Source organism: Narcine bancroftii, chromosome 9 (genome assembly GCF_036971445.1).
Source record: "Narcine bancroftii isolate sNarBan1 chromosome 9, sNarBan1.hap1, whole genome shotgun sequence".
Lineage (NCBI taxonomy): Eukaryota > Metazoa > Chordata > Chondrichthyes > Torpediniformes > Narcinidae > Narcine > Narcine bancroftii.
Genome location: NC_091477.1, coordinates 110,006,417 through 110,294,774, shown reverse-complemented (window position 1 = coordinate 110,294,774; position 288,358 = coordinate 110,006,417). Strand labels below are relative to the sequence as shown.

The following is a 288,358-nucleotide window of genomic DNA, read 5'->3' as shown; positions in this document are numbered from 1 at the left end:
CATTGATTTAATTATAAATTTGGTTACTTTGTTCTTCCTGTTAATTTTTTTCCCCGTTTTATCCATATTTGGATCCAAATTCAGATTGAAATCCCCTCCTATTAGTATGTTCCCTTGCGTATTAGCTACCTTCAAAAAGATATCTTGCATAAACTTTTGATCTTCTTCGTTAGGTGAATATATATTAAGTAGATTCCAATGCTCCGAATATGTCTGACATTTTATCATAACATATCTCCCTGCTGGATCTATTATTTCCTCTTCTATTTTAAATGGCACATTTTTGCTAATTAATATAGCCACTCCTCTTGCTTTTGAATTATACGATGCTGCTGTTACATGTCCTACCCAATCTCTCTTTAATTTCTTGTGCTCCAATTCAGTTAAGTGTGTTTCTTGGACAAATGCTATATCTATTTTTTCCTTTTTCAGTAAATTTAGTAGTTTCTTCCTTTTAATTTGGTTATGTATTCCATTAATATTTAAAGTCATATAGTTCAGCGTAGCCATTTTATATTTTGTTTATCTTCTCTTTCCGTTTTTCCATCATTACCTTTCCTCCTTTTCCATTTCTGTTTTCTTATTTTCAACTCTTTACAAGACAACATTCGTACAACATCCAACATTTTCCTTATTCTCCTATTTCTATCTTCTTTATCCCCAATCTCCCCTTCCCCTCCTGAGTTGTCCTTTATCCCTTGTCGGACAACCACATCTCCCCTCTCCATTTGGATTTGCGAATCCACTCGCAAGCGTCAACTGATTTTGCAGTGACCGCTATTTTCCTCCACCCAGCCCCCCCCAGAAAAGATTTCACTTTTCATATGTCACAAAGGTCACTCTTTTAATTCCCTCCTTATTCTCTCTATTCCATTACCTTCCCTTATTAATTCTTGTCTATACTATCTATATTTTCCTCTAATTACAGATACATTCACGTATGCACATTGTCTCTATTCACTCTTATACCTCTTTAACCGCATACATATCAATCGTGGTCATTTTTACCCTCATTACCCGTCTTCATCCCTCAGTCTATTTTTGTAATTGTTCTGCAAATTTTCGTGCTTCTTCTGGATCCGAGAATAGTCTGTTTTGTTGTCCTGGAATAAATATTTTCAATACCGCAGGATGCTTCAGTATAAATTTATACCCTTTCTTCCATAAAATCGCCTTTGCTGTATTGAACTCTTTTCTCTTCTTTAGGAGTTCAAAACTTATATCTGGATAAATGAAGATTTTTTGCCCTTTATATTCCAGTGGTTTGTTGCCCTCTCTTACTTTTTCCATTGTCTTCTCCAGTACCTTTTCTGTTGTAGTATATCTTAGGAATTTTACTACAATAGATCTTGGTTTTTGTTGTGGTTGTGGTTTAGAGGCCAATGCTCTATGTGCCCTTTCTATTTCCATTTCTTGCTGTAGTTCTGGACATCCTAGGGTCTTAGAGATCCACTCTTTTATAAACTCCCTCATATTCTTGCCTTCTTCATCTTCCTTAAGGCCCACTATCTTTATGTTATTTCTTCTGTTATAATTTTCCATTATATCTATTTTTTGAGCTAGTAGTTCTTGTGTCTCTTTAGTTTTTTTATTAGATTCCTCCAATTTCTTTTTTAAGTCTTCTACCTCCATTTCTGCTGCTACTGCCCACTCTTCCATCTTGTCCATTTTTTTCCCCATTTCTGTTAAGGTCATATCTATTTTATTCACTTTCTCTTCTGTGTTGTTTATTCTTCTTCTTAAATCATTGAATTCCTGTGTTTGCCATTCTTTAAATGACTCCATGTATCCTCTAACAAGAGAAAGTATATCCTTTACCTTGCCTTTCCCTTCTTCTTCTATTTCACTGTATTCTTCCTCTTCCTCTTCTTCTTCCTCTGGGTTGGCCATCTGTTGTTTCTTTGTTGCCCTTTCCTTCTCTTCTTTCTTGTTTCTATTGTTTTCTGTGGTCTCTTCTTGCTGCAGGTGTTCTGCAGCTGTCGTTGCCGGCTGTGGAGATCGACTCCCCAGCTGGTCCCCCCTCCCGTCGGTGTGTTTTTTTTCATGCGCGGTTGCGCACTTTTACTCGGCTCTGCGAGCCATTGTTGTAGTTCTTTTTCCACCGACCTGAGGATGCGGGCTCCTCTCTCCACAGCGGGCCTCTTCGGACAGGTAAGGCTTTCACCTTTTTCCTCCGTTGTCTTCTCTTCCTCTCTTCTTTCCGTTGATTTTGATTTTTCTTTTTTTGTCTCCATCTTCTTTCCACCTTTATACTCACTTTTCTTTAACTTTTATTTCTGTGCCTTTATATTTTCTCTTGTTTTTCCCGACTTTTCTGGAGAGGGCTGGAGTTCTCCGTCCGGCCACGTGACTCCTCCAAACACGATCAGATTTAATGTGAATAAGTAGATGATACGTCTTTTTTGTTTGTATTCCTTTTGTATAAAGATATTGTTTTATTGTACTTTATATGTTCAATATTTACTGTTTTTGGAGAGGGGTGGGAAGAGGGAAGGGAGGGATGGGGGGAAAGAGAAAATGTCACTGTGAATATTTAAAGAGATGCATCTGTAAGTATATTGGTTGATATGGTTCATAGTGCGATAAATAAAGAATTACCAAAAAAAAGTTAATCATTTTGATTTTGGAACTGAGACAAAGACCCAATTTAAATCGTCATTTGAATTTGAAGTATGGTCCATATTTGTAAGAAAATTGCTGAGAAACATTTATTGATAACATCAGTTGGAAATATGGCACAATATTTTGAGTCTAGTGGAAAGGATCAATAAAATAAGTAAAATTTTGATGTAAAATAAAATATATCTTGCGAATACATGTACACTACAATCTAATAAATACACCTTTGAAGTGGAGTAAGGAGGCCTTTATTTCAAAATATATAAATTATTATGGATGATCATTTAAATAAAGCCATTAATTGTTCTATATCTTGAACCATGGAACTTATAAACCTACAGAGAGGTTATTGTTTATTGGCTAGATCAATGTCATGACGGTAATAGTACCAAAATTACATGAAGGATTTAATGAGCGAGCTCATTAGTGGGAATTCGAAGAGGGCAGAGACTGAATAAGGTTTAGGAAGAGTGTTGGAGAGAATAAGGATTATATAAGAATTTGCAACATTTATATAAATTGAATTATCTGCCCCTACTTGGAAAGATTGAGGAGGACCCACACAGATGGACACACCTGCCTATCACGTTGGTGGGCAGGGTTAACGGCATTAAAATGAACATGATGCCAAAGCTACAATACCTCTTTCAATCTTTGCCCATACTGCTGCCCCAGAGTTTCTTCAAGAATTGTCAGACAATTCCTGTGGAAAAATAAAGTAGCTAGACTCTCTGTAGAAAAATTGACTTGGGACTAAAGCCTGGGAGGAATGAGGCTCCCGGACTTAAAAAAAAAATTATAGGGCGACCCATGTGAGGTTTATCACCTCATTCTTTGAGGGGGACGGTTTACCCTCCTGGGCATAAATTGGCCTACACACGGAAGAGGAGAAGATAGCAGGAAAAATTATTTATAAATGGGATACTAAATTAATAATGCAAAAAAGGCAACCCAATACTAAAGCATATAATTCAAATGTGGCAAAAAAATAAATCAGATTATTGGGTTAAAAGTAGGGTTGCTCTTTAAACACCCCTAACCCAGAACAAATTAATCCCTATGACCATGGGTAACAAGATCCTGGACACCTGGTACCAGAAAGCGATCAAGTGTATCGCGGACTATTACGAAACGGGGCAGCTCATGTTCTTTGATGATTAAAAAACAAATTTGACATTAAACAAGAACTTCTTCTGCTACCTTCAATTAAGATTCTCTTTGAGGGACAAATTAGGTCCATCTATGACCCTGCTGTCATGTAGTAACAGGGAGGCTCTAATTTGAAAGGGGATCACATGTAAATTAATCTCAGCTATGTAAATCCTGTTCCAGAATGAGAGCCCAAAACCAGGGCTCCATAAATTGAGGCAAAGATGGGAGTCGGATTTAGAAACAATTTCTGAAAGATGCTGGTCTGACCTTTGTTGGGACAGCATGACGGCGGTTATTAGTGCCAGATACAGGCTGGTGCAATTTAATTTCTTCCACCAGCTATATCTTAAGCCACAAAAATTACATAAAGCAAAATCAGAACTCTCCGAATTGTGTTTTAGATGTGGCATAGAGACTGGAACCTTTGTACATTCAACGTGGCTATGTGTCAAGGTGAGACCCTTCTGGGTAGAAACTTGGGGAGATTTTGGAAAAAAATTACAGGGTTGGAGTATCCATAGAATTCAGTGTTGTTCATGTTGGGGGATATTATGGACGTGAGTCAGAGATTGTCAATTTGTGAAGGTTGCCTTGGCAGTGACCAGGAAATGCTTAGCGGTTACTTGGGAATCCGACTCTCAGCTAAGCACAAGATGGAACACAGAGATGCAGAGCTGTGTTCCCCTGGAGAAAATTACTTACAACTTAAAACATTAGTTAAGGTGTGGCATCCATACTTGTGACACAATGAAGTGCAGGTGTGATGAACCTTCCCAGGGCCTTTCTCAATAAGAATATAGTGAACAATAGGTTCATACAAGTTGTGAAAGGTAGAGGAGACAATTGGAGGACCTGGTGGCCTTTCCCCCCCCCCCTCCTTTTTTTTCTTATTTTCTTCCCATGCATTTGTACTGTTTCTTTTAGTAATTGATTTTCATGCCTTTTTTTGATGTTGAAGTGGGAGGGAGTGTGAAAGTTGGGAGGAGGGAGGGGGGGAGGATGGGGGAAAGGGAGGTCCCGACAAAGAATGACTTGTATAAGGGGAGGTGTGTTCCCCAACAAAGCTTGAATAACACGTCTGTGAAACTATAAATAAAATTTTCAACCAAAAAAAAAGTTTTAGAAGGTTTAAGCTAAGTTGGCAGGGAGGATGAGAACCAGAGCATAAGACCAGATGATGGTGCAGTTGATGGAAAGGTAAATGCGACCGACAGCATCGAATCAACGCTGTTGAAGATCCAACTGCGCTGGGTAGGTCACGTCTCCAGAATGGAGGACCATCGCCTTCCCAAGATCGTGTTATATGGCGAGCTCTCCACTGGCCACCGAGACAGAGGTGCACCAAAGAAGAGGAACAAGGACTGCCTAAAGAAATCTCTTGGTGCCTGCCACATTGACCACCGCCAGTGGGCTGATATCGTCTCAAACCGTGCATCTTGGCGTCTCACAGTTTGGCGGGCAGCAACCTCCTTTGAAGAAGACCCGCAGAGCCCACCTCACTGACAAAAGGCAAAGGAGGAAAAATCCAACACCCAAGCCCAACCCACCAATTTTCCCCTGCAACCGCGTCTGCCTGTCCCGCATCGGACTTGTCAGCCACAAACGAGCCTGCAGCTGATGTGGACATTACCTCTCCATAAATCTTCTTCCGCGAAGCCAAGCCAAAGAAGAAGAAGAAATGCAATGCGCAGAGAGTGAAACATGAAAGTCTGCAGATGCTGTGATTGTAGTAAAAACACCTGGAGGACTCAGCAGGTCTCGCAGCATCCGTAGGAGGTAAAGATATATATCGACGATGTTTCGGGCCTGTGCCCTTCTTCAAAGAGCAGAGAGAATATGAGAAAGCATAAACAATGCATAGGCCATCAATACAGTCAGTTGGATGGTTTGAAATGTGCTTAGTTTAATATGATGAGCATTAAAAACAAGGGGGATGATCTTAGAGCATGGATTAATTCATGTGATTCACCATCAACATACTCCAAAAGACTGGAATTTATGTAAAACTGATAGGCTTTCATTCACAATAGACTGGAATCGCGTCCATGCTGGTCGACTGTCCTGAACTGGGGAGGGGGCTGTGGAATGGTCGCCTTTATTCAGGACCCTGTAGGAGGGGCCACAGGTCCAGCCAGCCAATGGGTGTGCCCATACCGTTAAATATACAAGCAGTGGTTTACCACAACATGGAATTAGGATGTTGTGGCCATTACAGAGACTTAGCTGTCACGAGGACAGGGTTGACAGCTAAATGTTCTGAAGTTTCAATGATTCAAAAGGGATAGGGAGCGAAGTAAATGTGGGGTTGGGGAGTGGTGGCATTGCAAATCAGGGATAGTATCACAGCCGCAGAAAGCAAGGAGGTTGTGGAGGGATTGTCTACTAAATCACTTTAACAATGACATGCCATCCTGAAATCACACACACTTTTAGAAGCCTCCCCCTTGCCAGAGTTAAACAAGAAAGTTTGCAGACACTGGGGTCAAGTGCAGTACACTAAAGTGCTGGAGAAACTCAACAGGTACATGACCTGTGTTTCTCTTACTTGCCAGATGTCCCTTCACCTGTAACCAGCCTCCACCAATCTCCTTCTGCAGTTCCCATTGAGTACCTTCACATTTGGCATTTCCTCGATTTAGGACTCAAACTATAATTACACAAACATGCTGGAGAATCTCAGCAGGTTATGCAGCATCCAGAAGCTTTATGAAGGGCCAAGTCTGTGCCCTTTACTTTCTATGGATTCTGTATGTCCTGCTGAATTTCTCCAGCACACTTAGGCATTGTACTCAACTCCAGCATTTGCAGACTTTATTGTTTAACAGCTGAGGACTTTCACTTGTGAACCCATTTATCCTTTTCCATAACTTTTAAAAAACGAATAGAGTTTTGGTTACTGGTCCCAAATTGATATTTCAACATCTTGCTGAATGCCATTTCTCAAAAGGAGGTAAAATGTTTCCCCTTTCTTAGTCAAGCTATTTACATATTGCTTGAGAAAACTTTCCTGAACACACTTTAAAAATTCCAGTGCATTCAGGAAAGTTTTCTTACGCTCTCAGGACAAAGGCAGTCTCAGACAATATTTGGAAAGTCACCATTCCCTACCATGATATTTTAGCTAACTGGAAACTACATACATGTAAGAATCAAGTTTTGCGACCAATTTTTAGGGTAAAATTTAGGGGGTCAACTATTGCATACAGACTACTTTTGACCGCGCTAAGTACCTGGGTGGTTTGAGGCATCGGGAGCATGGATGTGCAGGCGGCCGAAATGAGGATCTGAAGTCGGGGCATCAGGCGCTCCAGTGGGCGGGCGGCCGGGGCAAGGGTCCTTGGTCAGGACGTTGAGAGCTCGGATGGGCAGGCAATTGGATCTGCATTCGGGGCATCAGGAGCTCAGATGGACAGGGGGCTGAGGTGAGGATCCACAGTCAGGGCATCATGAGCTCCGGTGGATGGGTGGCCTGGGCCAAAAATAGGGGGATGATGTTTACACACAATATATAGAAAATATCAGATTTTTGAGCGTAAAATAGGGGGTCAACTTTCACAGGGTATCAACTATAATATGCACATATCTGGTATATGGTGCTCTAAAATTCCTGCTAAAAAAGAATCAATAGTACAAATCCCCTTCTCTCTTACCTCCAGCTCTCTCATGCCAGAATCAATATTTAATATTTTAAAGTATTTAATATTTTTAAAAATTTAGACATTCAGCATTGTAATAGCCCGCTTTGGCCCACGAGTCTGTGATGCTCAATTTACACTGAATTAACCTACACCCCTGGTACATTTTGAACAGTGGGAGGAAACCAGAACCCCCCCCCCCCCGGGGAAAACCCATGCAGACATGGGGAGAACATACGAACTCCTTACAGACAGCGTAGGATTTGAACCCCAGACCCAATCGCTGGCACTGTAAAGGTGTTGCGCTAACTGTTATGCCATCCGTGCCACTCAAGTACAATGAGCTGTCAACCTTGTGCATCCCTCCGCACATACTGCAGTAAAACCCCTGGTATCCTTACCTTTCAGGCCTCTCTCACTGAAATAAATGCAGTTTAGACAATCAGTCTTTTCTCATTCCACGTCCTGACTTCAATGGGTACCTTTTGGAATATTCTAATGCAGGTTTACATTGCTGGTCACATACATCAGAAAACCAGAGTCTACCTTTTGTCTGTTTTTTCTAATTACATTTAAGAATTCAAAATGACACTACTGCAATATAATGGTCTTTAGAAAATGCAAGATGCCAAGTTGAATTATCTTGACAAGTTTGTGTTTCAAGCAGTACAGTTGGTTATATTGAAGCATTTTGTTGACCTTTTCAAGCAGCTAGAAAAATGAAATATGGTCCACTTTCCTGGATAAGTGCAGCTCAAGGAAAAAGGCGCTTGCTTGAGCGGCAATCAGTACTCTTGTTAACACTGACTTCCTTCATTGTAAACAACAAACAGCTGCAAGTCACCAAGGATTTTTCAGCATCACTTTCCTAGATCTATGTTGTTCTTACCTACAAGAATGGGTACAGCAGATGTACAAGACTGCACCATCCCCACGAAATCTCTTCTTGCTGCTACCATCCCCCCGAAATCTCTTCTTGCTGCTACCATCCCCCCGAAATCTGTTCTTGCTGCTGCCATCTGCACCATCCCCCCGAAATCTCTTTTTGCTGCTACCATCCCCCCGAAATCTCTTCATGCTGCTACCATCCCGCCGAAATCTCTTCAGTCTGCAACCATCCCCCCAAAATCTCTTCTTGCTGCTGCCATCTGCACCATCCCCTCGAAATCTGTTCTTGCTGCTGCCATCAGGAAAGAGGTCTAGGTGCTAAAAGACTTGCAACACCAGGTTCAGGAACAGCTGCTCCCCCTCCACCATCAGACTCCTCAACAACAAACTCAATCAGAGGCTGATTTAAGGACTCTTGTGCAGTTTATTGATTTTTAAAATTCTCTCTGTATATTTTTTTTACATTCATTATCTGTTTGCAGTTCTTTATTTGTTTACATGTTTATGCTATGTACATTTTGTTTTGCACTACCAATTTAGTGGTAATTCTGCCTCCCCTGGAAAAAAAAGCATCTTAGTGTTATATATGATATCATGTACGTAATCTGACAATAAATCTGAAATCGTACACTAGTGTGATGTGGAAATGTATCATTATTCCTTCAACATCCCTGGGCCAAAATCCTAAACTGTCCTATCCAATGAGAAAGTACTTTCTCCGCACATACTGCAGTAAAACCCCTGGTATCTGGCTCCTATGGGGATTGGTAGATGCCAGACATGCAAATTTTCCAGATGCTGGGGACTCATTCTTACAATGCATTACTAATACAGGAGCATTAATATAACCATATACACCACAGAACAGGACAGTTTGGCCCTACTAGTCCATGCTGGAACAAATCCCAACCTCCTAGTCCTACTGACCAGAACCTGGTCCATACCCCTCCAATCCTCTCCCCTCCATGTAATTATCCAGTCTTTCCTTAAATGTAAATAACGTCCTTGCTTCAACCACCACTGCTGAAAGCTTGTTCCACATCCCACCCTTTGCGTGAAGAAATTTCCCCTCATAATATTCCCCCTGCAATAAACAGTTTAAAAGTCAAAAATACTACACTGGACTTACATTGAAAAAAACTTCTCGCATGAAAATATAATCCTTAAACAATTTTATTTTCAGTCACATTCTTTGAAAACATTCAACCATCGCTCCATCTCCACAAAGCTGCCCAAAAGATGAACGATAACATTATAGATAACACCCCACCCCAAGTTTACAGATAAAACGGTACCAATATATTTCTTTTTCTTTGGCGTGTCTTCGCAGATTTATGGAGGGGGTAAAATGTCCACGTCAGCTGCAGGCTCGTTTGTGGCTGACAAGTCCGATGCGGGACAGGCAGACATGGTTGCAGCGGTTGCAGGGGAAAATTTGTTGGTTGGGGATGGGTGTTGGGTTTTTCCTCCTTTGTCTTTTGTCAGTGAGGTGGGCTCTGCGGTCTTCTTCAAAGGAGGTTGCTGCCCGCCGAACAGTGAGGCACCAAGATGCACGGTTTGAGGCGATATCAGCCCACTGGCGGTGTTCAATGTGGCAGGCACCAAGAGATTTAATAGCATCTTTTGAGGGGGAGGACATGGAGGGGGAGGACATGGACCTGTCCTCGGGCCTGCGCAAAGGAGCTTTTAGGTGGAGTGCAGTGCGCGCAGTTCTGGCCCCACCCTTTACACCCATGGTTTGTGTGCCGTGGCCAAGCAAGCTGGGACGTGGCAGCGAGGTCCTTGGGTCGTAGGTTTTATATCGGAGTGGCCTTCTCCTATGCAGGTTTCTTACTCGGGCTGGAGGGGTCTGCCTCCCCTCCTAGGTCGGTCCATACTGCCCGGACCTTGGCCGAGGCCGCCGGTGCTTTCCCTGTGCCCGGACCGGGGCCACCGCCTTCTACTTTCTGCCCGGACCGGGACCTCCGCCAGCTTCACTCGACCGAGGCCGGGGCCGCCACCTCCCCTTAGCTCTTGCCCGGATCGGGGCCGCCGCCGCCTACCCTCTGCCCGGACCGGGGCCGCCGCTGCTTTCCCTGTGCCCGGACGATAAATTCCCTTACTAAGAAGGCAGCCATTTTATTCAAACACAACTTTATTCAAACAACTACTAAGAGCAAAGCACGACCAGGGAACTCCGCTGGGTGAATATTTGCTCCCATCTTCACCAAAGGATTACGTATTACATCGGAGAATATTTACATTTTATAATTTTAAACTTTTATTTAAATTTTAATTTCTAAAATATATTTATTTATCTATCTAGTTAAGTATTTATTGTTTATTTATCTACATGTCCATCTGTTCATTCATTTACTCATCCAGTTTATCTATCTATTTATCCATTTATTTATTTATACATACTTGTCTATTTATGTATTTATTTATCTGTCTGTTTATTTATTCATTTATCTATTTATTTTCTTTTCATTTATTTAGCCGTCTATTTATTTATTTCATTATACTTTATTTTATTTATCTAACTAATTTATTTATACATCTATGTGTCGAATTATTTATTTATCTATCTGTTTATTCATCTGTCTCTCTGTCTATTTATTTATTTCTTCGCTTGTTTTTTTGCTGATTCCTTGAATTCTGGCTAACGGAGATTTTACTGTGGGTTTAAGGAGATAGTTTCCAGCAGTTTCTCAGAGACAATTAGAAGCTGGCAACATATGCCACTATAACCGCTATCCTAAAGAATTAAGAAAAAGCTCTCTCTATTGTAAGCATTTAGAACGTTATGTTATTGATTATAAATGTACAGTCGGCTGAAGTATTTAGTTTGAGGCTCGGGCACTTTTGGCTGTCGTGTTTCTAACATTCATTGGGAGAACATTTTATAATTAGTTACAGTTGTGGGTCACAAAGGTTCATGACTTCTTTTGGAGCATTGTAACTGCTGTTGTATATATTTAATGAATCTGCTGGACCTGGTGCATTTTTGTTTGAACTAATGCTGATTTAGGACGAAACATACTTATAAAAATAGGTGGGTTCGAACACTTTAATGTTAGAGGTCCTGATTGACCAGATAGTGGGGAAAAGCTGTTAGCAAAGAATGATGATAAATGCTTCCTAGCTAAGAAGACCACAAAACCACAGTCTTAGTTTAACAGCATTATAATAAGACATGTGGAAAGTGTCAGCTTATAATGAAGTGTTTTGCAAATCATCACTTACTGTAGTGTTAGGAATTAAAGTACCTTTAAAGAAATTGCTCGAGACAAAAATTGAGAACAAAGAACATTTATTACTACAACAATGCAAAGTTGGGTGCTTCCCCTTACCCTGGGAATACACACAGACACTGGGGCTCACCCAACTTTTATACAGTTGATTTCAGTATAGGAATACCCTCCCCCTTACATTCTTCTGCCTCCTGCTGGAGAGGTTTGGCATTAGGCAATCCTGCCTGCCTACGTGCAATTTCAGAATACTTGGAGGACCAGGGGGGGGTATCCTGTCGGTGTCCCTTCATGTCATTGTCCTTATTCACACCTTCCTGATTCTCAGGGCTACAGTCTCTTGATATGCAGAGTTGACTCATTCTATCTAGGGTTGGCTAATTTCATATGTATAAATCTGTGTATGGTTAGTTAATTAGAAATGTATGACTTGGTACTTCTGTCCAGGGCTAGGAGACCCTTATCTGATCCAGACTACCTCAACTTCCTACATTCTATTGTACCTTACCATTCCTTATCTTAGTCCTATGGTCTTGTCACAAAGACTAGAAGATTCTTATGTTAATCGTGCTGACTCTGCTTTCCTGCATCCTAAGCCCCAAACTTATCCTGTTTGAACTGGTTTCAGCCATTTTACTGATGAACTTTAGTTTCTTCCATGTTCATAATTTTAGGTCAATTTTCCCATCTCTCACAATCCTCACTTTTCTTTTAGATCAGTAATACTGATCTTTCACCATGATCAGTGTTACTGATCTTTGGTTACTAGTGTCAGTGTGACTGATCCCCCCCCCCCTTCCTCACTTTTCTTTTAGATCAGTAACACTGATCTTTCAAGTGTAAGGTGTAGTTTTACCCAGCTGGTCAATAACCGAATTGTAATGTCTGTGTAAAGTCTTTAGGTAGGGGAGCACCATGAAGGTCAGGGGAGTGAGTCCAGCTGCTTATTAGGGTTTGGAGTATCAGGCTCCAGTTCTCAGTAAAGAGTCTTGTCCATCCCATACGTTGAAATATGGAAGCAGTGTCTTTGAAGCACACGACCTTTGTTAAGTGTTGTCCCGACGAAGTCTGTGAGAGGCGCTGCCTTCAGCAGCGAACGAGTCGCAGTCTATGAGAAGCGCTGCCTTCAGCAGCGAACGAGTCGCAGTCTATGAGAAGCGCTGCCTTCAGCAGCGAACGAGTCGCAGTAGTCAGGCGGTTCCGTTTGATTGTGGCTAGTATCTGATGTCCCCTTCAGCCCCGAACCCTAGGGCCACCGATCTCCGAAGGCTGTTTGGAGCCTGATATTAAAGTGTCAAGCAGCTCACGTTGTTGGAAACTGGTGCTCCCTTTCATGGGGTGATGAAAAGAGACCAAGCTGGGGGGGGGATTGTTTCTTGTGATTTAACTGTGTGTTGCAGCTTGTCTGCTAACATTCATTGAACTTGTGAGTTGCAGCCTGTCTGTGTACATTAGCATATGTGTCAACTCTCTCTCTCTCTGCTACATGTACAATCCAATGTCCTTTGTGAGGATTTTGACACCCTGCACTCTACTTCGCTCCTTTCCACGTTATATAAGCACCAGATGAGCAGCAGCTCCCTGAAAACAGGTGTTCCCCTTCAGGGATGATCAGAGAGAGAGAGCCAGGTGGGGGATTATGTGTCTCGTGGTTGTGTGAAGTGTCTGTTTGTTTTGCGGTTAGCTTGTTAGTTTCCCCCTTTGTGTGAAATGTACATTGTTTGTTTTGCGGTTAGTCTGTGTACACAGGTGCCTCACTGTGTGACTGCCTATCCCCACTGTGTTTCCCTGATCCGTATTCTAAATACCTTGCCTCTATGCCCTCTCTAGCCTGTAAAACAGTACAATCTGTAACCTCTGCTACCCCTTCTCCAGAAGTACTTAAAACATCGAGAGTACTCCACTAAAGCTGTTTAATTCCCCTGGTCCGTATTGGGATCCCTTATATCCCATTATGACTATACATTAAATCTATGCCCTGTCTACATTCTAAAGGAGCTGAATTGTAACCTCTGCTGCCCCTATTCCAGGGGGTCTTAAAACATTAACGAACAATATTCCAAAGAAATTAGTAAACAACAATGAAGAATACATGTAAGCTCATTAAAATACAATAAGAACTTAATAAAACACAAAAAATGTAAAGCTCATTGAAAACTGCAATAAAATGCAAGAACTGAATAAAACCACAATAAATGTAAAGCTCATTGAAAACAGCAATAAAATGCAAGAAGAACTGAATAAAACCACAATAAATGTAAAGCTCATTGAAAACAGCAATAAAATGCACAAAAACTGAATAAACCACGATAAATGTAAAGCTCATTGAAAACAGCAATAAAATACACAAAACTGAATAAACCACGATAAATGTAAAGCTCATTGAAAACAGCAATAAAATACACAAAACTGAATAAACCATTAAAAAAACGAATAAAATTGTAACATTATGGCACTTTGTCATTAATTCTTTGAATGTGGGTCCAGCCTTTCTCTCTTGTTCTTACTGCTGTGTCTGTAATTAAAAGTACACAGAAGGGACCATCCCAGGCAGGTTTTAGTTGATCCTCTTGCCATGCTTTTACATATAACCAATCACTAGATTTTAATAAAATGAATAACAATCTGACTTTCCTTTGTGTTAGTGTAAAAATTGTAAAATGAAACACAAACCATATTTGCATGGGTTTTGAATATGTTAGACCTTATTAAAATGCAGTTGGAGCTGCTTGTCTGTATGGGGCACAACCCTCCAATTTGTTAGAGTGAGTACATAACAGACATTGCAGCACAAGAGCCCCTGCAAGAGAACTTGAAACATATTCAACCTTTAGTTCTGCCTTAAGTAAAATGCCTTGTGCCACAGCTCACAGGAGCTGGCCTTATTTAAAACAGTCTGTAAAACAGGCACCAAAAAAAAATTAAAGATGTTCTTATGAAGATTGCACACACAATAATTTAAGTACAGGCTAGTTTCTATTATATTCCACTTAAAAGTTCTGCTGCATGAATCCTGGAGCTTGTGGAGTCATTATTGAATCAAGAAATATTGGTACCATGCCAATCTCATTCTAACATGCCAATTTCTCCAGTCCTTAAGTCAAGATGTACTGAATAGCATCTGGTACAAGATCTGTGAGTTCTTAATGATATTATTATTCTTATGCACCCAATTGTTCTGAACGATGCCACCAATTTAAATCATATTTCACCTATTGCAGTACTCACACAGCACCATAGACCAGTTCGCAGGTTTATTTCTCCATTAAGCTGAATCCAGTCGCGCAGGGTTTACCTCCGTGATTATTTACAATGTAACTTCTGCACTACCGGATTTAAATATAAACCTGATGAATGGGGAAAGTTATCATGAATTAAATAACAGCGGCAATACAGAGAAATTGTGCTGAGGCATTAATTTCACTCCAGAGGAAAATGCACCAGAGAAATGAATGATTAAACTTATAGGAATCCCCATAGGAATCCCCAGAGGTATCTTTATTCTCCAGAGGTGGGTGATCTTTAAACTCACGGACCTTGACTGCTGAATGTGTAGAAGAAATGTATTAAATGTGTTGATAGGGCTCCATACCTCTAACTGCAAGACAAGAGCCTGAAGCCTCAATTTCAAGTGCCACAGTGCACTTAAAGGGACATGCACACTCCCCCTTCAACTGGCTGATCCAGCCACTTTACACATCAGATCCTTTCTTTATCTCACATACACTTAAAGTTAAGATGTATAGAACTCACCCTATTTGCGCAAACATTTCTCCCTGCAAATGTTATAACATCACTATTCTCAGGTAGTCCCTGTGCAAAATCACATTTGAATACAATGTATTTCATAAATTGGAATTAACTGGTAGTTAAATTCGCTAATTCTACAGTATTGAAAAACGATCATTTATGACATTTAATTTTTAGCATGAATTTTAATCAATATTGGTCAGTGACTGAAGTGGGAAGTCGTGATTTATGAAATTATCTCTGGTCTCTACTCTCCCACTCCCTGCACTTCTCCCAACATTCAGGAGCTGGCACACAGTCCCTGCCTTTTCCATGTTACTCATCTACTATTACTTTAACTGCTTGCATCAAAATGTTAGCCTTTGCTTTCTGCTTATCCTCAGATGTCTGGACAAATGCTTTTTGTGTGATCTGTAGAAGCTGGGTTATTCCCTGCTCATGCCAATTTTCTGTCTTTTGTAATTTTCTCTTAATGTCTGGGGCTGAGTTGGTAACAAAACCTGTTAGTACCAATTGTTCCCCTGCTGGGGATTCTATGTCGAGACCCCCATATTGTATATATATTTGGTCCCAAAAATTGGTCTAACTGTTCGGCACATCCCTGGGGATCTTCTATCAGGGAGGTCAGTTCTTTCTTAAAGTTACACACTTCAGTACTGGTCAGGGGCACATTTACGAAACCGAGACCCTCTCCCATGGGAACTTCCCGCAGTGGTCTCATCCAATTGGTTTCTGGCTTATTAGGTCTGGGTTCCTGCTCCCTGGGAAATGAATCAAAGGGTTCTGCCCTTTCTTCCTGAAGAGTCTCACGCTGTTCTGAATTAAAGTTACCTCTCTCTCCTGCCAACAGAGGTGGTAATCGAGTGCTTTGTGAGCAAGTTATCATACCACTCCTGCTCTCTTCTCTCTTCTCTAGTGGTGGGGGAGGTGGGGAAGGTGCAGAAGTGTAGGTCATAGGAGGGGAAGGAAAGATAGGAGCCGGCATAGGAGGAACATAAGGTGGAGGGAGGGAATGTAACACATCCCAACCCTGTGGTTCAGGGACAAGAGGTTCCTCCTCTCTCTTATTCCTGAATTCTTTCTCATTCAAAACCAGCTGTTCAATGGATCCCTTGAGCCAGCAGGCTGCATATTCCCTGCTCTCAACATTGTCTGGCTGGTTTTGATAGAGCCATAAGTTCAAACTTCACACATCCATTCATCCTCGGATCCGAATTTTGGCCAGTACACGGAGCTCCCTTTAACCGGGTATCCCACCCATTCATTACAACAATACCTGACCGTCGTCAGTTTGTCTTTACCGCGGGTCTTTCCTGTGCCCCACTCAGATAACATCATCCCAAGCGGGCTGTACGTAGCTATCTGGTGGTCACGTCCTGTGTCAGGACTCTCATCTCTACTGCCCGCTAGTCTGTCTTTACCGCGGGTCTTTCCTGTGCCCCACTCAGATAACATCATCCCAAGCGGGCTGTACGTAGCTATCTGGTGGTCACGTCCTGTGTCAGGACTCTCATCTCTACTGCCCGCTATTCCCATACTTAGGAACAAGTAAAATACTCTTACCGAGTTCTGGCAGTACTGCTCTAGCGCGCGTCCTTCCGCCGTTTGTTCTCAATGCCTCTTCTCGGATATCACTCGCTTCTTCCACTGACCAGCCACCCGTCGCCCGTGAGTCCAGCTGAATCAGCCGGGGTGCACCTACTCTCGTCGTCGGGGTACTCTGTCAGTGGAGGGAGTGTGATCCCGGACGAGCCCCCATTTGTTAGGAATTAAAGTACCTTTAAAGAAATTGCTCGAGACAAAAATTGAGAACAAAGAACATTTATTACTACAACAATGCAAAGTTGGGTGCTTCCCCTTACCCTGGGAATACACACAGACACTGGGGCTCACCCAACTTTTATACAGTTGATTTCAGTGTAGGAATACCCTCCCCCTTACATTCTTCTGCCTCCTGCTGGAAAGGTTTGGCATTAGGCAATCCTGCCTGCCTACGTGCAATTTGAGTATACTTGGAGAACCAGGGGGGGTATCCTGTCGGTGTCCCTTCATGTCATTGTCCTTATTCACACCTTCCTGATTCTCAGGGCTACAGTCTCTTGATATGCAGAGTTGACTCATTCTATCTAGGGTTGGCTAATTTCATATGTATAAATCTGTGTATGGTTAGTTAATTAGAAATGTATGACTTGGTACTTCTGTCCAGGGCTAGGAGACCCTTATCTGATCCAGACTACCTCAACTTCCTACATTCTATTGTACCTTACCATTCCTTATCTTAGTCCTATGGTCTTGTCACAAAGACTAGAAGATTCTTATGTTAATCGTGCTGACTCTGCTTTCCTGCATCCTAAGCCCCAAACTTATCCTGTTTGAACTGGTTTCAGCCATTTTACTGATGAACTTTAGTTTCTTCCATGTTCATAATTTTAGGTCAATTTTCCCATCTCTCACAGTAGTGAAATATGGAAGTCTGCAGGCATTGCGATTATAGTAAAAACTTAAAAATGCTGGAGGAACTCAGCAGGTCTTTCAGGGTCCAAAAGAGGTAAAGATATATAATCAATGTTAATGACCTGAGCCCTTTCTCAAGATATGAACAAAAAAGACTGGGAGAGAAGGGGAAAAAAAGAGCAGGAGGAGGAGTGTAGGCCCACGGACGACAACAAGTGATAATTGGACATGGATAGGAGGACAGGAGAGGAAAGGTGAGAATTGATCAGGGGAGGAAATGGCTCTGTGAATGTGCTATAATTTATCCAATGTTGTATTGTCTGATTATTAAGGAAAAAAGGATGGAAGGCCAACAATGCAGGTGATGCAAGCAGAAAGAAAGGACATGATATCTAAAGTTGTAGAATTCAATACTGAGCCCCTCTGGCTGAAAAGTGCTCAGTCAGAAGACAGCATTGTTCCCAAAGCTTTTGTTTGTAACAGAGCAGGAGGTTACAGACAGTCAGGATGGGAGTAAAACTGGAGTTCAAGTGGCAGGCAACTGGAAGTTCTGGATGAGATCAACCAACCTGTGATTGATTTCCCCAGATCCCCAAATGCAGTAGATAAGATTGGAAGATGTATAAGTGAATCGCTGGAACAGTGGAAGGGGAGAGGTGAAAGGACAGGTGTTACACTTCCTGCAGTTTTGTAGGAAAGTGCTGGGAGACAGGGGTGGTAGACAGGGAGGGAAGATTAGATCATGGAGTCACAAAGGGAGTGTTCCTTCTGAAATGGTGAAGGATGGGAATATGTGTCGAAATGGAGCTGACAGAAATTGCCAAGGATGATCTATTGAAAACATGCTGCTGGGGTGGACGATCAGCAACTGGTGAGCTCTGTTTCCACTCTGGGAGTGGGTGAGGGTGAGAACTGAGGTGTGGGAAGTAGGGAAGATGCAATCAAAAGTTCTGCCGACTGGTAGAGGGGAATCTGTAGTTCAGAAGATGGAAGGCATCTTATTATTCCAGCTGATCAACAGATTCCTGCACTGTTCTACAACTTCTGTTGAGCTTACAGGTTAGAAATCCCACGTTTCGTTCATTTTCTTTTAACTGGGTTATATTTGTCACCCTCCAATTTGTAGGAACTGCTCCAGATTCTTTAAAAAAAACTTTTGAAGCTGACTACCAATGCATTCATTGTTTCTGAGGCCACTTCCTTATTATCCTGGGATGTCGATTGTCAGACCCTGGAGATATGTTAGCCTTTCATTGCATTAATTTTCCTAAAAACGATTCTTAGCTAATATTAATTTTCTTTGGTTTCTTCCTCTGTCAGAAGGCTTTGTTTTTTTACATATCTGGGAGTTTTCAAGGCTACAAAGATGCAGCAAGTGGCTCCTAAAGTGTCCTCGTGTATACAACAGATGGAATTCATAGTCTTGAGCTGTAACCTCCTCAGGGTATCCCTCTGAGCTATATCCTCTGATTCTGTGACAAACTGTGAACTGCACAGCAGCTTCAACACTTCTGGAATTTTGAGATGGAAACTAATTGTATTGTTTTATGGCAGTATTAATTTGTTTTGAATGGTGGGAGGAAACCAGAGCCCCTCGGGGAAACCTACTCAGACACAGGGAGAACACACAAACTCCATACAGTCAGCACGGGATTCAAACCCTGGTGCTGATCACTGGCTAACTGCTACGCCAACTATGCAGCCCAAACATGAAAGTCTGCTGACACCGTGATTGAAGAAAAAACACAAGTAAATACTTTGATGAAGGGCTCAAGCCCGAAACATTGATTATGTATCTTTATTATTGAGCTTATTTACTAATGTAAAAAAATCCTTTTTGGAGCTTTCTAAAAGGGTTAGTTCTATGCTCTGACAGCCAGAAATCTGTCATTCCCAAGGCATAAAGCATTTGTCGCTCAATTGTTCACTTTTAAGATTGGCTGCATTGAGCAGTGGCCATTTGCCAAAATATGCCAAGGGAAGGTAGAAATATCCCATCAAGGTTAATAAATGAGACAGGAATGACCCGATCTTACTTAATGCAGCAACAACGTAAAGGCATTCTCATTTAGGCCACTACATAACTCCCGCCAATGAGCTTTTGACAATATTTACCTCTTCTGTTTCACTTTCTAGTGTGGGGAGATTTAAATACAGCAGCAGTAAAAAATTTAGCCAGTCTTTTAAAAAGAGTTGTTGGAAATTGCAGTGAACTTCAGTAGATTTGTGTGTGTCTGCTGTTATTTTTTTAAAAATCATTTTGCTTTTAATGTCAATTTTGTGAAACATTTGGTTTTTTTTTGGTTCCTCTATCGAATGTGTGGGGGAAACTGTCAAAGAAATACATACAATCATACACTGCATATTTGGAAAGAAAAATATTTGATGATGTGACTATTATTCAAACACCCACAACCCCCCAATCAACTTGATCTTCTGGGATCATTGTCTGAAGAAGACGTGCAAAATCATTGTGGACCCCTTCCTCCCTGGAAGGGGTCCTCAAGTCTTTCAGCTGCTTCTATCAGGGAAGAGATACAGGAGTAACAGAGCCAGCACCACCAGGCTGAGGAACAGCTTCTTCCCACGGGCAGTGAGAATAACTGCTCACACTGACGATCTGAGACTCTAATTTGCACAACGTAATGTTTATTTATTTATTGATAAAATACTTGACCTGTATGGGTATTATTTGTCAGTATGTGTGTTATGTTTGCATGTTTTGCACAGAGGACTGGAGAATGGTGTTTGGTTGGGTTGTTCTTGTGGAAAGAGGTATAGTCTGTGCTTTCTCTTCTGAAGTCACTACTTGTCTCCTTCATCTCATTGATGTTGAGAGATGTTGTTATCTTGGCACCATGCTACTAGACTTTCAATCTCCTTCCCTATTCCATCTTGTCTCTGTTCTAGATCACAATTACCCTCTTAATAGAAAACAGTTGCTATCCCACCCCGACTTTGCCCCAAATTTTAATTCTGTGTCTTTGGCATTTGAAGCCTTCACAGTGTCCAAACTGGTCACAACCTTCTCAAAATGCAAACTACCGGAAGAGGTAGTCAGAAGGTCAAAGTATCAACAGGTGGATCAATACCCTGCTTCTGGGTGTTTTTGCTTCAGATTCCAGTCCAGCTCTCCTGGAAGTGGGACTATTCGAATATATTGCTCATGTTTCGGTGATTAGACCATTATAGTGTGACATATTTCCTAAGTGAAAGAAACATAAACTGTTTGATTTCATAGTTAGTTGACTAAACCTCTCTATCAGATATACTGAGTTATATTGAGCTCCTGTGGAGTTCAATCTACTCTATATCACTCATGATAGGATTTTCACTCTACATTATTAATAGGGAAAAATAAAGGAGGCACATTTAGAACCCATGTTTGGAATGTTTGGAATGTAGATGTTGAATAAATGATGCAGAAGGCATAAAGGATTTCACCCAATAAGTAATCTAAAAGTTATTCCACATATATAAAATTACAACAACTCAAATATACTTTTCTTTCAGCTTCAAGCAATTGAAAAATGACAACTGTTCTCTAACCATCACTGACTCTAAATGTAACCACGGAGATTCCTACAGTGACAATCTTGAATACTGGGGCCTCAGTGTTTCCAAATTGGATTGCTTCTGGTGTACAGTTAATTCATATTTGAGCATCAACATCCTTCAACTGGGTGTTGCCTGATCCAAGTTAACCTTAACACCAAAGAATCCTAAGCAGCATAGCTTCTATTCCCCTTGTTCACCAAATTCTGAGAGGGTATCATTATTAAGAACTTCTTCAAAGTGCCAAGGGTTCTGCTGATTGAGGAAAGGCAAGTTTTCTGATTGAATCCTGCAAAAAAAGGGAGGTCACTCACTTTAAGGAAGTCAAATCCAATACTGCGCATTTATTCAGAAGATTAAAAACCTGCAATGCTATTGCCCACCCCATTCCCATGTGTACATGTCTGTCCATGGTTTTGTGCTCTGCCAAACTGAGACCACCCACAAACTGGAGGAACAGCACCTCGTATTCCATCTGGGCACTCACCAACCAGAAGACATTAACCGACTTTGGACTTCTCTGGTTTCAGTTAAGCACAGAGTCCCCCCCACCCCCTCCTGCCACCCAGTCTCTCCCTTCCTCTATCCCTCTGTCTCTTTTCCTCCAGCTCCCTACCCAGTGTCTCTCCCTCTCTCTCTCTCTCTCTCTCTGCGTTCCCTTTCCTCCAGCTCTGCATTCACAGAGCTACCCCCATCAATTCTCAGCTTTTCTCGCCTGCCTCCATCCATGTCCATCTATGGCCTATTGCCTGTGCTCTTCCCTCCTCACCCGTATCTTTTTATTCAGGCCTGGCTGACGAAGGACTTGGGCCCAAATCATTGGTTATATATCTTTGTCTCCTATGGAATCTGCAAGAGCTGCCGTGTTTCTCCAGCATTTTTGCTTATTAAATAGGGAATAGCCTTCATCATTTGCAGCATCATGAATTTCAGCTATGACTAAAAGGTCTATCTCTAGGTAGAGGTTTAAAGTGCTTTCTCAAATCAATTCTCCTTAGGTTCCCTTGGACAACAGGTTTATATAGCATTGAGAAGAACATAAACTGACACTTTAATTGCCTTCATATCCTTTTTAAAGTCGGTCATTAAATGTTAACATGGATTGCAGGACAGTTACAAACTCCAAGTAGAATTCAGTTCAGATTTCAGATTTATTGTCAGAGTACATGCATGACATCGCCTACAACCTGAGATTCTTTTTTCTGCGGGTGAGCAAAATTACTACTTAATTGGTAATGCAGAATGTGCATGAGGTAAACAAATAAAGACATTTAAACAAATGACTGTGCAATACAGAGAGGGAAAAAAAATCAAGCAATGAAGTGCAAAAGTATAAGAGTCCTTAAGTGAGTCCCTGAATTAATTTATGGTTGAGGAGGGGTGGCAGCTGTTCCTGAGCATGAGTCGTGTGCATCATACCTCTTTCCTGATGATAGCAGTGAGAATAGAGCAGGTGCTGGGTGGTATGGGACCCTTGATGTTTCCAATGGCACCGTTCCCTGTAGATGTTCTTGATGGTGGGAGGATTTTACCGGCGATTCCCTGGGCTATGTCCATTAAATTTTGCAGTGCTTTATGCTCGAGGGTTTTGGTGTCCCCATTTCCAGACCATGATGCAGCTGTTCAGTGCACTTTCCACCACACATCTGTGGAAATTGGTCAGGGTTTCCGATGTCATACCAAACCTCCACAAACTCCTGAGGAAGTAGAGACGCTGACGTGCTTAGCTGTCTTCACTTTCTTTCAGAGTAGCCGCATGGCTGCTGTTAATTCTTTTATAGACAATTTTGGGATGAATTATGGAGTTCCTTTTAAAACTGCCTCTTCCAATGAACCTTGCATAATGAAGAGTTTCTTCAGTTTCTGAAGGGAGATGAGTAACCACAGGAAAAAATATCCCAGGAAATAGAATTCTGGAACTTGAACCAAACTTTCATTTGAATAAATGTTAGAAATTCTAAGCTGTAATTCCAGCAAAGCAATCAGTATCACACATGTCAGCAATCTACCAACAACACCCAAATGATTTTTTTTATGACCGGAACCACTTTGCTCCTTAAGGTTATCAATCCTTTGCGTCTTCCCGGTGGATTTACTCCCTTCTCTAATCAGCAGTTGTTAGAGTAATTTTCTCAGTTAATTAACTCAGAATTGTGTATCGGAAGTTAAAAGTGTGATATGGGGCAGTGAAAAGAAGGGTGTTTCTGAAAAATTGAATCATATGGATCCAAAAGATGCCTTTGAAGTCCACCAAGGCTCGAGCCAGATGCTCCTTGTTGGAGATAGCCAAGGATGTTTCTGAGTACTGTGGATACCTGCACTTCACCAAAACCTCCATTGCAGTAATTGCTCTTGTGTGCTGAAGGAAAACTGGATGAAGTCTTTTTGAGTATGTTGTTTTGGGTAACCTTCCTAATGTGGCAATGAGCAGAGAAGTATGGTAGAATCATACGTGACGTCGCACATGACCCTGAGATTCTTTTACCTGTGGGTGAGGAAGAATTACCACTTATTGGCAATGCAAAAAAAAAATTTGTGCCACATATTAACAAATAAAGAAATGTAAACAAACTGACTGTGCAATACAGAGAGATTAAAAAAAATGAAGTGTACAAGTAAGAGCCCTTAAATGAGTTTGTTGTGGAGGAGTCTGACAGTGGAGAGGTAGCAGCTGTTCCTGAACCTGAGGCTCGGAAGCTGGAGTAATCCCCAGAGGTCAAGGAATCCAGACACACGTGCAATACAGGTTATACAGAGACTAGGCAGCCCAGTGGATTCATATCAGCTCTCAATAGAGAAAATCTGAATACTCCATTCTTCTTATCACCCTCTAGCTCTCTGGTTTATTGTCTCACACAGACTTTGATTCTATTTACCATTTGGTTTATTGTCTCACACAGACTTTGATTCTATTTACCATTTGGTTTATTGTCTCACACAGACTTTGATTCTATTTACCATTTGGTTTAATCAAAGGACAATTTACAATTGCTGATTAACCTGCTTGGGGGATGGAAGAGGAGCCAGAGCAGCCAATGGAAAACACACGTGGCCACAGAGAAAATGTAACAGTGCCCAAGGTCAGGATTGAACCCTGGTCCTTGGAACAGTGGTAGCTACAGCCCTCTCACCGCCCCCCCTCCCCCTCCCACCCCAACCACCACTAGAAATTACAAGGGATCACAGATTTCATTGAAGAGAGACCACAGAACAGTTCAGCACAGGAACAGGCCCTTCGACCCATGTGTTTATGCTGAACATAATGTCAAAATCAAACTTAAAAATCTGCTGCTTGCACCTGGTAGAAATTCCTCCGTCCCCTCCCCTTCATGTTCATGGATCCATCGAGAAGTTCCTTAAATGCTACCATTGGATCGGCTTCCGCCACTTCTGGCAGCCTGTTATAGGCCCCTACTATTTTCTGTGTAAAATATTATCTTTGCACATCAGCTTAAACTGTCCCCCTCATCTAAAACACATTTCCTTGAGTGAATCACACATTTGCCCCGGGGATAAGATTCTGATAGATAAACAATGCAAGTTGAATGTTGGCCTTTTCAGTAAAAAAAAATCAGAAAAACTGGATCATTTTTTGAGTACATAACAATCACTGATTTTCCAATCAGCGAGGCTGAAAATATCACTTTCACCAAAAAATTACCAGGAAACAGCATGAGGACAAAAGTCTCACTCAAGGTTCAAGAAAGATGGGAGCCAAAACATCCAGAATTGGGCACAATCTATTCCACTTTGGAGCAAGCTAACTTTTAATATTATATAGTGTCATTTTTCCCTGAATTGTTCTTAGTATTTTCCCCAATGTAACGGGATTTCTAAGAAACGAGATATCTTGAGTTTTGACATTCCTCGTCATACATAAAATATCATTGAATTAAAGGTATAATGAAGAACAGACTGCCAAGATTTTATTGGCATCTTTCCAGTCTAGTGATTGGATGTTCTCTCTTTTAAAAAAAAAACTATGACAGTGAAAGTCCTGGCAGCACATGGCATTCCAAAATGTGGAAATTATCATTCTGTAACATTCAAATTAGATGAATTCATGGTTATCTTGCTTCATATGGTCACTCATTTCATTTCACCATCCCATTCCCTTGCTGACATGTCTCTCAAAGGTCTCATGCATTGCCAGACTGAGACCACCCCAAAATTGGAGGAAGAACACCTCAAATTCCATCTAGGCACCCTCTAACTGGATGGTGTTAACATTGATTTCTCCGGTTTCCATTAGCACCCCCCGCCGTGCCCACCACCTCATGTCTCCTTTCCTGTCTCTCTCTCTCTCCTTTTCCTTCTGTCCTGTATTCACAGAGCCAATCCACCCCCATCCCCCCACTATCAATTCTCACCATTCCTCTCTCCTGGCCTCCTCTCCATATCCAATTATCCCCTTACGGCCCCCTGCCATTTCTTTTATTCAGCATTGCCTGGGTTTTCCCCATACCTTGAAGAGCTCATGACCAAAACGTCCATAATATATCTTTACCTCCTATGGACGCTGTGAGGCCTGCTGAGTTCCTCCAGCATTTATGTGATTTTACTATTGTATGTGGGATCCTGATTTACAATATGATGCAACAATTTAAATTATTATAAGGGCTCTGTTAGCATCAGTATACTTTTGTGATCAGTCTTTGGTGATACTGTAATACTTTCTTGAAGTCCTGTGAAATAGTCCCATGCAAAATATCTCCTCCCCAGCCTTTGATCAGTAGCATAGATCACAACACAAAACTAAAGAAAAATTGCTTTTAATTGTAGGGTTATGGAGAGATTTCAGAGGAATGTGATATCCGATCTCACTCTATTGAAACCGGTGATGCTGTAAAATAAAAAAGAATGGAATTGGAAAATCTTGTTGACCTCTGGGCGACTTTAGCAGCTCGATTACTGTTATTGGAAAGTGTCTTTTAGGAGCGGGGAAATTAATTTGAGATCTGTTGCAGTGAAATCATCCAGGATGATTTGACAGCTTGTGAGCCATTTAAAAGCAAAAACAAGTTAGCTGACATTACAGACAACCCCCTAGGCGGGAGCAAGAATGTGGATTCAGCCAGGTGGAAAATGGTCCATTTGGCAATATCTAATGTACTACTTTATTATGGGATCATGATTCACGCTGTCTCTAAGAACCTGATGGTACCGTGTTAAGTTCTGACTTTCTCACTTTGATATTAAAATAATTCTTCCTCTGGCTGTGGTAATATTATTGATGTGTTCTTCTAATGCAGAAGACACGCAAAGTGGACTAGATTATGTATTTTGTAGGATATTTAAATTGAACAATGTTTCAAAATAAACATCATTACTTACTCATGACTATAATTGTAAAACTTCAATAGCCTGTTATTTCTGTTCTGTGCCTTACACGGATTTATTCCAGAATAATCATGGAATTGGTTGAAAGGCCACCCCACCTTTTCTTTGTTCCTTGACTAAAATTAAGATGAAAAGCAAGATCCTCGCATCCAGACATTAGATCCACAATGACATTGAATTACTGTGGAAAAACATAATATGTAACCTATCCCTCAAAACATTATTGCATTAAAGCCATTTCAGTTTACTGTCTCAGTATTGGTCACTCAGTGTTCTCTGAGCTGGAGCTCATTATCGTTTCCTTTCACAGCATGTTCCAAAAGTATTGCAGCCTCTATTTCTGTGGCTTCATCAAGTCCAGCTGTCTGTACCACTCAGAAATGTCACCCTCAAACACTGCAATCTCGACATCCCACAATATGTCTCTTCTCCAAACCATTTGCAAAGTCCATACAAAATACAATTCCAGTTAAATCAACTGGTTTCCAGACCAATAAAGCTGATGACAAACCACAATACAAGAATCAATCAATTGCTCCATGTTTGACACATATTCTCAACATGTAATAAAGATAGAGAATATGCAATGGTTCAAAAATAACAGGGGATCTTTTGGATCCCAAATGATTTTTTTCCCAGTGAGGTCAGAAGAATGGCTATCATCCAAGACCAAATCAAACCAGGCCGTCACAAACCATCTTCTATTGACAGGCATTTCAGCCTGTAAGTGTTGCTGTTAAGACACTAACAGGGGATTTTTAACTCTGCCTGTGCAACCAAAGCTGAAACAACAGACTTGCCATTGGTTTTCTGTCTCATTGCCATCTTCCCATTGCTATTTTAATAGGTGTCCGCAGTGCTTGCCTTACTGAGACAAGTGCCCCAGCGTACATTTCAATCAAATTCCTATTGCATTACTATATCTCCCAAAGCCCTTCTTATGCATTCTGAATAAAGCAGATGCTCACTTAAAGCTTTCAGCTGGGAAGCAAGTTAAGGATAAAAGAACTTTGGTGCAGAAATACTTTCCCAGGCCCCAGTCTTTGTCCTCTAATATATTATAACTGATTGTAATCTTACATAGGCAAAAACAACTGCAGATGCTGCCTGAAGGGCTGAATGCTTCTAACGCTCATATGTACGCACTCTAATGTAATATTGGATGGAGTTGGAGACGGGAGGACCCCTATCACAATGCTTAATCAATTAACCATTGGATAATAAATCACTTAGATAGGTTGGTACAACCATTTCCCACAAAACCATTAATCAGACTACCATTTGAAAACGTGAGATTTATGAAGTTAATGAAACTTGTTTACATTATGAAGGGATATCACCTTATCATTGGACTAGCTCTCGGGCATCTTCATTATTAAGAGATGCCTAACACAGCCATGGGAAAACCTCTGGAACTTTGAAGGGAAGACCTCAAATTCGTAACACATTGTTTACACCATTTTTTATTTTCTGATTTATCATTATCTCTATCTACACTAATTATCTTGGATAAACCTATCACTTTTATATTCTTTAGTCTAAATGATACTTTAAGATTTCTAAATTCAGCCAACAGTTTCAACTGGAATATTGCAAAAAGTTAATTTTAGTTTAAATTAACCAAGCAAAATTTGAACATTTATAGAATAATAGATACTCAATTGTAATTAAAAAAGTGAGAGGCTTTAATATCAAAAGTTTGAGGATTATAGGTGCTCATTAAATGCTGGTCATTTGGAGCCTTTATGATTTGTTGCTTTCGTTGTAGACAACTCAAGAGTCCAATATAACCAACACAGGACAACAATTTTTATCAAAATGCTTGCTTGCTGAAAATAAATTTGTGATTATGACAGATGACCTCAAGCTGAGCACAAAAGTAATTTCAGATTTGCTGAATCATGTAGGAAGTTAGAGAAACATTTAATTAACTTTTATTGAATTTAGCATGTTTAATCGCATAATAATGCTGACACATGGCGTTCATTCAACTGACCTAAAAACGCTTTGCTGCTGATTTTTTTTGTACTCGCCATCTGATGCCTCTCATGTCAGTGTCCAACAATAGTTGGCCAGCATTAATGGATTCCGATGCACCGATTCTGCTTTTCCTCGGTCGCAATTTCCTGGTGAAACCTTTCACCATGTTCGTCACTGACTGCACCCTAGATCAGATGAGAAGAAGTCCAAGTGCAGATGCAGATTGTGTTGCACTTCATAATTTTGTATGCTTGAAGTAGACTTAAAATATGACAGGAAATCACAGAAATAAGTGATGTATAAAAACGATATGTGATAGGAAAATTTTACGGTGATTTACGTGATCAGCACTCCAAAATCCATAACATACATGCAAAAGTATTCATCAGGAAACAAAATCTTCATTTTCTAGTGTACTCAAAGGCACCTGTTGCTCCCCGGCAATGTTGAGTGTGTGCGCCAAAATCTTGCGTTGTGTAAACTTTTTTCCTGTGACAAAGCATGTGCCCATTGAATGCTTGTGCAAATGTAAACTTGAAATTGTTTCAAGATAATTTTGGCACAGTCTCTCTCTCATGGCTTTTAAAATTGTATTAACATATTTTAATATATAATACAAGTATTTCTTTGGCTTGGCTTCGCAGACGAAGATTTATGGAGGGGTATATAATACAAGTATAATACTTATTAAACTGACTAAGGAGTTAACAGAAACAGTTAGCTAAGAGATTATTTTCAATAAGGATAATCATTACATTATTTTAGGTAACTAACCTTTTGTAGACACATTAATTTCCTTTGTGCGCTGGTTGCAAAATGTATGTGCGTAGACACACGTGCACTTCTTACAATGCAGTGGCTATGTGCCTAACAGCTTGCTGGCGCTCAAGCCTAATGCACTTCTGCTAAAGTCCAGAAGCAACATGCTGTGATCTTTTGATTCCAAATGAAGCCTCTGTGTCACCAATGAGAGATGAATTCCCCCCACCCTTATATGTTCCCCCAAGTCTTAAATTGTATGTGGAAATTGTATGTGGCTGGCACCTTCACTGCTTACTGTAGTCTTGTCCTCTCAATATTTTTAGATTCCTGTAGATAGTACACAATGACTAGGTACAAAAGTATTATTCTACTGCTGGACGTAATGAATGTGAATCTTATCCAAAGCCATGCTGTGATTTTTATGTAAGCTAACCTCATCCAGGCAGTAATTGCAATTTGATGCATCTGCCAATTGGTGCACCTTTTACTGATGTAACTGCATAGAATTTCTACCTTATTGCTGAATGCAATAACCAATGTGCCTAATTCCAACAGAGACGGGAAATATGCAGGCTAGTAAAATACTGAAGCCAGCTACAGAAATTGAAACAAATAAAATACAGATATCTTAATGTGCTTTAAACATTGTTTTGAAATTTATTCGCATGATAATATTTTTTTTCTGATTCAAGTGTGCTAACAATCCTTTTGTGCTCCCCAGATGTTTGACTGGCCACTTCTTATAATAGGTCAAGGTTGTAACGATCATGTGACTTTACACATGCATGAACTATTTACCAGGCAATCCTTTTTTTAAGAGCACAAGGGGGATTTTAGGCAAGTTGTCCAGTGATGGGATGATGGGAAGCAAAACTTGGTCTTCATATCCCAGTACAGGATTTAGACACTGACATAACCAGCAAAAGTGCATTAAACCTCCACTGACTCCCATTTTTTCCTTGACCCTCTTGACTAAGCTGTCATGTGCGTATAAGAATAAGAGAAGGGCGTAAGCAGGCAGCCTGAGGTGCCACTATGTTGATGGTCAGTGAAAATGACTGACACGGATAGTAGAGCTCAGTTGCTATATTGAATCTGGTGCACCCAGCTGGGGAAACCCCCCCCCCCCCCCCTCCACAGTTGTACTCATTGTTATACAGCACAGAAGCGGGTCCTTTGCACTAACTTATCCATTCCAACCAAGTTCCATTTTCCTGGATTCATCCCTTATCGCTTGAAAACATTTCTATCCGTCAAAAGTTACAATTGTACCCATCTCTACCACTTCCTCTCCAGAGAACAATAAACACAGAACTGTGGGTGGTAGGCTACTTGCGACCAAATGACCCACACAGGCCGCGGGCTGCGGGCATCTTGAGGGAAAAGGGCCCACACAGGCTGCGGGCTACTGGGGACTGGATTCAAGAGGGTGCTGAGGGCAAGAAGGGCTTTGTAGGGCCTCAGGGTCTGAATACTTCCTGATTGTATCGGAAGTTTGTATCTGGAGCTGTGGTTGGCAATGGTTGGAACTGGATTTGTGTGGGCACAGAGGCTGCGGGAGCAAATCCATGGACACACATTGTCTCTGAAGGGACTCTCTTGATTCTCTTTCTCCTATTGTAAGAGGCACCAGGCAATGCTCCTTGCAATTCTTTGTTGACCTCATGGCAGACAAAAGTTGAAATATATCGTGTATATTATATTTTTAATGTATTATTCTTTCTTCTTTTTCTTTGGCTTGGCTTCGCGGACGAAGATTTATGGAGGGGGTAAAAAGTCCACGTCAGCTGCAGGCTCGTTTGTGGCTGACAAGTCCGATGCGGGACAGGCAGACACGGTTGCAGCGGCTGCAGGGGAAAATTGGTTGGTTGGGGTTGGGTGTTGGGTTTTTCCTCCTTTGCCTTTTGTCAGTGAGGTGGGCTCTGCGGTCTTCTTCAAAGGAGGTTGCTGCCCGCCAAACTGTGAGGCGCCAAGATGCACGGTTTGAGGCGTTATCAGCCCACTGGCGGTGGTCAATGTGGCAGGCACCAAGAGATTTCTTTAGGCAGTCCTTGTACCTTTTCTTTGGTTATTACATGACAATAAAAACAACCTTTGACCATCGCACCTTTGAAATGCACGTTTGTGTTTAGATTCAACATGGGAAAGCACTAGCCAAAGGTAGCAGTAACCCCAGAGGTAAAAGAATTCTAACAGCAAGAGATATCTGATATATTTTTAAAGAAACATCTGAAATCGAAGTAGCCATTGCTTCACTGAAAGAACAGTGTGCGACATGAAAGGAGCTCAGACGGTGCATTGAAAAACTGAACGTTGCTTGCTTTCATTTCTTTTAATTCTTCTGACATAGTTTGCATGTGGCAGAATCAAGAGGATTCCTGCAGCTAAATTATGCAACTATTATTTTAGATTCAGATTTACTGTCGGAGTACATACATAAGATCACATGCAACCCTAAGATTCTTTTTCCCGCGGCCGAGGCAGAATTATTGGTGGTGCAAAAAAATTGTACTCAAGAAGATACGTGTACATGTAATTAAGTAAAGAAATGTAAACAAACTGTCCAATGCAGTGAGACAAAAGGATCAATAAGTATAAAAGTAAAGAGTTGTTAAATGTCTCTGATTGAGTTTGTTGTTGAGGAGACTGATGGTGGAGGGGTAGCAGCCATTCCTGAACCTGGTGGTGTGAGTCTTTTGGCACCAATACCTCTTTCCTGATGGCAGCAGCGAGAACAGAGCATGTGCTGGGTGATGTGAATCCTTGATGATTGCTGCTATTCTCCGATGGCAGCATTCCCTGTAGATGTTCTCGATGATGGGGAGGGTTTTGCCTTTGATGTCTCGGGATGTATCCATTACCCTTTGCAGGGCTTTATGCTCAGAGGTATTGGTGACCCCCATACCAGACCGTGATGCAGCTGGTCAGCACACTTTACACCAGACATCTGTAGAAATTAGGTAGAGTTTCTAAGCTCATACCAATCTTCTGCAAAGTCCTGAGGAAGTAGAGGCACTGACTTGCTTTCTTCATGAAACCATTAGTGTGCTGGGTCCAGGAAAGATAGTGACTCCCCCAAGAGCTTAAATTTGCTTACCCTCAACAAGGGTGTAATGTGCAAAGTTCTACAGAATGTTGAACCATAACCAGAATTCAAACTTCATTTCTCTTGTGATCGATCTCACTACAAAATTGCCTGAATCAAATATTTGATACATATGGAAAACGTGCATGATGTATTTATAATACATAGAAAGAAGACTGCTGTAGTTGCATTTGTGAAGTACTTTCAATGCTCTCAGGGACACCTGAAAGTGCTTTAATGTTGCTTACAAGTTGAATCACAAGTCCTGCGATTACAATCAGATAAGATGATCTTTAGATGTTGGTTGAAGCACGCTTCTTCAGGATACCAGAGATCTCTGTGCTCCTTAAGTAGTGTCAGGACGTCTTTTACACCTGCCTGAGAGGGAATTGACATGTCTGTTGGTGCCATTGATAATTTGAGCATCATCCTAGATCAGGGGTATCAAACTCAAATTCACGGAGGGCCAAAATTAAAAACTTGGACTAAGTCGAGGGCCAAACTAAATATTTATTGAAAATTTTCAACAACATCTGCATGTTTTCTCTTCTTTCAACATATGTAATGTTAAACTTTTTCTTATTAAAATAAATGTTTAATAATAGTTTTGGATAAACTCTTTCCAGAAGCATTAACAAATGAGAAATAAAATATTCAATAAATAATATTTCTCTATAGAGGATTTGTCAAATGTTGCTAGTGTGCTGTCGAATAGTAAAATCTGAGGGCTATTGAGAATGTGGGAGAATAACATGATTCCTGAAACTATCAAATGGGTGACTGATTGTGGGCATGAACTCTAGCAGGGTTATTTGCCATGCCCTTTTTCCATTGGTACAGATATCCTTTGATTTACACACTTTTCAAGTTTTATGCCTAATGAGCTTGTATCCAGGTGCAGGACCATTTCTAACCAGGAATATATTGATCACTGTGACATGAAACTATTGGAAGATCGTTTTATCCTGAGATTAAAGTTCATAATACTTACTCAGGCCTGTGTGCGGGAGGGCGGGGTTTGCGGGCGATCGGGTTGGACAACGACAGTGCGGGGGCATCGGCTCTCGCTGCAGGGCGGCATCTTGGCGGATCAGCGGCCCCGTCACCGTGAGTCGCAGTCGGCCTGCGGCAGGGAGGGGGAGTGGGCAACAGTCCTGGCGAGGTCAGGCCCGAGGCCTCCGGTTCCGGGCGCTGGGAAGGGGCCTTGGCTTCCCCTGACACCGGCCAGGCCCCAAAACCAGAGTCCACGGTGAGACCCTGCAATGTAAACAGAGGAGGTGGGGGCGATTAGCGGGCTGACGCCAATGCATTCTGGGATTTATAGTATTAGCTGTGCATGCGCTATACTGGCGTGGCGGCCAGCGGGCCACTTCTAATACATTTTTGAAATGATCTTGTGGGCCAAATATAATTATATCGCGGGCCAAATTTGGCCTGTGAGCCAGAGTTTGACATGTGTGTCCTAGATGTTTCATTGTCGCTGGGGTTTGCATTGCTCCAGATTATACAATCAACAATATTTTGCCAAGTCAAGACTGCTTGCAAATTGGAGGAACAATACCTTATATTCTGTCTTGGCAGGTCCCCAACCAGAAGGCATCAATGTTAACTTCTCCAATTTCTGTTAACCCCTTCCCTTTTTCTTTCCCTCATCCCTCGGTCTCCCTTTCTCCAGCTCCCCAACCCCTTCCCTTCTTTCTCCTAACAGAGAGGTGTAGCGGCGGCTACACGGCTCCTGCAATAACACACACAACCAGACAGGTTGAGCTCAGTGTGCAGACTACTTTATTGCAGGCTGCTGGGCTGCACTTATACTCCCAGCCCGGACCTGGCTAAGAACCACGCTGGAGGGTGCTGATGTCACCCAGGCGTCACGTGGTCCCCCAGCGCGGGTTTCTGAGCCCCGGTGCTGGAAGGAAGGGAAACTCCCGACAGTGCCATTTTGGCCGGCTGCCCCACCACTTGGCTTACAAGCGGAGCCGGTTTGCCTGCCTTGCGGTGAGCCACCTTCATCATCTGATCTGTCCCTCTATCACTTCTCAGCTTCATTCTTTCCATGCTCCCAACTGTTAGTCCGTGCCACTCCCTTTTCTCCTCCCCATTCCAATCTCCCCCTCCCCCTACCCACTTTTTATTCAGTCTTCTGCCTGATTTTCGGTGCTCCTGAAGAAGTGGTGCCTTCAACTGCCTTTTACAAGCGCTGGATGTTGAAGTGAGAGCTCCTGACTTTCTCCAGCACTAGACCCCAGCATCTGCAGATTTTCTTGTTTCCCAACAATATTTTAACATTTACTTTCCAATTTATAATAAAAAAGTAGCTGAATGCTTTTGGGTTTGATAAATTTGCAGCTGAAATTGTATTAATATCAGCACTCTCTTTCTATCCACAGCGTAGTCCTAGCACACACCCTGCCAATGACAGTAAATGCAGCACAGTGTAATCAGCCAGGATTTTGTACCAGTTACTTTCAGCATGTTACCAATTATATTCAGTAGGTTGACTAGGTACAGTACAGCGAGTTTACTTGTTCAAGGAAATGACTCCCTGCTCAAACTTTGTAACTTCTTATTTCGTTTGCTTCAAGTTTATGACACCTCCGTGTTTACAGAGGATGTTTTGTTTTAACTGAAAGGGAGTTTGACTAGAAATTGGATCTTCTCTACTTTTGCTGTGTTGAAATATCAGTGTGTTTAACACCACCATCGAATTGGACGCCCTCAATAAAAATGAAAAAAATTGGTCAAGAAGATGATGGTGGTTTGCTCCCAGAAAGTGTTAAATAAAGCAGAGGGGAGGGGGTAACATGGTCCCTGATAGGACTACATTGTGGATCCAAATGATTGCTGCAGAGAGATGTGTCATCTCTTAAAGAGACACTCCCCTCAGCATACAGACAGTGGCATGACATACTATGGTTGTCATGGAGATTGTTCTTGTTGTCACATATGCTGAGATACAGTGAAAGACTTTCTTTTGCATGCCAATCAAAGGCTAGCCGAGTCCCACACTCTGACACCATCGTGCAAGCTAAATAAATGAACAAAAGAAAAGAGTGCCACTTTGGAGATAGGGTGTGGTTGAGAATCGTGCTGTCTCCTCTGATGTTTCTTGCTCCATCGCCCCCTAACCACAGTGACTGCTGCCCCATTAATTGTTCCTGTTGTTCCTTTAGATTGTCCAGCACCTGAGTGCCTGAGGACGCTCAAGCCCCGAGGCTGGCTTCCTGGTCTCCATCGCAATTTCTCAACCACCCCTGGTCCCAATCCCCAAAACTACCTAAGCTGTTAGCGCAGAGGAGAGAGAGGCTACAGGGGAAAGGGAGAAGGATCCTATATTCATAGAGAACAAAGTTCTGGTTGATGAGATATAATGCCAGATGAAGTCCCACATGCTAGTGGGACAGAAGAACTGAGCAGAACTGGTTGGAGTTCGCTGCCGTCATCTCCTCTGGGAGGAAGGATTCCTGGACATACTGTATAATGAAGTTGCAAAAGATTTCACAACTACACAAGGAATTCACTAGTGGAAAAATGACTTTGTGGAACACACACACACATACACACACACACACACACACACACACACACACACACACACACACACACACACACACACACACACACACACACACACACTTGAGTCTCTTGAAGACAAAAGATCATGTTAAAAAGGTAATTGTGCCCCCATTATGTTGCCTTTAAGTATGGTGCCATTAAAAAGCAGAAAAAACACCAACTTTCATGGCATGCTTCTCATTTGAATGGTTATGGTGTGAAGTTTGAAACTCAGGTGGAAGTTGGATATCAGTCAAATGATGAAGTAACCTGGTGCCCTTCTGACTCAGAGAAAATATTATCAATCAATAAAAGCAGTAATATGCAATTCAATTTCCAGCTTGAATAGATTTGTGTAATTAAATTATTAAAAGTTGTTAAAAGAATTTTTAAAAATGTACTTAAAAGCATCTTAAAATGCTGGGGAAATTAGCTAAATAAAAACATTAAGTAAAATAAGTGAAATTAAACAAACAATTTTTCAATTCAGTTCAGTGACCTCAAGTAAACTTGGACTTTCAGCTCAGTATGTTTGTGTTCTGCCTCAGTGGTCAGAGCAAGAGGTCATTGGCAATGAGCTCTGTCCTTCTCCTTGCCTCTTACCTCAATATTCTCAAGTACTAGAACTGCAGGCAGAAGGGAAATATTTTAAAGAGGAGCAGACAATGAGGGACTCAGAGAGAGAAATGGACAGTCAACATTTTGGGTCAGCATCCCTTTATGAGGCACTGTTTTGTTTGGATGAGGAGAGTGTTGGTAAAAGGGGACTGAATGAACTTGTGTTTCAGGGCCCTGAGACCTTCCTGATTTGGGATTGGACATCCGTGGTAAAGATGAAGGGGCTGGGAAATTGGAAGTTTCCAAGGGGTGATGTGTGACTGATGTAGATGAGAAGGGATTGGACAGGGGTGACAAGATGAACTTCATAGGCTGTTGTGTGAAATGTCTAATAAATGCAGGCCTTCTGCCTCTTTACCATTCTCTCGACATTAAAGACAAGCCTTAAATACTACTTCAAGCTTTTGGACATAATATCTCCTTTTGTGACTGTGTTTTACTTGATTATGCTTGCATAAAATGTCTTGGAATTTATTTTTATTAAAAGCGTAATTTAAGTCGACATTGTTATTCTAGTGAAAATGAAACAGATGAATTATGTTTACTATGAGTTTGTAATTCCTTTGTATAAGTTCTGCCCAGCTCCCTTCAAATGATTGGAATTATCCATTTAAAAATTAAAATAATCTTCATAATTTACCATTTTTATAACATAAAAGGTTGATTTGAAGAGAGGACAAATAATTTAATATTTAGCTGGAATGGATTGCCACTCTCATAAAATGGCAATATAAAACAAATGGAGCAATGTGGTTAAATTTACAGCTGCAATCTTATACCTTCTTCCTCCAATTCACTTTTTAATGAGAGAGAACTTTTTGTGTTGTGACAAATTTCAAAGTGAAATCCCTGACATGTGCTCTGCAGACTTCCCCCATCCCCCTCCTTCTGGAAGTAACCTTTCTCCATTTCAACATCAGTGGGTTCAAAAGCAATTGAGTAATCCTATCTATAAGGCAAATTGTATTGAAATGGTCGGTCATTATTAGAACATGCTGCTTGATGAAGCATTATGTTTGTCACATTCCTGTGATCACATAGACTGCCAACACCCATTACCTATATAAGCAATAACTGTTCGACAGGTACAACAGAACTATTGGTTTAAGTGGAACCATCCTCTCGTGTGCATTCCTCCCTTTGTGTGGAGAAAGATTAGGAGCATTAAAAAAATGGACATAAACCCAATGTATTTGGTGCAGATTACATGGTAAATTAAATATATGGCATCTGTTTAAAGTGAGTGAAGGAAAGATCAGAGGAGATGTCAGGTATGTTTTATACTCAGATGTGCCTGGAATGCATTGCCAGGGATGGTGGAAGAGACTGGTACAATAAGGGCATTCAAAAGGCTCTTAGGCACATGGATGTAAGAAGGGTTATGGGAGTGAGGAAAAGAAATATTAGATTGTTAAAGTAGGTTTATATTGGTGAGCAAAGAGCCTGTACTGTGCTGTCATGTTCTGTGTTCCATATATGATAACTTTTTATCATGGATGTAATAACACGATCAATGAAAAGGATTAATTGGACCCTTTACTCTTATTGTGTTCTTGTGAATCAAAGTCCAAATCGATAATGGAAAAGTGTCTACTTTTTGTGGTGGGGGTGGGGGGGGGGGGGGGAAGGGGCGGGGTCGTGCAAGGATCAATTGAATACACTTTCTTCGAAAAGAATAGGGAAATTTATGAGCAAGTTTCCTTCTAGTCAAATTTATGACGAGCTCCCAATCACTGCTGGGCAATGTTCCCTCTAATTTTTAATAGTCAGTGTGCGCAAAAATCTTATGCAAATTTTTAACCTGTGACAAAAGTACAGAGTGCTTGTGCAAATGTCAACTTGAAATTGTTTCAGGATCATTTTGCCACAGCCTATTTGTGTCCAGCCACTCTTTTGCAGAATCTTGTGCAATGCAGCGAGTTCTTCAAAGACATCACTTAAAGCCTGTGAAGCTACTTTGAACGTGGTGTTTAGAAATTTCTCGTGACCGTATGCAGCCAGAGTCATTCAGTTTCTTCAAAGTATGCAATGAGTCCCTCATAATTTTTTTTATTGCCTGCAATGCTAAGTGTCTAGATAACCATCTGACTTCATTAAGTGGTCTGAAAGCAATAGCTTCTTTTTCAGAAGCCTCTGCAATCTCTTCAAATTTAATCATTACTTACTACTTTATTTTAGGTAACTGCCCTTTTGTGCGTACATTCATTTCTTTTGTGCGCTGGTTGTGAAACGTGTGTGTGTGTGTGTGTGTGTGTGTGTGTGTGTGTGTGTGTGTGTGTGTGTGCGCACGCGCGCGCATGCGCACAGCTTAAAGGGAACAGTGCTGCTGGGAGAAGCAAACTTGCTTGGGTTGCTTGGTTCAGCGATTTTAAAAAAAATAAAGTTCTCCATCCTCCTGTGGCTAATTATTCTCAGTTGTCAGCAATAATTTTGAACATGTGATCTGTGACATCATGGACCACACCAGGAAAGAAAAGTAATGCTTTGGAAGCAACACTGCTTGACAGTAGTCTAAAGTGTTACCATGTTGTGTCATCATCATGTGGATTTGCATCCAACACTTATCTAGGCTATCCTGTACCCCAGAGAAAGATTGGGAAGAGTTGAAAGGATCATTTACAGCAAGCTTCACCTGTAAGGGGTGAAGGATGATGTGGAGATGGAGCCATGTAGGAGGGGGAACAAATAGGGAGACCAAAATAAATTGGCTTGCGGGTAAAAGGCAGAGGGTAGTAATGGAAGCAAAGTATTCTGCCTGGAGGTCAGTGACTACTGGAGTTCTGCAGGGAACTGCTCGTTGTGAGTTCTATAAATGAACTAGATGAGAGGCAGAAGGAAAGGTCAGTTAAGTTTGCAGATGATATGAAGGTTGGAGGAGTTGTGGATCAAGCTGAAGGTTGTCGTAGGTTACAAAAGGATATTGACAGAATGCAGAGTTGGGCGAAAAAGGTGGCAGATGGAGTTCAATCCAGATAATTGTGAGGTGATGCATTTTGGAAGGACAAACCAGAAGGCTGAGTACAGGGTTAATGGTCAGTTACTTAAGAGTGTGGTGAACAGAGGAACCTTGGGGTCCAAATTCATACATCCCTGGTCACTGCACAGGTTAACAAGATAATTAAGATGGTCTATGGGATGTTGGGCTTCATAATAGGGGGATTGAGTTCAAGAATCAAGAGGTCATATTGCAACTTTACAAATCTCTGGTGAGACCACATTTAGAATATTTAGAGTATTGTGTTCAGTTCTGGTCACCTCATCATAGAAAAGTTGTGGAAGCTATGGAGAGGGTGCAGAGGAGATTTAAAAGGATATTGCCTGGATTGGAAAATAAGTCTTATGAAGCAAGGTTAGCAGAGCTGGGGCTTTTATCTTTGGAGCATAAAAGGATGAAAGGAGTCTTAATAGAAATCTATAAGATTGGGTGGACAGCTAATGCCTTCTTCCCAAGGCAGGAATAACAAACACCAGAGGACATATGTACAAAGTGAAGGGAGGACAGTTTAGGGGAGACATCAGGGGTAGGTTTTTTTACACAGAATTGTTAGAGCCTAGAATGCCTTGCTAGGGATGGTAGTGGAGGCTGAAATATTAGGGGCATTTAAGAGACTCTTAGACAGGCATATCGATGGAAGTAAAATAGAGGCTTACGAGGCAGGGAGGGTTTAGTACTTTTTTAAAGGAATATATGGTTTGACACAACATCGAGGGCCAAAGGACATGTACAGTGCTGCATTATTCTATGTTCTATGGACTGAGTGACAGGTGAAAGCAGATAAAGAGGAAAAAGGCAAAAAGAAACAGATGTGGGGAGGGAAGAGTAAAGGTAGAGATAGCAAAAGCCACCATTTCTGGAATCCGATAAGAAAGGAAGTTGAAGAAGATGGAGCAGTTTTAAATAATATTCAGTCATTCTAAAAGACCAGCCCTGGGTTGTATGTGAATTGGTCCTGACTCTATAACTGCATCTGCCTCATTGAACAGTAAAGTTGAGAGGAGCTGCTCATTTCAAGAACACGTGATGCAAGGGACCGGATTAATATCAGTTCCCCTTGTTTCTCCCATTGTCACAATAGTTGAGGAAAAGATTTCCTCCAGGTTCCATGTGCCTGTGAACTGCAAATTAACTCTCAAGTGTGACTGACATTGCAGCAACTTTCATTTGTCCAGGATTTAATTTTACATATATGGCGAGCTCTCCACTGGCCACCGTGACAGAGGTGCACCAAAGAAAAGGTACAAGGACTGCCTAAAGAAATCTCTTGGTGCCTGCCACATTGACCACCGCCAATGGGCTCAAACCGTGCATCTTGGCGCCTCACAGTTTGCCGGGCAGCAACCTCCTTTGAAGAAGACCGCAGAGCCCACCTCACTGACAAAAGGCAAAGGAGGAAAAACCCAACACCCAACCCCAACCAACCAATTTTCCCCTGCAACCGCTGCAACCGTGTCTGCCTGTCCCGCATCGGACTTGTCAGCCACAAACGAGCCTGCAGCTGACGTGGACTTTTTACCCCCTCCATAAATCTTCGTCCGCGAAGCCAAGCCAAAGAAGAAAATGCTAGATGATTGATTCTTCTTCTTCTTCTTCTTGTCCCTTGGGATTGATGATGTCTTGCTTCCACTCCAATCCTATTGTGAGGGGCTAAGCGCACACACACACACACACACACACACACACACACACACACACACACACACACACACACACACACACACACACACACACACACACACACACACACACACACACACACGAAATGTATATATGATACCAGTCATGGAAGAGTCTTGACCAGAGGGCACAGCCTCAGAATAAAAGAATGTCCCTTTGGAACACAGATGAGGAGACATTTCTTCAGCCAGATGGTGGTGAATCTGTGAAATACGTTGTTACAGATGGCCGTGAGGCCAAGTCTGGGCTAGATCTAAAGTGCAGCTTGATAGGTTCTTGATTAGTAAGAACGTCAAATGTAATGGGGAGAAGGCAGGGATATGGAGTTGAAAGAAAGAATACGTCAGCCATGATTTGAATTGGGGAACAGACTTAATAGGCCAAATGACCCAATTCTGCTGCTCTCTCTCTCATGGACTTGAATTCTCAGCGTTATCCTTCAGGCTTCTTCTTTTGTTTATCATGATGCGTCAGGGAATCCCATGAGGAAACATTGCATTCTTTTTCAAGGAATCTTTGAAAACATTGTTGAATCTGGTAATCTCTTCCCATGACAGAACTTGGAAGAGGGTGTTGGTTTCAGGAGTCTGGTTTTAGGCATGTGAAAAATTTGGCCTTCCCAATGGAGCCAAATGAGTGTGATTATGGCCTCATTGCGAAGGATGTTGACCTGGGAGAGGACACTGAGGTTTGCTTGCTTATACTGTCAATGGTTTAGAAGGATCTTGTAAAGACAGTCTGGGTGGTATCTCTCTAGTGCCTTAAGATCCTTGCTGTAGGTTGTCCATGTCCCAGAAGTCTAGAGGAAGACAGAGATCACATGATATCTGGTTAAAAAAAAATACATTTGGGGGATATTAGCTTTTCTCTCCACCCTTGCATTAGGGAGTGTCTGACTTGTTGGATTTACTGGTTGGGATAAAAGTTTTCTCATGGCATTATCCCAATGACTGATAAATTGAAAAAAAAACCTCTACTGTTAATTTGCAATAACCTAGTCACTTTGATCTGTGTGGTTTGGCATTCCACATCTTAATGCTAAATCCCTAGTAGGAAGATTTGAACAGCAGCTCTCACAGTCTTCTAATATTATTTGATGAATGCTGTTGTGTAATGTATGCAGCAATGGATTGGCCATGGGATTAAACATGAGCCCTGGTGGATACAAAAATGTTCCTCATGGTATATTCCATGTCTCTATCCCCTCGTGGATGCAGTAGTTCTGATTAGGAGACTCTGAGTGGAAATGTTGACTTTGTTTCTCGTCCCACAGATGTTGCTTAACCTGCTGGGTATTTCCAGCATTTTCTGTGTTTACTTTTAGATTTCCAGAACTTGCAAATTTTTTTAAATTTTTGGGTTGTTGCCTGATATTCTTTGAATCCACAAACCAGAATAGACAAGAGGTGTGGTAGAAAGTGTGCTGACCAGCTACATCACGGTCTGATATGGGGAGACCAATACCTCTGAGCGTAAAGCCTTCCAAAACATAGTGGAACAGCCCAGGACATCACAGGCCAAACCCTCCTCACTTTTGAGTACATCTACAGGGAACGCTGTCATCGGAGAACAGTAGCAATCATCAAAGATCCCCACCATTCAGCACATGCTCTGTTCTCGCTGCTGCCATCAGAAAGCGATCTAGGTGCCACAAGACACACACCACCAGGTCCAGGAACAGCTGCTACTCCTCCACCATCAGACTCCTCAACAACAAACTCAATCAGGGGCTTATTTAAGGACTCTTACTTGTGCACTTTGTTGATTTTCTTTTTTATTCTCTATTGCACAGCCAGTTTGTTTACATTTGTTATGTCTTTACATTTCTTTGTTTACATGTTTACGCTATGTACATTTTTTTGCTCTACCAATTAGTGGTAATTCTGTCATAACCACAGGAGAAAGAATCTCAGGGTTGTATGTGATGTCATGTATGTACTCTGACAATAAATCTGAAACCGCATTTTTAACATGTTTTATTGGTGGGGGGGAGGGGGGAGAGATGAATGGACACAATCCTGTTTTCCACAGTAGGGGAGTCTAAAATTAGTGGGCATTGGTTTAAAGTGAAAGGGGAAAGACTGTTTGGGTGGTGGCAGTAAAACAATCTTGATCTTAACAGCAGCAAGACCAAGGATCTTATTGTGGACTTTAGGAAGGGGAAGCTGAAGGACCATGCAGCTGTCTTCATTGTAAGTGGCCAAGTCCATCACGGGTAGCAATGAAGTAAAACACGAATGTCTGCAGCAACTATGAATGAAGTAAAAAAAAACAATGCTGGAGGAATCCATCAGGTCAGTGTTCTTTATGAGGTAAAGATACCCAGGTATCTAAATAATAGGCATCAAAAATAACAGGTACCAATGTCCCATTCAATGAAGACATCAATGTAAGATGTTGCCTCAAGAAAGCAGTGAACATATAAAGGATCCCATCACCCTAGTCACAACCTCTTCTCTTGCTACCTTCAGATAGAAGGTACAGAACCCTGAAAACCAGCATGTCTAGGTTCAATAAGAGTTTTTTTCTCAACAGCTGTCAGCCTCTTGAAGCTCCCTTTACTGCCCTAACTCTAACTATAAGATAAAAGATCGATTTGCACCCACTGAAACATGATGTTTTGTTTCTTTGCACTAACTGTAACTTTGATATTTATCTCCATTTATATTTATGATTTATTTTGTTGTCTTGGCCATATGTGGTAATTTATTGTAAGCCATTTTCATCAATGTACCTTATGTATCTGATGGGTACGTGGTCCAGCTTATTTCTGAATGAACTATTCTACGAAGTCCAACTGACTGGGACAATGGATGGCAACGAGGTTATAACTATCCTTAACCACATGGGAAATGGATCGAACCTCAGCACAGTGTACTTTGGTTCCAAGTATAGCATAATGTAGCCATGCACAAAGGTGGCCGTCAAGTGAAGGGTGATGCTGCCCACATTTTACAGGGATTTATGCATTGCAACCATTTAGACCTGTTCCATCTTGGATCCTGGATAATGGCCTGGATGAGACCCAGGGTTTGGGAATGAGGAATGGGCACACAGCAGCTCCAAAAAGAGCACCTTACACCTGACATCCAGCCACTTACTAGTAATTAAGAGAGAGCGTTGCTCTCACAGATCCATTTTTTTTCCACTCCAGCAAGTTATTTGACTCAAGACTTTCCAAGATGTATGATGTTTTGGGAGTGAGAATGGTGATGGTGATCTCTCAGAAGGCATCCCAGGACTGCCAGAGATACAACCTATTTGGTATTTGGGCTTCCGAGCAGGCGTCAAATGGGAAGGCAGCAGATTTTTAAGGGGGATGATACCAGATGGAGTCAAATGAAATCCCTTCAATGAATCTCCACAGGTATGAGCCTGTGAAATGGCACAGTGGAGTATTTGATTCACAATCCAATGAAATAAATTCTTTCAATTGCCTCTGTTGGTCATTGGCTTCAATGAGTTGATGGGCAATGAGGAAGCGGTCACCCATGCTACATGTTGAATTCTCAGAGAAAGAAGCAGCTTCACCAAATCATCACAGAGCACATTTTGGCTTTTATCATTCACATGTAATTCTTTTTCCTTTTGTTGTCCCTTGTTCTTTAACCTTTGCATAAATCTGTCTTCAATTTTGTTTGATATAACTTGGGCTGTTTTTGGAGAATAACACTTGGGATATAGTCTTAGTGTTGCATGCACTTGCTGCATTGTGGCACTAGCCAAGGTTTTGCATGACTTCCTAAAGTTTGTACTTTGATCATCCATTTATAAACTCTGAGTCCTGTATACCTTTACAACAGGCTCTTAGTTTGCATTGCCCTCTTCACTGACGTGTACGTATCCTCCCAGGCTCCCCTCAGTTACAGCACACTCTTTAACATTGTACGAGGGAGTCTACACTGTCTCCATAATCTACCCTGCAACAATGAGTCACTCCATACCTCTCTGCATTAATTTAATCTGCTAGCTGTATGACAATTTCACCTTTCTCACTCCATTCCCACCTGTAGCCATTTTAACACTCCCAAGCAATCCTCCATAGATATATCTGTCTTTGCTCTCATCCATTGTCAGGATAAGGCCAAACATAAACCTAAGGGAAAAGGCATCATATTTCTCCTGGACAACCTGAAACCTAATGTCATGAATATTGATCTTCCAATTTTAGATAAACCCTACCCCCATCTTGTTCCAGTTTCCATCTCATCTTTACTTACTCCAGTACTTTATTTTTCTCTCTAACTTTTATTCCCTTCTCTCTTTCTTATGGTCATATTTGCTCAATTTAACAAAGGAAAGGTGAACTTGGCTATGTGGCTCTCTTGGTCCATGGTGGGGTTAATTCTCCACAAGAGCACTCTCTCACCCCTGTGTCTCCACTCCTATCAACATAATCTTCCAATTTTTCCTCATCAAGTGTTTATCTGGCTTTCCCTTGAATGAATCAATACCAGCCATGTACAAGGGAATGGCAATACCAACCCTCATCTTGAAAATAATCTGGGATTATGCATGCATATTCTCTTCCCATGATGCCCAGGACACACAAGTGTGTCCATATAAGAGTCAAGTAGGATGGGCATGATCAAGCTCAATACATATGAAGCTTTTGTTTCAAGTCTCTGTGGATGCAACCCACTGATCTTGGGAAACTAGCTCATGAACCCTTTGTACTTCTCTCTGTTACCCAACCACTGCCTGATACCTTGCTACCTCTCTGGCCTATCTTTCTGAACCTCCCACTTCACCTGTTCACCTGAAAGGGCTGATTTGAAAGACAGCAACTGCTCAAGTGCACCACTGACTAAGAACTGCGTCAGACTGGAGTCTTTGCTGAAAGCTTGGAAATGAGAATGAATCTAAATCGTGCAGGTTCCGGTGAAGGTGTTACACCTGCACAGTAGAATTTTGGTCAACCTTGAAACTACTACAGAGCATTACTGTCTAGCTCTTGTAATCTCTGATTTGTTTTGGGATTTGTTTCTTCTGGTGTCTCTGTGAAGTCCACCGAGATATTTATCTACTTTAAAGGCATTCTTGTCATACTGCCTTCTGTTTGCTATAAAATAAGGAACTGAAATTGTGCCAATCTGATAGGATTCAGCACCTTTATAAAATCATGAATATTTACTATTTTATCGCACAGAAATGAACTCACTGTCCTTTGTTAGTAAACGTGACTTTCCTGCCTGATGAATTGAGCTGTCCCCATTGCTCACGTCGACAAAGGAAATCGGAAACAATCGTTGGCCACACATTCCCCACCTCTGTTTGGTGTGTGATCGGTACACCAAATTTCTGAGCAAAACGTTTCTCCTCCTTGTGAATGGTTATTTGTGTTCTGAGACCGCTCCCTTGCATCTGCAATTTCCAGATTATCCAGTCAGATGCAATTTGCTCAGCCCAGGGTGGAGGGTAACATTTCTTTTGTGGGCAAGAGATGTGGGAATCTTTCCCCTCGCAGGAAGCTGGTCTGGAAATGTTGTCAGATCTTGTTTCTTGACGTACAGCACAGTAGCAGGCCCTTCCAGCCCACGAGCCCATGCCCACCAAATACTCCAATTAACATACAATTCCCATTCGTTTTTTGGAGGGTGGGAGGAAACGGAGCACCTGGAGCACTCCTTACAGACAGAGCCAGATTCAAACCCAGGTCACTGAGACTGTAATAGCATTGTGCTAAGTGTATACCAACCATGCTACACTATACTGAACAGTTTGTTCTGAAACAGTCTTATGAAGGGAATAGGGGGCTAGAGACAAGAGCTCTTTAAAAGGCTTTTGCTTACCTTGAAAGGATGGTGGCCTAATTTTTTGTCATTGCTGAATAAAGAGATGTGAAACACCATTACTATCCCAGATCCAAAAACCAGACACTGCCTGGGATTTAGCAGTCTGTCTTGGACACAAGAAGGGCAGTACACTGAAGCAGCTGCTTGAGCTGCTGCCCTTACACCTTCAGTGATTTGAGTTCAATCCTGACCTCTGCTGCTGTCGGAAGTTTGTGACTGCTTGATACGGCTGCTCCAGCTTTCTCCCGCACCTCAAATATATGCAGGTTAATTGGAAAATTGGCCACTCTAAATGACCTTTTGTGGGGTAGAATCTGACAGGAATGTGGGAGAATAAAATGGGCATTTAATATTCAAAGGGGACATTGAAGTGCCAGTTAATGAAGAAGACGAAGGCTGTGTAGTTAAACAGGAATCATGGCTTTTATTAGCAGAAACTAGTGGTACAGTAATGAATGACAATGGGTGCATACACAGTTAGACCCAAGGGGAGTGTCTTTAGTGGTAGAGATAATACACGTCCAATGTCAGTAAAGCAGACTAAGCACAGCGAGAGACTGACAGCACAACACTGATTCACCACAGACATCGGGCCTATTTATGTGGTGTATGAGGTAAAAACACACAGTAAATGCTGGAGCAACTCAACTGGTCTCGTGGCATCCAGAGGAGGTAAGGATATTTCGGATTTCCCTCGTTTCCTTTCACAGAGCCAAAATCATTTCTCACCTTTCCTCTTATCAAATTAGCACCATTTGTTTGTTGGTCTGGACTCCACTCCCTCCCATTCTTCCACTGTTCACTCTCAGTCTTTATTGAGACACCTACCTGCTTTATATCTGTACTTTAAAGAAGATCTCAAGCTCGAAATGTCAGTAATATATCTTTACCTCCTACTGGCACTGCAAGACCTGCTGAGTTCTTCCAGATCTTCTGTCTCTTTTTACTACAATCACAGCATCTGCAGGCTTTTGTGTTTCACTCTGTGCTGTATGAATCCTTGAGAGATCCATCATTATTCTTTCTCCATCCCCAACTACTTCAAGCCCAAAGTATTAATTCAAAGATCTTAATAGAGCACAGCCATTTTGTGCACAGTTATCCTGTGGTCCCAATGCCTCATTATTTTTTAAGTTCAAGTTTATCATCATCTGATTGTACAGGTACAACCAAATGAAACAGCATTCTCCAGTCCTTGGTGCAAAACATGCAGACACACAACCATGTAGACAAACAATACATACGCAGGGCAAAAATACATACATATAAATAAATAAGTATATTTTTGGGACTATGAGAGCCTTGGATAGTTAGTGTGAGCAGTTCACTTGGCGTTCAGCCTTCTCACTGCCCGTGGGAAAACGTCTGGAACTTGGTTCTTTTTAGGATTAGTCTTGATTCTCAAATACCTGTTGTTTTGCTCTGGTTCAAAGTGACAGTAAATTCCATTATATCTGTCACCTTTCTGTGAACAGCTGTGAAACGTTCATCAAACTATTGGAGCATGCAGCTCCATTTTACCACCCACTCTGTAAAGAGTGACAAGCATCCAGAGAGTGGGAAATTCAGTTAAAATACGACAAATGGATGCTGCTGAGAAAGCAATAGCTGCCTGAGAGGAGACCAATAACTACTTTACTGGCTCTGATGTCACAGGAAATCATGAGAGGAAAATAAAGCAACTTAGGTGCTTTAGGTGAAGTCCATATAAACAAGTGTAGTTGAGATGTGTCATACAGTGCATACCATTGATTAATGTGTGATTTTCACAGTGTATAGAGATGGTTGTCAAAACATAGTCTTCAATTCATGAAAATACTCAATCTACACAGCCTTTGGTTCAAAATAATACTAAATAGCAGTGTTTGCAACTGCAGTATTTAAGGAATCTGCTAGTTTTTAAATGAGCCTTTTATAACAAAGACATCTAACATCCCTGATAAGTGTGACAATGGCATCCAACCCCCCAGTGATGATGGAGATATTGAAGCTGCAAGCCTTAGTCTGACCTCTCGGTCGCATTCTTATCGATGTCTCGCATTGAAAAACTTCCTGCCTACAATCACTGGCATCTTAAGGATGCCCACATGAACCACCTCTTACAAAGGATTGGAGATAACATTCTAACAGCTTTGTAAGCTTGTTGTTAGAAGGCTGACAACATTCCTCATGGTGGGGGAGGCCTCAAAATATGACCACCCTGGTTTTGCAGTATTGGGATTCATTTCAATTGTCTGCTGTGTGGGTTCTGATGCCCAGTGTAATAGGACCCGCAGACAGCTAGTCTGTCTGTGTTTGTTTAACTGCGCTTTGCAACCACCACCTCAGCATTCCTTTTTCTTGTTCCAGCTTGTGGAGCTGAATCAACAGGTAGAGGGGACTTGGGGAATTCTAGCATTGTTCAGTCATTTTGATTTACATTAGATAATATCCGATTAAGTGGTTAATTCTAATGATAATCCCTTGATAACTCGATTATTATAGTTCAGGCTGCACATAATGTCTAAACCAAATGAGATTCAATTGTGGAATAAAGTCAGATCAAAACTTGAGAAAAATTAAGTGCACCAAGGTAATGGCCCTCAGGTTAGTTTTGGGTATGAAAACCAGAAGTCTAATTTTAAACTCATACACGGGTCATCAGAAACTTAACTGATGGACAAAATTAAATGCAGACAAGGTGTAAAATAAACTATCCAGATCTCTGTTTCCCACCAGCCAGGTTAGGTTAAAATCACACCCAGTGAAACACAAAAGTGAGCAGACAGTGTAGTTAAAAACCCACACAAATGCTGGATGAACTCAGCTGTTCTCGCAGTATCCACAGGACATAAATATATATTGCCAATATTTCAGGCCTGGGCCCTTTCTCAAGGAATAAGAAAACCTTTTTATGCCTTCCTGTTCTTTGCTTATTCCTTGAAGAAGGGCTTGGGCCTGAAAAGTCTTTATGTCTGAGACCAGCTGAATTCCTCCAGGATTTCTGTGCATTTTTACTAAAATCACACCCAGAATGATTTGTCTTTTAAGGACACTACGATTAGTGTAGCTGTTAGTACAAAGCCAGCAATCTGGGTTCAAATCCGGCACTGCCTGTAAGGAGTTTGTAGGTGTGACTGTGTGGGATTCCTCTGGGTGCTCCAGTTTCCTCCCACGTTCCAAAGGCGTACAAGGTTAGTTGGTTAATTGGTCATGTGGGTGTATTGGGTGGTTCAGGCTCATAGGCCAAAAGGGCCTGTTGCCATGCTGTATCTCTAAATTAAAAATTTAGATTTAATCTTGTTCAATGGATGGCACCGTGACACAAAGGACTTTTTAGGCACTGAGCAAAAAGATTTGATGAAGGTGTCTGAAGATAAGAGTTAAAGGTATAACCGGCATGGATATTTTTAAACAAGATTGTGTGACAGGTCCAGGGTAAAAATGTTTTCTATTTATTAAATCTTCCCTGACAGCTCCCACCCATCCACTCCAAACTCTCCATCCTCCTGTCCCTGACCACTTCAGAATCAAGATGTATAGTCATGAACATGTCACAAAATCTTTTTGTTTTGCTGCAGCATGAAAGTGGAAACATTTTATATAAAACCACTTTGCAAAATAAATAAAAATAGGGCAAGAAAAAGTTGAATTAAGACTGTGGCTGTGGTTCATTGTTCATTCAGAAACCTAATGGCAGAGGGGAACAAGCTGTCCTTGTGCCGCTGAGTGCTCATCTTTAGGCTCCTGTATCTTTTTCCCCAATGGTAGCAAATTGAAGAGGGCTTGGCCTGGGTGGTGAGGGTCCTAGAGAATAGAGGCTAATTTCTTAAGACACCGCCTCTCGTAGATGTTGTCGATGGAGTGAAGACTGATACCCAAGGTGTCGCAGTCTGAGTTAACAACCCTCTGGAGTTTTATCCTGTCTTGAGCGTTGGCACCTCCATACCAGACAGTGATGCAACCAGCCAGAATGCTCTCCACAGTACACCTGCAGAAGTTTTTGAGAGTCTTTGGTGACATTCCGAATCTCCTCAAACACCTCACAAATTATGGCCACTGGCGAGTCTTCTTCCTGATTGCATCAACATGGAGGCCCCAGGACAGATCCTCAGATATGTTGACACCCAGGAATTTAAAGGTCTTGACTCTCTCCACTGTTGACCCTCTCCACTGATGAAGACTGGTTCGCATACTCCTGATTTCCTCCTGAAGCCCACAATCATTTCCTTGGTCTTGCTAACGTCGAGTGTTGCCCCCTTTGCTCCTGTTTCCCCACTGCCAGGCTCCGTGTAACCTGAAACTGTCATAGCATCTCCAAAGACTCCCAAGTTTGTCTGATCCTGGCCACGTTTGCTGATGAATCTTGGAATTAATTTTTATACTCGCACCACTGTGAAGTTCCACAAGGGAATGTTGTTTGGTATCATACTTGGATAGATTAGGAGAATGCGAAAAGTGGTGGCAGATGAAATATGTTGTAAAGTGTATAGTCATACACTTTGGTGGAAGAAATAGGCAGGCAGACTCTTATTTAGATGGGGAGAAAATTAAAAATTCCAAGGTACAGAGGTAAAGGTTGACCTCCAGGTTGAGCCACTGGTGAAGAAGGCAAATGCAATGTTGGCATTCATTTCTAAAGAAATAGTATACAAGAACAAGGATGTCATGTTGAGACTTTATAAAGCACTGTTGAGACCTCCCTTGGAGTACTGTGTACACGTTTGTGCGCCATATTTGAGAAAAAGATGTGCTGGAGTTAGAAGAGGGTGCAAAGAAAATTTACTATAATGGTACTAGGAATGAAAGGGTTAGTCAGCTTTTGGATTGCACTCAAAGGAGTACAGAAGGATGAGGGGAGACCTTATAGAGGCATTTTGAATGCCAAAAGGCCTGGACAGAGTAGATGTGACAAGTGTGTTTCCCATGGTAGGGGTTCTAGGACAAGAGGGCATAATTTCAGGATAAAAGGGCATCAATTTAAAACAGAGATGTGGAAACATTTATTTTGTCAGAGGGTCATGAATCTGTGGAAAATGTTGCCATGGGTGGCTGAGGGAGTGAGGTCATTGGGTGTATTTAAGGCAGAGATTGACAGGCATTTGATTAGTCAGGGCACCAAGGATTACGGGGAGAAAGCAGGGGAGTGGGGGTGAGTGGGAGGATGGATCAGCTCGTGATTAAAATGGCGGATCAAACTTGATGGGCCTACCTCTGCTTCTAGATCTTGTGACTTGACCTTTTATGTGCAAGGGTGGACAGAATGTCAGAATGGAAAACCTATCCTCATCTCTCCATCCGAATCATCAACTTCAAGGAAGTAGGATGGAAAATGGAGGTAAAAATTGTTTGCACAGTTTTATTTTCTTGAATGTAGCTTCTTTAATACTAAAAAAATGTTACCTTCAGGATTATGTCAGATTTTCCTGCTTGTGATGGATAAAAGAATCTGCTCCCCATCCCTCTCAGGACCTACAGCCTAACTTCATTCCTCCAGTCAGTCCTTTATTCTCTGCACTCGATGGCACACAATGATAAAAATGCTCTTACTGATCTAACTGATATCCATCCGCGTGGACAGCAGTATAGAAACCAGTTGCCTAACTAGTTTCAGAAATATATGAAAATGTATGACTGTGCCATGTGAAAGCCAGTAATTACTTTGAAAATGTAACGGGATACAGGCTTGTTGCTTAAAACTCCAGTGTATCTAACATTCCTTCACATGCTGAGGAACCAGTGAGTAACTGGTGAAAGGAAACGAGTAAGTACAATCAGACAACACAGGAGGAAGCCTTTTGGACTATCATTCCTGTGCCAGTGCTTTGAAAAAGCTACCCCATTAGTCAAAGTAACCATATAACCATTTACGGAGCGGAAACAGGCCATGTTGGCCTTTCGAGTCCAAAGTACACAATTCTTTCCCTGTATATTATTCAGTGTGGACATTGATTCTTTGCCTATCTACATTCAGCATATTATGCAGTCATAAATACTCTTTTGAGGAAATGTTTTGGTGGAATAACATAGTTAGGAGGTGGACTCAGGTAAAAGCAGCAGATAACTGAAGGAAATCTTTACCAGGACAAATCCTCGTGATAAATGCAGCCAATTAAATACTTCTTAATGCAGCAGAAGTCCAAAAATCTGGATGCCAGAAATCTGGACCACCCAAGAATCCTGACCTTTTGAAAACTTTCAAGTGTTATAAATTTAGTGGGCTTTTGTGTGTGTGTGCATGTGTAAGTGCCACAGATGCACAATGGCAACAAGCGACCACTTTATTTTTCTATAATAGATGAAGTATGCTGTGTTTGCTATTAAATAAACTATCAAAATTTACCTGTTTATAACTTCTTTATTTCTCCTTAAATTTGGATTTTAAAAGTACTGGCCGAGAATCTGGAAAATCCTGACTGACCCAACCCTGAGCCATCCAGATTTTTGGACTTATAATGTACATTATAAATTTTATATCATATTTATCCAGTTTATGCATTTGCCAGGAAGATTATTCAAATGGTAACTAAAACTCTTTGAAATATATTGCACAGAAGTACAGTGAGGCAAACATAGTCTGACACATATCCATAAACTGACTTGCCCAAAACTAAAACAGCTGGAATAATATTTTAATTTAAAACTGATACCAAGACATTATCTATCAAGCTCTGTGTAAAACTTTAACTGTCTCTCACAATTTTATTTTGACCATGAAACTCCATACTAAATAATCTTACTGATGGCAAGCATCAATGGTCATCATGGTATCAAAAGTGGAGATGGGATGTGGCCTTTCAACTGTGAACTTGGCTTTTCTTCTCAGTTCATCAGGGATATCTGCAAACCTGCAGACTATGCCGCTTTCCAATCACTTTCCTTCCCACAGCTTTGTGACTGAAAGCATTTTTCGGATGAAAATAGAAACCTGTGTCTCACTCTGTATCTTGAAACATTGAATGCATAGCAGTGGCACCCAAGTCAAGTGTAGTGTTGGCTTATGTATGATGCATGGTAGCTAAGGAAAGGGTCGCTGTATACCTAATCCTGATGTTGACTATGTCCAGGTTCTAATATGGTCAGTTCTGGTAGCAGGTCATCCATTGGCAGGAAATAGCAGTTAGAGACCCTGAGGAATCGTAAAAAAACCGTCGATAACTTCTCAGGATCCGAATCAGCTTGAATGTTCTCGATCTTCATGCACCAGTTTGGCAGTGAGGCACATGTCAATGTTTGTTTCTGTTATCCACTCTAATTAATGTAACTGTTCTTTAACATTCTTTTACACTTTCAGGATCACACTCAGACATTATTTTTTTTGAGAAATAGAAAGTTTTTGATTACTTTATAGAGCAGATGAAATATGCAGCCAGCTGAGTAAAGTGGTTGGGTTCAACAATGCGAAATATTGTTCTTAGGGACATACATCACAGCACAATTATAGCCGTGAAAGGATTCTAAATCAACAGTAAATGAGTTTAATTCACTTCTGGCTGCTTGAGATTGTACACGTAGGTTTGGCCGTCTTGGTGCCAATGTTCCTTTTGAAGCATTTTGTCTGTGTTCAATTCATTCCCCCTCCTTTTTAGTGCACAGTTATGTAGATTGGGATACTTAACCATGGATACTACATATTGCCAGCACTGTAGCAACCCACCCAAGTGGCTAGCGTTCATTGTCATGGGGGATAACAAACCAATTTACTGGTGAATGAGGACAGACAATACTCAACAGGCCAGTTAGGACTTGAGGTTACAGAAACAAGGTTTATCATTTTATTCTGATGATGTAATTACACAACTTGTTGATTGCTTGAAACATTAAAGCAACAGGAAATGGTGGGTGAGGGCTCAATTTCAGCATTCAAGAGAAGATGGACAGGAGAGCTCTTGTCCAGGTGCAGATCGGATTGGATGAGGTGGCACTGACTAAATGGGCCAAATGGCCTGTTTTTATGCTGTAGTGTTCTATGCTTTGCAATGTTTGCACTGTTTTTCCATTGATGAGGTACATGGTAGCTTATAAAATCACAGAGTTGTATGTCAAAGAAATCAACCCTTTGATCTTCCACGTTCATTACGACCTTTTGGCTCATACACACCTATCCTTTTTGCCCACATTGAGGGACATATTCTTCCATGCCTTGCCTATTTAAGTGCCTGTCTAAATGTCTCTTGTGATTGTATTTGATTCCAGCACCTCTTCTATCAACGAATTCCAGATAGCATCCACCCTCTTACCTTTTAAAATGTTCACCTTAAGGCTACATTCTTTAATTTTTGATACCCCTACCATGGGAAAAAGATTGATCATTTTTAATCTTGCATTCTTCTCTCATGTCACCTCTCCCTCACCCCACCTCGGTACCCTTCACTCACTCTGGTCTATCCAGCTGAGTGAGTTTTAGCTTGGTTTGACGTGGTCATGTACATCTTCCATGAGGGCGCAGTGATAATGATGAACATTGCAAGCTTTGTTTGCTCTTTCTCATTGCTCTACAATCCCACCCTGCACATCTCCACTGAGGCAACATCTCTGCCACTATATTTGTGGCAAGGGCATCAACAAGAAAGAGAATTTTAGAAGTCTTGGTGTCTCTGGTTCAGTTACACAATGATCATAAATTTAGCAACAGTTTATAAGTGCTGATTTTACTTTTAATCTCAATTATGTATACACTTTTTTATAATTACCCTCACTTCTCATAAGATTGCCTGGTATTGTAGAACTGGTACCTACATTTAAAACATTAGTGCAACTCAGCCCATGATGTCTGCGCTGAACAAGATGCCAATTTAAACTACAGCTCTGCTGCTTATACATGATACCTATCCCTCTATTCCCTGCACGTTTCCTGCACAGGCAGTTGGTGACATTGATCAGCAAAATGGAAAAACCAGGTGTTCAACAGTTTTTGTAGGGACTTCCCATGACTTTAATGTTTGTTGGGAACTGCATTGGAGATCAGTGGGTTTAAGGTTATTCATGGTGCAGGAAAGAAGGTGCCCTGTCTGTCTGAGACTCTTGTAGGTGCGGATGAAAAAATGGATAAATGACTGAGTTTGGACTCCTTTCCAATGGGCCTCCAACATGGTCAGGAAGCAGAATCAGAATTTATTGTCATGAACATGCCACGTAATATCTTATTTTGCGCAGCATTACGGTGCAAACATTTCTACAAACCGCATTTAAAAATAAATAAAATAATACAAGGAAAAAGAAAAATAAACAAAATGAGGTAGAGTCTGTGGTTCAGTGTTCATTCAAAAATTTGATTGCAGAGGAGAAGAAGTTGTCCTTGTGCCAATGAGAGCTTGTCTTTGGACTCCTGTACCTTTTTCCTGGTGCAGAGTGAAGAGGGCATGGTTTGGGGGTTGGGGTCCTTGAGAATAGATGGTGCTTTCTTAAGACACCACCTCTTGTAGAAGTTCTCAATGGAGTGAAGACTGATGCCCATGATGTTAACAACCCTCCAGGGTTTTTTTTCCTGTCCTGAGTGTTACCATCTCCATACCAGACAATGATGCAACCAGACAGAATGCACTCCTTGGTACACCTGTAGAAGTTTTCAAGAGTCTTTGGTGACAAACCGAATCTCCTCAAACTCTACTAGTGAGCCTTCTTTGTGACTGCATCGACATGGAGGCAGAAGCATGAGGGAAAAATTAGGGAAATACTTCACCTATCTAAGAAGGAATGCCTCCACAGACTGAATCAGTTCAAGGAGCATGTTATAGAATGATGCCACTCAGAGAGTGCTTTTTCACCTTTAATTACTGTGTAAGCACTTTTGATTGAGTTACCTAATTTGTACGATACCACTTCTCTCCCCCATGGCCATGTTAAACTTTTATCGTCAAGTCTTAATAACCTCTTGAACATTATTACTGAATCTGATTTTAACCTCTGTTCAGGTATTGCATTCCATGTCACAACATCTTTCTTTGTAAAACAATTGTTTCCTCATGGGTTTTCAAATTGTCTTAAATCTGTCTCTTCTGCCACAGGAAACCGTTTCTCTTTCCTTATTCTATCAAAACCATTCACGATATTTAACCTGTCTATTAAATCTCTTCTGAATTCTTTCAGCTCTTCAGAGAACCATTCCAGCTTCTGCATATTTTCCACACGGAATGTGAAAAGTGAGAGCTGAACTTATAAAATACCTTTCACAAAATTCAGTACAGATTTGTAGCGAGTGAATCATTGCTGAAGGATGGCCACTGTTGCAATGTGGGAAACAGAATAATCAATCCATACACAAGAAAACTACAAATACCAATGTGATAACGGCTAGGTAATCTATTTTAACATTGCCAACTGGGACATGAATATTGCTCTGGATACCAGGATAGCCTTTTGGAATAGCATCCATATATGAAAGCAAAATTTAATGTTGCATTTGGATCAGGTTTCATCTAGCAATGGATCACTTCTTCAGTGCTCTGTGATTAGTTCTGCTCAAGTCTTTGAAAGGTGGTGCTTGAAAATGAAGCCAAATAAAAGAGTGGTAACTACTGATGAAGAGCTGGCTCTGAATGGGCAACTAAAGCGGCATCATCTGCAAAGAGTAGTTCACGGACAAGTTTCTCTTGTGTCTTGGTGTGAGCTTGCAGGCGCCTCAGATTGAAGAGACTGCCATCCGTGCGGTACCGGATGTAAACAGCGTCTTCATTGTTGGGGTCTTTCATGGCTTGGTTCAGCATCATGCTGAAGAAGATTGAAAAGAGGGTTGGTGCGAGAACACAGCCTTGCTTCACGCCATTGTTAATGGAGAAGGGTTCAGAGAGCTCATTGCTGTATCTGACCCGACCTTGTTGGTTTTCGTGCAGTTGGAAAATCATGTTGAGGAACTTTGGGGGACATCCGATGCGCTCTAGTATTTGCCAAAGCCCTTTCCTGCTCACAGTGTCGAAGGCTTTGGTGAGGTCAACAAAGGTGATGTAGAGTCCTTTGTTTTGTTCTCTGCACTTTTCTTGGAGCTGTCTGAGGGCAAAGACCATGTCAGTGGTTCCTCTGTTTGCGCAAAAGCAGCACTGTGATTCTGGGAGAATATTCTCGGCGACACTAGGTATTATTCTATTTAGTAGAATCCTAGTGAAGATTTTGCCTGCAATGGAGAGCAAAGTGATTCCCCTGTAGTTTGAGCAGTCTGATTTCTCGCCTTTGTTTTTGTACAGGGTGATGATGGTGGCATCACGAAGATCCTGAGGCAGTTTACCTTGGTCCCAACAAAGCTTGAAAAACTCATGCAGTTTGGCATGCAGAGTTTTGCCAGCTCTTCAGCGCTTGACGTCCTGCTTTGCGGAAACTGCCAAAATGTTTGGCCTGGAAGTCAGCCTGATGAAAACTGAGGTCCTCCATCAGCCAGCTCCCCACCATGACTACCAGCCCCCCCACATCTCCATCGGGCACACAAAACTCAAAACGGTCAACCAGTTTACCTATCTCGGCTGCACCATTTCATCAGATGCAAGGATCGACAATGAGATAGACAACAGACTCGCCAAGGCAAATAGCGCCTTTGGAAGACTACACAAAAGAGTCTGGAAAAACAACCAACTGAAAAACCTCACAAAGATAAGCGTATACAGAGCTGTTGTCATACCCACACTCCTGTTCGGCTCCGAATCATGGGTCCTCTACCGGCATCACCTACGGCTCCTAGAACGCTTCCACCAGCGTTGTCTCCGCTCCATCCTCAACATCCATTGGAGCGCTTACACCCCTAACGTTGAAGTACTCGAGATGGCAGAGGTCGACAGCATCGAGTCCACGCTGCTGAAGATCCAGCTGCGCTGGATGGGTCACGTCTCCAGAATGGAGGACCATCGCCTTCCCAAGATCGTGTTATATGGCGAGCTCTCCACTGGCCACCGTGTCAGAGGTGCACCAAAGAAAAGGTACAAGGACTGCCTAAAGAAATCTCTTGGTGACTGCCCCATTGACCACCGCCAGTGGGCTGATAACGCCTCAAACCGTGCATCTTGGCGCCTCACAGTTTGGCGGGCAGCAACCTCCTTTGAAGAAGACCGCAGAGCCCACCTCACTGACAAAAGGCAAAGGAGGAAAAACCCAACACCCAACCCCAACCAACCAATTTTCCCTTGCAACCGCTGCAACCGTGTCTGCCTGTCCCGCATCGGACTTGTCAGCCACAAACGAGCCTGCAGCTGACGTGGACTTTTTACCCCCGCCATAAATCTTCGTCCGCGAAGCCAAGCCAAAGAACTACTGATACAATTTCATTATTGCTTGGCCCACTTTAGTAAACCAAGGCCTTGGAATCTCCTCAAATGTGATGTCAATTGGATCCTAAGGGGGACTTTATTGATTTTTTTTCTCTCTGTATTGCACAGTTTGTTTATATTTATTTATTTGTTTACATGTGTACATTGAGTACGGTTTTTTTTTGCACTACCAATAAGTGGTCATTCTGCCTCACCCTCAAGAAAAAGAATCTCAGGGCTGTATGTGATGTCATGTATGCACTTTGACAATAAACCTAAATCTGAAGTTTCCTCAGCAGGAGAACATAGAACTAGGAATTGCCTTTTGAAAACAATGGGTCTCCCTTTAACATTAAGATGAGGCCATTTTGTTTCCAGTGGGCTGTGAGACATTTGGAGTCTTATGGTTTACAGCAGTGGTTCTCAACCTTTTTCTTTCCATTCATATACCACTTTAAGTATTCCCTATGCCATAGGAGCTCTGTGATTAGTAATGGATTGCTTAATGTGGTATGTGGGTGGAAAGAAAAAGTTTAAAAACCACTGTTTTAATCGTCCCTAATTGGCTTGTTATGTGCACGGTTTCATAACTCCAAAGGAAATGGTCCAATGACAATTTTTCTCAAGCAAAATATTTCAGTAACAATTGGGTTTAGAGCAGTGTTTCTCAACCTTCCCTTCCCACTCACATATCATCTTAAGCAATCCCTTACTAATCACAGAGCACCAATGGCATAAGGATTACTTAAAGTGGCATTTGAGTGGAAAGAAAAAGGTTGAAAACCACTGGTTTACAGATATATGAGCCAAACAAGGCAAATTGGACTAGCTGGTTGGCATAGACAAGTTGGATTAAAATGACTATTTCCATGCTATAAACTGTGTGGCTCAATGACTTATTAAGTGGATACAGTCTTCAAATATTTTAAGGTGGAGGTGAAAAGGCTCTTGATATGTATGCAAGGGAGTGAAAGGTTTTCATGGGTAAAAGAGAATATAGATTCAAGGTTACACTTCGATCTGCCAAGATCATATTGAATGATGGGGCATGTTCAAGGGGCTGAGCCTGCTCCTAATTGGCTGGAGAACTGAGCAATGTTTTCCATTTGAGAGGCTACAAGCAGTTTTGCAGCCAAATTTATCATGGGAAGGATCCTCTGCAGATGGCGATTCTGACCACAGTGGCCTAAAATATTTTTGGATCTGGTTCATTCTAGGCAGGGGGTGGGGGTGGGGGGGTGGTGGGAGAGAGGGAGGCTGGCAGAGGATGGGAGTTTCTTCTTAAAAGTTTTAAAGGTTGTATTATTGTCGTGTAATGCTACATTTAGAATGTAACATACATGAAATTCTTTAACTTTTGTCTACTGTGAGGAAGACAGAGAGCAGCCCTCACAGAAACCGACAGCACCTGGTGTTCCTAGGTAGCCACCCCTACAAGTGCTGATCAGGCCTGAGCCTGCTTAGCTTCCAAGAATAGACCATCTCAGGTGCATTCAGGCTATTAAGCTTCCCTTTGGTTAGAAGGTCATTCATCTTGGGCACAGTGCATCTCAGACATGGTGATCTTGCACTTGGCTCCAGGATGAAAGATTGCACCCTTGTGACATTGTGGGCTCTGGCAAGTCAAGTTTGTTCCATGAACTTAAACATTCATTCACTTGTGCACTCAAAGAGCTAGGTGGCCCACTCCTACTCTTAACTTTTGGTCTATCATGTCATAGAAGGAGGCCCTTCTGCCCATAGGGCCCATGCTGGCTCAGAAGAGCCAGTCCCATCAGTCCCAACCCCCGTCCTAATCTCTCTATAGCCATGACATGTATTGTCCCTCACATGTCCATCACCTGCCCCTTAATACTTTGCCACTTACCTACACTAAGGGGTCATTTACAACTGCCACTTAACCTACCAACATGTCTTTGGGATGAGAAAGGAAGTCAGAGCAGCTGGCATGCAAACATAAGGAATCAGGAATTGAATGTGTACGCATACTGTATTTAAGCTCAGGACTCACTAATAATCTCTGCCACCAGATCCCCCATTGTGCTGTTAACACCAAAATGCAGTCAATAAAGGGTGCTTACATAATGTTTTACTACAGCAGTTAGTTGTGCTCACCATATTTCTGCCACTGTGCCAGACCAATTAGAGGCTGTTATATTCATGATCTATAGGTCATGACTCAGGTCTAGACTTAGGTCTAGATTTCGTTAGAGCTCCAAGGACATTGTCAGGACTCTTTTAACGATGGTCATAAGTCACACAAATTATTGTGGAGACGCCAATGCCATTTTCAAGCAATGACGATACTAGGATGAATTTGGAAGTGATTTTCAACACACTCCCTAGAAATCACATCTGCAAAGTTCTTAATCATGTGCCTGACATTTAAATAAACCTATTGATGTGTACCATGAACAGCAAAGGACTTGGCACTGAGTTGTTCAGAATCCCAGCGGAAACAATATTCCGTCACATAAAAATCTGACAAATTTGAGATTATCCACTTTGGACCATAGAGTAGGTTATTTGTAAAATGGCTGGTGCAGACTCATGGAGAATAGGGAGAGGTGACACAGCACTCCTTCAGGGTCCAACAGCCCAGTCTGACTGCCGTCAGGTCCAAACAGGCTTTAATCAGCCTGTTAATGAAACTGACGGTGGTTTTATTTAACTATTCTGCGACGGGAGGGGGGGGGCCTGCTTCGAAGATGGCGGCTGTAATAATCGGCAGCACCGAGGGGTTTCAGACTTCGGGGAAGCAGAGGACTGGTGCAGGGGACCAACAAAAAAAAAAACCAGGAGGGCACCCCCCACCCCCCCCCCCCCCCCCCCGGTTTGAGGAAAGGGAAACAGAGGAGACGACCCATGGGATAATGACCATGGAGGCGGACCAGTGATGGGTCCTATGGCTGAAGAACACACAGATGGTAGGGCGTTGGCAACTTGAGAAGAGGAACACGCGCAGGCTCTGGGCTGCTGGTGACTGTGGTCGAGGGATTCACACCAGGCGGCGAACAGCTGGAACCTGGATTGAGTTTGGATGAAGGGGTACTGAGAATGCTAAAGGTGTCCTGATCGTGTTGGAGGTTCAGATCTGGAGCTTGGGCTGCTAATAACTTGGATAATCTCTGAGTGGCATGTGGGGAGTGTGGCTTCGCTGGAGGGGAAACCATGGACACAGTGACTCTGAGGGGATTCTCTTTTGCTTTTTTTCTCAGACTCTAAGAGGTGCTTCAGGCAGTTTCTGCTGATGGCGTATCTGTCTGCCTTACAGCGGATTAAAGCAGATCCCATGTAATATTGCACTGGGAATTTTGAATCTTGAAAATGTAATGGAAAATTTTAGGAAATAATCAATATAGCTAAATTACAAGGAATCAGAAGATATTTTATAGTTACCACAAAATCTAATTAGATCACTTATGAGCAGATTTGGCTGTCCACATTGCATGGGATATATAGATCATGGATAAATTCTGAGAACTCAACCAAATTTGTGGGTTATTAAATTTATCCAGTATCACATACATTTCCTGGCTGCTTCACCTCTGCTATTGATTATCAAGGTAATCTACCACTTCTCTTCCAGTGTTCACATGGCTCTCTACCTGGGACCCTTTCCCTGGGGTCCTTTAATCTCCTTGAGGACCAAGTCATCTGGACCACATTGAAAAACTGGGGCTCTGTACTACAATCAGTCAATGTGCGTTCTGCAGGGGATCAAAAGGATTAAGCCAAAACGTGCATTGCAATTTCAATCCATGCTTGCAGGCATTATCTAACATCTTCATCATGGGGAGTTAGCCCCTAGTGGTGAGGGTAAGGGCGGTTTCAAGGTTGCACTGCAAATGTCAGGGGCTGTAGAAGCTGACGATCAGGTGAACATGCCATTGTTAACGCAACTCATACAAGTCAACAGGGGCAGCAATTTGGGCCTCTCCAAACGATTATCAGTGTCTTTCTTGCAAGATTATTGCAGTACTAAGTGTTTAGTTAGGTTCTGGTTCCCATATGTTTTGAGTTTCTCAAAAAAGGATGCGAAGTATTTTCCATCCTTGGCTACAAATGTGTTTCTGTTTTTGTATTCAGGTTTCATTGTGTTTCCCGTGCAGGGTTCTATGTAATCACTTTTCACTTTTTTTTGACAACCAAGAATGAATGGCCACTTCCTCCAGGCTACACTTTATTGGTTTGGGTCATTTTTTTTCTTCCCTCCTGCTTCCTGTTAAACCTTGGATGTCATGCAGTTGCCTGGGGCCATGCATCCAATACAAGCTGTCTCTCTGGAGCTATGCATTAGATTTAATCTTTTCCATCACTGTTTCTATTACCAGATAGAGTTTTGCTACATGCCCTCACACGCAAAATGGAACCACGGGGGAATCTGGCAATCTTCTGGGTTGAGATATGCTTCACCTGGCATGTTTGAATTCCAGTCCACTTCACATTGAGGCCCACTCTCACTGCTGCTCATGAAGGCTTGATGTGAAATAGTTCAGCTTCGTTCCTTGCCTCAAATCCCACTCTGCATCAGATTTGTAGAAGGGTTTGATACTAGGAATGAAGCTGGTTGAAAGAACAGGAATAATTGTAATAATCATTGCATGGGAGGGGAGGGGGGGTGGTGAAAGGTTTAATGTTGGCATTCCCTTGAGTTTCCATGGCTTGATAAGTGTTGCTTGATTGTAGATGGTAAGAAGTTCCAGTTCTATGAGAGGAGACAACTTTCAAAAAAAGTTAAAGGCAAAAAAGGAGAAATGCAAGACTTGTTTCTTTTTTTGTCTGTCTGATTTTTTTCCCCCCAAAATTAAACTTTATTCACAATAAATTATTTACAGAAGTAAATAGTTCAGAGTCTTTTCACAACCTTAGTGTCATATCCATACATTTCTGTTACTGTACATTGTTAAATTCATTCTCTATTTAGTGCCATTGCCATCACTATGGCCCCTTATAGTCAGTTCCCCCTCTGTAGTTTGAGGGATTTTCCCTCCAGTCTAAGCCTCTCAATCCAGTAGCAGAAGGACTGCAGTCTGTGTTCCTTCCTCGCATGTTAAACGGCAACATTGCCTTGAGGTGTTTGGGCCAAACAGATGCATCAAAAGTAGCAGAGTATGCCATTTTGATTCCCTCTTCGTATTTGTGGAAAGAGTGCTGAATTAGTTTGTGTTCCACATTCTATCCCACTTGCACAATGGAGAAATTTTACTTTTCCCCTTGTGCATCAGGCATCTGCAAAGCTCATAGTTTGTAGAGACGTGACCTACTTTTGCTCATGAGCCATTACCAAGGATCAACACCTCTCGTCATCTCTGATCTGTCATAAGATGTTTCTTTGGAATTTTTTGTAAACTCCTCAGGTTTTCAGGTTTCATCTGGGTTGAACTTGTATTATTGAAGGTTAAGCTGTGGGATAAGTGGTTGGAACATATAGAACAGTTGTTCTCAATCTTTTTCTTTCCTCTCGCATACCACTTTAAGCAATCCCTAGGCCATCGATGCTCTGTGATTAGTAAGGGATTGCTTAAGGTGGGATGTGAGTGGGAAGGGAAGGTTGAGAGTCACTGCTCTAGACCCAATATTTTGCTTGAGAAAAATTGTCATTGGCCCATTTCCTTTGGAGTTATGAAACCGTGCACGAAACAAATCAATTAGGTACGATTAAAACAGTGGTTTTCAAACTTTTTCTTTCCACTCACATACCACCTTAAGTAATTCCTTACTAATCACAGAGCATCTATAGCAAAGGGATTATTTAAAGTGCTATGTGAGTGGAAAGAAAAAGGTTGAAACCACTGGTATAGAACAACATGCTTGAATTCTTCCCCGAACATCCCAATGCCTATGCACTGATTTATTGAAAATTAACTTTTCTTTAAAACTGGCAATCCATTGATTTCGACAAAAACATTGTGGGATAAGGATCCAAAGGGGACTACTATGTCTGACAGTCTGAGACAGATGACAAGCGACTGAAACGTGCTTTCATTAATAAGCTGAAAGGATTTGAAACCAACTGTAACTGATACTTTATGGGAGACAAGACCTCGTGCACATCACAACTAAACTTCTAAACATTTGAAAACACCATGACCCAGAATGCCTTTGAAGAGATTAACCCTTAAACTGAGATAAACATAGAGCCAATATCAAGAGCAAGTAGTGGTGTTCACAACCAACAGAGCAACGAAGAGAAAAGTAATGCTCAGTTTTATGTGGCAATAATGGAAATATCATTTTTCAAGATACATGAGGGGAATAAGAGGTGAGAGTAGTTTACTTTATCATTTTGAAGTTGTATTACATGTCAAAAGTCTGGGTAGCTGAGTCAGTTGAATATTTTCAGTTAGGAGGGAATATACAGTTTATTTATGGTTGAGGGGAAAATTAATCTCTTTTCGGATGGAGACGTGGATAATGGTCCAGATCCTAATATTGTATGAGTCCTACAAAGTGTGGATTCACAGCAGTAAAATCTGTCCCCCTTCAATAAGAAAATCTTGGTTTTTATTCCCCTGCCTATTTAGTCTCATGGAGGGTGTTTCACATGATACATGATCAGTCACATGGTGGTATTGCATGAACTGATTTCATTTTCACAGATGGCATTCTACCTGCTGCATGTTCTACCACATGAATGATGTGCCGGCTGACCAGTTACACTAAGGTTATGCCTTGTACTGGGCTTGTGGATGAGCGGTACAAATGTGATAAATCTACTTCAAAATGTTTTAATCAAATCTCATTGTTAATATTCTTCTGTATATGAAGGAATATTTTTAAAGTTGAATGTGAGACCACCGTGGACTTATAAAGGGTATTTTATTTTGCAGAGATGGACATGGGAATGATTGCCTTGTAGAAAATATTATATGAAGTCCTTCATAATAAAGCCAACCAATTAAATAATTAATTCTATGAGGTTCAGCTCTGGTTGTTAGTTAAACCTGAAGCTTGTGGTATTAATTGTTGAAAGTAAAATATGAAATTCTGTAGACACTGTGGTTGAAGTAAAAACACACACAACGCTGGAGAAACTCATCACGTCAAACAGTGTCCTTTATATAGGAAAGGTAAAAATACATAACTGACTTTTCGGGTTTGAGGCCTTCATCAAGGTATGGAAAAATGTTGGCAGGTGTCTGAGCAAAAGAGTAAGGGTGGTGGGGTATGGTCGCATCGATCAAGGGGAGGAGGGATGGCTAAGTGAAGGGAGGGGGAAGGGGGGGAGAACTGGAAAGGAGAAGGAAGAAGGGACGGAAAAGAGGAGAGCAGGTTAGCAGAAACCAGAAAAGTTGATGTTAATGCCACCTGGTTGAAGAGTGCCCAGATGGAAAATCAGGTGTTATTACTCCAATTTGTGGGTGGTCTGGTGGGATAGTGGAATTGTTAAGTTGGTTCGGTAAGTGGTTGAGCGGCAGGAGGCAGAGAACAGGGTAATGTGTAGCTATGAAAGTTGGCAGGATCTGCTGAGTAGTGCCTAAAATCTGTCTTTGGACCACAACCATTCACCACATTGATAAGTGACTTAACTAATGGCAAAGAAGAACAGGTAACTGGTGATACAGAGAAAGAAACTTTCTATATAGCACAGAAGAATGAACCATTGAACCAGTTCAATGGTTTTGGGTATTTAACAGTTTGAGCATTTCAAGTCAGATTTTAAGGATTTTTCATTGTAAATGTATAAATAAGTCATGCCTGCAGGTAATGCAATAAAATAATAATTATTTTCTATGCAGGCATATATGTTAATTAATCTTGGTCTTCAATTAAATACATACCAATGTCCTGAAACTCTTGCTCTCTCTGGAGACCATTACAGGTAGCTTTTTTTCCAGTATACTCATCTGTTTCACAGACCACCTCCACTTTAACTAGTGAGGAGATGGTCACAATAATCCACTGTGTATCAATTTTGTGGCTCACCCTGTTCCTGTTCACTCTACTGACCCACGACTTCATCGCCAGATCCAGCTCCAAGAGTGTCATCAATTTGCAGGTGACACCACAGTAGTTGGTCCCATCAGCAACAACGATGAGTCGCGCGACAGAGAAGAGGTGGAAAATCTCATGAAATGGTTTGAAAATAGCAACTTGAGTCTCAATGTGGACAGACAGAAGAGATGATCGTGGACCTCAGGAGGATCAGGGACCACACATTAACAACTCTGTGTTAGAGAGAGAGGAGGGCGCCAAGTTATTTGGAGTCACTTAACTGGAGACCTATTATTGACTCTCAATAACTCCTCCCTTGTCAGGAAGGTGCAACAGTGACTGCACCTCCTGAGAAGACTGAAGTGGGGAAGGCTACTGGTCACCATTATTTCAACTTTCTGCTGGAGCTCTATTGAGTGGGTCCTGACTGGCTGCATCACAGTGTGGTATGGTTGCTGCAGAGAAATGGACCAGAGGTCAATCCACAGGACCATAAGAGTGGTAGAGAGGATCACAGGAGTCATTCATGTGATATACTGGGATTGTGTATGAAGACGATACACTAAATCATTGAGAACTCCTTCCACCCCACGCACAGCATCTTTCAGCTGTCACCGTTGGGAAAGAGAAACATTAGTATTAGAGCCAACACCACCAGGCTGAGGAACAGCTTCTTCCCACGGGCAGTGAGAATGCTGAATGTCCAAAGGAGCTGCTCACACTAACCATCCGAAACTCATATACATGAAACAAAAATGTATTTATTCATTTGCATATTTGAATATTTGTCCTGCATATGTATTGTCTGTGTGTGCTTTGTCTGGATGTATGTCTGCGTGTATTGCACTGAGGACCGGAGAACGCATTTTGTCAGGTTATACTTGTACAATCAGATGACAATAAACTTGAAAAATTTCAGCATGAAGAACAGTGATTCAAACAACTTCCTGAAAGGTCATTACTGATTGATGGAGCAGACAGCTGCAGAGGCTGCTGGAGTACTGGAGGCGAATCCACAGACACTCAGTAACTCTAAAGGGACCCTCTTTTGCTTCTCTTTCTCTCTTACTGTAAGGGGCACCAGATGACACTAAGGGTGATTCTTTGTCTGCTTTATGGCAGGCAGAAGGCAATTTTATGTAATATTGCATGATCTGATCTATTATTACATGACAATAAAGGAACATTGAATCTTCATAATCACGCCTTAAAACTCTGCAGAGGGGAATAGAAAAAAACATTTGAGTTTCAGTTTCCCTTCTTTCTTTGGCTTGGCTTCGCGGATGAAGATTTATGGAGGGGTAAATGTCCACGTCAGCTGCAGGCTCGTTGGTGGCTGACAAGTCCGATGCGGGACAGGCAGACACGGTTGCAGCGGTTGCAGGGGAAAATTGTTTGGTTGGGGTTGGGTGTTGGGTTTTTCCTCCTTTGTCTTTTGTCAGTGAGGTGGGCTCTGCGGTCTTCTTCAAAGGAGGTTGCTGCCCGCCGAACTGTGAGGCGCCAAGATGCACGGTTTGAGGCGATATCAGCCCACTGGCGGTGGTCAATGTGGCAGGCACCAAGATATTTCTTTAGGCAGTCCTTGTACCTCTTCTTTGGTGCACCTCTGACACGATGGCCAGTGGAGAGCTCACCATATAACACGATCTTGGGAAGGCGATGGTCCTCCATTCTGGAGACGTGACCTACCCAGCGCAGTTGGATCTTCAGCAGCGTGGATTCGATGCTGTCGGCCTCTGCCATCTCGAGTACTTCGATGTTAGGGATGAAGTCGCTCCAATGAATGTTGAGGATGGAGCGGAGACAACGCTGGTGGAAGCGTTCTAGGAGCCGTAGGTGATGCCGGTAGAGGACCCATGATTCGGAGCCGAACAGGAGTGTGGGTATGACAACGGCTCTGTATATGCTAATCTTTGTGAGGTTTTTCAGTTGGTTGTTTTTCCAGACTGTTTTGTGTAGTCTTCCAAAGACGCTATTTGCCTTGGTGAGTCTGTTGTCTATCTCATTGTCGATCCTTGCATCCGATGAAATGGTGCAGCCGAGATAGGTAAACTGGTTGACCGTTTTGAGTTTTGTGTGCCCGATGGAGATGTGGGGGGGCTGGTAGTCATGGTGAGGAGCTGGCTGATGGAGGACCTCAGTTTTCTTCAGGCTGTCTTCCAGGCCAAACATTTTGGCAGTTTCCGCAAAACAGGACGTCATGCTGAAGAGCTGGCTCCCTAGATGTACAGCAAAATGGTAAAAACATGGTGACCTCAGCAATTTAACAGAGAGAGAACAAGGAGAGAAATGCTGATTACAGGAGAGAATTCAACACATGAAAAGTAAGAAGACAGAGAAGGCCTGAGAACAGCATTATCACTGTCTAGATGAATAAAAGGGACAAAGTATTGGCTTGAGCGAATATGATCTATATGGGCACCAAGGTTTTGCAAGCAAGCACATGCCATTGGTTAAGGCTAACTATTTTATCCAAGTTGAGGATTATGTTGAAAGCAAACTGGCACTAAATGCAGCTGTAAGAGAGTGTAACTAAGTTATTTTGTTCACAAAGGTTGGCATTGACACCTATTGCACACTTAATCTGATAGTCTCATAGAATGCCAGAAATATTCCATTCACACAAAGAGTGAAGAAATTTGACTGGTTGTTTCGATCCACGTCAAGTAGCTTTAATAGTTTGGCAGAAGAAAACATAAACCTTGGGAAATCGTCAATGTCTACATTGTTGCCTGAAAAGGTTTATCTCATTATTGCAACTTTGGCAAATTCTTAAAGAGTGTACCAGGGAATAGATTGGTGTGGAGCTTAACTGACAAATGGATTCAGTCCAAGTTGTTAAGCACGGTATGTAGAACCTTTCTGATGACCTGGATGCAAAAATGCAAATGAGAAAGTAATGGCACTATATAACGTCAAGGAATAAAGGGCTGCAGTTCTGGCAGTAGGTTAGAACCAGAAGGCAGCAACAAGAGTTCCATTCCATGTCTTGAATTATCACTGTGGAAGCAATGGTGGCCATAATATAGCACGTAATAGGTCATTTCGGCCTATGTGTCCGTGCCGCCCAATTTACACCCCATTAACCTACACGTCTGGTTTATAATTGACAACAGTTGAACAGAGCATGATGACCACAGTGATGGACCAGCAAGGGGCTCAGGTGCTGAGGGACCTACACAGGCTGTGGGCGACTTGCAGTCAGGGGACCCTCATGGGCTATAGGCTGCTGGATACTGGCTCGTGGGAACTAATATCGGAGCTTGCTGATATTTGAGAGAGTGCTGAGGGAAAGAAGGGCTCCCGAGGAGCCTCAGGAACTGAAGGCTTCCCGATCATGTCGGAGGTTTGGATCTGGAGCTTGGGTTGCCAATGTATCAGTCTGTGTGGCTGAAGACGCCGTGGAAGTGCTGGAGATGAATCCACAGACACACGGTGGCTCTCTGAAGTCACTCTCTTTTGCTTCTCTTTATCTCCTACTATAAGGTGTGACGGTGCGACACTAATGGCGATTCTTTGTCTTCCTTATGGCAGGCAGAAGGCAATTTTGTGTGTTATTACATGTTCTGAAGGAAGCTTAAAAGATTCTTGACATGACTGGCCTAGGACATGTTTAATATCTAGGCAAATATTGCAAATTACTGCCGGAGAAATAATCATGCAAATAAGAAGACATCATTAAAGAAGCCTATCATGGCATTACTGGTTACAAAGTAGGCATGCACACGCATGAATCCATCTGCGCATCCATGAACATACACCCACAAATACATGTGGCAAGTCATATCATTGTCAATTTCAAAACAAATCAAATCAAATAGTTTTTTATTGTCATTGAACAAGTTATACAACGAGATTTATGACAGCAGTACAAGGTTACCAACGCAGCGACGCAACCACAGGCAGCACCACAGAAGTTAAATAAAAAATTTAATTTACAGTGCCGTATATGTCCTTTATGTGAATGGAGGGGGGGTGTCGGCTGTATGTATAATGAGGACAGAGAGGGGAATTTGTGGATATGTGTGTTCAGTGTAGTGACAGCCTGGGGGAAAAAGCTGTTTCTGTTTGTTCTTGTCTTGATTGACCTGTAGCATCTGCCAGAGGGTAGTAGGTCAAACAGATGCAGGGCAGGGTGGGTGGGATCCTTTATTACTGCTTGTGCTCTACTGAGGCAACGAGAGGTGTTGAGATCCAAATGTGTTATAGAACAGAGAGACTTTGGGGTCCATGAAAGTGGCATCAGACATAGGTTGGATGGTGAAGAAGTCATTTAGTGCACTTGTCTTTATTGACTAAATTAAATTTATAAATTTAATTTTATAATTTTTTAATTAAATTTAGACATATAGCACTCTAACAGGCCCTTTTGGGCTATGAGCCCATGCCGCCCAATTACAGACAATTGACCTAAAACCCTGGTATGTTTTGAACAGTGGGAGGAAACTAGAGCCCCTGGAGGAAACCCACGCAGACATGGGGAGAATGTACAAATTCCTTACAGACAGTGCCAGATTGGAATCCCAGTCGCTGGTGCTGTAACGTCATTGCAGTAACCATTACGTTACCCATGCCACCTTGCTACGCTAATAGAGTATTGAGTACAGGGGGAGTGAAGTCACGTCGTACAAGATGTTGGTGAGACCACACGTGCAATATTGTGAATAGTTTTGGTCACCTAGCTCTAGGAAAGATATTGAGTTAAAAAGAGTACAGAAAAGATTCATAAGAATGTATCTGGTTCTACTGGGTTTGAAATATAATGAGAAGTTGGATAAGCTGGGACTTTTTCCCCTGGAGCAATGGAGGCTAAGGGGAACTTATACAAACATCAAACATAAAAATCATGAATAGCATAGATAAGGTAAATAGAGTCTTTTTCCCAGGTTAGAAGAATCTAAAATTAGAGGGCACAGATTTAAGGGGGTGGGGGGATGATTTAAAGGTGAATCTTTTTCACATGGCTTTGAGATGCCAGAGTGAATGGCAGGTAGGTACATTGATAATGTTCACATTCAAAGGCCAGCAAAATGTTGTTACGCTCCACCGTCATCTTACAAAGACAAAGGAAGGAGATATAAAAGTGTATTGAGAGACAGTGAATGGTCGAGGATGATGCCACCTCCTTTGATGTAGTTGTCATTGTTGCCATAGCCACTGCTACTGGTTTGGGTTGTTTCCACATGTTGTCCAGCAGCGGGGAAGGGGTGGGGGAATGTTTGCCAGTGTTGAGGATGAACTCAAGTCCCACTTCTGCTCCCCATCGCACCTCTCTCTCCACTCCTAGTCCCAATTTTCCTGAAGCGGTCTAAAGCTGCCAGTGCTTGCGGCCTGATGGGAAGTCTGCTCTCCATTATACTTCCTCAAATCCTGTTCATAATTCCATAAAGTTGACGAAAGCCATCAGCACCTGTGGCCTGGTAGGCGGTTTGCTCTCCATCGCACCTCCTTGACTCCTGGTCCCGATTCACCAAATAAGTCAAAAACTGTCAGCACCTGTGTCCGCTCTTCATCATGTCTCCTCGACCCTGATCCTCATTTGCAGAAGCTGCCAAAAGCTGTCAGTGCCTGGAGTCTGGTGGGAGGTCTTTGGCTGCTGAACTCAAGCTGGAGAAGGTCTTCTCCAGCACCTTGGTCTTCATGAAAAGTAAAAGCAGTGCAGTAGGTTAGTGTGATAAGTAAGTGACTTGTGATTAATACAATGAGGCCTGCGTGACAAAAGCATGTCGGCCTGAAATGAAGTGCATACCCATGTTCTGAAGATCCTGGTGTTTGCTGAAGATTATTATGCATTTAGCAACATTATGAGACTGGCTTACAGACCATGTCCACACAGGCTATCATTCTTCTTTGTTAATTTCAGGTAAGGTTACATTTTCACTGATTTACTTTCCCTTGCATGTGTTCCCTTTGCACCGAACTTTTGTTGTTCAGTGCTGTTCTCCATCTTCCCTTGACCTCTATCCTGCTCTGGAAGCGGATTTAATCTCTCACTTTACACAGTTCTGGTGAAATCTTATCAACTTAAAAAGTTGACTCTCTTTCTTTCTGCATGGATGTTGCCTGATCTCTCTAGCATTCCTGGCATTTTGCTCTTGTTTGTCATTCAGATTTCTTTCAGATTTCAGATCTATTGTCAGAGTACATACATGACATCACATACAGCCCTGAGATTCCTTTTTCCTGCGGGCGAGTAATTGGTAGTGCAAAATGAAACTAAATACAGCATAAAACATGTAAACAAGCAAAGAACTGTAAACAGATAATGAATGTAAACAAACTGACTGTGTAACATAGAGAGAACAAAAAGAAAATCAATAAAGTACACAAGTAAGAGCGCTTCGATGAGTCTCTGATTGAGTTTGTCGTTGAGGAGTCTGGTGGTGGAGGGCTAGCAGCTGTTCCTGAACCTAGTGGTGTGAGTCTTGTGGCACCTACACCTGATGGCAGCAGTGAGAACAGAGCATGCGCTGGGTGGCGAGGGTCTTTGATGATTGCTGCTGCTCTCCGTCAGCAGTTTTCCCTGTAGATGTACTCAATAGGGGGGAGGGTTTGGCCTGTGATGTCTTGGGATGTGTCCACTACCTTATGGAGGGCTTTACACTCAGGGGTATTGGTGTTTCCATACCAGACCGTGATGCAGCCGGTCAGCAAAATTTGGTTAGTTGACAGCTCCAAATTCCAGATATATTACAGGAATAGATTGTGGTAATAGGCAAAAGCATGGAAAATACATTTCACTGTAGTTATATGTGAAGTCATCCCCTTTGGATGTAAAAACAATTGAACAATAAATGTTCTATGTTCATACAAGTTTGGAAGTTCATTTATTTCAGAAGTGAGAGAGACAAAAAAGCAGGAAGCTGAAATTCAATGCGAAGCTGTTAATAAAGAGGTTTTAGAAGGACACGTAGAACAAATAGAGGCAATTCAAGAAAGTCAACATTAATTTGTGAATGGGAAGTCATGTTTGATTCGGTCATTGGATTTCTTTGAAGAAGTCATGTGCACTGCCGTTAAAGAGGTGGAGGTACCGAGCTTAGATTTCCAGAAGGCATTTGATTGTGCACATTGAAGGTGACTGCAGAAAATAAATGCTCTGGGTGCAGAAGATAGCATCTTAGCATGGATAGAAGAAAGATTGGCTAATAGGAAATAAAGAGCAAGTCTAATGGGTCTTGTTCTGGTTGCAAGATGTAATAAGCAGTGAGCTAAATGATTAGCCTCATCCATTTCTAATTTATATAACTTGCATGGATGCAAGAACCAAAGGTACGGTTGCTACACCTGCTGATGACTGCAAACTCGGCGGTGAAGCTGGCGTAAGGTGGTTACAGAGGGATAATGGGTTAGGTGAGAGAGCCAAGATCTGGCAAATGGACTAGGATGTGGGAAAATGTGAAAAACATTTGTCAGAAAGAAGTAAAAAAAGAAACCCATTAAATAATTGGTGAGAGATTTAAAAGCTCTGCGATACAGAGAGATCTGGGTTATATGCAGATATAGTAAGTTATTTCGGAAACTGCAAAGGGGAATAAAGTAAAACACAAAAGCCTGCAGACACTGTGATTGAAGTAAAGACAATGGTGGAGAAACTCAGCAGGTCAAACAGTAAACTTTATGTAGCAAAGATAAAGATATAAAACCAATGTTTTGGGCTTGAGCCCTTCATCAAGGTATAAGCAAAATGTAGATAAGACACCTGAACAAAATGGTGGGGTGATGCACAGGGGGAGGAGCACAGTCCCAGAGGCAGAATGTGGGACCAAAGGGGAATGAATATAAAGACCGAGAGGTTATGCTTTAATTATGTTGAACATTAGTGAGACCACACCCAGAAAACTGTCTGCCGTAATGGTCACATTATCGAAAGAAGGTTGGAAGTGCTTTGAAAATAGTTCATGTATGTACTCTGTCTGTCCATTAGACAGACATTTGGAATGGTGCACTGACTTAAAAGGAAAGGATAGCTAAGTTTCTATCAGCTGGAGTTCAGAACTGAATTGAAATATATTATTTCCTAAGAGATCTTAACAGAATGTCCGTGGGAAAGATATTTACTCTTGTGAGAGAATTGAGTTTAAAAAGTTGTCCACTTAAGATGGAGATGAGGCAAAATGCATTCTTTCAGAGGTCTGTGATCTTTCCCTCAAAGGGCAATGGAAGCAGTATTTTTGAACATTTTTAAGGCAGAGATTGATTCTTGATAAGCACAGAGGTGAATGATTACCATAGGCTAATGGAAATAGGGAGTTATGGCTACAATCAGATCAACAGGATCACATTAAATGGAGGACCAGTCTCCAGGGTCCAAGTGACCTCCTTCTGCTCCGCATTGATTTGTTTGTTTGTATATCATGAACAGATGCAGAAAATAATTACACGGGTAATGACGTGTTGGCTCAGTATCTGAAAGTCAGGAATATAAAAATGATGCAAGTTGAACTACAGTAATACAAAACCCTGGTAGACCACATCTGCAGTATTGCTAGCAGTTTGGGCAGCATGCCTTAGGAGGGAATAAATTGGCCTTGAAGGGAGTGCAGTGTAGATTAACCACAAAGATTCCAAATGTTCAATTAAGATGAGAGGTTACAGAAAATAAGAATTTTTCCTTAAATTTAAGAGGCTGAGCACTGATTTGATTAAAAGGAAACTGATACAATAGTAAGGAGAAAATTATTTCCTTGGTTGGATTGTCAAGGATCAGCTATCTTGGTCTAAAAATTAAAGCCAGGTCTTTCATTTGTGTAAATGGAAAACACTTTTACCCAGTAGAGTAAAAGTTTGAAACTATCTTGCAAAAAGTAATCACCGCTCGGTCAATTGTTAATTTAAACTCCAGAATTCAAAAACAAAATGTTTCTGTCTCAACAGTGCATTTCTCTCCATGGATGCTGCCTGACCCGCTGTGTCCCTCCAGAATTTTTATGTTTTCTGGTGAAGTGGAGCCTGGAGGAGCAATTTCACCTCCCAGAGGTTGTAGGTAAGAGAACAAGGGAATTGCATTGTTCATGCTGGAGAATATCATGGCAGTACTTAGAAAGGATATCTCAGGGGAACATCTAGCCCATGTTGGTAGAACTTAGAAGTGAAAAAGGACAACTTATTTTGATGGTGAGTGAACAATAGGCCCCCCCCCCCCCCCCCGATCATCAGTGAGTATTAGAAGAATATTATATGTAATGAAGTTACAGAAAGCAGTTGGGTTTTAATAGTATATGATTTAAATTCCAAATATTGGCTCAGATTGCATTTGTGCTAAGGGATTAAATGGGTCAGAATTTGTTAAGTGTGTCCGGGAGAGTTTTCTGAGGGCAACATCATCAAGGCTACACGAGAGAAGAGACAACGTTCAATCTCCTCTGAGGAAGTGAGGCTGGATAAAGTGTTGACATATCAGTGGAAAAGCACTTTTGGACCAGGAATCATAATTCTATGAGTTTCAAGATGGCAAAAGATAGGAATGGACCACAAGTTGAAGTTCTAAATTGGGGCAAAGCTATTTTTGATGATGTCAGACAAGAACTGTCAAATGATGGAGGAGAGGCTATTTGCAGGTAAAGGGAAACTTTTAAAAAAGAGATAAGAAAGGCTCAGGGCAAGCATGTGAAGGAAAGAATATCAGGCATAGAGAATTGGCTGGATTATTAAGGATCTGTCAGCAAAACAAAAGAGACATGTATGTCAGCTATGGGTAGCTGGGGTAAAATGAGTCCCTTGATCAACATGGTTATCTATGTGTGTAGCCATTGATCTTTAATCAATACTTCTCGTCTGCATTTACTGTGGAGAGGCTAATGAGTTCATGGGAGAGAATAGGGATTCTATCATCAATAGAAAGGAGGCAGTGTTGGAGGTTCTGAAATGCATAAAGATACCCCCCCCCCACCTTTCTCGCTCCCTTCCACTTCTAGATCCATACATTTTATCCCTTTCCTGCTCTTCTGATACAATTTGCCCTTTCCTCTCTCCTACTAGCTCCCATTATCACCTTCACTGGTAGTCTTTGTCTCTACGCATTATCCCCTTCTTGCCATCACCAACCCCACATTGTACGACTTATCTTCTCTACCTGATTCCTTTTTTCTTTCTCACTTTGTATGGCACCTGCCTCCTCATTTGCTCATCTCCCCATCTGACTGTCTTCCTTCACCTCTCCCTGGTTCATCAATCCTCATTATACTGACTTCCTCCCCTCTCCACTCTCAGTCTTGACAAAGGTTTCCAAAATGAGACAATGACCACTATTTCTCTCCTGCCGATGCTGCTTGACCCACTGAATTCCTCCAGCAGATTGTTTATGCTCAAGATTCCAGCATCTGCAGTCTCTTGTGTGCCACCTAGATCATTCCCCTGCAGTCTCTTGTGTGCTTCTTGAAGTTTCCCTGCGGTCTCTTGTGCTCTTCCTGGATCATTCCCAAAGAAGAGGTACAAGGACTGCTTAAAGAAATCTCTTGGTGCCTGCCACATTGACCACCACCAGTGGGCTGATATCGCCTCAAACCGCGCATCTTGGCGCCTCACAGTTTGGCGGGCAGCAACCTCCTTTGAAGAAGACCGCAGAGCCCACCTCACATGACAAAAGGCAAAGGAGGAAAAACCCAACACCCAACCCCAACCAACCAATTTTCCCCTGCAACCGCTGCAACCGTGTCTGCCTGTCCCGCATCGGGCTTGTCAGCCACCAACGAGCCTGCAGCTGACATGGACATTTACCCCCTCCATAAATCTTCGTCCGTGAAGCCAAGCCAAAGAAAAAGAATGTTTACTTAAGAAAAGGCAGCAGGTATAAGCAGAAAATTGTAGCTTGCTGAGCCTTAGAATAATGGTTGGAAAGTTATTCTGAGGGATTTAATAAGATTTAATTGCACTTGGAGAGGCAAGGACTGATTCTGAATAGTGAATGTGGTGGTGTGTGTGGGAAGTCATATCTTGCAAATCTTTTGAAAACGTGTCCAAGAAGATTGATAAGAACACGGCAGTTAACATTGTCTGCATTAACTCTACGAGGACTTTGACAACATTCACATGGTAACTTAGTCTGGAAGGTTAGATCACAAGGTGAGTTAGCCCATTGGATACAAATTGGCTTGGTGGAGGGAGGTAAAGGATGATAACAGTGGATTGTTTTTTGAGATTGGAGGCCTGTGACCAGAGGTGTGCTGCAGAGTTTATGCAGTGTCTCCTGCTGTTTGCCGTGTATGTTAAAGATTTAGATGAGAATGATTAGCAAGCTTGCAAGTGACATTAAAATTTGTGGTATCGCAAAGAGCAAAGAAGGTTGTCTCAGGTTTCAGCAGAAATATCGATCATTTGGAAAAGTGGACAATGGAAAGGCAGTTGGAATTTAACTTGGACAAGTGCAAAGTCATTCATTTTGGACTCAGTGAATGGCTGGACACTGAGGAGTTTCGTTGAACAGTGAGACCCAGTGGTTCAAATACATCATTGCCTGAAGTGGCAACACAACCAGACTGAAGGTGGAATGTTGGCATGGCATATAGAATGAGCTTCCAGAGTTGGTGATGGAGGCGATAACAGTAGTAATGCTCAAGAGACATCTGAACGGATAATTAAATGATGGAGGCACAGAAGGACAAGGAATATATGCAGATACTGGAAGTAGGATTCATAAAGATAGGCTTTGACAGTTTGCGTAGATCCTGTGGAGTGAAATGTCTGTTCCTCTGTTGTACAATTCAAATACTCCAATGAAACACAGTAGGACACTAACTACATTGAAGGCAATTTTAAAAAATTGTTGTCTTCTGCCTTCCTGAAGCTTTACAAGGTACTGGTGAGACCTCACTTGGAGTATTATGAGCAGTTTTGAGCTCTTCATTTAAGAAAAGATGTGCTGACATTGGAGAGGAAGTTCACAAGAATGATTCCAAAAATGGAAGGGTTATCATATGAGGAGCATTTGACAGTTACCTTGGCCTGTACTCATTGGAATTTAGGAGAATGGGGTGGGGGGGGGGGTGGGTGAGGGGTGATCTCATTTAAACATTTTGAATGTTGAAAGGCATGGACAGAGTAGAAAGTTTGTTTCCCATGGCGGGAGAGACTCTAGGACAAGCGGGCACAACTTCAAGATTGAAGGGCGTCTGCTTGGAAAAGAGACACAGAGGAATTTCTTCACCCAGACGGTGGTAAATCTGTGGAATTTGTTGTGGAGGCTAGGTCATTGGGTGTATTTAAGATATAGATTAAAAGGTTCTTGATTGGCTAGGGCGCAAAGAATATGGGGAAAAGTGGGCTGTGGGAAGAAGGATCAGCTCATGGTTAAATGGTGGGTCAGACTCGATAGGCTTAATAGCCTATTTCTGCTCCTGTATCTCATCGACTCGTGATCCTTTCAGATGTAGTCCTTCAACTTGTACTGTTAGCCTGCTTGGAACCTTGCTTGATCACAAGAATCCTTAGCCTCTTGGAGTGAAAGTCCACTTCAACCTCACATGCTAATATAGAAATGTTGACACCATTGCATCAGCTAGCTCTCATCTGACCCCATCTGTGTTAAATATCCATTTACTATCTGGGCTGGTAGGCTACTTCTGGCAAGAGAGTTTTTATAATTCTGACTTGCAGTATTTGTCCACTGGTGCTGAACTTCTTAATAGAGAGAAGACTCATTCGGCAGTTCTTATTGTTGAAATTGGTGTGGGTAGCTGACTGCCAATTGGGTATCTTGGGGGAATTGATGGACTTTATATGAAGGTGTTACAGTGTGGCAAGTACACATGGCATGGCGTTATGGATTCTCCAGGCGCTCCCTATGGTTTTAGCAACTGTCAGGATAATTTCCAGTAGGAATTTGTATCATTTTCACAAGGGATTTGTTCTTACATGTTTTACCATATCAAGTACTGAGTAAAAAAGAAAGCAAATGACCTGAAATGACATGCTTATGTTATCTGCTTGCCTAATATTTTCCAGACTGCCTGACACTGGCACCTTCACAGCAGTAGTTTGTGCCCAGCAGACTGGGAAAGAAAGACTCGTATTTACATGGTAATGTGTCTCATTTGGAAGGGAGACTGACAGAGATTGGCTTGTTGAATGGCCTATTTGCAGGTTGTAACTTGTACCTATTTCTGTGCTGAGGACAAATCCAGAATGTTTTGCTCCCTTTGGAATGAGATCATTGTCTGTCACTCAGTTTGCAATACCATTTGATTCACTTTTGTTCTCACAGGCAAGAGTTACAGGAGCACGTATTTATATGAAGCAACATTTCCCACGGAGTGTTGTCGAACTGAAGTTACAAAAAGAAGTGATGCATTTATTTGTTGGATAGTGCTGGGTAGGTCACGTCTCCAGAATGGAGGACCATCGCCTTCCCAAGATCGTGTTATATGGCGAGCTCGCCACTGGCCACCGTGACAGAGGTGCACCAAAGAAGAGGTACAAGGACTGCCTAAAGAAATCTCTTGGTGCCTGCCACATTGACCACCGCCAGTGGGCTGATATCGCCTCAAACCGTGCATCTTGGCGCCTCACAGTTCGGCGGGCAGCAACCTCCTTTGAAGAAGACCGCAGAGCCCACCTCACTGACAAAAGACAAAGGAGGAAAAACCCAACACCCAACCCCAACCAAACAATTTTCCCCTGCAACCGCTTCAACCGTGTCTGCCTGTCCCGCATCGGACTTGTCAGTCACAAACGAGCCTGCAGTTGACGTGAACATTACCCCTCCATAAATCTTCGTCTGCAAAGCCAAGCCAAAGAGAGAGAGAGTGCAGGAGAAGAGCTTCAAAACATTCTGTCAAAGTCAGAAGAAAATTTTAAAAATCTGAAGTTTCAAAGTCAATGTTATCTGTTCCAAAATCTCCATGAGGAGCGATCGTATTGTACAACATTGAGTCAGGGCCTTCATCTTGCCGGTCTGTATTAATCCCACTTTCTTGCATTTATTCCATACAAGCTCAATTCTGTAAATCCTTTTGGAGTAGTATTTTCCACACAATAATGTGTATGGGATTATATAGATATTTATAATGACATCCTTCTGTCTCAGAAGACAATGGTAGGCCATGGATAGTCAGTTGGTTTCAGAGCAGTGTCTGGAATGGCTCATAAGGCCCACTCTAGCATGACAGTCCCTGCCACACTTGCTGCAGATGAAGTCGGGATGATGGGTTGTGGTCGACTGGCTCTGTTGTCTCGGCTTCCTCCGTGTTCTCTTGTCCTCCAGTTGGCGTGTCCACTTTTCCTCACTGCTCTTCCCACCCTTTCTGACAGTGCTTCTCCAACGGCCAAGGTCATCAGCAAGGGGCTCCCAGTTGAGCACTTCGACATGAGTGAGTTTCAGATCATGCTTGCAGACCTCTTTGAACTGCAGTTGTAGCCGGCTGGGGGTTGAGCTCCTTCAGCCAGACAACCATACAGAGGTCTTTTGGGATGCAACCATCCTCCATACAGTGTACTTGGCCAAGCCACCGAAGTAATCTCTGACAGAGAAGGAGGTGCATGCTGAGAGAACCGACTTTATCCAGAACCTTGGGGTTGGTGAGTTTGTCCTGCCAGGATATGTCCAGGATGCGAAGGCATCAGTCATGGAAGCTCTCAAGCTGGTTCTCCTGCCTGCCAAACATTGTCACAATCTGCTGCCATAAAGCAGGATGCTGAGGACACAAGCCTGATATGCCTTGAGCTTAGTGTTCACTGTGAGGTGTTTGTTGCTCCACACTCTTTTGCTTAGTTTGGACATCACAGTGGCAGCCATCTTTATCAATTTCAGCGTCGTGAGAGGTTGCTGGTGATGGTGGAGCCCAGGTATATGAAGTTGTCAGTGACGCCCAGTTCTTCATCTCCAGTGCGGATTGTTGGAGGGGTCGCCACATCTTGCCCCAACACGTTGGCAGGCCTCGGGAAAGTTAGCTGCTCTTCCGTGTCATTTCTGCATCATCGGCGGACAGTAGCTCTCTAATGAGAACCTACCAGGCCTTGCTCTTCACTTATAGATGGGCCAGGTTAAAGAGTTTTCTTGTCTGCAGATGTACTCTATCCTTGGAATCCTGAAATGCATGCAACTGCAGCAGGGAGAAGATGATGCCAAATAGCGTTGATGCTAGGACAGAGCACTGCTTCACTCCATTTAGAAGTTCAGAGGTGGATCCTTTGAAGCTGTCTGTGCCTTTCATGTTGTCGTGGAAGGAAGCGATAATGCTGAGGAGCTTTGGAGGGCAGGTGATCTTCCCAAGCAGTTGGAACAGTCTACGCCTGCTCACGAGGTCAAAAGCCTTGGTGAGGTCTATGAAGGCGACGTAGAGGGGCATCTGCTGTCCCTGACATTTCTCCTGGAGTTGATGGACTGCGAAGATCGTGTTGACTGTTGATCTCTTCGCCTTGAAGCCGCACTGAGATTTGAGGTAGATGCAATGCATTCAACGAGGGTTTGCAGTCAGGTTAGGACCAATTGGGAAAAGACCTTTTCCACGCTGCTTAACAGTGAGATCCCTCAGTAGTTGTTGCACTCACTTTGAACTCACACTTTAAAAAAAAATTATATTCTATACACACATTACACACCACAGAAACATGCATACAAAATAATTATGCACATACGAAACAGCAGCCTATATGTGGCTCACTCAATTAATTTAATGCAGAGTTTAAATTTTCACTCTACATGGACACCAGTCATTATGGAAAAAGGCAAAAAATGTAAAGCTGAGGCCATTACTGACTCAACGGTGAATGGAGCTCAGACCACATTTAGCCTCTTCCTGGACCTATTTCTAATGTTTTAATCTGCCTGATTAAATAACAAGCCATGATAATTGATCCATCCATGAAGAAACAACTGGTCAGCAAAGTAACAATCAGGATTGTATGTGAAGAGAAGTTATGACGGGTTACCAGTAGGTTACCATGTGAGGCAGTGAGGAGGGAAGAATGTTTGAAAGGTGGAGCAGTGTGAAGATGGAATGCCATTGTTGAGGGGGGCTGTCTGTTTGCATTTGGAGTTCCCTGAGATTAATCAGGAGTTTACACTTAACTTCTCCAGAGACCTTGAACTTCTCTTGCAGGCAAGCTGCGTGCTTTTTTTTTTTTTTTTTTTTTTTTTTTTTTTTTTTTTTTTTTTTTTTTTTTTTTTTAAATTTTTTATTTTTCACACCATAAATCACAATAGCCATGATATACACTTTTTCTTTTCCACACATTTACAGTGACTTTTTCTCCCTCCCCCCTCCCTCCTCCCAAGCCACCCCCCCATCCCTCCCCCCTCTCATCCATTTTAGTTATACAATCTAGGTTGCATTAATTCAGTTAGACAATGTTGTCATTCAACAAAAATACACCAGAAATTCTACTGAGTCCATTTTTTTCTTCTCTTCTCCTTCCATCAACTTAGGTAATGTTTGTTCCCGGTAGGTTTTCGCTATTGTATTTAATGTAAGGCTCCCATACTTGTTCGAATATTTCGATATTATTTCTTAAACTATATGTTATTTTTTCTAATGGAATACATTTATTCATTTCTATATACCATTGTTGTATTTTCAAATTATCTTCCAATTTCCAGGTTGACATAATACATTTTTTTGCTACAGCTAGGGCTATCTTAACAAATCTTTTTTGTGCATCCTCCAAGTCAATTCCAAATTCTTTATTTTTTATGTTACTTAGGAGAAAGATCTCTGGATTCTTTGGTATATTGTTTTCTGTTATTTTATTTAATATCTGATTGAGATCATCCCAAAATTTTTCTACTCTCTCACATGTCCAGATTGCATGAATTGTTGTTCCCCTTTCTTTTTTACATCGAAAACATCTATCAGATACTGTTGGGTCCCATTTATTTAACTTTTGCGGTGTAATGTATAGTCTGTGTAACCAATTATATTGTATCATACGCAAGCTGCGTGCTTCATGTAGCTGCTGGTCTCCCTCAATCAAATCGATCGGTCCCATATTCAGAATTCTTCCCTTTTAAATAGACAAAGAAAGACAAATTTCTCATGGTGGAATTAGGGAAGGAGGATGGGGCAGGAAATCTTTTCATGCACTCCCTTTGGATTGTAAATGATTACTTCCTTGCCAGTTCTGAGATGGCTGTTGAGGCTGGTACAGAACTTGCACACTTCTGCAGGTGGAGCCAATGGCTGGATGGGATGGGGAGAATTTCCATGCGCTTCTGACAAATATACTCAAGGTTCTCAATCCTATTCTTAATTTTGATTGGTCATTGGCTAAGGATTTCTACAAACCCCAGTGGGAATATTGCTATTTTCTTTTGGAGGCTTTGAAGACAGCTTTGAATCTTACTTTTGTGTCCACCTGGTCTTGTCATGATAGGGTTTGGAAATAGTTTTACAAGCTTGATGGCGGCCATGAGAGTGATGCAGCCTACACAACAGGACTTGTGTTTTATTAGAGCCTCATTGCCAAGCATGTTGTCCTTGGAGAGGAAGCTCTTGTCATTTTGTGAAATCCTTCCAGTAGATTTGAAGGACTTCACAGAAATGGTGTTGGCGATATCTCTTCAATGGAACAAAGCACGATGAAGCCTTGAGATTCCTGTTGTTCAAAACAGGAAAAAATCCAAATGATTTATACAAAATCTTCTGAGTTTGTAAGTAATGCAAGTGAACTTGAAAGCTATGCTTGGTTATTCCTACACTTGAACTTGAGCAAGAATGCAAGAGGTTTGTAATTGCTTGATTGAGACAGCCTCTTAAAATTTCTTGTGATCAGCTGTGGAAAATCCTGTCAATAAATGGATGTTGAAATGCTGACAGGAATCTGCAAATTCATTCAGACAAGGCTTTCACCTGCTCTCACTCCCCTCAATTCCAAATGTACCAAAAATGGATTAACCGCAACTAAAATGGCTTTGGTGAATTTAATGCAGTCTTTCAGATTTCAAATGTATTGTCACAGTATATATACATGACATCACACATCAACCTGAGATTCTTTTTCCTGCGGGTGAGGCAGAATTACCACTTACTGGCAGTGCAAATAAAAGACTGACTCAACATACACATGTAAACAAATAAAGAAATGTAAACAAACTGACTGCAATACAGAGAGCAAGAAGAAAAAAATCAATAAAGTGCAAAAGTTAGAGTCCTTAAACGAGTCCCTGATTGAGAGTTTGTTGTTGAGGAGTCTGATGGTGGAGGGTAGCAGCTGTTCCTGAACTTGGTGGTGTGAGTCAGGTGGCCCCTATACCTCTTTGCTGATGGTAGCAGTGAGAACAGAGCGTGTGCTGGGTGGTGTGGATCCTTGATGATGGCTGCTGCTCTCCGACAGCAGCGTTCCCTGTAGATGTTCTCGATGGTGGACTAGATTTTATCTGCAAAGTCCTGGGCTGTGTCCACTACTTTTTGCAGAGCTTTATACTCAGTGGCATCAGTATCCCCATACCAGACCGTGATGCAGCCGGCCAGCACACTTTCCACCACACATCTGTAGAAATGTGCCAGGGTTTCTAGTGTCATATAAAACCTCCACAAACTCCTGAGGAAGTAGTGGCACTGACTTACTTTCTTCACAATGCCATTTGTGTGTTAGGTCCAGGACAGATCCTTCAAAATAGTGACTCCCAAGAACTTAAATTTTCCTCGCCCTCTCTACTTCTGATCCCCCAATGATCACTGGATCATACACCTCTGGTTTTCCCTGCCTGATGTCAACTTGGTTTTGGTAGAAGGTTGCAATGAGTGCAAGGTTGTTCTTGGTACCAATTACCATCAATTGTGTACATGGGAAGCTGGCTTCAAGATGCTGAACCAGATTATAAAGGACCTGAAAAGGAAAAGGCTAGAGATAGGTTGGACTGAATAGGCCAATCCCATTGCTACAATCAATGGTTGAGCTTGCTGAATCTCGTGTTCAGCGCTGAGGAGTTAAGTGGATGCTCTTCTGCTTTCTCAGTTAGGAATAAAAGATCTCAAGGCTCATATCAAAGAAAATTCAAGGAGATATCCTCTCCATAGTTGACCATATTTATCTTTTGCTCAGTGTCTCTAAGCTTGTGAGTAATGAGACTTTATTATTATATACACAAGTACATTGTATAGATGAAATGCAATTCTTGCTGTAGCCAGACAGGTTAATACACCAACCATGATAAACATGAAATTGTCATAAATATGCCAACACAGATAAGAGATAATAAATACAAATTGATAGATAGATAAATATTCACAGTTGCACTTCGTGCAAGAGAAAGATATAGTGCTTCAGTAGTGCAGAGAGATCTTTTGGTGATCCCGGAGTACTGTAATTTTTGGGTAGTAAGGGAAGTTTTAAGAGCCTGGCAGTTGTTGGATAAAAATTGGACTTCTGTACCTTCTGCCTGAAGGGATCAGCAAGAAGAATTTGTGAACAGGGAGATGGGGGGTCTTTTATGATTTTGGCTGCCTTCATGAGGTAGCGCCTTGCAGAGATGCCTTCATGAGAGCCCAGTGGCTGTGATAATCGTGGTAGGTATGCCACTTTTGGCAGCCTTCTGGTTCTTTGGGATTCAAGGTACCAAACCAAACTGTGATGCAAGTCAGTACCAGTATACGTTCCACACTGCACCTGTAGAAGTTTGATAGAGTATTCAATGACACACCACATGTCCTCAGAAAGTATAGGCATTGGTGTGACTTCTCTGCAATTACCTCCGTGTGCTAGCTCCAGGCGAAGTCCTCTGATTAGTGGATATCCGGGAACTAATCGTCGCCACCACCATCCTATCAATGAAGGCAGGGGCATGGCCCCTCCATCTCCAAAGCTCGTTGATGTTGAGAGCAAGATAGATTTTCGGGCCACCATCCAACCAGATTCTCAATCTCCATCCTGTATTCTGATTCGTCATTTCCAATTATTCAGCACGCAATGGTGACATAGTCAACAAGGTTATAGATTGGATTAGAGCAGAACTTGGCTGTGTAGTCATGAGTGCTAAGTTTCTCCAGCCTAGACCCCAGCATCAATCCACGCTGATCGGGGTTTGCTGATGAGGAGATCATGGATCCAGTTGTAGAGGGATAAATAGAGACTCTGTGTGGTAGGTTTTAGGAATCTCTGCTGCTAGCGTTCCTGCAGGAGAGCAGCAATTCCATCTCAAAAGGACTTCATGAGATGTAAACACTTTGTGACATCCTGAAAAGGAAAAGAAACGCATGACCTAAATAAAAGTTTTCATTTCAAACATAACAGTTCCTCAGTTCCTTTTGTGAACAATTAATCTTGCTTTGGGAACAGCACCATGGGATTTGGATCAGAGGGACAGAGAGAGTCAAGTTCCAGGTCAGTTGTGAACTACTTTGGGTGGCACAGTTAGCACACTGCTGTTACAGTGCCAGCGACCGTGGTCCAAATCCCATGCTGTCTTTAAGGAATTTGCACCTTCTCCCCATGTCTGCATGGGTTTCCTTCATTTGCTCCAGTTTTTTCCCACCTTTCAAAAACATGGGGATTGAAGGTCAATTGAGTGGAATTGGGCCGCAGGGACTTGTGGGCCGATAGGGCCTGTTACTTTGCTGTATATCTAAATTTAAAAGAATTTAAATTTAAATGAACAAAGCTGAGGTGTTATTAAACATTACAGAACAGTACAGGCCCTTTCTGCCCATGAGCCCGTGCCACCCAATTACATCCAACTGGCTCCTGGTACATTTCGAACCCATTGAATGGAAGAAGCCCATTCAGTCACAGGGAGAACGTACAAACTCCTTACAGACAGCGCAGGATTAGAAGCCAGGCCGCTGACACCGTAATATCATTGTGCTAACCAAATGAAGCTAAATTTCCAAATGAGCAAATTAACGATGAATAAAAATTGCAGTACACAAATAACAGTGTTATAATAAAATTGGTGAAACTTTTATTTTGCAAGACCCAGAATATCCTGTTGGATGATAAGATTATTCTGTGAGTGAAGGATACGATAGTGATTGGACTTTGGGGGCGGGGGGGTGCCTCACTAAATTAGTCTGTTTCCCACAGGATGTATTTTATTCAATGAGTGGCTTTTAAGAGTTAACAGGACAGATACCCAAAGTTTCATTGAGCTGTTGTTATGTCTGTTGCCTTAGAAACTACAGTGGAATGTTTGTCTGTGAAACCTACAGGGGAGAAGCTGTCAGTGGAGCTTCTGGGTGTGCACCGATCCATCCAATTAGCGGCTACGTGAGGGGGCTCACGGGTGTGATCACATCTAATGTCCACTGGTCACTCCAGACAATTTTCCCAGCGTCAAAGAGAATAGCACTTCATCAAATTATCAGAGGTAAATCTCTGCACAATGGGAAAACCCAACAACAACAACAAAAAAGGAATTTGTACCAACTGAAGCTTTCAGCATCTTTTTAGGGAAAATAATAACTTAGGTTTGGCAAAAAGTATATTTACAAATTTAAGATAAAAAAATCACTCCAGTACAAGAGAAAGCAGTGCCCCAATTGTGATGTGCAATGTGTTACTTGCATTGTTTACCTGATTAAATATTTTTTCACTAACACATGGTTCTAAAGTTAAAGTTGCTGTTTACTGAGGAACAAACATGATTTTTAAGTGGCTGATTTGTTTTTTTAAAAAAAGAAAAATCTTTCATGTTGTTTCAGAGGTATGAGATAACCTCTTTGGGTTTAGTCTTTGTTTAAAATCTGTATTTGTTCTGATCAACAATAGTATACTCAGTGAGGTCATTTTTCCCTTCCATCTCCTCTGCATCTCAGCCAGAACTGCCTGTGAGGTAAACAGCAGTGCCTTTCTTTATATTGGGAATGGAAACACGTCGCCTTGACAGGAATTTTCCACTCAGCAGCCCCTCGCTTTCCAAAAAGGGGCCTCCCCAAGCTGATATTTACAGCATTGTCAGACTTGCTCTGTGTGACTGTTTCAGCGTGCAGTTTGGGCTTTATGCATCCCGTGACTTTCACCCTGCAGAAAGATAAACCTCCTTTCTTATTCAAGTCTTTTTTGTGGCTGACTACAAATCCATGCGACCCTCACTTGCATTTGAAACAGCATGACGAGAATTAGCAATTACATGCATGCACCATCAACAGCTTTGAATTACAGCCTTCAACTAAATGATCTGTGCAAACAATGCATGGAGAGATGTATAAAATGTAAAAAAAATCACCAGGGCTGTCAATAACTAAAGAAATAAATATTCCATCATGTCAAACTTGGTGGTTTAGCAATTTTGAAAGGGTTCCCCTGTCTGCAAAATATGGTAGCGTCTCAGACAGTGAGCTCGTAGCAAGTCAGACTGGTGTGTCGCATTGTATATACCAAATGACACTGGGGGGTTGTAGGTGGGGTGGGAGCACAGAGAAGGAATGGAAAAATAGAGAAAAGATTGATGATTTGCAGGACACCTGGGGTAATTCTTTCAAAGTGCATTACTTCCACTCTCAGCTAGGAACAAGAGTGAGGAGAAGAAATCTTCAGTGGAAACTGACAGCTCCAGATTGATCAAAGGCACTCAGTGTTGAATGCATCCAGATTATTTTAGCTGTTCAGGTTCTTTTTAAAAGGCTGGCGATACCATCCATTGGAATGCAGAGTTAGGGGCTTAAAGATCAGACAAAAAAAAGGAAAAGTTTCCTCATCGTCTAAAAAAAAGTGTTTATAAAAAGCCTGCTGGGGTCCGGAAGGGCGAAGAGAAAGGTCATTTTTAATAGCAGTGATCTGCTTCCTAATTACACAAAGTATCTGATGATAAATAGTTCCAATGGCACGTTTTTCTTTTGATATACCCCACCCCCTGGAAACTTTTGTTAACTGCCTTTAGATCTCTTGACCCAAGGTTTTGTAAGGTTTTTATGCATTGCAGTAGGCCTTCATTCGTTCAGCTCTATCATTCGGGCCTTGCCGCATTCCATGCACTGCTAGAGACTTTATTCTGCACTTGAAATGTAAAACAAAAAGTGAGAAAGATTTAGATGCAATCCATATAGTCTTCAGGGCAATGGGTATGGGGGAAGTAAGAGAGAGCAAAAAGCAGGTTTTCACATGGGGCTTTTTTTTCATGCATCTTTTCGAGAAATCTCAATACCTTACTCAAGCAAAGAATCATGCAACTGGTCTATTTTCATAGGCAAATCTGACAGTGAATTTGCACATAGGGCAGAGTCCTGGAAAACACAATTAGGAGAATGTTCCGGTTAGGGAACATGGAAGTGACGGCATAAAAACAAGACTTTCAACTCACCCTGCCCAAGTGAGTATTTACTCTCCACCTAAGTTAATCATTCAACTCACCTGCTTGTTCTGATATCCTGTTTTCTTTCTTGCACCAACTTAATACATTTTAAATGCTGATGTAATTTTTACTTCAACTAACCTGCGAAGCTAATTCCACTGATTCACAAATCCCAAAGTAAAAACTTACATGTGCTTTCAGATAAGAGTTGGATAGGCACTTGAGGGAAGGTTATTTGCAGGGCTACAAGGAAAGTGGAGGGAAATAACATGAATAACTTGCTCTGCAGGGAGATTGCATGGATTCAGTTGTATATATGGCCTCCTTCTATGCTACAACACTTATATAATACTATACCCTGTTCTAATTCTCCTACATTTAAACATATTTATTTCCTTCATTCATGATCCCTGTAAACAATCCATCTCCATCTCACCTCTGTCATTCTAAACAGATTATATTAAATGTTTTGTTAGTGATATTTCTGGCCTGGCATACAGAACACCCAAGATTTTAGCTTGAGTTTGAAACCACCTCCTTTTAAGCAGGAGTAAAATCACCTTTACGAAAACTGGGTTTGTTTCAGCTAATGAACATCCATTTTCCCCAAAAGTCGATCCTGCTTTCTTCTTCAATGGACACAAATTTTTGATATTAGGAAAGGATGAGGACCAATGAGTTGGAAACAAAATATGGGAGGTGGGGGAGGGAGCACAGTGGTACTGCCAGAAGAACCAGAGAACCTGGTTCAATCCTGACCTTGGCTGCTGTCAGTTTGTACATTCTCCCTGTGACTGGATAGGTTTCCAGCAGGTTCTCCGGTTTCTTCCCACGTCCTAAAGATGTGCAAGTTGGCTGGATAATTTGCCACTTTATGTTGCCCCCAATGCACGGGAGAGTGATAGAATCTGGGAGAAGCTCATGAGAATTTGGCAGGGATTAATGTGAAAACGTGGTTGATGGTTACACAGACTGAGCAGGCTGAAGGGTGTGTTTCTCAATAATTCAATGTACCAATAACTCTGGAAAAATAAAATAATGTTTAAAAAACAGACAAACATGTAGGAAGACTGAGAGTGGGAAGGAATAAAGTAAACAACATTTTTTTTTTAACTTCTAAGATTTTCTTTTAATTAGAACCCATTAAACAGTGTTGGAAAAATAAAGCCTCACTAGCATTTGTACTATCTGTAATAGTCGTCACTACATCTCAGAATCGATTTATGGAGATTGTGAAAAGAGTTAAATGTAATTTATTCTTTATTTCATTGGGCTGCAAGTTAAAATGTAAAATGAATATACACCCAGAAGCAGAATTAAGATTAAGCTAATTCAACACTATTCTTGGTAATCTGATGTTTTATACAGCAAAGAAGCTTTTACTTCTAACTTGCAGTGCCGCATATCTCGATCGTCATGCTTTGATTACCTTTAACCTACTCAGGAATCCCCAGATGACAGAGTTTGAGTCTGTTAAGAAAACAGGAACACAGGAAATAGAAGTTGCAGGAGTTCTTTTGGCCCTTATCTTTGGCTTGGCTTCGCGGACGAAGATTTATGGAGGGGGTAAAAAGTCCACGTCAGCTGCGAGTTCTTTTGGCCCTTATATGCTCTCTCAGATCACACTTTTACCTCACACCACTTTCTAACACTACCCCCAGATTCTATGGTTCTCTTACCTTCCCTCAGACAAATCCAGTGCAATTACAGCTTTCAGAACATCAATGTGAACCTCCATCATCGTTTGATCAAATTGGATTTTCAAAATCCTCACTTGGATATCTGCTGAGAAATCATGGAGTTAATCACTGGAGATATAATTCCCTATTCGTAACCAAGAGCTTCCAGAGAGCTACAACTGAACACAATTTTAAAAGTAAACTTTTTCTTAACCTTTGGCTTCACAATTTAATCTTGTGTCCTTTGAGTTCAGTTCATAGGATTTAGAAATTCTGATCCTTCTGATGTATCTTTAGGGAGATTTGTTAGATGATGAGATGTAGAACCCAACAGGCCCCTCAACTTTACTCCCAAGGACTTCAGTGGACTTCAGTTCCAAGTGAAGAGCAACAGCCGCAAAGTCTGGAATCTCAGCCATCATTAAGAATAAGGCTTTTGGAGACCCTAGGTTTTTTGGCAAAAGCTCCCTTTCAGTCCAATTTGTAGGGATCCTGGGTAACCTTGTGTAGCCTTGGTCACAGTTAAGTCACTGGGCTTTGTGTTGCACTTTGGACAAGGAGAGAGCTGATTTTGCAATACTGAGCTTGTACCTATTACAGACACAGTTCCACTTGGCACACTCCTGCAGCTACATTTTATATTCTTAATCTGTACTTTGGCCTAAGGATACAAATCTGTTTCATGACAGAGGGTCTGAGGAAGAGAGACCAGATTAGCAGATGAACTGCAGCCTGCAGCCCAGAATACATGATAAATGCCAGAAGAAATTAGCTGGTAGATGCAATCCATAAGAAAAACTCAGAGATGTATAAACAGCTTTAGTTCTGCAATCTCATTTTGTTTTCAGTCAAGCTTTATTCTGCCATATGCAACAACAAGTGACACAAGCATCAGTCTCTCTTAACTGAACAGGCAGTCATACCTTATGTAATGGCATTAGTGAAAAGTCAACTCAGATGAAGTGTAGCCTGGATAATGATACCAAGGCAGAACACGATACGTTTCTTCTCTGTGCTGAGAAGTGCCCAGACTTCTGGGTATGGTTGTAATTGGATCTTCACAGTTCTGTTTACAGATTCTCCTGTTAATTTTAACTGAGAACCATAATTAACAGCACTTTTACTTATCACAAAAAGAGGAAGGAAAGACTCATGAAGATTAAAATAAGTTTTGATGTGGTTTGATGCATCAGTGCCAACACAGCATCTTTACTTAGCGAGTGTTACAGTTTTCCGAAGGAGTTGGAGTCGCTCCAAACCCACGACAAACCCCAGCCCTCCCAGTCACTTCCTACTTGGTAAGGACTGGTGCCTCTGTTCCGGAATACAACCACTTTGAAAATGGAATTTTCAGGTTACGTCCCAATACCCTTGCTTACTAATAAAAGGAACACAACATTGGTTAAGAAAAAAAAAAGTGATTATTTGTGTCAAGTCCCTTTGTATAATTCTAGTTCTTAGTAAAATGATTTTCCATTGTAAGTTTGGATACTATAATTAAATCTGCAGTGAGAAGTGCAGCAAGATAAGATGGGCTTTCACTGCCCCCATCTGGAGTATAGATTTGCCCACAGTGCATTGGCATCTCCTGCTATGGCGGAGAGTCCACAGTAGTAGCTGCATGTCTGTCCCCAACTCTTTCTAATGATTGCAGCTGTCTATTGTTGATCTTCAATACTTGTATGGAAACCAGAATGTGAACATTGGAAAGAAAAGCATTGCAAGATCTTTTGGAGCAATTTTCCAGTAGAAATGTATATATTTAAGTGCTGTGTCTAAAGTCAAAGTGAATGCACTCAGATCCGGAATTATTTTTTTTCTCCCATTTACAATCTGGTACATCTGTTTTTCAGTGTTAGGAATCTAGGCATGATGCATTAACCCAAGAACTTAGTTCATATGTTGGCTCATTTTATGATTATCTGAAATATTATCACTGGGCTATCCTATTGTGTGAGACAAGTTAATAACATGGTTGTTGGAGGAAGAAGGCTGGTTTTATGAAAATATAAAATGTTACAGTATAGTTCAGGGCCTTCAGGTTGTGCCGACCTATGTAAACTGACCCCATAACAATCTAATATTTTGCTTACTCCCATCCATAACCCTCTATTTTTCTTACATCTATGAGCCTCTCCAATAATCTTTTGAATGTCCCTATTGTACCAGCCTCTACCGCCACCCCATCAATGCATTCCAGGCACCCACCTCTCTGTGTTTAAAAAAAAACTTCAGGCATCTCCCCTGACTAATGAAAACCAGCTCCCTATCTACCAACACGGCAACCTTGAGGGAACTATGGAGCTGTTCATGTGCAATAAACAATCGGCTGGTGGAACTTAGCCTGTTGACGGGCATCAGTTGGAGGGTTCCAGCCTGAAACATCGACAAATCATTTTCTCCCACCAATGCTGCTCAACCCGCCGAGTTCCTCCAGAAGATTGCTTTTTGCAGCATCTGTAATCTCTAGTCTGTCTCGGGCTGGCTACGTTCAATGACTGAATGGAGAGAGACTGAATGCAGTTTCAGCAGTAATAATAAGAATGTACGAATGTCCTGGATGAGTTAGCCCGGAGTGGCCTTAAAAAAGAGAGTGGATATAGGAGGAAAATTGTGTATTTCTGAGCAGAGTCAGATCACAATCAGAAAATTGAATGGACAAAGTTAGTTTGATACTTGAGTATTATTATGAGAATCAACATTTGCAAGGCACCACCATTCGAAAGTGATTGTACATTCCTCTCTTGTCAGTAAAATAAAGTAGCACAGTTGATTCATAAAAGGAAATGCAGGCATACTTCTGAAATTCAAGCCAATAAATAAACAAAGCAGCCATGAGTTAATGAGATAACAAATAACCTGGTGAAATTGTGCACAATTCAAATACTTTATAGTTGAAGAATAAGCAGCAATAGGAACAGACTTGGGAATAAATTTTGTAAGTTTGGCCAAAATGCTGAAGAGATTTGTTGTTGGTAATGCAGCTTGGATATTTAGATTTAATTTTAATTTAGTTATATAGGCCCTTCCAGCACACAAGCCCATGTTGCCCAAATATCCCACTAACCCGTACATCTTTGGAACATGGGAGGAAACCCACGCAGACACTGAGTAGTAAAGGAGGCCCCGAGAAATTTGATGAGGCATTGAGTTGAAAAAAAAGTGAACATGGGCAAAAGATGCGATTATTCTGGGAATGTGCAGTCCAGCTAAACTTCATACCAAGTTCAAGTTTATTTATCAACTGATTAAGACAAGTACAACCCAATGAAAATGTTGTATTTCAATGGGTTTTGTGAAACTCAGTCAGAAAGTAGAGAATTTCAGATCCATTCTCTGCATTCAAGAATGCAGCACACTGCACATTGATGCCGAGCGTTGGTGTTCTTGAGTACAGTTTACTGTTACCAGTAATTAGCAATTAGAAATTCTGCCAGGCCCACAGGAATAAGAATCTCAGAGTTGTGTGTGATGTTGTCTGGTATGTTCACTGACAATAAATTTGAACTTGGAACTTTGAGGTGTGGAAAAGTTGGGTAGGAACTGTAGGGAAATGACATTGATTGTGGCAAGGAAGAGAGATCTGAGGAAGAGAGGCTTTCTTAAGGGGGTGGTGAGTACGCTGGAGACTTGTGGTATGTTGTAAACATACCAACTTCCACAGGATGCACAACCATTTTGCTTATGGGCTATTTGAGTCCTCGGGAACTGACTCGAGAGTGAAATTGAAATCTGGTTCACAAATGATGAAGTTCTGTGCCACTCCAATGAAGGACATTTGCAACCTTCATATCAACTAGCTTGAAGTAGTGCGTCCACAAGTGCTGACACCTGGGTTGTATTTTATGTTATCTACAGTATAGTCAACTCTTGTCCCCGCCCATCCACTTACATTCATGAAGAGTCAATATTGAGCAACATAATTATTATTAAGATGGCCATCCTGAGATCTTGGTTGTATGCCATTTCAAAACCCATTCCCACACCTACTTCTCTGTCTAGCTTTCTCCACTGCCAGAGTTTGGCCCAATACAAACTCAAGGAATAATGCCTTATAACCGGCCTAAGGATGCCACAATGCAATGGCATGAACAATTTAAAAAAAAAAAGTAACAATGAGCTCCTGGCATTTCCACAACCTCACTCTCTCTCCTGTTCCACATCCAGATGTTTTCATTCTCATGATCCCATCACCTATTTTCATCCCCCTCCAGGACCCATCCACATTTCACTCACTGTATCCTCCCCTCCATCCAGCTCCCATATAATTCACCTTCCTTACTTATCTGATTCCAGCACTTACAGCCTTTGTATCCCATTGTAAACTTCCCAGCTGACACACTTGGCACCATCAACCTGTCAGTCTTAATCCTTCCTTGATCCAATTACCCACTGACCCCCTCCCTGTAATCCCCTTTATACTGATCTTCCCTCTCTCTACTGATGCAGGGTCTCAACCCAAAACATTAATCATTCCCTTCACCCCTATAGATACTGCTCACTCTGTTGAGTTCATCCAGCAGATTGTTGCTCCAGATTGCATTTTCTGGAGTCTCTTGTGTGTACATTCTACAAACTATGTAAAAAGGTTCTGTGTTCTTGAACCCTTTCATAATTGTACTCTTTAGTTCATATCACCTTCTCTCATTTTTCTCTTCCAAGAACATTTTCAGTTCTTACTTTCATCTGCCACCTGCCCACCCATTCCTTAAGACATAGGAGCAGAAATATGCCATTCAGCCCATTGAATCTGCCCCACCATTCAATCATGAGCTGATCCATTTTCCCACCTAGCCCAATTCCCTGGCTTTCTCCCTGTAACCTTTGATGCCTTGGCTAATCAAGAAGCTGTCAATCCACTCAACGACTTTCACTGATCCTTCAACTGATTCCTAACTCAATGAAGTCAGTCCCTTTTAACAAAGCCTCAAAGTTTGGGGAAATCCTGCAAGTTCAGCAATTGTGCCCTGTACACCTCACTCCAAATATGTAAGAAAATTAGCAGTTCTGGTCGGAGGAAATTTCACCAATATGCCTCTGAGATGTTTGCAAAGGATAGACGGCCAGATAAACTTCCAATACGAAAATCAACCTTTCACAATGCTGTTTTGTGCTATTTCACCAACATTCTTTCCACTTCTTTTATTCCATTGACTTCAAAACTGATTGATAGGTATAAATAAAAATGGTGACACGGTTAGCATAGAGGTTAGAGCAATGCTCTTACAGCTCCAGTGACTGGGACCAGGGTTCAAATCCCACGCTGTCTGTAAGGAGTTTGTTCATTCTCCCTGTGCCTACATGGGTTTCGTCTGGGAGCTCCTGTTTCCTCACACCATTCAAAAAAATGTACTGTGAGTGGCAGATCAATTGGGCAGAATGGGCTCGTGGGCTAAAATGGCTTGTTACCGTGCCAATATGTCTAAATTTTAAAAAAAGCTTACGATAGATTATAATATATGGCATGTTACGGAAGTGGTTCGTATGTAACATTGCATTTTCCTCATTGAGTAACAGAGAGTCAATGTAAATTCTTTATCAAATTAGTTAGATATAATTGACTTAAAAAAATCATGGTGGCTTTTCTTAAGTGTTCTAAATTACTGATGATTCTGTGCATTTTGCATTTCGGTGAAAGGTTCTGACCAAAAACGTTGACCTCTTTCTCCCACTGATGCTGTTCGATCTGCACTGGTTAAGATGGTAGGGATTGAGGACATTTCTTGTAGAAAATTCGGAGTTAGATTGATTCTCATCAACAGGTCACAACATTTGTTATTTTACAGCAGCAGGATATTGTGCATTACAGGTGCAAATATCACCATAAATTACATTTCTGTAAATCAAGATTTAAATAATAAATGAGTACAAAAAAGACAAAAAGTGAGGTAGTGTCCATAGGTTCATTGTCTGGTCAGAAATCTGATGGCAGAGGGGAAGAAACGGTTTCTGTAACATTCAGGCTCCTGTACCTTCATCCTGGTGGCAGCACTGAGAAAAGGGCGGTAAAGGTCCTTCCCTGATAGAGGTTTATTTCTTGAGACACCACCTCTTAAAGATGTTCTTATGGAGTGAAGACGAATGCTCATGATGGTGCTGGCCATGTTTACAACCCTCTGTCACTTTTTCCTGTCCTGTGAATTGGAGCCTTCATCCCAGACAGTGATGCAACCAGTCAGAATGCTCTTAATAGTTCACCTGTAGAAGTTTGCAAGAGTCTCCGGTGACATACCAATTCTCCTCAAACTCCTAACGAACTTAAGCCGCTGGAGAGCCTTCTTCAGGATTGCTTCGACATGATGGCCCCAGGTTAGGTCTTCAGAGATGTTGATAACCAGGAATTTGAAGTTCATTACCCATTGCTGACCCCTCAGTCAGGACTGGTTTTGTGTCCTCCTTCCTGAAGTCGACAATAAATTCCTTAGTTTTGCTAACATTGGGTGCAAGATTGTTGTTGAGACCCTACATGTACAGTAGAATCCCCATTATCCAGCACCTAAGGGGATTGTGAATGTCACTTACGCAATTTTTCTGGTTGATTGAGACTCACGCTTCCAATGTTAAACTAATACACATGCATTAAGAATACACCATTTAAAAGATTTCAGATTTATTTTCAGATTCTCTTTTCCTGCAGGCATGGCAGAATTACCAATAATTGTTAGTGCAAAAATTAACTGCGCACAGTGTGAATATTTAAATAATCACAAGGACTGTAAACAGATAACGAATGCAAACAAACTGACTGTGCAATACAGGGAGAGCAAAGAAAATCAATAAAGTGCACAAGTGCCCTTAAATGAGTCCCTGATTGAGTTTGTTGTTGAGGAGTCTGATGGTGGAAGGGTTGCAGCTGTTCCTGAACCTGGTGGTGAGTCTTGTGGCACCTATACCTTTCCTGATGGCAGCAGTGAAAACGGAGTGTGTACTAGGTGGTGAGGGTCTTTGAGGATTGCTGTTGTCCCCCACCGGCAGCATTCCCTGTAGATGTACTCAATAGTGGAGAGGTTTTGCTTGTAATGTTGTGGCTCTCTGCTACCTTTTGGAGGGTTTTACGCTCAGGGGTTTTGGTGTTCTCACCGTGATGCAGTCAGTTAGCACTTTCCATCACACCTTACAAACCTCCACAAACTTCTGAGGCAGTAGATGCACCGTCGTGCTTTCTTCATGATGCCGTTGGGGAGTTAGGCTCAGGAAACATCTTCTGAGATGGTGACTCCCAAGAACCCAATGATCACTGGAATGAATACTTCTTGCTTTCCTTTCCTAAAGTCAACAATCAGCTCCTTAGTGTCATTGAGTGCAAGGTTGTTATCCAACTGAAAAACCTCACAAAGATTAGCGTATACAGAGCCGTTGTCATACCCACACTCCTGTTTGGCTCTGAATCATGGGTCCTCTACCGGCATCACCTACGGCTCCTAGAACGCTTCCACCAGCGTTGTCTCTGCTCCATCCTCAACATTCATTGGAGCGACTTCATCCCTAACATCGAAGTACTCGAGATGGCAGAGGCCGACAGCATCGAATCCACGCTGCTGAAGATCCAACTGCGCTGGGTAGGTCACGTCTCCAGAATGGAGGACCATCGCCTTCCCAAGATTGTGTTATATGGCAAGCTCTCCACTGGCCACCGTGACAGAGGTGCACCAAAGAAGAGGTACAAGGACTCCCTAAAGAAATCTCTTGGTGCCTGCCACATTGACCACCGCCAGTGGGCTGATCTCGCCTCAAACCGTGCATCTTGGCGCCTCACAGTTCGGCGGGCAGCAACCTCCTTTGAAGAAGACCGCAGAACCCATCTCACTGACAAAAGACAAAGGAGGAAAAACCCAACACCCAACCCCAACCAACCAATTTTCCCCTGCAACCACTGCAACCGTGTCTGCCTGTCCCGCATCAGACTTGTCAGCCACCAACGAGCCTGCAGCTGACGTGGACATTACCCCTCCATAAATCTTCGTCCGCGAAGCCAAGCCAAAGAAGAAAAAATTCAGACAAGCTTTCAATCTCCATCCTGTGTGCAAACCCATCCCCTTCCTTTATACAACCCAATACCGGGGGATGGTCAGAAAATTTGAGGATGGTGATATTGTCATACCGAACCACACAGTAGTAGATGTAAAGTGAGTAGAGCAGGGGACTAGGATCACAGCCCTATGGTGCACCAGTACTGACGGAGATTGTGGAGGAGAAGTTCTTACCAATCTTCACTGATTGTGGTCTGGAGGTGAGGAAATCCATGATCCAATTACGCAGTGGGTGTTAAAGACAAAAGACAATGCAAAGTAATTAAGTAAAGTTCACTTTAATCAAGCAATTCCGTAACTTTCAACATTTAAATTTTATTGCTGGTGATGTTGCAGCTTTGTGCTAGCAGCTACACTAACATCACGGTGTCATAATGAACTCCTACCAATTTTAAACTTGCACACTTTTTCCCATTGTGTATGCTGATGTATAAAATGATCAGAAACTCAAAAATATCACCTCAAAATTGGGTCGTCTTATATGCCAGGTTTAAAATCCTAGCCTTGACCATGAAGTCTCAATACCACTGCCATCTTCCCCTTCCCCTCCATTTCCCATCCCCACTCCGGTCAGGCCCTCAGCCCATCTTCCTTGCATTCACGAGCTGGCCCACCTCTCTGAAAGGAGAGACAGCGAAAAGAATGCATGTGCGTGGAGTGGCATTGCTAGTTCAGCGGGGAAATCCTGCCCATGTCCAACAAAGTCTCAGCACTCCCCCATTGAAGTGCTATTTATTTATTTATTTATTTCCTCTTTTGCCGGTGTTTGAGTTTCCAGTTGATTGAATTTCCGATAACACAGATTAATACTGTAATTGCATTACAAGGGGTTGTTACATTCCCAAAATAACACAGAGCTGAGAAAGGGATGAGATCTGACTTTTCATTTGGGTTATAATTTCTATCAGGATGGCATTTTACATCATAGTACAAACGAATACCTTGTGGCTTTTAAACTTCATTTGAGATCTGCTCAGTGTTATCAAGTTACTGAGACTAGAATCATTTTCCTGGAGCAGCAAGAGATGCAAACACCACCCAATGACAAGTGGAACCTGAGCTCCAGATGGAGCAGATCTGCATTTAAAAAATGCCCTGAAAGATAGGACAAAAATCCCATACTGAACTACGCAAAGCAACACTGGGGCGGGCAGGCAGCCAATCAGAAAGGTGACTTTTGGTTCTCAGAGTGGATGATCCAAAATGCCGAGCCACAAATCAGATAAAAGAGAATAGAACATAGACTATGGTAAGTACAGCACAGGAACAGGTAGCTCAGCCTGAGCGTCGACCACAATGCTAAATTAAACTAATCCCACCTATCTGCACAGGATCCACATCTGTCCATTTTCTGCCTGTTCAAGTGCATGTCTAAATGTCTCTTAAATATTTCTGTTGTATCTGCTTCCACCACTCCCCATTCTCCCAGAAGTGAGTTCCAGATCACTCCCAATGTAAAGAAAATTGCCCATCACATCCCTTTAAATTATTCCCCATTCACCCATAGTTCTGTGATAGCTCTGTTGTATTTGACATTTCCACCTTGGGAAATAGGTGCTGACTATTTAACCCATCGACGTCTCTTGTGATAAACCTGTCAAGCCTTTGACTCTACAGAGTGAACAAATGAAGTTTGTCCAGCCTCTTCTTATCACTAATTCTCTCTAATCCAAGCAATATTCTGGAGAACCTCTTCTACACCCTCCCATCCTGTCATCCAAAGCTGTACATAATGCAATAAATGTTATCTTATCCAAAGTTTTTACAAGCTGCAATACGACTTTCTGACTTCTGTATTCATTGCCCCGACCGATAAAGGTAAGGGTACCCCATTATTCCTTCTTTACCACCCTCCCTACTTAACTTGCTGCTTTCAGAGCTGTGGACCCCAAGACCACTCTGCATATCAATGACTCTATAAATCCTGCCATTTACTGGTTTCTTTCCCCTTACATTTAAGCTTCCAAAGTGCAACATGTCACTCTTGTCCATATTAAATCTTAGCTCTCATTTCTCCATCATATAGATCAATATTTTCAATTGATTTATATCCTTTTGTACCTTTTGCCAATCTTCTTCACTATCCTCACTAACAACAATTTTTGTGTCAGCTGCAAACCGCTATGACCCAATGTACATTGCCGTAGAACAGTGATATTCAAACTTTTTCTTTCCACTCACGTACCACCTTAGGTGCTCTGTGATTAGCAAGAAATTAATTAAGGTGGACATTACCCCTCCATAAATCTTCGTCCGCAAAGCCAAGCCAAAGAAGAAAGAAAGAAAGAAGAATTAAGGTGGTACATGAGTGGAAAGAAAAAGATCGAGCCCCACTGCTCTGGACCCAATTGTTACTGGAAATATTTTGCTTGGGAAAAATTGTCATTGGCCCATTTCCTTTGGAGTTCTGAAACGGTGCACATAACGAGTCCATGAGGGATGATTAAAACAATGGTTTTCAAACAACTTCTTTCCACACTCGTGCCATCTTAAGTAATCACGGAGTACATAGATATTGTTTAAGGTGGTATGTGAGTGGAAATAAAACATAGAACATAGATCAGTACAGCACAGGAAAAGGCCCTTAAGCCCACATGGCTGGGCCAACCAGGATATCCAAATCAAACTGCTTGCTCGTGATTGATATCCCTCCAATTTTTAATCCTATTCATGTGTCAAACTAGAAGCTGTTTAAAAGCTACTGTTGTATCAGTTCCCACCATTACTCCTGGCAGCTTGTTCCAGGCACTCTCCACACATTGTAAAACAATTTGCCTCACACATCACATCTCCTCTCCCAACTTAAACACGTGTTCTCTAGTATGTGACACCTAATGATAATGAATTAATTGTCATACATGCAAGTACAATGTACATAGGCACCAAAATTCTTACTTGCTGCAGTCAAACAATGTATTTTGTTAAAATAAAACAGCTAAAAAAAATTTATCTATTCAATTACCGAACAGAGGTAATAAATATAAAAAATGTAAATAAGTATTCACAGTGAGAGTAATGCAAGAAGAAAAAAAATGTGATGTTTCAAAATTGCAAAGTTATAGGAGATTAAATCAGGTTCACAGGGAAATGAGTCCAGACACAGGCTAAACAAACAAAGGATGATCTTTATTACACACACGGGGAAATTGTAACAAGGAAGACCCAAAGCAACACATGATACTAAATAATGTAAGCATTCGCATTGGATACAATAATCTCCAACACCAGTGGCTGCCTACTCCCTCTCTTTGTAATATTCAGTAACTAGCACACTCTTACAAGACAGGGACTTCAACATGCACTATGGTTTACTGTGCCACTGGGGGGGTACGGCTCAATGTTAAATATTCCCACACAATACTATAGTCCTACTCTAAGTGTAGTGTACACCTTACCAACGACTCCTCCAGCACTGCCCACAGTTCACTACCTGGCGCAGAGCAGTGTTTGTTGTCAGGACCAAGGAGCAAATGGGCTGTTGTATGCAGTGGGTATTTAAAGTGCAGTAAACAGGGGAGTCCAGCCTAGGTAGACAGTAAGTGATTTAAAGGGGCCAATGGACATTTGTGCAGAGTCCAACCTTGATTGGCAGGTAATGTGACTTATGATGAGGCTCCAGCCAGGGAGGTCATGTGACACTCTGCAATCCTACTTGGTTTCAGACAGCAGCCACATGACTCTCCACAATCCCACTAGGTTCCAGATGGAGAGGTCACAAGACCCTCCAAGCTACATGTATGCAGATCTGTCTTTTTCTGAGTGGTTTACCATGAGGTGGTAAAGAGAGTTTCAAGAATGTGAAGTCATTAAACCTACATGTGCTGGACTTCAGGCTTCTGTACATTCTTCCCAAAGATTGTAGTGGAAAGTATTTGTGACTAGAGTGATGGAGGTCTTTTTGATGATGGCTGAGTTCTTGAGATAGTGCCTTACGTAGATGTCTGCAATGGATGGGTGATCCAATGCACTTGGCTTTGTTGGCTACTTTCTGCAGCCTTTTGCATTTCTGGGTCAGTCAAATGACAAAATCAAATCAGTCAGTTTACTTCTCACAGTACACCCTATAGAAGTTTGATTAAGTATTCAACAACAGGCCAAATCTATCATCTGATTTTAATTACTATTTCATCCTTAGTTTAATACCACTTACCTGAATTCCTTTCCCAGCACTGTTCCAGAGTTTGGCAGTTCAAGTAGCTAATATCTCTCTAGTTGTAACTCTTGATCTTGTCGGTTTCTGGTGTGAGCTCCTCCATCCCAGTCAAGACATCTTCCATATCTGGTGTGTTGAGCTGCAAATAAGTTAGTCATAGAATTATATTGCATAGAAGCAGGTGCTTCAGCCCCACTTGTCCATGCCAGCCAAATTGTAGCCAGTCCTTCCCAAAAGTTGTTTGGACTATTTAACGAGGGCTATGCTCAAAACCATACTTTTTTTTAAAAGAGATATTTAGTGGAATCTTGAAGTAAAGAATAAGTGGAAGAATACTGGGAAGGCCCATCCCTGTAGCTGCCATTTTACATTGAAATAAGCTCTAAGAGTTGCCAAGGAAGAGAACTTTAATCAGCTGCACTGAGCCTTCTTTCCATACCTTTACTTTGCTCTAGACTTGCTAGTTCTATGCTCATCCTATTTGCCCATCTCCCTAGAAATCTGTCTAATGGGTCCACTAATCTTTTCTTTGTAAGAAAACCATCAATGGAATCAATGGATCATCGGACTCTGCTGGTTTTTGCCTCAGGCTCTGGAACCAGTATCTGTGTATCTGCTGAATTCTTTTCAAGACATTCAAATTAACTTGCTCCGAGACATTGGAGATTTCTAATCTGTCCTCTCATATCCACATAATGATACTGCAGTCATTCTCTTCATCATTCTTACCTTTTATAAAATTGATGAATATCAATTTGCAATGGTAGTTGAATATTCTAAATGCTTTTAGAATGTTGCCAGCCTCCCAGTTCATTATGGCCTAGAATGTTCAATTACTGTATCATCTTACTCAACAAATGTTCAATCTTTTGAAAAGTTCAGAATTCACATTATTGATCGGAGATTTTTTTTTAAACTCCAGGCACAATGATGCAATGTTGTCCAGACTCTGAGTAATTTAAGTACAGTACAACATATTGCATTTAAAGGATAGTGGATCATGAGAGGGTGTGTGATAGGGATGGGCTGGGAAACTTTGAAAGAGTTGAAGTTTATGATTGGAGAATGGAAGGCTAGCAAGGATAGCACCAAACTAATAAGTCTAGAGCAAAGTAAAGGTATGGAAAGAAGGCTCAGTGCAGCTGATTAAAGTTCTCTTCCTCGGCAACTCTTGGAGCTTATTTCAATGTAAAATGGCAGCTACAGGGATGGGCCTTCCCAGTATTCTTCCACTTATTCATTACTTCAAGATTCCACTAAATATCTCTTGAAAAAAAAGTATGGTTTTGAGCATAGCCCGCGTTAAATTGTCCAAACAACTTTTGGGAAGGACTGGCTACAATTGATCTCTTCCACCAGTTTTAAGAAGATGGGACACATGATGATCGCCTGAAAATTATATTTCCATTGCAAATTAACTCGAGAAAGCAGTTGCTGGAAGGATTTCTGTGCCTGGGTCACATATGGTAGTTTAAAAAATTTCAGTGAATTGCTGCTATTAGTACATTTCTATCAGTGGTAAGATGTCTTGTGTTTCTCTGCATTCTTCTGTGTGTTCTTTATTTGCAGACAATGTACCCTGGGCTTGCACATGGTGAACCTGGGCATGAGAACTTGTGTGCAGATTCAATTATAGTACAGTCCAGTAAAACCCTGATATCTGGCACCTATGGGAACTGGTAGATGCCAGATAGGTATATTTTCTGGTTGCTTGAAATTGTGTATTGCGTGATTGGTGAACTAATGGCGAGGCACATCAATTTTAAAGACGTATTTTTTTACTATTTATTTTCCTCAATTCCTTTGCTGATTGCTTGAATTCTGAAAAACAGGAGTTTTCTGTATATGTCAATAGGCTGGAACTCTAACTTTGCTACTCCAAACAGAACTGTAGTTTAATTCATCCAACCTTACTCACCAATACATATTGAAAAGAAACACCATGAGGAATATGACAAATGTTTAATATCAAATTTATGCATTTATTGTGAGGGGGCAGAAAGTCAATGCATACACATCCATTCATTCTATAAGTTCACAGGAATCCTTGGCCTGACCACATTTTTCTCAATCTGGTCTCTTTATTAACGTTGTTAAGAATATCACTGAGGAATGGAAAGGACATTCAATGTTGTAAGGTTTACTTGTAAACAGTTGAGCTGCAATGAATGTGTTGCACCACTGAAAATCATTTCAGACCGCATCAGTACACTGAATAATTTGTAGGCCACTGAAGGATTCTCTGCAATCTTTATCCAAGAAATTGCAACAATACAAATGATCAAATTATTAGAACAGGTATGTATACTCTTTCAAACACCATTTTCATTGAAATTTCTGAAGATGTCTACTTTGTCTAAAAACAACTGATATAATGATATTTAAAATGACTGGAGGACATGGTGTGTGTGTGTGTGTGTGTGTGTGTGTGTGTGTGTGTGTGTGTGTGTGTGTGTGTGTGTGTGTGTGTGTGTGTGTGTGTGTGTGTGTGTGCGCCCAAATAACCTACCAACCCTGCATCTGTGTGTGTGTGTGTGTGTGTGTGTGTATATATCTGTGTGTGTGCTCGCTCATCTGCACATCAATGTATGTATTTGCACACACCTGTGTATGTGCTTTAATTGTGTTGATTATGTGTTATATATTTGCCTGTAGGTATGTCTATACAGTAAAAGAATTACTCGACATTGTACTCTAGCTATGTGGGTGAAAGCTTAATTAATATAAAGGTTTTTCTGTGACTACAGACAAATGATACATGTATAGATTGCCATCCACTATTTGTTATCCACCTTGGGATACTTGCCCTCACTGTTGGAGTAAATGTACAGAGGACTGAAATTTGAATGTAATCCATTTTTGAAGTACACTAAGTACTGGTAATAATGTTTAAGTTTGCTCTGGCTGTGATCGTACAGTAGTTACTGTGGCTCTGGGGGGGGATTTTGGATTTATGAGCAGAATATGATCAAAGTGAGGATACTGGGGCTCATTAAATTGTGCATGTGTGTCGTGACTCTATTAGAGTTGGAGTGTGTGACCTAACCTTGATTAAAGTTAGGAAACATAACAACTCATACCAAGATACTAGGATTTACACTGGTACTCAATACATAATTATATGATCAATACAGGAATATGTTCAATTGATATTTGGGAATTAAATATGACAAATGATTGAAAGTGGTGTCTATGTGATCACTGGCTGCTGTTGGGACTCATTTTCTGACCCTCATCAATGGTAGATTATTATTTGCATTGGGATTTGATCTGATATTTGCTGTCTGTATAAACTATGAACAATACTAGGCATGTACACCAAGATCATTATTGTCTAAAGAGTCTATGACAAAGGCACTATGAACGATGTTGGGTATACATGGTATAATAGATGATGGGTCTGCATGTTTTGACTTGACCAAATACAGTTTGACTATTGTAGAATGTTTGTGTTTTGACTGGTGCCAGGTTTATGGATTTAGTTGAGTGCGTGCACTATGTTGATACATGATTTATGCACGATGGGGTTGTTGTAAAATCTATGATCTTTGTTGGGGTGCGTGCACCGACTGTGATAATCTTTAGGTGTGCCTTGACTGTGCTTTTTTTCTCTTTTTATTCACAGTGTGATTTACACAAAAATACTATAAAGTTCACACTATATTCAATTATACTATTAAAATTCAAGAAAAGTGAATACAAGACAATAACATCATAATTATATATATAGATATATTTATATATAGATATATCATAAGTCAATACACATCAGTAAAAAATAATTGAAAGCCTTCAATTTCACCTGTTGGCTTTCCAGCAAGTTTTGAACTAACAGCCTCTAGTGAGATTACATTGCACAAATCCTAATCAAGGGAGGGGAGATTTTCCCGCGTTCACACTAACTGTGCCATTGTGCTCAGGCACACCAGAGACACCTGAGAAAGAATCAGCCTGAATTTCCTTTATTTAAATGCTGAAGGAGAGTGGGCCCTTTTGTAGGTGCGCATTCTGATTGATCTGAATTCCCAGCATCCCAGATGATCTACTGTACCTGGGCACAAACATGGAAAATCTCTCCCAGACCCATTGTTGAGTCCATATACAAAAATTAAAACCTAAACTCAGTGGTTCAGTGTTAAAAGATTTTCATCCTAGTGCTTTGAGCATTTGATAAATTTTCCTTTTAAAAACTCAGTATCAACTCACGCAGACCATAGAGAGGGGTGGGGCTGTGTAGTAGGCAATGGCAAAACATCCCAAACTCTACTGGTGTTTGCATAGGAAAGTAACTGACACTCCCTTTAAGGAAGTTCTGTGGATCAGTAACTAAAGAGGTGGATCTCTGCATTCTCCCATGAACTGAACCCATCTTCCCTTACTTTAGAAACAGAATTTTAAAAAAGTGCACATAGAACAAAATATGTAGAACAGGCAGAGACTATCCCACATGTGCAAACCTCTTGTTAAAGAAGAGGCTTCTGATGTTGTTATACAAAGTGCACAGAGGAGAGATTCCCCTTTAGTGGCCAAGTATCGAGCTCCCACTACCAACCACCTCCTTCTATGCCTGCCTCTGATTGATCACAATTTCTTAAAAGCTGACAATAAAGTTATATTAAAATCCATTCATATAACAGCACAGCTGTTTAATTATTTATTGTTATAGTAATTTTACTTTTAAATATTATTTCACAACAGTGCTTCTATAAGGCAGCAAGGACCTGGGTTGCTGCCATGTTGATCGGCATGGTAATTGGCTCAGCCTCTGTCATGTGACATGTTGGCTCCAGTCACAGTGAACCATGGTCTCCTCAAGGCAACTGAATCATTTGAGCCGAAAGAATTGAAGGGCCCAGGTGGGCAGACCGATGTGGACGTCAAAGGTCAAACAACAGTCATCTCGGAAATCTTGGAAGGTGCCTGTGATGGTCAGAGGTGAAAACCTTGGGGGAAGCATGCTTCACAGAGGACTTTGTCAGATTGCTGTGTCCCAGAGAACAGTCTGTGGTTTTGTACAGGGTGATGTCGTCAGCTTCACGTTCTTTGCTGCACTGTTTTTCTTCCAGCTGGGGAGGATGGGCATGCTGTCTTGTTTACAAAGACCTTTATCTGGCTTCTGGCGTGACTTGATCTCTTTGCACAAACTACGCTTCTTCTCAATCATGTCAAGGATTGTGTTGTCTCCGTGGAACCACTGTTGGTACAATGCCTGGGTAAAAGAGAAGGGGGAAGAAAACAACAAGGGAATCAAAAGCATGAATCCTGCTTTTTGATTCCGAGATTAATAACAGAGATTTCTTTTTAATTCCTTTTGAATAGTTTTTCCTGAGATGCTCAGCCCATTAACATGAGGCGAAGGAAGCTGGTGTTAAGTACATTGACGTTGTCTCTTTACCTTTGATCATGAAGACACTCTTTAAACCCATTCTCACAGTCCAACCAGGCGGCTAACATACCTAATGATTATATACCAGTGTGCTCAACCCCTAGCTGAGTTTCTAACTGCTGATCATATTAACCAATTAGTTCAAAAATTTAGATCCATTTTTCCCATCCCCACTCACAGCAAATTGTGGTGAGAAAGGTTACATTTTGCCACCAACCTGATCAACTGATTTATTATTTCCTGGAGTTGAGGGCACATTGATATGACCCTGGTTTCTCAGTGAAAGGGCAACATGCCATGGGGAGAGTCAGACAAAGGCCAAATGCATGCATTATGTCATGGCAAGCACGTGCTAAGTGCAAGTGTATACCATGGCAGGCAGCCATAGAACATATTAAATATAATAAGCGGGACTCAAGCATGCACATGGAAGATAATAATAAATACATGTGATGGATGCATGCAGACTGTCACACTGGATGTATGTCAAACTGGTTCCACTTCACATATTGTAGCCCCAGCCTGAGGCTTTGTTCGGTAACTATCTCCTGCTCATTTCTGGAAGCACTTAATGTTGCACAAGTTTAGGTTGGATGTTATCCCTACTGCTGCCGTCAAGAGCCATGCCTGCAGTCAGAATGCTTTGTCCACATCTGGCTCCTGAGAAAAACCACAACATCCCTGATGCCAGTGTCTTTAGACATGTTCAGACAAATTTACTGGTCCCGTACACGTTCGCAGCCAATGGTCAGGTTGCAACTGAGCACCGAACCCTGTTCATACCTGGTCATCTTCTGATCCTCTTGCATTTGCTCCAAACACCTGCAAATATAGAGGGATGTCCAGAGAGGTCCCAAACATGTAGAACGTTACGAAATATCTTTGCGGTAAAAAAGGTCAAGGGACAGACAGATGGTGGCTGAATGGGTTAATACCAAAGCAGCATTAAAATTGGTGGAAGCAAGTGGAAATATTTACTCCACAATTCCTCACATACATCAGGTCATTCTAAGGACAAGGAAGTGACCCCACTCCCTCCTGTTCCTCACAGCTTTTTACCTTGTGTGGATATTCAGCAGTTAAGCTCCAATGTCTAGCTCATGACAAGTGTAGGAACTTCATGAATCAGGTGGCAACTGATCAATTTATGGCCATGACACAGAGAGCTTTGTGAACTATTACGTGGAGAGGAGGAAACTTGTGGAAAACAGATGTTGACTTTTATAAGACTCATCACAAGAAAGTGACATCATTAATTCTGGATGAAGAACACTGCCAAACAATGTTTTTAAAGTGGGGCATTTTCTTTGCTGTCTTGGGTGGTAAATATGCAGAGCACCTCATTCATCTGTTTCTGATCCCATCCCAAATGATAACAGGATGGGATCTTTCGGGGTTGGTTGACCTTCAAAACCAGCTTAATGGCTGGGTGGCAGAAGAAAGCCTTACCCAAAATTCCCTGGTTAAGGCCACAGTTTTCTTATTGACGTTGTCTCTTTGAATACAGTTGTTTCATTCAAGCTGTTTATTTTTTTAAAAAAAAAGAACTTAGTGACTTTCCTGATGAACCTTCACTTAGTTCACTTGGGCCTTTGAGATTTAACAAAATACAGTTAATGTATAATGGTTAAAACACAATGCCGGAGAAACTCAGCAGGTCAAACAATGTGCTTTATCTTGATGCATAACTAACATTTCGGGCTTGAGCCCTTCATCAAGGTATATCATGAGGGGCTGGGTTTCTCCAGCATTGAGTTTTTGCTTCAATCACAGTTTCTGCAGACGTTTTGTGTTTTACTAATGTACAATTGTAACTGAGTTTGGGATTTTAGATGACTAAATCTATGATTTTACAGATTGCTTCTTTTTTTAAAATCTCGTAGGCATGATGTTTAAAAGTTAAAGTCCTTCTGATGCTTCTTCGGCCTGAAAATTTACCTGCACTTAAATCTCGTCTTCTCAAGACTTTACTCCCCTCATTCTTAGCTTCTCTTTCACATACTGTATATTCTCCACAACAGTGATGACCCGTCGTGTCAATACTGGTTCTCAGAGCAACCCTATCAATCCATTCCTCCTTATAGTTCATTATCTCTCATGTGCTCATCATCTCCAAACTGATTCTCCTTTAACCCACGCCCAATAACCATTAACCTACCATCCAGCAACCCAGAGGAAGCCGATGTGGACACTTGAAGAAGGTGAAAACTCCATAAAGGCAACGTGGAGGTCAGGATTGAGCTGGAATCTTGGCGTAACAGATCTACTTTCTGAACCATTGTATTGTACATTAACCTATTATTTTGTTTTGCTTTTTAAATTTAGACTTGCAGCATGGCAACGGATCCTTCAGGCCCATGACCCCCATGCTTTCCAAATACACCAATTAACCTACAATCCCCTTACATTTTTTTTGAAAGATTGGAGACAATCAAAGCACTTAAAGGAAACCCACGCAGACACGGAGAGAATGTACAATACCCTGAATGTTTCAGGGTATTGGGCCGAAATTACAATTACAATTGTAATCATAAATTACAATTCACTCTCCTTCCCCCCCCCCAGCCCCCACCCCCACTCCGCAACACACGCACAGATGCCTCTTGACCTTCTGAGTTCCCCCATGCTTGGTTTTTGACTTCATTAATTTTCCTTTCTGTTTGTGATTCCCCTATTTAGTGACAACATCTTAATCCAGCAGTCTCCTCTTCTTTATATTTTTCTGCTCAGGTTCCTCCCTTACTTTCTTGATTCCACCCACTCCTCCATTTCCTTAGTCTTTAGACAATGCCTGCTCATTCTGGGTGGCAATGTTTATTTCTATTCCTTCAACTTTAGTGAAATTGTTTCAGCTAACTTAACTTAAATACTCTTATAAAAAGATTAAGTATCTGAGTAATATTTTCTTTTAAACTGAGTCTATTGTTTATGAGCTTGTAACTTGCATGTCTACAATGACCCCCACAGACAGACTGTAAATATCAGCTTTTTTTCATGCAGCAGTATTATAAACAGCTTAATCACATACTTGCTTTTCTCCACAAAAGTGTTTGAGCTCTGTTTACAGAACATACTTGTAGATGACACAAAGCAGCTGTTATGAAGTCTCCCCAATGGATTATATTTAGGAATAAAACCAGAGGGAACAGAAGTAGTAGAGCATACACAGTCGCCGACCACAATTGTGTTTTCATCATGTACCAAAAAAAACCAAAATGATGCTTCACTTTAAATGATGATGCTCCCGCAGATGAAAGAAAAGATGAGCAGAGCTCCAGTTGCCTTAACATACTGCAAAACATTCGTCTTTCAAACAGCTCTTTGATTGGTCAGGCGGCGGGCTGTCGGTGACTTGAGGTGAGGAACCTCAATTGTGGGATTGTGGGACTAGCACCAGGCTGCAGACTACTGGAGACTGGATTGAGACTGGCTGAAGGGAAAGCAGGTATCAGAATTGAGATGCAAGAAGGTGCCGAGGCTGCTGAGGGGTTTGCTGATCGTGTCAGAGGTTTGGATCTGGAGCTCGGGTTGCCGATGACGTGGACAGAAGGCGACGAGGCCGCGGGAACACTGGAGGCGAATCCATAGACATTCATCAACTGGATGGGGGGGGGGGGGGGGGGACTCTTTTGCTTCTCTTTCTCTGACTGTATGGAATGCTGGCAATTTCTGCTGATGGAAAATCAATGTCTGCCTTATGGTAGACTAAATGAAATTTTGTGGAATATTACATTTTCTGTTAATCTGGAATCTAAGATGCAAGGATAGAAAGGATGAATCCAAATTCTCCCTAGTGAAAGGTGTCTGTAGAATTGACCGTCAAACATGTTGAAAATCACCAAGCAGGATCACATTATCACACAAAATTCCAAACATGTATTTATATTGCGATACCTGTGGCTTTTAACATAGTAGGTTCTTTGTATTTCAGGCCGTTAACAAACAATAAAAACTATAGACTGTAAGTTCCCATATTTTGCTGCTTTGGGTTTGTACCACAGACAAGTTTCCCCAGTTGGTGGGAGAGAGGTCTCTGAAACTTACTCGGGACACCATTTGTTTAACAAATCACATATTCAACTTTGTAAGGATAAAGTGCAATTTAAAAAATAACAGGTCAATGACAAAATGCAGTTCAACAACTAAATAAAAATTAATGAACTAATTTAAAGAAAAAATATTTTAAAATTTCTCCATTCTTCTATTCTGACATAAGAACATAAACAGGAGCAGGGAGTAGGACTGCTCTGCTATTTAATGGGATTATGGGTGCTGATGGTCTCCACCTATCCACCTTTTCCCCGAATCTCTTAATTCCCCAACTCCAACCTTGTCTTAAATATATTTTCTGAGGTAGCCTTTGTAATGATAGAGTGCTAGTGATTGTCCTGACCACTAGAGGGAGTCATAGATTAGTTCTTTTTGTTGCAGCTTTGGTTGGATTCAAGATGGATGCCACCACATGGTCTTGAGTCTACAGCTTATATAGTTGTTTTAAAAGAACCCACGATTCTTTATTACAATAAAAAGAAACATCACATGGTACCAGAAGTGTGTCGTGTGCACAGGAGTGCAAAAAATACCAGGAGTGTGCAGAGTGTGCATCAGTCATTATCAGCAGAGATATTGAGAGTGTAAAGATTCCTGATGCTGTAAATTGGACTGGAAATGTCAACCACTGGTGAAGGTTGTTCAAACAAAGATTCATGCTGTACCTGCAAGCCATTGGATTTGATAGCAAACCTGATGCATGAAAGATTGCACTGCTACTCACTGATGGGATCTCAAGCTCTAGAGTTTTTCAATGCATTTGTTTTTGCTAAGGCAGAAGACCAGGGCAAGTTTGACAAGGTTATCGAGATGTTTGATGATCACTGTTCACCAAAGAAAAATGAAATAGTCAAAAGGTATATGTTTAGCTTGTGCCCGCAGCTGAAGGGAGAAAGCTTTGATACTTTTTTTTTAATGGACTTGAAATTAGAAGCAAGAACATGCAATTTTGGATTGCTGCACAATTCAATGATCTGTGATCAAATTGTGTTCGAGATTATTGATAAGAAAGTGAGAGAGAGAGGTTGCTACTAGATAAGTAGATTACCAGGCTGGAGCTGTGAAGATATGCCATGCCAGTGAATTAGCTCTGCAGTGATAGTACAAAAGCTGGTGAAAATGAAGGCATAGTTGTAGCCACATTGTTGGGACACACACACACACAAACAAAAAAATGAGATATAGGAAACAACAAAATGATGGTTGTTAATGCAGTTCAGGTCATCACACAACCCTCCCTCCCTTCCTCCCCTTCGTAGATCCCATTAACAACCCCCCATTGCCTTGGGAAAGCAGACAATCTATGAAAAGACTCATTTCATCTCTTAAATGCTTTCTTCATCCCCTTGCTGTCAGGAGGATGATTCACAAGTATGAGATTGTGTACCACCAGATTCAAGGATAGGCTCTTTTTCCATTATCAGGCTCCTGAATGAACCCCCAAATAGTATTTTAAGTTGCCTTTGCTCCGTACCAGCTGATGTCTCCATGCTACACTGCACTTTTGTACTGTCTTAATGCACTATCTATGAGATGTCTAACTTGTCTACCCACAAAACATCCTCTATCATTGTGTTTTGGTACATGTGACTCTCGCACTGTAATTACAATTTTATCTCTATGTGCCTGCATGCCTATGAAGTTTACATTATAAAATGAATCTGCAAATACTCTGGGGGGGTGGGGGGGTGGGGAAAGAAAGGATCCTGATGAAAGTACTCTATATCAGTGTTTTCAAACTTTTTCTTTCCACTCACATACCACTTTAAGTAATCCCTATTCCATAGGTGCTCTGTGATTAGTAAGGGATTACTTAAGGTGGTATGTGAATGGGGGGCGGGGGCGGGGGGGAAGAGGTTGAGAACCACAGCTCTAGACCTAAATATTACTGAAATATTTTGCTTGAGAAAAATTGTAATTGGCCCATTACCTTTGGAGTTCTGAAACCGTGCACATAACGAGTCAATTAGGTATGATTAAAACAGTCGTTTTCAAACTATTTCTTTCCATTCACCTACCACCCTAAATAATCTGTTACTAATCACGGATCTATTGCACAGGGATTACTTAAAGTGGAAGCTGTGAGTGAAATGATAAAGTTTGAAAACCACCGCTCTATATCTTCTAAATTCCTCTTTTATATTGTAAGAAATAGAATCCTCAGTCTGTAATCTCCAGTCATGTGACCTTCCATGATATGCCAATTCCGGTATCTAGATTAAGCCTAAATGTAATCATACAAGTCTTAATTTGCCTTTAATGGACATCACCTAAGATCTGAAATTATATCCTGAGCTTTGCCATATCCAAAGCTTTCCTCTGTTCTTCCAACAGGAAAGTCTGCAGACGCTGTGATTGTACTTTAATGAACAAAAGTGCTGGAGAAACTCAGCAGGTCACTCAGCGCTGATAGGAAGCAAAGACCAATGTTTCAGGCCTGAGCCCTTGTTCAAGGTGTGAGCAAAAAGCAGGTAAGTGCCTGAATATAAAGGTGGGGGGGAGAGGGAAGAAGGGGCAGAGGGAGGAGCACAGGCCAATTGACAAGAGGTCATAGGTGGAAATGAATGGAAGGGCGGAAGAAAACAAAACTGAGAAATAAAACTTTCCTCTTTGATCAAGCTTTGAATGATTTGCCTTAACATCTGCTCATGTATGTTTGGTTCAAAGTTGAACTTAGTAACATTCATACGAAGAATCCTGGGGTGTCTTGGCTACATTAAAGAATTTGTTTTCATTCTAAATGACAAGAATTTTACATATAATCATCCTAAGGATATTACTGAGAGTGCATTGTATCTATGCACAAACCTCCCTCCACACTTCCTGCTGTCCTAGAAAGGCAGCCAACACAATGAAGGGCACATCACATCCCCTCCTCTCTCCTCGAAGAAGGGCTCAGGCCCAAAACATCAGTAATATATCTTTACCTCCTATTGACGTTGCAGGACCGGTTGACCTTCTCTCTCACAATGAATTTGTCAGATTCATGTTTTTAAAAATCAAAGTAGAATTTGATTGTTTGCCTAGAAATAGATAGTGTGTAATTATGGTAGACAGTTTATTAGCTACAAAAATACAATATACTTGATCTCTAATTTGGTAAATAGATCAATTTACTTACTGCTTCACAGATATGATTATAAGAACATTTACTGGCACCTAGTGGTTATTCTGTTACTGCAAATCAAGTATCGAAATCAATAACTATTAAATAAATCATACTAAATCAACGTTTGTTAAATCATTTACGACTTTCTGCTGGAAAAAGAAATCTTTGCTGGTCAGCTGAGAAACTCTTCTCATTCATTTTCAAAGGAAAGGGATGATGTCATGGATAACAGCGTGTCCTCCTGCTCTCTAACATGAAAGCAGATGTTATTTGGCAGAAAATACTATTCATTAACAATTAAGTGTGGGACAGCTGGGCCAAGTATGTGGCCAGCATTTGAAAAGGGATACTCCAATCCTGTCAGTAGCACGCTGCCAGTTTAACATTTGTACAACTTATACACTTCTGTGGTTCATTGTCAAGAATGACGTTAATACGAGCTAGACAGGCTATTAAAACAAGTCTGCTGATCTCATCAACCAAATAAGCTAACATTATACACACAATAACAGCTCTATTCTGAGAACAACCTTGATCTATGCAAGTCAGTAATTATGTAACAATGTAAAGGCCACAAAAGGTTGTTTGAGTGTCAGGAACAGAGGAGGGGGTCAAGATACTGGTTACAAAGCCAACCAAAGTCTTCCCTGATTCCACTTGCTACAGATTTATAATAGACTGTACTCATCACTTAATCAATATTTGCTCGAAGTTTAACTGAATATTCATCAGGCATATACAGTAAAACCTCTGTTATCCGGCACCTGTGGTGAATGGTAGATACCGGATAAATGAATTTTCTGGTAGCTTGAGATAGCGCTTTGCACTGATTGACGAACTAACGGTGAGGCACACCAATTTTAAGCTATTTTTAACCTAATTAGTTTCCTTGAGTTTTTTTGCCAGTTGCTTGAATTCTGGATAACAGGGGTATTACTGTATGAATGAACTTGTAAAGAAAATATATGGTATTTAAAACTGTTTGTAGTTGATTGATGAACAGAGCATGAGCTGCGTTTGAATATCTAAATATCAAAGAATTGGACTTTACTCTTTTTTGGGGGGTACCAACTGGCCACTGTGCAGTATAAAAACCAGTCGAGTGACCCACAAAACAATGGAAAACTCGAGACGAATGGTTAGGGTGGTTTTCACATATAATTGTTTGTTCCATTTCATCTCCTTAAGCCAATTACTTGGAGAAGTTGCAGCTACATCGTCAGTGCCGCACTGACCATCCAATCCATTCCCTGTGGTATAATGGCTGCAGTGGCCATGAGAGAGGGGCGCATGAGTGGGCTGAACATGACGCGGTGTGTGGGGGCTGTTATGTGCGATGAATGGCGCCAAGTCACTGTGAGGCACAGGGTTGTCAAGGGGCCACCAATTGTACAGTCTTTCAGAATTAGAAATTATTGGCATGAACATGTCACAAAATTTGTTGTTTTATGGCAGCGTCACAGTGGAAACATTTATATAATTGCAAACATTAACTGAGCACAGATCATTGCGTGCAGACAAAATTGGAGCACAGGAAGATAGACGTGGTTGAAAGTTCGGCTAAAAAAAAATTGATGCCCCAATGGGGGGCCATTAATTCATGTCTCATTGTAGATTTGCTGCAAGTGTAATGCTTCTTGTTTCAATGAGGGTTAATAAAAATTGTTACAAGTTGCACATTGTGGCTCTAATTTTTCCGAGATGAGCTTTGCACATGTTAATAGCGCAATTACGCTCACAAATGATGCTGGAATTATCCACGTTTGCCAGAATTGTGCCTGGAGGTGCTCAGTTCAGTTTCCTGATGAATGAACCTTCCACAAGTAATGGGTGCTCCCACTTCAAAACAAGTACTTAACAGTTCCCAAATGTTTATCAAGTCACAGACTAAAATTAAAAAAAACTTGCATTGATATAGCCCCATGTACAATCTCAGGCAATCTAAAAATGTCCTTATAGTCAATTAAATATTTCCTGGTATGTACTAACTTCTATAAAGTGATGGCAAGATCTTTTCTATAGTTATTGTGGTTGCTATATTGACTCTGACAATTAAGTTATTCTTTGCTCTTATGGTATATTTTGTTAATAAAGTCCATCAAATATCAGAATTTCTACACTTAACATGTAGATGAGACACAGATCTCTCTCATTGAGGAAGATGAGTGAATAGTTAAAGGTAACTGACATTCATTTCATCATGTCATTAAACTTGAGCACTCCCTAGAAAGATTTCTGAGCATAAAGTCAGAAGTAATCAACAGAAGCCAATAAACCAGGGCTGTGAAAGGATGGTGACCTATTACTGAAAAGAAATAAAAGTCTGACCCTACACAGATAACCTCACACCAATGAGCAGATCTGAACATAAAATAATTCATTTGAACCAGAGACTGGCATTGAAGACTGGAAGAATTGATCCTGAAGGAACAATGAATGTCCAATGTCCAATCTTGACATTACATTGGTGCTATTTTATGGGGATGAACAAATGGATACAAATTTAATTTAAATTTAAAATTTAGACATTCAGCACGGTCACAGGCCCTTCCGGCCCATGAGCCAGTGCTGCCCCAATTACACCCAATTGACCTACAACCCCAGGTGCAATTTGAAGAGTGGGAGGAAACCTGAGGACCCAGGAGAAACCTACGCAGACACAGGGAGAACACACAAACTCCTTACAGACAGCGCCGGATTCTAACTCGGGTTTCCAGTGCTGTTATAGCGTTGAGCTAATCGCTACACTATCTCCGCTGATTGGCAAAGACTAATTTTGGCATGAAAAAAAAATTTAAAAGGTCGGCAGGCCAGACATCATCTCCGGAGAGAGAAAAACAGATTTAATTTAGCCAGTCAAGAGCAGACATGATGTAATGGGGCAATGCTACAAATCTTACCAGTGGCAGAACTTTCCCAGTGCTCAGTTCAGGACCTTCCTCAACCTAACATGTGAGCTTTACAATGCACCCTTCTGTTGTAAGATGTATGCTTTAGGTGGAGAAAGAGAGGAAGGATCAGAACCGGTGACAGACTAAGAGCCTGAGGGATTAACTCTGGTTCATTCTCTACAACCGTTGTTCAGACAGTGTTTTCTATACTTATTATGGATTTTCAACACCCACTGTACTTTTACCATTGTAATTTTGTTTTTCCTTCGATGCTCTTTAATAAACATAAGTAATATGGCACCAAACCTAGAATTATCTGACATCTCATTAAATAAACTCCATTCAAATATTTCTGAATGAAATCTTGAACGATTTTCATTGCATTGCTACTTGTGTCAAATATAATGGGCAGGGAAATGGAAGAATGCTGTTCAAATTGAATAGTCTTGACTTTTAAATATATTGAAATGATCATGTGGGTATTATGAATATTGCAATTTTAATTAAAAGTCCAGTCCCCAGCATAGAATGTTTTCACACTTCTAAGGTCTTATATGCCAGTATCACTAAAATCGGTGAACTGGAGTACAAAAGCTCCCTCTGTTGGCTACTGTCAGAATCTACGAACAAAGCCAATTCTCTAATTGGAAAGTTTAAAGATTAGATTTAATTTTGGTATGGACTAGCAGCTTTTTACAAACTGACGAATGAGTACAATCATGTGGAAGAAGAATATGTAGCGCAGAAAAGAAAAAGTAATAATGAATTAATATGACTATCACTTCAAAGGATACTTTGTAGTGGAGAGGGTCAAATTCTGGGTATTAACATCTCTGAGGATCTGTCCTAGAGCCTCCCTCCATGTTGATGCAGTCACAAAGAAGGCTCGCCAGTGGCTATACTTAGTGAGATACTTGAGGAGATTCAGTATGTTACTGTAGACTCTCGAAAACTTCTACAGGCATACCGTGGAGAACATTCTGGCAGGTTGCATCACTATCTGGTATGGAGGCGCCAACTCTCAGGACAAGAAAAAACTCCACAGGGCTGTTTACTCAGCCTGCGACATCGCAGGCACTGACTGGCCTTCCCTCCATTGAGGACATCTCCAAGAGGCGGTGTCTTAAAAAAGCAGCCTCTATCCTCAAAGACCCCCACCACCCAGGTCATGCCTTCTTCACTCTGCTACCATCGGGAAAAAAGTACAAGAGTCTAAAAACGAGCTTTTTCCCTGCTGCCATCAGATTCATGAATAAACAATGAACCAAAGACACTGCCTTACTTTTCGTGTGCTATTTTGTGTTTTTATTTATTGTTGTTAAAGTGGTTTATATGCATGCTTGCTGCAAAACACTGAATTTTGTGATCTGTTCATGATGATGAATTCTGATTCTGGTACATCATTTAAAACCCAAACAGAAGTGTTGAGTTGGAGAAAAAAACAAATAACTGGCTAATGTTAAGTAAACATTTTGGGGGAAAGCATGATTGTTAGAAACCATTCTTCTTTCCTCAGTCGGGTTCTTTCAACAATGAACCAGTTTTCACAGAAATATGAAGAACTAGTCTTATGACTTCTTCCCCTCTGCCATCAGATGGCTGAATGGACAATGGATCACAGACACTACCCCACTTTTGTTTCCTTTGCACTAATTTATTTATTTATAGGAATATTTGCCCCTGTGATGCTGCCGTGAAACAAAGCATTTTGTGATATTTTCACGACAGTAAGTTCTGATTCTGTAAACATTTACACGTTTAATATGCAAATTTATTTTCACCATGAGGCTTGGGATATTTTAGAGTGAACTCAACTAAGGTGGAATCATTTTTCTGCAGCCTGACCAGAAAATGATTTCACCAATTATAGCCATAAGGTTACTTAAGTACTCGGAAATCCAAATATTCCTTTATGGACTCACAGCATCAGACAGCACAGAAAAGGCCCTTTGGTCCAATGTGTCCATGACCACTAAGTTGGCATTGTTGGGTAGACTCATTTGCCTGTATTTGCTCCATATCCTTCCAAGTCCTTCCCATTAATATACCTGTCCCAATGTCTTCTAAGTGTCCAAACTGTGCATACTCATTCCAGATACGGTGAAAAGATTGCCCATCAGGTCTCTCAAAAATTTCTGCCGTCACACCTTAAACCCATGCCCTCTAGTTCTAGCGGGATATTTTAAGGTAGATAATCTGAGATATTAAGCCACAACTCTCTCCTGCAGTGTTTGCTATGTAAAAAGGTTTGTCAATTCAGGATGAGAGGAAACTGAAAGTTTGTGAATTCATTTTCATGAGTGCAAAGATTAGCTCCAAACTGGTGATACAAGCTAACACTATCCTTTGGGCTCAAAAATGTGAATATGCAAATATTCAAATAAAGTCTTCAGCTGAAGAGATATGTACTAGGTAGCAAAGGGGAGAGGCAGGAGTTGGGAAGCAATAGGTGGATCCAGCTGAGGACGAATTGATGGGCAGATAGAGCCATGCGGCATAGGGAAGGGTTGACATAGTGATAGAGTCTGGGTGCAAATGAGGTGGTGAGTGAAGATAACAGAGCTGCAGATAATAATAAGAAAGGAAGGCAACAAGGGGAACCAGATAGGGGAGAAGTGAAAATTGATGGTAAGGAGATAGGATACTCAGTGGATTGTTTGTGTGGTTGTTACGCAGATGGAACCAGGTGGGGCAGGTGAAAGAAACTAAGTTACAGGGGGCTAGTTGGGGAGGGGGAGAGTTGTAAAGATGATGATGTGAGAGGCCCTTGGTGGAGAGAACAGAGGTGGTGCTGGTTTCCTGAAATTGGAAAATTCAATATTCATGCTATTGTGTTGCAAGCTGCCATGATGGATTATGAGGAGCTGCTCCTCTAGTTTGCATTTTCCACATCATGGGGTTGAGGAAGCTGAGGACAAGCATCAGTGTGGGAATGGAGAGTGCAGTTAAAATGGCTTGCAACTGGGAACTCAAAATGGCCACTGCAGATAGACCACGTGTTTGGCAGAGGAGTTGTTTAGTCCACACTTGGTCTTTCTGATGTCGAGGAGGCCACACTGAGAGTACCGAATGCAATAGATGAGGTTGGAGGTAGTGCATGTGAATCTCTGCCTCACCTGGAAGGACTCTTTAAGTGTCTGGATAGTGGTGAGGGAGGAAGTTTGCATCTCCTATGATGGCAGAGGATACCTGAGAATAGGGGGAATGGGTGGGGAGGCCTGAGAAAACCTGGGAGTCAAGGAGAGAGTGGGTCCTACAGAAACTTTTGAAGGAACTTTTAATGATGAGAAGGATTGACAGAAGAGTTTTAAGAGAAACTTCCAGAAGGTAAGACTGAAATAGTCCCAACTTTTCCATGTGTTGAACTTTTGGAGACAGGCATGCCCACATAAAAGAGGGAGTACAAAGGCTTCACTGGAACATATCCCAGGAGGAGTCTGCTGAGACTAAAGGGGTTTGGAAATGAGGACAAGGATTTGATGCTTTACAGATGATGTCTATGAATTTGAAAGATGAGAACATTGGGGCGCAGGACAGGAGAGCCTTGCAAGAGTTAGGATTTCTGTGATTAGGAACATAAAGTCATATAATCAGGTAAAGGAAACATGCAGACAAAAAGGACGCAGAAGTATGGTTTGAAGAGTTGAGCACCTCATATGGAATGGGCATTAGCATTGGACAGAATGAAATAGCAATGAAGCTAATGAAAGATCCATTTAGAAATATATGCTAAGAGTTAAATATAAGAATAGAAATTGATGTCTGTATTAAATCAGTACCGTCTCAATCAAATCGAAAGATGCTAAAGATATATGAAGCAAATAAAGTTTGGTAAGAACTGGGTTCTTCATCTTTTTCCTTCCCCAGAAATCAAAATTGCTGACAATATGTTTTAAATTAACAATGGATCTTTATACTTGAACATAATCTTTCTTAATTCCGATAATTCTTTTAGTAAATCGTCTTCATCTGTAGCATGTGCATACTTCCATAAAGTGGGAGGAAAGTACTAATTGGCCGTTACACCAGGCGTTTGAAAAGTGGAAATAGCAGCAAGATCAAAGTAATCCCAATGAATTGTGAACCAAACTGTCTTCCGTTTGTGAGAAAGATGCCAACATCTCACCAGACAGGATTAGCAAGGCTCCTTATTTAATGACACGTCCTCCAGTCCAAGTGTAACTTGTGACCAAGAAGAGTACATTTCAAACTTGCAACACTGCAATAATTGCAAAAGATTGCAGCTTGGTTCTGGAATCTATTCTGCACATTCCACTCCCTTAGAACTGGGTGCATCTTCTGAATCCCGCACACAGACTATTTTGTTGTTTTTCTCTGACTGTGTGTGGCATTTTTGACCGCATCAACAAACAACTGACAAAACAGCTGGAGAAACACATTGAGGACCCATTCAACAGATGTTCAAGCTGCTCCTACGCACTCCCACAAGTTCAGGGTGGGAAAACTACCCTTTCTTTCACAAAGATATAAAGAGAATTAATCATCTTCATTTCCCCTTTTTAAAATCTATAAATTAATCTGAAGTGTAAAATCATCACGAAGAACCTTATTATTTTGTTGGATAAGTCTGGAGTGAATAGCGGTTCGGTTGCTAGTTTAATTAAAAGATGCTTGATGCAATAAATAACCCAACCAGTTCACTTGTAACTTTGAGGGAAGGGAGCCCATCATCTTAGCCTATGTAGAATTGCACCTATATTTTGGAGCCGACGATACAATTTTCCCCAATTTGGATGTCAACACACCTAAGGATGGACATTGTGACCACTCCTGCAATACAAGACAATTAAAAAAAAACCTTTTATTAAGGATTAAAATATAATTCCACATGTTGAGATCAGTAAAATTTAGGTAAGCTCTGCCTAAAGCCCTCAAAAATGTACCTGGGGTTGTAGATCAATGCATGTAATTGGGCGGCATAGGGTCGTGGGCCGAAAGGGCCAGTTACTTTGTTGTATGTCTAAATGTTTAAAAAAATTGTAAATATGGAATTTAATTATTTTGTATTATAATATTATTAAAAATATCTGAATGCAAGCTAAACATCAAAACTACATTGAAAAACTTTGGTTATGTTTATATCTTTGCTATATAAAGTTCACTGTTTGGCCTGCTGAGTTCTCCAGCCTCGTGTTTTTACTTGAAAAATATTGCTGAGGCTTCTTTGATTCACATGTTTTGGACTTGCCCTAGTTTAGAAAAAAAATTAGAAAAATATTTTTCAAACATTATCAAAGATTCTTAAGGTTAAGTTGGAACCTTGCCCTTTAATTGCTCTTTTCAGATCATTTCAAGATGATGATGTTTTATCGACTTCAACTCAAAACTGAATTTTATCTTTTACTTTCTTTGATAGCCAGACGTGCAATTTTGATCGCATGAAAGATAACACCACCTACGCATGCACGATGGTTAAGTGATGTTATGTCTTGTTTAAGTTTAGAAAAAATTAGATATTCCATTAAAGATTCAAATACTAATTTCCTAAAGACAAGGGTCTCTTTTATGGACCATGACCATAATCTAAAGTTTTAGGCTGGGGGGGTTATAACCTTTGATGCTGTGCTGTCTATTGCCAGATTGTTGTCACTTGATGCCCACGTTATTTTTTTCCCAGTCTTGTATAGTGGTAGGGGTTTTGAATTAATGGGGGTGGTTTTTTCTTTTTCTTGTAATATGTATTTCAATATATAATTGTGCTGTTTAATTTTTGGATTATTTCAAGTGTTTAAAAATATCTTAAAGAGAAAAATATTCAGTTTTTTTACTGTAGGATATTGATTGCAGGGAGAGCGTGAAGCTGAATATGGTGCTACCTTTCACTTGATCATCAGATGGCTTCTCCTTTCTGCGTGCTTTGCAGCGATCATGGCAGCAGTTGATTTGTTTTCCATGGTTCAGTTTGGAGGGCAGATAAAACATTTAAAGCTGGACACTCTTGAGTGGAAAGGTAACAAAGAGGGATTTGCAGTTAAATAGCACTTGATCTCATCCTCAGGATATTTCAAAGTGTGTCAGAGTCACACAGCAGGGAAACAGGCCCTCAAGCCCAACCTGCCTGCACTGACCAAGATGTCCCCTCCACACTAGTCCCAACTGCCTGCATTTGGCCCTTTACTCTCTAAGCCTATCCTTGCCATAAAAGTAATGTTACTTTTGGAATATTGTCATGGGAAAGTGGTGCAAACAATTTGTATTCAACAAGCTCCACTAATGTGACAAGTTAAGTTGCCATAAAGACATATCGTATGGACATTGACCCACTGATTATGTGCAAGCTGTCAACTAGCCATTTACAGTAATCCTGCATTAATCACATTTTATTCTCCCCACATTCTCATCAGTTCTTCTGGGATTATACCACTATATATATACACACACAGAGCAATTTATGGTGGCCAATTAACCTATCAATGGCATATCTTTCGGATGAGGGAGGAAACTGCAGCACCTGGAGGTAACACGTGCAGACACAGGGAGAATCTCCAGCCAGACAGCACCAGAGATCAGGATTGAACCCAGCTTCTTGAAGCTGTGAGGCATCAGCCACACAAACCGGACCACCATGAGCCCCTCATTGGTTTTGATGGTGTTGGTTTGGAAGGGATTTATTGACCAGGATACGAGGGGATATCTAAACTCATCTTTGAATAGCTTTACCCAGCCTTTTACATTAACCTGAATGAGTATCAGGTGAACTTATCTGAGGGGAAGAACCACTAGCAATCTACCACCCCTGCAAAGTGCGATGCATTCTTAGATTTTTTTTTGTTGGGATTTTGGATTTTGGATTGTCACTCAAAACCTCCAACAAGCTGTATTTTATGGGTAAATTACCTTGGATGAATTACTATGGAAACTCAAGCTGGTACAAAGGGTGGCATTTGTTCTACATGCTTCTGCTATCATTTACCACTGCAACAGTGAAGGAGTTTGCGCTCCTCCTCATAAATGTCAAGCTCACTGACGTTCAAATCCTTATGGCATGAGGGGTGGAGTGTAAACTTCCTGTAGTTTCCCACCAATTATACATAGAATTATGGCGACTGGCACTAAGGCTGGGCCTGATTTAGTATCTCTATTCATTCCAAGTGGGAGAAAGCAAAGTGGTAATTTACATTTTTTGAATTGATCAAAATAATCTAAACATATTTCATAATTTTACTTACCTTGAAATCTTTCCCTTAGTGCTCGCTCTCTCTCTCTCTCTCTCTCTCTTTCTTCCTTCCCCTCCTCCCTTTTCCCTCTGACTCATTTCACAAAGCTGAAATCAATTCTCACCTTTCCTCTTATCATATCCAATTAACAGCTTTTGTTGGTCTGGACTCCTCTCCTTGCCATTTTTCAGTCTTTATTCTCACATCTTCCTGTTCTTTGGTCAGGCCCGAAACGTTGGTTAATATATCTTTACCTCCTGTGGACGCTGAGTTCCTCCAGCTATACTGTGTATTTTTACATTCATAATTTTACTGTGATTTATTAAATTCTCCTAATCTTCGATTTCGCTTGATTACTTAATTAGTCTTTGAATGATTGTAAGCAGTATAGATAATCACAAATATTCAACTGTTTGACAGCTTGGCCTCCCATTTCACCAGATGCATCGGTTTAGTATTTCTTTGGATTTTTTAATTGGAAGGCTCTGCACTCCAATCAGGCAGCACTGTTTCCTTGAAGAAGTGGCATTGAAGGATCTGCTCAAGTTAAGAGCAGATTATTTTAGTTAGTGAATAGCGAGTGTTGTTAGTGAACCATTCCAAGCAAATCCCAGTGTTCACATTATGAATTTATGTCAGAAGTGAGTCCTTTTGATTTGATTAAGTATCTGAATTCTATCCTTACATAACATGGCATGGTGAAGCAAGCAGTTTTAGAAAATGCCATCATTTTCAATAACCGTGTAAATCAGGACTGATTATTAAAAAAAATAGGTGTTTCCGCCAAGTAATGGGAAAATGGAGGCTGCAATCCAGAAATAGACAACCTCTTGCTGTTGTTAAATTGCTCTTGAGGCACCCAGAGATAACTGGGCACAGACTGGGGAGCAATCATGTACAAACTTTGTCTAAATGGTTTGAATTCAAAATAGTCCAAGGAACAGGAGAGGATGAAATAAAATCGCAATGTTGACACTTTGCATGAAATCTGGAAGCATTTAACTAATCATTGCTATGAAGATAAAAGGTAGATGTCACATAGATGTCTACCTGATTATGGAGATGTCATGACTTTCTTCAGGTAATTGTGGTGGATGTAATTCTTTGATGAGACACCAAGATTAATGCATGACCATACTGGACAGAATGTATCTGTAAACAATCAAGTTATGGTTTAGGAAGCCAAGAAAAAGCATGCATCACTCAATTACAAATTAAACCATGATCAGATTCAATGACCCGGAAGAATCTAGGTACCGTGATGTGTGTGTGCTCAGTTTAAGCATTGCATGCAGGCTTTAACTCGTATACTATATTTCCCACCAATTATCCTTTCTTACATGTGGGATGCAGTGTTAGCTGTCACGCTAATAAAACAAGGCATGACCTTTCTGTGAGCTCAGTGTTTGAAATAGTTATATAGTGGAAATTTGAGGGTGATGTTGTTTACATGTGGGCTATATTAACCTGCTGTAATCTGACTATAAATAGTGGAAGCATGGATTTTTACAGAGACTGGTAATATTCATCAGGGACTTACAGAAAATAAGAGGCCTTTAAAAATCACCAAGTGCTCTGACAATGTTGAGAGAGAAAAACTGCTTTCACATCCAGACAACTCCAGACCAATGCACCATAAAGAGGAGAAAAAGATTTCCTTTGAGATAGCACTCTTCAATAGCCCTAAACTGTTTATGCCAGTGAAGTTACTGGTATGGATAATATAGTTAAACCTGCATGCCTTGTTTAAAATGAATGCACACATATAACACAGGAGAGGTGGCTTGTGGTTGGACATTGTGAAGGGTGAAATGACACGGGAGAGAATGGTCTGCATGAGTTTGTGGATCTTGATGGAGGAAGGAAGGAGAAGGAAAGATCTTCCATCCATAGAACGCTGGACATGTTCAGAAGTTAGCAAGAGTAGAGAGCTGTGGAGGATAATAACAGCCAAGCAGCAACGAGCTGTATGCAGTACTGTGAGAAATTCTGTGGTCAAGGTCAGCAGTGTCATATACTATATCACACTAGTTGCCGCTCTGGTCTCCATTAATTCTCAAATTATTGTCCTTATCACTCACCTATCTACAAACTTGACACATGCCAATCGCTCGTACGATCTACCATATCTTCACTCACTGAGCATGGCTGCATTCTCCCAGCCTACACACATTGCCCAATGTTTAATCAAAACTTCCATGTTACCCAGACCTTGTATATTTTACATTTGGGTATATATTCTACCCTCTCTCCGAAGACTAGCAGCAATTAACCATGAATTGATTGGTTCTTGTCTTGACTGAGAAAGTCGAGTGCTGAGGCTATGTCCAGAAGTGTGTGACACCCTTGAATGAAGCTGTCCAATAATAGCCCCTTTCACACTTGCATCCCAATAAATTGGCAATTCAGTGTCCCGGGATAGGAATGGGGATTTGGCCTTTCACACTAGACCACTCCTAACCGGGACACTGAACGCTTTCACACTTGCAAGGGTTTATCCCTGGCATTTGGTCTGTTCGACCTTTAATTGGAAGTGCCTGCAATGTTGCTGCCTGTTTCACACTTCCCTCATCTCAACGCCGTGGATTGTACTAGGGGGTTGAGGCTGGTAATCCCTGGCATGAGATGATGTCATCTGATGCCAGTGTTGAGCAGATTTTGCTTTCACACTTGCCACTTTAAAGGGCGGTTGGTGTTCGATTCCTGGGATCACTGACAAGTGTGAAAGGGGCTAATGTCTTTAGTACGCAGATGCTGTTCCTTACCAACTTCCCACATCTTTCACTACTAACTTCCAATTTGCCAGAGAGTGCAAAAAGAGTAATGAATGAAGAGAAACTATGCTTGGATTTCACACTTGCAAACACTATTGAGCCACAGAATCATACAGTATAGAACGAGCCTTTCGGCTCAACTTGGATACGCCAAACAAGTTGTCATTCTCCTCAGTGTTTTAATTCAGGTGTTTCCCTGCTTTTTACTCACACCTTAATAAGGGCTCAGGCCAAGAATATCACTTGTATATCTTTACCTCCTATGGACGCCGCAAGACCTGCTGAGTTCCTCCAGCATTTCTGCATTCTGGTCTAGTCCTGTTTGCCTATCAGCTCCGATATTCACTCTGATATAATTAAACAACAAGACCAAGCTGGGATCTGCTCCTGGTGAGGTATTGGTCATGAGGGATCTTTAGCCAGCATGGGGATAAATGATAATGCAAAATCTAACTTGCCAGATGATAACACACGCATGGGTTTTGATGCAAAATACTCAGGAGGAACTTAATGGAAATAGAACCATAGAATGCTACAGCACAGAAAGCAGGCCATTTAGCCCTTTTAGTCTGTGCCAACCATTATTTCACTAGTCCCACTGACCTGCTCCCAGTCCATAACCCTCCACACCTCTCCCATCCATTCATCTATCCAATCTATTCTTAGAACTCAAGATCAAGTCTGCATTCACCACATCAGATGGCAGCTCATTCCATACTTCCACGACTCTCTGAGTGAAGAACTTCCCCCTCATGTTCCCCCTTTCAGCTTAAAACTATGACTTCTTGTATTTATCTCCCCCCATTTAAGAGGAAAAAACCTACTCACATCCACTCTGTCTATACCTCTCATAATCTTGTAAACTTCTATCAAATCACCCCTCATTCTTCTTCGCTCCAAGGAATAAAGTCCTAACCTGTTTAATCTTTCAGTGTAACTTAACTCCTGAAGACCCAGCAACATCCTAGTAAATCTCCTCTGTACTCTTTCAATCTTATTGATCACCTTCCTGAAGTTTGGCGATCAGAACTGCTCACAATATTTCAAGTTTGGCCTCACCAATGTCTTAAATGACGTCAATATAGCATCCCAACTCCTATACTCAATACTTTGATTTATAAAGGCTAGGATGCCATAATGGCCACAGAAGATAATGAATAGACAGACACAATGAAATTCTCTGTTTGCCAGGTCAGCCAGAAATTTGTGATGTGAGAATCCAGTGTCAAATTGGCACAGAACCTTGAACCTATTTTCTCAACAATGAAGTGATGAACAATTCTATTCACACACTCGTGAAGTCAAAATGCAGTCAAACTTGCACTTCAGTAAGATAGGGTGAGCCCACATGCAATGATAACTCAGAAGGAGATATTTATGGCTATTGGTTACAGCATGCAGGATTATCAGTGAGCTACAGCAGTCTCCAACAGATTGAACTTCTGGCATGGTGGATTTTCCCCGGTTTCCTTCCACCATTTGGGGTGTAGGTTAATTGGTGTAAATTGAACCTTTCCCTGCCTTTTTCTCACAGAATGGCAGCAGGTTTTAACGATTATCATTCCCTCTCAGCCAGCCAGTGTGGATTGCTGTTGCCTTGTCCAGGTACTGTAGACCACATCTGAACTTTCGAGGCCAGAACCTTCTGCAGATTGGCCTTCATTGGCTTCATGTTTCCTTTACCCAAAGTCAGCAAACTTCTACCAGCCACACTGAATGCACTGGAGTACTACTACACAGGAACAGCAATATATACAAAGATACATGAATGCTAGGCACCAAGGGACTATACAAAGTTTGATATCTTGATTTTTGGATGGAATATGGGAGGATTTCATTCAGAATTTGACTGGAATTTTTTGTTATGTTGCGCTATGAAAACCGGCGATGGTTGGTTGCAAGGTGTGGGACTGTCGATGAATGGTTAACAATGTTGTACTTTGATGAGTTCTTCAGAGAAAACCTGTAGGGAGAGGAGGTGCCAATGTTTCATGGTTGCTGGTCCTTTGTGTCCCACTTTGTGGTTGGGCGCCAATTGCATGGCTTCATGGTGGTGAGGCTGTACAACATTGTTTTAATTTGTTCATGGGAATTGGATGAAACTGGAAAGGGCAGCTTTTATTGTCTATCCCTATTTGCTAACCCACAATGAGGACCAACACATTGGCGTATTGAGCGTCAGACCTGCCACAGATGACAATGTCCTTTCCTAAAAAATACTTGGAAATCAACTTGCTCAGTATGATAATTCAGGATTTTCATTGAAGCTTTGTTATAAAGACACACCAATTAATGCAATGAGCTCAAACTATTTAGGTAGTGGATCCATCATCATAATTATTGCACTGTGTTTAAGACTTAAGACCGATTGAATCAAAAGTGCCACGATTAATGTAGTGGTTCGCGCAATGTCTTTACAGCGCCAGCGATCGGGACTGGGGTTTGAATCCCACACTGTCTGTAAGGAGTTTGTATGTTCTCCCTGTGTCTGCGTGGATTTTCCCCGGTTTCCTTCCACCATTTGGGGTGTAGGTTAATTGGTGTAAATTGGGCAGCACGGACTTGTGGGCTGAAATGGCTTGTTACCATGCTGTATGTCTAATTTTAAAGGACTTTGCACATTTTACTTCAAGGTATGTCATCTGCTATAATTGTCTAGTTGTTTCTGTGTCCCTTCACCAATCGGAATCTCAAAGCAAAAGCATTCATATTCATACCAGCAATGATAACTGGAAGGGTGGGAAGGGAAGGATGACTGCTGATCAAAGGAAAATTGACAAATGTTGTGACACCAGGGGAGCCTGGTGTGAGGTGTCCACGAAAGCAGTGGAACCTAGCTCAGTAAATATATTTAAAACAAGGTTGGATAGATTTTTACATGGAAGGGGAATTAAGGTATATGGGGAAAAGGCAAGAACTTGCAGATGAACTATCATTTGATCAGCTATGATCTCTGAATGGTGGAGCAAGATCAATGGGCCAGATGGCCTACTCCTGCTCCTATTTCTTAAATTCTTATGAATGGTGGGTGAGATGTGGAGACATTTGTTTGTGGAGGTCATGAGGAGCCTCGGTGACTCGGAGTGGGGTTAGTATCAGACCTTGCGAGATGTATCTTTGGGAGTTGAGGCAGGGGACAAAGTGCGAAGGGGATGGTGTGATCATGTGTTGATCTTTTCTGGGATGGGGTGTTTTTGAAAATTGAGGAGAGGGGATAGTAGTATGGAGCTGATGTCCATGATTCTTTGGGGTCATTCCATGCAATAGAAGAGGTAGAAGATTTAGAGGGGATCCAAGAAAGAATCCTTTCCCCTAAAGGGTAGTTGGAATAACAATAATTAAGAATTAAGGTTGAGCTTAGAAGCACAGGGGCCAAGTGCTGGAAGGAGGGATTAGTGTCGATGGGTTCTCGAAAGTTGACATGCATGGCTATCTGAAGGTTTTCCATACTGTATGAATTGATGACCACACTTAGAATTTTGTGTTCAGTTTTTGTCATCTCATAATAGGAAGGACGTGAAGGCTATAGATAGGGTGCAGAGGAGATTTACCAGGACGTTGCCTGGATTGGGAAAAATTCCTTACGCGGCAAGGTTAGCAGAGCTCGAGGTTTTCTCTTTGGAGCGAAGAAGAATGAGAGGTGACTTGATAGAGGTCTACAAGATTATGAGAGGCAGAGATAAGGTGGAGACCCAGCATCTTTTCCCCTGGGTAAGAATAGCAAACCCCAGGAGACATCTGTACAAAGTGAGAGGAGGAAAGTTTAAGGGAGATGTCAGGGATGTTTTTTATACAGAGATGTAGGAGCTTGTGGGGTGGTGGTAGAAGCTGGACCAATAGGGACATTTAAAAGACTCTTAAGCACATGGCTGAAAGAAAAATAAAGGGTTATGAAGTAGGGAGGAATTAGTATTTTTTTTGTAGGTATATAGAGCATGGGCTGAGGGGGTTTGTACTGTGCTGTAGTTTTCTATGTATATGAGAGCCATTTCCAGGCTAGTGTTCATCAAACATAGTTGTTCTGGGAGTAGCCACGTGAAATGTGCCAGATAGCCTTGTGTTGAATGCTTTCATCCCACGTGTGTAATTGAAATGTGCACCGTAGGCATGAGCCATGTCGTCAGTTGATGGGATTTCTTGATTTAGTCAGCCATTGGTGTTCCATAATAACCCAAATGCAGCAAAGCAGATTTTCATCGGACAAAGCCTTCTGCAAGAGTTGATCTCAGAACAATGTGATTAAATTGGGTGTGCAATGTTCCAAGAGGAACTTTGCACAATGTGTGATGATTATCAGATCTGTGCAAGAATAGAACACAATTAGATGAACCTGAGCAAATTTCTGGCCCTGTGTTAAATGTACCATTCATCTTGTCACTTACCAATCGATTTGAATCCAGTCGCACAGAAGGAAAACAGCATTGGGTCACCTAACTTCTTTAATCCAAACTTATTTAATTTAAATTCCTGACTTGCCATGTGTGTGATTGAAGTTTATGACCCCAGGTGAATGGTCCTGGTCTCAATAACTTAACAACCACATTTACATCACTGCACATCTTGGCCACCGTGCTCTGAAATTGTCTCAGGTGGCTCCAAAACAATCCCCAAAACAAAAACCTTGCTTCAAAGCATTTATTTGTCATGTTATGTGCCAGATGGGTTTTATTTTATGCATGCTGCCCACATTTGTAGAAAATGTGAATGAGTTTCCCTGGATGTTGGGTCAGCTATGGATGTGCCATTAAGGCTCAAATACTGCAAACAGATCAGGTGTTCACAGGACAAAGTCTTCATTGCCAAGACTTCACCCCCAATCACTGAGCATATTGTATAGTCAGACAAAGGAAAGCTGGAGGCACTCAGCAGACCAAGCAGCATCCCTGGAGAGAAGTGGACAGTCAATATTTCAGGTTGGGATCCTTTCCTGGGACTCTCGACTTTCGGATCTGGATCCTTTTTACTGGTTACTGTGTGCAGCTGTCAGGCCATTACATTCTGCTTCTCACGTTCCTTTTATTGAAGTAACTGCAATTTGATTTCACATCAGGCTTGGTGCTACTGAACAGGAATGAATTTCGAGGCAAATAACTGCCACTAGGCACTGCTTAGCCTTACACTTTTCGTTGTGGAAGAAGGCTGTATGACCCATGACACTCATCCAATGGCAACCAGCTCAACGGGGAAACTTTAAATCCTCATCATGCTCTGCTCATCTGGTTGTCTGGTAGAACTGAGTGACACTCCTCTCAGAATAGACAGGGCTAATAGGCCACAGCAAATTAGAAAAGCTGCAACCAAATCCAACCAGGAGGAATCTAATGAGGAAAAAAGTCATTCCCATGGTTAACTTGCAGCAACTTTTAACTGTAGTCCTTGCTCTGCACTGAGGTTGTGGTTGTGCCAACCACGAGCATGAGATTTAAGAGTGGGCATCTTTATTGTCACTGAGTTAATTCAAAACATCAATCAATGGAATTTTGGATATTTTTGCAAATTGGGGTAATGCAGGAAAATGGAGTTGAGGTAGATCAGCCATGATCTTGATGAGTGGCTGATATGAGTGGATTTTGATTTAACTACAGATGAGTCCATTTTTGTTTATCACTGAAGAAAATAGGTCTCTTTAGCTGCATTTCTTTTCTGTAGTCTGCCTACTTGTTCTCTCAAACAGGCTGTACTACAAAGGAAATCCCTATTATATTCATGCCTGAGAACAAGTGGTTTGTACAGTGCCTCTCTATGCCTTTCAACAGAGTGAAACACAAAAGTCTGATTGTAGTAAAAACACAGAGATGCTGGAAGAACTCAGCCAGTCTTGCAGCGTCCGTAGGAGGTAAAGATATACAGTTAAACCTCATTAGAATGTGGTAGTCGGGGTTCAAGATTTCGTACTGCATTACAGCTGAGTGGCAGAACAGATGCATATATGTCATGATTCAGGAAGCAGGAAAACAGAATACTCTGACTCAACCCTATAATAAGATCTTTCTCTCTTTGGCTTGGCTTCGCGGACGAATATTTATGGAGGGGTAATGTCTACATCAGCTGCAGGCTCGTTTGTTGCTGATAAGTCCAATGCGGGACAGGCAGACACGGTTGCAGCGGTTGCAGGGGAAAATTGGTGGGTTGGGGTTAGGTGTTGGGTTTTTCCTCCCTTGTCTTTTGTCAGTGAGGTGGGCTCTGCGGTCTTCTTCAAAGGAGGTTGCTGCCCACCGAACTGTGAGGCGCCAAGATGCACGGTTGGAGGTGATATCAGCCCACTGGCGGTGGTCAATGTGGCAGGCACCAAGATATTTCTTTAGGCAGTCCTTGTACCTCTTCTTTGGTGCACCTCTGACACGATGGCCAGTGGAGAGCTCACCATATAACACGATCTTGGGAAGGCGATGGTCCTCCATTCTGGAGACGTGACCTACCCAGCGCAGTTGGATCTTCAGCAGCGTGGATTCGATGCTGTCGGCCTCTGCCATCTCGAGTACTTCGATGTTAGGGATGAAGTCGCTCCAATGAACGTTGAGGATGGAGCGGAGACAACGCTGGTGGAAGCGTTCTAGGAGTCGTAGGTGGTGCCGGTAGAGGACCCATGATTCGGAGCCGAACAGGAGTGTGGGTATGACAACGGCTCTGTATACGCTATTCTTTGTGAGGTTTTTCAGTTGGTTGTTTTTCCAGACTTTAAACACCACATATTAACATACACATCTTGTAAATGAGTCATTTTTGAGTTTGTGGCTGTTAGACACAGACACCTGCGCTATAAGCGTTTCCGCGGATTAACGAATTGCGTTCCAACGAGGTTTCACTGTATTACCGACGTGGCCTGAACCCTTCCTCAGGGAATGAGTGAAAAAGAGAGACAGGCATGTATATTCAAGGGCTTGGGAAACAAGGAAAGAATGAGAGGGGGAGGAGTACAGACTAACAGACAAACGGTGTTAATTGGAGGTGATAAGAAGAGAGGCGAGAATTACTTTTGGCTCTGTGAAATCCATCTTATCTGCCCCTCATAATTTTATAGACATTTATAAGGTCACCCTTCAGCTTCTTCAATCGAAAGAAAACTGTCCCAGCCTATCCAATCTCTGCTTATCATTCAAACTCTTCAGTATCGCACACAAGCCCTGAGAGTTTAAAGGGTGAAAAGGATCTGGCATGTCAATGAGGGCACAGCAATGAGGAAAAGTGGACCATCAGGTTTTCCAAACAAAGGGAGAGCAGAGTTTTACTGTCTATGGGTTTAATGATAAGAATGGCATTTCATGTACACTGCCATGCATCTTTAAGAGGGAGCGTTAGCTGAAGAGACCTTTGCAGTGATGTCAAACCGTCATTAAATGATGATTGAAGCCATGGTCTGTCTGCTTTGCATATTTCCACAGCAATGTCAGGTTGGATATATTCATGCCATCATTGATATGGCATCTGGTGTAAACAGACATAGATCATGTGTAGATGACAATCTGGACCTCATCACACTGAAAAATGAGGTCCATCACTCTAGTTTTCTGGCCTATATGCTTAATTGCAAAAGATAATGAAACATTTCAATTTCACTTATTAATCTCATGTAAAGTGGACACTGTTCTTTGCTGAATGTCTTGCTTTTTGTGTGGTAAGAGTACTTGAGTACATCTCTCCTATTTCTCCCACGCTATTCTGCGCCCTTCCGTTCTGATCCGATACAACCTGCCATTCAGCATAAAATGGGTTCTGTTACAGAAACCACTTGATTTCTATTTACATGGAGGTAACCAATTCTTTTTGAGGTTGCATGGTTGTAATAATTATGCAAATAATTATGCAAAGGGACTTCAGAGAAATGGCAAAGAGAACAAAGATTGCAAAATATAATCATGATTTGTGAACAGAGATTTAAGATGACTGAAAATCAGTAATAGGTTTTCAGTATGTCCAAAATTTCAGAGACTTATTAATTCAATGCTGCTCTCGTCCAGGAGCAAGTTTTTTTAAATTGTGTGTAATAATTGCTAAAATGCAAAATTAAATTCCCTCTTAGTGCTTCTTTTAAAAATCATTTTGACTACTTACCATTTCTGGAAATTTCTGGCAGTGTGTGGATCAAGTCAAATATCATCAGGGAGAATATTTTTGGGTTTAAACATCTTCACCTCTGTGAGACTGATCAATGGGTTTAGCAGGATTTTCCTCCAAATTCCAATGACCATTTACCACTGAATGCCTTCCAGTTGCACTCATTAGTACTGGCCATGTTTCTGCCTTTGGTCTCATCATGGTAACATTCAAAAAAATGATTGTGCCTAATCATTGGTGATAAGACTATGAATATCTGATCACGATGGTTCAAGTGTATGTATAGATTCAACTGATCACATCACGAAATAGTGTGCTCGCCGTAGAGAATCAAATGTGGAAATAATATGACAGTACACAGTAAATAAAATATGCTGTAGAAATTTTAACGTGACAGAATCAAGGCACCGTTATGTCATTATTACTTGGGGTCCTGAGTTTTTTTAAACTAATATTTAAGATATGACATTTCAAGTATTGATTTATACACAAGCCAAACTATTTTACTAAATGGATTAATGAAGTTTCCTAAGATTTTTACCAATATTTTTGGGGCAAGAGGCAAGCTCTGAAATTATGATTGCTTTTGTGAGTAAATATCTGGAGCCTCAGTTACAGGATGTGATGTAATAACCACTCATTTTGTAAATCCCACAGAAGACTCCATATTTTTCCCCATTATCTTGGAAAAAACCTTTCCTTGAAAAACCTTTAAGAGGTAGCCCGTCCAAACGTCATTTGCAATGATTTTCAATGCTCCCAACTCCTTTCGTGAAATGTTCTTTGCAGTTTTAATAAAGACAATGTACACAAAATGTGATGTTATCACAAAAAGAACAGACACACAAGAAAACGACCGAGAAACAACAACAAAGATTGACTCCACTAAAAGATGTACAAGTTGGCAACAACACATCACAACACTGCAAGTCTTTATGACGGCACAGTGAATTAAAAAATGTACACCAGCAAAGAGAGATCGGAGACATTTTTTATCAGATTTGTTCATTTTAAAGATACACAAATCTGCTAAAACACATAAAACAATGAAGAAGTCAGAAAATTTATATATTAATGTATGTAGAGTACATATCATTCACAGTCAGATTTTACAGGATGAAAAGTTTTTCTCTTTTAAAAAAGAAAGACTGAAAAATGAGCCACAAAGTGTGTCCTGCCTTTTGAAAACCTACTACTGCCAATGACCGACACCAAGGAAGACAGTGACAAGCTGGCAATAAAATGAAGGACAGAGATGGGATAATTTTTTTGGGCATGTTGAACCATGAGGTCACTCTGGACTGGCTAGCGATGGTACCTGGCTCTGTTGCAACTCGCTGGATTGCCTGAGAGGGGTGATTGATGCAGGAGGCACACCTGAAGTCGAAGCAGATCGGCCCAGTTTGCAGCTCATCTTTGACTCTGTAAAAGTAAAGAAGAGCCAATGAAGAAGCAAATGCTCGCAGGAGTGCATGATGAAAACTTCTTCAGGCTGTTTCTCCTCTCAGTTATGGTTCACTCTTGCTTCCGAGTGAGAAGCTATTTTTTAATCCTATTTAACAGAAGCGCAGAAAACCATTGTAATATAGAAAATTGGAACAGGAGTTGACATCCCACCTTTCAGGTCTGCTCTGTCACTTGTGGCTGACCCTCCAAATTAGTACTCTTTCTGCTTTCTCCCCCATCCAATGATCTGTGCAGACCAAGGATAAACAATCATTTTGGATGAGAGAAAAAAGTGGTAGCATTAATGTGGTTAATGCACATTAGAAATACACAAAACTTTATGAAGACTTCATATCTTCTGATGGAGTCATTGAACTACAGAAAAATCCAAGCATTAGAACAGGTCCTTCAACTCAACACTTTTTACTGTCTGCCACATGACTGGATTAACCTTATTTAGGTGGCAATCAGAAGAAAATCATTCACTGACATTAAAGATTTTGATGCTGACATCACTAAAAGTAATATTTAATGGTACATCCAAATTTGAAATAGTTTTATGGACTTAATGTTTAGCATAAAGAAAAACATAAAACAAATCTATTACCTAAGATAGTGGTTCTCAACCTTTTTCTTTCCACTCACATACCACTTTAAGTAATCCCTTTGCCATTGGTGCTCTAGTAAGGAATTGCTTAAGGTGGTGTGTGAGTGGGAAGGGAAGGTTGAGAATCACTGCTCTAGACTCATTTGTTACTGAAATATTTTGCTTGAGAAAAATTGTCATTGGTCCATTTCCTTTGGCATTATGAAACCGTGCACATAACGAGTCAATTAGGTACGATTAAAACAGTGGTTTTCAAACTTTTTCTTGCCACCCACATAGCACCTTAAGCAATCCCTACTAATCATAGAGCACCTATGGCATACTTAAAATGGTATGTGAGTGGAAAGAAAAAGGTTGAGAACCACTGATCTAAGATATAAAAGCTACCATATATATGTGTGTAATATTCAAATTTTTTGGACCAATTTTTAAGGTAAAAATGTATATGCGTACTACTTTGACCACAGTAAATACCTGAAATACCTGCATCATTCAGGGTTTCAGAAGCTAGGATGGGCAGGTAGGTGGTTGAGCAGCCAGGGCTTTGATGAGAGTCCGTGGGCATGGCGTCAGGAACTCGGATGGGAGGGCAGCCGGAGCATTAAGAGCTTGGATGTGCGGGTGGCTGGGGCCCATGCAAGATTCTGTGCCAGGTTGCCGAGGGCTCTGATGGGCAAGCGGCCATGGCCACTCCAACTTTTACACACAAGATATATGGAAAATACCAGATTTTGGGGGAAAAAATAGGATGCGTCGACTTTACACAATATTGACTATTACACACGCATAAATGTGTGCTTTTATGGTGCAAATTTTGCTAATAATATTTAGTGTAGAATTATGCAGAGTATGTTCACTAAGCCTCTGCCTCCCAGAGGGAAACATTCTTTTGTGTAGAGTTGATCCACACAGTGGTGTCAGAGTTCCATTGACCAGACTTGGCACTAGAAGTAAAAATGCTCATATCTGTCAAGAGGAAAACATTACACAGCATCCCTATTCATGCAACCAAAATGCATAACAAACACTCAAAGGAAGGAATTGATCAGTAATAAACCGCAAATCCTAACCTGTATGAGTTTTCCGAAGATGAAGGTAGTTGTTCATTGAGGATGAAATCAAGTGAACCATATACGTTACTGTGTAGAAGGAGGCTATTTGGTCCACCTAGTCTGTGCAAGCATTTTGTAGAATAAAACCAGTTGGTCCTACATCCCTGCTTTCTCTTTATTATATACAATTATTTCTCTCTCAAATTTATATCCAATTCTCTTTTGATTGAATCGGCTCCCTTGTTTTCACTACTCTACACTTTTGATTCTCTGTAATTTACTGATAGTTTTATTCATCTGGATTATTCCTACTGGTAGGTGACATAAAGAACATTATCAAAAGTGGAATGCCATGCTTGTTGTTCGTTTCAACCCAAAGCAAATGGCTGTTGTCTTTAGCTTCTCTGGGATGTCCATTTTATCCATTATTGCAATATTCAAATTGATCAATACCTTTCCACGTCTTTCCTCAACATTGCATATCCAGGACAATGTACAGAAGTGCTAGAGAAACTCTGGAGGTCAGGAAGTATCTACTCCTCCCCCTTCCCCTTCCTCCCTCTTCACCTCTCCCCTTTTCCCCACCATTTTATTCAGGCATCTACTTGTTTTTCTACTTTCCCATCAAAGGCCTCAGGCCCGAAATATTGACTGCCTTTTACTTCCTATAGATGATGTGTGACCTGCTGAGTTTCTCTGGCACTTTTGTATATTTCACTCAACATTGCAGCTCTCAATATTGAATTACTAGCCTTTCCTATTTGTCTCAGAATGGACAAGGTCTGATGGGTGGCCATTCACCTGTGATATCTCCTCTTTTGCTCTGTCACCAAGGATGCTACCTAATCCTGTTGTTTCAGAGTTGCCATAGCTTTTCTCACCTGCAGCTGACAGTTTCAACAAGTTCTTGTTTTACTTCATTCCATTCCAGACCCTCCCTCTGTTCTCTCCACCCAACCCCTCGCTGCACGTGTTTCCTCTCTTTTCCAGTTGTGACGAAGGATCTTCGATCAGAAATATTGACTTTGATTCACCCTTCACAGATGTGGCTTGATCTTCAGAGTGTTACTGACATCTATATTTGCTTTAGTTGAATGCATATGCCAGTAAACTTTGTGTTTGACAATCATTTAGTTACCTTGACGCATGGTGTCCGAACTGTTATGCCCTGCTAACAGAGTCGGGCTTACTGAGGACCTTCCCATTCGACTTGTCATTGGTGCTGGTGGTCCAGGGCTACCATCCCATTCCTGAGATTTGATTGGTTCCCCTGTAGCACCGTGAGCCCCTTTCTCTTTGCTCTCTGCCTTTGGCAACGGTTCAGAGCTGATACTCCTCCCCTTCAGGTCCTCGCTTGGTTCTGTGAGAAAAAGAGTTAAAGAAAAAAGAATCACTGAATTATCCTAGTTCCTAAAGCAGTGGTTCTCAACCTTCTTTCTTTATGCCATAGGGATTACTTAAAGTGGTATGTGAGTGGAAAGTAAAAGGTTGAGAACCACTGTCCTAAAGTCTGAATCAATGCCAGAATTAGAAATAAGGAGTTGTTTGTGACTCTTCCAAGAGAGTGCATGAGCTAAGAGAAACATTAAAATTAAAGCCCAGTTGATATGGGGTCAAGTCAGCATTTTCAAATTCCAGAAATCTTCAGCTTGGAGACAAGAGTTCATCAGCTGCTATTACACAACATTGCAAGAAGATAACAGGGGGTGGAGAAGAGAAAATCAAGATGTCATATAGTCATACCATATAGAATCAGTTACTTTTCCCATCAAGACCATGCCCATCACTTATTTACATTAATCCCAGTTTTTAATAGGCTCATGTTTGAATGCCATTTTTTTGTTCATGGTAATGGGCACAGCAGCATTTATTTCCAAATTGCTAAGTCAGTTCTGAAGGCAGTTCAATGTCAACTCCATATTCAGCAGACTGAGTGAGACTGGCGGCCATCTTTTGCTGAAAGACTTTAATCAACCTGGCGGATGGTTCATAACAATGTGTAGGAACAAAGGAAGCTGGAGCAAGAATGGGCTGATCAATCCCAAAAGCTGTTCCAATAAAATTGTGGATGATCCAATCTTGGCCTCACAAACATTATCTCATACTCTCCCTCATACTTTAAATCTCTCTCACTTTTGACTTTTAATATATTCAATAACTCTGCTTCTACAGTTTTCTGGAATAGAGAACTCCAAAGATGCATAGCTCTGTGAAAGAAAGAAAAAATCCCCCTCATGTTCATTTTAAATGGGCAAGGTTTTATTCTAAAACTTTCCACCCAAGTTCTAGATACCCCCACATGTGGAGACATCAGCCAGACTGTCAATCTCGCTCAGAATCTTACATGGATCAATAGAACCATGGCTCATTCTTTTGCATTCCAGTGAGTGTAAACCTATATGGTCACCAATAATGATATATTCTTAAAATTTAATTTACAATTTTCAATTTCAACATGGTAGCCGGCCCTTCTAGCCCACAAGAATGTGGTGCCCAAATAAACCACTTAACTTACAAACTTTGTATGTTTTTGGAAGATGGGATGAAACTGGAGCATCCGGAGGAAACCCACGCAGGTCATGTGCTTGGTTCGAACCTGAGTCACTGGCACTGTACTAGAATTGCGCTAACTGCTACACTAGCCATGCCACCAGCATTTACATTTCACATTTATTTATTTGAAGTTAAATTTCCCAAATACTGGCTTGTACACTCTTGAAGTTAGTCGAATGAGAGATGATCTCAAGTTGAAGCAAATAAAATTCTTGCTACATTGACAAAGGAGAATGTTTCCTCTGGCTGAGAGATCTATAACACTGGACACTGAAGATTTTGGCTCCTGAACACTTTTGAGTGTATTTTATATATTTTAGGCTGCTGATCATGCAAATCAAATTAAAAATTTCCTGTCATGTACTCTTTTTTAGACATAACTTATTGTTGTGATTTCTTGTCATATTTTAACAAAACCACGAAGTGCAACGTCTCATTGAAAATTCATTTTCTGCACTCGCACTTGGACGTCTTCCCTGCTGATCTTGGGGCAGTCAGAGACAAACATGATGAAAGGTCTCACCAGGACATTGCAACCATGGAAAAGCGTTATCAGGGCAATTGGAATCCACCGATGCTGGCTGACTATTTTTGGACACTGACACGAGAGGCATCCAATGCTGTGTTCAACAAAAATCAGCGGCAAAACATTTTTAGGTCAGTTGACCTAATGCAATGGGTCAGCATCATTATGCAATTAAACATGCTAAATTCAATATAAATTAATGGAATGTTTCTCCAACTTCCTATGCAATGGAGCAAATCTGAAATGATCTTTCGATTCAGATTGAAGTTGTCTATCATAATCCCCAATTTTTTTCAGGTAGAAAACTTATGAAAACATTTATTGTCTAGTGTCATCAACAGATCACAGCCTCAAAATGTAGCTGGCCATTCATGAGAGAGTTGAGAAAAAATCTTTGAAATAGGGTCATGGAGTTATACAGTTTTACAGCACACAAACAGGCCCTTTGGTTCAACTTATCCATGCTGACTAAATTGTCTACCTAAACTGGTACCATGTGCCTGCACACACTCCATATCCCTGTAAACCTTTCCAATCATGTACTGTACCTGTCTAACTGTCTTTAAATGTTACAGTTGTACTTAGCTCCACCACTTCTTTTGGCAATTTATTCCACTTACCCATCACTCTCTGGGTGAAGGAGGAATCACTCAGGTCTATTAAATATTTTCTCTCTCACTCTGGTTTTACCTCTAGTATTACCTCTAAAACTCTGCAACGTATTGTGGAAGCCTTGGCCTAGTTTAACCTATTAAAATCCAGCACTTTAGATTTATCTGAGTTAAATTGGCCTACAGTCCCAGTTCGTCCAAATTCTGTTGTCATCTCATTTTTAAAATATATTTTATTTATAAATTCAAAACCACAAAAGATTTGTGCATTTTACAGTAATACAAATCCATATCATATACATGTAGTATATATAAGAAAAAGAAAAGAATGAAAGAGAAATAATTTATAAATCTCACACCCTTTAACCCTCTACAAAAAATAAGTGGGTCAAGAGATCTTCAACAGGAGCACTCCTTACTATAAGTCTTCTTCTAATATACAGAGACCTTTAGGAGAAAGGGAATGTCTGAGATTCATTGAAACATTCATATCCACACTTTGTAAATGTGGGCTGCTTATTTTCCAAAATCTATATTTATCTCTTAAATTATAAGTAATTTTCTCAAGTGGTATACAACTCCAGACTTCCACATGCCATCTCTCTATTCCCAAATCTATACCAGAAGTTAGGTAGCAATACATTTTCTAGCTATTGCTAAAGCAATTTGAAGAAACTTCTCTTGATACATATTCAATTTTAATTTAGATTTAACCCCTCTAATATCATAAAATAACACGAGATTCCTGTGGGAATTTAACCCCTATTATTCATTCTAATAAATTACCTATTTCCACCCAAAAAGGAATCTCATTGTTTATGCAAGAGGATTAAGGAGGCTTTTTTTTGATGAGTAGATCAAGACAAAGATCAGTGATTTTTTTAGTTATTAAGGGAATTAAGGGATATAATTGTAGTGTTGGCAGGTTCCATTAAGGTAAAAGGTCAACATTATTTGTGTTGAAGGGATCAGGAGGGATGAATGGCCTGCTCTTGCTTCTGTGTCGCATCCATAAAATCCAGTCATCCTGGTTCACTCTAAATGGAGCATTGAAAAGACTGACCAAACCTTTTCTTCCAGAATAAGTCTTCAGGCTTCTAGACATGAGTAGCCCATGACCACCATGTCACTGTACACTCTGGTACACAAGTTCGAGAAGTCCAAAGTAAAATGAGTAAGTCAGAAAATATCAGCGGAGAGAGAAACAAAATACTGCAGTTGTTATCTCATTCTTTCCCTGCACCCCTTGAAATTTTAAGGTCTCTCAGTTTCCATCCTGAATAGTGTTAGGTCTGCTTTGTTCATGAATGAGTGAGACAAACACCAGGCTGAGTCGAAATCAGGGTTCTTTGTTCTTTATTACCGGATTGTAACACTTGCGACTAAACATGTTAGTCGGAGAATGCATTCTGCCGTTATCAGCAAAATGGTGATTTTTTATACCCTTGGATATGTGCTTAGAACATCATCATATCATTACTTGTCCAATGACTAAAACTGTTGCTATCCTTTCCCTGCTAGCTTCCTGCCTCTCAATCCATCAATGTCTCTCTTATCTTGTAAGTACAAGGATGCATTCACATCTTGTTACAGCCCTGTACAGGGTAACTCCTTACACATTCCCATCTCATGATGTTTTACCTTACAATAGATTCAATGATTCAATGAGTGCCAAGAGTACAATGATCAAAAATGGCGGTGCTGCCGCAGCTGCTACAACAGTAACACTCCGGCCATACGCATGGACCTGGGGAGAGCGGAGACACAGCACCACCCCACAGGGTTCTACTGCCCAGTTCAACCACCGATGGGTCTGTTCAAGCTTTAAATGGCCAGTTAAAGGAGTTAAGATCATGCTAACGCGAGATCTGGGCCCAAGATGGCAGCACCTATGATTGGCAGCCTTCTCAAGGGGTTACAGACTCTGGGGGAGCAGTGGACTGATGCAGGGCACCAGAAAATGAGATCACCCCATTCTCCCTGTTTGAGGAAGAGAACCAGAGGAGACGACCCACGGGGCAGTGGACCAGTGAGGGGCTTTGTGGCTGAAGAACATACAGGTGGCCTGCTGTTGGTGACGTGAGGCGAGGAACCCACGCAGGCTGTGGGCAGCTGGCAACTCTAGTAAAATGACTCGCACCAGGCTGCAGACTGCTGGAGACTGGCTCAATACTGGCTGACGAGGTGTCAGATGTGAGAGGTTGCTGAATGCGCTATAGCCTTTAGGATCCTGTCAGAGGTTCGGATGTGGAGCCTGGGTTGCTGATGTTTTGGACTGGAGTCTGAGGGACTGGATGCTCGATGACTGAACTCTTTCTTTAAGCCCCTTTTACACAGAATTTAAAGGCCAGATTTTATCTGCCTTTTGATCTCTGTGTAAAAAAAATTGAAGGTAGATTGGGTAGTCCAGACTTGCCCGTCTTCGATCCTCCAAGGTGGTGGGGGGGTGGGGGGAACTCTCAACAGTGGAGCGAATTTGACTCACAGCCGGCTTTTGTCAGTTCTGTGTGAACACGCAAACCGGCTTCTTAAGACAGATCATGTCTATGGGAATACAGTGGCTTTGCAGTATAAAAGGAGCTTCTGACTGTAAGGCGCGTGGCAATTTCTGTTGATGGCAAAGCTGTCTACCTTATGGCAGACTAAAGCATATATCATGTAATATTACATCTGTTTTATGGCAATGACAATAAAGAAATCTTGAATCTTTTGACAGGACTGGGAACCTTTGGAAAGATAACAGCCTGGAATTTCCAGAGAAATGAAACACCAGGTGGTTTGGATTCTTGTGCAAACATGCAAGAAAATGTAAGCTCTTAACTTCCTGAGAGGTCCTCACAGGAATCCAGGAGCACAGTGCCAACTTCCTGCAGGTTCCCAGCAGTTATCTTGCTATGGGTTCTGTCAGAATATTCATTTCAACAGAGAGGAAAGACTGCAATTTGTTTTTTGATTAATTGATTACATTTTTTGCAGGAGTCTTCCACTGCATTTAGTGTTTTTATTTTTTAATAATTTATAACATTTCTAACTGTATATATAATTTTAAATCAGTATGAGGCAGCGTTTTGATATTCAAGCTCTTTGAGAGATGGTTTCCAAGGCATGACTGAGCCCTCTATCATGGTAAGTCTGTGGCTTCACCACACCTGACCTCACCAATCACATCTATGCTGGCTTTCTACACCACACACCACCTCACCAAATCACATCCAGGATGGCTTTCAGCACCAACCTACTGCTAGGTTGAGGTGGTCTGATCCTGGTAAGTGCAAATTGGTCAGGATAGGCAAATAAAAGTTGTTCACTTTTTGTGGGGTAACATAAGCCAATAGGTTTTAAACTGGGGCCAAGAAAAGAGAGAGAGAAAAAGAAGGAATGAAATTAAAGACTTGAGGTGAGGTTGAAGGGAGCAATGATTAACATAACAGGAAAAATCAAAGCACACAGGAAAGGCAGTGGAACAAGCATAAAGAGGAATTGTAAATGGGAAAAACAAGCAACAAAGATGCTGCTTTAAAACAATGATTAGGATCAGGAATTGTTTAATTTAATTTGAGTCCCAAACTATGGTTTATTGAAAAGACATAGATTTAAAGTAACAAACAATCTTCTGGAGGAACTCAATGGGTCAAGTGGCATCAGTGGGTGACAGAACAGCCAAAGTTTTGGTTTGAAGTCTTGACGAAGGGGCCTGAGACATGGACAATTTTTTTTCTCCCACTTTTGCTGGTCGATCCACTGAGATCCTCCAGCAGATCGTTACTCCAGATTCAGGCATCTGCAGCCTCCTTTGTGCCTCTTAGAGTTAAAGTAATTGGTATAACCTCCAGGTGGAAATTGAGGAAAAAGTGTCAATTTAAAATGTAAGGAAGTATTTTTTGAGCTTAAGCTGGTATTTATTGGAACATCTTAGGAGCCTGTGGACGGAATGAAAATGTTTGACTGTTGGAAGCTTCTGTTTGGATGTGAAGGCATGTGCATAAATCTGAAGTCTAGAGCTGCAACAAAACATGCACATCAACCACTGATTTAAAACTATGACAATAATCGTGTTATTCATTCATAAGCCAACAAAGTCCAACTGAAACTTGTCAATGCAATAATATTCATCCTTACAATGGAAATGTATTGTTCAGTTCTTAAACCTCAATTGTTTGAAACTAAGTAATATTGGCCCCCAAAAGGGACTGAGTTTTTTAACACGAAATTATCCCTGTGGATACTGGTAGAGAGGACTCAAGGCAAATGACAATCTCTAGTCAAGTGTGATTTGTGTTATTGAATTTGTCATTCTGATGATGACTTCATCACACTATGAAAGAGTTTTTACCAATTACTTAAATCCATGCCTACTTGCAACCACCTCTCAGGAGAGATTTACTGGAATGATTCCAGAGATGAGGGACTTTAGTTATGTAGATAGACTGGAGAACCTTGGAATCGAGATAGCAGAGAAAGGATTTGATAGAGGCATTTAAAATAATGAAGTGTCTAGATGGAATAGATAGAGAAAAAACTATTCCCCTTAACAGAAGGCCATGAAGCAGCGTACATAGAGTGAAGGTGATTGACAAAATAGCCAAATATAATATGAGGAAAAATGCTTTTCGCAGCAAGTGATTAGAATCTGGAATGTCTTGCTGGAAGATATAAGATGCAGATTCAATCATGGATAAGTACGTGATAGGGGAAAAAAAATCACTTTGGGTCTATGTAGCGAGGGCTAGGGGATGGGGGGGGGGGGTTATTGTGGTAGAAAGGGTGGAGGGCAGGACTCACTGAATTGTGGTAACCTGGAAGAAAGCACAGATTCAATGGGAAAATTAGTTTCTTTGTGCACTACATACCTTCTGTATTCATGTTTTCTCCACTGAATATCATCAAGAACACATCCTGCAGAAACATTCCAACTGGGGCAAGTTTTTTACATAGAGAGTGTGGTTGCCTTGAATGCCTTGCCATGCCCTTTTTAATTTTGTCATTAAAATTTGATTGCAATCTTAATAACTTATTATAAATGTTACCTATTAAACCTTTTTGAGAAGGGCTCAAATGAAAAAAAGTATCAACTAAATCTGGTTGGTACAATGCTGGAAAGTTAGGCAGTTAAGAAGTTAGAAAATTTCTAATTTGAAAATATCTAAAAAAATGTGACTTAGGTGTATTATATTTATTAGATAATTGTTCAAAAGACATTAAACTACCATCTATAAACAAATCTGATAAAGAAACGATTCCTTTAACTTTTCAAAAAGAAAAAAATAATTAAGAGAAATGGTGCTGGATAAAATAAAAATGTTCAAGTCAAAGAACTTCCAAAATTGAAACTGAATCCGTAATGTATGTTTAAATATTGGGGTGAAAGTATCCCTACTAATCTTAGGAAGAGCTGCTTCCAATAAAGAGGTTACTAAATACCTCTGCATGGAATTCAATTCCAAATCTATCCAATAAGGGTGCTCAAATGTATCAGAATAGTAGATCCAGAAAATAATATAACAGATGTTAACTGCCCAATAATAGTCTAAGATATGGTAAAACCAGACCACCATCTTTAATTTCTGTAGATAGAATATACTCAATCTTGGATTCTTTTTATTCCAAACATAAGAAGATATTTTTTGAGTATTGTTAGTATTGTAACAGTTCTAGAAAAACTTGGTTGGAAGCCTTCCTAGTCCTGTAGAACTGGATCTGATTACAGTAAAAGTCCAAAAATCCAGATGCCAGAAATCCAGATCACCCGAGAATCCATGCTCTCAAACTTTTTAAATTTAGCGGGCTTTTGTGTGCATACGTGCAGGTGTAAATTCCACAGATGCATAGTGGCAACGAGTGACCATGCTTAGTAGAGGTAATCTTATCACAAATAAATTCATTTGTGTATTGTATTTTTCTTTTGCAATGTTCATTTTAAACATAATTTCAAACATTACACGTTTGCTCTTTTATTGCGTTGACTTTATTTTTCTTTAGAACTGTTTGCTTTGATAAATGAAGCCTGCTGTATGTTCTTATGAATAAACTATCAAAATTTACCTGATCATCTCTTCTTCATTCTTCCATAACTTTGATTTTTAAAAGTACTGCCCGAGAATCCATAAAATCCGAAAATCCAGACCAATCCAATCCTCGAGCTTTCTGAATTTTAGGACTTTTACTGTACCACACTGGAATGCTGTCAGGGATTCTGGCTCTGGAGACTAACTTCAGCGCATCTTAAAGGAAATCTGTATGAGCAGATCCATGACCATGAAATCTGGCACACTGATCCATTTATAGCCAGGTCCATTTAAAGTTTTACACATCTTCAGTGTTTTACACATCTTAAAGGAAATCTGTATGAAGAGATCCATGACCATGAAATCTGGCACATTGATCCCTTTGCAGCTAGGTCCGTTTAAAGTTTTACACATCTTCATTGCAAGTGTCATTCAGAACCTCTGCCTCCCGAAACTGCCTAAATATAGCCATGACTCTTTCCCTACTTCTTCTTTGGCTTGGCTTCGCGGACGAAGATTTATGGAGGGGGTAAAAAGTCCACGTCAGCTGCAGGCTCGTTTGTGGCTGACAAGTCCGATGCGGGACAGGCAGACACGATTGCAGCGGTTGCAAGGGAAAATTGGTTGGTTAGGGTTGGGTGTTGGGTTTTTCCTCCTTTGCCTTTTGTCAGTGAGGTGGGCTCTGCGGTCTTCTTCAAAGGAGGTTGCTGCCCGCCAAACTGTGAGGCGCCAAGATGCACGGTTTGAGGCGTTATCAGCCCACTGGCGGTGGTCATTGTGGCAGGCACCAAGAGATTTCTTTAGGCAGTCCTTGTACCTTTTCTTTGGTGCACCTCTGTCACGATGGCCAGTGGAGAGCTCGCCATATAACACGATCTTGGGAAGGCGATGGTCCTCCATTCTGGAGACGTGACCCATCCAGCGCAGCTGGATCTTCAGCAGCGTGGACTCGATGCTGTCGACCTCTGCCATCTCGAGTTCTTCGACGTTAGGGGTGTAAGCGCTCCAATGGATGTTGAGGATGGAGCGGAGACAACGCTGGTGGAAGCGTTCTAGGAGCCGTAGGTGGTGCCGGTAGAGGACCCATGATTCGGAGCCAAACAGGAGTGTGGGTATGACAACGGCTCTGTATACGCTTATCTTTGTGAGGTTTTTCAGTTGGTTGTTTTTCCAGACTCTTTTGTGTAGTCTTCCAAAGGCGCTATTTGCCTTGGCGAGTCTGTTGTCTATCTCATTGTCGATCCTTGCATCTGATGAAATGGTGCAGCCGAGGTAGGTAAACTGGTTGACCGTTTTGAGTTTTGTGTGCCCGATGGAGATGTGGGGGGGGCTGGTAGTCATGGTGGGGAGCTGGCTGATGGAGGACCTCAGTTTTCTTCAGGCTGACTTCCAGGCCAAACATTTTGGCAGTTTCCGCAAAGCAGGACGTCAAGCGCTGAAGAGCTGGCTCTGAATGGGCAACTAAAGCGGCATCATCTGCAAAGAGTAGTTCATGGACAAGTTTCTCTTGTGTCTTGGTGTGAGCTTGCAGGCGCCTCAGATTGAAGAGACTGCCATCCGTGCGGTACCAGATGTAAACAGCGTCTTCATTGTTGGGGTCTTTCATGGCTTGGTTCAGCATCATGCTGAAGAAGATTGAAAAGAGGGTTGGTGCGAGAACACAGCCTTGCTTCACGCCATTGTTAATGGAGAAGGGTTCAGAGAGCTCATTGCTGTATCTGACCCGACCTTGTTGGTTTTCGTGCAGTTGGATAATCATGTTGAGGAACTTTGGGGGACATCCGATGCGCTCTAGTATTTGCCAAAGCCCTTTCCTGCTCACGGTGTCGAAGGCTTTGGTGAGGTCAACAAAGGTGATGTAGAGTCCTTTGTTTTGTTCTCTGCACTTTTCTTGGAGCTGTCTGAGGGCAAAGACCATGTCAGTGGTTCCTCTGTTTGTGCGAAAGCCGCACTGTGATTCTGGGAGAATATTCTCAGCGACACTAGGTATTATTCTATTTAGTAGAATCCTAGCGAAGATTTTGCCTGCAATGGAGAGCAACGTGATTCCCCTGTAGTTTGAGCAGTCTGATTTCTCGCCTTTGTTTTTGTACAGGGTGATGATGGTGGCATCACGAAGATCCTGAGGCAGTTTACCTTGGTCCCAACAAAGCTTGAAAAACTCATGCAGTTTGGCATGCAGAGTTTTGCCGCCAGCCTTCCAGACTTCTGGGGGGGATTCCATCCATACCTGCTGCTTTGCCACTTTTCAGTTGTTCGATTGCCTTATATGTCTCATCCAGGGTGGGAACCTCATCCAGCTCTAGCCTTAGGGGCTGTTGAGGGAGCTGGAGCAGGGCGGAATCTTGGACTGAGCGGTTGGCACTGAAAAGAGATTGGAAGTGTTCTGACCATCGGTTGACCATCTTTCCCTACTGGTCCACTGCTAAATACTGCATTGATAGCGCAGTCTTAGAACATGCACAGGCTCATTGCGCATTGTTATTTTAATGTATCTTTTGAGGTGTATTTTCCAAGGCTTTTTCCTATAATCTCAAAATGAGCTCTATTCTTTTTCCTAGCTTGATCTTTGATCTGATTAAATGCCATGTTTGCTTCTTCATTCACATCATCAACTCCTGAGAACATGATTAAATAGCAAGTTTGCAAAGTATGTGAATTTCTTCATAAACCTTCAAAATTAAATTAAGGTGACAGATGGCTGTTTATAGAGCTTAGAAGATGCTGATGGGTGCATTACTGCCACATTAGTGAGAATGATGGAGAATCCATAGATTTCAGCATCTGCTGTAAACCTTTCAATCTTCTGCAGTTTCCAGCTCTTACACCCAAGCATTAGTATACATCAGCAATGGACCTTGGGCACAAAGGGACTGATACTGGGATATTCATCGGCATAACATCACAACTGGTCGGTGCAGAAATTTTATTGTTCATTTCAGATAATGATAATCTCCAACTGACTTAATGTCCTATGAGGTGTGTAATATTTGTGTGGAAGGGACATTTAATATTAAGGGCACATATCAGATCTTTAGGTAGAACAACCAATTTACTCAAAATCCATAAATACAAAAAAAAAATGGGGAGTTAGTGAAAGGGAAAATATTATCCTGGATTCAGATCAATGCTGGGGGAGATGACTCCTATTTGGATTATGTTGTCCTCGGGTCTCACTGTATGGTTGAGGAGAGTTCTCCATATCCTCCCTATCAGATTTTGGCTGCCTGTTTTCTCAGTGGAAGATCCAGCAGTTATTATTCGGCATAAGACAAACAGTATGCCAAAGTGCTCAAGTTTCTCCTTTCATCTCCATGCCTGTGTGCAGCAGCTAACATGAAAACATTACCTGGCTAGTCTATAATGCACACATTACATGGGGTCAGCTAATACTATTCTTGCTGAACTAGATGGATACATGTTCAATTTCCCACCTCAAAGCCGAAATACTGCTGTTTGAAGGAGCAGCGTCCTTGCAGGGGTTCCATCTTCCGGATCCGTGGTGAAAGCTGCCAATTCAGGTGAACATAAAAGAACCCCATTTAACTAATTGAAAATGAACAGGAACCTCCTCCTTGGTATATCGGCTGATTGGTTATTGCTCACTCAACATCAAAAACAATCGTTTGTGGTCATTATCAGCTCAGTGTTTGTGAGACTTTGCGGTGAGGAATTTGTGATATTTCTTAATGTCAAAAATCACCTCAAAAATTACTTTATTGGATACAAAGTACTTTAGAATATCTTGATGAAACATGCTATGGGAGGTAAATTGGGAAAGGTTTGTTAGAGTAGGTCACATAGAAACCTTTCCCAATTTACCTTCCAAAAACATATCTATGTACTCTGTCACAATAGAATCTTTACGTGTTCCAGAGCTGACACAGAAACATACACAGAAACATGCTCTATAAGCAAGGTGGAAGAAAGTGCTGTGTTTTATCAAGCAGCTACAGCACACAGAGGAAGGTCTCACACCACCAGCCACTTTGATCATTTCAAATTACTTTTCATTTATTATAGTGTTCATTAGGTTGCTGTGCTCAGAAAACACACAAAACAGCAGTTAATACTTCATCTGTCATCTATATTTTTACTCAGCGATCTACTACTTCAATCAAGATCAGTCATATATTTTTATATGTTCTCTGAATTCTCTCAGACATTATACACATTCAGCTGGATTTCTTTTCTGAAATATAATATTGTGTCTTTTTATCCTGTGTGTGGATCTTTGATGATTCTTTTGATCACTATATCTGATGAGAACTAAAGACACCAGCAGAAACTATGTCAACGTGTAGGAAGGGTCAACAATCCAGTTTGCCACAGCACATAATCTTGACAAAGTGGATTTAACATCAATCATAGACATAAATCAGTCAGAACCTACTAACTAAATCAATTTTAGTAGCTACGGGTGGGCAGAAGACATGAAGCACATTGTGCATAAACTGAAGCAATCATTTTAAGTCACAACTGTGGCAGGCCAACTGTCGCAGCCAGCTCTGTCGCACATTCATTATCACTGGGTTATGGGCTGTTCTTCCTGATGGGGTTGTGTGCGACCGCACTGCATCACAAATGAGAAAGGATTCCTGGAAGAGGCACACTAGATGTCAAATCTCTGGAAACTGTTAAACCAAAGCTCTTCACAGCCTTCAAGCTTTGCTTTAAGATGCCAGAACAATATGAATGAAAAGGAGAGTTTGCCTTGAAATTACTTAACTATGTGATTAGATTCTAAATTTAAATGTAGACATACAGCACGGTATCAGGCCCATCCAGCCCATGAGTCTATAACCTAATTAACCTACAACCCCCATACGTTCTTGAAGGGTGGCCAGAAAGTGGAGCACTCAGAGGAAACCCACACAAATACGAGGAGAAGATACAAACTCCTTACAGACAGTTCTGGATTCTAGACCAGGTGGATGGTGCTTTCATCGCAATGTGCTAACTGTGCCATCCAAAATCTTCTATACAAGCATTTTCAGAAATACACCACAGTAACAAGCTCTTCTGGCCGACGAGCCTGCATCACTACCCCAAAAATCCTACAAACCCCGTAGGTTTTTGTAGGATGGGAGGAAACCACGTGGTCATGGAGAGAATATACAAATTCCTTACAGAAGTCGGGTCACTGGCGCCATAATAGCATTGTACTGACTACTGCAATGAACATGCTACCCTTGAAATGAGTGTGACAGTTTCTTGCGCATGGAATGATTTTGTGGTTGGAATTTTTCTATTGGTCAAGTAAGTCGGCTGATTAGTTGCCAGGGCAATGAAACCTGAAGGTGAAATTTTTGTCCTGAGCTGCTAAGCTCTGTGGATTGTTTGTGTGGAAGGTGTGCAGAACATTCTGCCCAAATGAACTACCTGCCAATAAAAGCGGCAATCTGAATAAAAAGAAAACGCCCTCTGGGTTTCAGAAGGGACTGTGTTTCTTGTCAGGATTCTCCTCAGATGATGCTTAAAAGAGGATCATGAGGCCAAGGAGCTGGACTAGGTCAATCAGCCTCTTACGTCTGCTCTGCTATTGGATAAGGCCACAGCTGATCCAAATTGGCTTGACTTTCACATTTTCTCCCTTGTAATTCTAATATTTCTCAATCTCTGCTGTGGAAGCTATTTTATTATTCATTGCGTTGCTGGCAAGACCAGCAATTTTGCCCATCTTATCTCACAGAGTTGTAGAGTCATACAGAACAGAAACAGACCTTTTGGCCTGATTTCTCCATAGTGACCCAGATGCTTATTGTCCTGGCCCCATTTTTCTGCATTTGGTCCATATCCCTCTACTTTATTCCTATCTATGTACTTATCCAAATGCTTCTTAAACACAATGATTGAACCTGTTCATGTGTTGGGACTGTAGGGCTTTGATCTGATCTGTTCATTGTCTCATGCCTGTGGGTTGGGCTATATAGTCAGCATCATTAGGCAGGCACCTTATCATTTTCAATCCCTTGGTTTAATTATTCTGGTGGATATGCCAGGCTATGCAATTACATGTTATGATAGTTACAATTTTTTAATGGCCAGAGCCTCATGGGTGGCCAGCTAAGAGGAAAACAGACCTGTGTTGATTCTAACCCATTTAATATGTTTGCATAGAACACAACTGAGGGTGTCCTCGGTGTGGAGATGAGGACTTTGGTTTACAAGTTCTGTATTGAGGTAATTTCTAATGTTATGATGAACAGATGTATATTCCACAGGGAGGTTGAGGTTGAAAGTTATCTCTGGTGGTGGTTCACCCATTGCCTGCTGTTGACCATGTTTGACAGCTGTGCCCTTCAAATCTTGGCCAGTCTTGTTGGTCCTGCTGTTTAACTAAGCCTCTGTTGGTGTTTGTGTTCAAGAGGAGCCGATATTTTTCTCAATGGTTTTTCTAAGTGGTGTTCAACATGATTTATCAGCAGTAGGTCAGCAGGTGGAAATCAGGGAGAGCTTTTCCTGACCATGTTTGTCCTGAGACCAAGAGACTTAATGGGGCCTGGAGTCAATATTGAGAACTGAAGGGAACTCACTTCCACCTTTATACCACTGTGCTGCCACCTCTAGTTGTTCTGTCCTGCCTGTGGGACAAGCTGTGATGGAGGAGTCTTCTACATTGTCTGTAAGGTTTGATTTCATGATTATGGTTGGTTTGTGAAACAACTCTTCCAATTTAGACACCACTTTTTAGATGTCAGTGAAGCAGACTTTGCAAGATCTATTGGAAGAGAAGGGAATGAATTTGAAGACCTGATCAATGCTAAACGTGCAGTTTTATCCTTCCTCAGTGTGAATGCTGTGTTAATAGTAGAACTGAATCCCCGCTAGGCCATTGCAGAGTAAGTTAAGAGTCAATGTATGGTGAATCTAGAGTCAAGTAGGCCTCAAATAGAGTTGGTTTCACAGCTGTCAAGGATATTGAATTCCAAAGCGTCAGGATCATCTGAAAGAAGACATTCCTTTATACCTTTATCTAAGATGGGCATCCCCTTATAGTGAAATTCTGCCGTAAGATCTAGCTATCTCCAACAGGGGGATATTTCTCTCAGCCTCTAGCCTGTCTAACCTCGCAAACTCTTAAATGTTATATTGAGGTCACTTTTCATTTTTTAATCTCCAGAGTAAATCTAACCTGCTCACTTTCCTTTATAGGTCAACTCCTTCATCCCTGGAATCAATCTAGCCAACCTTCTCTTCACTGTAGCCAGAACAAGTTTACTCATCCTTCAACATGGTGATTGAAACTGCATACAATCATCTAGCTGCATTCTCATTGGCCCTCTGTAAATTTGCATTAAAAATTCCCCACTTTTATAGACTATAGGACGCACAAAGCAGCTGTGCAGGTTGATTCTGTGGTTAAGAAGGCATAGGGTGTATTGGCCTTCATTAATTGTAGAATTGAATTTAAGAGCCAAGAGGTCATATTGCAGCTATATAGGACCCAGGTCAGACCCCACTTGGAGTACTGTGCTTAGTTCTGGTCACCTCTCTACCAGAAGGATGTGGTGCAGAGGAGATTTACAATTAATCCATAATTGCCTGGATTATGGAGCATGCCTTATGAAAACAGATTGAGTGAACTCAGCCTTTTCTCCTTAGAGCGACGGAGGATAAGAGGTGACCTGATAGAGGTGTATAAGATGATGAGAGGCATTGATCATGTGGATAGTCAGAAGCTTTTTCCCAGGGCTGAAATGGTTGCTACAAGAGGACTCAAGTTTAAAATGCTGGGGAGTAGGTACAGAGGAGAGGTCAGGGGTACGTTTTTTATGCAGAGATTGGTGGGTATGTGGAATAGGCTGATGGAAATAGTGGTGGAGGTGGATACGTTAGGATCTTTTAAGAGACTTTTGGATAAGTGCATGGAGCTGAGAAAAATAGAAGGCTATGGGTAAGCCTAGAAATTTTTAAGATAGGGACACGTTCAGCATAACTTTGTGGGCCGAAGGGCCTGTATAGTGCTGTAGGTTTTCTATATTTCTATATTTATAATATTTACACTTTGGATGAAAGGCTACATTCCTTTTGTTTGTTCAGTTGTCTTACCATTCGGCATGGGCAATCATGTCTCTCCATCCATCACGGTCTCTACCCTCCAAATTGTAGTTGTTGCCCCCTCTGTGTCTAACCATGATGTTAATCCATCTATCACTTTCATTCTGTCGGGCTCTGCTTCTTTTTTCCTTCCAACTTTCCTGTTGTAACTAAATGTTCTAATGTATCTCTTGTGTCCAAAGAATTTTGATCGCTGTTTTCTGATTCTTTTAAGTAATGTACGTTTTGTTTTCGTTCTTTGTAGAACTTCTTTGTTTGTTATCTTGTCTGTACACGAAAGTGTCAACCACCTGAAAAACAACCACCTGATAATGTGCAGCGTTCTTCTGAGAAACCACATCTCTGCTGCATTGATTCTTTTCTCCATTGCATTTGTGGTGGTGCATGACTCGCAGCCACATCAATAGAGGAAGAATGTAGCAGCTAAGAGTTCTAAGGCGGACGTCAATTGCTATGTTCTTGTTCGTTAGGATATTTCTCATTTCCATAAATGCAGTTCTTACCATTGCTATTCTTGCTTTTATGTCTATTTCGCATTTGCCATCAGATCTTGCCCTTGATCCAAGGTACTTGAAGTTATGAACTTGTTTCAGGATTTCATTTCCCAATTCCTTTAGCCTTCTTAATTATTTGCTGTCCCTCTGTGGTGCCCCACTAGTTACTGATTGCCAATCTAAGAATATGTTTATCCTGTCTCTGTTTTCTGTTAAGTTTTAAGTTTGTGTCACATTATAACTTGTACAATGAGTAGAGTTCTTCAGTGAGCAGTTTCCACATCTATATATTAACCCTTCTCTTTTGTAGTTACTGTTTATGTGGCACATTATCAAACACATTGCAGCAATTGGTTCCACTTTATTCCTCTTGTTAAATCTTCAAAGAACACAGGCAAATTCGCCAAACATGCTTTCTCTTTCATAGAAACATGTTGATTTTACATGATTGTAGCATGAATTTCTAAACATCCTGTTATTATCTCCTTAACAATAGGTTCCAGCAATTTTCCAATACCAGATGTTGAGCTAGCTGGCCTCTCCTGCTTTGTCTCATCCACATTTCTTGGATATTTGTGGTTTCCAGTCCTCTGGGAGCTTCCCAAAGTCAAGGGAGTTTTGATACATTATAACCTACATTTAACCATCCCATTCTATGTTGGCTTTAATGGCCCATCAGCAGACGTTGTTGAGGGACAAAGGGGGGATTTTTCCATGTTTTAGTACACATGACATGGAGCAATGCATGTTATTTTTAATGCCACTTGGATCTCCAAAAGCAACTGCGACAAATTTAAATGTAAACGTATCAGAATTTATTGTCATGAACAAGTCACAAAATTTGGTGTTTTGCGGCAGTGTCATGGCGTGGACATTCCTATATTAAACCATCTTACAACAATAAATTTAAAAAATAGTGCACGAAAAGTAAGGCAGTGTCTTTGGTTCATATAGCACAATAACAGGCCCTTTTGGCTCACGAGTTCTTGCTACCCAATTACACCCAATTGACATACACCCCAGTAGGTTTTGAAGGGCGGGAGGAAACCAGAGCACCCAGAGGAAACCCATGCAGACATGAGGAGTAGGTTCAAATTCCTTATAGAAAGTGCCAGAATGGAACACCAGTTGCTGGCATTGCGCTATTTGCTATCCTAATCATGCAATCCTCTAAAGTTGGATAAAAATGCATTTAAAAAATATTGTCATGACCAAACTAAAGGATCTGAGACTCTCTTTTTCCCTTTGCAACCGGATCTTCAACTTCATCCTTGGCAAACCCCAATCAGTGTGGATCGTAAACATCACCACCTCCTCACTGACCATCAACACGGGGCAGCCCTAGGCTGTGAACTTATACCATATACACTCGTGATTATATCGTGAAGTTCAGCTCCAACGCAATGGACAAATTCACTGATGACATCACGTTTCTTAGCCGAATGACAGGAAATAATGAGTCAGAATACAAAGTGGAGATTGAGAATTTGTTAAGTGGTGCCTGAAAAACAATCTTGCTCTCAACGTCAACAAGACCAAGGGGCTTATTGTTGATTTTAGGAAGGGTATGCTGAGGGACCATGCATCGATCTTCATTGATGGGATGGAGATGGAGAGGGTTACAACCTTCAAGTTGCTGGGAGACCACATTTCAGAAATCTCTCCCAGACCTAGTACATCGAGGCAACCCTAATGGTGTCTGAGGAGATTCAGCACGTTGTCAGATTCTCGTATCAAACTTCTACAGATGCACTATTGGGGGTATACTGACCAGTTGCATCATAGCCCAGTTTGGGAATTCAACTGTTCAGAATGTTCCAGAAGGTAGCAAATATGGTCATCACAGGCTCTGACCTCCCATCCATTGTAGACATCTATACGAGGTACTGCCTCAAGAAGACATCGTAAAGGACCCCACATCAGCCTAATCACAACTTCTCAGACAGAACACGGAAGCCTAAAGACCAGAAGCTCAAGGTTCAAGAACATTTTTTTCCAGTAGCTATCAGGCTCATGAACCACCCCTTGTTACACTAATCATGGACAGCTCTGACACCACAACAGGACTGTGCACTATTGCATAGACACTTTTCTTAGGATAACTGTGAATATTGTTGATATCTTTTGTATTTATTGTCTCTTTTGAATTCAAATTACGTATACTATTAGTCTTTTTTCTTTTGAATAGCTCTTCAGCTGCAGCAAGTAAGAATTTGGGTGCACAGATTCATTAAACGCATCATGATAGAGTTCCTTGGGACGATATCCTTGGCCCCATCAACTTCAGCTACTTTATCAATGACCATCCTTCCTTCATGAGATCAAGGATTTTGATGGATGGTTGAACAGGGTTCAGTTCTATTTTAATATCCTCAGTCAATGAAGCATTCTGTGCCTGTCTGCGGGAGTGTCTGGGCAACATTTAGGCAAGAGTGAATACAGTAAAAGTCCAAAAATCTGAATGCCAGAAATCTGGACTACCCGAGAATCTGGACTTCCCAAAACTCTCACCTGAAATCCGGGCCACCCGAAAATTTGGACCTCTCGACAACTCTCGGAGTTTGTGTGTGTGCATACGTGAATTGTGTGCGTGTTTACATTGTGAGCACCACAGATGTATTACTCAAGAATCCGGAAAATCCAAAAATCTGGACCGACCCAATCCTAGAGCAGTCCAGATTTTATGACTTTTACTGTAAATGGCAAGCATTGTTTGCATTACAGAGGTTTCCAGGCACTGAGCACCTCCAACAGGCAAGATCCTAATGATATACCCTCAGCTTTCAATGCCATCAATGTCACTGATCACCCATCACTCATCCTGAGGGTCACCATTGATAAGAAACCCAACCGCACATCCTGCAGAGAGTGACATATCTCCGAGCCTTTTGGCCATTACAAGTCAGGAGTGCGATGCAATAACCTCTGCTTGCCTGTTATTTTGAGGACACCTTTCATTTTCTAAACTCCAGAATAAGTCGAACCTGAGCAACTTCTCTTTACACACCAACTCCTTCATCCCTGGAATCAATTGAATGAATCTCCTCTTTATTGCGGCCAGTGCAAGTTTAAGCATCCTTAAACATAGTGATTCCAACTGTACACAATCATCTAGCTGCATTCACACCGGCAACATGTAAACTTGCATCAAAACTTACTAATTTTAAAATCTTTACACTTTGGAAGAAAGGCCACATTCCTTCAGCCTTCTTGATCACCTGTGGTGCCTCTTAGTACCCGACTAGCTACTGATTGCCAATTTAAGAATGATATGTTTATCCTGACTCTCGTCCAATAGTATTGAAGAAGCTCAATATCATTCAGGACAAATCTGCTCACTTGATTGGCTCCTCTTCTCTCTTTGGCTTGGCTTCGCGGACGAAGATTTATGGAGGGGGTAAAAAGTCCACGTCAGCTGCAGGCTCGTTTGTGGCTGACCAGTCCGATGCGGGACAGGCAGACACGATTGCAGCGGTTGCAAGGGAAAATTGGTTGGTTGGGGTTGGGTGTTGGGTTTTTCCTCCTTTGCCTTTTGTCAGTGAGGTGGGCTCTGCGGTCTTCTTCAAAGGAGGCTGCTGCCCGCCAAACTGTGAGGCGCCAAGATGCACGGTTTGAGGCGTTATCAGCCCACTGGCGGTGGTCAATGTGGCAGGCACCAAGAGATTTCTTTAGGCAGTCCTTGTACCTTTTCTTTGGTGCACCTCTGTCACGGTGGCCAGTGGAGAGCTCGCCATATAATACGATCTTGGGAAGGCGATGGTCCTCCATTCTGGAGACGTGACCCATCCAGCGCAGCTGGATCTTCAGCAGCGTGGACTCGATGCTGTCGACCTCTGCCATCTCGAGTACCTCGACGTTAGGGGTGTGAGCGCTCCAATGGATGTTGAGGATGGAGCGGAGACAACGCTGGTGGAAGCGTTCTAGGAGCCGTAGGTGGTGCCGGTAGAGGACCCATGATTCGGAGCCGAACAGGAGTGTGGGTATGACAACGGCTCTGTATACGCTTATCTTTGTGAGGTTTTTCAGTTGGTTGTTTTTCCAGTCTCTTTTGTGTAGTCTTCCAAAGGCGCTATTTGCCTTGGCGAGTCTGTTGTCTATCTCATTGTCGATCCTTGCATCTGATGAAATGGTGCAGCCGAGATAGGTAAACTGGTTGACCGTTTTGAGTTTTGTGTGCCCGATGGAGATGTGGGGGGGCTGGTAGTCATGGTGGGGAGCTGGCTGATGGAGGACCTCAGTTTTCTTCAGGCTGACTTCCAGGCCAAACATTTTGGCAGTTTCCGCAAAGCAGGACGTCAAGCGCTGAAGAGCTGGCTCTGAATGGGCAACTAAAGCGGCATCATCTGCAAAGAGTAGTTCACGGACAAGTTTCTCTTGTGTCTTGGTGTGAGCTTGCAGGCGCCTCAGATTGAAGAGACTGCCATCCGTGCGGTACCGGATGTAAACAGCGTCTTCATTGTTGGGGTCTTTCATGGCTTGGTTCAGCATCATGCTGAAGAAGATTGAAAAGAGGGTTGGTGCGAGAACACAGCCTTGCTTCACGCCATTGTTAATGGAGAAGGGTTCAGAGAGCTCATTGCTGTATCTGACCCGACCTTGTTGGTTTTCGTGCAGTTGGATAATCATGTTGAGGAACTTTGGGGGACATCCGATGCGCTCTAGTATTTGCCAAAGCCCTTTCCTGCTCACGGTGTCGAAGGCTTTGGTGAGGTCAACAAAGGTGATGTAGAGTCCTTTGTTTTGTTCTCTACACTTTTCTTGGAGCTGTCTGAGGGCAAAGACCATGTCAGTGGTTCCTCTGTTAGCGCGAAAGCCGCACTGTGATTCTGGGAGAATCATTATGGCCTTTGCCATTGGTCCACAGGATGTACCAAGAACAAAATGCACTGCAATTATTCTACTGCATTCTTCCAACGTCATCTAGCGAAACTACAATGCCTACAACCAAGGACGGGGGCAACAGGGAAAGCCACCACTTCAAAATTGCACAACATCTTGGCATTACCATGCGTTTCTTCATCATTGTTGAGTGCCAATCTTGGAATTCTCCTCCTAACATGATTGTTGAGGATTGATTGTTAAGATAGTTCAGAGGAAATTGCCTCCCACTAACTTCTCAAGGGAAACAAAGGATGATCAGTAAATGCTCTTTGTTCTTGAGACAGCCAGATACTGAAAAACAAATGAGAAAACCTCTGGATTGCAAGGCTGGTGTTATTTGTCTGCAACAGGGAGCAACATCCAGCTATTACAGTAAAGCAACCGGCAAAAAGAAATGGCGGAAAATAAAATAGGTAAAAAAACACAGAATTTTAAATTGGCAAGCCTCATTGTTATTTCACCAATCATGTAACATGCAGTCTCAAGCAACCAGAAAATTAATTCATTTGGCATCTACCAATCCCCAGAGGTGCTGGACACCTCTCAATGCATTTTTGGGAAATGTTATCCTTTGGAAGTTGAAGGTCGTAGGTGTCGGTGTAAGGAAAATTATGCTTTATACATGGCACCAGCATAAAGAAATCTCCGATTGGGTACACTGCAGAGTTTTATTCTCGGCATTGGAATGCGATGGCAATTGCTCCAATTACTGCATTGGCTTTATGCCTCCAGGAGCACAGCCAAAATGATTCCTCTACATCTGGCTGAAGAGGAGACAACTGTCCAATCCTGCATTTATCGGTTATAAGAATTTTAGAGAGGAAAAAATTTACCTCACCATCTGCTGGACCTATTTAACCCACCGTTAATAGTGAGAATAATCAGATTTTCAGAACAGACAAACACATCAAACAGAAGTGGGGTTGGTTAATATGACCCCTCGTGTCTGCTTCACCATTAAATACACTGGAAAATATGGTCATCACAGGCTCTGACAGAACACGGAAGCATAAAGACCAGAAGCTCAAGGTTCAAGAACATTTTTTTCCAGTAGCTATCAGGCTCATGAACCACCCCTTGTTACACTAATCATGGACAGCTCTGACACCACAACAGGACTGTGCACTATTGGATAGACACTTTTCTTAGGATAACTGTGAATATTGTTGATATCTTTTGTATTTATTGTCTCTTTTGAATTCAAATACACTGGAAAATGCCTGCTGATCACAAAAAAAACACCTTAAAATGTTCCTATCGTGTATCATTTTTTTAGATATAACCTATTTTTGTGATTTCCTGTCATAATTTAAGCCAACTTCAAGCACACAAAACCATGAAGTGCACGTCATTGAAAGTTCATTTTCCGCATTCTCACACTTGGTGCTGATCTCGGTGCAGTCAGTGTCAAACACGGTGAAATGTTTCACCAGGACTTTGCAACCATGGAAAAGCGGTATCAGGCCAACTCGAATTCATCAATGTTGGCCGACTATTGTTGGACCTTGACTCGAGTGATGCTGAGAACAAATGAAAATCAGCGGCAAAACTTTTTTAGGTCAGTTGAACTAACGCAATGTGCCACATCATTATGCGATTAAGCACACTAAATTCAATAAAAGTTAATTTAACATTACTCCAACTTCCTACTTGATACAGCAAATCTGAAATTATCTTTGTGTTCAGCTTGAAGTTGTCTATCATAATTTCCATATTTTTCAGGAAACAAACCTTTTGAAAAAAATTTGTGGTCACAACTGATCTTTTATCTCATTGTCACATTCTTCTGATTAACTAATGCCCCTTGATTCTCTTAATAATCCATTAATGCATGATTTTGCACCAGTTATTTTACTTCTTGATAAAATTCAGATAGGACTTAAAATGTAGTCCTCATTTCATGGACTCCCACAATCATTCAGCCAAAGATTAACAATTTTTTCATGAACTGCAGGTTCAAATGATCACTTACTTTCCATGGGCTCCTTGGATTTCCTTCCACTGGCTGATTTCCTCAATAGACTTCTTCCTGAGGTAAAGAGACAACTGAGCTCTTCCAGGGGACTGGTTGGCGTTCTGGAGCGTGACCCACTATGCACAGATCCTTGGGAAGAAGAGACATTTCCTGTCCTTCCTCCTTCCTGCACTGGGGTTTTCACTGAGGACTGAGGCACTGCGGAAGAACATCGTGGTGTTGGATGTATAGATTCATAGGGTGGTGGTCTTTTTAGGCCTAGAGGTGTCATGGACCGCCCCATAGTGACAGGAGATGGGGATATAGAGTGACTAAAATGACCCTGAAGACTATGAGGAGACGGTGTCCTATAAAGAGTTGATGGAAGTGGTGGGGAGGAGGACCTTCCTGTTGCACTTGTTCCATGGGAAGGTGGCAAGTCTTTTTCTAGTTTCTGGTATCCAGAAGACTGAGTGGGGAGAGATGATGGAGAAGCACCAGTTTGCTTGATATAAGATATGCTTGTTTCCAATACAGGGAGCTTTATGACTTCAAGAGGAGTTAAAGGGGATTCATCAGAAGCTGGAGAGCATTGGCTTGGGGCAGGGGGAAACACCAATAGTGGGGGGCGATGAGGGAGTAGATTTGGGAATGGAGGTGGAATCTCACAAAATAAGCCCTTTGGAGTTGATGGGATTGAAGACTTTGTAATATCCACTTCAGGCACAGTTGGAGTAGGACACTGAGAGTGAGGGTCAGCGTGGCTTGCACTGCTCCATTTGAAGTCTTGGACCACCTCGTCGAATAATGGATACTTCATTTCCTCGTAAACTGCCTCACTTTGATCATCGTCTTCCCTTTTAACATCGCGTAATATATTCCCGACCATTTCAATATACACGGGCTCTTCTTCCTCGGTACCCCGAGTTGGACTAAAAGCTTGCCCTGAAGTGCTCTCCCTGTTTGCTCCAGTAGTTGACTTTCTACCACCGTACTTTGTGCCGTACGTTTCATCGAAGGATGTGCTGAGCTGTGTGTTTGGATCACGCCTTGGCTTAGGCGGTGGTATCTTCTTGCCATATTCATCACTGTGGGGCCTGGGTTTTGTTGACGCTAGGCAAAGATAAACAGGCATATAGTCAGCAAGTCACTCTTCCAGAATTATTAAGCCATAAATTATTACTTCAGTGGACAGGTGCTTGTTTGCGACACACTAAATAAAAAGGCTTTCACTTACATCTTACACCCTTAATGATCTCAGAATATCCTAAAGACAGATAAGTACATTTCAAAGTGAAAGAGGTGACAAATTTCAACTGGTCAGCTCCCACCAAGTAATCTGCATTAGTAATGTCAATAGGAGAAGTAAATGCCACACATAGTTAATAATTTGCTATGACATCATAAACCCTGGCAAATTTCTACTGATGTGTGGTGAAAAGTGTGCTGACCGGCTGCATCATGGTCCGGTATAGGGACACCAATACCTGTGAATGGAAAGCCCTGCATAAGGAATTGGACACAATCCACGACACCACAGGCAAAACTCTACCCACCATTGAGAACATCTACAGGGGTCACTGCTGTTGGAGAGCAGCAGCAATCATCAAGGATCCACACCACCCAGCACACACTCTGTTCTCACTGCTACCATCAGAAAACACTCACACCACCAAGTTCAGGAACAACTGCCAATATCAGACTCCTCAATGACAAACTCAATCAGAAACTCATTTAAGGACTCTTAGTTTGCACTTTATGTTTATCACTGTATTGCACAGTCGATGAGTTTACATTTCCTTATTTGTTTACATGTATATGTAGCTTCTTGAGTACAGATTTTTGCATTACTAATCACTGGTAATTCTGCCTTGCCCACAGGAAAAAGAATCTCAGGGTTGTATGTGAAGTCATGTATGCAATCTAACAATAAATCTGAACTTGGAAATTTGGAAATACATAATCTCTGACAGTATGACTCTTCTCCAGGACATGCAGCTAGATTTTATTTCCTTAAATCTCTGGAACAGATCCATCACTTAGAGACAAGACAACCTCCAATAAGCCATAGTTGACCATGGTAGCCTTACATTATGGCACTATCCAAAAACATAACTGCTTGGGACATACCCCCAGTGGAAATCAATTGATTTTGAAACATCTAACACTATAAATACAATGTTTTCACTGTAAATTCTGCACAATTAATATTTTGTACGTATAAGAACGTAAGATGTAGAACATTACAGGACAGGAACAGGCTCTTCAGTTCATGATATCGGCACCAACCATGATGCTGATTTAAACTAATCTTATCTGCCTGTTCATGGTCTTTATTCCTCCATTTCCTGCCTCTTCATTTGCATTTCTCAATGCCTCTTAAGCATTGCCACTGTATCTGTTGCCACCATCTCTCCTGTCAATGAATAACAGGCACCTGCTATTCTTTGTGTAAAAAAATTGCCTTCTAAATCTTTTTAAAACTTGCTCCCTCTAGCGTTAAACCTAAGGTACTTGACATGAGCAGACAGATAAAATTACTTTAAATCAGCATCGTGGTTGGTGCCGACATCATGAACTGAAGAGTCTGTTCCTGTCCTGAGATAAAGACTGACTATCTACCTTATGCCTCTCATAATTTTATATGCTTCAATCAAGTTGCCCCCTCAACCTTTGATGCTCCAGAGAAAACAATCCAAGTCTGTTCAACCCTTCCTTATAAATAATATGTGCTGATCCAGGCAAATGCATCTGTACCCTCTCCAAATCCTCTTCCCTTCCTGTAAAGCAACAACCAGAACTGCACACATTGCTTCAAATGTGGCTAACCAAGGTTTTATACAGCTGCCACATGACTTCCCAACTTTTATACTTCATACCCCTCACAAAGAAGGCAAGCATTGTATACATCTTCTGTACCATCCTCTTTGTAGCCTCTTTCAGAGAGTCCTGGACATGCATCAAGTAGACTGATAAACTGCACAATTGCAAACATTGATAATGAACAATTCAATTGAAAATCAGAAAACTGCAAATCTAAAATAAAAACAGAATTGCACGAAACTTTCAGCAGTTTCAGGAAGCATCTGTAAACATTTCAGTTTGAAGACCCTCTATCAGAACTCAATTGATTGGATTTACATTAACCATTTTTTTACATCATTATATAAATACTCCTAGAGGTCAAGGTATGCCAAATCGAGGAGAGGCATTTCTGAATAGGAAAAGAAGTGAACTGAAAACTGTTTTTGGCTAATTTGATAAGGAAATAATTTGCAGCTAAATCTGCCACAAATTGATCACAAAAAGGTATAAATCAGAAAAGTCCGAATCAGAACCCAGGGAAAATGGAAATGCTTAGCTGGGATTCTTGATGAAGAATGAGTGTTGTGAAGTGACACAATGAGTAGGCTTTATTGTTTGGTGTCCATTCTATTGCCCAGAACTTGGTTTTCACATATTTTTGGCATTCTCTTTTATCTCACCCTCTCTCTCCATCCAGGGACATCAGTTGTCTTTTCAGATAAAACATCAGTTCACTTGTACGTCCTCCAGTCTAGTGAGCTGCATTTGGTGTTTGCAATATGATCTCCTTTACAATGGAGGAAACATATGCTGATTGGGTGACTGTTTTGCAGAAAGGATAGCTCTATTCAGTTTGCAAAGGCGACCTTGAGCTCTCAGTTGTCCGTCACTTTTCTTCTCTGCCCCACACTTACTCTAATCATCTGTGTACCTCAGTATTTAAATCATCAATTTTAGATAAGTGCTTTTCCATTTTTTGTAAATCATAACTGGCAATTTCTATCATAAGATAATTCACCTGAATTATTACTTCAGCATTTCTTTTTTCCATAGACACTGTCAGATGTGTCACGTTCTTCAAGTTATCTGCATTTGATGGCAGATTTTGGCCAAAGTTTTGATCTAAGTTTCACAGATTTGTTTGTTGTTTTGTCTGTTTTCTCTCTCTCTCTCTCTCAAAATGCTCTCAAGGTCAATTTTAAGTTTATTGTCACTTATACCATGATGCAGTGATAGAGGGTGTTTTGCAAGCAGACCAGGAGACATCTCATCTATAGTACAACAAGCAAGACCAGGTACGAAGTTACAGAGGGAGATCATTTGGTACAGAGTAAAGGCATCCATAATTGTTACTATTTTGGGGTTAATTCAGGAGTCTGATAACAGCCAGAATGAAACCATCCTTGTCTCTGATAGTATGTGATCTCATATTTTTGAATCTTCCCGATTAAAATGGAGGGGGTTGGAGTGGAGTGTGTGACTGAGGTGGGATGAGTCTCACTGACCTGGACAGTTCTGTAAATTGGCCTGCCTATAGGAGGATGGCCTTTGCAGCCTGCAACCCACCGTCTCTGCATTTTTAAACTGTCTTTTCTCTCTTTCTCAGTCCTGATAAAGGATCTTTAGCCTAAAATGTTGTCTCTGGTTCTCCAGATCTGCTGAGTATGATTCAGGTACTTTTGGTTTTATTTCAGCTTTCTTCTTCTCCCAGGTCTGCATGCACCTGCTGTGAGTGCTCAGCAAGGCAGGCCTTGATGATGGAGAGAGCAGCAGAGTTAATATTTCAGGAAAATGACCTTACATATTCTTGCTACAGATGTATTGTTGCAGCATCTTCAGGTTGAATTCTAGCCTCTGCAGTACTTCACTTTGTATTTTATGTTGGTCGAATGGATGCAAATTTTAACTATGCTTTAAGGGACCCCAATATTTGAATTTGGGGTCTCTTGAAATTTGAAAGTAACCGTGAGCCTGGTTTTAGATGAATCTTCTCATCACCACAGTTGCCAAGGTGGAACTGCAGTGCATTCCTAGATCTTTTGATGCAATTAGTGAAGCATGGAAATTCATCTGCAGCGGCAGCGCTTCACCCAGCTGGAACCCTGGCAATGGTTAGCTCATTGGTAATATACCAGCTGAGCCAAATGTGTTGGGCTAAGATAAATATTTTTGGAAGTTCTATGGTTTAATATAAATATGTTCTTGGAACTTGTAAAACTTCACAGATTTCAGGTGCGGTCTGCCACATGGCCTTCTAGATGAGAGGATGTGGCATATGATATATTAGCTCATATTTGTGTCGTCATATGGTATAAAACAGCTCCTAATACACACTGCTAAAAACATAACCAGATAATCTAGATGCAAAAGATAAAAGCACAATGCTGGAGAAACTCAGCACAACAAACAGTGAACTATTTCTCTTCTCTTTGGCTTGGCTTCGTGGATGAAGATTTATGGAGGGGTAATGTCCACGTCAGCTGCAGGCTCGTTTGTGGCTGACAAGTCCGATGCGGGACAGGCAGACACGGTTGCAAGGGAAAATTGGTGGGTTGGGGTTGGGTGTTGGGTTTTTCCTCCTTTGTCTTTTGTCAGTGAGGTGGGCTCTGCGGTCTTCTTCAAAGGAGGTTGCTGCCCGCCGAACTGTGAGGCGCCAAGATGCACGGTTTGAGGCGATATCAGCCCACTGGTGGTGGTCAATGTGGCAGGCACCAAGAGATTTATAGCACAGATTAAGATGCATAACCATAGTTTTGGGCTTGAGCCCTTCATCAAGGCATGAATTAATGTGGGTAGGCGCCCAGACTAAAAGGTAGGGAGGGTGGGGGGAGGGACTGGGGGCGGAGCACAGTCCCACAGCAAGTAGGGAGGGGACACCAGCAAACAAAGGGAGGAGGGTGGCCCTGTAAATGGAGAGAGAAGGGGGTGAAGACCTGGAGGAAAGAAGACAAAGGGAAAGGGAAGGGAGGGATAATGGAGAGTAGGCGAGCAGAAACTGGAGAAGTCGATGTTAATGTTGTCCGGTTGGAAAATTAAGTGTTGCTCCTCCATTTTACGGGTGATCATTGTTCAGGCGCCCATACTTTGATGAAGGACTTAAGGCAAAAATGTTGGTTATGTATCTTTATTTTTGCTGTATAGAGTACACTGACAGACCTGCTGAGTTTCTCCCAGCATTGTGTTTTTATTTCAACCTCAGTGTCTACAGACTTTCGTGTTTTAATTTGGATGCAAAGATAGTTTATTAATTTATTTACAGCAGATATTGGGAATATTATCATTCACCATTGGTCAGATCTCTCAGACCCTTTTAGATCAGAATCAGGATTTATTGTCATGAACAAGTCATGAAATTTGGTGTTCTGTGGCAGCATCATAATGCAAACATATGATTGCCATCCTACAACATTACTATAAAAAAATAAAATAACCATAAAAAATAATAGTGCACGAAAAGTAAGGCAGTGTCTTTGTACCATTCAGTGCTTGTCTTTAGGCTCCTGTACCTTTTCCCTGATGGTAGCAGAGTGAAGAGGGCATGAGGTGGGGGTTCTTTGAGGATAGAGGCTGATTTTTTAAAGACACCACCTCATGTCAATGTCCTCGATGGAGTGAAGTCTGGTGCTTGTGATGTCGCAGGCCAAGTTATCAACCCTCTGGAGTTTTTCCTTGTCCTGAGAGTTAGCACCTCCATACCAGGCAGTGAAACAACCAGCCAGAAGTTTACGGGAGTCTTTGGTGATATACTGAACATCTTCAGACACCTCATATTGCTAGTATTTTGGAAATATTTCCATTGCATTAATGGGCACACGTTCAGCTTGTTTTACCAGGCATTTGTTGGTATTGTATTTTAGAAAAAAATGTTGCCTTTTTTTTTAAAAACACAGGTGCTTCCCTACTCTGTTCCCACGCTGGCGATATGCGGTGCACTACTCTCTCGTGATGCTGGGCGATGGCAGCATCGTACAAGCACACTCTCTTGCTATGCTGACTCAACCATGCTCGCAGTCTCTGTAGCGATCACACGAATGAGTGCACTGTAAACAACCCATTGTGGCCACTAGAATCGCAGCAGACACCATAAAATAACCGCACAAGGCATTTCTTCAGTGAATCAAATGGATTTACTGTTCAGATCATGCACAGCCTTTTAAAAGCCCGAATCACGTGCCTGACATGCGTTGATGTCATTATGCACGGACATCACATAGCTGGTTCGATGCCTTCTGGGAGCTGTAGTGCCGCTACACCATCATGTCTACTAAACGTTCATGTGTGCCTCCTGCTTCTGGTGAGAAGAAAAAGGGAAACCAATTACTCTGGAAGCGAAACTCAATATACTTGCTCGCTTTGGCATCCCTACCATCCTCACCATCCAGCAATTAATTTTAGTTCAGTTCTTCAAACATTCTTCATGCCCATTGTGCTTTCAGCTGTGTAGGTTAATGGTTTTATTCGTGTGGAATGAAGTTACTCAAAATTTAATTGTAAAAAATGGTAGATGTGGTATTCTTTTCAGACGGAATATAACCCTGTCGTAAGTTGAGGAGCACCTGTAAATAGATGAATATTTGTGCCAAAAGTAACAAATATCAATGCAAATATCAGAATATCAAACATCGATTATGATCCTGTTTTTGAAACACAGTCACCACATAGAATGCTTTCAAATGATAATTTAGTAATATGATTCCATTAAATGATACGTTGATCCCATAGTTATCATTTTAATTATCACGCTGGTTTTAGGGGTTTGTTAACTTCCTATGGTTTTGCCTTTAAACACTGAAGTTGCCACTGCAATATCACATAGATTCTATAGTAAGCATTGAGCTATTGTTTTCAAACCCAGCCCAATCCAAGGGTGATTTTAAATTTCCCTATTTCAGATCTCTTGTGTAACACAAGTATATGAATGATCATAGATTTTTTGTAGCATTGTAAACATGCATGGAAGATCAAAACTGATATTTTAAGCAACCAACCTCCATAAACCAAGAGTATAATTTCTCTCGGAGGTGGAATTGTCTAATAGTTTATATTAAAGCATTTAAGAATGTGCTCATTTTCAGTGAGGTCTTGAAATTGAATTATGTCACAGAAAGCCTTTCCTTTGTCTTATTCTGCCATTATCATCTATCTCCATTGCCTTTTTGCAGATGCTATTACTTAGATCGTTTCTACTTTAGAGGCTCTCTCACTGAATCACCCATCGATTTCCTGGAAGTAAATTGTGCTGTCCCAATTATTTCAAAAGCCAGCTGCCTAAAGAACTACAAGCTCTCTCATAATAATGAAAGAAAACAAAAATTTAAAAATAGACCTTTAGGAGTTAAGCAGTGGCAACTTCAGTGTTTAACGCAAAACCATAGGAAGTTAACAAACCCCTAAAACCAGCGTGATAATTAAAATGATAACTATGGGATCAACGTATCATTTAATGGAATCATATTACTAAATTATCATTTGAAAGCATTCTATGTGGTGACTGTGTTTCAAAAACAGGATCATAATCGATGTTTGATATTCTGTTATTTGAATGGGTATCGATAACCATCAGGGTTGTTTGAATTGACATTTATGCAGAATTAATTAGAACAGCAGCTCAAAATAGTTCTAAATGAGGTTAATAGAGAAATCTGCGGGACGATCTCTCTAAGTACACAGGGAAAATTATGTTATTCAGACCTGCATGGGCAAAATTGATCTCATTCCTAATATGTAGGGATAATATTCATGAGGTGCTCATTCTATAGAATACCAGAGCAACCTGGACTTCCTTCCTGCTTTTTTTCTGTAGCAAAGCTCTTGGGAGATAACGTTAAATCCCTACAATTGGTAGGAGGGGACAGGTACAAAATCCGTGACATTTTGTTTTAACTGATAGTTTTGGAGGTCCTTAAGTAAGTTGCTTTGGGAAGGCAAATCTAACCTAAGGAGCTGGGAATCTGCTCTGGATATTTTGGCAGCCATTTGAATTTAACATTGTTCATTCCTGGGTAATGTTGCAGTCAAATGGAGGGAGGATCATTCAGACCCAGCAGATCTGTATCTTCATGGAACCATTCACGAGTAACAAGGAGGAACTGTCCTCCTCTCCAGTCATTTACACCATCTTTTTTTCCTCCACTCACATGCCGCCTTAAGTAACCCTTACTAACCACAGAGCACCTATTGCATCCTGTGCCTGAGGGATTACTTAAAGTGGTACATGAGCCGGAAAAAAAAGTTGATCTACACGGACCATCTGAACTAATAGCCGCCCTTCTTCCCCAAACCCATGTCCTCCCCGCTGTTAGAACTTGAAAATGTCATCACTTTAATTGCCATTTTCCACCCTGTTTTCACCTTCACACAAACTGCCTCTTCCCTTCTCTGTCTGGATTCTTCTATTTCAGATAGACAGGCCACAAATGTCCACTACAAGTTCGCAGAGTCCCACAGCCATCTTCAGTCCCCTGTAAGGACGTCATTCCATTCCCTCAGTTCCTTCATCTATGTTGCACTTGTTATGACAATGACACTGTTCTGACAGGTGGCCTCCTTCTTCCTAAAATGTTTCTACCCCTCTACCATGGTTGACAGAGCCCCTGATCACATCTCATCCATATCCTATACTTCTGCTCTCACCCCTTCTGGAATTTCCATGTCCTCTACTTCCATCAGCCTCCGCAATCCCTGGGTCATCCTTCGTAATTTCTATCAGCTTTAACAGGATTCCTCGGGTGGTGGAATGTATCATTGTACCAGACAGGGCTATTGGTTGAGATCTATTCCCTTCAATAAGGAATGCTTTTTTGGAAGTTTGAATTCGGTTTGCCTGCACAAACTCAATGCCAAAAATTCTACGGACAGTATAGAAAAGTTAACCTCAAGACTGAATTGTTAGTTATGTACCTTTAACTTTGCTATTTCAATTATTCTGTTTGATCTGGCCCACCACAGAGCCATTGATTTTACTGAATTACTAATCCATTACTGTATCATATTTATTATTAATAAATGCAAGACAGTTTAATTTGTAATTGCTTCCAGGATTCCCAGCTGATTGGCACAGACCTGATCATTCAGCAAAACAGAAGGTGTTTAGAGTTTTGGTGCAGAATGATATCACTGATCTTGAGATACAGCTCATACCTTACTATTTTCATACTAACCATATTTGCTTGTGGAAAGACCAGTGGCATTTGTGGATCACACCACTCTTCAGGAAAAGTTATTAATAATTTGCACAGGGATGTGTGGAAATTTCTCTGAGAGCATGGAGTACCCGGAGAGGAATGTGTGAACGTGGACATGAAGCGTTGGCAGAATTTGCCTATACTCCTGAAACATGATGTACTCATCCAGCTGGGGCGGCCATCTAGATAAACTTGCCCTGGCTTACTCAGACCTTTGATAATCTAACTTCCTACTTCATCTCAGTCAGAGATTGGAGGCCACTATCACAATCAGTCCAATTGTCAGTCCCAATTAGCCGAAAGGGAATGAACAGAATCAAGAGCAAGCTTCTCAGATACAGCACACACACAGTTGCTTTTCTACTTTCTCTTGCATGCCTTTCAACTTGACATAGGCTAGTTCACAGAGACTCAGATGCACCAGACCTTGAGAAGGTGCAAGAATTCAGTATTAAAGTAGAAACTGTGGATGGACAATGAAATCAGCAGATCAATTAATGTAATTTGATAATCAATTAGCAAGGAATAGAAGTAAAAACACAAAGCTAGGGAAACTCAAGCAGTGTACGCTTTCTAGCAAAGATAAAGATATATAACCAATGTTTCGGGCTTGAGCCCTTCATCAAGGTATGAGCAAAATGAAGGTGGGGTGCCAAAACATAATGGTGGGGGAGGAAGGGGAAGGAGGAGGAGCAGAGTGAGGTAATAGGTGGACAAGGAAGGGAGGGTACATCAGCAAACAGGGGAAGGGGGTGGCTCTGTGAAAAGGGAAGGAAAGGTGTGGAGAGCTGGAGGAATGGAGGCAGAGGATGGGAAAGAGAGGGAGAATGGAGTGGGCTAGCAGAAACCGGAGACGTCTGCGTTAATGCCATCCAGTTGGAAAGTGCCCAGACAGAATGTGAGGTGCTGCTCCTCCAATTTATGGGTGGCCTTGGTTTGGCAGTGCACGAGGCCATGGACAGACATTTCAGCGCGGGAATGGGCCACTGGGATTTCCCTGTCATTGTTGCGGACAGAGCGAAGGTGCACAGTAAAGCGATCTCCCAGTCTGTGTCCAGTCTCTGTTGTAGAGAAGGCATTCCTAGCAAGGAATAGAAGCAGTTCCTTTTACAATGCCTATTATCCATCTTGGAACTTCTCAGCATTGAACATTCTGACTTTATTAGCTGACATTGCCAAACTTCCCATTTGCATGGCCTATTAAAATTCACAAATAGATCAAAAGGCTAAAATAACTGATTTCATTTCCTTCTCTGTGGAAATGCATTATTTAACTAATCACTTGAAGCAATGGAACAGGATCCAACAAAGGTGTCTCTCTCTGCTGTTTCAGGCACTAAAGCATTGCTATTGAAATGCAGGTGCATCTCGGTCATTTTTAATCATATTTCAGGCACAATTATCGGTCAATAATCTGCCAACAGCAATACCAGAAACAGACACAACACATTCAAAAAGGATTTTTGGATGACAGATGAAGGTTTTTAAATCAGTTAGGAAGATTAGAACTCTTACTTAATGGGAAATAACTCGCTTAGATTTTGGTTTAAGTTTTGTATTGAAGTTTTTAAGTTTACATTTTCTTGTCACATTATACCAAGTACATTGAGATGCCTTCGGGAACAGTCTAACATGTTAGCTCCAATATTCATGCAGTCAAATAAAGAAAAAGGAGCAGGAGTTGGCCATCTACCATTCAATGAGATCCTGGCTGATCTGGCCATGTACTCACTTCCACCTGCCTTTATTCCCCAAATTATGCAAAAATCTATCTACCTCTATCTTAAATATATTTTGTGAGGCCTGTATAAACTTGAAGATGACGGTTTACAGAGTATGAAATACCAAGCAAGGGCAGTATGAATGCACTGTTATGGGGTTCATTCAGAAGCCCGATGGCTGCGTAGAAGAAGTTTCCATTAAGCCTAGCTGTTATGCATGCCGAGTCAGCTTTGATGGTGTACTTGCAGATGTTGTTGAAGGACCAGGGGGATTTTGCCCTGTTTTGGTACATATAACATGGAGTAATGTCTGTTATTTTTAATGCCACTTGGATCCTCAACAGAAATTGGAACAAATTTAAATTTAGACATATAGCACAGTAGCAGGCCCTTTTGGTCCATGAGCCCGTGTTGTTCAATTGCACTCAATTGACATACACCCCAGTATGTTTTGAAGGGTGGGAGGAAACTGGAGCACTCGGAGGAAACCCATGCAGACATGAGAATGTACAAACTCCGTTCATAAAAAGCACCAGAATTGAACCCCAGTCACTGGTGCTGTAGCAGTGTGATGCTATCTGCTACCCTAATTTGGATTAAAAAAATGCATTTTAAAAATGATGTCATACCGGCAAATCATGACCAAACTGGGATGTTTTTCCCTTTGCAACCAGATCTTCAACTTCATCCTTGGCAAACCCCAATCAGTGTGGATCGTAAACATCACCACCTCCTCACTGACCATCAACACGGGGCAGCCCTAGGCTGTGAACTTATACCATATACACTCGTGATTATATCGTGAAGTTCAGCTCCAACGCAATGGACAAATTCACTGATGACATCACGTTTCTTAGCCGAATGACAGGAAATAATGAGTCAGAATACAAAGTGGAGATTGAGAATTTGTTAAGTGGTGCCTGAAAAACAATCTTGCTCTCAACGTCAACAAGACCAAGGGGCTTATTGTTGATTTTAGGAAGGGGATGCTGAGGGACCATGCATCGATCTTCATTGATGGGATGGAGATGGAGAGGGTTACAACCTTCAAGTTGCTGGGAGACCACATTTCAGAAATCTCTCCCAGACCTAGTACATCGAGGCAACCCTAATGGTGTCTGAGGAGATTCAGCACGTTGTCAGATTCTCGTATCAAACTTCTACAGATGCACTATTGGGGGTATACTGACCAGTTGCATCATAGCCCAGTTTGGGAATTCAACTGTTCAGAATGTTCCAGAAGGTAGCAAATATGGTCATCACAGGCTCTGACCTCCCATCCATTGTAGACATCTATACGAGGTACTGCCTCAAGAAGACATCGTAAAGGACCCCACATCAGCCTAATCACAACTTCTCAGACAGAACACGGAAGCCTAAAGACCAGAAGCTCAAGGTTCAAGAACATTTTTTTCCAGTAGCTATCAGGCTCATGAACCACCCCTTGTTACACTAATCATGGACAGCTCTGACACCACAACAGGACTGTCTGGACTATTGCAAAGTTATATTATTTTAGGTTAACTTGAATATTTCTAGTCTCTTTTGAATTCAAATTATCTTTACAATTATAGTAATCATTTTCTTTTGAAATATCCTTTGAGCTGCAGCAGGTAGGAATTCGGATGCACAGCTACATTATATAATATATATGATCATCAACTTATTATTGTTATAAGCAACGGTGACATTTTCGCATAGAGTCATGAGCCATAATGGGAAATGCTGCAGAAAAGAGTTTGCAGATGCATGCTGAATGCTGGGGTGAGTCAGAGTCCAGTGAGCATTTCCCGTGGGGATCAGGTATTGGGGGAGAGGGCTTGGGGAGGGAAGGGAAGGACCTAATTGATCTTCTACGTGTCCTCTGGGCGATTGTTTTGTGCCACAGGGAACAATGCGATCAAATTAAAAGCTAGTGATAAGTATGCTATAAACATTCAATGCTGGATCCAAGTTCCAAGTTCCCACTTAAATTCTCCATCCCATTCACTTGCTGACATTTTCTTGCAAGGTCTCATACACTTCCAGACTGAGACCACTTGCAAATTGGAGGAACAGCACCTCATCTTCTACCTGGTCACCCTCCAACTGATGGCATTAACTTGGACTTCTCCGGTTTCGTAAACCACCTCCCACCCACCCCCACCCCACCCCTCCTTCTTCCTGCACCTCCTTTCCCCAGCTGTGTCTTTCTGTCTGATTGTCTGTCTGTCTATCTGTCTGTAGACCTTTTTATAAAGAAAAAAATCTAAACGTAAAGGTGGAGATTCTCTGCCCTCATGTCATAAAACTTACCTTCACATATTGTCTGTGAGCGGCTGCAAGGCAGCGACTCCAATCCCTCTCCAAAGTAGTGCTAGAGGTGGAATGGTGCACACCACTCGCTGCATAAAGGTACATACGCTGGTTAGGGGTGGACTGATGATGTCACGATGACACCGTCAGCTCACGACCCAATTCACCTCTATCTCCCACCCACTTACTCATCTTCCTCCATAACGCCCTCGGGGCAGAGGTGGCCAGCGGGGTCTGTCAGCGGGTGGCCTGAGTGGGCTGTGACAGCTCTGGCACCTCATCGGGCCACTTTGGGGCAATTCCACCTATGTGGGTGGGGGATTATGGGTAGGGAAGACGTCCTTTGCTCTGCCGTGGATTTATGATGGGCAACGTAATGGCAACAGTCACCCTGCCTACAGTGGATCCAGACGATGCACTGAGGCACCACTCCGCATAAAAGCAGCGCTGGAGCAGCCTTTTAGGGTTGTTCCATAAGCAAGTAAGTTTAATTTTTTTATCCGCCTATGAAGCTACCTTGAATTGGAGACCCAGCATAAAAACGCCTTCTCTCTTTCTCTTCTCTCCCTCTCTCTCACACACATCCCTTTTGTCTTCTGTTTCCTTTCACAAATCAATTCTCACCTCTCTTCTTATCATATCCAATTAACACTTTTTGCTGGTCTGGACTGATCCCCCCAGCCAGCCTTCAGTCTCTTTATTCTTACTCCTTTCTGTTCTTTGCTTATTCCTTGAAGAAGGGCTCAGGTTTGAAATGTCAGTAATATATCTTTATCTCCTATGGATGCTGTGAGATCAGCTAAGTTCCTCCAGCATTTCTGTGTGTTTTTACTACAATTGCAGTGTCTGCAGACTTTTGTGTTTTACTCCAAGGTCCAGGTCAACATCAGATGCAGAACTGCTGCCACACAGCTCCAGCCACATGGGTCTGATATTGACCTTGGGCTCCGTCTGTGCAGAGGTTGCACATTCACCCAGTATCAGCTTGTCTTTCCCCCAGGAACACAAAGTTTCTGCTGCATCCCAAAGACATGTTGATAGCTGATCTGGTGCGGTCAATTGCCCCTTGCTCCATGTGGGTGACAGGTTACATGAAAACAGAGTGGGGAATAGGATTTTGGATGTGCTCTGCAACTTGGCATAGACTCAGTGGATTGAAATGCCTCCTTTCATATCAAGTTCGTTTATTATCATCTGTCTAAACATATAAAACCAGACCAGTGTTTCTCCGGACCATGGTGCGCAGACATTATACACACATAATACACAACATATAATAATCATATAAACACATAAAGATACAATTTAAAGTAAATATATAAAAATACTTTGGGATGATTTGCTTGGTTACAGGATACTGTTCATCAATCTTACAGCCCAAGGGAAGAAGTTATTTCCTATCATGGAAGAAGCTGGTTCCGACCATTTAAACCTATGCTGTCCAATTACACCCAAATTAATCTGCAACCCCGTACATTTCGAAGGGTGGGAGGAAACTGGAGAACCTGAGGAAAACCCACGCAGACCCAGGAAGAACATACAAACTCCTTACAGACTGTGCCGGATGCTCCTGTACCTCCTTCTTGATACTGTATGCTGGATGGAAAAGGTCCTCAATAATTCTTTGAGCCTTATTTAAGGAACACTGTGAGTGAATTTCATCAATGAGAAGTATAAGAAATATAAGCAGTAAATAACATTTCTTGGAAACTGGAAAGAAAAGTTTGTTAGCCTGTTAAGTGGTCTGGCATCTGTTCAATGTTTGGAAGAGCTTTAAGTTGCTATCTGATCAGGGAAAGGGCTGTCAGAAAATAGAAATATATAAGGTTTTGAGAGGCTTCCCTGGGGGCAACAATAGCAAATACTAGAGGGCACCTGTTTAAGGTGAGTTGAGGAAGGTTTAGGGAAGATGTCAGAGGTAAGTTTTTTACTCAGTGGTGGGGGTGATGGTGGAAGCTGACATTCAAAAGACTTAGGTACATGGATGTAGGCAAAGTACAGGGGTAATGGGTGAGAGGTAGGGAAAAATCAGATTGTTGTGGGGTAGGCTTACCTTGGTTGGCACAACATCGAGGTAATATGCTGTAATGTTCTATAAAATGAGGGGAAAAGAATGAGGACTGGCAGGCTGTGAACAGAAAGTCATGAGAGAGAAAAACCAAGAGGATAGCTTGTCCCACCCAACAGTGAAGGATGAAACCACATCACCAAGCCTTGGATATGACTTCAGATGGCCTACCTGAAAGGCAACTTCTCTTAGAAATAGAGGGGAAAAAGCATTTCAGGTGAAACAAGCACAAGCAAATAGGAGATAAAACACACAATGCTGGAGAAACTCAGCAGGTCAAACAATGGACTTTATATAGCGAAGATAAAGAAACATAAGCACTTGATGACGGGCTCAAGCCCAAATCATTGCTTATGTATCTTTATTTTTGCTATATAAAGTCCACAGTTTGACCTGCTGAGTTTCTCCTGCATTGTGTTTATACTTCAGTCGGAACAAGTGTGGGCCTCAAGCCTGCGCCATCATTCAATATGATCAATATATCTAATGAGCTGCTCTCCATTTGAGCAGATGTAAAATATTTACTGGGTGAGATCAGGGCTGTAATTGCTATTGATATTGGAAAGTGGAGGACATACCACAATTTTGTAAAAACATCCTGGTAAAAGGGGTTGACCAGTAACCAGAGTTCCTCTGCAAACTGGACAACGTAATGGTCATATCACAGAAAACTTGTGTGTTTGCATGACCATCTCATGCTTGTGGGTGCATGCACATATGCATTTCTAAAGTACGTGTACCCACCTCACTCACCCTGGGATAGAGCAGTGGCCATACTGCTTTTCACGTATGAATTCATTCATTTGATAAAGTAAGTGTTACAAATCCTGGCCGCTGGGAAATAGTTTCTGAGGTTCAGTAGCATCTGACGTTCCAAATAAGCAGGGACCATATGTATTACATTTCAGCGGTGACTAATACTTCTCTGTATCCACTCAAGCATTCTACAATCCAGGGGTCAAGTTCAAGGCAGTGCTCTTGACAAGCATAAAGGATGTCATAAATATGTTCATGGGAGCAAGCACTGTGGCTTTTTGGGTCAGACTGGCTGATTTATTTTGCAGAACATGTGAATACAGCAATTGTACATCTTAGAATTTCTCCCACAATATTTCACATAACAACCCCAAGCAGGGATAACACACTTTGCTTTCCAGTGAAGAGGAACTATCTTGGAGCACTTTGCCTCGCCCTTGATTCAGGTTAGGGGCACACTCCAGCTGGAGGTTGGCTTATACGGGACTGTAGCAAGCCACAATCTGGTGGTGAACGGTCCTGTCCAAGACCACAGGAAGCTGCTGAGAGCTGAGAAAGCAGCTCAGGCTATTATGCAGGCAAACCTTCCCTCTGTTAATGTGATGATGGGAAAACCGACAATGCATTAAAGGATAGACCCCCCCAACCCTGGTCACTCTTCTCCATCAGGAAGAAGATAGAAGACCTTAAAAATTCAAACCTCCAGATTCAGGGACAATTTCTTTATTGCTTTTATCAGATTCTTTAATGGACCTATCATTACCAAAATATGTGGCCCCTGTACGACGTTAACTGTACTTTTCTCTGAACTCAACACTTTGTCTTTGTAACACTATACCCTGACTTTTTAAACTTATTGCACTACCCACTGGACTTATGTATGAGTTGGTTTGCCTGGATAGCATACAAAACAAAACTTTCTACTGGTATCTAGGCACATGTGACAGTAAACGATTCATTTAAATCCACCATACTGTAAATGACACACAAGAGGTTCATAAGTGATAAATCCCCTTGCATTATCAGTTAATAACTGGATTGATGGGCATATTGCTGGTGATTGTAGAGGTAGTATGTTGAATATGAAATGAAATCCATCGGACGACATTGTAAAAGGGTTGATTTGCAAGTGTGGAAGGAACATTTGGCTAATCAGGCCTATTCTGTCATTGACTTCAATCATGACTAAATTGCACCTCAACTAATTTTACCTACCTTTGTTTCAGCTGCTATCTGTACCGAACAAAATATTTAACATTCTTTGTGACATAAAGAACATTATTACCTGCTCGGTTTCCTGAGCACTTCTGTGTATTAACTACAATCACAACATTTAACTTCATTTAACATTATGGCCTCATTTACGTCAACATGAATTAAAATAAGAAATATAAAATAGTCACCCTTAGATATTTTACACCTTGCAGTTCCTGCAGAAGTTTAACGGTGATATTTAATGGCTACTCACCTGCATTTTTCTCCAGCTCTTTCAGTGTTATTCCCATGGCCACTGGCACCCCTCCTACACCAGCAGTTGCTGTTGTTCCCCCTGATCCTTGTGTCCCTCCTGCTGTTGTAGTTCCTCCTAACCCCCAAGCCCCATCCATTCCTGATGTCCCTTCTACCACTGGTGCCCCTTCTGCTCCCAAAGGGCACCCTGTTCCAGCCAGTGCTCCTCCAGGTCCTGGTGCTCCTGTTAAACCAGCATTCACAGTTTCTGCCGAGATGCTTAACTTGGTGCTTGGCGCTCGTTTGGGCTTCGGAGGTGGCTGCTTACGCACGCAGGCATGACTTTCATCGTCGCTACCCCCGACGGAGTGGAGCGACTGTGACCTCACTGAAAATCCACTGGCACAAGGATGTGGAAGGCGGTCTTGTGGAGCCGGCAAAGTCATGAATCCCATTCGAAAGTGCTTTCCCATGCAAGTGCCTTCTCCCCCTTTTCCAACATCTCCCCCCAGCCTGGAAGAAAATCAACAAGAGGTGATTACAAGCTTGAAGAGGGAACTGCATTACACATTTTTCAGCTTTTCATTACTCCCTTAAATTGAACAATGCATATTGACAATATTGGTGATGTTTCAATCACCTAGATCAGTGGTTCTCAACCTTTTTTTTTCCTCACTCATATGCACCTATGGCATAGGATGCTCTTAAGTAAGGGATTACTTAAGGTGGCATGTGAATGGGGAAAAAAATGGTTGAGCACCACTTTCCTAGATGATGATTGACTTGTTGCACATTGCCAGGATTTTCTACTTTATTTTAAATTTTCAGCATCTGCAGTAATTATTTCTTTTGTGCTCTTTTCTTTTCCTTGCTCCAGAGATTGAGAGAACAGGATGAATAAGTGATGACTTCACTTAAATTCATAAGAATAAAAGGGGATTATATTCTCAGGACCAGGGTTGGCCATTTAGTGCTAAAATAAGAAGAAAATGCTTTAATGAGTGGGTTTTAAATCTTTGGCCAGCTTAGTACTAGAGAACTGTGGCTGCCCAGCTGTTGATACTGAAGGTAGATTGGAAGGCCTTTGGACCCAAATGGATGTGGGATATGGGCAAAAACTCAGATAACACACACAATTGGTGGAGGAGACACATGGGCTCTTTCTGATACTTTATAGTTGTTAGGTTATGAAAAATAATATTGCTCTTTTCAAACCAATGTTTATCAAGATCAGGTAATAATTTCAATGCAAAAAGCATGCCAAAAAGGACCAAAGCAGTAAAAGATAAAAAATAAGATTGAGATTAGTTTATTTATCACATTCAACTCATTGAGTAATCTCAAAAGGCGGGTTAGATCTTTCAGTCTAGTTTCATCTTCCTTGCCAGTGAGATAGATGATGGAAGCTAAAGATTTCCCTGTTATATTCCAATGAAAGCTTCCATCAGTGGCATTACATTCTCCCCACTTGAACATAATTACAGCATGTTGTTGAGACTGGTTTGTCAGATGTGCCATTTTGAAGTGAGACACTAAACTGAGAATCTTCTGAGTTGTCTTGGAATAGTTTAGTTGAAGACCAGGGGAGTTACTCTCTTTGAAAGAAAAAGAGAACATACTGGAAATATTCAGCAAGTCAGGGCACACCTGTGAGAAGAGAAACAGGGTCAATGTTGCATGGCGAGAGACCCTTCACTCAAACTGGAGTTACTCCCTCAGTCCTGGTCTTATTCCTCAACTAACATCACCAATGCAGATTATTGCAGTGATGGAGGGGGGAATGATGGTAATAAATAATAGATTTGACTGTGAAGATAGGGACAAACAGAAGGAAAGATGTGGGAAATCTCTGAAATGCATTTACTTTAATGCTAGGAGAGTGTAAGGAAGGTGGACGAGCTGAAGGTGTGGATAGACACTTGGCTGTAGGATGTGGTGGCGATTAGTGAGACATGGTTGCAGGAGGGTCGAGTCTGGCAGCTAAATTTTCTGGGATTTCGCAACTTTAGGTCTGATAGAATTGGAGGAGCAAGAGGAGGTGGTGTGGCATTGCTTGTCAGGGAAAATATTACAGCGGTGCTGATGCAAGATAGATTGAAGGGCTCGTCAAGGGAGGCAGTATGAGTGGAATAAAAAATGGAAAATGAGAAATAACAATTATAGGGGTGTATTATATACCACCTAGTGGGGAGTGAGAAATAGAGGAGCAAATATGTAAGGAAATAGCAGAGATTTGTAATAAACACACGGTTGTGTTAATGGGGGATTTTAATTTTCCTAATATAGATTTGGAAACACATTCTGTGAAGGGGCTGGATGGATTAGAATTTGTAAAATGAGTGCAGGGTAGTTTTTTGCAGCAATACTTTGGGGTACCCACTAGAGAAGGGGTAGTTTTGGATCTACTGTTGGGGAATGAGGTAAGGCGGATGACTGAGGTTTGCGTTGGGAAGAATTTCAGTTCCAGTAATCATGGTACCATTAGTTTCAATATAATTATGGAAAAGGATAGGTCTGGTCCAAAGATTAAGGTTTTTCAGTTGGGGGAAGCCAGACTTGAAGAAATTAGAAGGGATTTGCAAGGAGTGGTTTGGGCTGATTTGTTTTATGGGAAGGAGGTAGAGGAAAATTGGAGGTCTTTTAAAGGTGAGATTTTGAGGGTGCAGAATCTTTATGTTCCTTTTAGGATAAAAGGCAGAGCCAAAAGTTTGAGAAAGCCGTGGTTTTCAAGAGAGATTAGAAATTTGGTTCAAATTGAAAGGGAGGCCTACATTAAATATAAGAAGCAGGTTATAAAAGGATTTGGACTGCTTAGAAGAGTGGGTAGAAAGATGGCAAATGGAGTTTAATGTAGATAAGTGTGAAGAGCTTCATTTTGGGAAGAATAATCAAAACAGGATGTATGCAGTGAAGGGGGGAACATTGAGGAATGCAGAGGAACAGAGGGATCTTGGAATAATGAATGGTTCATCGATCTTTGAAAGTGGAATCTCATGTGGATAGAGTGGTAAAGAAGGCTTTTGGTATGCTGGCCTTTATAAAACAAAGCAAGGAATATATGAGTTGGGAAGTGATGTTGAGACTATTCAAGGCATTGGTGAGGCCAAATTTGGAATACAGGGTGCAATTCTGGTCCCCAAATTATAGGAAAGATATCAATAAGGTAGAGAGGGTGCAGAGAAGATTTTCTAAAATGTTGCCTGGATTTCAGTATCTAGAATCCGGAGAAAAATTGATTAGACTGGGTCTTTATTCATTGGAGCATAGAGGGTTGAGGGGGGATTTGAGAGAGGTATTTAAAATTATGAGGGGGATTGATAGAGTAGATGCGAATAGGCTCTTCCACTTGAGGGTAGATGAGATTGGAATGAGGGGTCATGAGTTAAGGGTTAGGGGGCAAAAGTTTAGAAGTAACATGAGACGGAGCTTCTTCATCCAGAGAGCAGTGGCTGAGCGGAATGATTTTCCAGAAGAGATGGTTGCAGCAGGGTCAATTTTGTCATTTAAGAAAATGGTGCATGGATGTGAGGGGATTGGAGGGTTATGGGCAAGGTGCTGACAAGTGGGACTAGAGGAGATCACTTAAATTGGTACAGACTAAAGGGGCTGAGATGGCCTGTTTCCGTACTGTAATTGTTATATGGGTATATGGGAGATTGCTATGCACAGAATGGCAATCACATTTCCAACACGCTAGTGGCTTAACATCAAGAAGTACTTCATTCCCTGTAGCAACTGTGGTGTCTTCAAAAAAGGATGTGATGGTTGCTATATATATATGCAAGTTCTCTACATTTTTTCTAGTTTTCTACCCAGGTGATGGTTAGCATCTGGACAATGAGGATGAAAATTTTGCTTTCTCTTTTACTGACATTGTTGGAAGTAATTTCTATAGTTTTGTCACCAAGACAGAATGTAACAGCGATAAATTATATTTGTGTGAGAATGCAAAGTAAACCAGCCACAGGAGACTGATAAATTACCTAGCATGTGGTGCCGTTTATCTGTTTCATAGTGCGTGTTATTACTCCGTGCTCTGTATGTGACTGCAATTCATCACCTAATAATAGTCCCTTTCCCAAATAGCCTATGTCAAAATGTCCGGCATGCCTATTGGATTTTTATAGGTTTCCATAATCTAAACTTGGATATGCCAATCAGTAATAGCCATAAATTACATTCATTGGGCTCAAATGGCTCACAATTTTAAACCTGTTAAAGAAGTTTATTCTTTCACTGTCACTGGGTTGGTACATACAAGGCTGCAGGAGGTGATCCTATTGGCAGAAGATTTATGTAGGGTTATTTTTGTGTTTTTATCACCTTTCTCAGTTGTGAAGCTCTGCTGTCTGTGAAATCTGTAAATTTGCAGTCCCCCCCCCACACACGGGGGAGATGGAACATAAGTCATAGCTTCTTAAAATTGGGACCAACCTATGAATGTCATCATGGAGGAATGGATATGTTTTTCAAGTTCTCGTCTAATGAAGGGTGGAATATGTAAAATATTTAGAAAGTTGCAACTGGAAACAAGAAACACATTTCAAGGTATATAAAGCACACATTCCAAATCTATAATGGAATTGCTAATGGGGATGGTTGTAAAACCCATGCAGTTCTAAGTGGGTGAAGGTCATGGATCTGATTCTGAGTTGAATTACAAGAAGGCAAGGGGACACCAAGGCTTTAAAAAAATATTACTGACCATATTGCTTCTCATAACTGAAAGATGTAAAAATAATGTAGGAACCATTCTTGTCGATCACTTTCCACTTCAACTCTCTCTCCCATCCCACAGGGAACTAAATAAATCAGTATGTTAAAATATTTAAATTCCTACTTATCAGCGTGATCTATCGTGGGGTGGCCAAACTTGCTTAAGAGCCACCTATGATAAACTTCAGATGTTTGAGAGTAGCAAGACATGAAAAAAAAATTGGATGTTTTGACTCTTACATTTTGTTACAAAAGTTTGATATAAATATTAAGAAATAAATGTATGTAACAATATTTATTCATGCATATAGTTTTTGAGCTGCTAATTTGTATGAGTTTCAATAATCAAAAAGTACACGTACCATGCTCGGGTGGGCAAGCGGGAGGGACCAGGTGGTAAGTCCGCACATTATATGTCAAAGAGCCGTATGTGGCTCGTGAGTCACGGTTTGGCCACCGCTGATCTATCGCATCATAAAAGCTAATCAAATCAAAGACACATTAGCTGTCTTGATCTTCTGTACAATAGGGGAGCTATAAAAAAATCTTTTAAATAATGACTTGTATTCATATATTATTGTCTCTCAGCATGCATTCATATCCAATTCTTCACTTTGGAGTGAAGTTACTCTTGTTAGATCACCATTAAGAACAATTATTTTGCAAATCGCCAAATGCAGATCTGAGGCAGTTGACCAGCTAATCGAGCGTGGGCGTTGATGACATTGGGATGTTGGATGGATTCCTTGCTCTTTTCCTGTGTCACGAAGCACTTTGCTCACACTTGTATCTCCTTGGAGGATTGGGGACTGAAGGAATGCAACATACTTAGGAGTGTCAGCTGAGATTGTGCATGGTGCTGATATTGTCACTCAGTTCACACTTGCAGGGTTGCGCTGACAGCTCAATGTCAGCTGTTTTTCATAAAGATTACAATCCATTTTAGATCAGTGAAGTATATCAGGACTCCCTACTAAAGGAACCATAGAATACTACAGAACAGAAAACAGGCCATTTGGCCCCTCAAGCCTGTGGCAACCATCAGCTCACTGACCTGCTCAAATAGGCTAAAAGAAAATACATCTGGGGGTTATTTCTTGTAGTTATTATGTTCCAGTTTAAATAATTCTTCAGGATATTAACCTTTGTTTTCATTTTTCACATCTATTCAAGTTGCTTTTAATTTTCTCAGAGATAAAGACCCTCCAGGTTTATTTTTGCCAGTTGTTGGGAAAGTAATGGATAAAGGTTTAGAAATGGTGAAATATCTATTCACACATCTTATTACAATTATTTGATGGATCTGATACATTTTGAAATGGAGATTATGTTCCAGATGTGATATAGATCATAAATTTTCTGCCTGTTCAAAATATTAAGAACTGGATTTCCTGTTTTGCACTAATACCAACTGTTTCGCTAACATTAATAATCTATCGCACTCTATGTTAAGTACTTTACTAAAAACAGAACAATTTAACCATTGTGTTGAATATTTTCTGAAATGGAAAGGAGCCATTTTGCAAGCTGCAAAAATGAACACACGCTGAAGATTAGACTGACTTGCTAGTTTAGCTGTTTTATTTCTGATGTTTAACTCAGCCACATCTCTCTGTTGATTCTGGGAACCACTAAAGAGAGGGGCAGAACAGCGATGCATCTCTCCTAGATGGTGTCTCCCAGTTCATGTAGTGCACATTCAATCCTAACCTCCGGCTCTTTCTGTGCGGTGTTTGTATGTTTTCCCTGTCCTCCAGTTTTACACCCACATCTCAAAGATAAGCAGATGAGGATGGTGTGATTTCATACATTGCCCACTGAAATCTGTTGTGTAAGTAAGTGGTAAAATCTGTGGAGATGTTAATGGGAATGAGAGGAGAATAAAGAGGGGATTAACAGAAATAGTTGTACATACTTATTGCATCTAAAGGCCTATTTCAGCTCTGTTTGAGTCAATGATCAAGGAAGTGCATCAGCATGTCCAATAAAAGTTAAAAAAAAAGGCTAAAAAAAATTGTGCCATAAATAATTTCTTTATTAAGTTTCTTAATCTTTGTAATCTCATTCTCAGTGATGCAACATCATCCTGCCTCAACGACACCCAAGTCTTTTCCAATTTTGTGCCAGCAAGGACCTTTTGTTCAATTGCAAGGGAGCTGGATCAAAGTCAGTTCATTCTGGGATCTATTATTGGTCTCTGCGCCAGATGGTATTAATATTGACTTCTCCGGTTTCTGTTAAACCCCCCCCCCCACCAACCCCTGTTTCTCTCTCTCCCACTCCCTAACTCTCTCTCCTTTCCTTTATCTTCTTTTCCCTCTGTCTCATGCCACCAGATCTACATTCACAGAGCCAAACCCCTCCCCTGAAACGTTCTCACCTTTCCTTGTCTGCCCTCTTAGCCATGTCCAGTCTTTTCCAACTTTGTGCCAGCAAGGACCTTTTGTTCAATTGCAAGGGAGCTGGATCAAAGTCAGTTCATTCTGGGATCTATTATTGGTCTCTGTGCCTATTTTAAAAGTCACAATGATCCAAATTTCAAAACTAAACAAGCAAAAGGAAAGGAGGAACGGTGAGAACTGATCAGGGCAGCAGGGTGGCTCTGTGAATGCAGAGCTGGAGGAAAGGAGACTGAGGGAAAGGGAAAGAGAGAAAGAGGGATAGGGTAAGGGGAGAAATGGGAAGGGAGGGGCTAATGGAAAGTGGAGACATCGAGGTTAATGCCATCTGTTTGGAGGGTGCCCAGACAGAATATGAAGAGTTGCACCTCCAATTTGGTGAGCTCAATTTTAAGAGAGAAACAAAGAACCAAGAGAACTGAGGGTACTTACGCACATGTCATTCAAAGTGATGGGACAGTTTCAATGAAGAGTGCAGGAGGGCATGCCAAAGTAGCAGCAGGCATACCTCAGAATGGGGGATCAACCTGGCAAAGCTAGATAACAGGATCATTACACAGAGCAGTGGTTCTCAATCTTTTTCCTATCCACTCACGTACTATCTTAAGTCTTTGGCTTGGCTTCGTGGACGAAGATTTATGGAGGGGTAAATGTCCACGTCAGCTGCAGGCTTGTTTGTGGCTGACAGGTCCGATGCGGGACAGGCAGACACGGTTGCAGCGGTTGCAGGGGAAAATTTGTTGGTTGGGGTTGGGTGTTGGGTTTTCCTCCTTTGTCTTTTGTCAGTGAGGTGGGCTCTGCGGTCTTCTTCAAAGGAGGTTGCTGCCCGCTGAACTGTGAGGCGCCAAGATGCACGGTTTGAGGCGATATCAGCCCACTGGCGGTGGTCAATGGGGCAGGCACCAAGAGATTTCTTTAGGCAGTCCTTGTACCTCTTCTTTGGTGCACCTCTGACACGATGGCCAGTGGAGAGCTCGCCATATAACACGATCTTGGGAAGGCGATGGTCCTCCATTCTGGAGACGTGACCTACCCAGCACAGTTGGATCTTCAACAGCGTGGATTCGATGCTGTCGGCCTCTGCCATCTCGAGTACTTCGATGCTAGGGATGAAGCCATTCCAATGAATGTTGAGGATGGAGCGGAGACAACGCTGGTGGAAGCGTTCTAGGAGCCGTAGGTGATGCCGGTAGAGGACCCATGATTCAGAGCCGAACAGGAGTGTGGGTATGACAACGGCTCTGTATACGCTTATCTTTGTGAGGTTTTTCAGTTGGTTGTTTTTCCAGACTCTTTTGTGTAGTCTTCCAAAGGCGTTATTTGCCTTGGAGAGTCTGTTGTCTATCTCGTTGTCGATCCTTGCATCTGATGAAATGGTGCATCCGAGATAGGTAAACTGGTTGACCGTTTTGAGTTTTGTGTGCCCGATGGAGATGTGGGGGGGCTGGTAGTCATGGTGGGGAGCTGGCAGATGGAGGACCTCTGTTTTCTTCAGGCTGACTTCCAGGCCAAACATTTTTGGCAGTTTCCGCAAAACAGGACGTCAAGCGCTGAAGAGCTGGCTCTGAATGGGCAACTAAAGCGGCATCATCTGCAAAGAGTAGTTCACGGACAAGTTTCTCTTGTGTTTTGGTGTGAGCTTGCAGGCGCCTCAGATTGAAGAGACTGCCATCCGTGCGGTACCGGATGTAAACAGCGTCTTCATTGTTGAGGTCTTTCATGGCTTGGTTCAGCATCATGCTGAAGAAGATTGAAAAGAGGGTTGGTGCGAGAACACAGCCTTGCTTCACGCCATTGTTAATGGAGAAGGGTTCAGAGAGCTCATTGCTGTAACTATCCCGACCTTGTTGGTTTTCGTGCAGTTGGATAACCATGTTGAGGAACTTTGGGGGGCATCCGATGCGCTCTAGTATTTGCCAAAGCCTCGCCAAGCGAACCCAGCTCAGCGCGGACATTGGCGACTTCAGGGGTTTCTACGAGGCTCTAAAGGCTGTGTATGGCCCCTCACCCCAAGTCCAAAGCCCGCTGCGCAGCTCAGACGGCAAAGTCCTCCTCAGCGACAAGATCTCCATCCTCAACCGATGGTCAGAACACTTCCAATCTCTTTTCAGTGCCAACCACTCAGTCCAAGATTCCGCCCTCAACAGCCCCTAAGGCTAGAGCTGGATGAGGTCCTCACCCAGGATGAGACATATAAGGCAACTGAACAACTGAAAAGTGGCAAAGCAGCAGGTATGGATGGAATCCCCCCAGAGGTCTGGAAGGCTGGTGGCAAAACTCTGCATGTCATACTGCATGAGTTTTTCAAGCTTTGTTGGGACCAAGGAAAACTACCTCAGGACCTCCGTGACGCCATCATCATCACCCTGTACAAAAACAAAGGCGAGAAATCAGACTGCTCAAACTACAGGGGAATCACGCTGCTCTCCATTGCAGGCAAAATCTTCGCTAGGATTCTCCTAAATAGAATAATACCTAGTGTCGCCGAGAATATTCTCCCAGAATCACAGTGCGGCTTTTGCGCAAACAGAGGAACTACTGACATGGTCTTTGCCCTCAGACAGCTCCAAGAAAAGTGCAGAGAACAAAACAAAGGACTCTACATCACCTTTGTTGACCTCACCAATATATATATATATATATATATATAATATATATGTATAGTGGAGGAACAGTTGAGGAGCCTTGCCTGTGTAGACTTGTAGCATGGATTGCTCCACACAGCCAACAAAAAGGCAGACTTAGCTGGGACCCATGACTTGGAGAAAGTGGGATGAATCAAAGGAAAAGTTATTGAAGGTGAGAATGTTATTTTTTACTGATAAATCCAGGTCTATTGTATGTTTTTCAATACACTTCCAAACAAAAGACTATATTCTCAGCAAGAGTGAACAATAGCAATTCGTCTGTCCCTGCTCTGGATCTCTCATTTTCTGTGTTCACGGAAATGACTTTGGACTTATTCATGTTCTAGTTTTACTGTTCAATATTAGTTGTCTGATGGTGCGATAATTCCAGCAAAGCCCCAAACCTGACACGATCAACAAAATTGCTGAATTCCGGGAAGAAGACTTGAACACAGCAATATTGGTACCTGTAGATATGGGTTGGAGCGTTGATTCTGCGCAGCACAACGTGTAACTCATATGATGCACCACACCACATGGCCACAAGAAGTCACTGTGCAGGACCCACTCAGCGAGCTGGCAGTTTCAATGAGGTCATTGTTCAGAGCTTGCTAGAAACTTTGTGGACGCTGTGGTCACCATGTGGCCCATGTAGATGTAACATGGTAGCATGTTTCACCTTCTGAAGTCAGTGTTGTCGAGGAAGCTGGTTAATTGTCACCAAATGACACCTGTCCTAAAATGAAATAAAAATGTTCATTCCTACTTAATCTCTGGCCTGAGTAAATCAGCGCCGCCAAGACTTCCTGTTAATGGACCTGTATGTGCCAACCATGCTGAAGCCTAACACTGATTTCAAGTAGAACAGCTGAGCATAGGGCCTGCTTATGTCAACCCCATTCAGGATAAAAGCAATCAGCTCTGCTGAAATGTATCTGGACATTCCTTTTGGGTCGCTATCTCAATTGGAAGGAAAAGATTATAGTCTTTGATTTTACTTCAGTTTTAGCTTCTAATCATATGGGTGTGTGATGCTATCAAATGCATGATTGATTCTCAGACTAATGCTGGCTATAACCAGTTCTCCAAACCCACTCCAGTCAGCTAAGTTAATTTTCCCCAGAGTAACACAAATAAACCTTGTCTTTCTCTAAAGGTACATGAAGAGAGAACCCTCCCCTTGTCCCATTCAATTGTCAGTGCTTTGATGAGACAATCTACTGTTGTACTCTGACCTGATCCGATGCTCTCAGGTTAACTGCAGGAGGCCAATAGGGAGGATTCCTGCTGATGTTGTCAAACTGACCTGGAAAGAGGGAGGGAAGTCTTGGTATTCTGAGAATGCCGAACAAAAGCTGATTTATAATTTGCATCAAGATATATTTGGACTGTTGTTGATTTTTTAAAACTTTATTTATACATTACTTCCCAAGCCCCACTGAAATATAAATATCCTCCGCATGTCAACTCTGTATGCCAAACTTGTGTGGTGTTTCTAGTGGTCACCCATTTTAATGTCACAATTACTGAAATAAGGCATGGACATATTTTTGTCATTTACTCCATGACTACTCAATGTTAGATGGTTAACTTCAGGGACCGCAGTTACTGGGAGAACAGCTCCACATCTCCTTCTCTTGAGCTCATAAAGCCTCCTGTCTGCCTCGTGTGGTCTGTGGAATTAGCCAATCATTGCTACACAGCTAAATAAACTGTAACTCTGTCCATATTCTACAATTAATGACAGTCACTCTGCAAAATAAATAGGATCCCTGTCCAGTTACATTGTGAGTGACCTTTACACAGCCAAATAAATGGTAATTCTGCCTAGTTAGACAAAGGAACCATTATCATACAATATAAACTGTAGCTCTATTCAGTTGTACCAGTAACAAAATAAATTGCGGACTCTGGTTTCACAGTGAATGTTCATGCTGCAATAAAATAAACGGGAACTCCGTCCAGTTGCGCAGTGAGTGACTGTTTGGTGCTATTAAAAAGGCCAGTTTCTCGAGTAGCTCTCTCGAGTTCTTATCTCCAGTGTCAACAAGCTGACGGCTGAATGAAGTGAAATTTTGCGCGACCATCCAAATGTCCGCGACTGAAAAGTTTCCCTCCTGAGCTCTTCAGCTTTTATTTACACCAGTGAACAAAGTACAGTAAAAAAAAACCCTGTAATCCGCAATGACTGCAGAATGTTACTTCTGAAATAAAGGAATATCCACAGATCTCTGGATTTATTTGCAAAGTTTTGTGCCTGGTCCTTCTGAAGCAATTACCCAAACTGTCTCCTGGAGCATTATCCACAGTTTCAAAGTTACGAAGTCAAATCATTAGCTTGAACACTTGGAGGATGAAGACCATAAAGAGTACGAGAACATCTAGCTCCTCTACTTGAAGGCAAACCAATGTTCTTAGCAAGTGATAAAACTGCAAAAAGGCCATAAGGATGTTTGATAAACCCATTAGATAGAAATCTAGCCTAATACGGAGTTAATCTCTTACAGACTGGAAATAAAACATGTAGCTAACTAACATTGTAAGTAAAAACACAAAATGCTGGAGAAGCTCAGCAGGACACAGTGTCCTTTATGTAGCAAAGGTAGAAATACATAAACAATGTTTCGGGCTTGAGGCCTTCATCAAGGTATGAGAGAATGCTGGCAGGAAGGAGGGAGGGGACAGCAGCAATGAAGGGAAAGAGGAATGGCTGGGTGGGTAAGGAGGAAGGGAGAACTGGAAAGACAGGAAAGGTGAGGGGGAAGAAAGCAGAGGTCAATGTTAATGCCATCTGGCTGGAGGGTATCCAGATAGAAAATAAGGTGTTGTTCCTCCAATCTGTGGGCGGTCAGGGTGGGATAGTACATAAGGCCATGGACAAATATGTAAGTCTGGGAATGTGATTCAGAATTAAAATGGTTGGCTACTGGGAGGTTGTGGTTATTGCAGATGGAGAGGAGGTGCTCAGCAAAGCAATCTCCCAATCTACGACTAGTCTCTCTCTCTGATGTAGAGAACAGCACAAAAGGAGGACCAGGCAATAGATAAGTCCTGTGGATATACGTGAAATCCTGAAAGGCTTGTTTCGGGCTCTGGAAGGTGGTGAGGGCACCAGTGTTGCACCTCCTGCAGTCAGAGGGAAGGTATGGGGGGGGGGGTGGCGATAGGTGGGGAGGGATGAGTGCATGAGGGGATCTCCCTGTGAAAGGCTGAGAGGGGAAGAGAAGCAAAAATGTGTCTGGTGGTGGGTCCTGTAGTAAGTGCTGGAAAATTCCACCAGATAACGTGTTTCCTCATGCACTCATTCCTCCCCACCTCTTGTGTCCCCCTCCCCCCCTCCAGCATATTGTAGAATATGGAGGTGCAACACGCGCCCCTTCACCATGGTCCAGGGCCCCAAACAGGTCTTTCAAGTGAAGTTACACTTCACTTGTATATCCTCAGGACTTATTTACGGCATTCAGTGCTACCTTTGTGGCCTTCTCTACATTGGAGAGACTGGTCATAACAAAATTGGTTGGATCTGTGCCACAATACTGTAAAAGTTAGATATAGACTAACACAATATAATTTTTTTACATAAATTATATCTCACACCACAGAAGTTAAATAAATTGAAATCAGATTTATTAGACCAGTGTTTTAGATGAGATGAGGAAATAGGTACCTTTTTACATTCTACTTGGTCTTGTCCTAAAGTGAAATCCTTCTGGTTAAATTTGGCAATTTATTTAGAGCGGGTTATTGGAGTTAAATTTCCACAAAACCCAATGTTGTTATTATTAGGTTATACTGAGGGGATAAGATCAAAATTGAAATTATCTATATTCCAAAAAAAATTCTTAAAGATTGGTTTGCCAGTAGCAAGAAAATGTATAGCAATTACATGGAATTTGGATACCCACCTCAGTATGGAGCGATGAAATGCAGAGGTGCATAGCTACGTTCCTCTTGAGAAGATTACTTATAATCTGAGAAATAAATATGATGTATTTTTGAAATACAAATTGAGAGAATTAATTTATAAATGCTTTCCTTAAGCTTCAAACCTCATTAACCTCCCTGGATGTATTATAGGTACAAATGATGAGAGGTACCCCTGGCAACTAGGTTTCTAATCTTGTTTTTCCTATTCTATCCTTCTGTGTTTTTTTTCTAATTTCATTCTAATTCTATTCTTTTCTTTGGGTTTTGTTTTGGGGGAGGGGTTGCGGGGTTTGGGTTTGTATCATCATGTAATGGATTTGATACTAATATTTGATTATGGTACTTTGCATCTGGCTATAACATGTATGGAAAATTTTTAAATACAATTTCAAAAAATAGGAGAGACTGGTCACAGATTGGGAGATCACTTCGCTGAGCACCTCCACTCCATCTGCCACAAGAGTGACATTCCAGTAGCAAACCATTTTAATTCTGAGTCACAAACCCGGAGTGTGCCAATGGCCTTATGCACTGCCTTGGAAGTACATGTTCTCTTGCCATTATCTGATGTTTGTGCAATTTTAAATTTGAGGAAGTCTTCTTCTTCTTCTTTGGCTTGGCTTCGCGGACGAAGATTTATGGAGGGGGTAAAAGTCCACGTCAGCTGCAGGCTCGATTGTGGCTGACAAGTCCGATGCGGGACAGGCAGACACGGTTGTAGCGGTTGCAGGGGAAAATTGGTTGGTTGGGGTTGGGTGTTGGGTTTTTCCTCCTTTGTCTTTTGTCAGTGAGGTGGGCTCTGCGGTCTTCTTCAAAGGAGGTTGCTGCCCGCCAAACTGTGAGGCACCAAGATGCACGGTTTGAGGAGATATCAGCCCACTGGTGGTGGTCAATGTGGCAGACACCAAGAGATTTCCCGTGTTACAGGGGTGACCTTCTGTGGGACATGTTGTGATAGGAAGAACACTATGAGAGAACAGGACCATAACCTTTAAACTTATTCAATAATGCTAAGCAGGAACTTTTGACAAGGATCATCAAAATTTCTGTTTCCTTTTGAAATGTTCACTTATCGTGAGGTGTCCAATTTCACTGCAAATTTTATAGTCCACGCATCTACCAAGAAGACTAGTTAAATCTTGGAGGTTATGAACAAATGGATTCAGAGGGTAGCAAATGAACTGAATATGACTGAAAGTGAAAATCAAAAACATCGCTGCAAATCTTAGATATCTCAAGTTAAAACAGAACAAAGGAAAAACTCAGCAGTTTGGGAGCATCAAGGGAGAGAGAAACAGTTAATGCTTCAGAGTTGATATCCTTCATTAGAACTGAGAACTTTCTGATGAAGGATCTCAGTATTAACTGTGTTTTGTCCGGTACAGTAAAAGCTGTTGTTTAATCTCAGAAACTGATGTATCAGTATATCTACTTTTTACAATGATCATAAATTGAGATCACACAGGTGTCATTGATTGACCACCAATTTCTCATGCAATGTGCTATATGACTGTATATATTACCACATATATTACAATTTAACCATAGAACACTACAGCACAGAAACAGGCCTTTTGGCCCATCTAGTCTGTGCTGAACTATTTTTCTGCCTAGTCCCACTGAACTGCACCATATCCCTCCATACCCCTCTGCCCATGCACCTGCCCAATGTTCCCTTAAATGTCAGCCAAGAAGTACACATGAGTAACCTGGGGATTTTTAAAAAAAATAAAAGTGAGAATTAGCCAACATTCTAGGTTTTGTTCCAAAAGATGATCAGATGTCCGAAAATTCAAAAAAAAGATCCATTTTAAAGCAAGCAGTTTTTTTGTTGATGAGCCAAATGGATTTATCGATACATCAGTAACTGATCTGTCCTTCAAAACTCATCTCAGCCTTATTAACCAATTATCTCTAATTTAGTAAAGGAAAGGAAATTCTAATGCAGCCAAAGATACTGGCCCTGAGAGAAAAAGCTAAATTGGCACCGTCTCCGTCAAATTCTTTGACAGACCCAACCTGTTTTCAAAGGGAGAACACCCATCCATCATTCTTGTGTCATGAACAAATAGCACAATGAATATTTTCAATATGATTTATGCCTTTGTTTTGTGATTCACTCCATTACTTTTGTCAAAGATTTTTTTCCCAACACAATAGCACATGGATTGACAGAATATCTCATCATGCCAAAATGCTTTGGTGTCTTTCACACAATTTGCACTTCAAGAGCAGTTAATGTTAGATACTACAGAATGATACTGAAACACCCAAGTAGGCTTAATTGAATCGTAGCAAATTACCCCAGCTTTCAACGATGAATCCAATTTTAGATTAGGATTCCAAAAACACTTTAGCATTGTCCTCCAGGAATTTCAAGAGGAAGATCTTTAGCTCAGTCTCTTTTGAAATGTTATACAAAGCACCAACAGATCAATTAAAACAGATGCTGAAGAGTGGTGGATTTTTCCGCATCTGAACGTCGAGGTATCATTCTTGCCGAAGTTGGCAGCTCTCTTCCTCGGAAATAGGAAGCCCTGGATTTAAGAACCATTCAGACAAAAGCACTAGCTTCAGGTCGTCACTCCTGCATATCTTTGAGGGTTGGAAGAACCGAATTTTGAATGAGGTATCAAAGCAGGAGCTCAATTTGTTATAAATTTAAATTAAGTTTTGAGGGACGGCAGAGTAACAGCCCTTCTAACCCCCTGACTGAGCCTGTGCCCTCCCAAATATATCAATTAACCTACAATCCTCATGTGTTTTTGAAGGGTGGGAGGAAACCAGAGCACTTGGAGGAAAGCCATGCAGGTCACGGAGAGAACGTACAAACTCCTTGCAGACAGTGGCGGATTTAAACCCGGGTCACTGCCATTGTAGAGGCTTGGCGTTAGCTGCTATGTTAACTGTGCCACCCAAATTTTATTGAAAGCAAGTTCTCCACCAAATCTTTGTTAATAATTATTAGTGAAATAATACTAAGAAACTTTGTTATCCGCTAATTGCTGTTTGCGAGAGCTTGATTAGCTCTTACATCACCACGACTACACTTAGCTGAAATTTCATTGACTCCAAAGTGCTTTGAGGCATTCTGAGATTGTGGAAACCACCACAAAATTGTCAGTTCATGTTCATTAACAATGCTGAAGTTAGAAGTTAGATTCTTATCTGAATTCTGCCAATTCCTGTAACCTTGGGAGAGTGCAAAGGAGATTCACAAGTGTGTTGGGGACATACGAGAGACTCCAGATGCAGGAATGTGGAGCAACAAACAATCTGCTAGAGGATCTAAGCTGGTCAATGGTATGGGCTGGAATTCTTCAACGGGACTTAATGAAGGGTTCTGGCCTGAATTGTTAACTGTTCTTTTACTCTCTGATACTGCTCGACATGCGGAGTTCCTCCAGCAAGATCATTCTTGTGCTTCACAAGTTTGTTACCTGGACTGGAGGATCTTAGTTATATAGATTAATTGCACAAGATGGGCTTGTTTTCTCTCGAAAGGATACTGAGGAGTGAAAGAAGTATATAACATTAAGAGAGGCATAGATAGCGTAGAATAGCCATTCTATGGCTCGTTTAAGTAAAAGACTTGTTTTCTTTTCACCTCATGTTACATAAATATATTTTTTAATGTAATCAGTAGAAGAGGAGTCCTGTACAGAAGTGACCAAAACTTGACTGCTTCACAGGAAGGGAGGCCCATAAGCTTTGAGTAGAGTCCTGAGGGGCGGGGGTTGGGGACAATCCAAATCTTTAACCAATGGTCATTCATTCAGGTGCCTTGCTGTTCTGCATGGGCGATTGTGTCTCTCCATCCATCGCGATCCCTGCCCCTCTAAATTGTCATTGTTGCCTTTCCTGTTCTTCTTCAGTGAAGGCTCCATCTTTGAGCTGAGACCGTAGTCGACGTTGAGTTCATGATTATGCAGGGAAAAAAATACTAAAGTGGTTCCCCGTTGTCTTCAGTTGCAGTGTCCATACTGGACGGGTAATCCTGGCTATTGATCAGCAGATTCATCTGCCCAGCCTTTTTAGTTTTACGACCATAAATTCCAATTTGTAGAACCTGCTTGTAAAAATCATCCACCATCTGCAATCAATGCTTCTCGTGACCAAATTGGGAGGCGAAACAGATACTACACCTTGCCCAAGGGTGACCTGTAGGCTATCGGATAGAAGGAACACCTTACACCTCCTTTTGCTGAGCATTTGCTGAGCACTGACAGTGGATTGCACAGCACTGATGCCAGGAACCTATGGGAGGACATTGGTTTGATGTGAGAGGAAGGAGTTTTAAATGCAATTTAATGAGTAACCTTTTATATTGAGAGTGGAACTTGCTGGCAGAGGAGGCAGTAGAACCAGATATAATGAACTTAGACACTTAAAAAGGCAAGCCACAGAATGATTTGGTCCTACTGCAGGCAAATGTAATGTGTACTCAGACAAAAAAAAGCCAGCATTGGTTTGATGGACTGAATAGACTGTTTCAGTGCCCTACAACCCTGACTCTTGCAGAGACTCATAGTATCATCATCGTGTCTTTAGGAGGTGGAAGGGTGAGAAACAACTTTCTGCGACAGAGCAACATTACTGTTGAACAAAAGGAAAATCAATTGGCACCAGTGGAGTTCACTTGTAACACCAGTTGGGGAATGATTAATATCACTGGAAAACAATTATTTTTCAAATGGTTTGCTTCCTGAAAAAAAATAGTGGATTATGATAGATGTTTTCAACCTGAACACAAAGGATAATTTCAGATTTGCTCTATCTTGCAGGAAGTTGGGGATACATTTAATTAACATTTATTGAATTTAGCAAGTTTAATACCTAATGATGCTGCCTCATTGCTTTAGTTCAACTGACCTATTTTGTACTCGGCATCTGATGCCACTCGTGTCAGTATCCAACAATAGTTGGCTAGCATTGATGGATTCACTTGCCCTGGTATTGCTTTTCCATGGACTCAATGTCCTGCATTTTCGTCCCTGACTGCACCAAGATCAGCAGGGAAGAAGTCGAAGTGCAAATGCAGAAAATTAATTTTCAATGAATGTTGTATTTCATGGTTTTGTCTGCTTGAAATGGACTTAAATATGGCAGAAAATCACAAACATAGGTTCTATCTAAAAAAAAACAGTACATGAAGGAAAATTTTCAGGTGATTTTTGTGATCAGTAGCCCAAAACCCATAAAATGTTCACTCAAAAGTGTTCAGCAAGAAAATCTTCATGGTTCAGTGTATTTAAATGCCATTGGACCACTGAGACACCAAAGTCAGGAGAAAAACATACCGTATATTTTGGCGGATAAAATGACACTTGAAACACCCAAAAAAAACCCCAAAATAAAGGGATAATCCTATAGGCCAGATACAAAAACAGTGACCTTAAAATTTTACTCAAAGTACCACTTGATTGGTTCCTTAACCCACCCAGACCCCACCCTAAAACAAATTTTTAATTTACTGGTAATATTTTAAAAAAGCTGCTTTTCAACCAATAAAAGAATTGTAAAATTGAAAAAAAATCCCACAGATTTAAAATCCTTGAAAATCACTAGTCTGAGGCAAAGAACTCAGCAAGGACATCCAGAGTCTCACTGTTTACACGTCATTGTATGGGTCCCAGTCTGAATCTGGTGCGTCTGCTTTGGCTTCATCATCAGTGTCCCACAATAAATCCTCCTCCGATGTCACTCCCTCTGCCCATTATCCCTCACCGCTCCTCGACCTAATTATCTCACGCTGGCCTCTTCTTACCCTTCCTGACACAAAGTTGACAATTCCTTTCCCCCCCCCCATGGATGCTGAATTCTTCCAGCATATTTCATTGATATGTGAGCCTTTATTGAAGGGGGACTTAACTGTTGCTTTATATACAGCCCTGACCCTGCACTGGTAATACTGTTTTCTGAGTGAAACAACAGCACCATTTGCTCAATAAGCTAATTGCACTCATCCTGTCAAGAAATTACAATAATGGGGGTAGATCTCATTGAAATGTTCACAATTCTTATGGAGAAGAATGGGGTAGATATTTCTTCCCACTGTAGCATCAAGAATCAAAGGTCACAGACCCAACATAAGGACTGAGAAGCAAAGATGTTTATTTACCCAGAGAGTAGTGAACCCTTAGAATTCTCTGTCAAAGAGGGTCATAAAGGCACAAGTCCCTTAGTCAGGGAGACGTTATTTATTCAAGGATATAAGGTGATAGCAGGAAAGGGCTTTGGCAAATACTAGAGCGCCTCGGATGCCCCCCAAAGTTCCTCAACATGGTAATCAAACTGCACGAAAACCAACAAGGTCGGGTCAGATACAGCAATGAGCTCTCTGAACCCTTCTCCATTAGCAATGGCGTGAAGCAAGGCTGCGTTCTCGGACCAACCCTCTTTTCAATCTTCTTCAGCATGATGCTGAACCAAGCCATGAAAGACCTCAACAATGAGGACGCTGTTTACATCCGGTACCGCACGGATGGCAGTCTCTTCATTCTGAGGCGCCTGCAAGCTCACACCAAGACACAAGAGCAACTTGTCCGTGAACTACTCTTTGCGGATGATGCCGCTTTAGTTGCCCATTCAGAGCCAGCTCTTCAGCGCTTGACGTCCTGTTTTGCGGAAACTGCCAAAAATGTTTGGCCTGGAAGTCAGCCTGAAGAAAACGGAGGTCCTCCATCTGCCAGCTCCCCACCATGACTACCAGCCCCCCCACATCTCCATCGGGCACACAAAACTCAGAACGGTCAACCAGTTTACCTATCTCGGATGCACCATTTCATCAGATGCAAGGATCGACAACGAGATAGACAACAGACTCTCCAAGGCAAATAGCGCCTTTGGAAGACTACACAAAAGAGTCTGGAAAAACAACCAACTGAAAAACCTCACAAAGATAAGTGTATACAGAGCCGTTGTCATACCCACACTCCTGTTCGGCTCCGAATCACTGGCCACCGTGACAGAGGTGCACCAAAAAAGAGGTACACCAAAGAAGAGGTACAAGGACTGCCTAAAGAAATCTCTTGGTGCCTGCCACATTGACCACTGCCTGTGGGCTGATATCGCCTCAAACCGTGCATCTTGGCGCCTCACAGTTCGGCGGGCTGCAACCTCCTTTGAAGAAGACCGCAGAGCCCACCTCACTGACAAAAGACAAAGGAGGAAAAACCCAACACCCAACCCCAACCAACCAATTTTCCCTTGCAATCACTGCAACTGTGTCTGCCTGTCCCACATCGGACTTGTCAGCCACAAACGAGCCTGCAGCTGACGTGGACATTTACCCCTCCATAAATCTTTGTCGTGAAGCCAAGCCAAAGAAGATAAGGTGATGCAAGAAGAATTCAGGAAAGAGGAAAAGATCGATTATGATCTTTTTGAATGCTAAAGTGACACCACACGGTCCACACTTCCTTCTATTTGTTATCGTTCTTATCTGATGGCACAAACCCAATATGAAAAGAAGTGGTTCTAACTGAGAAAAGCTGAGTCCTCCCCCATTCTTTCTTATCAGTGATGATGAATGGTAGACCTTGAATCAATATTCCCCATTTGACGTTGTCACCAAAAGTCAAACTAAGATCAGGGACGTGAAATGTATCAGGAATATGAAACCCACTGTTTCTAGGATGAGAAAGGCAGTCAGATCTGAACTAGTGAGAAGCATCCAAAGCCAACAGTCTGTTACTATTTTTCATCAGTTGTGCCAGCTCCCTATGACTTGCACGAGCAGCTTTAGAGCTCACAAGCATTATCCAGGCAAAAAATATGGTTTACGTTGGCGAATCATCTTGGACCAGAAGCTTCCTTCTGCTCGACTGAGGCCTGTGCTATATGAGATATTCTTTGGCAGAATTGCCTGGGAGAACATGTAATTATTTTAGATAATTGGGAGTTCAGGCACCTGAGAGATTTCTGTGCATTAAACCCTACAGGCAGACAGAACAAGGGCTGCACTGCTGTAATGGCTGAGATGACTGAGTTCCAAACTATTAAAGATGGGCCATTCCAGCTTTGTCATAATGCAGTGAATTGATACAGTGACAATGCTAATTTCACAAAGAAAGAATTTCTGGAGAGGCTCATTTTGAAAAAGAAATTCAGGTTTTATGTGGACATTCAGCTTTCCAGCAGTTCCGATGGGTCTTCATAACATTATGAGCAAATCAAAAGCTCATGAATATTAAACTGCATTGTTCATTTCGCATATATACTGTACATGTTCTTCCCTGCTGTTCATTTGGTTACACAGCATATTTAATTGTTCAAACAGTGGACAAACACCAAACATATCGTATGACTTCCCTTTGTCCCCTAATTTTCTTCTGCAAAGAAGTTAACCCATTACAAACAAATGTACTGCAGTTTTGTGATTTTTTTTTTACTGTTTTATTAATTATTCAAAAGGTTTCCAAGTTGATTTCTAGTCTTTTTCAAAAACTGTTTGACATTTTTATCATTATTTATTGAATATTTAATAGATTTTTAATGTTTCTGAGAAAAATGGTGGCACTGGAAAAGATGCTGCAGTGCAGAGGGCAAGGGGAGGAGACACAGAGCTCTCCACACCACCACCCATCAACCCCCCCCCCCCCCACCCTGTCCAACTACCGACGGCTCTGTAAGGCTTTAAATTGAAATGAGGCTGAGAATTTCCTTCTGAGTCCTCCACACATCATACACAGTGGCATCCAGCGGTGTGCTAATTTAGCATGCTCTTCTTGGAGATATGGCTGGTGAACATATGCAGGGACAGGCCCTCCTTGCATTGGTGAAGATGATATCAGGGCAACAAAGAGAAGCCCTGGTCCCCTTTAAGTAGCATGCCCATTAAATAATGTACCTTTGGATACCTGTAGCTGTAGCAAACCCACACCCCCTCACCAATGTTTACTTAACTCTACATCCTCCCTCTGATCTTCTGACCCATATGGGATTACAATGCCCCCCCACCCCCAACCTCAAAAACACCCAGCTGCTAATCCAGTTTTGTTAGAGAGAATGCCCCAGACTATTCAGGAAGGGAGGTGGGTTTGTGGAATGAAATATTTTGGTACACTAGATGCTCACCCTAATGCGACATGGGGGAAATCAACTTCCAGCTTTAAACTGGGCTTTGGGGAGAGACATAACAACATAAAAATAGACCCTTCAGCCCATCCTGTCTATGCTGACCTTTTGATCAATTGATCAATCTACAGCAATCCCGTTTGTCTGCACTAATTCCATAGTCATTTAAGTTCTTGCCTAAATTCCTCTTAAACATAGGAATGATATCAGATTCCACCATCCCCTCTGGCAGCAAGTTCCAAATATCAACCACTCTCTATTTAAAAAAAATGTAACCTTCCAATCCCCTTTTAAACTCCTCCCCTTATCTTAAACCCATGTTTTCTTGTTTATATAATAATAATTTATGTTAGAGATACAGCACGGTAACAGGCCATTCTGGCCCACAAGCCTGCGCCACCTAATTACCCCCACGTGACCAATTAACTTACTAACCCATATGTCTTTGGAATGAAGGATGAAACTGGAGCACCCAGAGGTATCCCACATAGTCATGTGAAGAGTGTACGAACTTCCTACAGACAGTGGTGGTTTGAACCCAGGTCACTGGCTCTGTAACAGTGTGGCACTAACCCCAACACTGTCTGTACTGCCCTTGGATATCCCTACCATGGGAAAAGGAAAATATCTATCTCATCCATGTCTTTTGTCATCTTTTTATTCCTCTATCACTCTTAACTTCCTTCCCTCCAGGGATACAAGTCAGATTATTCAAGCACTCCCCATAATCCAGTCCACATTTGAGTGAAACTCCATTGCATTGCATTCTCTCCAGAGCAAGCATATCCTTCCTATCATGTGGTGACCAGAATGGAGCAGTTGTCAAGTTGCAACATAGCCTCTCAATATTTTTTTGTACTGCATGTATCCACCTGTGCCTTCTTCACCTGTATTGTGGGGTCAAGTTTATTGTTGTCATACAATTGTAAAGTACAACTGGATGAAACAGTGTTCTTTGGTCCTCAGTGTAAAAATATGCAAATACATATAAAAACATTCCACATATAAATAATTGTGGACTTGAACTCCAAGACACCTCCATTCATCAATATTTCTTTATGGCCAACCGTACACTGTATATGTCCCAACCCTATTTGAGTTCCCAAAATAACATTCCCCAACACTTCTCAGGATTAAATTCCATCTGGCAAGCTGATCTATATTCTGCTGTAGCCTTAGAAAACCTACTAATGATCCAGAACACCACCAATTTCTGTGTCATTCACAGACTTTCTAAACATACCTCCTACATTTATATCCTAGTTGTTAACATATGCTACAAAAAATACTACTGTAATCTAGTAGTATCAGACTTCCAATTAGAAAAACATCCTTCCACTCTTACCACTGAAACAACTTTGGATCCAATTAGCCAATCATAGAATTTGATGTTTTGAGTGGTTAAGAAAATAATTATAGCTATACCTCCGATTTACAATATTCCTGTGATTTATGTTATAACTAGAAGACCATGTACATAGGGTATTTTCTAGTAAACAATAAAAACATTTTGAAAAGAAAGGATTCATAGTAGGTGAACCTGGTGTCGTACTGCCTTAGAGCTTTGGATACTGTTGAAATGGGCACTGAAAGAAAATTTTTATGTGGATTTTGGTTGTTATACTTTAATATTACAGAATACAGGAACTTAAAACAAGGATGTTTATTCTAACTTACAGCATGAAATTCACTGTGCAAACTACTTACATTATGTTTGTACAGGACATTTTACATAATTATAAATACTCCACACTGGTGTATTGCAGCTGTGCTGTAGTCTGTTCTTCAGTTGGCGACTCTTGGGGTTGAGGCATTTCAAGTTAACCAATGAAATTCCATGTAGCTGTGCTCTCCTAAGATGCCTCCCTATCAGTGTCTTTCTTGTGGCTAACCAGTCTTGCTGAAGCTGAGATAAAACAGTCTGCAGCAAGGCATCTGTGCATAAATGTCATCCTCTAAAACTGACAATCAATTTGTGTCAGCCACCTTTCATTAGCTAAGTGGTTAAAAAGTTAGATTTTTGTCTCCCATGGCAGAAAGTGGCCCTAAAATACTTATTCATCTCAATCCCTTTTCTCCAATACCAGTTTAAGCAGAATTGGAGCATACTACATGCCATGAGACTCTTGTTACCCAATCTGGAATGGACCAGTGACTGATGGGACCCTGATTTGCTTCTCTTTCTCTCATGCTGTAAGGGGCACCAGGCGATATTAATGGCGACTCTTGGTCTGCCTTACTGCTGGCAGAAAGCAATTTTGTGTTATATTCTGTGCTATTATATGACAAGAATCTTCAATCTTGAATAGAACAAACTGCCTGATTATTGGACGGCACACAAAAAACTGGAGGATCTCAGCAGGAAAGGCAGCATCTATGGAAATAGATAGGGTAGGTCTGATTAAAAGTCTGCCCTTTCATTGCTATTCTTGATGAAGGCCCAAAATGTTGACAATCTGTTGCCTTCCATGGATACTGCCCGACCTGTTGAGATCTTCCAGCATTTTGTCCTTTGTTCCAGTTTTCCAGCATCTGCTGTCTTTCTTCCTTAGCCTGATTATTGTTCATTTTGTCCTTTGCCCTTTGACAGTGTAGATCTTCTTGAAAATGGATGCATTATGATCTGGAAGCAGGGTTCCTTGCCAGGCAGATTGTCCAGGTTGCCCAGTCACTACATTTTGATAGCTGACTTACTGCATTCCTCATTGCATATTGAAGGTACGTGCACGGTTTGCACCTTCTCTTCACTCATTGTTCTACTTGTTTCTCACATCCCAAAGATCGCTGGCCTGTTAATTAGCTACTATAAGTTATGCCTCGGTGAAGGTATGGCTAGCGTAGCAGTTAGCCCAATGCTGTTACAGCGCCAGTGATTGAGACCAGGGTTCAAATCCGTTTTTGTACATCCTCCCTATGTCTGTGTGGGTTTTCCCGGGAGGCTCCAGTTTGCTCCCACTGTTCAAAAATATACTGGGGGTTGTAGGTCAATTGGGTGTAATTGGACATGGGTTTGTAATTATAAATTTAGGTTAATGGCATAAAAGAATTAGGAGAGAAGTTGATGAGCATGAATTTGAGAAAATAAGTCGCAATGAATGGGGAAATACGGAGAATAAAATGGCATAGATGGTTTTGCTTTTGCATCATTGAAGTATAATGACTACTGATAGAATGTTGAACATTGACCTGCCCGTCAATGACCACATAATCCATTGATTTATCATGGAAAATGATGTGTGTGCAGTCAGAAGTTCTGCACCCACTGTACCAAGAGAGATAGGCCTTCAGCCAGAGTCACCCTGCACCTTGAGGCAATCTGCAACTTTTGTAAATAATCCCACTTGCTACTCCATGCTCAACTCTGGCAAAAAAAATGAAATTCATCAATAATCTCCCAATGCAAGATGAGATGGTGCAGATGACTTCTGGAAGCAGCTTGTCATGTGGTAGTTCCATCTTACTATCATTATCAGAGCCTTTGAATAATACAGTGCTTGTCCCATCTGAAGTTGGAACGAAACCTGCTAGAGGAAACGGCTTTTGATAAGGACATCCTCAGTTAATTCTGGACTTTCTAGCTAAAGCTCATGTTGTTAATTACTACCGAAGCTCCCTACGTGGATATGTAATTCTCTGGGGAGCCCTGCTCCTCCTCCGCCTCAAGAGTTGGCAGTGTTCTGCACACTCTCTGCTCATTTTCTCAGCTGCAGTGTATTTCAGGCAACAGGCCTGTCAGCACTCGATTTTGCGCCTAATTCCCAGTCACCAAGAAGGCCCTTTCCACTCCAATCCTTATAAACATTCATAATTGAAACAATTGTGGAATTAACCAAAAGCACTTAAATGTGATAACTGCACCATATCCCCAAAGAAATATCAACCTGCATCCAGTTCATAAGTGTTTGATACTCCCTGCAGAAAGTGACAATAGAATGTGGTATATGTAGCTCTTAATGGGCTTTGAGCTTGCCGAGGTAAAAGGAATGTAATGACTGGTGCAGGGAAATCCAATCAGCGGCGCTGATATTGCACGCTGATGACTATTATGGTCTACATTTACTGTTTTTTCCTGCGGGTATTGCCAGCAAGCGTACTAAAGTCTTTGAAAGAATGGCATTCAGTGCAATTCACAGTAGATGTGTGCACCACAGCCATCTTGCAACCTGATGTCATTTGTAATGCTCCATCGATGTGATCCAATCTTTCTATGTGAGCAGTCCCCCCATAACCTTTCATCAACTTGGCCCATCACTAGTTGGTGAGACCTCTAATAGACGCAGGATCCAACAGTCATGGAATGATGTCACAACTTAATGATGTATCATTATAAAGCATGTTTAACTGAACTCTTTTGATTCTTCTATTTTCTGAATAAATAACAAGATTAATACATTCATTACAAGCTGAAAAGTTGTGAGGAAATGCAATTGAAATTAAGGGGTTGAAATTCATTTGGTTCTGGTTCAAGAGTTCTTTGAAGAATTTGTTACCCATCGTACTCTTGAATTCCACAATTTTTATCCCTTGGTGCCTATATATTATTGTTTAATCTTAAATCTTTGAAGGACTTTTTTTTACAGTCATGTCCAAAGACATATGATGTACTTTAGCTTCACATGAAATGATTTAGAAATATTTGGTAGAATTTCTTGCTACAGTTTCATGAAATATTAATAGTACATATTATGATCAGAAAAATTCAGGATGATTTTGAGGAAGCAGAAAATAATTTGTGTCTATGCAATTTATACTGTTATGCAATCATGGTGTGTAGAGGTAAATTACATAGAAAATAATATACTATATTATAACTCACAGGCACCAAATGAAATAAGTGTTATATTTGTTAAAACACAAATGCCAAATATTCAGTGCTCGGTATAGCCTAATTAATAATTTCTTCAACTATTTTTGCTGTCAGTGACCAGATGGGACATAGGAAAAATTCACAAAGCATCACATGCAGTTTTGGAAAATCCCAAAATATTAAAATGGAAACAGAAATGTTGCAAACAATCAAGTACCTCTCATCAATCTGAAACATTAAATTTGCTTCTATCTCCACAAATGCTGCCTGACCTGCTGAGTATTTCCAGAATTTTCTTAGATGTCATATTAGATTTCTAGCTTCGGCATTTTAAAAACTTTTTGATTCTAAAATATCACCTCGGACTGAAGTCTTATCTCCAGCAGTAGAGTTAATCAGCCTCATTATTTTCTCACCTTTTCTTTTCTTTACACTTCAATTTTTTTTTAACCTTTTTCTTTTTTTTAAAACAAATTCCTCCAGACCTGACCACCCAAGTCCAACCCAGCCCTGCCCTGCCCCTTTCACTGCCCATCCCCTCCAATCCTGACCCACCTCCCTCCAGCCCTGCCCTACCTCTTTCACTGCCCACCCCCTCCAATCCTGACCCTCCTCCCTACAGTCCTTCCCTGCCCTGCCCCTTTCACTGCCCACCCCCTCCAATCCTGACCCTCATCCCTCCAGCCCTACCCTCTTTCCTCCAGCCCTGCCCTCTTCCCTCCAGCCCTGCCCTCTTCCCTCCAGCCCTGCCCTCTTCCCTCCAGCCCTGCCCTGCCCCTTTCACTGACAACCCCCTCCAATCCTAACCCTCCTCCCTCCAGCCTTGCCCTGCCCCTTTCACTGCCCACCCCCTCCAATCCTGACCCTCCTCCCTCCAGCCCTGCCCTCCCTCCAGCCCTACCCTGCCCTTTTCACTGCCCACCCCCTCCAACCCTGCCCTCCCTCCAGCCCTGCTCTGCCCTGCCCACCAATGTTTTTCCTCTTGATCAGACAATTTCTGTTCAAATATTCTGATTAATTTGGCATCAACAGCCACTGGTGTACCATATTTTGAATCCTAATCATCCATGGATAGAAAGTGTATTTTTGCCTCCTTTAATGCCAGAATACCCAAGAGTTTAGCTAATCTTCTCCTGTTTATTCTCTCAAAAATATTTATAATTTGGAGCACTTAAATGCTAAATGAAATAGATTAAATAAATCTGGGATATAAATCAACGTTAGACTCAATAAACTAGAAGAACTAAATAAACATTTTTTGTAAAACCCCATCTGGTTTATTATTGTCTTCAGGGAAGGGAATTTGCCAATCTTACGCTATCTAGCCTGTATTTCACTCCACACATACTAATTTTCACTCTTCTGATCTGTACCAATCACAGATAAATAAAAGTTGTCAGTATTTTCACATCCAATGGAGGAATAAAATACAGTCTTGAGTTTTTTATGTCACTCTTATAACTATATCCTTCTGTCTTAAATTAAATACACCAACCAAGCTTGTGTAACCATATTTATTCATAATTCTGATCGGAAATGTTTTTTTTTGTAGTGAATGCTTCTAATAATGGTTCATGTGCCTGAAAATGATAGTCAGATAAATAATCTGCTTTTGCCTATTTGACAGTCATTGCATTGTGACAACATTCCCAGACATTTTGACAATACAATAATGTGAAATGTAATTCAAAGTAATATTCGTTATTGATTTTATTGTACCTTTGGAAAAGATGAGACATTGGAATGCCAGATATGCAGGTCACAAAGGTATAATTGACTATACAGGCGACCGTAATTGGGACTGAAGGACTAATCATATCTCGAAATGGACACAAGTCAGAATTTTGCCCATGTATGTCGATACTGAAGTCTTAAAGCAAACTTTTTAATCAAATCTTTTTTTCATCGTAACATGACAATAACAATTTAAAGCTTACTGAACTTGGCAAATCTTTCCACACTCTGACCCATGCATTGCAGGGACCTGGGGTCAGTAGGCTTGGAGCAGCCATCTTGGTTCCTGTGCGCATGCACGAGTCTTCGTTTGCTGCATGCACGGGTCTTCAGTTTCTGCACGTGCAAGTTTTTGGTTGCCGCATGCGCGGTGGGCTCGTATATTGGAGTTCAGTTGGCGCATGCATGAGAGTTAAGCATCCTAACAATATTGAATTTGCGCCCTTAATTCTCACGCATGCACCAACTGAACTCCAACGCGTGAACCCATCACTTATGCACCAACTAAAGACTCACGCATGCACACAGGAATCAAGATGGCTGTGGCCAGCCTACAGACCCCAGGACGCTGACTAACAAGGTAACTATGCACATTTTGGCTCTTACTTGCCTTGTATTCCTGTTATAGTTTGTCAAATACATCGTAATCCGTGTAAATTTTATATTTTTTCTTTATTTAAAAAATTTTTTCAATCTTTTGTGTGAATGGACACAAGTCACAAGGTTGCAAGTCGGGGAGTACCTGTAATCCCATTGTCATATTTTGGACATTTGATTTTTCTTGTATGGAAAGGATTTCGGGCATTGAATTACTTTAACTTTGTGAATTTACACACATTTTGAAAAGAAGGATTACAAGTTACTTGTATCTTCTTAACTCTTTGGGGTCCATGTCCCAGTTTTCAGGAACTACAAACAAGCGCATGTATGGCATGTCCTGATTCTGGTTTATTCTGGTGTTCAGACTATAGTTTACCTAAGGACCCAGTCCAGAGTATGTATTATGAAAGATTAAAAATGGCCAGAGTCCATAGAATATAGAACATTACAGCACAGCACAGGCCCTCGATGTTGTGCTGGCCTATATACTCCTACCAAAATAAAATGAAACCCTCCCTACCTCATGACCTTTTATTTTTTATTTCATCTATGCGCCTGTCTAAGGTTCTTCTAAATGCCCCTAATATTTCAGCCTCCATCACCACCCCAGGCAATTGTCTCTGTAAAAATATGTACCCCTGATGTCTCCCCTGAACTTTCTTCCCTTAATTTTATACAGATATCTTTCTGGTTGACTTGCTGACGGTTGAGGATGACAGTTCTTGAATTTTGTGGTAACTAATTTGTCTTATGTATCATTTACAAGCTCATCCATAGGTGGGGCAGGAAGTGCTTGAGGGGTGGGTTGAATGCTTGTGGTTGGGCTCTGCTTCCACCTGTTGTAGCTCAGTGCTTCCTGGGTGCTGCTTCTCCTCTTTGTCCAGTTGCTGGTCAGAAACTCTCTGAGGTTGGTGACCCAAAGAAATTCGAGAATGTTCTTGAGGCATTTTCATGGTAAGTGTCTTCCGAAGGTCGAGTTTGGATGAAAGGACTCGTTTCGGGAGACTGGTGCTGGTCTCATGAATGATGTGGGTCACTCAGTGGAGTTAGTTGAGTGTGATTAGACCCTTAGCCTTGTGGATTTTTAGAGGTGGGGGACTGACATGAGGAAACGATGTAGGTAGTCCCCGTTTCAGAGTCCTGCTGGAATTTATCTGTGTCTTCAGAGGACAGGGATAATTGCTGCTCAGCAGTCGATGAGCTTGGTGCTGGGTCTGAGGGTTGATTGTATTGATTGAGTTTGTTTAAATGTATCTGTTTTGAAACATTTGCTTTAAATATTTTAAAATTTACATATTAATTAAAGCAATTGATGATATGATGCAAAAACACAGTGCTGGAGAAACTCAGCAGGTCAAATAGTGTACTTTATATGACAAAGATAAAGGTACATATAGCCAATGTTTCAGGTTTGAGCCCTTCATCAAGGTATGGAAAAACGTTGGCAGGTGTCTGAACAAAATGTTAGTGGGGGGGAAGGTGCACGGTCCCAAAGGCAAGAAGTAATAGGTGGATAAGAGGGGGATGGCGCAGTGAATAGAGAGGGAAGGGGGTGGAGGAGCTAAGATAAAGAAGAAAAGGACAGGAGGGAGAATGCAGAATAGGTTTGGAGGAACTGGAGAGGTCTATGTTAATGCCATCCAGTTGGAAAGTGCCCAGACGGAAAATCTAGTGTTGTTCCTCCAATTTACGGATGATCTTGGTGGGGTAGTACGAGGCCTTGGACAGACATAGGAGTTGGGAGAGGGATGCAGAATTGAAATGGTTGGCCACTGGGAGATCCCCGTCACTGATGCGGACAGAGCGAAGGTGCTCAGTGAAGGGGATCTCCCAGTCTGCGCTCAGTCTCTCTGATGTAGACAAGGCCACAAAGGGAGGACAGGATGCAGTAGATCACTCCCGCAGAGGGACGAGGTATAGCTTCCTGCAGCTACAGAGGAAAGTGCTGGTGTGGGGAGGTGTGATTGTGGGGAGGGATGAGTGCATGAGTTCCCTGTGGAAGGCAGAGAGGAGAGCAGAGGGGAAGATGGATCTAGCAGTGGAATCGTGTTTTTCTTACATGTCAGACAACTAAAATAGTTACATTAAGTTTGTGTCTTTACCCATGAACAGACGGAGAGAGAAGGGATACAGATTATGTGCAGACAGATGAGATTAATTTCAACTGGATCATGTGGGCCAAAGGGACTCTTCCTGTGCTGCACCATTCTATGTTCCATGTCTTACACACCTCGTGACGAAGGTCATTTTCATGCCACTCCAGTCTATTTGAAGGTCAAGTAGTAGCAAATTGTCTTACCAGTTGAAGATGAATTTTGGCAGCTGCTCCTCTACGCGATTAACAACTGATTCACTGCCGTCATTAGCAAATTACACCCTCTTGTTAACTGCGTTCCAAATTTGGGAAATGACATTCACATCCCTAAGATGGCATTTTCTCCACATTTTGCTTGGTGCTGTCACTTTGCTCATTCCCCACATTCCCTGAAAGCAGGCTGCCAGGGCAGTTGGAATTCTTCCTGGTACTGCTGTCATCTCAATCTTGGCACCACAGCAAAAGTCACCCACAGGGACTGGTACCTCTAAATAATTCTGGATGCTAACATGCCCCTCTCATGCAGATCACAGATTCCAGGAGGAACATCTATTTAGTATGTGCCGTGTTACAGGAGATAATAAAAATACCCTTCCTACTGCTGCTAGGGGTTTATCATTCGGTCCTCATTTAAAGTTGTTGGCTCACATTCACCCAGCCAGGCTTGAAAGCTACCCTGTTCTTTTTTTATGTATAGAATTGCTCTTACTTACACTTGATTGCAAATTGGTAGATTAGGCATGGAGAACATGGTCATAGCTCGCTGCAACAAACACTGCTTTGAGGCATTATCCCAACATCTACCATGGATTTTGTAAGTTTCAATGAGATAACCTCAGTCGATTTCTTCTAACCTTTAGATAGGCCCAGCCCATTTAATCAATCTTTGTCTGAAGACATCCTCTTTCCATCTCAGGAATTAATTTGGTATTCTTTGAACTTCATTCCATAGATGAAAAGACAAAATTTGTCCATAAATTCTAGATGACATCTCAATGTGCTTTTACACAATTTAATTTGTCTTTGATCTTGCGCTAAAGTTGTCTTGTAATAAAGACCAACATACTATTAGGCTTCCTAATTGCTTGCTGTACCTGAATGTACAGATACAGCAAAAAAAAAACTGTTAGTCATTTGTGTACAAGGATATCCAGGATCCTGGAGCATATCAGAAAATGAAGCTGAGCTAAAGAGCAGCAATTCATTGCCATGTAAATGATAATCTCATTTTAGGAGGATGATAAAGTACTGCAGTTACTCATCATTCTGACAGCACCTCTCAAACCTGAACAATCAAGAAGTTTGAGCAGGGCAGGCACTCCCATTCGGTGCCCGTCCATGTTGCATACCGTCCTGATTTGGCAATATATGTTGCATACCGTCCTGATTTGGCTGAACGCAAGTCCCTAAAATCCCATCTCAACAATACTAAAAGGACTACACCAGTTCTAGTAGACAACTCAACACTATCAAGGACAGACAGTGACGGGCACAAATTATGACCTTTCTCAATGACACACAGATCCTTCTAAACATGAATAAAAACAACTATGAATCAATGTGAAATGTTACCCTGTTTCTGCAGTAACTCTATACTGTCGGTTACTTACTTACTTTTACTTACTGTTGGTATACTGCATGAATTAGGGATTTGCTATTCAATCTCAAAATCAGCATTGATCAAACCAGGATATCACTGCAAACTTTAGACTCAAAAATCTTCAACCGAACGAAGCTCGAATACACAGAATTAGAAATGGAGATGGAATTAGATGTAAAGTGAATGAGTACAAATGGGGGCTTGATCACCATGGACGCAATAGGTGGGAGGGCCCATTTCTGTGCTTCGTGACTCTATGACTTGATAATTGTATGATCTATAAACATGAAAAAAAATCTCATTCAAATTTAGCATAAATTCCCACAACAACATCAAAGTGAAAGAGAAAGTCACTTGTTTGCAGGAAGAGAATTATAGGCTAATGGAAATAAAAATTTAAAGCACAAAGGCGATCATTCAGCCCATTGTGTCTGCTCTGCTTATGGTGAACCTCTGGAATTTGCTAACATGGATAGCTGTGGATGCAAGATGGGTGCATTTAAGGGAGAGATTGATAGGTACCTGAATCGTCAAGGGATCAAAGGTTATGGGGAGAATGCTGGGGATGGGGATTGGAAGAACAGATCACTCATGATGGAATGGCAGAGCAGACTCGATGGGTCAAATGGCCTACTTCTGCTCCTACATCTTATGGTCTTATGTTGGTGGCTTTTCAATGCACATCCAAGTACTTCTTATTTGTGATGAAGTTTTCTCCATCACCACCCTTCACTCTCAGTGTAAAAAGATTCTATCGTCCTTTTAATCCTTCCACGTTTAAAAAAATATGGTGGCTTATTTTTGATTCCTTTTTCAAGTGAAATATGTCTTCCTGTTACTTCTTTCTGGGCCCTACAAGATTTCATATGCCTTACTTAAGACGATCCTTGACCTTCATCGTTACCACAAAATCAATCTAGTCTTATTAATTTTTACCATCTTGGTGACAATCTTCGAGTCCAGGCACCAAACTCATCTATTTCCTTGGTACCCTGTCCTGTGCCATAACCCTCTCCTGCAATATGTTGACCACAACGTGATGCTGTAACCCAATTAGCATTGTAGGAGTGAGAGAAAGAAGAACAGAGAGACTGAAAGGAGGAAGAAAATAGAGGAAGTGGGAGAGGCTGGAAAAGATGGAATGGATGGAAGAATTCTGCTTAATTTTTTCCCATTAAGAGAATGGTATCCTTGTTTAACAATATGAGCATTGATAATCTCGCCCTCATCAATGTTGTACCTCCATCCACCAGACACAGCCCTATTCTTTTTATTTCTTCACTCCGAGACTTCAATCCCAATTCATATCTCTTGCCATGAGCTTATTCCTTCATTTCTTTCCTTATTTAAATCAAATTTCCTATCTCTATAATTTCCTGTTTCCACGTATCTAATATCAAAGCCTCTCTAAGCAAAGATGGATTTTTCATTATCTCCCACTAACCACCAGCTAATAACAACAGACTTTATATCCACTGAAATTCTTTGTTTAATGATTTCACTGCTTTGGCTTGTTAATTTAATAAACCTGACAGTTACTAACTTTTGATGATGTTCATACAGAATAAAGTCACATTGAGTCCATTTCTTTGCTGAAATAATTTGGCGGTGAACTTTGCATTAAGGCATGAATCTAACTGAAATCCTCCAAATTGATGCCATGCATAATTTTTGTTAATAGACAGAAATGTTGAAGGAACTCAGCAAGTCACTCAGCATCCATAGAAGGTAAAGACGTAGAACCAACGTTTTGGGCCTGAGCCCTTCAAGGTATGAAGAAGACATAGACAGGTGTCTGATTTAAAAGGCCGGGGAGAAGGAAAGAAAGAGCAGGAGGAGGAGCGCAGACCAACAGACAAAAGGTGTTAATTGGGCATGGATAGGACAGGAAAGATGAGAATTGATCAGGGAGGAGGTTTCTGTGAATGCAGAGCTGGAACAAAGGAGACAGAGGGAAAAGGAAAGAGAGACATAAGCCCTTTTCCCACTGGCATCCCAGTTAATTGGCCATGCAGTGTTCTGGGATAGGAAGCCGCTTGTGCTGTTTCCACTGGGCCATCTTTAACCAGGACACTAACTGCTTTTCTACTGAACACAACTCATTCCCGGGATTCGGAGAGTCTACCTTTGAATGGAATGGATGTAAATTGTCCTTTTTCCATTGGTTTAATCAGCACGCCAACATCAGATGATAAGAGTAGCGGCAGAGGCTGTCAATCCCCGGCGTCGTTTGATGCCAGCATGCTGATTGCTCTCCATTTCCTGTTAATTCCTAAGACAAGGTGCCAGTGGAAAGGGGGCTAGTGCTAGGAGAAAGGAGAAATAGGGATAGATGGGGAAGAGGAGATAAGAGAAACCAGAAAAGTTGCTGTTAATACCATCTGGACTGCTCCCTCCGTGATTCCCTTGACCACTCCTTTCTTCCACCAATCATCCCCTCGGCACCTACACCCGTGATCTTGGGAAGTGCCACACGTACCCACACCACTTCCCTCACCACATTTCAAAGTGCCAAGCAGTCCTTCCAAGTGAAGCAATACTTCACTTATGATTTGCAGGGGTTGTCTACTGTATCTGATGCTCCTGTACGTTGGAGAGACTGGACGCAGACTGGGAAATTACTTCATTGAGCACTTCAGCTCGGTCTACCGCATTAGCAGGGACTTTTTTGTGTTTCAATGTATCTCTTAAGAACTCAGGCATACCTTTGAGTGTTGTCCTCTAAACTGCTGACTGTATTGTGAGGAATTTGGTATTCTTCAATTCTTTCACACTAATAGTCCGCCCTACATCAGCAAAAATCAAGCTGATTGAAGATTGCTACTCTGTTTCAGTGACATTCCATGTAAAATATTATAAGATGGACAAGCTTTTTAACTGTTCATGATTAATTGTGCCAGTAATCACATTCAAGGGAAGCTGCATTCCCTTCAGTGCAATTTCCTACATTTACTGAGAAAATCAATATTGAGCTGACTCAGCCCAGGAACAGAATTACACTAATAGTACCAGAGTATTCAAATCCATTGTCTTGTGCAAAATCCAACCTCACATCACTACCCAAGTGCAGATGTTGCCACGTGCACTGATGATCTCTGTGATTTTGCACATTTTGATGAAGATACCTAGTATTGGCTATAATTCACCTGTTCGTTTCAATAGTTATTGATCGGAATAAACAGTTCACTTTCCAGCTCACCAAGGGCTTTTAGCTACAGCAGATTATTCAAGAGGCATGATATTCAAAGCAGAATTTTAACCTGTTTTCAATATTTAAAAAATTCACTGAGATCCCAGTCCATACACTATAAGAAAATAAATGTAATCACCATCCAGCTTTAATCCCTGCAGAGCCAAAGAAGGGATTTTGTTTCTGAGCTTTATTTTGACTAAAACGTATTTCTATTAATCATTCATGATCTATGCAATGGAAATAACTCGAATAAAGTACAAACTAAAACATAAATACATTTCTAAGCTCATTCAAACATTCCAGAATACAGAACACAAAATATGCCAATGAACATCCAACGAGGCATTCAAGCAAACATATGTAAGTACACCCCAGCAAACCCATGAAAATACACCCCAATAACCAACGTAAATACGTCCCAATAACCCACGTAAATACGCCCCAATAACCCATGTAAATACGCCCCAATAACTCACGTAAATACACCCCAATAACCCACATAAATTCACCCCAATAACTCAGGTAAATATGCCCCAATAACTCACGTAAATATGCCCCAATAACTCATGTAAATACGCCCCAATAACTCACGTAAATACGCCCCAATAACTCACGTAAATGCACCCCAATAACCCACATAAATTCACCCCAATAATTCATGTAAATACACCCCAATGAGCCACGTAAATACACCCCAGCAAATCCATGAAAACAAGCGCCAGCAAATGCTTCACAGCGAACTCCTCTATTTCAACAATGGATCCTGTGCCTTTGGATCTCGAGTTCCCAGTGCACAGAACTTTTGAATTCCTTCTTGTCTTTCTCATGGCTTTTTGGGGAGCTGCAGTGGCCAAATCATTCCCTGTTCATTGAGTTCCTGCCTTGTCTGGGGTTCCTGCCAACCACGTAGATGACCCCCAGCCTAAGAAATAGGATTGGGAATGAGAATCATAACAGGATTGAAGCCATATGTGGAAATTATCAACTCTGCTGTGGTGAGAACAATGTTTCATATCATGTAGATATTGAGGTAATAGAGCAGTTGAACTAACAATCATTAGTTATTATACTCACCTATTTAATTGACTCCAAAGAGTTTATACCTGGAGGGGGATTATATTTGTTTTTTTTATGATGTTATGATATATCTCAATGAAAATTTCAAAGAAATTGTAAAAATGTATTTTTCACTTTTTGCTTTATAAGTTACACCTCTTGCATAATCTACAGTAGCTTGGTTATTAAAGTGAAATACTTCATCCATATAACCATATAACAGTTTATGGCATGGAAACAGGCCACCTCAGCACTAAAAGTCCTTACAAGTTCATTCAAACAACTCCGCTAGCTCCCCCCGCCTATTCTCCACCCATAACCCTCCAACCCCCTCCTATCCATCCATGTATATATCCAGCCTCCTCTTAAATGAAAGAATTGACTCTGCCTCAACTATTTCCTCCGGAAGATTATTCCATTCAGCCACCGCTCTCTGAGTGAAGAAGCACCCTCTAATGTTTCTCCTAAAATTTTGCCCCCTTACCCTCAACTTGTTTCAACTTCCCCTGCTCTCAGGGGGAAGAGTCTACTTCCATCTAGTCTATCTATTCCCTTCATAATTTTAAACACCTCTGTCAAATCCCCTCTCAACTGTCTACGTTCCAATGAATAAAGTCCTAACCTCTTCAATCTTTCTCTGTACTCTTGGTATTTTAAGCCAGGCAACATCCTGGTAAATCTTCTCTGCACCCTCTCCACCTTATCTATATCCTTCCTATAATTTGGAAACCAGAACTGAACACAATACTCCAAACCAATGCCTTAAAAAGTCACAGCATCACTTCCCAGCTCCTATACGCTATGCTATAATGATTCTGATAAACACTTATTCCATAAGGAGTTCATTTCCATTTCTCAACTTTTACAGAACAATACTTCAGATAGTGTGAATTACATTAAATATTCGAGAACAGAAGATAGCATAGGAAAAGGCTATTCTGACAAGTATATCTGTACTGCCTCTCTAAAAGTGCCAGACAATCAAGGATACTCACCAGATCTTTGTTCATAGATTGAAAATTTATTGACCTCAAAAATTTAGAGTTGGCAGCTATTTTCAGGACTGCAGCAAATGTATTCATTATAACTGCTAAAATTTCATTGAATCCTTTGGGAGTCATACTTCTGCATGAACGAATAAAATTTGCTACATATTTACTGTTCCTATTGGAATAGGTTAAACAAATCCAAATAATGCAAAGCCTTATTTATCATCTTATGAAAACTTGTTCAATAACACCACTGACACACTTGCAATATTAACGATCATCAGGTTTCACTAAAGGTGATCTAATTATCATTAGATCAACACACCCTTCAGTGTGCATCTGCCTCCAATATACAATGCAAACTAATGCCTTAATAAGCCTTCTACAAGGTCACAGTAGGCCCTTTCAAGCTGCTATGTAAAATGGGGTTGACAAGCCAATTTGTACAGTTAGCAACCCAGGTACATGCCAATTTGAAAGGGTCCAACCAGGTCCATTTCCAACCTCAGAGGTGGTTAGGAAACCTAGTAAAACTTAACTGGGCGACCTGCTCTGGCGGTTTGAAAAGGGAAATGGCTGACCTGGTTGTTCTGGTGATGTGAGCGCTTGAGTGGATGCATCACAGAGAAACCCCTGGCTGAGGTGCCACTGGTGTGACCTGGGGCGAGACTGGCCACTGCAGTGATTGGGGGGAGAGTGGTCACTGCCGCGATTGGGGAGGGAGGGGGGAGTGGTTGCTGTCACGATTTGGGGGGAGGAAGAGTTGGGGGCCATGATGCGTCACTGCTGCGAACACCGCTCCAGATCACAGCAACAGCTCAATGTGGGAGCGCAGGAGCAATGGCCATCTTCCTTACCCATAATCCCCACGCTACTGGAACTGCTCTGGTACTTGCAGAGCGGATCCAGCAGCAAGGGAGATTACGGGTAAGGAAGATGACCATTGCTCCTGCACTCCCGCATTGAGCCATTGCCGCGAACTGGAGCGGCACGTGGCAGCAACAACCAGTTTCTCACCCCCCCCCCCCCCTTTGCAGCAATGTCATGTTGCTGGTGGGGGGGGGGTGAGGGGCAATTGACGGGGGGGCAGAGAATGATTGACAGAGGGGACGACTGAAGGAAGAGTGACAGACGGGGGAACAACTAACAGGGTGGTGACTGATGGGGAGGGGGGTGCGACTGACTGGGGATGGCTACTGATGGCCAGTGGTTGGGGGAGGAGGTAGTCTAGAGCAGTACAATTTGGAATTTTCAATAATTTTATTTGTCGTATCGGTACTTGAATTTTACTTCATTAAAACTAAAACGTTAAGTAACTCCACTATTACGTTGAAGAAAGTCACCTGAAGACAGCAAGTATTTGCGACAAGAAATGCACAACGAATGCACACGTGACACATTTCATTGGCTGCCACCAGTCAGCCAGGCCATTAGTTATGCATGTACAGTTTTTGGTGACAGATCAGTGAAATAACCAGGCTTTTTTTTTCAATTCTTGCATTGGTAAACAAGTAAAATATTTTGCATTTGAGTTTTGTAATATTTGATTTTTTTTGTAGTGAGTAGCAAAGAAGTATGGAAGGAACCAACTAAACTTGACTGCTTCACAGGGAAGGGAGCCATAAACTTTGAGCAGAGTCCTAAGGTGGCCATCGCCAAAAAAGGTTGAGAATGGCTACACTGGACAATATATGCTTTAGCTGACAATTTAGTGCTCCTGATCTTGAGAGATGATCTAAAACATCCAGCTCACTTTCTCTTTACCATTGGTTTTAATTCTTAATCCTTTTTGATAACTACATATTTAACATTCTACTGATCAGCATACACACCCCTATTCAATGTAATTTTCCAAAAGAGATTACGGAAACTATATTTCATTCCTTTAGTTGGTCACAATTCTTACATAAATCTCGGTACCGTTTCCTCAACACCCACTTAATTATATTAAGAATAACAAAAGTTCTGAACTGTGATCCCTCCAGGTACTCGTTATAGAATTCCGATTCATTGACAGGTAGACTTGGCAGGTCATGAAAAAGCGCATGACTAATAACAAGATCCTTGCCAAGATGTCCGTAATCAACTACCAAGGAGAACAGGTGAATGGCTCCCCAAGGAGAGAGCTGAAGTGTTCAATTTGCAGAAGGTCACAAACTCTGGGAATGATGCTAGATGTGGTAAATATTTTCCTAACCTATACTGATACCATAGTTACTACAGGGAAGCAAGGAAGAAACTTGCAGGAGAATAATGCCAATAGAGTTCACTGTGGCGAACGTTAAATTTATTGTTGATCAAAAAATGAATATCACTGATGTTGTTTCTTAGAATCCAGGCCTTTCTATCCACAGATGACTTGGACCATCTGGAGCCATCAGACAATGAAACCTCCACTCAGTCAGAGAATAGCCCATGACCTGAAATCACTTTTTAGTGATTGTGCCATGTTTGATTTGCTTTGTTCCTGCAAAATTCTATGACCATGTAATTGTGTAAGTTGCTTGTGCCTTTAAACTTGCACTGGTTGAGGAGTAGGGGATAAAATCCTTCCTGTGATTAGAGATCTATGATTGGGCACTGGGGATGGATCAATCTTTTTTTGAAATAAGGAGATAATCCCATCTGATTTATGATTTATCTCTTTTATTGCTGGGCTGTAGGACTTAATCTAAGGTGGTACTCCTGGGGATTATTACATTGTCAGAAGTGCCATTGTTACAACCTAGACCAGCAGCAATAGAAATTCACCAAGACAATGGTATCTTTAAAAAATTTTTTTGATTAATAACATAATGCCTCTTACTTAACTCTAAACTTAACCCCACTATATGCAAATGTATATTTGTGTGTGTGTGTGTGTGTGTGTGGTGGGGTGGGGGGGGGGGGTCCAGGACCCAAAACCATTACAGCTTAGCCATGATTGTAAAAATAATCAATTTTTAAATTCAGTCCGTTTTGTGTTGAAACTTAGGTTATTTAAATTGTTGCTCAAAAGTAATTATGGAGTAGGTGGAGGCATCAGACTTCTCAAAACTCATGAAATTCTTGTAGAGTTGTTTTCAGAGAATTGTTTTTTCATACAAATGATTTCTCTCTCTTGCATGGAGGTTACAGTACTTCTGATCTCTGCACGATAATTTCAATAAACCCTGGCAAGGTTTAATGAAGTGGCCAAGTAAAAATGGACAAGATAGAATTGTCCTCTTTTCAAGGAGATAGTTGAAGTGGCTCTTCCTTACCACTGATTTTGTGCATTTCCCACAGTAAAGAGAACACAATAACAAGATCAGTCCTCTCTTTTGAGAGGTTACTGGATTTCTGACCTCAAATGAAAACTTGTGTAAATATTAAAAATGTCTCCTGACCTCACTGCAGACTTTCTTTGAAGTTCTTCTCTTCCAAAAGCATTTATAGCCAATGCATGTGATCTGTCTGCCGGCCAATGAATCAAAAGTCCTTTTTGTGTACACAGGTGCTTCTCCTTAGCAAACACTATTGTTCCAGCAATAGAATGAGCCATTCAATTCTAATTTTTAGTGCTCTGTTTTCCAGACACTGTCTCCATAAAGATCTGCCATCTGCCATCTCAAAGAATTATGTGAGTGTCTGGGTGCCCATCCACCCACAAAGCCTTTTCTAAGAAATACATATTTCTCCCCAAAGATTAATAATAACATGTCTGTCAGACCATACCCTGTCTGATCACTCCGGAAGACCATGTAAACATAAAATACCCCATAGCACTACTTGAAGTACAGCAGGAAGTTTTCTTGGTGTCCTGCGAAACATTTTCTCTCAACAAACATCACTCAAAACTAGCTAGCAGAACATTTATTCCATTTCAGTTGATAGAATTAGTATATAATATCTGCCATGCTTTTCTATGCAATAGAGTCATTGAATTTTTGGGTATATTTATGTCCCTAAGCCCATTTTTGAAAAATTCAGCTGGCTCCGCAAAACTTTTTTTTCTTCTTAGATTAGTTCAAAGGATCAAATTCTAAAGTGACAATAGTTGGGAAGTCTGGCATCTAGTGGAACACCATTTGATCCTGCCCAATATTTCCCTTTACAGCCCTCAATGGAAAGTCACATCCATTGGGGTGTATTATCTGCATTGTACAAGGCATCACCAATTTTCTGATGGGCCTGATTAGATTCGTGCATCCTTTACTATTTTGGAAGACAAATTCTTTTATTTCTGCCTTCTGTAATGCGCGAATCTTTCTTCTTAGTTATTTCACCACACTAAAAGAGGCCATGCAGCTCATTGGGTCTATCGACCAGCAAAGCAATCCTATCAATACATCAGTCCCATTCCTGCTGACTTAGTCCCCTGTACCTCTGCAACTTATTTTCTCTCATATGCCCACCAATTTCCCTTTCATTCTTTTGCATTAAGGGGAAATTTGTAGTCATCAACCAGCAGGTCTCTGATGAAGGACTCAGACACAAAACGTTGGTTGCATTTTAATTCCAATGGATGCTGCGTGATCTGCTGAGTTTCTACAGCACATTTTGAAATTCAATGCTCAAGGTGTCAGGACCTGAATGTTCAACATGCTCAAAAGCTTTCATTCTGTTCAGTCCACCAATGTAGAGCAAGTAAAGGAAAACAGGGGATCACTGGGATAAGAGTGGAACACACAGAAGGGTGGAAACATTCGACAGTTAGTCAGAGTAAAATCTGGACCTTGAGGATCAGCTCAAATGCAAATGGAAGTTGTGATCAGTTGCAGGAAAAATCAGATTTATGACTGGAAGATTTCAAAGTGTGTGTGGGGGGGATGGGGTGGGGGGTGGATGTTGTGAATAGTTTGTGGGGCCTGAGGCAAACCCAGAGGAACAGGTAAGTATATAAAGGATACCTCTCCACATTCCAGACTCTATGGACTTGAACCTTGTCAGCCAGGACCCCTCACCAAATATGATCTTAGAACATAGAACACTACAGCACAGTACAGGACCTTCACCCTTGATATTGTGCCAACCCATATATTCCCACCCCCCCAAAAAAAAACTAAACCCTCCCTACCTCATAACCTCTATTTTTCTTTCATCCATGCACCTGTCTAGGAGTCCTTTAAATGCCCCTAATGTCCCAGCCTCCACCACCATCACTGGCAAGGCAATCCAGGTACCCACAACTATCCGTGTTAAAGAAACTTAACCTGATGTCTCACCTAAAATTTCCTCCCTTCACTTGGTACACATGTCCTCTGGTGTTTTCCACTCCAGTCCTAGGAAAAAGGTACTGGCTATCCACCTTATCTATGCCTCTCAGAATCTTGTAGACCTCTATTAAGTCACCTCTCATCCTTCTATGCTCAAAAAAGAAAAGCCCCAGCTCTGCTAACCTTGCCTCATAAGACTTACTTTCCAATCCAAACAACATCCTGGAAAATCTCCTCTGCACCTTCTTCATAGCTTCCACATCCTTCCTATAATGAGGTGACTAGAACAGAACACAATATTCAAAGTGTGGTCACAACAGAGATTTGTAGAACTGCAATATGACCTCTCAACTCTTGAACTTAATCCCCTGGCTAATGAAGCCCATTATGCTATAGGCCTTCTTAATTATCCTGTCAATCTGCATGGCAACCTTGAGAGATGCATGGATTTGGACCCCAAGGTCCCTCTCTTCCTTCACACTATGAAGTATCCGACCATTAACCCTGTACTGAGCCTTCAGGTTTGAACTTCCAAAATGCATCACCTCATACTTATCCAGATTGAACTCCATCTGCCACTTCTCTGCTCAGCTGCGGAGCAGTCCAGGTTTGCTTCTGTAAGAGTGCCCCATTGTAGCTGCTGGCCATACTTGCTTGAATGGATCTGATGAAGCAGGAGCCAGATGTACATTGAGCATTATACAAAGACACATTTTTCATGTGCGTAAGTATATCGTACTTACCGAGGATGCAGTAGCGAAGCCATGATCTTCTATTTTGCATAGTCTGTAGATGAAATTGTCTAAGAGTTTTCCAATCCTCATGGTCCATGCAATAAAACTTCTCAGATCTCTTTCTTTTTATATATTTACACGCACTTCAATGGACATTTAAATTCGAACCCTCGCGATAATCCGATCACAGAAAATGCAAATGGTTGTTTCTCCGTTGGTATTAAGATGTGACCACCCTGTTAAACCCATCACACCAAATATAAACTGTCATTGCTATTACTTTCTGACAGCAGTTTACGCAAGTTAAGCATCATCTTTGCACTGTGGAAATGACTGCCAAGCGGATTAGCAGCCCCTTTGTTCGATTAACTCAAGACAGCTGCAGCAAACGTCAAAGAAATAATACAGACGAAAAAGAATTGTAAAGGGGGGGGGAGCAGAGATGTGACTAAAACTTGATGCAAGGGTGGAAAATGTGACTATGTGAAATGAAATCAGCTTCCACGTTGGTTTCAGATGCAGAGAGCTAATTAAAGTGTGAGGCGACAGCCTACTGTGAAGAAGCTGATTGATGCAGCAGATTAAGTTCCAGAATACAGGAGAGAAAGCTGATTGAAGGGTAAAGCTAAAACATAACTTGAAATTGTGATGAATTATTCAAAAGATCTGTACTGAAACTTTGAAAGCACATCAGATGAAAATGCTCCTGCCCTGCTTAAAATTTAGGCACACTGATTTTATTTTGTATTCTTGAAGGACATCAGAATCTTGGAATAGAACAAAGGATGTTATTTTCTTTTCAACCCATGAAATAATTGATCTTGACATGCTTAATGCCACAATTAAGGATGGGCTTAAATGCTGACCTGTTGTGGTGGTAAGGCTGTGGGCTGTCAAGAGGGGCAGAATACATTGGCTGTGACTCCTCTGGTCGTAACACATTTGTGGAGCTGGTTTGTTTAAATTTGCATTCAGATTCCTCAGGAATTAAAATATTGACTGTAGGAGCTGGGATGTTATGTTAAAGTTGTATAAGACATTGGTGAGGCCAATTTTGGAGTATTGTGTGTAGTCAAGAAGGATATCAATAAGTTCGAGAAAGTGCAGTTAGAGAAAATTTACTAGGATGTTGCCTGGAGTTCAGGAACTGAGTTACAGGGAAAGGCTAAATAGGTTAGGACTTTATTCCCTAGAGCGTAGAAAAATGAGGGGTGATTTGATAGAGGTATTTAAAATGGAGGTTGATAGACAGAGTAAATGTAGATAGGTTTTTTCCATCGAGAGTGGGTGAGATTCAAACAAGAAGACATGGGTTAATGGTGAAAGGGGAAACGTTTAGGGGGAACGTCTTCACTCAGAGTGGTAGGAGTGTGGAACGAGCTTCCAGCTGAAGTGGTAGATATGGGCTGGATTTTAACATTTAAGGGAAATTTGGACAGGTATATTGATGGGAGAGGTATGGAGGGCTATAGACTGAGAGCAGGTCAGTGGGGCTGGGCAATAAAAAATGGTTTGGCACAGACTAGAGGGGGTGAAGTGGCCTGTTTCTGAGCTGCAATTGTTCTATGGTTCTATGATGTGGATTGGTGGGGAAATGCAGAATGATAATTCTATCTAATTTCAAAGGGGAGGGGTTAACCTTTCTCTTCTGTTTGGTCTTTGACTGGTACATCTTCCTGTAATTATATTACAGCTTTGTCAGGTTGTAGCTGGATTATTGCACACAGATTTGGGATCCGCACCGAAGAAATAATTCTACTTGGGATAGAGGGAATGCAACATCGGTTAATCAGATTGGGAAGGCGCATGTGTCCTCTGAGAAGAGATTAAGCAACCTGTGCTTGAATATTTTAGTGCTTCAAAGAATGACATGGCATCCCATATATAACATAATTCTTACAGGGCTTGACAAGTAGTTGTAGGGATGATATTTCTTCCCACTGGGATGTCTCAGAACAATGATAAATCCTGATCACGTTGCTGAAGTTTTCTATATCAGACAGCTGCGAAAGCCAAGTTATTGAGTATATTTCAGGCATTGGTAGAATTCTGGACTTGATGAAGCAGATGAAGAAGGTGGGAGCTAGGGCATAAGGAATATCCTTGAGCTGTAATTGAAGGTCTGTAACCACTACCAACATTGCCTGGGTACAGTGTGACTCCAAAACATGGAGAGTTTTCCACTTGATTCTCATCGATTTCAGTTTTACTAGGGCTTTGTGAATCTGCACTCAGTCAAATGTTTTGTTGTGATCAATCTGCCTCTTTTCCCATGTTAGGTGAGGATTGCAATTATTCTGGAGTCACATGAGCCGACATGGACTGAAATTGAGCTTAATGGAAAAGAGTACATGCCCCAGTTACAAGTGTGTCAGCAACTTCCACCACTTGGCTTGATGGGGATGTAATTAGTCAGGTTGTTTACAAACTAATGTAGCTGCGCCCTCTTCGACTCCTGGTGAATACTGTCATGGAACAGAATGTTTAAAGGTGGAATTAGTTTTGGAGCTTAGCCCAGGATGTTGTGGGAGAATATAACATTAATACCATAAGACATACTGTAGGAGTAGGAATAGGGCTATTCAGCCCTGCCCTGCCATTTAATCATGAGCTGATCCATTTTCCCACATATCCACGCTGCCTGGTGTTCTCCATATAACCTTTTGATGCCCTGGTTAATCAAGAATCTATCAATTTCTGTTTTAAATAGACCCAATGACCTGGCTTCTACAACCATCTGTGGCAACAATTTCCTCAGATTTACTACCTTTTGGGCTGAAGAGATTCCTACCCATTACTATTCTAAGCAGCCATACTTCAATTGTGAAATTGTGTCCTCTTGTCCTAGACTCTCAGACCATGGGAAACAATCTTTATATATCTACTTTGTCCAGGCCTTTCAACATTCAAAATGTTGCAATGAGATTCCCACCTCATTCTCCTAAATTCCAAAGAATTCAGCCCAAGAGCCACCAAACTCTCCTCATTTCCTTATTTGGCACAATCCCATTTGGGGCTCCAGCAATGTTGCCCTTGGAGTTTTCTCCTCATTCACCCATCCACCAGTTATGACAGGAATACATTTTTCATCTCAGCTATAAATAGTGAAAACTTTTAGCTCTGCCCATTGCATGCTAATGTGCCATTCAGTGGAAGGTGGCTTCATTGCAGATTTGGGATTTTGCAATGATCACTCCTTCCAATATTTCAAATGATAAATGCATCAGATAGCTAGATTGGTGAACTTGAATTACATTGGCCTCACACTGGTTCTCTCACTTGCCCTTCATCTGCACAAATTGGTACTAAGAGAAGCTGAATATTGAAGTAATTTCACTGGAGTAAGTTCTGTAGCTTGGATCAAGGGTTAGTTGGTGGAAATCAGCAGGTGAGTTCTTTGCCTGTGGTTCATTCAATCTGCTGGAACTCAGCGGATCAAGTGGCATCAGTGAGAGATAAAGAATAGTCAATATTGTGGGCCAAACCCTCCACCAGTCCTGATTAAGGTTTCTAGCCCGCAATGCTGACGATCCTTTCTTCTCCCAACAGATGCTACTCAGCCGTGGAGGTTACAGGACTTGCAGTCTCTTGTACTTTTCCAGCTTCAGATTCGTGGTGTCTAATCAATATTGAGGTCCCCACAACCACATCACCTTGACTGACCAGATTCTAATGGCAGGAAATGAAAATACTCAATGTGGAGTTCAGGGATTTTGCTGCACAATATGTATTTTATATGTATGTTAGGCAGTTGTCTAATTAACTTGTGAGTCTTCCCTCACATTTACAGCATGTACCCAGATGTTATTGAGGAAGACATCACAGGGTTGAATTGGCTAAATAGTCCTTGGTCTTGCTTGAATCTGAATGGTTTTTCCTATTTTGTTTGATTCAACTGACATTTGAAGAGAAAACCCATTTTCAGGGTCTGACACCACAAAGCGAACAGGCCAAATATTCTAAATGGTCGCTTTAAAGAGTCCTCCCATTAAGTATACAGGTAGTCCCTGACTTAGGACCTTAATGGGGACTGAAGAATCAGTCATATCTCGGAATGGACGTAAGTCTTCGGTTAACATATGTATGAGCCTTTGGTTGGATCACTCACATATTGGAGTTTGGTTGGCGCATGCACAAGAATTAAGCACCCTGATAATATTGAATCACATCCGTAACTCTCATGCATATGCCATCCGAACTCCAATACGCAAACCCAACACGCATGCGACAATTGAAAATTCGTGCATTCACACAGGAATCAAGATGGTCCCACTGTTCACATTTTGACTCTTACATGCCCTGTATCTTAGGAACATAGGAAGTAGGAACAGGAGTAGGCCAAAAATGGCCCTTCGAGCCTGCTCCGCCATTCATTAAGATCATGGCTGATCTAATTTATGACCTAACTCCACCTACCTATCTTCTCCCCATATCCCCTAATTCCTCTATCATGTAAAAATTTATCTAACCTAATTTTAAATACGTTTAATGAAGCAGCCTCAACCACTTCCCTGGATAGAAAATCCCTCTTATAGTTCGTGAAATACAACATAAACCACATAAATTTTATATATTTCTTATTTATATCTTTTAAAAATTCAGCCATATGTGTGGATGGTCACAAGTTGCACAGGTTTTAAGTTGAGCACTACCTGTATTACGTCTGAATTGCAAATATCTAACAAGCGAGACTTTCTGCTAATGTCTGAATGCGGGATTCAGTCGAGTTCTCAATACTCATTGGGAGGGTAGCAGGATGGGAGAGAGGAATGGCAGACAGGAGCAGGAAAACAGGGGGGGGGTGGATCAGTGTAAAATTGGAAAGGAGAGTCAAGTGGTAGAAGGGTTGGGAGGATGGAACAGCAGACTGATGATTAATAACAGTGGACAACGAAGATTTGTCTTCCTGCAAACCTATGGGTGCATTTTATGCATTTTTGGGTGTTGACCATGAAAGTCACCTTAAAATTTTGCTATCTCATACCGTTTTTTAGATATATCATACTTTTGTGATTTCCTGTCATATTTTAAATTTACTTCAAGCCTACAAGACTATGAAGTGCAACATTTCATTGAAAATTCATTTTCTGCATTCGCACTTGGACTTTGTCCCCGCTGATCTTGGTGCAGTCGGCGATGAACATGGTGAAAGGTTTCACCAGGACATTGCAACCATAGAAGAGCAGCATCAGGGTAACTGGAATCTACCAATACTGGCTGACTGTTGTTGGACACTGACACGAGTACAAATGAAAAACAGTGACAAAACATTTTTAGGTTGGTTGAACTAACGCAACGTGTCAGCATCATTATGCGACTAAACACGCTAACTTCAATAAAAGTTAATTTAATGTTTCTTCAACTTCCTGCATGAGACAGCAAATCTGAAATTACCTTTCTGTTCATCTTGAAGATGTCTATCATAATCCCCAATTTTTTTCTGGAAGCAAACATTTTGAAAAAAAATGTCCAGTGTAATCAGTGAGGCTGCTGTATAGATTACTGGTTTGGAAGTGCAGTCAGCTGATCAGTGGAGACAGTTCTGGTGAGCGTTGACAGCTACTGGGGGAGCAGGTGAGAGTCTGGCTCAGGCAGACCATTTTTAAATCAGAATAAGGAACAGCAAACTATATGTGTGTCGTAGTCAATTATCCCAGAAATGATGCCCAGATGTGCATTGTCAATTAGCAGATGTCACCATTCTACTCCATGGGTACTGATTTGTTCAGAAGACCCAGGAAGAAAAGTTCATACTTAGTGGAATTCAGAGTAGATCCAGTGTTCCTTTGAAATTGATTTTATTTTTTAATTGAAATTGAATTAAAGACCACACAAATTCAATTTTACGGCACAATTCATTTTCTAGCCACAGATTTCCTCTTCTCAAGGATATTGGTGAATCAAATGGAATTTTACAACAATCCAATGCTTTCATGAACACCATTGTTGATTTTAGCTTTTTTAAACAAAAATCTAAAATATTTAATGTATCGTATTAAAATCCTCCAATTGTCATGGTAGGATTTGATCTTATCCCGCCTAATCATTGGTCTAGGGGTTTGGAATAACTGCTTTCGTAATGTATCCACTGTGTATTTTTTTATTATTATAATAGAAACCATGCTGTATAAGTAACCTAACATGAGGTACTTTGGTTATCTGACAACCACGATAGGCTCAGTTTAAATGCAACATCTTTTTTTCCCACATCAACATCCAAATGATCCCTGCTGACTTTGTGTGGGGAATTATTAACCTATAATGTAGGGTGCATTACCTATTTTATCAGGCTGTTAATTTGTCATTGCTTTGGCCAATGTTGTGGCTCCACAGCTTCCTTGCCCAGAATTTTTCTGACTTTATCCTTTAAATGGATACTCAGAAATGCATGCTACCTAACAGCGACACCTAGTCACTTATCAAAAACTTGTCTGATTAACTCGATCAGAATGATGGAGATGAATTAGCAAAAGTTGTTTCTGCCTTTAGGCAACAATACTCTAATGGTTTTGTTTCATGAGATGTGCAAATTTAGTCGGATGCCTTCACTGGCCGCACCATGACTGTGTCTGACACACTTCTCCATCACCGTCAGAAGAGCTCAATATTTTGTCAAAAATGTTCAACCGTTAGATACTTTGGGAGCTAATACCATCACAGGACAATTAAGTAAAGTGTCCTATTTTATCATGTCCTATTTGAGAATTACCAAGGATTAAGCTAATCCATGGTGACAGTCTTGGTCAGGCCACTTGCCAACACATTTATTACTATTGCTTCTTTCTTTGGCTTGGCTTCGCGGATGAAGATTTATGGAGGGGGTAAATGTCCACGTCAGCTGCAGGCTCGTTTGTGGCTGACAAGTCCGATGCGGGACAGGCAGACACGGTTGCAGCGGTTGCAGGGGAAAATTGGTTGGTTGGGGTTGGGTGTTGGGTTTTTCCTCCTTTGCCTTTTGTCAGTGAGGTGGGCCCTGCGGTCTTCTTCAAAGAAGGTTGCTGCCCACCAAACTGTGAGGCGCCAAGATGCACGGTTTGAGGCGATATCAGCCCACTGGCGGTGTTCAATGTGGCAGGCACCAAGAGATTTCATTAGGCAGTCCTTGTACCTTTTCTTTGGTGCACCTCTGTCACGGTGGCCAGTGGAGAGCTCGCCATATAACACGATCTTGGGAAGGCGATGGTCCTCCATTCTGGAGACGTGACCCACCCAGCGCAGCTGGATCTTCAGCAGTGTGGACTCGATGCTGTCGACCTCTGCCATCTCGAGTACTTCGACATTAGGGATGAAAGCGCTCCAATGGATGTTGAGGATGGAGCGGAGACAACGCTGGTGGAAGCGTTCTAGGAGCCGTAGGTGATGCCGGTAGAGGACCCATGATTCGGAGCCGAACAGGAGTGTGGGTATGACAACGGCTCTGTATACGCTTATCTTTGTGAGGTTTTTCAGTTGGTTGTTTTTCCAGACTCTTTTGTGTAGTCTTCCAAAGACGCTATTTGCCTTGGCGAGTCTGTTGTCTATCTCGTTGTCGATCCTTGCATCTGATGAAATGGTGCAGCCGAGATAGGTAAATTGGTTGACCGTTTTGAGTTTTGTGGGCCTGATGGAGATGTGGGGGGGCTGGTAGTCATGGTGGGGAGCTGGCTGATGGAGGACCTCAGTTTTCTTCAGGCTGACTTCCAGGCCAAACATTTTGGCAGTTTCCGCAAAACAGGATGTCAAGCGCTGAAGAGCTTGCTCTGAATGGGCAACTAAAGCGGCATCGTCTGCAAAGAGTAGTTCACGGACAAGTTTCTCTTGTGTCTTGGTGTGAGCTTGCAGGCGCCTCAGATTGAAGAGACTGCCATCCGTGCGGTACCGGATGTAAACAGCGTCTTCATTGTTGAGTTCTTTCATAGCTTGGTTCAGCATCATGCTGAAGAAGATTGAAAAGAGGGTTGGTGCGAGAACACAGCCTTGCTTCACGCCATTGTTAATGGAGAAGGGTTCAGAGAGCTCATTGCTGTATCTGACCCGACCTTGTTGGTTTTCGTGGAGTTGGATAACCATGTTGAGGAACTTTGGGGGGCATCCGATGCGCTCTAGTATTTGCCAAAGCCCTTTCCTGCTCACGGTGTCGAAGGCTTTGGTGAGGTCAACAAAGGTGATGTAGAGTCCTTTGTTTTGTTCTCTGCACTTTTCTTGGAGCTGTCTGAGGGCAAAGACCATGTCAGTAGTTCCTCTGTTTGCGCGAAAGCCGCACTGTGATTCTGGGAGAATATTCTCGGCGACACTAGGTATCATTCTATTTAGGAGAATCCTAGCGAAGATTTTGCCTGCAATGGAGAGCAGCGTGATACCCCTGTAGTTTGAGCAGTCTGATTTCTCGCTTACTCTGGTCTCATATGGTCATGCAACCCTGTTTCCCCCCCCCCCCCCCCCCCTGATATTGAATGAGCTTTCTCTCTGGTCTTCACTGAATCTTTAAAAAATGTTATCTTTCCCTTCATTCACTGGGGATGCAGTCTTCTTATTAAGTTGAGTGGGCAAGAGTCTGGAAAATGGAGTTCAATGCTGTTAAATGTGAGGTTATTACTTTGAAATGAAAAATGGTAATAATCAGATTATTACTTAAATGACAACCAATTCCAGCACGCTGCTATGCAGAAGAACTTGGGAGTGCTTATGCATGAATCACAAAATGTTGTTTTGTAGGTGCAGCAACCTATCAGGAAGGCAAATGCTTTCATTGCTGGAGGGGGTGAGTTTAGGACCAGGGAAGTTATGCTGCAACTGTTGAGCTTGTGAGGCTGCTTTTGGAGTACTGCTTGCAGTTCTGTTCTCCTTACTCGAGGAAGGACATACTTACTGGCCTTGGAATCATTGCAGAGGAGGTTCACTAGATTGATTACAGAAATGAGGGGTTAGCCTCAGAGGAGAGATCTGGGTCTGTACTCACTGGAATTCAAAAGAATGAGAGGGTATCCTATTGAAATGCATAACATTATGAAAGGAATAGATAAGATAAATGGTAGATAGGTTTTCTCCACTGATAAGTGTAATGAGTGGTGGGGGCAAAGCCTCAAGATTCAAGGCAGTAGGTTTAGGACAGAGATGAGGAGGAACTGCTTTTCCCAGAGAGTGGTGAATCTATGGAATTCTCTGCTCATGGAAGCAGTGGAGGCTACCTCAATAAACATATTTAAGACAAGATTGAATAGATTTTTGCTTAGTAGGGGGTAAAGGCAGATAGCTGTAGATGAGCCCATCATTAGATCTTATTGAATAGCGGAGCAGACTTGATCGGCTGAATGGCTTACTCCTGGTCCTATTTCTAGTGTTCTTATTATTGGTGACATTGGTGGGAGTGGACCAATTAATAAACAAATATGCAGACAAATGCAAGCATCTCACGTGTATATTTTCAAGCCATGAGGGACAAGATCAAATCTAGAAACTTATAAGATGGGAATTTAATGGTGGCTGGTTAGAGAGTGGGTTGCTGGGGGTGTGAGCTTGAGGTTGGGTTAAGACATGAACTGTGGCATTCTGATAGTCTATAGTTTGAACATGATAGTAAGAACAAAATTGCTTTGAAACAACGTTCATAGAGACAACAAACAATAAAATATCTTTGAAATTTTTTCAGGCTTAAGTTTATGGAGGATATTAGTGGGATAAATTCTAAAATGATTATTTTAGTTTTCCTTTTTATCAAGACATTTTTCCTGCATACCCATGAACACAACTGGAATGCAGGTTATTGTTGGAAGCACCCTGAATACTACATTAAGATTCCATCATAAGGAATCAAGTAAAGCATCCAGATTTAAACCACAATGGTTAGAAAAGAGGCAAGAAGGCCACCATGGAGACATGGAGGATAGCATGAGAGGTAGAAGCAGGAGTTCAACCATCAAGCCTGCTTGGCCATTCAAGAATATCTTGGTTAAACTGGCCGTGGACTCAGTTCGGCAAAGGATTCCAAACATTCACTACACTCTGGCAGAAATAGTTCCACCTCATTTCTGTCTGAAATCTACTCCCCTGAAATTTGAGTTCTAACCTCACCTATAAGTGGAAACAACTTTCCTGCTTTCATCTTATATATTGCTTTCATATTTCTATATGTTTCTATGAGATACTTTCTTATTCTTCTAAATTCCAGCAAGTATCATCGCAAATGACTTCATCTGTCCCCTGAGGCCAAAACCCTTATCTCCAGAAACATCTGCTGAACTTCCTCTATACTGCCTCCAGGTTTTTCCAAGTAAGCAGATCAGACAGCACGCGTTACCCCAGGAGTAGCCTCACCTGTCCCCTGTACAGTTGCAGCAGAACCTCTGTGTTCTTAAATTCAATCCCTCTAACAATAAAGACCAACCTGTCAGCATAAGCACACTTTCTTGGGTAACTCCATCCAGGTGATCCACTGTGAAGTCTCTTTGCGGGATGCCTACCTAAAGAAGTTTTGATCCCCAACATCCCACTGGTCTTGATTACTCCTGCAAACCTATCTTCGTGATTCATGCACAAGCTGTTCCAAGTCTCTCTGCACAACGGCATGCTGCAATCTTTCAACATTTAAATAACTAGAATAGGAAAGATACTCAAGCAAGGAAATGTAATGAAAATAGCCTTGGAACCAATATTTCTATGCTAAAGTGGAGTTCTCCAGAAAGATCCAGTGTCTGATAAAAACAAGAATAAATAGCTTTAAGTTCAGATATCTAGCCAAATGCCATTCCCTTAGTCTGAGTATGTACAGTACATCTCCGATTATCCAAAATCGGATTCTCCGAAATCCTCATTTAACCAAAGTGTTTTTGGAGCCAAACTGACCTCGGACCTCGGGCTCCTGGTAGCAGCGGGGACCTCAAGCTCCTGAGTAGGAGCGGGGCCCTCGGGCTCCCAGCATAAGTGGGGCCTCGTTGGGGAGGTGTAGGTGGTCGGTGGCGGCCGACATTTCTTTTGGTGAGAATTAAAGATTATTTTAATGCTTAAAATGCCTTACCTTGTTTTTTGATGTTGTTTTAACACTGTTACAAGTTTTTTAAAAAAATGACTGGTTCCCCGTTTATCGGAAATGGGCCCAGTCCCAACCATTTTGGATAATTGGAGTTGTACTGTAAATGAAAATGATTGTGAGGAAATAGTCCAAAGAATGCAAGCTGGTAGGCCACAGTACATTGCTGCTTGTAAAATATGGGAGTGGTACTTGAAGAGAATATGGGAAGAATGCAATGGTATTCATGGAGGTTTAATATAAATGATTAGGATTAATTTCATGATTAGCATGGACTCAGTAGCACGAATGGTCTGATTCCACGCTGTGTGACTATGAGTGAATTTTTTTTTTAATTCACTTACACCTTCAATTTATACTTATATCTGATTTTGCTTTTTATGCCATGACAACTTTTACATATGCCTTCTCCTTTCTAAACTGTTCCAAGCCACATCACAGGTGTGTTATTAAATAAAAATTTAGCTGATAAATGAAGATATATTGGAACAGAAAGAGAAATAGTAAGGAATGCCATAAAGTAGGAAAGAAAGAATGAGCTTGGAAATACTTAGGAAGAGATGTTTGGAGTTCAGGGTCATGAGAGCTGAAGACACATCTCTCAGGGGCAGTACAGTTAAATGCAAGAATGAGTAAAAGGACAGAATTAATTGAGCACAGATTAATATTATGGAGGCATCTTAAAATAAAGGGTAGGTTTAAAATTGAGGCAATGTTTAAATGAAACACATTGTAGGCCAGCAATTGCAGCAGCATGGATGGATGGCACAGGACAACGTAGGTTACAGGTGAGTCCTAATGCACAGAGAGCAGAATGAGAGGGGATGGTGAGGTCATGTGGTTCTATGGTGATGAAAACTTGGATAGGGGATTCAGCAGCAAAGATCTTTGAGTTAGGCAAGTCTGTGCTGTGGAAACAAAAGGTTTCTGTGATTGGATGGATATGATGTTTGGAGCTCTGGTTAAATAAGAGACTGAGGATATGAACAAACTCAGTCAATTTCAGATAATCACCCTGAAGAGGGTTTATGATCTTAGGAACACAGAATCATAGAACACTCACAGTACAGAAGGTGGCTTTTTGGCCTGTTGACTTTGTACTGGCTCAATACAAGAGCAATTGGCGAGTCGCATGATTCTGCCTTCTTGCCAGAGCCCACAACCCAATAGGCGAAAGTTGAAGTATATCGTGTATATTACATTATTGTATTATTACAGGACAATAAAATGAACTTTGAATCTTGAAATATTGGCTGTCCATTTTTCTCCATGGATGCTGTCTGACCTGTTGATTACCCCAAGCCTCTCTTTGTATGTACAAGGTTTCACCATCTGCAGATCTCATGTTTCTCTATGTAATTATCCTTTCTTTGAGCTTTAACAGGTTGATCCCTCATTCTGAGGTATGGCTGAGTCTGCTCCTGGTATGCCTGCCTACACTCTTTATTGAAACTGTCCCATCACTTTCAATGATATATGTGCATAAGTATCCTTAGGACTTGGTTCTTGTTCCTCTTTTAAAATTGAGCTCCACCTTTTGTGCCTCTTTTCGTTCTTCCTAATTAATGAATAAATGAAGTTTATTGTATTTTTCACAAGAACATACATACAATGTAGAGATGCAATGAAAATTTTACTTGCTGCAACTTCCTAGGTACATAAAACTTAAATTAATATTTCACATTTTGCAGCATTGAATTTCATCCATCAATTTAAGCAACCTCGCCTTAAATTCTCTCCCTCTTCTCCGCTCGGATTATTCTGCCTCTTTCTTATGACTGTAAGGTAAAAACATCATGAGATGGGACCGGAGAAGGAGTCACCCAGTACTAAGGAGTAACAGAATGCAGATGTGACCTTGTCCACTCAAGATAAGCTTGGCACTAACAAGAATGATGAGCAGCAGATTAACAGAGAAGGGTAGCAACAGCTTATTCATTGGACAATGTAATGGTATGATAATTTACTAAGTGCGTGTCCTGGGGTATAAAAAAAACACCACTTGCTGATATCGGGAGAATGCGCCTTCTCCAACTAACACTGTTAGTTGTAAGTGTTACAATCCGGTAATAAAGAACCTTGATTTCGACTCAGTCTGGTGTCTGACTCACTCATTCTTGAACAAAGCAGACCTAACATGACGCAGGACATTTCTGGTCATCAAGCACTGGATAATGGACATAAGCAATATGACAATTCTGTGACAGTGGAGTCATCTGCTTGGAGATGGATGTTGTGAACATAAAGGGTCACATTTTTTTCAATTGATGTTGGCAAAGAACACCTGTTGAAATGAAACAAAAGATGGTCAAGATGGAGGAAATGGTGTGGATTTGGAAGATCTTTTCTTCTTTGGCTTGGCTTCGCGGACGAAGATTTATGGAGGGGCATGTCCACGTCTGCTCCAGGCTGGTTGGTGACTGTCCCGATGCGGGACAGGCAGGCACGGTTGCAGCGGTTGCGAGGGAAAATTGGTGGGTTGGGGTTGGGTTGGAAGATAAGTCACTGCTCATTCTCAGGTTAGCCTGGATAGAATAGAATGGAACTAGATGAATGAGATCCTACTCCGCTGGGTTGCATTGGAGAACTGGGTAAACAAGATGGGGGAAAAAAAAGTAAGGCAGACCTTTGTCACAGTCAACTTGGTTGAAATCAAGCACTTCAACATCATTTTAAAAAAAAGAACTCTGTGGTTATATCATGTCCAAGGACTTTGGAAAGGTGAACCAGGTGAGAGATTGGGTTGTAATTTGTAAGAATGTTTGGGTGAAGATTTGTGTAAGGAGGGATGAAGGGCAACAGGTTTGAATCAGGAGACAAGGAAGTGGAACTATTATCATGTGCACAAGGGCTGGGAAAAGAAAAGTGGATGATTAGCAGAGTTTAATAGAGAATATGACATGAAGAGAGTTCAAAGAGAAATGAGAAAAGATGTGTGGTTTCTATAGCATAGGATTAATTGGGCTACTTGTCACAATTTGATAGTCCAACTAATTCTTTGAAAACATTCCACAAGGTTGACAGCAAGTGAATAATGACATTTTAATTTCTTGAAAAGATTGACCATTTTCCTGAAAAGCAAATTGCTTAAGTTAAAGTTCATAAACTAAAGTCACATTTTCTTAATTGGATATTGATTTTGTTAAGTAAGGGAAAAGTAATCAAGGATCATTATGATTGGAAGTAGTGGTGTGGGTTTGAAATGTGCAGTGAAATATATGGCATTATTCCTTTCATCTCTGGCAGTTAAATTATTTTCTGATTTTGCTTTTTAAATCTCTTTTTACAGATCAGAATGAAATAGCTTTCTCTATTTGAAAAAAAGGCAGAAAATACTGGACAAACTCTGGGTCAGTCAGCTTCTGCAAAGATAAACAGCTGAAGCTTTCCATACTTGATGTTTTTAAAATCGAATACCGAACCTGCGGTTTTCCCCAGTCCCACCACATAACTCATATAGTCTTACTGTAAAACTCATAAATAAGTTCTAATTTACGTTACTCTCAGCATTTCTGTGCTCCGAACTAAATTGACAGTCACTTGGAATTAATCGAGAAAGACTGCAGATGCTGAGGTTGAATGCAATATACTGGGTGGAGAAACTCAGCAGATCACGCAACATCCATAGGAAGTAAAGGATACCCGATGAAGGGCTCAGGCCTGAAACGTTGGTTACCCGTTAGTTTCAATGGCCTGCTGCTTGATCTGCTGAGCTTCTCCAGCATTTCTGGGTGTCACAGTCATTTGGAAATTCAGTTAACGTCTTTCTTCTTTTCTTTCTTTGGCTTGGCTTCGCGGACGAAGATTTATGGAGGGGGTAAAATGTCCACGTCAGCTGCAGGCCCGTTGGTGGCTGACAAGTCCGATGCGGGACAGGCAGACACGGTTGCAGGGGAAAATTGGTGGGTTGGGGTTGGGTGTTGGGTTTTTCCTCCTTTGCCTTTTGTCAGTGAGGTGGGCTCTGCGGTCTTCTTCAAAGGAGGTTGCTGCCCGCCGAACTGTGAGGCGCCAAGATGCACGGTTTGAGGCGAGATCAGCCCACTGGCGGTGGTCAATGTGGCAGGCACCAAGAGATTTCTTTAGGCAGTCCTTGTACCTTTTCTTTGGTGCACCTCTGTCTCGGTGGCCAGTGGAGAGCTCGCCATATAATACGATCTTGGGAAGGCGATGGTCCTCCATTCTGGAGACGTGACCCACCCAGCGCAGCTGGATCTTCAGGTAGGTCGATGCTGTCGACCTCTGCTGTCTTTATGTCTTTAGAAAACAAAGTTTTCTTAAGAATTGAAACTATCCTGGAATCCAAAGTTAAAAATCAATGTCCTTGCCAGCCTCACACCCTTCTGCCAAGAGTATCTGGAAGGATCAGAGCCCCAAACCACACTTCAAATAGTTAAAATGATGGTTAAAGGAAAGAAATGTTAAGTGCCACTTCTGTACCTAATTGATTTTGATTAGACTATTGATTGTCAAATTGCCAGATGATAGAGAAAAACAATTAAAGACTGAGATTTAAAACCCTAACTGATTATATTTAATATCAAGAAATGTAAAACAATGGACATCATTGTTGAAATTAGGTGGGGTGATTTATCCAATTGATGAAATTGAGCGGCTTGTAATCCATCTGAGAATAAAGCACCAGACATTACAGTTCAACAAATTAAAAGGGGTTTGAGTTCTGAAACCGAATTTAAGTGATGCAATAAACCATGAAATTATTTTTTGTTCTTACAATAGATTCTGCCCCTATGTGTGTTTTATTATTAATCATCTAATCATTATTTTCTCGGCTTCGAAACTGATTTCCAATTGCAGTTTCCAAGTTGAGACCCAGGTTTTAAGAAGCCTGTGTATAATCTGGTCCATTTCTTCCAAACAATCATTTTTACACCTGCTCAAAATGTTAATAAACTTCTTTAAATCTGCAAAAATTATAAAATTACACTAGTTTTAATTGCTGCATCCAATGTACCTGTTCATTATATTTTTAACAAATAATTTATTTTATGAAGTAACCCTCCTACTGCAGAAAAGAAATGATCAAAGATAATCATTTAAAGAGCAAAAACCAGAGCAGAACTTATTTCCTCTTATCATTGCACGTTTGAGTGAGCGCATCAATTTCTGTTAACTCTCTTATTTATAGAGTGACTATGAAAAATATTAGCTTATCAATTTGGTATATGACTGCACAGTGAGAAGTGTCACCAGTCGACAGCATGTTTGCTCTCCTATGGATGAGGATACAATCAGAGGAATATTGGTCTGTTATCAATTAGGAATAAATAACAACGTTCAACACTACAAAAAGTAGAAAGGAGAATACGTTATTCCTCTTCCATGTGCAATGATCAAGTAGAATTTGAAATATAATCGTGGAAGACAATCCACAGACATGATCCGCAGTTTGAGGAATGATAATTTCAGATGATCTTAAAGCACTTTGCAATAGGAGTTCCCATTCACGCAATGCAAATGTGAAAAACATCAACAGATTTCATCGGTTCCCATTAGACATCATTACTGTTGTATCTGTTAACTCTTCTACTGTATGGCGAATGTAGGAAATGCCTACGTATCACATGGACAGCTTTTCTTTTAGACACCATGGCATATCAGGATCTGAATGGCTTCGAATCAAGAGTTTCTCCAATAATATTGAACTTGAAGCACAGGAAACAAGTAATTTTTCCAGAATGGTTGATACCAGCTTCGATGCTCCACATAAATCCATCCCCTGCTTATTTAATTTAGCTCTGTTAACACGTCCTTCTTTACTTTTCTCTTTAACCACTTAAAAACATCATCCGATGTATCAAATAATCCATTAGTGAGATGCATGATGTATTGAATAGCAAACATTGATTGGAGCGCAGGAGAATGAGGGGTGTATAAAATCAGAGGAATGATTGGATGAATGCAGATAGAGGAATCATTAAGCAGAAGACGTAGGTTTAAGATGAGATTTAACAGGAACCTGAGGGAGTGACCTATTTACACAGAGGATGGTAGGTCCATGCAATAGTCTGCCGGAGGAGGTAGTTGAGGCAGGTACCATCGCAATGTTTAAGAATAAAATGGACATATTCAAGGATGTTATGGGTTTAGCGGGATACAGGTGGGGATTGTAAGTTGGTTGACGTGGGCAAGTTCGTTTGAAGGACTTGTTTCTGCCCTTTCTGACTCTGTGACTTTAGGTAACCAAGAAAATGGATGAGGAAAGGGCGAGAATGAATAGGAATTTAACTTGGACAAGTGTGAGGTGTTGCATTTTTTAAAAAAAATTAGACATACAGCACAGTATGTCCTTCCAGCAAATGTGCCCATGCTGCCCGATTGACCTCCAAGCTCTGTGCATTTTGAAGGGTGGAGGAAACTGGAGCGTCTGAAGGAAACCCATGCAGGTACAGGGAGAACATACAAACTCCTTACAGACAGCATCAGATTCGATCCCTGGGTGCTGGCATTGTAATAGCATTGTGCCAATTGCTATGCTATTTGTGCTGTCCTTTGATAGGTTTAACCAGGACATGATGAACACAGAAAATGGAAGGGCCCTGGAAAGTACTGTAGAATAGACAGGAACATAGTTTCATGAAAGTGGCAACATAGGTAGACAGGATGGTGAAGAAGGCATTTGGCCTGCTTCCCCTCATCAATTGTGGCATTGAGTACAGGAGCAGAGATGTAATGTTATAATTATATAAGATTGCAGTATCTTGGTCAAAAGGCTGCAAAAAAAGCTAACATTAAGCTGGAAAGGGTGCAGAAAAGATTCATGAGAATGTTAGAGGAACTGACATGCCTGAATAACAAGGAGAGGTTGGATTGATTGGCACTTTTCTTCCTGGAGCTTAGGAGAGACATAACAAAGGTTTATAAAATCCTGAGGAGCACATTAAGGCCAATTGGCATCATAATTTTTCAAGGGTAAGGGAATCTAAAACTAGAGGGGAAATATTTAAAAAGAATCAGAGGGACACCTTTTTCACATAATGTTTTTAAAGGGCATTTTATGGGTAAATGGGTATAGGCCAAATGCAGGCAAATAGGACCAGTTTGGGTAGACAATTTGGTGAAAAGGGCCTTTTTCTGTGCTGTTCAACTAAATCTCTTCACATCTGTGATGTAGATATGTTTCCTTTGGACTCCTTTGGCACATGGCGATTCAGTATCTGATGTGCTCATGGAACCTTAAGTGCACTGGCTACATATTTTGCAATGAGCAGGGAATGTATGCAAGGCTCATTTAGAGCTTATTTCCTATTTAATGAAGGTCTGCTTCTCTTAATGAACACTTCATATCTAATGCACTGGGAGGTACAATAAAATATTCAAATGATGTGCAGCATCTGGTGAGCACAGGCAGGAGGACCACATTAGGAGCCCCATCATGTTGTACATAAAGGATGCACTGATTAACGAAATGTCTTTAACTGAAGTATTGTTCAGTAGAAATCTCATTAATCCCTGATACCTATCCAAGTATTACATCTCCCAATGCCAGGCGCAGGCCAGCAATGAAGACAATTATCACTGCTGCAGTGTTTACTAAGCTTGAAATCTCTTCAAACCAATTGTAAAGTCTTACTACAACACATTGACCTGCTCCCTCCAGTCTGTTTCCTACTTTTAGCAATATTTCAGAAATGTATAAACAAAGCAAACACTTTCACAAGAGGAAAAGGATTTGGTTTTATGTTTTCCTTTTCCTTTCTCCTCTTCTTCAGTCTAAGAATAAAAAAAATCACCTTCTGCATGTCACACCCTTTCGTTACCTCCAGATATTATAGTAGTGCCAACAAATATTGGTGTGATGGTATTATCATTGCTCAGGAGGCTGAAAGCCATGATATTGAACAAAGAATTGGTCCCTGTTACATTTGATTCAACCATTAATAATCATCCTTTGCGTTTTCAGAACATTTACCAATGAGATTTTAGCATTTTTTGCTGATCTTGGAGTCCAGGAGACATAACTTAGCATTAATATTCTCAAAGTAGGACTTGAGTGATTTACAGCCATCCACCCAAGATAATAGGATACACCTAAAACCAATCCATCTATCCTGCTCGCTCCTTATAAATCTCATTATTGTTTATGTTTATCTTAAGCGCTGCATTTATCTCTGCTTTAAACATTTGGACGTCTCCTATCTCATTCACCCTCCTCTCACAATGGTGCAAGTATCTTACTCATGCCCTTCACAATCAATCCATTCTTTCAGACAGCCAACAGCTCCCACCTGGCCAGACCGTCAATCATTTAGAGTCACATTGGTCACTCAGTGATTATTGCCAGCATTTTCATTTTCAGTCCCTTGTATTTTTCTCACCTTCTTGTTTTTCTGGAATCTGGCTGCCTGTTAAATTAACTTTTGCCCTTCTGGAAACTTCTTCAATCCCTTTGCATTTTGCTGGTGCCCCTGATTTAGTTGTCTACTTCAATCCTATGCTACCTAAGTGTGGTTGTAACATGATTTCTCTTTATTGTACTATTAGGGCTTAAATTCTTTTGAAAAATCAATAAACTTCTCAGCTACTGAATCCCATTTAAAGATGGGAGCAACTCCATTTTCCAAAAACCCATTAAGCACATTAGCCAGGATTTGCTCTTAATAAATTCGTTTGACTTCTTTGATTAGCCACAACACGTTGAAGAGGCCACTGATTTGATCTTAAATTTGGGATTATTAATTACAGAGGGTGGATGAGATTGGTCAATTTTCAGAAATGTTTGAGGGATTACTGTGCACAATTCAATCGTGCCTGTTTGATATATATTACCTTGCCAAATGGATGATTATGTCCTGCCACATTTTAGCGTTGAAGAATGCTACAGCAGAGGAAGAGGCAGTAGTGAAAATACAAGTTATTAGTTGAAACCAGCTTGCATTGTTTGTAGGCAAACCTACAACTTTCAAAAGGGAAGTATATATGTCAGTTGTAGAAGTTTGTGGGCGCTTTGTGATGCCTCTGGCTTGGCCAGTTCAGCATAGTTCACTGAGGGAAAGTTCTTCCAGTGATGCATGGAAGGTATCATAGAAGAGGGAATGCAAAGAGGCGGAGGTGCTGGAGGTAACGAAAGAGTGTGACCAGGTATCCCAGAATGTCAGCCTGGCTGCATTGCTGCAAAGAGTTCAATGACTTGCATGAGTAGTCAGACACTTCATCTGACAGCTCATTTCATCATCTTCCCATCTCTTACTTGTCTGTTTGCAATCTCCATCAATTTGGGTTTACACCAAAATTGTAGACTCCAGATTCCACTGCAGAACAATAGTCACAGAAATATTTTTGGGCTACAGTGGAGGATCTTGGTGTTGAGAAAGACCATTAGAATCTCACAATAACCAATCCAACAGGTTATTAAGGCCATCAGCTATGACCCGTGGGAGATTAACACTAATTCTCTCACGATGTTGGCATTTATGATCTCAGCATTTCCAAGCTATTTAGCCAAGCAATACTGAGATGTGCAAAAGGTTGTGCAAAATCATTGAGGACCCTTTCCACCCCTCACAGAGCATCTTTTAGCTTCTTCATCTGGGAACCCAATTGCACCTGAAAGATAGACAGGAGCATCAGAGCCACACCATTGGACAGAGAAACAGCTTTTTCCCCATGGGCAGTGAGAACGCTGAACAACCAAAGGAACTGCTCACACTAACTATCCAAGACTCTCATATTTACAAAACAAGAAAATAAGAGTCATGAGGTGGTCATAAGGGGTTTGTACTTTCTCCCCGTGTCTGCATGGGTTTACTCTGGGTGCTCCTACCGTTCAAAAATATCATAGGTCATTTGGGTGGCACCTGCTTGTGGAATTAAAGGGCCTGTTACTGTGTTGTATGTCTAAATTTAAATTTAAATTGAGATTTCCTGTAATCCTCCAAAATGAGTATGTCATGGGAATGATGTCACCCAGTGCCCAAAATGATGGCAAAATCAAATCGGGTGTACAGGAGTACTCCGTGTCTGGAAGCATCCACTAAGATTTTCAGAATGATGGACATGACCAAGCAATGGTCATTTTCATGTTTCTCTGGGGAAAGTCACGTTCAAAGCACATAACTCTGAAAAAAAAATTGCTTCATGATTTACTAGGTCTCCATGACTTCTTTCCTGCAGCAGGAATATATTTAACATAACCAGCCCCTGAGTGGAAGGAGGTTGTGTGGACGTTTGCTGCTACTGTACTTTACTGTCCCCTGGGAAGGTATCTCAGTGGCTGAAGCGCATGACATATTTCACTGAGACCATCATAATGAGTCAATGGGTGCCTCATCTATTGTTCCTTGCTGCACTGGTGCAGGAGAATTGATCTCATATTATTATCAGTGAATGTGGCCACTGGCTGAAGCCCCTTAGAACCATAGAACAATACAGCACAGAATACAGCTCATTCTGCCCTTCTAGCCTGTGCCAAAATATTATTCTGCCAAGCCCCACTGACTTGCATCCAGTCCATTGCCCTCCATATCCTTCCCATTCACGTCTTTCTTAAATATCAAAACTGAGCTTGCATTCACCACTTCAGCTGGCAGCTCATTCCACACTCCCACTCATATCCCCCCTTTCCCCTTCTCTCCTTCCCCTCTCTCTTCTGAAAGGTTGTCCTTATTCATTTCACCATGCCACATTCCAAAGAGCAAAGACCACTGTAGAATCTATGTCAGAAAAAATGTGGTATTCCAGTAGTCTTTGAGTTAACATTAATTCCCTGAGCTACTACTGCACCAATCAATGGAGACCAAGCTTCTAAAACAGTCTAGAAGCATCAAACAATGCTTCAATTAAAGCAGCACTTTACAAAATATGTATCTTGCAGGTAATTATTGCACTATTTGAATATTGAGAGTGGGAAGGTTCCTTTCTGCTCACAAACACTGTGTGCATTGGACATGTGAAGCTAATTGCATCATTGAGGTCTAATTTACTGGTGCAAGAATTAAATGAGCAGAGCACACTGATTACATAATGATTTGCCTAATCTACAGACCCTGGCACCCTTTGAAAGAGGCAGTCAAAGAAACCTCTGCAACAAATCTTTGTTGGAACATCACAGCTGAAAAGAGGAATAGTTCAACAACTGAGGTGCCAAACAGTGGGCATTTTCAGCCTAAAAATCAGCCCATTATCCATGTTAGACCAAGCACAATTACCCTCCACTTTGTCCAGCTCATCAATAGTGCAGAGATGCATTAATAAAACTGTCCTTGGACCTCCTATCACCTGCTTTCTTGCTTCTTTGTAAACAAACTAGGATGTGCTTCATTAATGAAGGCTCAAGAGTGCCAGATGCTGGAATCTGGGCAAAGAATGAGCTGTTAGGTGAGCTCAGCAGGTTCAGTGGTGTCTGTGGATTAGAAGAGACAGTCCTGGTGCAGGATTTTGAACTGAAACATAGACAAACTCTCTGCTCCACAGATGCTGCTTAACCCCGTTCTTCCAGCAGTTTTTTAGTGTGTTATTAATGTTTGCCACTTTGAGTTCAGTTAGTGTAGTGGTTAGCGCAATGCTATTACAGTGCAAGTGACTCAGGTTCGAACCCGGCATCGTCTATAAGGAGTTTGTACGTTCTCCGTGTGATTCCTACAAGTGCTCCAGTTTCCTCCCAGTCTATAAAATGTAGCAGGGTTGTAGGTTAATTGAGGTATTTAGATGGCACAGGCTGCGGGCCTTAAGGGGCCGATTACAGTGCTGTATGTCTAAATTTAAATTTTCCCAAAAAAATCTTTTCCTTCAGTTCTTTAAGACAAATCAATCTCCACCTCTTGTCCATTGATATTCTCCCTTTCTCAATCACAATAAATCTGTTAACTTTTAAGCTCAGTCCATTCATAATTCATTGACAAGCAGAAAATAGCCCTCCATTCGGTGATAGCGTGACAAATATCAATGTGACAAAATGCTAGACATGAACAATTCTATCTATATAGCTTTAGAATGAGAATTATCAGACTTTCATGTCAATGCCTGTCAGATGTCCTATTTATTCAGTAATATTAACAGTATATCATTTTGGTCTTCATTTATTATCATATTTATATAAGAGTGGGAGGAAGCTGAGCTTATCAAGCAGATAAGTCTTTTAACTGACTTAAATAGGCCAAGACTGTGAGCAGGCACTAGTTTTGACTTAGGCCATGTGATGAATAATTTGCGGGCATGAGGCATCTGAACCTCAGGGCTTCCCAAAATGCTGCAGATCCACTGCCTAGCTTGGCACAGGGCAACCACATTCAGGCTTGCAGGGATATTGTAGCAGGAAGTTTTCTTACTTTCCTGGGAAGCAGGAGAAAGTGGCTGAATCATGACTCTCCATTAAGCACGAATGAACAGTGGTGATTTCCCCATCTAGTTCTAGTTGAAATGCTTTCAAGACCATTTCAGCATTTAAGGATCCCAGAATTTCATCCGAATGGAATGTGGACATCAAGTTACTCAATTTTTGTTGCATTGTCAGGTTCAACTCTCCATCCCCATTCTCCGGCCTCACGTGAATTATATATTGTTGCATGTGTTCTCCCTCCTTCAGTCTCATATGTTTGGCTCCTTTTGTTACCAAAGGCTCCATTGACTGCACATCACAGAGCAAAATGTTTTTTGAGATGAAAGCTAACAGGGATTGTCATTATATGTCACACTCCAGAACATCAGAGCCTTCATATAATGGATAATTAAGGAATCCACATTCCTTGCAAACTTCCCAAACACCTGCTGGAAAAATATACTTGAAATGTAGCTGCTACAGTTCTGAAGGCACATTTGGCAGCCAATCAAAGTGCAATATGGTCCCATGTACAACAGGTGAAATGAATGAGCATTTCAGCTGTTTTTTTGATGGTATTGGTTGATTGTGCTTTTGGAACAGACAGATCATTCTGCTTTGAGCAGCAGAATGTTTGGTGCTTCTTAACAGCTTTTCTCTAAATGGTGGCACAGGGACATGTAGGTTCACCTATTATAACAGATATATTGATTCACAGTTTATTGCTTCATCTAGGCAAAGCCCAACCATCAGCATACCGTCATTTCTATTTCAGTATAAATGTTAATTGTATCTATGAAGATGTAAATGGATTTTACATAGTAAGGAAAACTTTCCTGTCCTGATTTGCATTTGTCTCATACTGGTCGCACAAAGTCACATTCAGATCATACAAATATGGCACATTATAAATATGTCTTGCATCTCGTTATCAGCTGTGACTGTCATATTTAGAATGTCACTTGGTTAGCCATGGAAAACAATCTTAAAATCAATTAATTGCTCGTCACTTTCTATCAATTTTTCTGGCCTTAGAAAGAATCATTGATTAACAAAAACATTGCCAAATGACACCATGTGAATTAATCAAAGAGAAATCATCCTCTTGTTGACCTCATAATATGAATCTTGTAGGTTTAAAGGGACAGGCCAGTTATACCAAAGTCCTCATTAGCCTAAGAATATCACATTATATGTCAAGTGGTATGATGTTCCCGTCCTGATAATACAGCACATCCTTTGATGTACCATGACCATCATTTATAAGCATTTCATAAAAAAATCTTTAATACTGGAGACCAATCTTTTCAGCTAGACAAGCCAAATGGATTTTAATACTTGCCGCTTTATTGCTTCTTCCTGTCTCCGCCTCCTCTCACTTTTTTCCTTCAGATAGGCCAAATTTGTTTCATTCCGCATACGATCATTTTCACGAGCAATGTCTGAGGCATTCTGAATCACCAAAGCATCGTAAGCCCTCAGTCCCTTATCTTCAATGAACTGAAGAAAATTGGCCAAGACCGCATCTTCCTGTTTAGAAGTCATCTTCCTTCAGAAAGCAGGCAAAAAGGGGAGTTGCTCGTCCTGTGATGCAGAAACAGCAAGTGTGTTCAAATAATTCATTAGTGCTATTCTCAGTAATGACAAATGTTTTACCAATTGCCTAAAGGGTTTATTTTCACTGCCAGTTGTGCAAGTGTCATGAGATATAATACCATGTAAATATCATGAAGTGGTGAACAGATTCTCTGAGCTTTGAATCTACTTTGTCACCAAGAAGATCAGAGTCAATGATCTTTGTTCCTTATTTGCAACTTTGAAAAAAAATCAAAATATCAAAATCTTAACAATGCAGAGACTAGAATCCAATTTTTTTAAATGTTTAAAGGAGAAAGGGCCATCTTTCTATCTAATTCCCATACTTTGCCCATTACCTTAGTTGGATACACCAAGATGGGCAAAGTAACTATAACACTGACTCTCCAGAACTTGCTGACCTGGTGACCAAGTGGGCACAAAGTAATAAAGGAAAGACCAGAAAATAACAGGAGGAATTTAACTCCTCCACATTTACCTTGGGTAATATGGATAATTGAGCATCAAACTCTGGAGGGTGTTTGAGGGAACGATTGACCCCGGTTGCACTTCCCTGTGCAATTCCAGAGCCAAACAAGAATATATTTAAAGGAAACTCCAAAGCAGACGCACTTTACGTGGCATGCTCGAATGGCTGTGAAATAAACTGAACACTGCAAACAAAATGGATCCTGCAGCAAATGTTAGGACTGCATTTAAGATGTATAATGCCAAGAGCACCCATAAACTCCAATTTCATTCTCCCAATGGACCTAGTTCCTGGTTGAATGGAAAATAAATGATTCCAGAGCAAAGTTGTGATGCTTGTTGAAAATTGTCTGACTTTATCATGATCTCAGTATCAAGGATAAATAAATGAAGTCAGAATGCACTGTTTTCATTTTGTTGGTCAGAATTAAATGACCTTTGAAAGCAGAATGTAGTGATAGCTTTAATTTAAAAAAATACTTTGGTTTCTTTTTCTTTAATTTTCCTCTATATGAAATCTATGAAGCTTGTCACTTATTAGCAAGGAGTATTGATTCCACTTAACCTTCTGAGAAATGAAGGACCATTTTTGATTTTATCGCACATACTCATTCAGGTTCAGCAGTTGAACATTTGGACTTTTTACAATGAATTAATGCAAATGATACATCTTTAAGAGAGCACCTCTTAGGAAGTAACCATTTTATATAATTAACAAAACCATCTGTGTAATAATGACCTTGAGTTATGTCAATCTTTTGCTTTGGTGCTGAAATGCCTTTACAACCCTCAAACAGTTAATAAAAATCTGACAAGCACAGGAGCAGATTACTCTCTCTCTCTCTCTCTCTCTCTCTCTCTCTGTCTGACACATATACACATGCACGAATACACAAACACACAGAGATGCACACACGATGTGGAGAATAAAAATCAGCAAACATACCCACATGCGCTGAGGCAAGAAAGCAGCTAAGAGACCTGTGACTGCTACATTTGCATTAATGTAATTAACTTTTAGAGAAAACCTTGCTCCTTTCCCGTCGATCACAGCAGTTTTCAGGTTTTTCGTCTCCCTGTAATCATAAATGTGGTGACTGCTCAGAAAGACTTTTCAAATCAACCTTTCTATGCAGCACGCTGAATGAAAGCTTCCCGTAGTGCAGAGGGAAAAAAAAAACAAGCAGGAAATTGACAAGTGGATTTTTTCCCCTTCTAGCTTGTTTATCGAGCAAAAAAAAATGTCCATGGATTCTTTGTTGTTGGATTTAGCTCAGATTAAGAACAGGTGCTACCATCCTCTTATCCACATCCATAAGAGAAACCAAAGGGGGAGCCCATCTGTAAATTATACTCTGCTTATCAGTCTAGTGAAGAGACAGCTGGATCTTTTTCATCCACTTTAAAGCATCGAAGGAAACGGAACTGCCCTAATGCAATCACCTCCAGTTGACAATCAAGCTTCATTTGCACACGGTATTTCAGCCAAGCAAAAAGAGATGTGAATAAGAAATACAGGGCAGCATCTTCTAATGGCTTCCTCCTGGAGCAGAGAGACGCTTTTTCATTCTCCTCATTCTCCCTTTTAAATTCAGCTGGTTCTGTTGTGGCATCATCTCTCCTCCCCCATCCTTACCCACAACCACCAGCCACCACCTCCTTCCCTCCCCCCCTCCCCAACCCAACTCTTCTCAATAAGTACTGGCAGGCTTACAATCCTCAGCTGCCTCAGTCCCTGAAACTAAATGCGGATTAATCAAGGATTCTGAATGGTAAATCGAAAGTCAACCAAAGGAGCCTACCTTCTGGTAAAAACAGCAGTCCTGTTTGGATCTGCGTGCAGTCTGCAGGTATTTACTGACCATGCCTTCAACATGCCAGCACTCTGGACAGAATTTGGCTAGACCCATCGGAGAGGGGTAGGGAGTCGGTGCCTGTGGCGTCGGAGAAGGCAGCAAAGCAAGCTCACTTTGCTTTCAATTTCAGCTCCCAGGGGGTCTCGATCCTCATTAGAGACGGCTGGCTTAGGCAGCATCTCATGCTCCCACTCCTCCCCACAACAGTCCTCTTTGATTAGTGCATTAGACTACACGGAATTAAAATGATTCCATGGTGTGGCACTCCTTGTATTCTCCCCTACAGCTAGGAAAACAGCCCAAGTGAACCTTCCACTGATGCACATCTCTCTCACGTGACAGTAAAGGTGAATTCAACCACATGACATCCCTGTAAAAAGAGCAGCCACTTAAATTCTGACAAAGCATGTAATGCTGAATATTATCCATCAGTTATTTTTTAAGCTGTATTTGGAGTAATATAAACCTATACCTCATGTGGTTTAATCAGCTGTGGAAATATGGAATGGAATGTAAAAGGAGTTGGTGAATCTTTTAATTTTATCAAATCCTGGTTCCCCATATCAATCACTGTGGAAATCTACTTTTAGTATCGTTTACTCTAATTGCTAATACTGAATGAAAATTGAAGTTCAATTTCTGGCGATGGAGAACCTTTGTCTACCTTGCAGTAGACGAAAGGAAATTTTGTGTAATATTACATTTTCTGTTTTATTACATGACAATAAAAGAATCTTGAAGTTTTGTTGCTTTATTCCTTCTCCTGACTTCCAGCACCATGGACAGCAGGCCCAGATTCAATATGGCTGGTAAATATGATTTTTCTTCTACCCTTCAATACTAATGACATTTTATTAGTGCATTTATGAAATATCTTAACAAAGACCACCATCCACATTATGATTTGTGCAATTCCATTATCTTCCTTTTGTGAGTTAATTACAATTGTAGTGCATTCCATCTTGTGCTTTCTAAAGGACTTTTAAGCTGTGGTTGCAGCTGCTGGTCTCTTATACAGTGTCAGCTAGATTCCAAACAGACAGCCTTAGATTCCACTGGGAATATCTGTCCTTTCCCTTAAAAGCCAAAATGTTAAAATATCCTTTTATTTTTAATATCTTGTTTCGGTGAATCCCTTGCTGTTTGTCACATGCGGCATGTAAATGACTGCTCAGATCAGTGAGTCTGAAGGCAATCAGCCAATCAGAACGAAAAAGCCTTGAGCTGTGCATAACTCCAAATTCATATTTCAGTACAAGATCAAAACAAAACAGTTATCTATGTCTTTCTCTCTTTGACACTTTAATTCTTGGAGCTCACTCCTTCTTCCGCACATTGTGCAACATACTTCACAATGTTGCATACTGCAACAGAAGACCAGGCTGCTTCCTGCCAGAGTTATAACAATAACCCAAGAGGTCTAAGGAAGCATCCGGGACTTGAGTCACTTCTGATATCTTTCCCCTCTACATTTGGCAGAGCCTCTCCCTCAACATCACATCTTCCTTCTCACTCTTTGGTTTCCAGGATGCACTCCACAACCCAATGTGAGAAAAGGCAGGTCTTTATATTGTTATATTTGAGTGTAAGGCACTCCCCAAATGCCTTGAATGGAAGAATCTTGGATAATCATGCTTGATAGTTAAAACGGATCATATCCAATCTGACACATTACACTAAGCATTGCCCTATTAGATGCATACAATTCTACTTACCAACTTTCTCTTTATGTGCTATACTTTAACAATCCTTTACTTTTCAGAGCAAGAATCAAGCCTGACCTTTTATGACCACGTTGTAAAAAGATATTCAGAAAAAAAAACACAATGCTGGAGAAACTCAGCAGGTCAAAGTTTATATATTTAATTCTTACTTCAGGCCATTTTTGCCCATGAGCTTGTACTGCCCAATTACACCCAATTGATCTAGAACACCCGGTATGTTTTTGAACAGTGGAAGGAAACAAAACCCATGCAGACATGGAAAAAACATACAAACTCCTTACAGACAGCGTGGGATTCGAACCCTGGACCTGACTGCTGGTGCTGTAACCGTGTTGTGCTAGCTGTGCCACCCTCAAATAGCAAAGATAAAAGTTTTGGGCTTGAACCCTTCAACAGAGTATGAGCAAAATGTGGGCAGGCATCCAAATAAAATGGTGGGGGCTAGGAGCAGGGGGAGGAGCACAGTCCCATAGGCAGGAGGTAATAAGTAGAGAGAGGGAGGGCACACCAGCAATCCAGGGAAGGGTGGATGGCTCTGTGAATGGAGAGGGAAGAGGGTGAAGATCTTGAGGAAAGAAGACAGAGGGATGGAGAACAGGGAGGAGGCTAGCAGAAACCAGAGGCTGATGTTAATGCCATCCAGTTAGTGAGTGTCCAGATGGAAATCTAGGTGTTTCTCCTCCAATTTACAGGTGGTTTTGGTTTGACAGTACATGAGGCCATTAAGAGGCATGTCAGGGCAGAAATAGGGCACAGAATTGAAATGGTTGGCCACTGGGAGACCCCTGTAACTGATGTGGACAGAGATAAGGTGGTCAGCAAAAATGATCGCCCAATTTGTTTCCAGTCTCTCCTATGCAGGGAAGGCCACATACTGGATGCAATTTTGGATTTGCATTGTCACTTCAATTTAATATGTTCTGAGTTTGAATCTAATAGACAGAAAGTATCACTTTCTGGGCAGACAGTTGCAAATAAACCACCAGATCTTAATTTCATCAAAATACAATGACAAGCTTGGCCATTCTCATGGCGGTTTTTAATGAGACGTACTCCATTTCAGAAGCTAGCGCAGACTTAATGACTTCAACACATCTGCCAAAGTCAATACATTCCACTTAGTCTGTACATTTAAATAAAGGATCACTTAATTGAGATTTTTCACTCACTGCAATAAAAGAAAGCAGCCATGGATGTTATCTATTGCCAGCACATACAAGGCACTGTGTAATAATATATTCGCATTCAGCCCATTCAATATCAACTAAAGACACAATCAAGAGGAAGTACGTTCATTGCCACATGTAATTGTATTCACTGCTTCACTGGATGCTGGATATAATATTTCATGGGAATTTTTAAAGCAATTTTCTGGCAAAAAATCTGTGAAACCATCACCAAAATTTGTTTTGAATGTTTAGATATTCAAGATGGTGATAAGTGCAAGCATCACAGACTTCAAATATTTTATTTATGGCAGTACCTCTGAGAAGGGACTTCGGAGAAAACAGTTCTCATGAGGTGCGAAGATATCACACCACCTTCATGGGGTTGTTTAGTGGACTCCATGGTATTAATTGTATTTTTTTATTGTAACCATTGCAGTGGAGCTTGGAGGATTCCAAATTCCTCTAGGATCACATTTACTTCTGTCGCCCTCATTGATTCCACCCCATCTCAACCTATTCCCATCCCCACTAGCCCTCTTGATGAGGACTAGTACCAGCAAGACATATGGTCTTGGAGAACAAAAAGCTCATGTGATATTAACCCTGATAATGAAATTGAAACCAAGGGAAAAATTCTTATTGACCCTCAAGCCCGATGTCAAACTATGATGCCAAGGGGGCTGTGGTTAGTAAGGGATTACTTAAGGTGGCATGTGAGTGGAAAGAAAAAGGTTGAGAACCACTGTTATAGATACACTATCGCAAAATAAATCATAGGAAGATAAACATTGTGATGACAATAGCAGTTGGTTAGGCAACATGTGTGGGAAGAGTTAATATTCTAGTTCAATCACACTTCATCTAAACTGAAAAAGAATCAAAAAATTTAATTTTAAGTTATCGAGAGGGTGGGAGAAATATGGATGGGTTTATCTCAGGGAATATCTCTGATGTGATGTTGTTGTGAGTAAATTGTTGAAGTCATCAGGAGAACATTTCTTTTAGTTCTACCCTCATACAATGAGGAGGTTGATGATAATTAAAGACACGTCTAATTCTAGCATCTATCTAGCCACTTCAGATCAGATGCTATTTATTGCCATGTAATAAAACAGAAATGCAATATAATGCAAAATTGCCTTTAGTCTGCCATCAGGCAGATAAAGGTTAGCAGTGAGCATTGCCAGGCACTCCTTACTGTCAGAGAGAGAAACGTAAAAGGGAATCCCTTCAGAGTGACTGATTGTGGATTAGCTTCCAGCACTCCTGCGACCTCTGCAGCTGCACAAGACTCCGAACCATCAGCAACCCAAGCCCAGATCCAAACCTGACATGATAAGGAAGCCTTCAGTGCCCAGAGTCTTTCAGGAGCCCTTCTTGACTTCAGCACACTCTTGAATCCTGGTTCCAATACCTGGTTCTCATGAGCTATTGTCCAGCAGCCCACAACCTGGTGAGTGTCCTTGAACCTCAAGTCACCAACAGCCTCAGCCGATGTGGATTCCTTGCCCACAAATCACTATCAGCTTGCCACCTATTTATGTCCTTCAGCCACAGAGTCCCATGCTAGTCCACCACCATGGTCATCATCTCCTTTGTTTCTCCTTCTCAACATGGGTGGGGGATGTTCTCCTCATTATTTATGCTCACCACCCTCTGGGAAAAGGAGTTCCTCCTCTCCTCCATCCTAAATCTATTACTCTGGATCTTGAGTCTTTGTCCCCTAGTTCTCGTCTTCCCACAATGGGAACAACTTACCTATTTTATCTAGGCCTTTCATAATTTTATATGTTTCTATAAGATCCCCTCTCATTCTTCTGAATTTGAGCAAGTACAGCCCTAGATGATTCAATCTCTCCTCGTAAGCAAACCCCCTCATCTCTGGAATCAACTTGGTGAACCTCCTCTGCACCACCTCCAAAGCCAGTCCATCCCTCCTCAAGTCAGGAGGCAAGAACTGCACACAGTTTGCCAGAATCAGCCTCAACAGTACCTTGTACAGCTGCAGCATAACCTCCTGGCTCGTAAATTCAATCCCTCCAGCAATGAAGGCCAACATCCCATTCTTGATAGCCAGATACACCTGCAACCAACATTCTGCAACTCATGCACAAGCCCTTCAGGAAACAGACACTGGGCCATTCCTCATTGTGAGGTCCAAGATCAATATAGAGATGAAAACTGAGAGATGTAACCTCCTGTTATTTGCAACAACATAACAGAAACATCATATTTCTTGTAAGCACCCCAATGGAATGACTGCAGCATCAATGGGTTCATTGGCAGATCATCAGGCTAAAGGACCAATAGCCAATACTTGTCTTCTTTGTAACAGTCACACAGACTGCAGCTTTGGAATGGAGTTCAGAACATCATAGCTTCAAGCCTGTGTAGATCACTGTGCTCCAGAACCTTTAGGATATGATAGTTGCATTAAGTCATGAAAGGAGTCAATCTGATACAGGAAAGAAGGAATGCTGGGGGTGTTTGACACTGCTGTCACTTAGGACTAACTGTCGTCTCCATTCACACACTGCTTGGCATGTTATCCTGAGTATTTCCAAACCTAAAAATCTCTATTCCCATTCACATTGTGTCTAGTTTGTCACACTGATACAGTATTCTGTAATACTCACTCGTTAGTTCAAGAATTCTGCCTGCGAGGGCAATCTTTGCTCATGGGAGTTTTTCTCAATGGTTATCGTGTATTAAATCAGTGTTGTGTTTAATATTTTGCCCCTCTTTGCCCTCATTGACCTCATGAACTGCCTGTCCACTCCTGCAAATTTCATTATCTGGAAAGACAATTCTTGCCTCCTGCTTCCATATATAATTACAGATTTCATGACACAGCATCAAATGATTTATCTATCTTCTCCCATTTTGGCTGGTCTTCCTAAGCATTGGCCATTAAAATCATTTTCTCCCCCAAAAGTCTCACAGCTTGATCACTCTACCTCCTCGTTCTGCCTTACTACTTCTTTACTACAGAAAATGTCCAATGTTTACTTGCTACCTTATTTTCTTCTACTTTACTACAGGAGTTTAAATGAACATTTAAAATTTCTAACAGATGCTAGCATTTTATTATTGATCTTTCCACTCCATTGAACAACCCACTGTTTGGACTTTATAGTGAATTTAATGTTGTCTTAATGATGTCTTTGACATCCAAAAGGAATACAAGAACAGAAACAAATAATGACTTTCACCACCTCAGGACTGACGACAGATATATAGAAATACAACAGTCAATTTGTGCACTGCCCACTTTTACAATGGTAATGATAACCATACTTTTGGGGGAGGAAGGGAAGGGGAGGTAGTTGGGTTATTGATTAAGGCCAGGACATTGCTGCTGCTCTATGGAAATGGAACTTTGGCCAGAAATTTGGTTTGTTAAAGGGCTCTGTCTGGAAATCAGGACATTTCTGGAGTGCAATTTCTTTTCTCAACTAGATTCATCCATCAGCAGTTCACCCTTCCACCAATGGCACATGTTGTTCCCTATGTATCATCACTTTGGGAGTGCTGTCCTGGAGGATAAAGACCATTGGAAGTGTCCGTTGCTGGACCACCTAAGGTTCCTTCATGCTGGGATCCTGCTCAGGTATACCCCATAATTCTTATGGGCCCCAGTCCTACCTCAATATCAACTCCTCTTACTCTGAAGAGCAGCCCCCACACCTGATTGAGCCAGGACTCCACCCCCTCCCACCCCCAAAATTTTCAGGTCAGGGTCCTCAACAAATTGCTGATCTCTTGGTTCCAATATGGTGAATGATGTCTATTCAGCCACAAATTCCTCCATCCCCAACTCTTCCTTTCATACCTTCTCACTCCTAAACTCCAAACTACATCATGTTCTTAGACATCATATCTTCATTTTATGTAGTGAAGTATGCAAAGAAAAGTATTTAGTAACACTTTGGCCCTCAAGCAAAATGACCATTGCTGGAACTCAGAAAGACCTTGTATTTTCCATGTTTTGAATCACATCAATCCTAGTCCATTTTACATCTACTAATTTAACATCTCATCTAAAAGACAATGCTCAGTTCATTCTTGGATAAGAATCCAAAAGCAACGTTTAGTTTTGAGAAGCAGGTAAAGTGAGCATCTTTGGACACTGGATTGGTAGCCTTGCTGTAGTTATTGTTATTTAGTGTCGGAATCTTGACAGAACCAATCTATTACAGTATAGCACCAAACTTGGTGTGCAATCTGAAATGCAACAAATATTATGGAGAAGTTATTTATCTGGGCCATGAATGACTTAAGCAGATTACTGTGACCTTCATGTCATAGAACATAGCACATTACACCAAGATGTTGTGCTGATCTATGGAAACCTATTCCATAACAATCTAATCCTTTCATATCTCACACCCATGACCCTTTATTTTTCTTACATCCATGTGCCTACCAAAGAGTCTTTTGAACATCCCTATTGTACCGGTCTCCACTGCCATCCTCGGGAATGCATTTCAGATACCCGCCCCTCTCTGTGCAAAAGAATTGACCTCTGACATCATCCCTAAACTTGATATTTGCTATTGTCACCCTGAGAAAAGGGATGTCCACCCTTATCTAAGCCCCTCATAATCAGACCTTGATCCCTTCACTAGGGATGTAACCATTTTATTTGGTCCACCTGCTTTATTTGTTGAGTATAGAACCAATGTGAGACATCAGGCAAAGTTTCTCCAGGAACTGAGAGATCCTTGTCTGCCTGTTGAAGAGGACTGAAAGCTTGGATAATGTCGGCAGATTGAACAGAGACCTTTCTCAGAGCCGTCACACAATCTGCATTTGGGATGCCCGGTGAAAAGCAGACGACTTCAGGAGCAGATTCACTTGTGCTTCTCATATACACTTGGTTCGGTTTAAGTATTTATTAATGGTTAAGAATTTTGCATAGTTTTATATTCTTGCTTTGAACTTCACTGTTGTGCCTGCCATATTGCAGAAGGAGTCATGCTGATGCTTTAGTCATTGTCAAACTATCTGTGAATGTGCTAATTTCTGATAACTGTTTCCATTTGTAAGAAATCTTTTGAACTGAACCCATTTCATTCATTGAATCTTGAATATTTAAGCCAAAAATAGAAGCTATTTGGGAAAATAGAAATGCAGACTGCTACTGTCTGGATTTAAAACTGCTTAACATCAAACAGAAGCTTATTGTTATAATATTATGAATGTTATCATTAGTACTGCTGTGGGCTACAACCTATTCAGTGACCCTTATGTAACAAAACCAATGGTCTCCATCTTAATAACAATGCAATCCAAAGGCATTTTGTGCTTGAGTGACTGGTTTCATTTCTGTTGCAAGTTTTAGACTAAGTTCCAATCGTAAGTAGTGCACAAACTTCAGGATTTGAATATTGTCAGCGCTTGGGCAGAACTGACAGTCAGACTGACTTGTGGAATGACAGCAGAGGTAAATCATGGATGTCTTTGCAAACGATAGTTGAGACGTGTAGGAGTAACAGTGGGAACAGGATGGAATTGGGACAAACACCCAACAGTGCAAAAATGCTTCTACCTCGCCGCCATCAGATTTCTGAATGGACAAGGAACTACAGACACGACCTCACTTTTTGCACTAATTTATTTGTTGTTTTTAAATATTTACAGAAATATAATTTATAGCCATTATTTCCCACCTGGAACGCACAATAACGCTGCTGCAAAGCTGACATGTGCATGACAATAAATTCTGATTCTGAATTGGCAGTAACGGGATAAAGAGGCATCAGAAAGCAGTGGGTGGTCTCAGATATGGAGATGGATACAATTTTAAAAAGATAGGAACTGGGAAAATACCGGAAGCCTTTGGGGAAGAAAATAGATCGAGGCTCAGTGATACATGTGAGTGAATGTTTTGGATGATGCCAGTCTTTTCTAATTAGGATCAACGATCTTTCTAGTTTCCTGCATTATCTCTATAAATGATCTGAACAGAGACCTTTCATCAGAACTAGAAATAGTTGAAGAAAAATTTAGTGATCAGGTGCAGGGAAATCACAGAGGGGTACTAAAGGTAGTGAACATCTGTGAAGGTCCAACTTTATAGACATCAATAAATGATCTATTGAATAGTTATCCTGACAAGTGAGTATTTTATAGCAATGCTACGCTTTCATTTTCATTTTGCATCTCTTGCATTCTTCAAGCTTCAGATGATGATTTAATCTCCTGAAGCTCCATGTGATTGTCTAATGATGAGAGTTATAGGCTCTGAAACTATATACACCCATGACCACCCATGCTCCCCTTGGCTATTGAAGGTTTAAGCTGAATTGGGTTATTTTGCAGGAATGGTTCTCACAAAGTGTGCATATATCACAGGCCAGTTAAAATGCTGAGGGCGACAACTGTATGATTGATAACATTTTAAACGGCTTCATCCCTCTGTAACTAGAGCAGAAACCATCATATGCTAATGTGTTCCTAATGGCAACTGGATTAAGTATCGTTCACTTATTTTAACTATAAACTAAAAAACCATCCCAAACAATTCTGTCCCCTAACTTCTTTTCGGCTCTTGGTCAGAGTGCCTAAATGGGGAAGTGCAAGATAGTACAAGGAAGAAAGGAAACATAATTACATAGAACCTTTCACATCCTCAGGGCATCAGAAAGCACTCTACCATAACAAAGCTCCTTTCCTCTTTGGAAATTCTACTACACCTTGTTGCCCAAATACTTTCCGTATTTAGTGGTCGAGATTCAACATCTAAGTTCTAAAAAAAGCGATAAGATTGACACTCGTATATTTATAAATCCATTAGGCCAAACTGGACCATACTAGTGTTTTTGGATCACATGAACCTGCCCTAATTACCAGCATAATTGTCTCTTCTTTGGTCTTCCATTTTGAAGAGGAGCTTCTGCCAATACATAGGGGAAAGTTGCAACCAGTTTGCACAGAGTAAGGTCCCACAAAGAGAATTAAATTCTGCTTCAGTTATCAAAACTGATCATAAGCTTGGTGACAAAGGATAATCTAGGGAAACCGTTCCTGTTTTTCTTTGAAGTAGAGCCAAAGGACCTTTTATGCCTATCGGTTTAAAGTCTGACATCGTAACACTCCCTTCAGTAAAGCCCTGAAGATCTAGCCTAAACATAGTGCTGCAGTCGGCCTGACGTGGGGCTTGTGCAACAACCTACTGACTGAGGCAAGCTATTTACCAGAAAGCCAAGTCAGTGTGTTGTGTGTGCCTGTGTGTGCATCGTGGTCCGGAGAAATACTGTTTAGTCTGGTTGTATATGCACAGTTAGATGATAATAAACTTGAACTGGAAAACACTGCATGAAGTTTGACTAACTCTCCATAATTCCTCATAATGATATTTCTTTGGACAATGATTTCTGCTCCTCATTGAGATTCAATCACACATTATTACCCTCATTTCTTTACTCATGTCATTTACTTTCTAAAATTGTCCCATAAAAGAAGAATTATTCTTGTCAGGTCAGCTGCCAGATCTTGAAAACCAAAATAAGATAACAATAAGTCATAGACTGAGAATGCTATTCGGCATAAATATCTGCACTATTGTTACATAAAAACAGAAAATAGGAGTAAGAGAAGGCCATTCAGCCTTTTGACCCTGTCCCAGCATTCATTATGCTCATGGTTGATCATACTTCTTCAGTACCTACTCTTGCATTTTCTCCATGCCCCTTGATCCCTTTGGGGTAATGTCCAACTTTCTTTTGAAAATATCTAACAATCAACTAGCTTTCTGTGTTAGGGGGTTCCACAAGCACACAACTCTCTGAGTGAAACTGTTTCTCCTCATCTCAGCCGTAAATGGCTTAGTCCACGATCCTTGTTTTGGTGTCTAAATTGGAAGATTTTGTGATTCTATCGGGTTATAAAGTCAATTGGGACAGAGCAAAGTAGTGCCACTTATGGGTGGGAATTATGAACAAATTAAGAGAAATTCTCAATTTAAGTGGCCGCTCAATGGGATTAAATATTTAGGTATCAAGGTAGATAACAACCTGCAGAATTTATATAAGTTGAATGATCTTCCCTTGCTTTGGAAAATTGAGGATGATCTTATGAAATGGATGACCCTCCCAATAACTTTGTTTGGAAGGGTCAACTGTATTAACATGAATGTGCTGCCGAGAGTACGATTTTCTTTTTCAAAGTTTACCTCTTCCTATAGTTCAGAGATTCTTTCAAAACCTTAATAAATGCATCAAGAGGTAAGCCTTCCAGAGTCTGTACAGGAAAGGTGTAGTTGCTTCTAAATGATGCATTGTTTAAGAGGAGTCATGAGTGGTGTTGAAGTATTCTAACACTGGCAATGTAACAGTGTTGCTCTAACCACTACCCTAACATCAAGATATGAGTAAAATGCAAGCAGGAGCCAATATTCAGGAAATGTATTTCTGTTCTTTCCACTATTCAGCTGAAAAGATTCTTTGTATAGACCTTTTTCGGCTATGGCCCCCTTAGGACTCTGCTCCAAATTTATGGGCCCTCTTCCTTGTGAAGAATTAAGTTTAGTTGCTTTCTTCTGTTCTTCTCTTATACTGACTACAATAGGACCCCCATTATTCGGAATTTAAGTAAAGCCAGAAACTTAAAGAACTGGCAATAATTAAAGGAAATAAAAAAATAAATAGAGAGATTGTCATATGAATTTGAACCACACAGGGGAACATTGAGACTTTGTTGGACATGTGCTGAATAAGCAATGCCGCTCAATGCTTGCACCTTTTTTTCCCTGTCGCCACTTACATAGAGGTGAGCCGGGATGCCAGCATGAGGAAGATGAGTTGAGGGCCTGACTGGGACACTTGCATGGAGGTGAGCCAGGTTGTCAGCGCAAGGAAGGTAGTAGGTGGTAGACGGCCTGTCCGGGACACTTGAGTCAGAGACGCTGGGATGGGGTTAAGATATGGAGGGGCGAGATAGCAGTGGTATTGTAACTTCGCTGTCAAGGTTCATATTTTAGACCCATTATGTAAGACGACCCCTGATGTTGAGGTTTTGAGGACCATCAAATACACCGGTGTATATCTTCTTTCTTTGGCTTGGCTTCGCGGACGAAGATTTATGGAGGGGGTAAAAAGTCCACGTCAGCTGCAGGCTCGTTTGTGGCTGACAAGTCCGATGCGGGACAGGCAGACACGATTGCAGCGGTTGCAAGGGAAAATTTGTTGGTTTGGGTTGGGTGTTGGGTTTTTCCTCCTTTGCCTTTTGTCAGTGAGGTGGGCTCTGCGGTCTTCTTCAAAGGAGGTTGCAGCCCGCCAAACTGTGAGGCGCCAAGATGCACGGTTTGAGGCGTTATCAGCCCACTGGCGGTGGTCAATGTGGCAGGCACCGGTGTATATGGCAGGTTAAAAAATACACAAGTTTAAAATTGGCAGGGGTTAATTATCACAGTTAGCATAGCACAACACTGTTACAGCGCCTGTGACTGGGATTCAAATTTAAATTTTGTAAATTACAGGAATTACGTGATTGAAGTGAACTTTACATAATTAAAGACTACAATACTGATTTTTTTTTCAAATTACTTTACATTTGCACAGTCTTTTGTCTTTTAAACAGTGTATTCTTAATGCAGATGTATTTGGCATTGGAAGAGTGAGTCTCGGGGAAAACACCAGTCCGTAAAGGCGGAGGTTCTTCGCACTCTCGCCTAAAGACGTATTTTCTGAATGCGCCGTGGCCAGCTCCGAGACGCCAATCCCAACTCTTCTCAGGAAAGGATGATCGGCAGAGCGCTGTGCTCTGCTGCCTAACCTGAATGTACAGCTGTTGCAAGCGGCTGGTTAGGGGCGGCTGATAATGCCATCAGCCCGCGACCATCTTCCCAGCCACCCCTCTCCCTCCATGACCCCCTCAAGGTAGGGGCAGTAGGGGGCCAGCGGGAGCCAACAGCAGGAGGGGTGGGGCCGCTGGGACAGCGGTAGCCATCAGCAGGGGTCGTAGGGGCAACAGGAGCTGCCAGTGGGGGGGCTATTGGGGCAGTGGGAGCTGGCAGGAGCCTTCAGGGGGCGGCCGGTGTGGGCTGTGACAGCCTTACTGGACCACTTTGGCCTTTGGGCCCACTCTGCAGCTGCATGGGGGATTATGGGTAGGGAAGACGGCAATTGCTCTGCTGTGCATTTATGACAGGTGGCGCTACGGCACCAAATGCCCCACCTCCATCGGCTCCGGAGGGTGCTATGAGGCACCTCTTGATATGAGAGCAGCCTTTTAGGGCTGCTGTCTGAAAGGTAAGTTTTAAGGTTTAGATCCGCTCTTGTAGCCAACCTCCAGGCAGAGGCTGACGTGAAATGGTCTTCAGTCAATAGGAAATTTGCATATCTGGCATCTGCAATCCCTGTAGGTGTCGGATAATGGGAATTCTACGATATATCAAAGAATATTTTATGCTTTCAGTCTTTTGCACTCCTTAAATGTGCTGTGGCCCCCAGGGGAGTTGTATGGTCCCCAGTGGAAATGGCTAGTCCAGACGATGTAAACATTGACCCAAGGGTACTTATTAACTTTTGTTGTGATGTGCACCTTTCACACCCATGAACTATAGTCACTCCATGAACAGGCACAAAGATACTTATTTTCTTCTTGCGGAGCTTAAATGATAATGAATGTATTGTTGAGTGAGAGTGAAGAAAAGCAGATAATCTAATGATCAATTTGACGGATTTCATTAGATCTAGTTATTTTTCTAATTTATTTTATGAATTATGGGCAACAAACAGCAATTATTGCCCTTGAGAATAGTTAAGCTTTGCATTTACAGGCAGCAGCGTCTCATGACTTTTTATTTCATTCCCTGATTTACTTTGTCTCACTGGAAGCCTCCATTTTTTCTGCTTTCATCACTTCTTGTCTGGGTTTAAAGTTAGACATACAGTATGGTTACAGGCCTTTTCGGCCCACGAGCTGTGCTGTCCAATTACAACCCCTGATACATTTTGACTGATGGGAGGAAACCGGAGCACCCGTAGGAAACCCACGCAGATGTGGGGAAAACGTACAAACTCCTTTCAGACCGCGCGGAATTCAAACTCCAGACCCGGTTGCTGGTGCGCTAACCGCTATGCTAATGAATGGGGGGGGGAGGGGGCTGGAATTGGGGGATCACAGTGGAGCAGCAAGTTGAGCCACTGTCTCTCAATTCCAGACACCTGGATTAGATGCTGACCTCCTGAGCTATCTGTGTGGCATTTCCACATTCTCTCCGTGACCTAATAGGGTGCTCCAGTTTTTTCCCACATCCCAAGGGCGTGAGAGTTCATTGATTACTATGAATTGCTCTAATTGTGCAGGTGAGTGGTGGAGGAATGTGGGGAGAATAAAAATGGGACAGTGTAGGCTGGTGATTGATATTCAGCTCGTACCAATGGACTGAAGCACCTGTTTCCGTGTTACATGACTCTAAGAGTCTGTGACGCTTTGGTGTAAAATAGCTTTGAACAGACCTGGATGAGCTGTTTCAATTTATTTGAATATTAAGTAGCAAATGCTACTATGAGATAATCAATTACAAGTCTAATAGTAAATTTAATGAGGTTGAAAACCTGGAACTCAAGAACACAAGGAGCAATTTTTTTGAAAATTCTCAAAATAAAATATAAAACATGCAATCAAAATGAAGAATAATCATAAAGTAAAACATCAGAAAGGTCCTCCATCAGCCAGCTCCCCACCATGACCACCAGCCCCCCCCCACATCTCCATCAGGCACACTGAACTCAAAACGGTCAACCAGTTTAGCTACCTCGGCTGCACCATTTCATCGGATGCAAGGATCGACAAAGAGATAGACAACAGACTCGCCAAGGCAAATAGCGCTTTGGAAGACTACACAAAAGAGTCTGGAAAGAAAACCACCTGAAAAAACACACAAAGATCAGCGTGTACAGAGCCGTTATCATACCCACGCTCCTGTTCGGCTCTGAATCATGGGTCCTCTACCGGCATCACCTACGGCTCCTAGAACGCTTCCATCAGCGCTGTGTCCGCTCCATCCTCAACATTCATTGGAATGACTTCATCACCAACATCGAAGTACTCGAGCTGGCAGAGTCCGCAAGCATCGAATCCATGCTGCTGAAGACCCAACTGCGCTGGGTGGGTCACATCTCCAGAATGGAGGACCATCGCCTTCCCAAGATCGTATTCTATGGCGAGCTCTCCACTGGCCACCGAGACAGAGGTGCACCAAAGAAGAGGTACAAGGACTGCTTAAAGAAATCTCTTGGTGCCTGCCACATTGACCACTGCCAGTGGTCTGATATCGCCTCAAATCGTGCATCTTGGGGCCTCACAGTACGACGGGCAGCAACCTCCTTTGAAGAAGACCGCTGAGCCCATCTCACTGATAAAAGACAAAGCAGTAAAAACCCAACACCCAACCCCAGCCCACCAATTTTCATTTGCAACTGCTGCAACCGTGCCTGCCTGTCCCGCATCGGACTTGTCAGTCACCAACGAGCCTGCAGCAGATGTGGACATACCCCTCCATAAATCTTCATCCGCGAAGCCAAGCCAAAGAAAGAAAACATCAATATCAATGATATTAACAAAATGGTACAAATATCGATCTGCACTTCAATATTAAAGAAAGTAAGAAAGAAGAAAAGTAAACGTGTGATTCAATTATTATAAAGAAAGAAAAATTACAATAATACTTCAAAAATGCAAATTCAATGTGCATGTTGAAGCAAAGGTTGAAAAAAATAATAGAAAGAACAAAATAAGAACCCTCCCCACAAGAAACAAGAAGAAAAAGTAAGAAAAGAGAAAGAATAAGGAAAAGAAAAGATTGGTTTCACCTCGGATAAACCCAACTCCCATCGAGGGACAAATAGCCAGACTTATTGGGGGAAGAGACAGGATTTAAATCGTTAAAGATTTACCCCCATGTACTTTGGGTATGAATTCCATATTCTTAAAAATAATTATACCTTTTTCTGAGGTTATAGGGGAACACAATTATGCACTTCTTTCTTCCAATGAGCTAAACCTAGTTGGGAATCAGAGTTCCATGTAACTGCTATGCATTTCATGGCCACTGCTAAAGCAAGCTTAACAAATTTTAATGGATATTTTGATAGCCTCATTTTAGGTCTCACATCTTCTAAACTCCCCAATAAAAAATAATTCAGGTGCCTGAGGATATCGAATTCCAGTAATTTATTTTCCAGGAGATTTCCCAAATCTTCCCAGAATGGCCTCATTTTAGGGCAGGGTCAGGTTGAATGCAAGAAAGTACCTATTTCTTGACCACATCGAAAAAATTGAACTGATATTTCAGATTTCAATTTATGTAACTTTTGTGGAGTAAGGTCTAGCTGTTGCAAGAAGTTATATTGCACTAGCCGATACCTTACATTAATTGTGTTAATCATGATGTCCCGACATAAGTCAGACCAGCAAAATGGATCCATTTCTATACCTGTCTGATTTTCACCTGTCTTGATTCATCAAGCCCTTGTTTATTGGTTCCCACCTGAAGTAAGGAATACATTTTTGAAATTTTTTTTTTTGTTCTCCCCTTTTAAACCAGAGTCTCTATTTTGCTACACTCTGATAAGGCTCATGCTGGACCTACACTGTGGTAAGGCTCGTGCTGGACCTACACTGTGGTAAGGCTCGTGCTCGACCTTCACTGTGGTAAGGCTCGTGCTCGACCTACACTGTGGTAAGGCTCGTGCTGGACCTACACTGTGGTAAGGCTTGTGCTGGACCTACACTGTGGTAAGGCTCGTGCTTGACCTACACTGTGGAAAGGCTCGTGCTGGACCTACACTGTGGTAAGGCTCGTGCTCGACCTACACTGTGGTAAGGCTCGTGCTCGACCTACACTGTGGTAAGGCTCGTGCGGGACCTTCACTGTGGTAAGGCTCGTGCTCGACCTACACTGTGGTAAGGCTCGTGCTGGACCTACACTGTGGTAAGGCTCGTGCTGGACCTGCACTGTGGTAAGGCTCGTGCTGGACCTACACTGTGGTAAGGCTCGTGCTGGACCTAATTTGTCCCTTAAATAAGACCTTAACTGAAGATAGAAGAAAAAAATATGTATTTAAAACTGCATATTTATTCCTAATTTGCTCAAATGTCATAAATTGACCCTGCTCATAACAATCCTCAGTACACTTGACCCATCTCTGGGACAAAGTTTCCAGGATTTTATTATCAATCGTTAATGGAATTAACATATTTTGAGCCAGGGGTGTTTTATGTGAAAGACCCCCATTGGCCCCAATTTGACCATTAATTTTATTCCATATTTAATTATATGCTTTAATAGAGGTGGCTTCTTTAGGGCCAGATAATTTAGAATTCCATTTATATATAAACTTTTCTGCTATCCTCTCAACAACCTTAGGCAACACCAATTTTACCCATGAAGACTTGTCTCCTCCATCAAAGAGGGAAGTGACAACCTTCAATTGGATTGCCCAAAAGATATATTTTGAAATCCAGGAGTGTTAATCCTCCCAATTCATAATTCCATTATGAGCCATCTGGTGGTTGGGTGTAAAACCAGTCCTGGAAAACAGGGACATGGAGGATATGCACTTGTTGTCTCTTTGTCCAAGCTATGATTTCTCCACATCTCTGAACATACGTGAATGCCACATTTTGTGTGATATTGTGTCTATGAAGTGCTCCACAACATATTGCAGCACTAGAAGTGTGAAAAAATAGAAGCTGGTGCTATATTTTACCATGCCTGAAAATGGCACTGTTCCATCCCATAAGCAAATGAAGGGTTGAATGCCTACATCAAGATCCTGCTGAATCTTTTGTTTAACTCAGCGGTTTTCAAAGTTTTTCTTTCCACTCACTTACCAGTTTAAGTCATTCCTATGCCATTGATGTTCTCTGATTAGTAAGGGACATCTTAAATTGATATGTGAGTGGAGAAAAAAGGTTGAGAATCACTGCTCTGGACCCAATTGTGACTGAAATATTTTGCTTGAGAAAAATTGTCATTGGCCCATTTCTTTTGGAGTTATGAAACCATGCACATAACGAGTCAATTAGGTATGATTAAAATGGTTGTTTTCAAACTCTTTATTTTGACTTACATACTGCTTCAAGTAATCTCTTACTAATTGCAGAGCACCTATGGCATAGGGATTATTTAAGGTGGTATGCGAGTCAAAAGAAAATGTTTGAAAACCACTAGTTTAACTCAAAGCAGCTTCAACTTGGACCATATACATATTGCTTCTCTATACACATGTTCAGAACATCAAAGCTCAAGGTTCAGGTCCTTTCAGATTCAGATGAATGCTTTTATCACATAGAAATTCCCACAGTGGGCTGCTTTAATCAAGCATGAATGATCCTGTACGTAACCACCCAATAATTTTCATGCTGCTCTTCATAGAGTAGATCACTGTTTCAAACATCTTCTATAAACAATAGTAATACTACATCATTGCTTTGAGATGATGTAGTAATATGGACATTTAGGCAATTGTTCCAATCTGGCAGAGGGCCATTCAGCTATTAGTTCAAATTTATTTGTCAACCAATTGTACCAGTGCAACTCAATAAAACAGCATTCTCCACGCCATGGTACAGAACACGGCAAACACACATACAGACAAACAATACACATATACAGTACATATGAACATATTTTACAATAAATATTAATATTACAGTCATAGAGAGTTGGTTTACTAGCCATTCAGAAGTCTCACTGCCCATGAAGCTAGTGGTTCTCGCTCTGATACTTCTGTATCTTTCACCTGATGGGAGGAGCTGGAAGATGCTGCATGCAGGGTGGTGAGGGTCCTCTCTGATTTTGTGAGCCTTCTTTAAACAACAGTCCTAATAAATAACATCGATGGGGTGGGGGAGGGTGGAGGTGAAGGTGGGGCAGGGTAGCAAGACCTCAATGTATGCTCTCCGCCATTGTGGATTAACCTCCGATATGATGCTCCACAGTAAACGTATCACACTGTGAATCAGTCAGGACACTCGCAATAGAGCTCCTGTGGAGAACTGACAGAATGGTGGCTCTTAGCCTTGTCTGTCTCAGCCTTAAGGAAGTGCAGGTGCTGTTGTGCCTTCCTGACAGGTGAGGAGATGTGTGTCCAGGATATATCACTTAAGTGGACTCTACTTGGTGCTCTCTATTCTCTCCAATGTTGAGTTGTTAATGTGTAATGGAGAGTGGTCATCCCTGGTCCTCCCGATTTGCACAATCGTCTGCTTTGTCTTGCCCACATTAATACTTAGGTTGTTATTCCCACATCATTACACAAGATTTTCCACCTATTCTCTGTATGGCAACTCAGTTGTTGCTGATGAGGTCTGTCATCTGCAAACTTGGTAACTCTGTTGGAGCTGGATCTGTCAGTGCAGCCAAGGGGCAAAAGTGTGAACAGGAGTGGACTGATTGTGCAGCCCTGAGGTGCACCAGTGCACAGCATAATGGTATGCTACATTCTGCTGCTGACCTAGACAGATTGCAGTCTTTCCATTAGCAAGTCCAGAATCCAACTACAGAGAAGGGGGTTGAGTCGCAGTGAGGGCAGCTTCTCCGCCAACCCCTGGGGTATAATTGCATTAAATGCCGAGCTGAAGTCAATAAATAGCAGCCTGGAATATGAGGCGTTGTTCTCCAGGTGGGTCAGAAAGGAGTGGCGGGTCAAGGCTATAGAGCAGTGGTTCTCAACTTTTTTTCCCCACTTTAAGTAATCCCTCTGCCATAGGTGCTCTGTGGTTAATAAGGGATTACTAAAGATGGCATGTGAGTGGGGGAAAAAGGTTGAGAACCACTGTCATAAAGGGACAAAGGACCATGAGGTAACCTTTCATGTCTGAAGCCACATTGCTGATAGAGAACATATAATGATTTCCAACCTGCTTGAGGCACATTATAATAAGATATTCAGGCTAGATTGTAGGGAATATTACTAAAAGTGTGGCATTCAGTCAGGACTGAGTGTTGTGTTGTTGAAATTGAGAGAAAGGTTAGACTGGATATACTGAAGGATAGTATTCATCCAGATGAGCAACACAGTACCTATTCATTGGCCAGCGGCTAAGGTGGGATTTGAACTTGATTCTCCATATTGATAAAGCAATTCCCTGGAACACTAGACAAGGGAAAATGCAAACCATGCTTCCATATCCCACGTTGAGAGCAGAGATGTGACAGGACTGAGTGCTTTCTTAATGATTAAACTCATTTATCACCAATGTAACCAAAAACACATACAATGAAACCCCATTATAACGTGATAATTGGAGTCCATAAAATCAAATTGTGAAAAAAGTGGGGTCGCGCTAAATCAGGGTTTCACTGTATTTCCCTGTTTAATTTCCATACCTATATCATTTACATTTCTCCTTTATTTGGAACATCCCAGTTATTCTGTATGCATTTTAAATCAATCCAGGAGCACAAGGTCTCCATTCATGGCGGGAGCTTGACGTTCCCACTCATGCGGGGAGCCCGAGGTCCCCTGCTCCTGCCAGGAGCCTGATGCCAGAGTCCAATGACTCATGGTGTTATATTCGAATTTGCACTAAATCAGGGTTTCACTCTATTTGATTTGAAGTGTCTGGTTAAACAATTTCATCTTATTCTAACTATCCAAAATCTCTGAACAAATGACAAAATTGGCAAAGATTTTATATGGAGCATATCAATCTGCCAGAAATACTGCCAGCATTAGTACCATCAACAGCAAAATCTCAACACTGCAGGGTGAGTGACTGAATCAAAACCAGATATAAAATTAGTCTGTTATCAGGTGTCCTGGGATGCAGGTTTTTGATCTCTGAAATTGGTCTTCATCGTGTCGGTGTCTGACTCATTAATTAAATAATTTCTACCCTAAGTCATTGAACTAAACTCTCATCTGTCTGGTTAGCTAGATGAAAGAATCCTGGCACATTGTCGAACAGAATCAGGGAGACCTCCAGGTGAACCGAACAATATTCATCCATTAACCAAGATTAACTGCATTGCTCTATGTGAGACCTTACTGCGCATACATTTGCCTACCTTTGCATTTTCTACATAACAAGTGACCACATTTAAAATGTAATTAATTGGTTGTGAAGAGCTTCAGGCTGTACTGTGGGGGGACAAAAGGCATTATATAATTTCAGTTTTTTGTATATTTTATAAAATTCAATAACCAGGAAATGGGTACACTTGTTGGTCGAAGGGTGACAGAATTGTAAATTGTTCTTTGTTTAATCTGGTTCAGATTTTTTTTACAATTAACACATAAAGCAAGAAACAAGATATAATTAAATTTACATGTAGAACAGGAAGCAATCAAAATGGGCACCATATTTAAGATCTAAATCTCTTTCACCAACACTTCTGAAAGGATGCCCTAGCCTCCCCTGCCCCTAGAAACAATAAACACAGAATCCCCCCTCGTCCTCACCTACCACCCCACCAGCTTCCTCATCCAACACATTATCTGCCGGAATTTCTGTGACTTACTACAGCATTCAACCATCAGACACATTTTTATTTCTCCCCTCTCAGCCTTCCATAGGGACCGCTCCCTCCGTGATTCCGGCGTGCACTCTTCCCTCCCCACCCATCACACCCCCCCAGCACCTTCCACTGTGGTCGTAGGAGGTGTAATACCTGCACCCACACCTCCTCCCTCACCATAGTCCGAGGTCCAAAACAGACCTTTCAGGTGAAGCAACACTTTACCTGTACCTCCAAAGAACTCGTTTATTGCATCCAGAGCACCCTCTGTGGCCTTCTCTACTTTGGAGAGACCAGTCGCAGATTAGGAGATCGCTTCACCCAGCACCTCCTCTCCATCCGCAACAAAAACGACCTCCCCATAGCCAACCATTTCAATCTGAGTCACACTCTCAAGCTTACATGTCTGTCCATGGCCAATCCCACCCTAACCACCTGCAGATTGGAGGAACTGGGCTCTCTCCAACTGCAGGGCATGAACACTGAGTTCACTGCATTCCATTAATCCGTTTCCCTTCCCCCCCCAACTAATTATTCCACTCCTCCACTCCTTCCTGTGGACCTCCACCACCCCCCTCCACCTATCATCTCTCTCCCTTTTGTTCAGACCTCTTTCATGTTCCCCCACACCTTGATGAAGGGCTCAAGCCCGAAACGTTGGTGATGTATCTTTACCTGTGCTACATAGAGGGACCATTTGACCTGCTGCGTGTTTTTTTTTCACTTAACCACGGTGTCAACAGTATCCTGCATTTTACATTTATGAGAGGATGGGTCTTTCACGTAACATTCCCAAGACAATGGTCCTCTACCAACATGCCTCCAGGTGAAGCAACACTTCACCCGTACCTCCAAAGAACTCGTTTATTGCATCCAGAGCACCCTCTGTGGCCTTCTCTACTTTGGAGAGACCAGTCACAGATTAGGAGATCGCTTCACCCAGCACCTCCTCTCCATCCGCAACGAAAACGTCCTCCCCATAGCCAACCATTTCAATCTGAGTCACACTCTCAAGCTTACATGTCTGTCCGTGGCCTGTAAGAATAAAGATTCACAAAACCATGAAAATGCATATTCAGGAACGATCTTCAATGTTCAAGATTCCTTTGTTGTCAAGTAATAAAACAGGTGTAATATTACACAAAATAGTTTTAGTCTGATGTAAGGCAGACAGATTCTCGGCATCAGCAAAAGTTGCCAAGTGCCTCTTACAATCAGAGAAAGACAAACAGAATAGAGGCTCCCCTGGAGTCACTGAGTATTCGTTAATTCGCCTCCAGTGCTGCCGCAACCTCCACAGCCACATAGACTTCAGTCCATATCATTCCAGTTCCAGATCCAAATCTCTGACACAAAAATATTCCTCCTTTCAGCAGTGAAATGTGCTGCTCTCGCAATGTTTCAACACATCATTGGGCCTACTGAGGGAATGAAAGACCCAACGTTTGGCACTAGTCTCACTTTGGATTTCTAGTAGTTTTTTAAAATATTTTTTCTTTATTAGTAATAACATATTCAGAAAAAATAATTGGTTGATGCTTTGCTCAACATTCACTTTTCCCATCAAATCAATAATGAGTCAGCACCACTGATGTTTCTTCCTTAGCAACCCATCCATGAAATGTTTGGGAAGATGTTGCACAAGATCTAGCCCCTCAGTGTCCAATGGCAACAGGATAATAGACTGTGATCCTTGGCAGTTGCTGCACTGAACATTATGTTTTCTTGTACCTTGGAATGTGCCAGTGAGCAGTATAAACATCGCCTTAAACTGGAAGACCAGATTTTGAGGAGACCGAAGAGTGTAGTTCACTGATCTTCCAGCACCAGCTGATGATTGACTTGGACAATCCATAGATTTTCGCCTCCTCTGTTATACAGCTGCTTGGGGTGATCTTTGACAAAAACCATTGGATCCTTTCCAGACCTGCTCAGTCAATACACAGTCCATGAAGAAGTGGGCAATTGTCTCATCTGCATCCAAGTCCTAATATCTTTGCTCTGCTCTTCATAACTTAAAGCTGGTGATTTGATGTACTCCACACCCTTACACATCTGAGAGGCAGGCCATTTCTGCACCTTGTGTTAACTTTCAGAAATATTCACATCAAGAACAGCAGAGTGTTAAATGTCCTGCAACTGCCATGCACACTATCTGACAGCATATTACCAAAAGCCACTCACCAAACAATCACAAACAAATAGACAGGAATGCAAAAAGCCTTCCCTCTGGATCAGAGATTTGAATAGAAACTTGTAACACTGAGCACTCTTGACAGTAAATGATAGGCTGGTATCTATTGGTTTACTGCATATCCTCGAGATTTACAACATGGAAACAGACCCTTCCGCCCTCCAAGTATGCACCATCTGTTAAATTGCCCATTTATCTTAATCCTTCATTAAACACAGTTTTTATTCTCCATACTTTAATCATGATAAAATGAGATAAGGTTTGCACCATGCTGAAGATTTTCTCCCATCTCTGTTAAAAGGGTGGGCATGTGACGAATGATGAAGCTTTGTTGGAACATTGTCCCGATTGTTCCATGCATTTAATTTATTTGTTTACTGAAAAACAGTCAACAAGCACAGCAACTTGCATCTACTAAAGTCGCAAAACATCCAGGAGCACTCAACAGAAACATTGTTAAAAGAAATTAACAGCAGGCTGCATGTAGACCTGTCAGAGTTGGAAGTGATAAATGTTTACAAAATACCTTAAAGGATGTCATCAGAAAAGAAACTCTAAAACCTGGAAAACAAGGAAGCTGAAAGCGCAGCTCTCAACGCTGCAGCAGTGGAAGTGAGCATTGCATCAGAAGCAGCTTTGGAGAAGAAAATAGCTGAGCCTGCACAAATGTGTTCTTAACCTGCTGGTAGTGAACTTGCAGCCTAAACTGAGAATCCATAGTCTGTCCATCCCTACGCTGCTCTTTTTCCCCACCATCTTTATTCAGGAGAGGGTGGACCAATGGCCTGCTTTAAATGTTGAGACTCTATAGATGTCCATCCACATTTGCAGTCCATGCCCCTTTCCTGGTTATATTTCCTTTCCTGATAAGTGTTATGAGAGGTCCTTGCCTCAGAAAATTACTTTGGAGACTAAGGATAGATGTGCATTCTTTAACTAACTGTGATGCTACAGCCAGCCCTTTTGTTTTATCATTGCACTAACTGTGTATTTAGCCATGCTACCTGAATGAAGGGCTGAAGCCTGAAATGCTGGTTATTAGAACATTACCGCACAGTACAGTGATTTTTATCTTTGCTATATAAAGTACACTGTTTGACCTGCTGAGTTTCTCTAGCATTGCGTTTTTACTTAGCCATGAGTTGACTTGCCTGGATAGTAGGTTACACAAATCTTTTTACTGTATCTCGGACATAAGCAATTCACAAAAATTTACAATTAATCGATTTTTAAATAAACCAAATTGTCTCCAGAGCTGCAGCTGGTAAGGAATTGGTCAGAATTTGTCAGAAATGTATTTTATCCTTCACTCATCTGTCAACAATCTTTCACTGTCACCCCATGGCCTCATTCTTCTCTTTTCTGGTTGCATAATGCTGGTCTTTTGTGATCATTGCAGTAAATCTGCTTTGAGCAAGTCTTATAATACGTCCGGTACCGCACGGATGGCAGTCTCTTCAATCTGAGGCGCCTGCAAGCTCACACCAAGACACAAGAGCAACTTGTCCGTGAACTACTCTTTGCAGACGATGCCGCTTTAGTTGCCCATTCAGAGCCAGCTCTCCAGCGCATGACGTCCTGTTTTGCAGAAACTGCCAAAATGTTTGGCCTGGAAGTCAGCCTGAAGAAAACTGAGGTCCTCCATCAGCCAGCTCCCCACCATGACCACCAGCCCCCCCACATCTCCATTGGGCACACTGAATTCAAAACGGTCAACCAGTTTACCTACCTTGGCTGCACCATTTCATCTGATACAGGGATCGACAACGAGATAGACAACAGACTCGCCATGGCAAATAGCGCCTTTGGAAGACTACACAAAAGAGTCTGGAAAAACAACCACCTGAAGAAACACACAAAGATCAGCGTGTACAGAGCCGTTGTCATATCCACGCTCCTGTTCGGCTCTGAATCATGGGTCCTCTACCGGCATCACCTACGGCTACTAGAACGCTTCCATCAGCGCCGTCTCCGCTCCATCCTCAACATTCACTGGAATGACTTCATCACCAACATCGAAATACTCGAGCTGGCAGAGTCCGCAAGCATTGAATCCATGCTGCTGAAGACCCAACTGCGCTGGGCGGGTCACGTCTCCAGAATGGAGGACCATCACCTTCCCAAGATTGTGTTCTATGGCGAGCTCTCCACTGGGCACCGAGACAGAGGTGCATCAAAGAAGAGGTACAAGGACTGCTTAAATAAATCTCTTGGTGCCTGCCACATTGACCACCGCCAATGGGCTGATCTCGCCTCCAACCGTGCATCTTGGCGCCTCACATTTCGGCGGGCAGCAACCTCCTTTGAAGAAGACCGCAGAGCCCACCTCACTGACAAAAGACAAAGGAGGAAAAACCCAACACCCAACCCCAACCCACCAATTTTCCCTTGCAACCACTGCAACCGTGCCTGCCTGTCCCGCATCGGACTTGTCAGTCACCAACGAGCCTGCAGCAGAAGTGGACATATCCCTCCATAAATCTTCATCCGCGAAGCCAAGCCAATGAAGGAAAAGAGAATGCCAATATTGAAAACTACATCCAGTATCCAACTGTAAATTGCCTTCCATCATTTTCTTTGCATCTTGTTCCCAACTGTGTGATTAATTTTGATCAAGATAATGAAAGGAAGGAGATGGTGGAGAGAGCAAGGTTGAAGGGACAGAATGGGCAAGTGCAAAGATCGAAAGGTACTTTTGGTTGGATATCAAGTGGATCTGAGAACTGAATTAATGAGCAACAGGCTGAAATGAGCTGTGAAGAGACCTGGTGGTGCTGAATCAGCTGACATCAGCCAACCTCATATCTTTGAAGGACATTCTGACGCAAATAATGTCTGCTGTGATTAGAGTCGTTTAACAACAGACACTAAAGCTGTCTGGTACTTTAGGTTGTACAAGATGCGACTAGAGAATCAATCATAACCACCCTTCAAAGCGCAGCAGCAAACCAAACACAAATCTTCTGAAGAGACTCAATCTGAGAATAGCCTACCTTTCCACTTGGTACAATAAAAAATAAATATGACATTAATCTACCTCGAGTTATTGGCAAGCTCCATGCATTTAATCCTGTCATTACCAGTATGTTCCCATCTGCGTGAATCACTAGAACTTCCCTGTTGGAAGTTTCACTTCATTTTGAAATACAATTATCCAGATTGAGAAGAATTAAGACAAACAGTAGCCAAACTTTAGTTTCTTAAATTGTGAGACAATCTATAAAAATCCTGTAATATCCTGACAGAACATCCGAGAGGTCAAATGAAAAGTCAAGATACTTAAGTAGAAGATTGAAACTAAAAAAAATCTTTATGAGGGCACAGAGTGGGTTAGCACAATACTATTACAGCGCCAGCGAACCGGGTTTGAATTTGGTGCTGTCTCGAAGGAGTTTGCACGCTCTCCCATGTCTTGGTGGGTTTCCTTCGGGTGCTCTGGTTTCCTCCCACCCTTCAAAATGTACCAGGGTTGCCAGTCATTTGGGTGTAATTGGGCAGCAGTGAAGGGCCTTTTGTTGTGCGGTGTCTAAATTTAAATTTAAATATTTTAAATGTATTGATATGTTACTATTAAATTCACAGAATTTTCCTAGACTAGGCGACAGTCAGTCTTCTTAAAGTATTATATTACAGCATTAAATACTTGAAGGGAATAGGTATATTGTTGATGTATTATTTTCTTTCATCTGCTGCTGGGGCATTAAAAGGTTTCCTTCTGATCTGTGACTTTTCAGAGAGAGGAAAAAGAGACAATTAGCAAATCAGGACCCCAGAAATTTAGTTGTGTAGGTTTTATTTGCTCTCCCTGCTTAAATAGCCATGTAAAATCAACTGTTGACAGCCACTGATGCATAAAGATGAAACTTTTCCGCAACGCTCTTATGCACATGGTATGCCAAAGCAAGAAGGAGCAGAAACACAGTAGTGATGTCAAGAACTATTGCAATAAATATTTGACATTGCTGCTGCTTTAGTGGAGAACAAGTTGTTACGGATTATATTATTTAAAATAAAGAAACTATACCTACAGTATCAAATAAACCGTTTGCATTTATTAAACTATGATTGATTAATCATTTATCTCAAAATACAGCTGTAGATTTAGCTAAATCATAAATTCATTCAGTTGCTTAATTTCCTTGTCTACTGAAGTTTTCTGTGCAACTTGCAACTCATGTGCATTGCCTCTTTCATGTTGATGTTCATTAAGGCAAGTATCAAGGAAAAAAGTGACCAATCAGACATAATTTATTGAAGGCAATCAACATTTAACCAGCAAGAGTGTCCATTACAACAATATATCAAAGGTCAGGCTAATTGGTACAGTTCTCAAATGTAAATAAATTTATACTACTTCCCCTTAAAAAGTAACACATACAAACCATCAACTATATGCATTTATAAAATGATATTTGCAGTTAGTAATTTATAGATGGACGTGAAATTATATAATTAATTATTTATATGTATGGTGTATACATTTCTTATACTAAATTAGTTAAAAGATAAAGTATTAATTTATATAATCCTCTTGACTGCATATTCTACCTTACAGTACACTAAACTAAAAATATCTGCATTATCTATAAATTACTTACACAAACAAGGTAGCCACATAACTGATCTCACAATTGTACAGCAATTGCTCTTCGGCTAGACTGCACCATAAAGACATTGCTTAATATAGTTTCTGAACATTAACTGCACCACTAAACCTAACACAAACTAACAACATTTATTAATCATTACTGAAGTAAAATTACTTTCTGCATTTGACTAAAAGTCCAAACATCCCTTTTTTTTCCCCCCACTTTAATTATTGCTTAAGGCTCCTTATTTTCTTGCCTCAGTTTAGTTTTGTATCAACCCTGAACCTTTTCTCTTTCTTGTTGTATGTTAATGTAAGAAAGTCATCCCTTCTAGCTTTTCACTCTGGATTATTGCACTGTCCACTGTTTGGACATAACTGTTTTCATCTCTTGGTGCACTTTACATCAGTTAGTCCAAACCTAAATTAACAAAAACTAGTAAGTTGTTCACTCATCTCCACTGTGAAATATATTTTTCCATCAAAATATCGAGCTTAGTCTGAACTGCATTCAGTCTGTTCATAACTCTGCAACCAAAAGAGGCCCAGTAAATATCAAACTCTTTGCCGAGACATTTAACCTCACCCTCTCATGTGAAATGCCCTTGCTATTAGCAACTTCTCATCTTTCTTCAGATCTCTGCATTCTTACACTGCTGAAGCCATGATCCTAGAATTCCAATGAGCTGGTTATTTCATTCTCTTTATAACTGGATGACAGACCTGTGTTCACCTATCCCTATCCAGCCCCTATTCCTCCTCTTCCATCTCCACCCTTTATTTGGACCTCTGGTATTCATGATGAAGGAGTTTGGCCTGAAACTTTAATGTTTAATTTTAATTTAATTTAGACATACAACACGGTAACAGAACCTTCTGGCCCATGAGCCCGTGCTGCACAAATACACAAATTCACCTCCAATCCTAGGGTGGGAGGAAACCAGAGCTTGTGGAGGAAACCCTCGTAGACATGGGGAAATGGCAAACGCTTTACAGACAGCGCTGGATTTGAACCCATGTCACTGGTGCTGTAATAGCATTACACTATCCGTTACAAATTCTTCCTTCATTTTCTTCATTCCCACACTCCGAATATCTTTTATTTTTGTCATAATGAAACTCAATCTGTTCGAATAGGCTGTTGTTCAGTTTGAAACTTTTCACCAACATCTGCCTTTCTGGCTTGCTCAGCTTTTATTGAGACTGTAGAAAAATCAGTTTCATTTAATGTCTTTCTCTTAAAGTAGCACTTTACAAGAATATATCAAGAAATGTAGTTAGGGCCTGCTGTACATGGTTCTTGTGAACAGCAATTTTACTAGTCCACACTGCAAGCACCAAGGATTTTCAAAAAAAACTCTCAGTACTCTGTTCTGTGAAGAGAATCTTCGTTGAAATTACAGACACTCAAAATAATATTGCCCTTACTCCATTTGTAACTCTACTCTCTGTACTGTTTTATTCTGCCATACGCATGAGTGGAAAGATTTGCTTGCAAACACACAGTTTTCACTGTATGTTTGTCCATGTGACAATTAACATAAACTGGAACATGAATTTTAAATTTTCACTTCCAAGCATTGGTTTGTTATTACACCAACCAGTTTGTACAAAGTTCCTGTCTGAAGATTATTCTTCCAACTTCTTCTACTCTTGCAGGTCCCAAAGATCAGAGACCCACCTTTGCAAAATGTTTAGCTCCACCTAAAGACTCGATTTGGTTTGCTTACGGAATTTTTGTATACAATTAGGATCATCGCACTACAAAAAGGGTGCAATTGTGGTAGACAGGATGATGCAGAGATAGGGATGTTACATTTATCAGGAGGGACTAGATCGTCTGAGTGTCCTTTCTCTGGAGTGGAGGAGGCTTAGCCGTGATCTGATAGGGAGATGTAAAATCATGAGCAGAGAAATAAGACAGAAGAAATCTTTTCCCATCTGTGGCTGTCAAAAAGGCGAGGGTTCAATGTGAGAGGTAGGACGTTTAGACGGGATCTAAGTCTTTTTCTTAAATACACCTTTCACTCCCTGAGATGCTTTGCAAATTTGTCGGCTCTTTTTCTTCCTCTGGTAAAGTGTGGTTTAGTTTCCCCCTGCCAGTTCTGCTGCTGGAAATCAAAACTGACAATTCATCCTGTCAAGTCTGCTCTTGAAGGTACATTTAATCATTGAGAACATAATGGGTCTTCCAATATTTGCGGCTGTCATGGTCTCAATATATAAAGACAGTATCAAGATAAAGAACCATCACTCCAGGAGGGTGATGTGCTGAGAGACCAGGACACTCAACCATAGAATCTGTGTGGCTTTGGGACCTCCACCTGTCCCAGGTCTGCAATCCTTTAAATAATAGTGTCTTGGCCCAGTTGAATGCCATTTTTGCAAATGAATATTTATAGCTTATGACCATAGAAAGCAGCTGAACCAAACCATCCCTGCCAGACACTTGTCTTAATAAAGGGTCCTGACCCAAAATATTGACTCTCTATTTCTCTCCATGGATACTGCCAACCCACTGTTTCCTTCCAGCTTCTCTTTCTTAACTCAGCTTCTGCTGCCTCTCATCCTCCTGCCAGGGACCTAGTTGTCCATCTCATCTTGGTGAGTCTATCCTGAGCACATGTGTAACACTTTCTTACTCCACAAAAGCAGAAGGTGGTGGATGTTTTCTCTAAGTATGTTTATCATATTATAGAATGCATCTTTATAAAATTTCACACTTACATGGTGTCCTTAGATGTATCATATAGGGTTTTTATACAGCCATTGCATAACGGGAAATTTTCGCAAAATTCTCGCAATGCAGGCTATGTAAAAAGTTCAGAACGGAAATGAATGAGTCCATTCCACCAGCCACTGTTCCTGCCCCTGAACATTACCATCCATGTTGCAAAGGTTTCCAAGAATGTTATTGTGGGAGGAAAATAACAGGTATGACAAGAGGCCAATTGTTTTCTTTCAAACAAAGCAGAGAGTTAATTGGGGTGTAGAGAATAATGGGAGTTTGGCAATGATGGGATGAAAGATTGAAGTGAAACAGTAGAAGGACGAGTGGGAGAGGAAAAAACTTTTCTTGCTCAATACCTTTATTCTAGAGCTCAGAACCGGAAAGGTTGGAGAAGTCAAGCAGTCCACACATTACAGAATATATGGTTGAATATTGGAAGTTACGGGGACATCTACTGACAGCTGGAAATTTAGATTGGCCTAAAATGCTTAATCTTTGGACAAAGAGTCCACAATGGCCCCAAAGCTATGCTGTTAATTTCTATGAAGATGTACTTATGAATTTGTAAAAAATTGATTTAATGGTCAGGTTTCATGTAGGTTCAATTTACATATCCCTGGAAATTTTCCTTAAATAAGGATAATTGAGAACCAGCTTTGATCCTTTCTGTTTCCCCTCACAAAACTATAAAGATGACATATTGGGAATAAATTATTGCCGTAATATTCATATGTAGTGTTTATCAAGTGATTTGCTTGATTTGTGTGTGCACAAAATTCAAATCCATCTCACTATTGATTTTAAGCTCTTTCACTGCAGGTTGTTACAATAAATTCCCTATACCCAACCAATAATATCTTTATTTGCTGTTTTCCTGAGATTATCAAAATCTTCATTATAGTTCTAACTCCCCACTGGAAAACAGAAATCTCCATCTAGAACTAACTACTTTTTATTACATTATTACATTTTAGTCAGAAATTCTGTTCATTATCAATTCAATTTAAAAGAAGTTCAAATGCAGTTTCAGCCATTCACTTTGCTGAAGTAAAACTGACATAAAAATATGACATAGTAAATAATGGTTCAAAGTGCTCTTCTTACAATACTACAAACTGCAAGGGTTGCTTCAGTTCCCACAGGAATGACTTCTAAGTTGTTAAAATATTAGCTATGACGAGAAAGAAACTGACGAGCATATTAAACAAATAAAATATAAACAGATGTTGCCAGGTAGCCATCACTTTGTCTACTTGGAATCATGACATGTAAATCTTGAGGAATCGAAGGAATATACCAACCTGGCTCCCAAAGAAAGATCAACTTTCTTTGGGGAAAAAAAGAAATTGAAACAAAAAATTGCCAGTCTTTG

General features: G+C 41.4%; 1 protein-coding gene and 1 long non-coding RNA gene across 2 annotated transcripts; both read right to left on the bottom strand.

Annotated features, from left to right (window-relative positions):
- Positions 1 to 86,186: 86,186 nt before the first annotated feature.
- Positions 86,187 to 92,587, bottom strand: LOC138743060 (uncharacterized). Its single transcript, XR_011344630.1, has 4 exons — positions 92,295 to 92,587; positions 92,081 to 92,183; positions 90,255 to 90,333; positions 86,187 to 87,349 (listed from the first exon to the last, which is right to left on the bottom strand). It is a non-coding gene; the product is annotated as an uncharacterized lncRNA (long non-coding RNA).
- A 16,651-nt stretch (positions 92,588 to 109,238) lies between these two features.
- Positions 109,239 to 253,730, bottom strand: nyap2a (neuronal tyrosine-phosphorylated phosphoinositide-3-kinase adaptor 2a). The gene is made up of 7 exons (XM_069897881.1): positions 253,528 to 253,730; positions 184,382 to 184,687; positions 183,519 to 183,547; positions 165,915 to 167,009; positions 141,950 to 142,171; positions 139,025 to 139,128; positions 109,239 to 109,472 (listed from the first exon to the last, which is right to left on the bottom strand). The coding sequence occupies exons 1-7, from the start codon at positions 253,728 to 253,730 to the stop codon at positions 109,239 to 109,241; spliced, it is 2,193 nt and encodes a 730-aa protein (XP_069753982.1).
- Between the last annotated feature and the right edge of the window lie 34,628 nt (positions 253,731 to 288,358).

Bases quoted from the DNA above. Each gene is read 5' to 3' on its own strand.
- nyap2a (XM_069897881.1), bottom strand. From the start codon at position 253,730: ATGACTTCTAAACAGGAAGATGCGGTCTTGGCCAATTTTCTTCAGTTC. The intron at 184,688-253,527 runs GCAAGTATTAAA...ATTTTCTTCCAG, and splicing joins CAGGAAGAAGCAATAAAGCG to GCTGGGGGGAGATGTTGGAA. The intron at 139,129-141,949 runs GTAACTAAATGA...TTACTTTTACAG, and splicing joins TTCGGACACCATGCGTCAAG to AGTCAAAGATGAGCTGCAAA.